This window comes from Dromiciops gliroides, chromosome 1 (assembly GCF_019393635.1).
Source record: "Dromiciops gliroides isolate mDroGli1 chromosome 1, mDroGli1.pri, whole genome shotgun sequence".
In the NCBI taxonomy this organism is placed as follows: domain Eukaryota; kingdom Metazoa; phylum Chordata; class Mammalia; order Microbiotheria; family Microbiotheriidae; genus Dromiciops; species Dromiciops gliroides.
In genome coordinates, this window is record NC_057861.1 from 561,834,795 (window position 1) to 562,041,696 (window position 206,902).

The 206,902-nt window shown below is 38.0% G+C and overlaps 1 protein-coding gene across 1 annotated transcript; it reads right to left on the bottom strand.

Annotated features, from left to right (window-relative positions):
• Positions 1-24,167: 24,167 nt before the first annotated feature.
• TEK (TEK receptor tyrosine kinase) lies at positions 24,168-168,806 on the bottom strand. The gene is given in 24 exon segments (XM_043979761.1): positions 24,168-25,147; positions 29,884-29,983; positions 33,361-33,457; positions 34,857-34,897; positions 38,852-38,922; positions 44,050-44,163; positions 45,709-45,899; positions 48,967-49,077; positions 57,748-57,958; positions 65,531-65,685; positions 70,787-71,086; positions 82,084-82,371; positions 86,786-86,821; positions 86,824-86,919; positions 89,186-89,347; positions 92,533-92,674; positions 95,716-95,864; positions 99,225-99,353; positions 101,711-101,851; positions 102,185-102,316; positions 112,840-112,992; positions 117,141-117,251; positions 121,302-121,613; positions 168,452-168,806. Coding segments are annotated over 24 exon segments (3,369 nt in total). The 5' UTR covers positions 168,504-168,806; the 3' UTR covers positions 24,168-25,072.
• Positions 168,807-206,902: the final 38,096 nt, after the last annotated feature.

The window sequence follows — 206,902 nt, forward strand, 5'->3', positions numbered from 1 at the left end:
GGGGCACCAGGGTCCCTGTTTTGGGCTTCTTGTACAGGTGTATAGGTGCTGTGTGACCGGGCTTTTACTCTGAGGCCTTTATGGTGTGTGACGATCCCCCGCCCTGCACTTCCTGTCTGATTGTGCTCGGCCAGCCAGGCGCCAGACCCCGGCGTCTGATCCCGCCGTTCGTGGCCCTCTCGGCTGGTGCAGGTAAGTTTTTCCACTGTCCTTCTTGGCCACCAGATTTTTGAACCAGGTTCCGGGAGCCTCAGTTGTTCGGCTGTGGCCCGCAGCTCCTGCTGACTTGCCCCGACTCCCTCGGCGCTGGGTTGCTGCCCTGTGCTGGGCCTCCCTTTTGCCCGAGTCAGACCGACCTTTTCCTGAAGTCTTCTAAATTATCTCTGGTTGGAGGACTGTGTCTCTCTGTCTCTTTGCAGGTTCTGTAGTTTCAGAATCTGTCCAGAGGCTTGATTTAATGTTCGTTTTGAGGGAACAGAAGGAGAGCTCAGGCAGCTTGCTGCTTCCTCTCCGCCATCTTGGCTCCGCCCCAGATATACTTATTAATAATGATTTTTTTACAGTCTCTTACTGGGGTAATGTTCCCTAGGTTTATTTGGGGTGGAAGTATGTTTTGTAGTTACTATTTTTATGATTCCTATTTTCTTTATGATTTCTTTTCAATAAATGCCTTTGCTTTGAGTTGTGTCAATGGGCTAGCCTATCCAAGGTAAATGCAGCAGTGGGACCTCATGAGTTATAGTTATGAAAGTGCACAGCCAGAGGGGACCTTGAATTCCAGGTGTGAGTCACAGCTTTGCTTGTAGGGGAAGGACTGTATGTAGTTTCTCCATGAAGGTACAGCAGAGACTACAAAATTTCCACTTCCCAGAAGTTTACCTGGGAAGGCACATTGGACAAGGGGGAAGAAAGTCTCCTAATATCCAGGCCAGATAAGAGATTTCTGATGGCATTTCACTCTGCACCTCTGAAGTGCCTGGACTCAGAAACCAGATAGCAAAGAGCAGTGAGTGGGGACAGGCAGGAGTCCTGCCTGTAGAAGTTAATTGAGACAGACCCCTCACCTCAGTGGGAGCAAGCATGACCAGATGTTTCTCAACCTCCTGGAAAGTGAGGAACACTGCAGGTTCAGTATCATGGTAGGCATGGCCCAGCCTGACAAAGGAGCATGGTAGCTTCAAAGAGAAATGTGTACCCTAGCATCCTTACCCAGTGGACTATGAGTGACTGAGGCTACCCTGAGTGCCAGTGGAAATATTGCTCACTGTATTATTATTTTCCGGAACGTAGGGTGATGTATTCTTAGACTTGCAAATAAACTTATTCCTTCTGGGGGCAGCTAGGTGACACAGTGGATAAAGCACCGATCCTGGATTCAGGAAGACCTGAGTTCAAATCTGGCTTCAGACTCTTTATATTTCCTAGCTGTGTGACCCTGGGCAAGTCACTTAACATCCATTGCCCCACCCAAAAAAACCCAACCAAACAAAAAAACCCCCACAAAACTTATTCCTTCTTTAAACTTTGTAAACATGTATTTCTAAGGGGGAAGCTGAAAGCTATACATTCTCTAAGGTAGTGTGTCCTGCTGATGCTCACAAATTATTGGGGGTCAGGGGACCATGCCTCAGAAATAGAAACTTCCAAAATATAACTAAGCCCTTCATGCCTGTGAGAAAATAACGGGGTTTGGGGTGTCCTAGAGGCCCCCGCTCGAGGGGCCTAACCCAGAGAGCCTTCTGTGACCTTTCTTGGAGCCAGCCCAGAGTCAGGAGAGTTTCAAAAGAAATGTAGATTGACCTTCCTGACTACATAAAGGAAGTTGGCTCATGGACCACCATCTTCAAGTCCAGTACACCAATGGATTTGAATGATTCTAACCAATTAGCTTGAAACAGTATGGCAGGACCTCCTCTCCTCCTGACCTCAGTGAGCTTACACTTGCAGAGTCTCTCTCTTGGGCTGGAACTCTGAAGGAGAAGCCATGCAGCCCATTATCTCTTTCCCCTCTAAATTTTCAGAGCCATGTGCACTCTCTTTACTAATATTTCATGTGCTTTAATAAATGCTTAATGCCCAAAACTGGTGCTATAGCAAAACTTGGGACAGACAGGGCACCCCCTATAATTTTAAATGCCACACGCCAGAGGAGATACTCCAACATTGGTTAAACAGCTTGAGGGTATGCTTGGCTCATAGCAATTCTGGTTCAGAGATTTTCTAAAATAATCCACATTTCCTTTGCAGCCTAGAAAACTGTTATTACCTGAAGAAACACCATTTTCATTTCTTTTAACTGTGTTTTTATCCTCATAATCTACCCCTATGTAAAGAAATTATGAGGTTGAGTTGTAGAGATACTTGTGGGTTTGCATCAAATCAACTGTAGAAAAAAATAGCTCATTCTTAGGAGGAACAAAAAGATTGTTCTTAAGGTCATTTGAGCAGAAAGACCTGGGCCTACAGGTAATCACTAATATCTAGTGCAGATTACTGCAATTAAGTACAATACTTTGTTAAAAACCTCTTTCCCCCTATAGCTCCAGCTGCTGAACAACACTGAAATTTATAACAAATGTATTTCTTTAGTATATATGTTGTGGATACTTTAATGTATACAACATTTTCCCCTAATAGAATACAAGTTTTTTGAAGACATGGATTTTTTTTTTCCCATTTTTAAAAATCTGCATCCCTTAGAAAGTGCTTAATAAATGCTTGTGATTTGATTGATTGAAATGAAGATCAGCTTTACTATATGTCTGTTACATGCAGCACCTTGTTCTGGGCTCTACATGGAAAATACATTCCCTGTCCTTTGATTTCATCAAGTTCATTCTTCTCCAGTACAACTTCTGTGAGGCACAACTCACCATGGAACAATCACATACCATTTAGCTTCCTCATTCCCCTACATGGTAAGGCTATGTATCTTTATCAATCTGAGGATAATCAGGAAAAATCATGGTTAGGAGAAAAGGCTCTTCACCATTGTCAGTAGCTTTGATTTTCCATCTCAATACTCCTGCGCATATGCATAGGACTAGGGGCCTACACAAGTGATTTCACTATTCTATGTTCCTGCTGAATATTTCTCTAATTTATTTCTCAATATGCTCATCCTTGCTAATATGTAATGGATGGCCTTCCTTATACCTCTCCCTTCCCTTTTCTTTTCAGCTCACTTATTTCTCCTTTTTCCATTCTGTTCTTCTCTTTTTGCCTCCTTTCTAGCACAGTTTGTAGCTTGCATCCTTTTAGTGGCATAATCCTCCCAGTTACTGTTGTATTTAGGCATTATTATTTATGCTATTGTATCAGAAGAAAAACTTGAACCCAGATCTTTCTGATTTCAAAATCAATATACACATACACACACACACACACACACACACACACAGAGTCATTATGGGCAAATCTCTTAATGTCTCAATGCTATGATCCAATAATTCTAAAACTTTTTAGTCTCAGGATTCCTTTAAACTCTTAAAAATTATTGAGTTCCCCAAAAAGCTTTTGTTTATATGAGTCATATCTATTAACATTTACTGTGTTAGAAATTAAGACTGATTAAGTTTTTTTTTCTTTTTTTTTTAAGTGAGGCAATTGGGGTTAAGTGACTTGCCCAGGGTCACACAGCTAGTAAGTGTTAAGTGTCTGAGGCCGGATTTGAACTCAGGTACTCCTGACTCCAGGGCCGGTGCTCTATCCACTGCGCCATCTAGCAGCCCCTCTGATTAAGTTTTAGAATATTTATTAATCCATTTGAAAATAATTCAAACACCATAAAACATCATACAATAAATAACATTTTTATGGAAAATCAAACTAAATTTAAAATTTTTTGAAAAGGAGTGACAAGCCAATTAGTCAAAAGGTCTGGGCTTTCCTAGGAATACAGAAGGCTTGGGACATATATTAAATAGCATAAAGTCACTACTCACAAAAATTGCTAGTTAACAGAGGAGACAATGTGGGCAAACCCACATGGAATCATTAAGTAGGAAGGATCTTCAGAGTCATTTACTCAACTCTTCTCATTTTATGAATTAGGAAACTAAAACTCAAAGATGATAATGAAGTTGTCCAACTAATAAAGCTGGTTGCTCTAGAGTTGTGGTTTTTTCCAGGGTCTTGTCGGTTTTGATTGACAACAACAATAAAATGTTCATTAAAAAACAATTATGGGGCAGCTAGGTGGCGCAGTGGATAGAGCACTGGCCCTGGAGTCAGGAGTACCTGAGTTCAAATACGGCCTCAGACATTTAACACTTACTAGCTGTGTGACCCTGGGCAAGTCACTTAACCCCAATTGCCTCACTAAAATAAAATTTAAAAAAAAGTAAAAAACAATTATCTCACCTTCTTTCTCTTGCATAAGCAATTTCTTATTAATCATTTTTATGATAGTATGTTTAATGCAGAGATCATTTTGCTTGGCCCAGCCCTATTCCTTCGTTCATATTTATATATGTAGTGCTGCAAGAGACATCAGAGGCCACATGGTCAAACTATATCATACCTTTTTATATGAAGTTTGGGATCTGCTTCTCAAATTCATCTATTTTCTTTTCCTACCTCTTGATTACTCCATCTTTCTTACCTAACTCCTTTTCTCCTCCTGTCTTCTAAATATAAACCTTGCCACAGTTTCTATCCTCCATCTTTTGATAATCTAAGGCTTAAACTGATATCTCTATGTGGTTGATTGGCAAGTCTGCAACTCCATCACTAACCTAATCTATCTCTGGAGGCTCACATTTACAACCAACTGCTGTTAAACATCTCCATCTAGAGGTCCCAGTAATATCTGCAACTCGTGTCCAAGAACAAACTCATGGCTCTATGCAGAGCATTTCTTGGTCTCAACTTCTTAATTTTTGTTGACAATATCACTCTCCCAGTCACTTATGATGCTCAAACCCTTATAATCTTTCATCTTGGACTCCCACAGTTTAGCAGTTGCCCAGTACTCTAAATTCCATCTCTTGAATTTGCCCCCTCTTTCTACTCCCATTGTTACTACCCTAATTCAGGACCTCATTTCTTCTTGAGTGGATTACTGTTATGGTAATTACCATTTATGAAGCACTTTAAGGTTGACAAAGCGCTTTACAAATATTATTTCATTCAGATGCCATAACAACCCTGGGAAGACATGGACACAGAGGTAGACAAAGTCTAAGTGGGATTAAAAGCCCTGACAATTTCCTCCCTGGTCCTGATCCTAGAATTTCCAGCTTTGTCTGGAAACTGTTGTCAAGTTTGTGAAATGTCCCTACAGAAAAAAAGCATATGTGCTTCTTGCATGGTGAGGGAAGGATGAATACTGTCATTAGAAGGAAAAAAAGTCTTTTTGAAGTCTTCTTACCTGCTTGCTTGCCTCCTCCTCTTTAGTTTCAAAGGATTGGCACTGATTTGAATCTTGCAGTGCTATTTTGGTTAACATTTTGATCACTTCATTTAATGAACTAGAAAGAAAAAAAAAGTGACCACTAGAAGAATTCCATTATAGAACAAAGCCTTCCTAAAGAAGTACATTTAAAGGAGCTTTTGTGTAGGTAAATCATTATTTTAGCAACATTTTTTTTTTTAGTGAGGCAATTGGGGTTAAGTGACTTGCCCAGGGTCACACAGCTAGTAAGTGTTAAGTGTCTGAGGCCAGATTTGAACTCAGGTACTCCTGACTCCAGGGCTGGTGCTCTATCCGCTGCGCCATCTAGCTGCCCCTATTTTAGCAACATTTTAAAGTATATCAGGATATTTTTTTTTGTTTTTTCAATGAAACATTTTGTGTCAAGGAACCAAGAGTCTTTTTTTACATCTATCATTCAAATACTTTCAGCATTCAGCATCTTAAACAAAAAATAGTTCCCTGTTTGAAATTCCATGAATTTGACTTAAGAGACTATCAATTATAAATGGATTTGTCATGGGGAAAATGCAGCAGGGGGTTTGGGATAGGGGTAGGGGTTGGGGTCCTTAGGAATTCCTCTTTAAAGAATTACACCCTCCTGCACACAAACCCAATAGAATAAGATAGTAGTTTATTTAGAGGCTGGGGAAGGGAAACCAAGAGAGAAATCCTTGGACTTCTCATGGGGAGAAAGGCATGGCACAGAGCGTGGCTCTGAGATACCAATCTCCTCGAGCAGGAGACAGGCAGATACTTTTATAGAGGACTGATGGGGGTGATCTTCTAACTGTGGAAAGTTACATTAGTGATGGAGCACCATCCCCCACTGGTGGTGCCTGGAAGAGTTGGGTGAGGGGTGGTTGGGGATCTCTCAAGCCATCTCTCTGCTCCTCAGGCCACAAAGGCAGCAGCCACACCTAATTTTATCTCCCCAGGAGTGAGGGAGACTAGAATGAAGGGTGGTGGTCCAGGAGCTAGATCTGAGATCCCTTCCACTTAATCTCTTTAGGTGTCTGTCCTTTGGTTTAGTTTCTCAAGGAGAAGGTTCTTTGATGTACCCCCAGAGAACTTCAGTGGTGCTATGGGCCCATAACAGATTTTTCTCAAGATTACAAATCCAGCTGTTTTGCAGAAAGTCTAAAGGACAGGAAGATGATATTTCTAATTAATCTAACTAATTTTAAATAAACATTTAAATAAACATTTAAATTACTTAAACACTGCCTTCAGGAACACAAACTCAAAAGTGTGCCTAATCATCCCTTTGGTCTGGAGGCCACATTACCAAGGAACAAGTCCAGGAACTAGCAGTCTGATCAAATATATAAACTAATCTTAAAGAACTCTTGTCTGAATAATCATTAATATAGTAATTAAATAATTATTGTAATAAGTTAATGGTGGAATAAAATAATCATTAATATATTTATATTATTAATATGGTTATATATATTTGAAGCATTTAAAAACATTTTAAAATGCTTATTTTTGCTTTCAATATTTGGTAATAGGAATTTACTGATCATCTTTTCTTACTCCTTCATTGCCAACCAGTAATATCCCTGGATACCATGCAGGTGCATATTCTTGTCAAGGATAAAGTCTGTATGCCGGCCAAGTCAAGTCAACAATCCTTTATAAGAACCTGCTATGTTCCAGTCACTATGCTAAGAACTAGGGATACAAGGAGAGACCAAAAAAAAATTAGTTCTTAATCTCAAGTTGTTTACAATCTAATTTGGAAGAAAACTTTTCTTCCTGTCTTGGGAGAGACTGAGAACTTCTGAGAACTGACTGTATACTCTTGGAATTATAGTCCTAAATAATTAGCATTGTTTTTTTTCTCCACACTCAGAAAGGGATTATTGTAAGACTGAGGTCTATGACCCTGCAAGAGTTTTAGTTTGAAGTTTCTAAGGAAATATACTGAGGGTGGGTGTTTTGAATAGAGACTAACATTTGTTAGTTTTGCTGTTGAGGTAACTAGAGATTTCCCCTGCATATCTTTCTACTTAAAAAACAAAACAAAACCCAAAAAACCCTTTAAGAGCTTCAGAAAATATTTGAAAAGCTTAATTCTCCCCTTTGACTTCCCCCCACCCCCTCAATTCTCTCTTGGGTCTATTTCTGGCAAGTACTTTCTATATGATTTTTGTCTATTGCTTAAAGCTTATGGATCATAAGTGTTTTGTGATGTATATATATATATATATATCACCCCACATAGGTAAAGGAGTCAGGAATATCTGAGTTAAGATCTGACCTCAGAAACTTACTAGCTATATGACCCTGGTCAAGTCACTTAACTGTTTACTTCAGTTTCTTTATCTGTAAAATGAGTTCGAGAAGGATATGGCAAACTACTCCAGTAACTTTGCCAAGAAAACTACAAATGGGGTCACAAGGACCCAGAAATGACTGAAACAAGTGAACAACAGGGAGGTATAATGGAGGATGTTAATGGCTAGCTGGAAATACATAGAATTTAAATGAGACAGAGGTCCTTAGTTAAAAATAGGATTTCATCTTGCCTTTGGGGTTATGAGCTGAAAATGAGAGGGAATTGTTTGGTTTGGCATTTATTAATAACCTTATAGCAAAAAAATGATGACTGATATGACAATTTCACCCCTAGAATACTGTAGTGCTTTTTTTGGGGGGGGGCAGGGTCAATAAGGGTTAAGTGACTTGCCTGGGGTCACACAGCTAGTAAGTGTCAAGTGTCTGAAGTCAAATTTGAACTCAGATCCTCCTGACTCCAGGACCACTGCTTTACCCACTGTGCCACCTAGCTGCCCCCAAAGAATAAACAGGATATTTTTCCCCAGGGCAATTAGGGTTAAGTGACTTGCCCAGGGTCACAAAGCTAGTAAGTATCAAGTGTCTGAGGTTGGACTTGAACTCAGGTCCTCCTGAATCCAAAGCCAGTGCTTTATCCACTGCACCACCTAGCTGCCCCCTGTAGTTCTTCTTGAACATGAATCAGGTGACTAGTATGTAGGTAAATCAGAAAAGCTCTAGCCACCAATTCAAAGGCGGTAGAGTAGGGGCATGGACCAAGAGGGAAGGTCCTGGGACACTTATTGGGATAAGGAAAGTGGGATCTAGAATGAATGACTCCTACCCAGTTAACCAGTATGTGTAGGGAGGCAAGATCTGCCACAAACCTTCAAACTTTTCCAGGTAGCAACACCTACTAGTTACAATAGGATCAAAGGATTTAATTTTAAAGTTACAAGGGACTTAAGAGTCTTTCTAAAGAGATTAAACATAGAATAATGTTGAATGAGCTTTTGAGACTTTTGAACTATGGTTTTGATATACTATACTTTAAACTCTTCACCTCAATGGACTTGCAAAATTGTTGCTGTTGCTGGGGTTTTGGTTTTTTGTTGTTTTGTTTTTGTTTGTTTTTTTGTTTTTTTAGTGAGGCAATTGGGGTTAAGTGACTTGCCCAGGGCCACACAGCTAGTAAGTGTTAAGTGTCTGAGGCCGGATTTGAACTCAGGTACTCCTGACTCCAGGGCTGGTGCTGTATCCACTGTGCCATCTACCTGCCCCATTGTTGCTGTTTTTAATCATTGACTAGTTTTAGACTTAAAGTGTTTTTATTTTCAAGACAAGGAATCTTCCCACATACAAACATGTAGTAGAACACATTTACTTACTTTCCTACATTTTTTTCTGTTGCAATTATTTTTTGAACAAGTAAGTCATTTATTTCAATCTGGTGTTTGTAATCAATTTCAAGTTCTTTAACTTTAAGAGACATCTTTGCACTCCAAATATTTATCTTCTTGTAAATATTCTCTTCAGTCCTGCAAGAATATTGCATGACCAATATTAGGGAAAAAAGAGGAAAAATGACTCACATGAATGGATACATCTATCTTTAACCTTCGTATAGGTTTATTTTTCTTTTCATTCTCTACCATCATAAAACCTGTCCCCCACTCCTGTCACCTAAGTGCATCACCTAAACACTTTGACTACTAGAAAAGAGAACTGATTTTTTGTCTTCATTCTTCCTCAAATATTTAATCACCACTATAAAAAGCTCAATGAAACTACTTCTATTTTATTCTCAATTTGAATTTTTTAATTTGAGAAGATCAAGAGATCATTTCAGTGACTTCCCTGTTGGTTGAGCTATTAGTTGATACAACTATTCTGGAAAACAATTTGAAACTATATTGGAATAGTTACTAAGGACTCTATACCCTTTGTTCCCTTAAGTGTCCAAAGAGGTATAAGACAGAAGCAATATCCCATATATGTCAAAATATTTACAGTAGCATTTTCTGTGGTAGCCAAAAAGGAAAAATAAAAATTGTAAACAAAGGATGCCATAAATTGGGGAAATGGCTTGAGTTATATAATATATAGTGTAATATTATAACATCAAAAAATTATTACTCTCAAGATTTCACAGAAACTTGGGAAAGATGTACATGATGTCATTAGATCAGAGAACAAGAGAGAATAATTTACAAAATGAATATATTAATGGATAAGTAAATAAGAGTAAAGGCCATATAACAACTAATATTGACTTTAAAGAACAGATAGTGAAACAAACATACCTCTCCCCTCTGGGAAAGAGATAAAGTATATGTTTTTAGACATGGCTGGTTTGTTTTGCTTAAAAATATTTCTCTGTTTTGGTGGAGGGTACTATTGGGGAAGGTACATTGGGAAGTGACATACATCAATAAAAATTTAAAAGCCATCAACATGATAAATAGGAGGCAATTAACAGAGGGAAGGCATTGGCATCAAGAGGGGTGTGGGAAGGTTTCCTGTAGAATATGAGATTTGTGTTGGCACTTAAAGGAAGTCAGGAGGTCACTAGATGGTGTAGAAGAAGGAAAGCATTCTAGGTATAGGGGACAGCCAAAGAAAATGCCCAGAGCCAATATAAGGAGTATCTTGTTTATGGAATAGTCAGTAAGCCAGTGTCACTGGATTGAAGAGTACATGTCAGGGAGTGATATGTAAAAAGAATGGAAATGTAGGCAGGGATTAAGTCATGAAAATCTTTGAAGGCTAAACAACATTTAGTATTTAATCCTGGAGGCAATAGGCAAGTCACTGGAGTTTTTTGAGTAGTCATGATGAGACATGAGCATTAGGAAAATCACTGAAGTGACTGAATGGAGGATGTATTGGAATGGGGAGAGACTTGAGGCAGGCAGATCAACCAGTAGACTTCTAACAATAATCAAAGGGTAAGGTGATGAGGGCCTAGAATAGAGAGGTGTAATAACAGGTCAACAGATTGGATTTATATTTGGGGCAGGGGGAAGATATGTGAGAGATAGTGAAGAATCCAGGATGACACCTAGGTTGTCAGCCTGAGAGCCTGGAAGGATGGTGTTGCCTTCTATAGTAATAAAGAAGGTGGGACAAGGAGGAGGGTTTAGGGGGAAGGACAATGAGTTCTTCTTTGGAAATTGAGGGTTTTTTTTTTAGTTAATTAATTAATTAATTTTAGATTTCAGCATTTGTTTAGATAAGATTTCCAATTTCAAATTTTTCTCCCTCCCTTCCCCCCTCCCCTAGACAGCAGGCAATCTGATATAGGTTATATATATATATATATATATATATAAACATTAAACATACTTCTGTATTAGTCATGTTATACAAGAAGAATCAGAGCAAAAAGGAAAAACCTCAAAAAAGAAAAACAACAGCACCAAAAACAAAAGAAATAGTGTGGTCCAATCAGCATCCATTTTCCAGTTACTTTTTTTTTTTCTGGATTTGGAGAGCCTTTTCCATCATGAGTCCCCTGGAACTTTCTTGTACCATTGGATTGGTGAGAAGAATCTAGTCTATCACAGCTGATCAACATGGAAATTGAGTTTTAAGATGTCTACTGGACATCCAGTTTGACATGTCTGAAAAAGGTGGTTGGAGATTAGAGATTGGAGGTGAGCAGAGTTTGGGGAAAGATAGGTGAATTTGTGAATTGTCAGCATAGAGATGGTAGGTAAATTCTAGAGAACTGATGAGATCACCACGTGAAGGAGTATAAAGGGAGAAGAGAATAGGGCCCAAGACAGAACCCTGAGGGACATCTACCATGAGGAAGGAGAACCTGGAAAGAGCAGTGTCCTGAAAACCTAGAGAGAAGATTATCATGGAGGACACAATGATCAAGAGTATTAATGAAAGGCTACAGATAGGTCAAGGAAGATGAGGATTGAGAAAAGGCCATTGGATCTGGCAAATCATAGTAACCTTGGAAAGAACTTTTTGGTGGAATAATAAATTCAGAAGTCAGATTGTGAGAGATGAAGAAGAGAGTAAAAAGAGGGAAACTGGAGGCCCCTATTATAGATGACCTTTTCTAGGACTTCAGCTACAAAGCGCAACATAGTTAATTAGCAGGGATGAGAGAGGATCAAATAAGGTGGTGGTTGTTGTTTTTTGAGGTTTTAGGGAACAGTGACAGTGATTTTTTTAAAGTATCAATAAAGTGCTAAAAGAAAAAAAAAGATTGGTATGGTGTGCCAGCTGATTTCAGTTCCCATTCATTATTCTATCATCATTACTCTACTTTTCTCATAAGTGTGTGCCATCTGTTTAGGTCACATTCTCTCTTCACTGCTCTGTTACCTTCATCTAACACAAGATATTTCCATCTTCCATGAGAATCATTTGTCTTTCACTTTTCTTCTTTTCTACTGTTGTCATCTTTGGGACCTTCAATATGCTGATGATCCAATTGATATTAGATTGACAATTGTCATCTGATATCACCCACTTTAGCCACCCAACTGTGTGCTCCCCATCTAAAAACTTTTAAGCTGGAGCTTCCCCTGACTATAACTTTAATATCTTCTACCTTTCACTGTCATCTCTCTCAAATTTGCTTTTCACTCTCATCATGATCCCCATCTCAGGGTTGTCTCAATCCTGAATTAGGGAAAGTTGGACTAGTGACCCAGGATGGTCTTGGAAAATGTTTAAATATACTTCAAGTTTTTGGATAGAAAGGTGATGGAAATGAAGGAGAGAGAGAGAGAGAGAGAGAGAGAGAGAGAGAGAGAGAGAGAGAGAGAGAGAGAGAATGAATGAATTAATGAGAATGAGAATTTATTTTCTACCTAACCTGGACTCCATCAGTCTTCTCTATATAAATACCTTAAACTCCTTTGACCTTCTGCCGTATCTGCTCTGTCAATTCCCACCCCTCAGTCCCCTCCAGCATTTACATTTTTTTTTTCCATTCCTACTACCTGTTTAGTGACTACTGTTGCTGAATTACACACCACATCTGAAATTCAAGGTCTGATCACAACAGTACTAATATCTTGTTGACTCTTTATGATATTCCTCATAGCTCTTCTAATCCTTTTCTACATTCTTCAAGACCCAAATTCAATTCCCCAGCTTCTAGTCTGAACAATAATAGAGTGGTAGTGCTAGAAGCCAGGTTGTAAAAGGTTAAGGAATAAGGTTTTTGGAAAAAATAGAGGCAGAAAGAATAACTGAGCACTATTGAAATGGCTCTTTCCAAGGTCATCAGTGACTTTATAACCATTAGAAAAGTTTGGTCTTGAACATTTTAAACTATTAGTACTTGATAACTCACATACCACCTCCTTCCTTGAAACTTTCTTCCTTTGGCTTCTTTGCCTTAGGTGTTGTCTTACTTTTTCCTTAGCTGCCTTATTCAACATATTGGAAAGCATACTGGGTTTGGGAGCAGAAAACCTGTCTGAATCCCAATTTTCCTACCCACTAGGTGTGAGATTCCTGACAAGTCATTTAAACTCTCCAAGTGTCACCTGTAAAATGAGAACGTTGGACTGAATCCTAACTAAGGCCTTTTCCAACTCTGCGTACCATGATCCTGTAGTGTCTACTTTATAATTTTATTGGACTATTCCTCTGTGGCTCATTATTCTTAATATATAACTGCTTCTTCCCCTTTATCAGTCATATGTGTCATTGATGTATCTTTTACATCATTCCTCACTTGCAAGTCAGCATTGCTAATGTGCTGTAGACTACTTATAATAAAACATGAGTTTCTCTGTTGTCCTTTAGGTCATTTACAATTTTCTCCCAAATCATGGTAGTCTCTGTGTTAGGAGTTGAATTGGGTTACATCTCATAGAGCATGCATGGGATTGGACCTGAAGGGGCTATCCCATCAGGAATACACTTAGGTCCCTTGCTGCCTCCAGTGGATGATAATGCAATCCCCTTTTTGGTCCCTTCATCTTGTGATGGTAGAAAGGGATCTGTACATCAAGATAACTCAGCACAGAGACACCACTGAGACAGGAAGAGTTAGTTACCCAATAGATTTTATTTTGGGGAGGCTCTAAAATGGGAGATGGCTTCCTTGAGCAGGTTGTTGGCACAAGATAATGAACAGACATCCTGCCTTGGAAAATTTGAGCCTGGGCCTTGGACCCATGGCTGCCTCTTGTTTTTGGTCCCTTCTAGGAGCATAGTTGATCAAACAGCAATCACAAAATATGCATGTGCAGCCCTGGAGGGAGTCTTATGAATCTGAGAAGTAGGAAGATGTGGGTCCTTTGTTAAGAGCTCACTGGCAGGAAGAGGAATAATTTTCTTTCTTTTTTCTTTTTTTTGCAGGTTAATGGGGGTTAAATGACTTGCCCAGGGTCACACAGCTAGTAAGTGTCTAGTGTCTGAGGCCAGATTTGAACTCAGGTCCTCCGGAATCCAGGGCTAGTGCTTTATCCACTGTGTCACCTAGCTGACCCAAGAGGAGTATTTTTCAACTACACCTTCTTGAAGAAGATAACTACCAGGAGAATTAGTCAAATCTTTGTCCTGGCTTGCAAGAAGACATGAACCTAAAGGAAAATGGTCGAATAGCTCAGAGCAAAGTCAAAGGTGAAATGCTGATGCAGCAGGCTTTTAAACTACAGCATAATTTGATTTTTAAATCCCAATCTCCTGGGAGAAAACAAGAAGAGTTAGCTTCAAAATAATATTGTACTTTGTGTTTACAAAGAAAATTCGCTATATATTTCACTCATTAGATCCAAAAAGGTAGGAGCAGTAGTTGATGGAGCCAAGCTGTTCACTCTCTATTCTTCCCTCAACTCCATTCCTTTTTGTCATTGAGCCTCTTCTCCACTCACTTTTGTCCCATCTCTAAAGTTCAAAGTCCTCTTATTCAAACTATATGCACATAATCCCTCTTTCTATCTCTACCCAAATCATCAGTCTTAATTCCTACCACCAATAATGTTGCTACCACAATACTCCCCACCCCCACCCCAGCGTTCAAAATACGTTTCTATTCCTCCCAGTTTGGAAAGAAAACAACACTATCCATCTAGGACTATATTCTAAGAAACTTATGTAGCTAAATTCTAAAACTTCTCTACCCATAGAAATTCATCTTCAGAAGGTAGCTATGCGGGCAGCTAGATGGCGCAGTGGATAGAGCACCGGCCCTGGAGTCAGGAGTAACTGAGTTTAAATCCTGCCTCAGACACTTATCACTCACTAGCTGTGTGACCCTGGGCAAGTCACTTAACCCCAATTGCCTCACTAAAAAAAAAAACAACCCCCCCCCCAAAAAAAAAGATAGCTATGTTATTCTTTTCTAATTCAATAGTGCACAAAATTTATTAGAATTCCTTATTTTCCAGAGGAACTGTATCAAAACTTGGCCTAACTAATCAAAGGTCTTTTATGATAACAGAGATTGAACCTGGCTGATATGCAAATAGTCAGAAATTCCTAATGACAATGAAAAGCATAAACCAAGCAGGTTTCTTCTGAGATATTTGGTCATTTATGGTCCTTCCTGAGGCATTGTTATCTGCGAAGATTCCCAGAGACTTAATGCTTCACATCCTCTATCTCACTGCTTGGCTTCAAGGAGTGATGGTTAGCAAAAATATCTAGTTAACATATTTTATTTGTACTGAATCTGTATCCATGTTTTGGGGTAACAGCTCTTCATTCTGAAGCATATTCACTGGCTTTCTGTTCTTAACAGCTATTACCTCACAAGAGAGCCCTTAGGAACATAATGGCTGATTACCTTAGATGAATCATTCAAGATAATGGTAAGAATACATTTATTTAATATGGATTCCAGTATGATTTATTTTCCTTAAAAGAATTTTTTTTCTGCTGAAACTCTTTCTTCATCAAAAACTTATATCGGGCAGCTAGGTGGCACAGTGGATAAAGTACCAGCCCTGAATTCGAGAGGGCCTGAGTTCAAATCCAGTCTTAGAAACTTGACACTTACTAGCCATGTGACCCTGAGCAAGTCACTTAACCCTCATTGCCCCAGCCCACCCCACCCCCAAAAAGAAAAAGAACTTATATCTTCAGTCCCTTGGTTTCCTTGTCTATAAAATGAAGGAGTTGTACTAGATGATCTCTGAAGTTCCTTCTAGGTCTAAATCTTATTATTTATAGTGTTTTTAACATATATGTTATTATGAAGAATATTATGAAATCTACTTACCATTCTTAAAAATTCACTTATTCAATGTGATATGGTGGGAAAATGGGGTACGGGTTGGGGTTGGGGTTCTTGGGAATTCCTCTTTAAAGAATTACACCCTCTTGCACACAAAACTTAGTTAGAATAAGGTGATAGTTTATTTAGGAGCAAGGGAAGGGTGGGGGGAGGGAAACCATGAAAGAAATCCTGAGACTTTTCATGGGGAGATTTGACATAAAGCACATGGCTCAGAGGTACCAAATCTCCTCAGAGGTACCAAATCTCCTCGAACAGGAGACCGGAAGGTACTTTTATAGAGGACTGATGGGGGTGGACCATCTGCCCGTGAAAAGTTCCTTTAGTGAGAGAGGACCATCCCCCACTGGTGGTAGCTGGGGGAATTGGGTGAGGAGTGGAGGACCATCCCCCACTGGTAAAGGAATTGGGTGAGGGGTGGCTACAGATCCCTCTTCAGAACACAAAGGCTGAAGCCACACCCAAATTTATCTCCCCAGGGTAAGGGAGACCAGAATGAAGGGTAGGAATCCCAAACTAGCTCATTTGGTTCAGCTTATCTCTCTAGGCTGTCCTCTGGTTTAGTTTCTCAAGGAGAAGATTCCTCAGTGTGCCCCAGAGAAATTCTGGGGTGCTCTGCACCCCATGACAAATGGTCCAACATATACTACATACATACTATTAGTCATAATGGTTTGTACCAACTGTTTTTTCTTTTTTACAAAATTTTCGTTAAACCCCAAAATTATCAGAGAAAAATGCTCAGAAAAAACATTTTTTAATTTCACTGATATGAATTATATATTAGCTTTCTAGCTGGAACCAACTTTATAATTTGATCTGGCCCCTTCATTTTACAGATATAGGAAGTGTAACGATTGGAATGACGCCACCTGCTGGAGACTTACTGTAGAAGAGTTCTGCCCATGAAGCGAAGGTCTTTGAGGGCAAGAACAGGAGTCTTTTCTTTGGCGTCAGGAAGTGATGCGGGCTAGTGGGAGGAGGAAGGAAGAGACTGGCGCTCAGGCTCACTCTTTCCTTTGGAATCTGGTGGAGAGCGGAGCTAGAAATGTGCTCTCCCTTTAATAGATAGGAATCTAGGCCTCTCTCTCTCTTTACCAAATTCTTATTCTCCTTAATAAATGCTTAAAAGTCTAACTCTTGCTAAAGCTTATAATTTATTGGCGACCACTCATTAGATATTTTAGACAGTTTAGCTAGAATTTTAGCCCTTAACAGAAGTGAGACCTAGAAAAAAACCTATTCTTAGTTAAGTGCCTTTTGCAGTCATGAATAATCTGTAGGCATTTTTCAAACTATTTTTGTCTTTGGGGTTGAAAATATATTTCTGGAATCCAAAAATACTGATTTGGGGGTCATAGATAGGGATGTCGTGAGGCTCAAAAGAGATAATGGATATAAAGTATTTTGTAAACCTTATTGTAGAATATAAATGTCAATTAGGAATAATAATATGTTATTAGTAGTAGTCACATCAGGAGGTGATGTCATGACTTGCAGTGAAATAGATTTAAGTGAGGGCGGGCTGTTCAAGGTCATCAACCTCACTCTCCTCCAGAGCCATCTGGGTCCAGTGGCAAAATATACATCAGGAGAACTGGAGATGGCCCCAGATGTTTAAGGCAATTGAGGTTAAGTGACTTGCCCAGGGTCACACTGCTAAGTAAGTGTCTGAGATGAGATTTTAACTCAGGTCTTCCTGACTCCAGGGCCAGTGTTCTATTCACTATGCCACCTAACTGCCCCTTTCCTGAATGTAAAATGGGGATCATAACATCTCCCTCTCAAGTTTGTTGTGAAGATCAAGTGAGATAATATTTGTTAAGCACTTAGCACATTTCCTATCTCATAGTAGACACTATAAAGATGCTAATCATTATTATTGTTAATAATATTTTTATCATCATCAGAGGTGAGATTTAAATGTAGGCTTGCCTGATTTCAGGGCCACTTCTCTATCAACTACATATACCATATTAGCTCTTAAATAGAAAATTAATACTGAAAATAAAAATATTTGTCAGAAATTTGGTACTAAGAGAAATCAATGTAACACATTTTAAAGAGCCCTGGGTATGGATCAGCAGACCTTAGTTTGAATCTTGCATATCTATTGTGATCTTAGACAAGTCACTTAATCTTTGTGAGACAAATTTTCTTCATTTATAAAATGAGAATGAAACCCAGTATTTGACCCTGGCCTGAGACAGAGCACAAACCTCAGGTTATAAGAGCACAACACTAAATGATCTTTAGGATTCTTTCTAGTTCAAAATTCTATGATCATGTGACTATTTTTACCTTTCTCCAGATATTTTCATTATAGAAGTAGTAAGCTCAATACTTTTTATTTTGGTTATTATTCAATCTTCATTAATACTACTAATTTTAAAATAAGGATATAAAACCCCCATCTCTTTATCTCAGTTTGGTCATAGCAGGTTTGTTTGCTTGTTTTTAATATTATACCAGGATGGAAGGGGAAAAAAAACCACACCCTGAACTTTTATGCAAACACAAAAACCAAATAGGAATATTCACAATTATACCAACAAAAAGTATTTCCTTGGCTTTGCCTGAGGAATTCTTGACTTCATATATACCAACTCAAATGGTTTGTATTCTCAGCTTTGAGGTTGACATCCCTGACTTTTCAGAAATAGCTCTAAAAGGTTCAAATACTTAGCCACTACAGCAGGAGTCAGTAAATTAAAGCCTTTTTAGATGGTTGGTGCTAAGAATGGTTTTTACATTTTTAAACACAATAAAACTTTATTTTAAAATGTAAAAAATATTCTTAGCTCTCGGGCCTGTATAAAGGCCATGGGCCTTAGTTTACCAATCTCTGATCTACAGCATTGGTTCCTAATCTGTTGGTTTTGGATCCCAAGGAGAGGCTTGCAGTTAGGGTAGAAATACTGTGAGCCTTTTCCCAAACTATATGATGGAGGGGAAGGTAGGTGGTACAGCTAGGAACACTGGCTCTGGAGTCAAGAAGACTTGAGTTTGAATCTCACCTCAGACACTTACAGCTGAGTGTGACCCTGGGCAAGTCACTTAACCCAAATTGCCTTAAACATCTGGGGCAATCTCCAATTGTCCTGATGTATATCTTGCCACTGGACCCAGATGGTTCTGGAGGAGAGAATGAGGCTGGTGACCTTGCAAAGCCCTCCCTCACTTAAATCCAATTCTGTGTAAGTCATGACATCACCTCCTGATATCATGGTCCTCTTTCCATAAGAAGGACAAACAACAATAAAGGAAAAAAGAACAACTTGAAAGCAGGTAACTCTGTCCTATCTGATATACAGAATATTAGATTTAGAGCTAAATGGGACCTTAGAGGCATTTAAGACTTAACCTTCTCATTTTACAGAGAAGAAAAGTAAGGTTTGGAGAGATTAAGTGACTTGCCTAGAGTCACACAACTAGCAAGTGTCTAAAGAAGGATTTTCACTCAGGTCTTCCTGACTTCACAGCCATCCCTCCAAACACTATGTAACTCTTTGTCTTAACTTCAAAGGAGAGACTGCAAGCTGATGGCAGAAGAGGGAGCTTGTCGGATACAGATTACTTTTATTTTTTTAAAGAGACTTTAGGGACAGCTAGGTGGCACAGTAGATAGAGGATCAGCCTTGGAACCAGGAAGATCTGAGTTCAAATCTGTCCTCAGGTACTTACTAGCTGTGTGATCCTGAGCCAAGTCACTTAACCTCAATTGCCCCCCACACCCACCCAAAAGAGACTTTAGTCCCTTTCCTGTTATAAATTTTTAGATACTATAATTTATGCCTAGTGTAAGGGATTCTCAAAGGTAATTCTGACTCTCCAAGATTTTTTTCCTTGAAATTGCATGCACAAGCGCACACACCCCCCCCCCCAATACAAGTATACATATACAAAAACACCTATTTTTGTTGTTGTTCATTCCTGTAGTTGAGTCTAACTTTTCATGACCCCATAGACCATAGCTTCCCATGGAGTTTTCTTGGCAAAGATACTGAAGTGTTTTGCTATTTCCTTTTTTCCTTTTTTCTTTCTTTTTTTTTTTTTTTTGGTGGGGAAATGAGGATTAAGTGACTTGTGCGGGGTCACACACTAAGTGTCAAGTGTCTGAGGCTGGTCTGCTTTATCTACTGGGCCACCTAGCTGCCCCCTTGCCATTTCCTTTTGCAGTGGATCCAGTGGCTCCTTTCATCTGGCAATGAGAGGTTGTGATTTGCCCAGGGTCATAAAGCTAGGACACTTGTCTGAGGATGGATCAGGTCTTCCTGATTTCAGTTCCAGTACTCTATCTTCTGAGCCATCAGCTGCCTCATACATCTATATACAGTGGGAATTATTACATTTGTTAAAACCCTAAATTCTGTTTTATGTTAGAAAGATGAGGTATGATATTATAGACATCGTCTTATATGTAACACTTACATTCCACTATAGTTGGAGGCCATGACTCCTGTGAAGATACAACTGCTTGTATGGAGCTGATCCTCTGAAAGGTTAAAAGTGATGCAAAAGTGGGGCAGCTAGGTGGCGCAGTGGATAAAGCACCGGCCCTGGATTCAGGAGTTTCTGAGTTCAAATTGGGCCTCAGATACTTGACACTTACTAGCTGTGTGACCCTGGGCAAGTCACTTAACCCCATTGCCCCGTTTAAAAAAAAAAAAGTGATGCAAAAGGAAATGACTACAAAAATCACTTACCTGGCAATTTGATGAGTCAACTGAATCTCCGTTGCTGGCAATGGTGTTAAACAAGAAAATCTTACCTACTGTCCTTTTCAAAGAGCAAAAATTTTTTTAAAAAGTAAAATTATAGTTTGTTTCATAGCTCAAGTTGAAGGAAAATGTTCCCTTAAAATTGTATTTCTTCACATTTATGTTTCACAGTAGTGGGTTATGAGCTGTGTAACAGTTAACAGTTTTAATGGAAACAAAGTTAAGGACCTTTTGTGTGGCCATGGAGTTGGAATGAAGAGTACCTATTATGTCATTTCTTAAAGCTAATTTTTAAATTTAACTTATTTATTTAGGGGTTTTTTTGCTCAAATATAAAGTTGTAAGTGTAAAAGTAAATGGAAGTATTCAGAAAACACCAATATTAAAAACTTTTGGGGGGAGGAGGGGCAGCTAGGTGGTACAGTGGATCAAGCACTGGCCCTGGATTCAGGAGGACCTGAGTTCAAATCCGACCTCAGACACTTGACACTTACTAGCTGTGTGACCCTGGGCAAGTCACTTAACCCCCGTTGCCCTGCAAAAAAAAAAAAAACTTTTGTGGAGGTAGGGGAGGACAGTATGTTAAAAAAAAAAGAGAGAAAACTACATAATTTGATTAATATTCCAAGTCAAGCATAACAAAGTATACCAAAGATGTGTACTAAATTAAAATCTGTCTTTCCAATATCCAATTTCTTTTGCTGGTTACTTTTCAAGCAGAAACAGTAAAAGAAATTCTAAGTTTAGGCCAATGGGTGGATTCTAGCTCATTGTATTTACTCAGTGTGAGAAATGGGTAATTGTCTCCTCTCAATGTGGATAAAACAGGCAGTCATACTCCCCTGACCTGTTTGCAGGACAAAGGTCTCAGATCCCCTCCTCCCCCTCAGGTTAGCAAGGTCACATGGTTCAAGGAGCCCTGGTCTCAATTAGGTCCTCTCCAGAGTTCTGTCCATATAAGGAAGTATAAGGTCCGCTCCTGAGTTATGCCCATACAAGGAAGAGGGGTGGGAATACTGCTGATTAGCTAGTTTTTGCGCATAGATTGTAACCCCACCCAGTGATGAAAAAGGGGAAGGTCCATTTGCGTTAGGGACTAGGGTATAAAACAGGGCCTGTGAGCCCCCTTTTTGGGCACCCACTAGCTGCACACTAGGGTGCCTCCTTCTCATGAGAAGAAAATGAAGCCTTTGTCACCTCGCTGCTGAGTTCCTGAGAATTATTGAGAAGAGGATGAATTTTTCCCTCACACTCAGGTCTGGAAAAATGTGGATTCTCCCTTTTGTTAGGTGACATGGAAATTGATAATCTCTTTGACCAAGACTTGGTTGATCCAAGTCACAGGCCCCAAGACTCTCATTAGAATGAACCCACTTCCCATTGTGATAGTCATTTTCTCATTAATTGTTAAGTTGATTGCCATCTCCAGGTGTACCCATTCTTCCAAAGACATATAAACTGTGAGCTCACCATCATGAAGGATCTTTGGCATTCAAGAGTGCCATTGACTTGTTTTATTACATACTAGAATTATTAACAAGATGATTAATTACCCAGAAATTCTCTCAATTTTTTTTTTTTTAGTGAGGCAATTGGGGTTAAGTGACTTGCCCAGGGTCACACAGCTAGTATGTGTGTGTTAAGTGTCTGAGGCTGGATTTGAATTCAGGTACTCCTGACTCCAGGGCCGGTGCTCTATCCACTGCGCAACCTAGCTGCCCCTCTCTCAAATTTTTTAATGATCACATTATCAACCTCTCAAGATAGGACCAAATCACTATGCAAATTAATGATTGCCACTGTTCCTTTAATGAAATTTTTAAAATTTGTATCTCCCAATTTTAATTTTTTTGCAACTATCCCCCTAAATTTTCTGGGCAACACCCTTAGACATTTATATCAAGGAGTTCAACTGATTTTAATATCAACAAAAATATAAGGAGGAAGTATTATTATTGGAATATTAATATATTGGTATACTCAAATATATCCAAAGGGATATGGCTTTTTGGATTATTCTCTTGATTTTTACACTATAAACTGCTAAGTAAACTTAGATCTTTGGATAGCATCTGTATATCATCCAGCCAAAAGGGAATTACATAATCTTTCCACTTTCTAGGGTCCTCTGGAACTTCATCCTGTATTGTGTATTGTCTTCAGGCAACCAGACATACCTTTAACAAATGTAATACAATAGCGCAATATACTGTTTCCAGTCTTCCAAAGGGAAATCAAAATGTTTGAGCCAATAATAATTAAGGAACATTCTGCAATACATTTAGGGTACTTATTATTCCTTTCAGTCTTAGAGATCTTTAGATGGTTACCATCAAGCTGAACTATTCTTTCATTTCTAATAATACTGTGATACAAGTGAATTGATTTTTTTTTTTAGTGAGGCAATTGGGGTTAAGTGACTTGCCCAGGGTCACACAGCTAGCAAGTGTTAAGTGTCTGAGGCCGGATTTGAACTCAGGTACTCCTGACTCTAGGGCCAGTGCTCTATCCACTGCGCCATCTAGCTGCCCCAAAGTGAATTGATTTTGATTAAATCATTTCTAGTGGTTCTTTTCTAATCATGATAATTTCTGATTGACAAAAGCACATGTATGCTAGATGTTTTCTTAATTTTAATGCACTTTTTTGGAGACTGGATCTCCTTATCTTGCCTATTCTGGAAATGTCACTCATATATCCAAATGGCATGGAAATTTTGACCTGCTTCATTAATTTCAGACACAGTATGGGGTACCCCTCTCCTTATGCAATCTGGTGGCCCTCCACTCTCATCAATTTACCAGATTGACACTGACTTTAGCATGATCTGCTTTGGTTTTTCTTTGGATTCCCAGATTCAATGACTCCACCACCCTAAACCTCCTCCAGTTGTAGAGTACCCATTTTTTAAAAAAGATGAGCAGCAGACACTCATAAGCCCAATACCAATACTGATCAACAAGGAAGCTTTGACTTGCTCTGTTTCAGAATTGAGCCAGTTTACCCCTCCTTAGGAAACCTACTATTCCCCAGCTCTTAGAGGTTCAACATGCCCTAGATACTTATCATTTTTAGTCTTACTGTATTTCAGAACTCCTGAGCTCAAGTGATCCACCAGCTTCACTTTAGGATGTTTGCCACCACCTCTAACAGGGATACAAGTACAAGGGATAGTGCAAAGATGCAAAGATCAATCTTGAGCCCAGGTCTTCCTCTCTCCTGCAAAAAGACAACCTGTAAGAGATGTTTTAAATATAAATAGGGGCAGTTAGGTGGTGCAGTGGATAAAGCACCGGCCCTGGATTCAGGAGGACCTGAGTTCAAATCCAGACTCATACCCTTGACACTTACTAGCTGTGTGACCCTGGGCAAGTCACTTAACCTCCACTGCCCCACAAAAACAAACAAACATAAATAGGACACAGCAACACTTTGCACATAAGCTTGTTACTTAAAAAGGGTAGGTGAAACTTTTGTTCCCTTATTAAATGACCTCCTTCAGTGCAATGTGAGCACATAATGCAAAAAGAAAAACAATTGTATCAAAATTTATTTTTACAATGTGTAATACATTTATGGAAGTTCATTCTGCATGATAAATACCATGTGGCACCCTAAAATAACTGTAGGTTTTCTATTTTTTAAAGCTAAACACTACTTAAGTGCATCAATTTCCCTAGGGAAAAAAAAGTTGTTAGCTAAACATATGAATTGAGGAATGCAAAATATTTTTAGAATTTTTCAGCAATTCTAATAATACTTTAGTCCAGCCACTCCACAAATAAAATGAGTTCAAATTAGCTACTGAAAGCTGCTTTTTCTGAATCGATCTTGTGTTCACCAAAGACATATGACTAAATCATCATAGGAACATGAATGGTGTCACATATGATCTTAAATATCAAAAGACCATTTCTTTCCTTTTGTAGAGAAAAGAACTCTCAAACCATATGAACAGTCAATTAATGACCTCCACATCTACTCAATATTGCTTTCTGGCTTAAGAGAGTTAAAATACCAGATTTTTCTTATCTGGTTTATCATTGCATTAAGTTTATAGCAAAATTATAGTCTGTTGCTATAAAATACTTGTTATCAATATAATCCTAGAGAAAACATAAAAACAAATCTAGTACAGTAATAAAAATGCATGACAATAAATGTGTTTCCATGGACCTTCCCAGAAGGGGCCCGTTTCTATAAAAATATATTATTGTATATGCAAATGTATAACAAGAATTCTGGGTTTTAACACATTCTTACTCAAAACAGTATATACAGTCCTATAGTCAGAGCCTATTGTAAGATATACACATAAGTATCTGTAATGAAAGTGTTTCATACATACAGAAGATATACACATTTCTACAGCCTATATCACATTGCATGCTGGAGAAGCTGGCTTTTCTGAGAGGTGATCAATGAAGATGGTCTTTCCTAAGCAGCCTCTTCAGCAGAGCAGTCTATGCCTGCATAGGTAAACTTCTCATAAAGAGTGGTATTCACATAGGTCTGGAAAAATAAGAACAGTTCAGATTCACAGGTTATATTTGCAACAGCATTCTTTTGTTAGAAAATAGTCACTAAAGTAAAATAGCAATGACTTAAGACTCTATTTGCTTCCCCTCAAATAGAGCACTATTGCCCTAGTGATCAAAGCCAGGTTGAGAAAGTTTACATTTCAGTTCATCAGTCAATCATTACTGATTACTTACGTATTTGTTAAATGCCTACTATGAGCTTGGCACTGTGGTAGGCACTAAGAATACAAGTATAAAGAACAAATGATACAATGTCTACTTACAATGAGCTTACATTCTAAAGAAGGAGATAAATACAATAAAAATATAAGCAGCATTACTACGTGGCTGGGTTCCCTTCTTCATTAAGGACCTATGATTTCATTGGTATGGCAATGCTTTTTTCCTCAAACTGATGGAACCTATTTTTCACTTAGTCTTAGGTGGTTGTATGGGGCTGAGAAATGTGAAGTGATTTGCCCATGATCACACAGCTAGAAAGTATCAGTGATGGAATTTGATTCCAGGTCATTTTGACTCCAAGTCCAGCACTCTATCCACTTGGACATCTCAAACTGAATGTCTTCATATATATCTTAAATTCAGCATGTCCAAAACTGAACTAAGTATCTTTTACCCTCGAACACTCACCTTTTTTTTTTTTTAAACTCTCCTATTACTGTCAAGGGCACTCCTACCCTCGTAGGTATCATCCTTGACTCCTTATTGTTGCTCCAAAAATACAATTTTTAAATCCTGTCATTTCTCCCTGCATAATATTTCTTGTCTATACCCTCTTCTCTCCTTTAACACTACTACCACCCTGATGCAGGCCTTCACTTCAAGCCTGGACTATAGCAATTGTCTTCTGTGTCATCTCTTCCTATTTCATTTCCATCCTATACTCATCTCTCAAACTGACCTTTCTAAAATGCAAGTCTGACTCCCTTATTCGATAAACTCATGGGTTCCCTAGTACCTCCCTGATCAAATATAAAATGCTCTGTTTCTCATTTAAAGCCCTTCATAATCCAGAAAATTCTACATTTCCAGTCTTCTTATACTTTACTCATCCCCACATATTCTGTGATCCAGTGTCAGTGGTTTTCTTGTTCTTTGAACATGGCACTCCATCTCCAGACTTTGAACATTTTTATTGGCTGTCTCCCATGCCTGGCACTCTCACTCTCTCTCTCTCTCCTGGCCTCCCAGGCTTCTGTCAGGTTTCATTTAAAATCCCATCTGCAAGAAGTCTTTCCCACTCCCCCTTAATGCCAATGAATTCCTCCTGAGATTTGCTCCAGTTTATCTGATGTATATATGTACATATATACATATATGTTTACATGTACATTTATGTATGTATAGTGAACATTTTTATTTGTATGTTCTGTCCTCATTAGGCTGAACTCCTTAAGAACAAGGACTGCTTGCCTTTCTTTGTGCTTAGTACAATTCCTGACCTAGAGTAGGCATTTAATAAATGCTTCTTGACATGACCATACCAAAGTGACTCTTTGCTTGAGATCACTAGACTTTTATTGAGCAGGCTAATTTTATGCCAAATTGCATATGAATTAGTCAACAAATAAAATTTCATTCAAACAGAAGCTACTCCCAAATAGGGGTCTCTTTGAAAGGAAATATATATTCATAGGTAAACACTATAGTGCATGTTTTCCCTTTCAATTATATTTTTAAATATCCATGGAATATGGACTTCTCTACAGTTATTACAATTATAGCTTATCTATAATATGATTACAATATGTAATTGTGTACAAAACATGATTATATGCTCCACTCAGGTTTTATAAAAGTTATATTTGGCAAAGTATATCATATTGTGTTTAGCACTATATAAGGTACAAAGTATGAGAGATGAAAAATTAGTGTAATGCATTGTCCTAGCTCTTCTAGGGCTTATAATTTGGTAAATATAAGACCAATGGGTGAAACAATTGTTTGTTCTCAAAGAGGACCATGACATTGAGAAGTGATGTCATGACTTGCACTGAATTGGATTTAAGTGAGGGAGTGTTGTCCAAAGTTACAAGCCTCATTCTCTCCTCTCGAGCCATCTGGGTCCAGTGACAAGATATATATCAAGAAGACTGGAGATGGCCCTGGCTGTTTGAGGCAATCGGGGTTAAGTGTATTGCCCAGGGTCACACAGCTACTGTCAAGTGTCTGAGTTGAGATTGGAACTCAGGTCCTCCTGAGTCCAAGGGCCAGTGCTCTATCCACTGTGCCACCTAGTTGCCAATTAAGAAGCAATACAAGGTAATGCCTAAGTCAATTGTGTGATTTGGACTATAAATGCTAGAGCAATCCAGAGAAGGGAGAGATTAGTATGGGCTGGAATATTTATAGAAACCTTCAGGGAAGAAGTGGCACCTGAGCCAGGACAAGAATTTGAATGGGTAGAATAAAGGAAGGACAATTCAGGTGGGAAAATAGCATCCACAAAAGCCTGAATAGGGGCAAGAATGATGAGGGAACTTTCCTGGGGGAAACTGGGAAATGAAATCCTACTGATAGGGTGTGATTCAGATTCTGAAAGGATCTGAAAGCCAGTCAAAGGACTCTGGACTTGCTGTCTTCTGGTTGATGAAGAGGCATGTGGAAAGCTATTTTAAGAATCTTACAGAAAAAAGGGGATGTGGTTATAGAGGTTGTGCATAAAATCCAATTTAATAAATGCTCCCCCATTATTGAAATACATAGTGTGTGATTTCTTTTTTCTTTACCTGTATTTCCAATCTGTTCATCACCAAATCTTGTTGATTTGTCTTTCCCAAAGTCTCTTGAATTGTCCCTTCATTTTCATTATCACTTTACTTCTAGATATGTAATATTATTATATTGCAGTGGAAGGAGTAGTGGATTTGGAATGCTGGATTTGGGGGCCTTGGTTCAAATGCCATTGTTGTTGAGTCATTTCAGTTGTGTCCAACTCTTCATGACCCCATTTGGGATTTTCTATCAAAGATATTGGAGTGGTTTGCCATGTCCCTCTCTAACTTATTTTACAGATGAGGAAACTCAGGCAAACAGGGTTAAGTATCTTTCCCAGGGTCACATAACTAGTCTGAGGCCAAATTTAAATTTAGGAAGTGATATCAGGCCCAGCACTCTACCCACTGCACCACCTAGCTGCCCCTTGGTTCAAATTTTAGCTCTGCCAAATATTACCTATGTGATCTTGAATAAATGACTAAACCTATATGATTCTGTTTCCTCAATAAAATGAGAGTTACTCTAAATGTTCTACAGATTCTCTTTAGTCTCTGGGACTTCTGACCTCTCTTTTCCACATAATTCTGAGCCTCACTTGGCTCACTATTTCTGGAAGGTCTCAGACATGCTTTACCTCTTTCACTACTCCCAGGCTGTCTTCTCCATATCATCAACCACCTGTCCTCCCTCCCCACCCCACTCCAGTTTAGGAACTTATCAAGTGTAATGTAATCTACTGTTGTTCCTGGAAATCATGTGAAAGGCTCTGTGGTTCAATTCACACCCCCTGCTCCAAAATGTGTAGTTTTCACTATTAGAATGCAAATTCCTTCAGAGAAGAAATTCTTTGCTTTTGTATTTGTATTTCCAGCTCTTAGTAATAGAAGGCACAGAGAAGCACAGAACATGTGCTTTTTCATTCATTCATTTTTTCATTCCAGTTTTAATCACCATTATAATACCTAGCATTTACATAGTACTTTAAGGTTTTTTTAAACCTTTATACAGATTATCACATTTTGTACTCACTATCACCCTGGGAGGTAGATGCTATTATTTTCCCCATTTTAAAGATGAGGAAACTGAGTTATAGGATTTGAATTCAGGTCTTTGTAGATTTATGATTCTCCCTCTGTTGTTGATTGCCTTCAAGCCTAACTTTCTTGTTTTATCCCTCTTTCTCCTAAAATGAATCAGATTAATGTTCTCAGAAACATTATTTTCTTCATAACAGAATCTAAACTCTTGATCAAAGTTCTCCATAGTCTGATATGACTTTACCTAAGACTTTCCTAATAATTCTGCCCAATATGGGCATTTTTTGTGTGTACCACACATTTTTAAACACGGTTAATTAAATATAACACTTTTCCCATTTAATAACCAGGTGATGTAGTGAATACAGTACTGAGCCTGGAGTCAGGAAGACCTAAATTCAAATCTGGCTTCAGATACTTATTAGCTGTGTGACCCTGGGCAAGTCACTTAGCCATCTATAAAATGAGCTAGAGAAAGAAATGGTAAATTTACTCCAGTATCTTTTCCAAGAAAACCAAAATGGGGTTGTGAAGCATTGGACACAACTGAAACTCTATATAAGTCACTGTGTTGAGTCCTGGTAACAAAAATTTTGTTATATGCTCAACTGTACATCTTGTTTGATCATTACTTCTTGCATATAAGTGAATTATTCTAATGGTAAAAATCTGGAAGTTTATCTAATAAATATGATTTGCAAAGTGGTTTTTTTCATAAATTATCCTATTTGATAAACTTCCTCACAAAGTGGTAAACTCCTTTAGGAAACATATAATGTGATTTCTTTTTGCACATTCTCTAAGGAGCCTGCCACTGAGCTAGGCACATGACAAATACTCAGGAAATAACTAACATATTTCCTTAGATTAATCTAGGATGAAAAGTCAGGCTGCCTATTCAGAAGAGAGGATAGAACACAAGAATAGAAGGCAGGAGTGCCTTGATCCTTACCTTTCGTTCTTCTAACATCCTGTTTAAGGACACAAGTATCTGAGCAAATGATGGCCTTTCATAAGGTTTCTCACGCCAGCACTGTCTCATTAGGTCATACCTTTGAACATGAAAATGTGGAATATTAAGAACAATCAGTTCTGTACATACCTGGAAGTGACATCAGAACCAGGGGAACAGTAATTATGTGGATTCTCAACTAAGGTGGCAAATTATAGAATAGCTGAAGTTTATCTGATGCCTTCCCTCCTCCCTTTCTGTGTAGCTTTCCTGCCTCCCCTATCTTTGCAGCTTAGTCTACATCCCATTCTTCTAAGGCTCTAAGTTTAGGTGCCACAGATCTACCCCTACCTCCCAATGTTAATAACAAACAATGTCCCAGATGTGTCATTGAGTATTTGAATTGACATCCTTTCAAAGACTGAAAAGTTTTCAAAAATCAAATAAATTAATTCTCTAATGGTGACCTTTTAGGTACTGACAGTTCATGGTCATGATATTTGGGGAATGCAGATATTTTTTAATGATTTACCTTTAATCAGTTATTCTATGAAGATGGCTACTCTTAGAGTAGCTCTTAGATAGACACTCTACTCTTAGAAACAGGACTGGGAATGGGGATGTTATTAAATCAAAACCCTTTCCACAAAGGGGAAAAATTAGGCTTGTGATGATTGGGAATCAAATTAGAACTAACCAGTCCTGTAGTATGATGGCAACTGTTATGGGGTTGGGACATAAACTGGCCAACTAAACTAAAGGAGAAACATACCATGAGAAGTAAGGGAGATAAGCCCATTGGGTGCAGTTGCTGCCTGGTCAGTGCCAGTAAACAGAGATAACTCCAGAAATCAGAACAACCACCCCTCACCTGACTTCTCCCAACCAAGGAGAGAACAGCTCTCTCAACCATCTCCCCTTGAGAGAAGTCCTTGACTTCTTTCTTGGTCTCCTTTCTCTAGCACCTAAATAAAATTATTCTAATTGGATTTGTGTGTGAGAGGGTGTAATTCTTTAAAGAGGAATACCTAAAGACACCCACAACTACCAATTTCCCCCATGACAGTAGGAAAGAAAAAATTCCATGGAATAAGAAGGTTATTGCCTAAAGAGGAAAAAAAATGCAGGCAGGCAGGCAGGCAGTCAGGAAGGAAGGAAGGGAGTGTAATGATTGGAATGATGCCACCTACTGGAGGCTTGCTGTGGGAAAGCTCCGCCATGAGGAAAATGCCTCAGAGGGCAAGGCCATGTGGCTTTTCCTTGGCGTCAGGAAGTGACATTTGCTCATGGGTGCTGTCTATCACGGCTACCAGCCAATCAACTTGAGGAGCCTCCCATTTTCTGGGAGGAGACAGGAAGGAGGAAAGAGGGCCTGCGTGGAGAGCTCTCGCTCTTTTGAGTTCCTGACTTGATGGTGGTGGTGGCGGCAGAGGACTTCACAGGAAATTTGAGGAAAGATAGGAATGCCAGGCTGTTGGAATTCTGTTCTCAATCTTTTTAGTCAGTTTCCCCCAGAACTGGGGGAACAGATTAGAATCCACATTTAGAAACTTAAATTACACAGGAGGAAGGGAGGGAGGGAAGAAAGAAAAGAAAAGAAAGAAAGAAAGAAAGAAAGAGAGAGAGAGAGAGAGAGAGAGAGAGAGAGAGAGAGAGAGAGAGAGAAAGAAAGAAAGAAAGAAAGAAAGAAAGAAAGAAAGAAAGAAAGAAAGAAAGAAAGAAAGGAAGGAAGGAAGGAAGAAAGGAAGGAAGTGTTAAGGGCTAAAATTCTAGCTAGTCTGTCTAAAATATCTAATGAGTGGTCGCCAATAAATTATAAGCTTTAGCAAGAGTTAGGCTTTTAAGCATTTATTAAGGAAAACAAGAATTTGGTAAAGAGAGAGAGAAAGGCCTAGATTCCTATCTATTAAAGGGAGAGCATATTTCTATGCTCTCCACCAGAGTCCAAAGGAAAGAGCCTCAGAGCGAGCACCAGTCTCTTCCTTCCCCCTCCCACTAGCCCGCGTCACTTCCTGACGCCAAAGAAAAGACTCCTGGTCTTGCCCTCAAAGACCTTCGCTTCATGGGTGGAACTCTTCTACAGTAAGTCTCCAGCAGGTGGCGTCATTCCAATCGTTACAGTTGGAAGGAAGGAAAGGAAAGGAAAGGAAAGGAAAGGAAAGGAAAGGAAAGGAAAGGAAAGGAAAGGAAAGGAAAGGAAAGGAAAGGAAAGGAAAGGAAAGGAAAGGAAAGGAAAGGAAAGGAAAGGAAAGGAAAGGAAAGGAAAGGAAAGGAAAGGAAAGGAAAGGAAAGGAAAGGAAAGGAAAGGAAAGGAAAGGAAAGGAAAGGAAAGGAAAGGAAAGGAAAGGAAAGGAAAGGAAAGGAAAGGAAAGGAAAGGAAAGGAAAGGAAAGGAAAGGAAAGGAAAGGAAAGGAAAGGAAAGGAAAGGAAAGGAAAGGAAAGGAAAGGAAAGGAAAGGAAAGGAAAGGAAAGGAAAGGAAAGGAAAGGAAAGGAAAGGAAAGGAAAGGAAAGGAAAGGAAAGGAAAGGAAAGGAAAGGAAAGGAAAGGAAAGGAAAGGAAAGGAAAGGAAAGGAAAGGAAAGGAAAGGAAAGGAAAGGAAAGGAAAGGAAAGGAAAGGAAAGGAAAGGAAAGGAAAGGAAAGGAAAGGAAAGGAAAGGAAAGGAAAGGAAAGGAAAGGAAAGGAAAGGAAAGGAAAGGAAAGGAAAGGAAAGGAAAGGAAAGGAAAGGAAAGGAAAGGAAAGGAAAGGAAAGGAAAGGAAAGGAAAGGAAAGGAAAGGAAAGGAAAGGAAAGGAAAGGAAAGGAAAGGAAAGGAAAGGAAAGGAAAGGAAAGGAAAGGAAAGGAAAGGAAAGGAAAGGAAAGGAAAGGAAAGGAAAGGAAAGGAAAGGAAAGGAAAGGAAAGGAAAGGAAAGGAAAGGAAAGGAAAGGAAAGGAAAGGAAAGGAAAGAAAGAAAGAAAGGAAGGAAGAAAGAAGGAAAGATTTCCTTAAGTTAATACCTCAAAGATTTATTTAGATTTCCCTGTGGAAAGTCTCAAAGTTGTTGTTATCAACTACTTGTCCCATTCTAATTTTCACCATAACCCTCCTTAAATGTCTGGGATAATATCTTTTCAGTTTCCATTATTTATAGAGAATATGTTCCACTAATGTGAACAAGCATGGATTTGTTGTATGCAAGCACAAGATTTCATTACTTCATAGATCCTTTGTTCCCCCAGCCACCTAGTTTGCCTTTCGGCAATGAGTTTTATAACTTTAGCAGTAGCCCTGGAATATTTTTTTTTCTTTTTTTGTTGCGTGGGGCAATGGGGGTTAAGTGACTTGCCCAGGGTCACACAGCTAGTAAGTGTCAAGTGTCTGAGGTCGCATTTGAACTCAGGTACTCCTGAATCCAGGGCCGGTGCTTTATCCACTGAGCCACCTAGCTGCCCCAGCCCTGGAATCTTATGCAAAGTTAGACAAGTTGGCTGACTTACACCTCATCATCACAGTTGAGGGGTTTTTCCAATCTGTAGCCCTGTGGGAGCTTCTCATAGAGTTCTGCACACGTCATCCCACAATATGGTGTTCCACCTTAAAGAGAAGAAATGGAATTCTTGTCAAACATAATCTGTCAAGAATCTAAGCTTCAAAAGTTAGTGGTCTAATTAATTAATTGGTTGGGCGAGGCCATGCAGGAGGTTTAAGGAAATTCATTATATAATAATCTGATGTTACAACACAACTTAGATAGCCAGACTGCCAGGAACACAGAAAGAGAAAGTGAGAGAGTAAGGAAGGCAGAAGGATTTTTAAGCACTTTGTATGGTCAGTTTCCCTAAGTCATTTAAAGTAAGGGGAGGGTGGGTGTGTGTGTCAAGAGAGTGAAATTAGATTTGGAATCAGGGGACCTGAGTTTGAATCCTAACTCTGTAATTTACTATCTGTGTGACCCCCTACTATATGTACTGCCTCTCTGAACCTCCATTTCTTCATCTGTAAAATGAGAGGATTAGACTAGATGACTTTATGGTCCCTTCTAGCTCTAAATCTGTGATATGATGGTGTATTATCATTTATGACTTATTAATATTGTTTGAACCTAACTTTATGTGAATAGAGAATGTTTCAACCCAAAATATCACCCTGATCCCTATCCAGGAATGCTAGATATGGCAAGGAATTTTAGGTTCCTCCAGGTTCTGGATACACCTAGAATATTCTTTTTTGGGCACCAATACCCAAGACTTATTTTGGGTCCATCCAAGTTTGTGTTTTGAATTCCCCTTGTGTTGTGGCTTTACTCAAATTATATTGAATGGTTTACATTTACTCATATCCATCTCAATTTACCTTGCTTTTAATTTGCCCTCTCAGCAAAACTATGTAACTGTGCACATGTGGTTTATGTATGGGTTCCCTTGTCCCAATCCTATATAGTGCAAACTTTCCAGAGCCTGGACAAGAAGGAGCAACACCTTCTTTCCAGCTTGTTCTCACTAAACAGCCTAATAAATTTGTTTCTAAAACTATTTCAGATTTTGGGTTTGTTTTCATAAACAACATGATGTATTTCTAAAATTCAGTTTTCACACAGCTTATGAGCTCATTGTATTAATTCTATAACATAAGGTTTTCTTATTCTGCTTTAAAGTATATGTTGTGTTTGGTCATTCTGAAATTGTTGACTAACTCTACTGCTTCTAATAAACTTTTCATATGAGACATAAACACAGATGATGATGATGATGATGGCAATGACGGCAGTTATGATGAAAGTTACTTTCATACAGGCATTGGTTGTCTCAATTGGGCATTAGGTGGGGTTTTCAAAAAGACAAGCAATTGCAAACACAGGAATCTTTTTAAAAAATGATTTAAGTTATTATGACCAAATTATTATTAAGATGGACAGATATAAGGTATTATTAAGATATAGGATGCCATGCAGTATGTCCACCTCCATTTACATATTATACAGGGAGGTACTCACCCAAACTAACAATCTCCCATAATAACACACCATAGGACCACCTGTAAAAAGGAGAAATGAAAGGCAAAGGATCAATGAGTAAACTGAAGAAAGGAAGCCATATACCATATTCCCTAAAAATACAAGATTTCCTTTTTAATGAGACTGGAAATGAAAGAGAATAATTCACTATATTCAAAGTTCTGGGTTAATGAAATTCCTTTCCCTTCTCTTGTAAAGTGCTTAGCATAGAATCTGTTGTATAAGGGGACGGCTAGGTGGCGCAGTGGATAAAGCACCGGCCCCGGATTCAGGAGTACCTGAGTTCAAATCCGGCCTCAGACACTTGACACTTACTAGCTGTGTGACCCTGGGCAAGTCACTTAACCCCCATTGCCCCGCAAAAACAAACAAACAAACAAACAAACAAAAAAAGAATCTGTTGTATAAGAAGGGTGAAAGAACTGGAAGAATACCTTTCTACTGTCTAGCCTAACAGGGAAAATGAGGAATTTTTTTTTTTTGGACAAAATATAAGGAGTGCTTCAAAGGGAAAACAAGAAACAAAAAAGGACAATATATAATTGTATCAATTAGGACTTATAAACAAAGTAAATTAGAGATCTTAACACAGTTCAGCCTTAGAGGTATGACTGAGGACTCATGATTGAAATCTTTCACTGAAACAGTATATCTTATTTAATAGATAAAATGAGTGGTAGACTAGAATCCTATGTTACTAATGTGAGGATTTTTTTTTTTTTTTAGTGAGGCAATTGGGGTTAAGTGACTTGCCTGAGGTCACACAGCTAGTAAGTGTTAAGTGTCTGAAGCCGGATTTGAACTCAGGTACTCCTGACTCCAGGGCCGGTGCTCTATCCACTGCGCCACCTAGCCACCCCTTGTGAGGAATTTTTTTATAGGAAAAACCATTGAAGGGCAAAGAATGCCAAAGAGTATAACTTGGATTTTGAAAGATTCAATTATACCCTAGATTTTGAAAGAAAACCCCCTTGGCATAAAACTCTTCTGAGGAAATTGGTTCAAGAGGGGTGGAAAGTTCTCAAGAATAAAATTATGATAAATGATTCAAAAGCAAAAGAAAAGGGGTAGCTAACTAAAGGGACTGATGTGAATATATAGATGAGTAGAATATAAGAGCAGGTAACAAGAAAATAATAATAATTCACATTTATATAATGCTTTAAGGTTTGCAAAACATTTAGAGATAATTCTTCCCAACAGTCCTGGGGAGATGAGGGCTATTTTTATCCACAGATGATATTACAGATAATGAAGCCAAGGCTAAGGAGAGGTTAAGTGACTTCTCCAGGTTAAATAGATCGTTGCTGTCTGAGGCAGGATTTGAAATTAGGTCTCTCTGACTCCTAGTCTGGAATTCTAACCACTACATCATCCAACTGCTTTGGCACAAAAGAGTGGAACCGTCCTGTTCGATTAGTGACAAGAGGATAAAGCTTAGAATTAGCTGAGGTTGGTGATGAATCCTATGAATCCAGGGATTATGGTGGAGATGAGATCAAAATAAGGAGAGGGCCCTCGTATAGGTTAAGGAGAAATACTCAGCTCTGCTATTGATTTCCTTTTCTTTGTCAAGGAGAATAATATTCTGAGAAGAGTGGATAAGTAGGAAGATAACAAAATGGTTTAATAGGGAGTTGAACCCCATGGCAACTCAGAAAGTAGTGAGACCTAGTTCAAGTTGCCAAATTTGGATGAATTACATTCTAGAGCACCAAGAGAACTAGCAGATGTGATTAGGAAGATGCTGTCTGAGAGCCTTAAAAAAATCACTCAGAACAAGAGGTGCTGCTGGACAGGAGACAGACAGCAAGTCTTATCTTCATGTTCAAAAACTTCAAGAGATAGACTTTAACCTATAGATGAAGGGACTTAACTGCGATTCCTAACCCAAATTCTAGAATTTATTATGAAAAATATTTGCTTTTCTAACAGGGTTACTAGACTGATAGAGAAGACCAATACTATAGATACAGCAGATTTAGATTTCAGCAAAGCATTGACCAGACTCACAAATGTTACCTTGATAATTAAGATGAAGGGGTTTAATACAACTAGATGGGCTTAGAGCTAATGGAATACTTAGATAAATCTAAAAGATAGTCATTACTACATAGATATTAGCATGGGGGAAGATATCCAATGAAGTATCCCAGGGTTCTGACCTTGGCTAAAATTCTTTTTTTAATTTTAATTCTGAACTTAAGAAATAAAACAAGCCTTTTCATAACTAACATAGTAAATATAAAAAAGATCATTGCACATGAAACTACAAACCTATTGTGTACAACTAGCTATTCCTTTTAAGCATATAATAAAGTTATCATGTAACTTTCTATTTCCCCCCCTTTTTTCCTTCCCTCTCCCTCCTGCCACCCTAGAGATGGCTACCATTAGACACAAATATGTATGTGTGTATGAGTATATCTATGTATGCATATTTGTATATGTAAAATCATTCTATACATACTTTTATTTATCAATCCTTTCTCTGGATGCATATAGTGTCTTCTTTCATAGATACTTTATAATTAATTTGGGTATTTATGGTAGTCAAAATGACTTAGTTGCTCAAATTTCTTCTTAAAACAATATTGCTGTTACTAGATAGACTGTTTTCTTGGTTCTACTCATTTCACTCTTCATTATTTCATTCAAGTCTATCCATGTTTTTCTAAAATCATTGAACTCATCATTGCTTGTAGCACAGTAGTATTTGATCAAGTTCACATACTGCAACTTGTTCAGCCATTCCCCATTAACAGACATCCCCACAATTTCCAGTTCTTTGCCACCACAAAGTTATACATATTTTAGACCATATAAGTTCTTTTTCTTTTTCTCTGATTATCTTTGGAAATAGATCTAGTAGTGGTATTGCTAAGTCTAAGGTATAGGAAGTTTAATAACTCTTTGGGCATAATTCCAGATTGTTCTCCAAAATGATCAGATCAGTTCACAGTTGCACCAACAGTTAATTAGTGTAACAATTTTTCCACATCCCCTCCAACATTTGTTGCTTTCACCTTAAATCATTTTAGCCAATCTGATAGTTATCAATGATTTGGATTAAGACATAGATGGTATGCTTTATTAAATTTACTATGGAAGATAAAGCTAACACACTGAATACAGAGTCAGAATCCAAAAGAATAATGGGCTGAATATAACGAAATATTCAGAACTTTGGCAGAATTGACAAAAAGGAAAAATGGCAAATGTTGGAGAGGCTACTGGAAAACAAGCATATTGCAAATTGATTCATGAATGTAGTTATGAATTGATCTAGCCATTCTGGAAAACATTTTTGCGACCATCCCCTAAAAGTTGCTAAATTTTGCACCTTTGACTCCAGAATACCACTAGTATAGTCATACCTCAAAAAGAACAAGGAAAGAGATAAAAATCCTATATGTGCAAAAATGTTTATAATTTTTTTGTGTAATGACAAAAAAGTCTATCAATTGAGGAATGGCTAAGGAAATTGCAGTATACTAATTCTAATATAATTATATTATGTTAATTCTAATATATTAATTATATTATAATATAATTATTATATTATATATTAATACAATATTGTACTTTATGAAATTATAAAAGAGACAGTATAAGAGAAATAGGAAGACTTGTATGGTTTTCCCTTTTGTTCTGATTCTTCTTTTGCAATATGACTAATATGGAAATATGTATAACATGATTGTGTGTACAAATTTTATGTATATATGTGTGTATGTATATGTGTGTGTATATAAACATATATCTGATTGCCATCTTGGGGAAGGGGGAAAGGAAGGGAGGGAGAAAAATTTGGAACACGAAATCTTACAAAAATAAAAGTTGAAAATAATCTTTATATGTAATTCAAAAATAAAATACTACCAAAAAAATCTTAAATTGACCAAATGAGAAAAAAACCCAGTTACTTAAAAATAGAAATATGCATATAAAAAATATATAAAGGGCTTACTTACACATCACTGTTTGTTGTATATACACTATAATTTAGTGATTCAATTGCCATCCAACGTACTGGGAGCCTGCCCTAAAAAGAACAATAAGGTAACATTACTCACTTTGGAAACATGGAAGCTTCTAAGTGAATAAAGTATTATTCTGTGTCTTCCCTTTGTCTGAATTCATGACTTATTAACATGTCCACAGGAAACTGCCTGTTTGGCCTTCTGCCCTGGCAAGGAAAAACTAACTCAGTGCATACATATATACATGTATATTCATACCCAGAGGAGAGGTGTAGTGGAGAAAGAACCAGCCTTGGAACTGGGAAGAAGTAGGGTCAAGTACTGCCCATGACACATACTGGCTATTATGAACCTGGGCAAGTCATCTATGATTTCAATACTCTGGGTAACTCCATAAGACATTAAGCTGCAGAGAAGGAGCCAACTTGCCCATACAATGAAATCACAATCCAGCCTTTTCCTCAGCTCCACCCCTAGCCTTATCTCTATTTTCATCCCTTCTCTAAGCCCACCTTCTGTGTCAGCTTTTATTCTACTCTATTTTTCTTCCTGAATCCTTAATATTGCTATTCTCTACATTTTGTCCTTTGCTTTCTTCTCTATATATACTTTCTCCTTTGGCAACCTCATTCATTCTCATTGCTTCTACTAAGCAGATGATTCCCAAATCTTCATCCTTGATCTTCTGAGATCCAAACCACATCTCCAAACATAAAATATCTCCTACAAAATCTGCAGTTTATCTCCACCTGCATTGTCCTGCCAGAATCACAAATTTAACAGGTCCAAATATACACTGATCATCTTTTATTGCAAATCTGTTCTATTCCTGGTTTTACTATTTCTGTCTCTGGAATGAAAATTCAATCCAGTCATGCATGTTTAAAACCTTGGTCTTTTCTCTGACTTCCTCCTCTCACTGCTATGGTAAAAGAATAGGATCTTTGGTTAGAGGACCTGACTCCTTTAAAACCTAGCTTTGGTACTTGGACAAATCCCCTCTCTGACCCTCAGTTTCCACATCTGTAAACTGGGGCAGTAACCGAATTGTTCTCTATGATCTCTAAGCTCCCTCACAATTCTAAGTAAAGCCTTTGACATTCTTCTTTTTGTCTTCTCTTTATTTATGCCGGCATCTTAGTAATAATAATAACAATAGTTGAAATTTATATAGCAATTTAGAGTTCTCAAAGTAGTTTATATTGTTCTGTTGTATTTGACTCTTTGTGATTCCTTTTGGGGTTTTCTTGGCAGGGATATTATAGTGGTTTGCCACTTTCTTCTCCAGCTCACTTTATAGATGATGAAACTGAAGTAAACCAGGTTAAGTGACTTGCCCAAGATCACAGAGCTAGTAAGTGTCTGTAGGGGCCAATTTTTAATTGGGGAGTGTTAGCTAGGCACCTCTTCACGATATTGGGGCAAGGAAGGAGACCGGCAGCCTCCCTCAAAACAGAGCAGGATTTATTTAACCAGAACAAACTTGAAAAAACACAAACAGGATCAGTAGGATCAAGGGAAAGGAAATAAAATGGGGAAAGTGAAATTATACAACCTGAACAACACCACTGCCCAGGAATCAGCTGAGAACACACAGCAGCGCCCTGTCGGCCTTCCAGCTTCATGCTAGAATGGCAGAAAACATCCCTTCTTCCCAGCAGACCCAGGCTGATCACACACAGCCCCCAGCCAATTGTCTGGCCGCTCTGACAGTCACATGACTGCCCTCACTAGGCTTCCAATCATTATAATTTTGCCAGGCCCATGTAGGCGTGAGCAAGTGGTGATGACGAGGTGCTAGTGCCATGGCAACGGCTACAACCAGTGGGTGGAGCACCATGCGGTTTGCAGAGCCCAAGCCAGTGAGCGCATTGAGGTTTTTTTTTAAATTCTAGCCAAAAGATGGGGTCATAAAAACCTCAAATAATAATTAATTCTTTACATGTCTGAAATCAGATTTAAACTCAGGAAGATGTCTTCCTGACTCCAGGTCTGGTGCTCTACGCATTGCACCACCTACCTGCCCCAAAAGTACTTTATATACATTATTTTATTTAAACTTCATAAAAATCTTATAAGTCATACAATACATCTATTAATACCATTCCCATTTTACAGATGAGGAAGTTCTGAGAGAGGTATCATGGTGCAATAGAATGGTTTATAAATCAGAGGACCTAGGTTCAAATCCCACCTGACACTTAAACCTTCATGGCTTTTGACAAGCTATCTATCTAACCTTTGTGGGCTTCAGGTTTCTCAACTATAAAATGAGAAAGCTAGACTAGATCACCTCCAAGGTCTCTTCCAGCTCTAACTCAAATGACCTACCCATGGTCACAGATGAAAATATTTGAAGCACGTAATGAAACTAGATCTTTCTATGTCCAAAAATTTGTTATGCCTTTTAGACCACCCACTTAAATGCACTTAACTTAGAACTCAAAACACTGAGTTCAACTTTAGCCTCAGAGAACTGTGTGACCCTGGCCAAGTATTTCACATCTCTCACCTCAGTTTTCTTATCTGTATAATAAGGTCTTTGTAAAGTGCTTTGCAAACTTTTCAATGCTAAATAAATATTAATTATTATCATTACCACTAGCCTATTTGGGAATCCACCTAGATTACTTACAATCCCCATGAATAACCTACATTTTCTTCCTCTCTGCTTTTGTTCACAGTTTTCTTTATGTCATTTTCTTTTTTCCTGATGAAATCCTACCCATCCTTTAAAGCCCAATCCAAAAGTTGCTTCTTCTAGGAAGACTTTCCTGATTCCTTTCATTAAATAATTAAAATATTCCTCCTAGCCCAGAAACTCATTTAATACTTCATCAATCCATTATTTTCTTTTTATATTTATCTATATTATGCAATATTAAGTTATTTGTGTATATGTCATATCCCCCTACTAAACTATAAGTTTTAGGCCAGAAATTAAGTCTTCTCTAGGGCTTAACATAGTTCTTTGTACATAATACCTTCTTAGTAAATATTATTACATAAATAAATGTACCCAAGATATATTTGCATAATGGGTTTTTTTTGGACACTTTGGTCCCCCTTAATGCTAGTATCTTCCCTCTGTGATTATCTATGATTTATCCAGTGTATATATTGTCTCTTCATAGTTATTTACATATTATCTCCCCCACTAGATTGTGAACTCCTTAAGGAGAGGGATTGTTTTTGCTTCTCTTTATACCTGCATTACTTAGCTCAGTGCTTGTTGACCTGACCTGAAATCATACTGTAGAGGCAGGTACACAATATACAAACATCTATTCATATGTACATGCGTGTATATGTAAGTACATAACAGACGTGTGTGCATATATATGCCTGACTTAATAATATGCTGTGTACAAGCAATCTACATATATAACTGTTTTGTAGAGACAACATATATATATATGAATATATACATACATATGCCCTCAGTCTAGTGAGTGCTCCAAAAAAGTACAAGAGTAGTCCGTTCATTCTCAGATTACTGTGAAGAGATTATATTTCTAAACGTTTTCCATCTGAAAAGAATCTGAAATGCTTTATAGTAAAAGTTTCTGCCTGTAACTAGCTGTGTAAATTCTTCAGATCTCAGTTTATACCTCTATAACATAAGAAGGTTGAAATTAAGTGTAATTTGAAGTCCCTTTCAGAAGCATAGGGTAAAACCAAATCTTAAAACGTAGGTAAAAACTAATCATTTTGAACATGGGCAAGGTGGAGAAAGCTCAATACTGCCTCCTAGTGGTATCATACCCATTTTCTGCCTTCCTTGCATTCTGCTCCTCCATTGAGCTAATCTAGTTCTCAGACACTGCCTATGTGATCCTGGGCAAGTCACTGTCTGCCTCAGTTTCCTCAACTATAAAATGGGAATAATAATAGCACATTCCTACCAAGGTTGTTGTGAAGACAAAATGAGATAATTGTAAAGCACTTGACAAATCTTAAAGAGCTGCATAAATTCTAGCTGTTACAAAAACTCAGAGACAATGTCATAGAATAGAATTCTGGGCTTAGAGTCGGGAAAACCTGGGTTTTATCTTAATTTGGCACTTTATTAGTTCCTTCACACTTGCTGAGTCATGCAATCTTATGATTTAAGTCTATGATCCTACAATCCCCTCATGTAAGTCCTGGTTTCCTCATCTGTAAAATGAGCTTGTTGACACCTACCTCATAAAGTTGTTATGAGAAGTAAATAAGATAATATCTGTAAAGCTGAATTAGAGCTATTTTGGTAAAAAGTTCACTCACTTGGGGAATAAAGGGGAGGATGGTGAACGTTTTCATAGGATTAAAGATTTAAGGCTGGAGCTCCCTAATTTTAAAGACAAGGAACTTGAGGCCTAAAAGGTGATGACTTGCCCAGTCACACAAGTATTAAGTGGTAGAGCAAGGATTAGAACCCAGGTCCTTGATCACAAATATAGCATGCAGGGGCAGCTAGATGGCGCAGTGGTTAAAGCACCGGCCCTGAATTCAGGAGTACCTGAGTTCAAATCCGGCCTCAGACACTTGACACTTACTAGCTGTGTGACCCTGGGCAAGTCACTTAACCCCCATTGCCTGCAAAAAAAAACAAAACCAAAAAACAAATACAGCACGCAGTTTTGTGAAATCTCTATTAATGTTAGGCTTTACTGTCACAGAGAAACTGCTAACATAATTTCTTCTAGTTTCTACCTCCTTCAATTTTTGGAAGCATTTTAAATATCTCTGTTTCCCCAATGGTGACTGTGTATGAGATATAAGTACTTCCTGGAAATTCTAGGCCACATGCCTACAAATGTGTACTTGGTATAAATCCTGGGCCTTTGCCTATTAACCAGGCTAATTCAATTCAATTTAATTCATTAAGCATCTATTAATTGCCTAGTATGTGCCACACACTGTCCAAGGTAATGAGAATAAAAGGACAAAAATCCAACAGTCCCTATTTTACATTCTATCAGATATTGATCATATTAATTTTATAGACCTTCTGACTGTTTTTGAAGTCTTATAGAGAAGCAGATTACGAGTTATTTGAATGGCTATTTGCTGAGTGAAGGTAACATCTGCTGAGGAATTCACCTAAGTATTATAATCAACACAAAAAATAATATCGTGAGAAAAACCTCTTGTGGGTAAGTGGGCCTTTGCGAAGAAATGTCATTATTGGTGAAATGTGTCCTTACCATTGTCTTTTTGACATATACTTCTTGACCTCGGGACAATCCAAAATCTGCTATTTTGGCTATGTAGTTTTCTCCAACCAAAATGTTTCTGGCAGCCAAGTCCCTGTGGATAAACTGGAATAAAAAAAAAAAAATATATATATATATATATATATATATATATATATATATATATATATATATAAAAATTGAAATGCTTCCATTTGCATTGCTATTGTGTCAGGCTCATTTTGACAAACCAAGGGGCCTGGAGGCTGAGAGAAGATGGTATGTAAGGTTGTGGTAAGAACATAGAAAAGGAAAATTCATTAGACTCGATCCTGCTGGACTACTAGGTCTTGTGTGAAATCACATTAAGAAGGTTATAATTTGTGGGGAATCATAATAATCAAGAAATCAATAGATATTTATTAAGTGTATATTATGTGCCACACACTATGCTAAGCAATAGGGAGATGAGAAGCTTTCTAATGTTGTGTTTGGGGAGGGAATAATAAGTACATATGAAAAAATACATAACACAAATAAAAATAAGTGATACACATGCATATGTATATATGAGGTAGTTGATGGCACAGTGGATAGAACGCTGGCTTTGAAATCAGATTGAGTGTCAGACCTGATTTCAAATCTGGCCTTAGATACCTACTAGTTATGTGACCCTGGGCAAGTCATTTAACCTCTTTTTGCCTCAGTTTCCTCATGTGTAAAAACAGAATAATAATAGCAGCGACTACCTCCAGGGTTTTTGTGAGGATCAAATGAGATAATATATTCATTATATTGTGTACATATAGATATTTGTTATATATATAATATGTATATATACATATTTATATTCTTTCCCTTCTTATAACAGCTCTCTTTGTAATAAGAAGGGAATGAATGACAGCATGGAAATCAGTAAATGGATAGAGGGCTGGCTTTAGAGTCAAGAAGATCTGCCTTTGACACATGATTGCCTTGTAACCCCTGGGTAAGACAACCTTTTTTGTTGTTGTTGTTGTTTGTTTGTTTTTGTGGGGCAATGGGGGTTAAGTGACTTGCCCAGGGTCACACAGCTAGTAAATGTCAAGTGTCTGAGGCCGGATTTGAACTCAGGTCCTCCTGAATCCAGGGCCAGTGCTTTATCCACTGAGCCACCTAGCTGCCCCCCATTTAACCTTTTGTGACCTAGCAACTCTCCAAGGTTATGTATTACAGATAAGTTGCAAACTGCATTCATGGAGGGTATTTCTGCACAGAGAGTTCCCTATGCCAATGCAATCATAAGTTGAGACAGGAAAAAAAGTAAATGTTTTAGGTCCAACTTAGCAACTTATCATTGTATTGCATGCTTTAGAGCCTAGGTAGCCTAGAAGAGTTGCCCCAAATACCCCAGAAATTAAGCCCTAGAATGAAACTTACTGAACACATCAAGCTCAGCAAAAAAACAACAACAACAACCAAAAAAAAAACAGTCACACAGAGTATATGTAGTTTGAAAGAGACACATACTAGCAAGGAAATTGAGGTCTGGCAGAGGAAATTGTGGGAGTCAATGAAAGAAGACAGGTTTGCTCCAAAACAGCTATCTTTAAAAAAAAAAAATCTAAATTCTGAGCTAGATGAAAAATTCTTAATCAAAGATTTGTGTGAAGCAAAGTAATCAAGGCAAACCTGCTTTTGGCTCAAGTAGTCCATGCCCCTGGCCACATCTGCAGCAAAGTGTAGCAGCTGTTGTGAGGACAGTGTGGAAGCCGTGCTGTTGGCAATGGCAAAGGCTGGGTCTGTCTCCAGCACTCTACTCTTCCGTAGGAAATCGAGTAAGTTTCCATGAGGAGCATACTCAATAGCAAGGTACAAATACCCTAGAGGGAAAATAAGATGGCATCACCATTCCATCAGCTCTAAACCAGCTATATATGGATTCTAAAATATGAGATAGATGTCTTGTGTTCCCTGTTGTTCAAGGGGGCTCAGCTCATCCAAGTTCTATCCATAAGGAACTTCAGTGCTTCCTTAATCTAACAATTTAGGTAACTTTGCAGGATAACTGCAAGATAGATGAAATCAAGCTTCCATTTCATTTTTACCATATATAAATGCAGGACCTAGTGATACAGTGGAAAGAGCCTTGTCCCTTGGTTTAAATCCTGCCTCTGATACTATCAATGTGACTTTGGGCAAGTCAATTAACCGTCTTCATTTGTAAAATGGAGAGGTTCAACTTGATGGCTTTTGAGATCTGTCCAGCTCTAGATCTCTGATCCTATGATTTATGACCTCTTCTGTGTCTGTGGAAGAACAGTATCCTCTCTCCTGAATTGCCTAGACACAAAAGAAAAGATGGAAAAAGGGAGAGAGTTTTCTGGAATGCTTTTATTCTCTCTGAAATAATGGAATGGAATTAAAGTCCTTCTCATAAAGCATAAGTCCTACACCCAGAAAAAGCTTTGCTTGAGTTGGGGGTTTCAAATGTATCTCAGCATTAAGTAAAGGCAAATAACAACAACTGGCTATGTGTGGATATGGTTCTTTCCCCTAGGTGGAGGGGGTTAACAGGGGAAAGGCTATGGAGAAAAAGCATGGCATTAGAGGATTTCTGCATTTGAAAACTTTGGACAATTTGATCTCTAGGAGATATACTACATTTTCAGTGATCTATCATTTCCCCTACGGCAGTAGGAAGCTCATTGCAATGATGCTATATGCAAGTCGTGGTTCCTTGAAAAATTGAAATCCATATATTTTGTTCAAAGTATTAAGTTTCCTTTTCTCATCACAATAGAAAACAATTTGCCTTCCTCATAACACTGAATTTCAGATCACATAAAAGGAGACATATATAATAGAAAGGATTTTTGCCTATTTTTGTTATATAAAGTATATCACAATTTTTAAAAATTTTAAGTGAAATTTTAATTTCAAAGACTAACAATTTTAAGTGCTAGTTATAATTAAAATATCCTTGAATTAAGTTTTGCTTTCCATGTAAGAAGATATATATATATGTATATATATATATATATGTATATATATATGTATATGTATATATATATATATATAAACTATCCCACCCCCCCCTTTAAACTAGGATTTGCAAGAATGAAATATATGTTGACATGTTGATAGGTCAAAATTAAAGCAGATATAGACTAGCTTTTATTATGGTTTGATTAATTGCTGTGGTATATAGATGGTCAAAAACTATACCACTGTTTCTGAGAAGCACCTCCCACCTTCCTCTTCATTTTTCTTCTTTTTCTTTTCTAAGATAAATGTCACTGTCATTTAACTTGAGGGATGTTGTTTGGCTTTACCATTGGCTTAGTGAATGATTTATTTTTTTAATGTGTTTCAGATACAGGTATTTTTAGTTTAATAAATTGAGGAAAAGGAAGAAGTCCTGGCTTCCGTTGGTGGTGTTTGAGTTGCAGAGTCCAACAAAATGTTGCCAAGTTTGTAAGTAATTGTTAGATGAGCAAACTTTTCCATGCAAAATGAAGTCCTTGACAAATATTAATGTGAAGTTGAACCCATAGAAGATTTTTATCACCTACTTATACCCAGACTATTTGAGTGAAACTTTTCTCATGATGCTTCACATAGATGGGGAACAACAAATATTTGTTGAATAACATCACTGGACTAAGTTGAGAGACCTGAGTTATAGGGCCAACTTTGTCACCAAGTAACATGTGACTGGAAACATTGGTGAACCTTCTGGGTGCTCATCTGCAAAAAGGAGTTAGATTAAATTTCTAATGTCTTTTTCAGCTAAAAATTTAGTGATTCTGGAATTAACATTTAAATTAATGTTAAAGGCTTATTCTATATAGACCCTTAGAGATACATGAGATAATGTATGGGAAAATACTTTGCAAAAATAAGAATTATAATGGTTTATTATCATTTGTTTTTATGCTACACAAAATTCTCAAAAAACATAGGTGATCAAAAGAGCAAAGAAAAAGTGTGTAGTGATTCAATACAAAAAAGCAAATACAAGGTAATTTTGGTGAGGAGTCACTAGCAAGTAGGGGTTTAGGTTGGGAAGAGTCTGGGAAAACCTCAAGTGGAAAATAGTATTGAACTCTGAAGCATACTAGGAGGCTGTATAATACAAGCATTGGGCCAATCTCTGCAAAGGCATGAAGATAGGAGATGGAATATCATGTGTGAAGAATAGTGAGAACGTGTCTTTGGTTGGATTGTAGAGTATGTGAAGCATATTACCAGTGAAGACTTGCATTCAGGTAGCACAAAAGACATCATCAGAGACATGTTTGCCTGGAAAATGATGAGGTGAGCTACCATATAAGAAGAGTTAGGGATAACAGATGGACTGCCTCGTACTACACCAGAACCAAAAATTATTAAAGCTCCCTGATTGCTGATTAGGTCCTCTTTAGAGAAAATATGGAAAGACATGAACCAGAATGGGATAGAGTGAGAAGGTATGGAAGAGCTGCAATCTGCACCAATGAAGACAATACCCACACCCATAAAAACATATGCCCATGCAAGCATTAATATATATTAAGGTATTATTATTTTTGTGCAGAATAACTATCAATTTGGGCATCAGCAATGCTTACAAATTGCTGGGACAGTTTAAGTTGGGAAGAGAGGAGGAAGTGTCAGGGATGTTAAAAAGAACACATGAATTATCACTGTCTCTGGGAAATACTTCTGTGAGTGTTTGGAGTAGGGGAGGTTGGCAGTGAGTTCCCATAAGCAGCAGCGATTAAACAAAAGTCAAATGCTAGTCATACTACACTACATTATGAATCTGGGCAAATTAGGAAATTTACCCTGCTTTTTCTTAAACATTTAGTGTAAGAGTGATATTTTAACCTATATTCTTGATATTTATTAACTTTCTAGATTCCAGTTAGAATATATATTGTAAGCTGGCAGTAAAAAGCATCCTACCCCGATGTTCACATGCTCCCAGTAGATTGATGATATTGGGATGGTGTCCAAGCTTGCAAAGTACTTCCAATTCCCCAGCAAAGTCCCTGTGGTCATCTTTGGAGGCATATTCTGGAGGGGGAAAATGTCATTGGTTGAAATCCTTTTTTCAATTGTATCTTCTCAGAATCAAATGTCTCTTCCCCCTCATCCCTTACCTTGGCCCTCCCACTTACCTTTAAGTCTTAGAGAAAAACTAAGTCAATGGGTTATTTTCAGGTTTTATCTTGTGCAAAATCTTAATGGGACCCAATGGCTAAATTAGGATCTCATTTCTGAATTCTTTTGTTTTGTAATTAAATCTATTGACAAGTAGGCAGGCGAACAAGTGATCTACTTGGGAAAAGAAATGGAACAGCTATGACAACTGGAATTAACAACTAATCCAGAGACATTTTCTTTAGCTTTCCTAAAAGCTGTCTAATTATAATCTCATCTTTTTGCCCCTTCTTATCTATGTCCATACTCATGAGCACACCAACCAGAGAAGATGGTACCTATTACAGGTATGAGAAAGAAAAAAAAAATGTCCAAAGTAGGCATTCTTAACCTAGGGTCCATGGATACTCAAGAAGTCCCAGATGACATTAATTTGAATGCAGAAAATATTACATTTGTATTTTCTTCAACCTATAATTGAAATGTAGCATTTTGTTCAATTAAGTGAAAACATTTGGAGAAAGGGTCTATAGGCTTTAAAAAAATTTACTTTCAGTTTTATTAATGTGTTTTGGTTTTATATGATATTTACAGATTACTCTCAATTGGTGAGAGGTCTCTTGTAACAAAGTAAAACAGCTAAGTAAAAATAATAATCATGCAGTGAACTCATTTAAAAGATAATGAGACATTTCATATCTATAGCAGCGCCCTCTATTTAAAAAAAAATAGAAATCTATTTTCTATCCCTCCCACTCCACAGACCATTGGGGAAAAAAAAAAGAAAGCAAATTTCCTGTTGACAAATGTGCAGTTAAATGGAATAAACGCCCTCCAGCTGTACACAAAAATACGTCTCATTCCACACCCTAAACCCATCACCTCTCTTTCACAGCATTATGGAGAGAAGAAAAATAGAACTATTTATACTAAAATATCAATACTATTCAAATGAACAAATAAATGAATGAAGAATGAAATGAGTAGAATCAGAATGGTGTATACAATGACAACATCGTAAAAACCAACAACTTTGAAAAGTATAAGAACCATCTGTTCAATACACTGACTATTCATGGTTCCAGAGGACTGATGATGAAACATATTCTCCTTTGCAGAGTGTCTGTAGGCTTTACCATACTGCCAAAGGTATCCAGGACTCAGGGGAAAGGTTCTACAGTTAATTAAAGGGCTGATTAATTGTTTAATACACATAAAAGCCAATTTGATCCCAGGGTAAGGGAGGGAGGGAAGAAGGAAGGCAAGAAGTGGGACTGCTATGAGGAGGGAGGGGGCCATCACAGAGTTTAAGGATATATGGGGGCCAGGGACAGAGAAGCAAGAGAAGAAGGACAAACACCCATTTGGGGGCCTGACCAAAACAGAGAAGAAGAACACAAGGAGGGTAGATACATGGGGCCTGAATATGGACACAGAAAGTCAGGGGACACGCTGAGGCCTGAACCAGGGACAGATACCCTGAGTAGTGAAAAGATAGAAAATAGACATGAGAGGGCTGGACACAAGGGTGAGTGGGTAGAGTGGGGCAAAGGTCTCCTATCTCAGCACCCAGGTCTCAAGCCAAGCCCCAGATCTGGAAGTGTTCTTCTGCTTTCACTAGGAGGGGTTAAAATTATTTTTAAGTTTTGGGGAAAATGAGAGCGGGAAGCTTTCAAACACATAGCAAAGGGGTAAGAGCAAGAGAGCACAGGACTGTACAGTAAGGTTTTTTGGGAAGTGGATTTCTCTCAGAATTCTTTATGTAAAGTTGAATTTGTGTAAAGCAAAATTGTCTATTGTTTGAAAAATACACTATCAATTGAAGGTTAGGGGAAGAGCAGGAATTTACTAGAGCCAGCTTGTAAGAGCTGATTGTTAAATTTCAGTGTGAGGATTTACATCTCTGGAATCAGCAAATGCTACAAATCAGGATTCCCCACCCCCTTGGAGAATTGGTTGTTAAATACTTACCAGCGTAATCCTAGGGAACTATATCTCTAAATATTTGTCTTATTGGAAATACATTCTGGGTGACCCTGGGCAAGTCACTTACCCCAATTGCCTCACCAAAAAAAAAAATGCATTAAAGATTTGTTATTGGGGGCAGCTAGGTGGCTCAGTAGATAAAGCACCAGCCCTAGATTCAGGAGGACCTGAGTTCAAATCTGGCTTCAGACACTTGACACTTACTAGCTGTGTGACCCTGGGCAAGTCACTTAACCCTCATTGTCCCACACACAAAAAAATAAATAAAACAAAAGATTTGTTATTACTCCCTCCTTGAGGTCCACATTGTGTAACCTTATTAAGACATCAGGTTTTTTCAGTAATTTCAAACCTTTTGTATGGGGAAGACTTATTCTAACTTGCCTAATAATGAAATTATGTTCCATAGTGTCCTCAGTGTTCTAGTTTAGTTCTGAGTCTTCTTTGAGTGTCCATGTGTTTGTGTATGTACACACATATATTCATACATATACATATGTATATACACAGATAATATTCTTTCTCCTTATAATAATTGGTTACTGTTTTTACTTAATAGTGATTGTACAACTGCTATTGAAAACTTTACTACAACTCACAAATCTGAAAAATGGAGTTCTTCATTCTCTTAGGTGACTTTACCTAGGTAAAGGTCTTTGGATAAAAGCTAGATCAGTCTAAGTTCTCAGTCTCCATGTGTGACAAAACAACAACAACAAACACACAACAACCCCTCCCCCCCAAAAAAACCCCACTTCTTTAATGGATCTGAAATCTTACTGTTTTGGATATTGACTACAACTGGGTCATGGCATCTCATCTTGAGGAAATCTTGTGCCTGAACACCAGTAAATCCTCCATAAGAGGTCATCTCAATGTGATGGGGGGGCCTTCCCCCAAGTGTGTACTTACCAACACAGCACAAAGCAAATAAGACAATGGCAATGATATGTAATTCATCCTGTTTCTACATGATTTTGATCTCTACTATAAGGTGGTTATGTTTGAAAGTTTTCCATTTCCCATGCCTTAGAGATTATGAGTATCTTGGATGGCAACAGCTATCAAAAATATTGTTCTTAAGTTTTTATGACTCAGTGTTATATCCAGGAAATTGTGAGCCAAGAGAGGTTAAATGACTTGTCTGAGGTCACACAGGTGGTAGAAGTGGGATATATTCCTTCAATTTCCTTTCTTAATTGCTCAAAATATCTAAGCATCCTCATTCAGTAACTCTTCCTTTCCTCTGGTCACAGAGAAGTGTCTCTTTTATTCATTACTCTTGACCCCATCCCATACTATCTCTTCTAGGAGTTTGTTCTTCTCTACTGGTACTTTCCAATGTTCCTATATATACATTTAGATCTCCTCAGTATTAAAAAAGTTTCTGTCCCATCCCTCTTTTTGCTTTTACTGATAACTTTCTTTTTTAAAAAAATTACTTTTGGGGTCAGCTAGGTGGTGCAGTGGATAAAGCACCAGCCCTGGATTCAGGAGTACCTGAGTTCAAATCTGGCCTCAGACACTTGACACTTACTAGATGTGTGACCCTGGGCAAGTCACTTCACCCCCAAAGCCCCACAAAAAAAAAATACTACAAACTAGGCTATGTGAATTCCATGAAACAGGAGTTGCTGTACAGGCTGGCCCTTTAGATTTTTCCTTGCATGATTTAAGTCCTGGAGACAATGTATATATTAAGAATTTTCAGCGGACCAGAGGGACCCAGCCCACTTGGGAGGGACCTTTTCAGGTATTATTGACAACTCCTACTGATATTAAAATTGGAGAAAAAGAATCTTGGATTCATTGTTCCCACTTGAAGCCTGCACCATTGAGTAAAGTAATTTCAGATAAAACTCAACCAGCTGTTAAAGAGAAAAGAAACCAAACAGAGCCCAGGGGTAATAGACAGTTCCAATTTGCAAGCATTATCACTCAATTGCAAACCCTGGGACTAAAACTCCGTAAGGTATCAGGAGATGGAAATAGTCTTTTCAGAGCCCTCAGAGACCAGTTAGAAGGTCATTCCAAAAATCATCTCAAACACAGACAAGAAACTGCTAATTATATGCTCAGTCATAAAGAAGACTTTAGGTCTTTTATAGAAACAGATATTCCCTTGGAAGAATATGTTGCTGATTTGAAAAAAGCTGGTACTTCTGCTGGGAACAATGCCATTGTAGCCTTTGCCAAACATAACCAACTCAATGTAATCATTCATCAGTTGAATGAACCTCTATGGCAAATTTGTGGCACAGAAAAAGCCGACGCTAAAGAACTCCATATTTTCTACCATAATGGTCATTATGACAGCATTAGAAGAATCAATGATGATTCAGAAACCCCTGCCACTTTGGCATGCAGAGAATTGGGGAACCAGTTTAAAAAATGTGGTATACCCCAAATTCTAGCATTATAAGCTCTTACCTTAAACAAGCTTTTCCTCCTACAGGTGAAGAACCTCTCCACCAAGAGCACATGGCTCTGTCTTCTAGAAAGGGTTATTGAACCTTATTGCTTGATTTATAGGACAATTAATGAACATATTGAGTCTTGCTGATGTTTTATTTCCTTTTGATAAATTGTTTATCATTTCAAGTATCTGTTATTGTCATTGTACTAGATAGAGAATTCATGGACAAGATGATGTGGTTTACTTGCTTAATAAAGATTCTGTAATAGTGTTTAATAATACCAGCCATTTACATTCATTTATCATTTGTATGTCATTGTGACTATGTATACTCTGGGTATGGTTTAGGATTATATATATATATACATATATATTTCAAGTAAATCCTAAGTTATGCAGTGTAGCACACATTTTTACCATCATATTGTCTTTGGTGAAATTAATACGAGATTTATGATTTATGGAAACTTACCATTTCAGAGACTAATTGCTCTTACAATGAGCTTGATGGAGATGGTTCAACTCCATGCTGCAGGCCCTGGAGAGAATATGTGTACAACAGGAGAAGAAACAGGGACATGTATGATACCCTGATAGAGGCTGAGAGAACAGCCAAATACATTCAGGAAGTCCATAGTTTGCTTATGAGAGCAGCTATGTAGAGCACTATTGCTAGACATAGGCCAGTTTCTTCCTCTCTCACTCCAAAAATGTTCTGGTGTCATGTTCGCCCTAATGCATGCACCTGGTTTAACTTAACTTGGCTTCTTCACTCAATCTGGTGGCATGGTCAGAATCCATCCACTTGAGGCCTAGCATAATTATTAAATGTCTATGCACCACAAGATGTGGTATGGTAACCTTTTCATAAGATTTTCAGGTGTCATCATGGACACATAACTAAATTTGGCCTTGATCCAGACATATAGTGGTAAAAAGTGTTAGTAATGTCATAACTCTCTCAATTTTGTATTCGTATGGATATGAGTATCCTCCAAAGGGGGGACTCCAATATGCTGTAAATATATCAAGTTTAAACTTGTTTTGTATATTTTGAAGAACTTTCATTGTTTAATTTGAACATTTTTAGACAATGCTATGCTAAAGATTAATGAAAATCCAGCAGTTCCAGAGACAACCAGAATCCAGAGACGGCCAGAATCCAGACCAGAGTCCAGATCCCCTGATGACATCTCAACCCTCCTTTGAAGACAAGATTTTAAGGACTTTAAATGGACATTTTTGCCTTTTGTTTTTTCTTTCTGTTACTATATACATCTTCTGTAGTATGTATTTTCCCATTCCTATATTGTTTGTTAGCATTGGTTATGATATTCTGTTATTTTTTAAATTTATTTATTGTTTATTATTTATTGTTCCATCAAGGAAACACCCCATGTTTCTTGATGAAACAAAGTGGGGAACGTAAAGAATTAATTGTTATTTGAGGTTTTTATGCCTCGGCGGACACTGGCCTGGGGCTCTGCAAACTGCATGGTGCTCCACCCACTGGTTGTAGCCATTGCCATGGTGCTGGCACCTCATGTCATCACCACTCGCTGATGCCTACATGGGCCTGGCAAAATTATAATGATTGGAAGCCTAGTGAGGGCAGTCATGTGACTGTCAGAGTGGCCAGACAATTGGTTGGAGGCTGTGTGGGGTTTCTGGGAATGGGGAGAAGTCATCATTCTAGCTGGAAGGTGGAAGGTTACAGGAGCAGGGCTGTGTATTCTCAGCCGATTCCTGGTTGGTGGTATTTTTTCAGGTTGTATAATTTCCCTTTCCCCATTTTATTTCCTTTCCCTTGATCCTACTGATCCTGTTTGTGTTTTTTTTTTTAAGTTCATTCTTGTTAAAATAAATCCTGTTCTGTTTTGAGAGAGGCTGCCAGTCTCCTTCCTTGCCCCAATATTGCGGCAAACCGCTTAGCTAACACTCCCCAATTAAAAATTCATCCCCACAATCACATCTTTGAAGCCTTGCCAGATCAGCAATTGATGCTGGTGAAAGAGTCCATACTCCATTGGACTGACATATGGCAGAGGTGTGGGAGGAAGGTATGCCACAGACATCATCTCCCCATATAGTCTTATAGTCTTACACTAATCCATACTTCACCACCTTCCCTGGGCCATTCCTACCATGGTCCTGTCTCTGTAGCACCCCTATGGCCCATAGACCCTGCCTTCCAACTAAACATCCAAGGGTATAAAGGTCAGACCTTCCCCTCTCTAAGGTGAAGATGGTACATTATGTCTCTAAGCCTTTCCTGGCATTGGTCTCTGAGGCCAACAGCATTCCTTTATGGCCTACACATAGAATTTTTTTTTTTTGCTACTTAAGTTGTTATAACTCAAATGACCAATTATTTATGCCACATTGGGGGTGATTAGTTTAGTAATGAAGAGGAAGAGAGGATGGTTAATTTTTCTTCTATCATTTTCTTGTATTATGTGCAAGACATGGTGCTAAAGGGGGAAGAAGGAAAGGTGATATAAAGACAGAAACAAAATCAGCCTCTATCCTGAGAGAAAATAAGCAAAAAAAAAAATTAATTAAAATGGAGGTTGGGGAGTAGGTAATAGAATTAAACAACCTATCAAACTCTTCCAGGACCTCACAAGTCTCTTTGGTCTCCAATCTATTAACATGAAATTTTTAAGTTAGTGAGTTCTTTGTGGTGCCAAGTAATGAATGGATGTGAGTTTCTTTACCCCAGCAGTTGTGCCTAGCAGCTCATTTACACTGTGGATAGTGATGGACCTGGAATCAGGAAAACCTGAACTCAAGTTTGACCTCAGACATTTACTTCCTGTGTGGCCCTGGGCAAATCATTTAACCTCCCCCTGTTTTCCTCAACTGTCAAATGGGGATAATAATAGCACCCATTTCCCAGGATTATTGTGAGGATCAAATGAGATGGTAATTGTAAAGTGCTTAGCACATAGTAAACATTAATGTTAGCTATAATTATTATTATTAATTATTATTACCACAGCAGCCACTATAGCAAATTATAGCTGACTTAAACTTTTCCAAAATATTACTGCTCTGAATTCATCCCTTGAGATTAGGGGTCTCATAGAGAACTTATAAGTGCCTTCTGTCAGGATCTATAGTTTCTCATTTATACTAACCAAGAAAAGACTGAATCCTCAGAAATCCATAGTGTTTAAAACTTCTTAATGGCTCCTGATATTTGCTCACACTCAATTTAATTTTATTCAAGACAAAAACAAAATAATTTATGTCCTTTAAGAAGTTACCTTCAAATGGGAGGGAACTACAGGTGTATGTCACATACAGGTCCATAAATGAACAAAATTAACACAAAAAAAAGGGCGGCTAGGTGGTGCAGTAGATAAAACACTAGTCCTATATTCAGAAGGACCTGAATTCAGATCCAACCTCAAACACTTGACACTTACTAGCTGTATCACTTAACTCTGGGCAAGTCACTTAACCGCCATTGCCCTGCCAAAAAAAACCTAACAAACAAAACAAAAAACTCAAAATAAATACAAATTAATACAGAGGAAAGCAGCTATGAGTCAAAGCAGATAAAGTACATGAGACTTGGAGTCAGGAAATTGATGTTTGAATTCTTGCTCGGACACTAATTAGCTGTGTGACCCTGGCCAATCACACTTTCTCTATGCCTTAGTTTCATCATCTGTAAAAATAGGTAGGATAATACTACCTACCTCACAGCACTGTTATGAGACTCAAGTAAGATAATGAATGTGAATTGCTTTGTAAACCTTAAACCACTATAGAATGCTAGCTATTATTATTAATTTCAAGAGGAAGAGATGGCTTGTCTAGAAGGGGGGGGCAGGGAATAATAAAGGTCTCATGTAGGAGGCTGCACCTAAACAGTGCTTCAAAAGAAGCTAGGAGTTCTATGAGGTGGTGGTGAGAAGGGAGCACCCTCCAGAGAACTGAGACCATCTGTACAAAAGTTCAGAGGCAGAGCTTGAACTGGAATGTGTAGGGAAGAGCTAGCAGGCTAACACATTCCTGGAGTGTCATAGCTTTCATTTGAAAGGAATTCATTGCCTCCAGTTTGACATGACAGTTATATCAGATACTTGGCTAATTTTTTTACCTCCAAGAAAGTTAGTACATAGAAGACAATTTCAACAGGAAACTGAATGTTTGACCTGCCCAGTACTGACCTTTCATTCTTTTAATAGCAGCATCCATTCGTAACCCATCCTTCTTGATACGAGCTTTAAGGACCTGGCCAAAGTTCCCTTCCCCAATCACATCTTGAAATTTGATGTCATTCCAATCAAGGACTGGATAGATTGTGGGGTCTGGGTTGTTCTTGGCTTTCCTGTTCAGGGCCAGAGTTCCTGAGTTGAATTGCACAGCTGGTTCTTCCCTCTGGGAAAAGGAAAAGAAATGACAAGTTACATAATACCAAGGTACATGAGAGCTCTTGTTTGTTTGTTTGTTTGTAGTGTAACGATTGGAATGACGCCACCTGCTGGATACTTACTGTAGAAGAGTTCTGCCCATGAAGGGAAGGTCTTTGAGGGCAAGACCAGGAGTCAGGAAGTGACGTGGGATAGTGGGAGGAGGAAGGAAGAGACTGGCGCTCAGTCTCGCGCTCTTTCCTTTGGACTCTGGTGGAGAGCAGAGCTAGAAATGTGCTCTCCCTTTAATAGATAGGAATCTAGGCCTTTCTCTCTCTCTTTACCAAATTCTTCTTTTCCTTAATAAATGCTTAAAAGTCTAACTCTTGCTAAAGCTTATAATTTATTGGCGACCACTCATTAGATATTTTAGACAGTTTAGCTAGAATTTTAGCCCTTAACAGATGGCTGACCACGAAGAGGAAAGCTAAACCTCAGTCTTCTTCTGATCTTCTGGTTGGGGAAGAAATTTCCCCTCCCTCTCCCTTTAACTGCTAAGTACTGGTGTACTGGCTGTGTTTTTCCTTTGAATTTTTTCAAATGGACCTTTGAAACTCCCTAATTATCCTATTTTTGATTTTGGTCTGTTTAACCAGACAAATGGGAGATAAGATCATGTTAATGCTTTGTTTTTGTGGATTTTCTATTTTTCTTTTTATTTTTGTTAAAAGAGCCAGCAACTTACTCACACAAGGAAATATCTCTCCCTCTCCCAACCATGCTTTTTCAGAGAAACCTGAAGAGATTCCCGCAGCTTTTCCCAGTTCAAACACTAATTGTTGCTCTAATTTTGCATGCCTGGAGGCAATGACCCACCCTCTAGAAGCTTTTAATCCCCTAGCACCTGGAGGCAAAGTGGGGGAAGAGGAATCCAGGCCTGAGTTCAAAATCAAGTCTGATTCAAATTGCTCTGGTCCCTCCCCTCCTCTCCAGACCCCACCCTCTACTCCTCCTATGGCCAAGCCCATTGCTTCCCCTGCCTGGGAAGTCCAGAGATCTGATGCGCATGCTCAACTTTTTCTACCTGCATTTGCAGCTTCAGGCTCAGCCCTTCCCCGGCCTGGCTGTGCTTTTGAGACAAGCTTAGAAAACTCTTTAAATTCCAGATATGCTCGTTTTGTTCATAATTTTGCTAACCTGCTTTTGTCTTTAATTAGTAATCTTATAAAGCATTTGTATGGTGAAAAGACTGACAGACAATATAGAGGGCTTAAAGAAGAAAAACTTAAGCTGAATAAGAACGACAATCAACATAGTTCAAGACTCTGCCTCTTTTGCCATGGAAGGGTATATATTTTACAGAAATGTAGAAGTAAGCAGCAAGGTATTGATATGAGTATTGGGGATTTTAGATATCGGAATCAAAGGTGTTCTGAATTCACTCAGAGTATTAATATCAGTTCAGAGGTTACATAGGATTTCTATACTATTACATATACATTTTGAAATTAATGGTATGGGTTTATTTTCATAGAGATTTTCATGCTTTTGAGATTGTGTTTTATATTTAGTTTTTAAAACAAGGAGAATATTTGTAAAAGCTTTTTATAGTCATGTGATCAAGTTTATATTTTATAATACTCTTATTAATATTAAGTTCACATTCATTTAGACTTCCTTAGTTTGAATTTCATTGTCTTTTATTGTTCCATGTGTATTTTCTTCTATTCATTTGTCTATCTAATTTTGAAACATTGCAAGATGGTTTTGATTTTATTATACAATGTTAATTCTAGGAGTATTGTGCTCCCATATTCTGAGTTGTTTGTTTTTGTTATTTTTTCTCAACTGATTATTTGATCAAACTCTTTAAAGCATTTCCCTGGCAAATTGGTTGCCATGGCAAGTGTAAATTGATTCTAGAAGTATTATTTTTGATAAGCATATTCCCAAAAAAAAAAAAAAAGAGGGGAACATTTGTAAAAGTTTTCTTTTTTCAAAAAAAAAAAGTTCTTTGAGATTCTGTTGTGCTTTAACTTGTATTTAAGTATGTTCTGATTTTTCACAAAAGTAATTGTATACTAAGTAAAAAAAAGGGTATTATTTGAAATTGTTGCATAATTATATATTATATTTTGAGTCAAGATGTATTCACATTTTTTGCAATCATTTATTATCCTCAATTTTTAAATCCATATGAGACTTGGATTATGGGAACTTATCATTTAAGACATTAATTGCCTTTATTCTGAGTTATCAGATGCCAGTTGGCCAAGATGCCATCCAATCACAAGAGGAATACATGCAAGAGCAGACACTGAACTGTCACATGAGGGGAGACATGCATGAAGTCAAGGTATGGCCGAGGGAACGGCTTTTGACAAATGTTGAGGTTGGATTCTCTTGGTTTAATATTTTATTCTCTTTTCCCCACAATATTGTACAGATGGCTGGAAGTATTCATCCCACCCATCTCACTTCTACACCTGGCTTCTATGCTCCCTCCTATATGCCTGATGCCATGGACATCTCAATCCCATGCATCTGATTAAGTCTGACTCAGTTTCTTCCAATATGTTCGGTGGCATGGACATATATTCCATCCACCTATTTTAAGCCTGGCATACTGTATGGGCAGTACATATTGCTCAAGTGTGGGAATGCTCATATCCCATCATTTCTCTGTTCTTTTATGGTAACCCCCATAATTATCTCAGGTGTCATGATAAATACAGTGTTGAATTTGGCCTTGACGCCTGTTACCAATTATATTAGATTTTCTAATTTCTCATAATGGCATGAGGATAATTAGGCAGATGATGCAAAAAGTGATGAAACAAAGATAAAAATTATTTTTAATAATTAATATCGCAGCAATTGTCTTCTCAAATACCCTCCATAAGGGGGGACTATAGTAATATTATAATTTTAAAGAATGGTTCAATTTTTGTTTTATTATATGTTTCATGTGTAACAACTAAGATTCTGAATTCCCTTAGACATGTATTTGAGAAATTTCATTGTTTGATTTGATTATTGACAAAGCTATTTTAAAGTTGTGTTAAGCTCAATGTTGTAGGAAGTTTTCCTGGCTGATTACCAGCATCCACACATCAACCCCTGAAAAGACTTCCATTCCATGACTACACCTAGAGGACATCTGAGAAAAGACTTTCAGAGACTTTAAATGAACAGTTTTGATTTGTTGTTTTTTTTCTCTTTCTGTTATAATATACACCATCTGTAACATGTATTCTCTGCAGAGGCCCTCCCTTTGCAAGACCAATGTCAAAGCGTCGGTTCATGAGGACAAAAAATCGCCCCTCTGGACAAAACTTTCCTCTCTTCCTTTTCTATATTGTTGTTCACATATTATTAGTTAGCAATAGTTATATTGTTTTTACTGTTCCGTCAAGGAAACATTTTGTTTTTTGAGGAACAACAGGGGGGACTGTAACGATTGGAATGACGCCACCTGCTGGATACTTACTGTAGAAGAGTTCTGCCCATGAAGGGAAGGTCTTTGAGGGCAAGACCAGGAGTTAGGAAGTGACGTGGGATAGTGGGAGGAGGAAGGAAGAGACTGGCGCTCAGTCTCGCGCTCTTTCCTTTGGACTCTGGTGGAGAGCAGAGCTAGAAATGTGCTCTCCCTTTAATAGATAGGAATCTAGGCCTTTCTCTCTCTCTTTACCAAATTCTTCTTTTCCTTAATAAATGCTTAAAAGTCTAACTCTTGCTAAAGCTTATAATTTATTGGCGACCACTCATTAGATATTTTAGACAGTTTAGCTAGAATTTTAGCCCTTAACAGTAGTTAATCTTTCTATTCCTGGATGGGTAAAGAATATGGGAAGGCCAAAGTAGTAAGTGAAAAACTTATTCCTGAAATATGCCTCTTTTGTTCCAAGGTGAAATCCCCTATTAGAATATATGACTCTTGGGGCAGCTAGGTGGCACAGTGGATAGAGCACTGGCCCTAGAGTCAGGAGTCCGGCCTCAGACACTTAACATTTACTAGCTGTGTGACCCTGGTCAAGTCACTTAACCCCAATTGCCTCACTAAAAAAAAGGAAAAAAAAGAATATAAGACTCTTGTGTGTGTGTGTATTGCATTTATGAATCTGAATTTCCGGTATCTAGTATATTCCCTGGCACATACTAGGTTCTTAATAAATGCTAACTGATTGATTGAAATCCAGTGTTAAAATTTGGAATGAGGGCAGCTAGGTGGCACAGTAGATAAAGCACCAGCCCCAGATTCAGGAGGACCTGAGTTCAAATCTAGACTGGACACTTACTAGCTGTGTGACCCTGGGCAAGTCACTTAACTCTCATTGCCCCACAAAAAAACAAAAACAAAAACAAAACAAAAAGTTTAAAGTGGTCATAAAGGTCCCTTCTGAAGCCACTGTTAGGGTCACTATTCTAGGAGTATGCCTTGTTTAAGAGGTGTTTGGTGGATTTTACACACACATCTGTATATATATATATATATATATATATATATATATATATATATATATATATATATATATATATATATATATATATATATTATATGTAGCTAGATAAATTTCTCTCTCTCTCTCTCTCTCTCTCTCTCTATATATATATATATATATATATATATATATATATATATATATATGTATGTATACATTTATAAACTATCAATGAACCTGTGAGAACAGGAACACATTGTTACTTATTCCTAATTCTCTACTGGAATTCCTCTGGTTTGGTATTGTCTATTCTGGGTCTTGGAGTCACCTAGGCCTGCCCTGGAATAGATGGGAAGTCCTTAGATTGCTGACATGTGGAAGAATCTGTCCTAGTCTGACATTTTCCTCCCGTGTTGACCTGAACAGGCCAATCCATAACATTCTGGTGTTTGACAAGCTGTCACTCCAAAGTGCTACCCTAAAATTTTTAGCAACTTCCTACTTTCTCTTCCCTAGACTCCCATTTCAGGGATGCTGACAATGGGATTACATAAATCAGGAGTAAGTACATGGAATTTGAGAGGGTAGAGTGTACCAATAAGCAATCCCATAGGACTGTGAGCTGCTTTAGGATATGAAGATAATTAGATGGTGCAATGGATAGAGAATGTTGAATCTGGTGTCAGGAAGCCTTGAATTTAGATCCCGCTTCAGACATTTACTAGCCTCATTTCTCACCTGGCTTACACCACTTTGGGACTTCTCTGGTTTCTCTACCATGCCCCAGGAAGCTCATTATTGGGATAACTGTATCCCCTGTAAGATCAGCCACAATACTTTACCATATCACTACCCTCTGTCTCTCTGATTGGAGGGTGGACCATGAACTCCAAACTTCCATTTAAGGAGAGAGGTCGGTTTAAACATTTTTTCATTTCTCATCTGGCTGCAAGATGTCTCTTACTGATTTCTCCACCATGGCCCTAGTCAAATGCCTTCTTCCTACCCTTCTTTGCAGCTTCCTTTTGTATTTTGTCTTTCCCCCATTATATTATAAGCTCCTTGAGGGCAGGAACTATCTTATATTTTTTTATATTTGTATTCCTAGTGCCTGGCACATTTTGTTGTTGACTTGTTTCAGTCATGTCTGACTCTGTGACCCCATTGGCAAAGATACTGGAGTGGTTTGTCATTTCCTTCTCCAACAACTGGCACACAGTAGGTGCTTAATAAATGTTTGTTGACTGTTGACTAGCTGTGTCACCCTAGGCAAGCTAAATGCATGTGTGTGTATGGTGCAACACTGAGTGCTGAAGGTTAATAGAAAGTTCAGATACATCACAGTACCTTCCCTCATAAACCCCTCATATGGAAGCTATCACAGTGTTTCAGGAAGTCCAGGATTCCCTTTCTTTATATTTATGTCCTTTACTTCCATGAAAGATTCGGTTGGGTTCCCAGGGGGCATGTCTGACTTCTGGGTATTATTACTACTCCTATCTGTCCAGGTTTGTAAGAAGTGTCAGTGCAGGGACCTGGGGCACTGATTATTTATGGAAATAACTCAAATTCAATACACACTCACCTTCAGCTACCTCCAGAAGTGAGGCATTTCAACCTCTAGGAGAGCAAAACTAGCAGAGGCCCTGGGGCCCCGATAGGACTCAGTTCATTTCACAATTCTTCTGGTCATCTCCCTTAGGATTAGGTTGACTAAAGCTAAGTTGTAGACCAAATCAAATCAGAGCCAGTAACCTACTAACCTTTAATGAAGGGAAGGAAAGGGATTCTGTGTATATGTATGTATCTCGTTTTGAGCCACTCTTGAGATTCATTCCTCAGATTGTAAATTTAGAAAACTGTAGAATAGGATATCTATTGATATCCTTGAAGTGGATACTTCAAGTTTAAGAACATTTCAGGCTTCAATACAAAATTCTTGAGATGGGGACACTAACAGAGGATGATATTGTGGCCCAATGAAGATGTTGAGGCCTAAGGAGTAAACAGCATCAATTCCATGAGATGTGACTACAGGTGTGAAGGGCACTTGAACGTGAGAGAAATTCCAATACCCTGAGAAAAGGGAGATCTGGAAAATTAGAAATTATGAAGCTGGACAAGTGCCATAAAAACTTATTAATAAAACACTACTCAATATGCTATGGACTGACTTCCTTGACAAAAGATTCCTATTCCATTGGAAGGTTTATTTGGGGAGAGTGAGGTCATAGCTCCAATTTCCATTTATAGTGGAAGCCAGTGAGAAAAGTGACTTGCTTGAAATCTTTGGTGGTTCTTCATTGTCTAGATGATAAAATACATATTCTTTAAGCCCTTTAGCTCATTAGGCCTTTCATTTGACTTTCATCTACCTTTCCAGAATCTTATTATACTACTTACCTTCATGAAGTCTGTTCTAGCCAGATCTGATAACCATCTGTTCCCTGAAATTGATATTCCCATATCTTGTCTCTGTGTACTCAATTCCACCTCATCTCCAACTCTCAGAATCCTTGTCTTTCTTCAAGGCTCTGATGTCACCCTCTCCGTGAAGCCATCCCTGATTCTCCTACTTGTTTTTTTGTTTGTTTGGTTTTTGTTTTGTTTTGGTTTGGTTTTTGCAGGGCAATAAGGGTTAAGTGATTTACACAGCTAGTAAGTGTCAAGTGTCTGAGGCTGGATTTGAACTCAGGTCCTCCTGAATCCAGGGCTGGTGCTTTATCCACTGTGCTACCTAGCTGCCCCCCCTCCACTTTTAGTACTTGATTCCTCCTTACTTTTCCTTGTACTATAGCTCTGTTTACATAATAACAATGAAGAAGAAGAATGCTTGCTAGCATTTATAGAGAGCTTTAAAATTTGCCAAGTGTTTTACATATGTTATCTCATTTGTTCCTAATAACTCTGGGAGATTGGTAATGGAAGGACCTTGAGGACAGGGCCTTTTTCATTTTTGCTTTTGTATCACTAAAGCTTAGTATAGTGCATACTACTACTTTTAAGGACCTACTATCCCTTAAAAAATACATGTTTGTTGGGTTGAATTATTGAAAAGTTACAGAAGTCCAATTTTTTTTGGAACTTGTTAAAGAGAGAATGGTACTTATGTGTTCTAAGTATAGAAGTAGACTAGAAAACAGTTAATAACACAGTACCACATTTTGGAAGGCTTGGGCCATCCTTCTCTGGACATTTGCTCTCTTCAGCTGTAACATGATCAAGAAAGCCAACAGCACAGTCAGACAGGTCATCCCTGCTGAGCCAAGGATGGCAATGAGCAGCATCTTCTCCCCTCCAAGGTCTGTTGATTCTGTGGTTGGGGGAAAATAAAATAGCAATGGTTAGAGACATAGCTAGAAGGCCTTTCACTTGGAGTGTTGGGTGCTGCAGAACTGACGGAGGCAGAGAGGTTAGGGTAGGTGGTGACACAGAGGACATTGTTCAAGTGGGAAGACCTTCAGTATGGGTGACCATCCAACCTCAGCTATAGTTATATCAAGACAGGGAAAAGCCTATCTTCCATAGTGACCAATCTGTATCCCCATAGGGGTAAGGGGTAGGGGACCTGGGCTGCCAAGATAAAAAACCTTCATAATGAGACCTTAAGGGTAAGACAAGAGAGCAGAATCTTGCTCTGTAGTGCAATGAAGATTGGTGGATGACTGAGAAGCAGAGTGGTCAGTAATCTCTAAACTAATCCATGGAAGAAGTGTGTGCTCACCACCTTGGATATTGGTGCTTTAGGCAAAAAGAATCAATGGCCCCACCCTAATTATGGCAGTGGTTATCCATTTAAGCTTTAGTAAAGGTGGGGAGAAGCCAATTTACAGATTTTTTTGTAAGCCTCACTCACCCCTAGCTTGAGAATGGCCTTCAGGGTGCTATAGAGAAACAGAGAACAAAATGGATGACCAGCATTACACAAGTGTAGACACAAGTTTTGATGAACCTATGGTCCATAAAATTAGTCCTATTTTTTCAAAGAATCATTTTTGGATTCTTTAACTCTAACCTTAAATGGATAAACTCTAACATAATAGAGGGATTGAAGAGGTATAAGCGTAGCCTGAGAACGAGTTGCAAAAAGCAGTGAATTTGGTGGATAATAATTTTTATTTATCAGTGTCAAAATATTATACTGATGACTGATCAATTAGAAAAGTACTAAATTGGGGAAGAAGGTATATTCCTAATGTTGGAACTAACTTGCTCTGTGACATCAGAAAAATCACCTTACCTCTTTGTTGGCCCAGTTTCTTCAATGAGTGGGTGTGACTAGGTGATCATGGAGTTTAATAAGACCTCAGAGGTCATCTGGCTCAACCCCTTCATTTTACAGATGGGGAAGCTGGGTCCCAGAAAACTGATGTACATCACCCCAATATATATAGGACTTTACCATTTACAGACAAGTAGCTCGGGGCCATACCAGTGTTAAGTAGTAGAGCCAAGATTTGAACCCAAGTCCTCCAATTCTAAATGCATTGAACCAGATAGCCAACTGTTCTTTTCATTTCTGAAATAATATGCTTCATAATTGTACTTAAAGTTTTACAAAGAAACAGGGTAGAAAAAAGAGTACTTTTAAGACCTAAAAGTGGCATAAAATGGGAGTAATTATTAAAACATAGATATTGTTCACTTCTCAAGTCTCAGGGAGTCTCCATCATTATAAAAGGAATATTGACCCTAAAAGGACATTCTTCAGAACTGATTCTGGACAAGTTGTGAAGGAGGCACTTTGTTTTCCTCCCTCTCGTGCACTCTACTGGAGACCTCTTGCTTAACCAGCTGCCTTTTATCCTCTCAATCCTTCTCTCCCCTTCCACATACCAGTGATGCTTGGTGACCTTATTCAATTCAACCAACGAAGGATTTTATAAAGTAACTGCTATGGTCAGAGCACTGGGAATCACTGTTGCAAAAAATACAGAGAAATATTAAAAAGACCCCTGCTCAAATAATGCTGCTTAAGTGTATGATTAAATAGCCAAATGATTGGAATAGACATGTGCTAGAGCAGTTCAGAGAAGGAGGGAACAACATGGGCTGAAGGAGGTCAGGAAAAGCCTTATGAAGAAAGTGGGTCAAGAACTGAGACTTGAAGAATAAATTAAGTTTTGGACAGATGAAGAAGAGGAGAGAAAACTTCCCAACACAATAAGGATCAAAAGCTAAGTCTCTGAAGTAGGATTCAAAATTCCACAGATGTACATAAAATTTACAAAGTTCTGTCCTCACAAGAACCATCTGAGGTAGGTAATGGAAAAAATTTTTGAAAGGGCTGGACAGGGGGAACCAGACTTGTCATATTATTGATTTAGGAAACTCCTACTGAGGGACCTGCCTCTGCCAATGTAGATCTATACCTACTTTGCCATTTATAGCCTCTGAGAATTTCCTGGAGAATGACTGGCCTGCAGTCCCTCAGAAGTATGTGTTGGAGATTGAAACTGAACCCAACCCTTCCTGACTCCATAGCTGCTTCTTTAACCATTACACCATAGCTGCCTTTCAGTACAAGGATTCAGACATGCCATGTTCCATCTGGCTGCACTCATTTCACACTTCTTTGGCTTCTCCACCCTGCCTCTAGTAAACTCATCATTAGGGAATCATATCTTCCTCCCCATTCCACTCCAAGAATGATCAATTTATTAGTTAAGTTAGCAATAACCAATAAATCGAGTAAATGGCCTCTCTTGAGGACCAAAGACTTTGAGTGAGGACTGACAGGGTCTTTTATAACAATGAGTAATCTGACAGAGTAAAAAACAAATCACATCATTGTGCAAGATCCAATCAACCTTGGAATTTGCACCTCAGTCACAAACTCCTTAAATTTCATTTAAGGAGGGAGACAAGAGAGACATCTCTTCAGACATTTCCTCATTTTCTTTGCAGCTGTACTGCTTTTGAGTTTCTTTGACATCATCGTGCTCTGGGTACCTCTGCTCCTTCTTCCTTTACCCATTAGATTATAATCTCCTCAAGGGCAAGGACTATGTTTCTTTTTTGTGTGTTTGTATCCTCCAGAGCTTAGCACAGTGCCTGACACATGGTAGGTACTTAATAAATGTTTATTGACTATATGAATGATTGTGAAAAAATGGAAGAAAATCTGATTCTGTTTTTAATAGGATGAATTTATGTGGAAATATTCAAACAGAGATGTCCGTTAAGCTGCTGAAGGTATGGGATAAGAACTCGACTAAGTAAGGAAGACTAGAGCAAACAATATGGTAGCCTTCTGTGGCAGTGTGATATAGTAGAGCATCCACAAGTATTAAGACCAGAGTTCAAATTTTTGCCTCTAATTTGTGACATTGGGCAAGTCACTTAACCTCTCAGCTTCATTTTCTTCTTCTGTAAAATGGGGGTGATGATACTTGTAGTACCTGCCCCATAGAGTTGTTGTGAATTGGAAATGAGGTAATGTATATTAGGTGTTTCACATCTTAAGAAATTATAATAAAGGTCATCAATTTTTGTTATTAATAAAGAAATATTATGTCCTTTGATCTTCACATCAACCCAGAATGGTAGATGTTATTGTTGTCTCCATTTTATGGATGAGCAGACAGAAATGAAATTATTTGCCCACGGTCACATAGCTAATAAGTGTTTGAGATAAGATTTGAACTCAGGTCTTCTGGGCATCTGGTCTAGTGCTCTATTCACTACCACCTAGTTATGCCTAATGTGCATAACAGAGGCAGATTAAGCCATAAGAATGGATAGGTTCCATAGGTGAAATGTGTAGAGAAGAAGATGAGGGAACACTCACAGTTAGAGGCCAGCAGGAAGAAATGCAACCAGGAGATAGAGAAATATTGGTGAGAAGTAGGATAGTACATGGGGATAGCCAAGCAGAGAATCTCAGATGGAGCTGCTCAGTCACACGCTTATTTGTGATGAAGTTCTTTAGATTATCCAATTGGTGAATAATGTAATCCTGATTGCTTTGAGTCCCAGAAACACTTCAGGGACTCTTCAATGAGATCCATGGCCACTCAGAAAAGAAAAGCCTAGCAATCCACACAGGAAAAAACAAGTAGATAAGAATATCATAATAATAACTTTTACATAGTACTTACAATGTGCCAGGCACCATGCTAAGTGCTTTATAATTATTCTCATTTGATCCTCACAACAACCCTAGGAGGCAGGTGCTATTATTATTCCCATTTTATAGATGAGGAGACTGAGGAAGACAGAGGTTAAAGGACTTGCCCAGGGTCACACAGCTAAGCGTCTGAGACCAGATCCGAACTGAGGTCTTTCCAACTCCAGGCCCAGGACTCTATCTACTCTGCTACCTAGCTGCCTCCCTAAAAATAAAGATACAGAATTATGACATGCAGTTGTACAGGCTGTGAGTTGGTATTTCAGTGTCTATCTATCTAGCTATCTACCCATCCATCCATCTTGACATACCCTGTAAATGACCAGTGAGCTAAACCAAGAATTGAATAGGAGAGTAGGTTTGAAGGCATTTGGCAAACTATATAGTGGGTTTTTTTGTTTGGTTGGTTGGTTTTGTTTGTTTTGTTTGTTTTGTTTTTGTTTTTGTTTTTGCGGGGCAATGAGGGTTAAGTGGCTTGCCCAGGGTCACACAGCTAGTAAGTGTCAAGTGTCTGAGGTCAGATTTGAACTCAGGTCCTTCTGAATCCAAGGCTGGTTCTTTATCCACTGCGCCACCTAGCTGCCCCCCTGTGTAGTGCTTTAAATGATCCCAAGCTCCTCCCTGCCACAAAAATCCCATTGTTGCTTTAACGAGTACTCTCCTGGTAATGCTATTTAGCTAGAACATTATGATCTTAGAAGAATCAGAATTATTGGCAATTCAAAGAACATGGAAAGACACAAAGTTTGGTGTGTCATGTTACTAATGGTGACTCAAACACAAGAATTGGCATAAATAACAACCAAGACATATTTGGATCATTTCTGGTTAATCCTTTAATCCTTCTTTTGATGTCTTCTCATCTGTAGAATGCTGGGGAATAGCAAGATGATATCTAAAATCTCTTCCAACCTTAAGTCCCTATGAGCCTATGACCCTGGTTTACCCATGCTAAACAAAATCTAAAGTCATTTTTCCCTTCCCTATTTGGTCACAGTTTTCATTACTTCAGTTTTCTGTTTCCAGCTACTTGAAGAAAAAGTAATCAGATTAAAGTCATTAGCACATTTGTGGAAATTAATTTAACAGGTATATTTGAATTTTAAGATGGTACCTGTGGATAGCAATGTCTTAAACCAAAAGAATGAATCTCTAATAGTAGCATTTGAAGCAGATGAGAAGATGACAGGGAAGTTTTTTTGTTTGTTTGTTTGTTTTTTAGGCAGTAGGGCTTTGTTGTCATCTTTTAAATCATACTATGCAGCCAATGATCTATTCCACCAACCTTTATTTTCTGGGAGTGTTATCAGTTCATGTGAAGATGGGGAGTTACTTGATCCCATGTTGTTTTCTGCAAAAATGTCAACCCAATAAGCTGTTTGGGGTTCTAGACCCTTGATATGATACTGTGTGACAGAGGCATTCTTTATCTTCACTTCAATGTGGTTTTCTTCAGCCTTGCCTTGAATCTTGTAACGGATTATTATAGAAGAAATAGAATGACCATCCAGTATTGACCAAGAGATGATGGCAGAGGAGTCAGTGATGTTGGAAATCTTGATACTGTCAGGTTGAGGAGGAAGCTCTGTCAGGAAAAAAAAAAACCCTGCTGTTAAAAATCCTTAATTATTTTACAAGGCAAGATTGCATTCAACCATCCAACCAGAGTATTAGAAATTAATTCACTCCAAATAAATAAATCTACATCAAGCATTTGCTGTGTGCTAAGTAGAAAGGTGAATAAAACACAAGTCATACCCTCAAGTAATTTAAAAGATACTTGGGGAGGAGACATGTACTCAAGTAATCATAATACAAGGGAATGTTTTGAGTATTAAAAACAAGACTTGTGGAATGTACTGGAGCCAGATCAAACTGGCTTAAAAGAGCCAATTGTTAAATTTTCAGTGCAAGTTTTTACACCTCAAAACTTTGCAAATGCTATGAGTAGGGGTTGAATTTATTGTTTTGTTGATTGTCTAGACTTAAGAAAGTTATGGAGAAAAATAACTATGCAAGTCAAATTTTAAAGTATATTGTACATACATTTTCCCTCAGAAAGCTGGTTGTTAAGCATTTGCCTGTATACCACTGAAATATGAACAAAATCTTAGGGAATTTCAGAGGATAAAGAGATCACTTCTTAATGGAAGAGACCAGGGAATGCTTCATGGAGGAGTTGGAATTTTAGTTGGGCCTTGAACGCCAAGTAGGATTTTTTTAAAAAGGTACTGACATAGAGATAGGGGAGTACAAATAGAATTCACAAATATACATTAATAGGAAAGCATAGGGTATATTTGGACAAGAGCATAAATCTATATACATGAGAATAGGAGATGAAAAAAGGACTCGAGGAGCCAGACTCTTTGGATTTGGGGTATTTTAAAAACATTTTTATGATCAATACTACCTCAAATACTTTTTAGAAGTAGGCATGGTAAAAATTATGTGTTTCTAAATACTTATAAATCAAAATTAAAATCTGTTTGGGGCTAGAAGAAAGATGATGAGGTCAGTTTTGTACATATTGAGTATGAATTGGCAGTGAAACCATGTTAGTATCAATAAGAGATTATCTAGTTCAAGGGTCAGCAAACGTGGCCCAAGTGGCCAAATTTGGCCCACAACCTGTTTTGTATGACTTGGAGCTGAAAGTTTTTTTTTCCTCCCTCCTTTCTTTCCTTCCTTCCTTCCTGTTTTCCCTTTCTGTCTCTCTGTCAGTCTGTCTGTCTGTCTGTCTGTCTGTCTGTCTGTCTCTCTCTCTCTCTCTCTCTCTCTTCCTTCCTTCCTTTCTTCCTTTCTTTCTTCTTTTTTTGTTTTTAGTAGGTTGTCAGTGAACTGGACATGACCTGTAGACCACAGTCTGTCAATCCCTAATCTAGCCCAACTCCCTCATTCCATAAATGAAGAAACTGAGACTGAGAGAAATTTAAGTGGCTTACCCAAGGCCACCTATGAAGAAATGTCTAGTAGTCAAAAGAAACATGGGACTGACACTCAGCAGGAGATTAGTACTGAAATTCTGGATTTCAGAATCTTACAGAGGTACTACACTTGAAGTCATGGGAGTGGCTGAAATTGTTGAGGAAGAGAGTAGAGGGAATAAAGAAGACTGATGAAAGGAACTTTAAAAACACCTAAATGTAGGGAAAAGAAGGTAAAAAAGGAGGTAGCAAAGGAGAGAGTGTCCAGAGAATTTGTAGAAAAACCAAAATTGTTATGGAAGCAAAAAAAGGAACAGAATTTCAAGGAAGAGGTAGTAGTAGTAGTAGTAGTAGTAGTAGTAGTAGTAGTAGTAGTAGTAGTAGTAGTAGTAGTAGTAGTAGATGTTGTTGTTGTTATACCAGCAGCAACAGAAAGAGGAGGAGGATGAAGAAGAAAAAGAGGAAGAGGAGGAGGAAGAGAAGGACAATGAAAAGGAGGAGAAGAAAAAGGAAGAGAAGGAGATAGAGGAAGAGGAGGAGGAGCAGCTGGACTTTTAATTTCATTGTATAGAGAAACAGTCTCCAAATTTTCTTGATTATGTGCCTCTACCAATAATCTTTATGGAGTTGTACTGATGGAGAACTGGTGGGAATTTTTCTCAATGGAATATAGTAACTGCTGTGTGTGCACAGGTCAGGGTTCCTTTACAACTACCCTGAGGTGTCTCAGTAGTAGGGAGATTGGGATCTTGTACACTGATCTGATAGGATGCCATTTTATTGGCTTATCGTATAAACCCCTGGAGTTCATGCATGTTCCCTCTCCTGGGGACCAACACCCCCCCCTAGTGTTTGGAAAATACTAGTGTAGGAAACTCATACCTCCCATAAGGAAACTTCCTTTACTACTCTAATATAGATTGGCAAGTGTCTGGAAAAAGTCTCACAGAGTTCCTTGGGGACATTGAATCTGTAATTAGAAAACCTAGGTTTAAACTCCAACTCTGATATTTACTTGTTGTGTGTCCTTGGAGAAGTACTCTAACCCCTTGGAGCCTCAGTTCCCTTACTTGCAAAATTTGGGGGTTGAATTATATGACCCCCCAGGCCCCTTTTAGCTCTAAATCATATATAGATATATGTGTATATAGACATATATATATATGTATATGAATAATCAGAAACAAAATATAATTATAAAACAAAACATGACAAAGGGAGGGGGGAGACAGAGTGAGAGAAGTAATACAGTGGGGTTTGAGAGAGCGGCTGTCTTGGGGGCCATCCAGGGTTACTAACAAACTGAACTGATGTCCTGTGACACCAAAAAGGTCACAAAGATGATACACATTCTTCCAGAAGAAGTTTCCACAGCACTGGTACTTTTTGTTTTGTTTTGTTTTGTTTTTGTTGGGGCAATGAGGGTTAAGTGACTTGCCCAGGATCACACAGCTAGTAAGTGTCAAGTGTCTGAGGTCAGATTTGAATTCAGGTCCTCCTGAATCCAGGGCTGGTGATTTATCCACTGCGCTACCTAGCTGCCCCAACACTGATACTTTTTTTTTTTTTAGTGAGGCGATTGGGGTTAAGTGACTTGCCCAGGGTCACACAGCTAGTAAGTGTTAAGTGTCTGAGGCCGGATTTGAACTCAGGTACTCCTAACTCCAGGGCCGGTGCTCTATCTACGCCACCACCTAGCTGCCCCTAACACTGATACTTTTTGATGGACATTTATAATACAATAACATTCAGTCCTGCACTTGCATTTCAACTGAATTAATATTTAAATGGCTACCATTTGCCAAGCACTAACTGGTATAGCATACACTTTCATTTCTTTTCCCAAAAGTGGGATAGATTTTAGTCAAATCATCCATATGCTCATAACTGTCACTAAAAAGTCTAGTGCCTGGAGCAAAAAGATGTGAGGAGGGGAAAGAGGAGAAGACTCTGGCCTGAAGCTGCTGCTAGGGACTTGTTACCTGTGGAGGAATGATTAGGGCAGGCCAGCACTCTAGCTAAGTATAACTGTGTAGGGGAAAAGGGTCCAGCCCATAGATTACCCAAAACCTGGAAAGGAATGGCAGGGGGTGGGGCAGGCAATGGGAGAGATGAAATGGCAGTCCTTTAACCCCCACATTGCAACAAGAATTCACAGGTTGAGGGCAGCTAGGTGGCTCAGTGGATAAAGCACTGGCCCTGAATTCAGGAGGACCTGAGTTCAAATTTGATCTCAGACACTTGACAGTTACTAGCTGTATGCCCCTGGACAAGTCACTTAACCTTCATTGCCCCTCAAAAAAAAAGAAAAAGAAGAAGAAAATACAGGTTGGCTAGTAAAAGGGGCTAAATGGGTTGAGAGTTTCAGCCTGGACCCAAGAGACAGAAGAAGAAGGGGTTCTGGCCACCAATGGAAAAAGGAAAGGCATATCGTGAACTAACAAAGGCCCTTGAATTTGGGGAAGAGGGGAAATTAAGAGTATAATATACTCCTCAGAGGCACCTAAGGACTGTCATTGCATATGTTCTCACTCAAGCTTCCTGTGTGATAAAAGGGATACTGTGGAAATTTATTTTGATTTGGGGACCCTACCTTTAGGCTGAGATTAGAAAGCCTTAGGCCCTCGGGGTCTCCCCCCTCCTCCTCAGCTTCCGCTGAGTGAAAAAGCCCCGTGGGCTATACAAGACGCCAGGTCAGACAGCTGGGGGGGGAAAAAAGCCCCCAGCTCCCTCTGACCTGAGCGGATCCGGATAGCCTGTGCTGAGGCCTGTGAAACTTGGAGCGCACACCCCCCCCCCCCCAGCCACAGCTCTGGCTGGTGGATTAGCTTGGTCTGTGGGGGCGAAGGAAGCCCTGAGATTTGAGTGGAGAGAAGAAAAGGTATATATAGACCTGGGAGTGAGACTAGGAGGAGGAAGGATGGACTAGAGAAAAAGGAAGGAGACTGACTAAAAAAAAGGAGGGGGACGGACTAGAGAAGGACGGACTAGGAGAGAAGCTGACTAGAGGGGAGCCCCGACAAGGACGGAGGAGAGAGTTCGGTTCAGAAAAGGCGAGCCGGGTCTGACAAGGTTGCAGGCCTTAATACAAACTAGGGAAAGTGTAACGTGCCCTGAGGCCGGAGGCGGCTAAGGCCCTTATTGTATTCAAGAAGTTCAAAGAGCAGCAGGTGCGAAAGAGACGCTAGAGACGCAGTGGAAAGAGCCCACAGGAAAGCAGTCAGGTTGTACACTTTATTTCCCTGTATTCCTAATTTTAAATAGTATCTCATAAATAAACTCTGCTTTGATTATTTGGTTAAGAGGCTTCTTAATCTTTAGTCTATCAGTTTGGGAGCAGTGTGGTGGAACTTTATAAACAGCCCATATTAAATTAACGAAGTCAGCCAAATAGTCATAGTCCCCAGATTAGTCCTCCAGTCAGCTTTAGCCCCCCAAATTAGGCTAGTCATTTCTTTTGTTTTTTTGTTTTTGTTTTTTTGGCGGGGCAATGGGGGTTAAGTGACTTGCCCAGGGTCACACAGCTAGCAAGTGTTAAGTGTCTGAGGCCGGATTTGAACTCAGGTACTCCTGAATCCAGGGCCAGTGCTTTATCCACTGTGCCACCTAGCCTCCCCCTAGGCTAGTCATTTCCTTTTGCATCACTTTTTTTTAAACGGGGCAATGGGGTTAAGTGACTTGCCCAGGGTCACACAACTAGTAATTGTCAAGTGTCTGAGGCTGGATTTGAACTCAGGTACTCCTGAATCCAGGGCCAGTGCTTTATCCACTGTGCCACCTAGCCTCCCCCTAGGCTAGTCATTTCAAAAAATATTTTCACAATACATATGAAAAATGAAGAGTAAGGGTTAGGGAAATAGCCTGTGGCCCTTGAATGAAATAAAGCTAACTGGCCCATATGAGAAATGAACACAAGACTTTGGCTTCATTAAGATGATACTCTTTATCAACAGAGCTAACTAGTCTCAAGAAGCTATTGCTCATGGGGGCAGCTAGGTGGCGCAGTGGATTAAAGCACCGGCCCTGGATTCAGGAGTACCTGAGTTCAAATCCAGCCTCTGACACTTGACACTTACTAGCTGTGTGACCGACCCTGGGAAAGCCACTTAACCCTCATTGCCCCGCCAAAAAAAAAAAAAAAAGCTATTGCTCAAAATTAAGCTGGTCTCTCCTTCCCCCCCCCCCCCCACATGCAAAATTTGCACTTCCCCTCTATGGCAAAACTCTTTTCTATACAGTCCCTCACACCTACTATGGCAGCTGAATAGTTATGTTATTATAGACTATTTATACCTGGGAAGAACTGTAGATATGACCTAGTTCAACTCCCTCACTTTACAGAGTAAGGAAACTGAGGCCATGGGAAGTGAAGTGACTTGTTATCACACCTACTTAGTGGATGAGGCAGAATTAGAAGCTAGTTCTTTGGACTCAATCCTAAAATCTCTCTACTGTTCTGTAAGCAACTGTGGCAGGGGATTCATTACTGGGATCAGTTAACAAAAAACAGCATGTCATTTAAATATATATATGTGTGTACCATATATAGATATGTATGTACACATAGATATATATATTGCATGCATATATACATGTGTGTACATGTATACCTATTTGTAAGAGACTGGATTCTAGCATGCACAGATGTTCCTGGGTTTTAAATTGCATGAGGTATGTGAACTTCGGGGGGTGGGAGTGATTTCTGCCCTGACATCTATAGTTAAAAAGAGACATGAACTCAAAGCAGTGGCCTAGAAGCTGATCAAACAGAAGCGACATCTTGGAGACCTCTGCTGGACAAATACATTATAGCACTTTTAATGTCAAATGAAAAGGCAAGTCATGGAATCAGAGATTTAAAATTGGAAAGCACTTCAGCAGCCATCTAGTCCAACACACTCCCAATGGAGTGTGTCCTACTATAAATACCAAACATGTGGGCATCCAGCCTCTACTTGAAGACCTCTTGAGGAAGGAGACTTAGTTTGGTCTCTCCAGGAAGCCCATTACATTTTTGGACCATAAATTCTAATTGTTAGAATCTTTTTTTTTTTTAACATCAAACCTATATTTTCCCTCTTAAAAATTCTATCCAAAAAAAAAAAATCCATGGGGGTAGCTAGGTGGCACAGTGGATAGAGCATTGGCCCTGGATTCAGGAGTACCTGAGTTCAAATCCGGCCTCAGACACTTAACACTTACTAGCTGTGTGGCCCTGGGCAAGTCACTTAACCCCAATTGCCTCACTAAAAAAAAAAAATTCTATCCATTGCCCCAATTTTTCCCTCCAAAGCAAAGTAGAACATGTCCAATGATACTTCTTCTACATGACAATCCTTTAATTACCTGACGATAACTATGAACATGGGAAAAATAGGGTGCTGTTATTGTTTGTCTTTTCTTGAAGAGGACCAGTAATATCACAGGGTGATGTCTTGACTTGTGTGTGAATTGGATTTAAGTGAACCAGAGTTGCACAAAGTCATTAGGCTCTTTCTTCCAGAGTCATCAAAATCCAATAGCAGGACAAAAGTCAGGATAACTGGCAATGACCCAGGATGCAGTGAATGAACTTGGTGTCTTTTATGTCTGACCAAGTTCTAAGGGTTTCACAGAGCCCACTTCAGTTGCCTTCATGGTCATTGAAACAAATTGTCTTCATCTGCCTATTCCACAGAAGTCTTCACATGCTTGGTGTAGACACCCCCCTAACTCACTAATGGGTTTGGGGCCTGTTGATTACCTTCAACCTGGTTAAGACAATGGTCTATTGGGTGTATGCTACAACTTCTTGTAATTACAGGTGAGCATTGAGTGCTGGTGAACACCAAAGGTGGATGAGCAGCCCTGAAAAGGGCTTGGTAAGCCCTCACACTAGAGGTGCTAGTGCTCTTTGAACACCTAGTATACCCCAAGGAAATTGGGATAGATGTTGGAAGAAAGGATGATGAGCTTGTATATAGACATCTTGAGTTTGAGGTTCCAATGGAGATGTTCTGTGGGCTGCTGGGAATCATCTGTATAGAGCCATAGGAAAGAATGAGGTTACTGAAGGAGAGAGTATAGACAGAAGCCAGCCTTTTGAGATCACAAGAATTAGAGATTTAGGGAAAAATGAGGAGGCAATGAAGGATGTTGTAATAGGAAGAGAACCAAGAAAGTATGGTATCTCTAGATCCAAGGAGTTTTATTCTTACTCTTACCAGTGGACCCCCACTTAATTATTGACTACATTTAGGGACAATTATTATTTTGGAGTATTGTAAGTTGGGTCAGCATACCTAGCACACCCACTGTGCACACATGCTCCTGAGCAGTCAATTTCACTTTAAGTTAGATCTAAAGTTAGGAAACTTGTCTTTAAGCCTGACTGTTCTTTTTTTCAACTTCCACCTATTGTTCCTAGCTCTGCACTCTGGGGCCAAATAGAATAAGTCTTCCTCTCTTCCACATGACAGCCCTTCAAATATTCACAGAATCCTTGGACTGAATAATTGAAAGCAGCTGTCTAGTCTATTAAGGTAATCATTAAGGGAATAATCCATACCTGATTTGTGGTCAAACATTCTCTACCTCAAGGAGGAGGAACCACACCATACATCATGAGGCATTCATGACATTCCACTAATTGTTAGAAAGTTCTCTTGACATCAAAAAGAAATTTACTCTGCAGCTTCCTCCCACTGCTCCTGGTTTAGACCCCTTGGGCCTTCTTCACAAGATAGCCCTTCACAGATTTCAAGCAAGCTATCATGTCCCCAAAGTCTTTCCTTTCCAAACCAAACCTGGCCCACTTCCTTTACTGATATCCAAATGACATGGACTCACATCACTTTACCACCTCTTATTCTCCATTTTATCAATGTCTTTCCCAAATGATAATGCTCAGAACTAGGAACAGTACTCCATATATACGGTGGGACTACCACCTTCCTATTCCTGGAAGGTATGCCTCTATTAATGTCCACCTAAAACCACAGTGTTGGGTTGCCACATCACACTCTTAATTCATATTGAGCTTTTGGTCCACTAAAACCTCAGAACAACTAGCACTTAACCATCCCAACTTCATCTGAAGTTGATTTTTTGTATGCATGTCAAGCTTTCTATTTATCACAATTGAATTTCATTTTAATAGATTTTGCTCAATGCACAGAGTTTCTTAAACTTTTTTCCACTTGTGACCCCTTTTCTCCTGAGAAATTTTTACATGACCACAGGTATATAGGTATATAAAATAGGTATATATAACCTTGTATTGTTGACAATTTTTTGCAACCTCCACATTCAGTTAAGATGACCCGCAGTTTAAGAAGCTAGACTCTAGCATGTCAAGACCTTTTGGCGTCCTGACAAATTTAAAGATAGCTATTATAACCTCCCCGAGTCTTCTTTCCACTAAATACATCCTGTGTAGTTATCTCAAGCCCCCGAGGATTCCTTAATACTAGTGACTAGGCAAATATGTGGGGCAGTAGATAGAGCTGTGAGCAAAAGTCAGGAAATCTGAGTTCAAATCTAGATTCAGATATTTATTAGCAGTGTAACCCTGGGCAAGTTGCTTAGCTTCTAACTGCCTTAGTTTCTGCATCTACAAGATGAGGATAATAATAGTACCTGCCTCTCAGGGTTATTGTGAGGACCAAAAGAAATGATATTTGTAAAGCAGTTTGCAAACCTTAAAGTGCTAAATATTTGCTAGCTGTAGCTATTACATATAGGTAAACCATATGTTCAAAGTTCTGTGGATGCTCAGTTTCATGTGAACATGTGATAAAAATGAAATAAAAACATTGCATCAACTTTACATTGTACATGTAGGTGACTGTACAGGACCACATTGAGGGTATGGAAGGTATAGATTTTGCTACGCAATGGGTCAACAAGTGGGAGATGATAGCGGGTATTACTAGTTTAAGTGCTAGGTGGGGATAAGAAAAATATTCTTATCACAGGCTTAAAGCAGTACTTGGGTTATGAGCAGAGGTAAAACATTCCTTTTATAGACAGGAACAACATAAGCACTACAATAAAAGCTCACCAGCACAGTGGCTAAATGTGAGCAATTCCCATGTGGAATAGTAATTCTGAACTGGTTGTATTGCTTTCAAATACATGGAGTTATTGGAAGTAATTGCTAATGATGTGTTACTAAGGAGAAATGAGGACTAGATGGAAATACAATTATGAACCTAGGACTGATTGAAGAGCTAGATGCAAATGAGAAATGGATTGATCATTATCAGCCTGGAGGTATATTTCCAGTGAATTGAACCAGAGATATGTCCTTGGTCCTGGGCTCTTCAGTGACTAGGATGAAGTCACAGATGGCATGTCTATCAGATTTGTAGATAAATCCGTGAGGAAGATCTAACATGTTGGAATACAGAATCATGATGGGGAAAAAATTCCACAGTCTAGAAAAAGAGGGCTGAAGCTAATAAGATGAACTTCAATAAGCATCAAACAATCAAGTCTTCTAATTGCTACTCAAAACTCAACAAGTTTCAGGTGAAAGAGGTATTGCAAGACAATTGTTCTATAAGTGATCTGGGACTTCAGCTGTACTGAAAACTAAATATGATTCAATGATATGACAGCTAAAAAGATAATACAATCTTAAAATACATTAAGATAGGCATGGAGTCCAGAACAAGGCAGGTGGTAGTCCCAGCAACTTCTGCCCTGGTCAGATCAAGCCTTGAATGTTGTTTTCAGTTCTGGAAGCCACATTTTAATGTACAAGATTGATTATAGGTGTTCTTGATAATTCTGGGCAGCTTACATGGTGATGAGGCTTTGTTTGGAACTTTGATTGTGAAGGATGGGGACATATCCTGTGACAATATCACAGAGAGTCTATGGGAACTAATACATGCCCTTTGTTACCTCACTGAGGGTGAGGTCATCTCTTTAAGTCTTACTGATTGAAGATTAAGAGAATTGATTAACATAAGATGGATTGATTAATTGGTGATGAATTGGCTAAGAGAGTACGTTTTGGGTTGTGATAACATTTTTTTTGCAGGGAACATTTTTCCATTTGAGAGACTCAGAGGGAAACAAAAATATGACTTGACCTGTGTCCTGCAGTGAAAAGCCTACACATGCTGAATGCCATACATAGCAACAAATTTATGCCTTGGGATAGAAGCATATTACAGCTGTACATGACCATGCATTTTCCCCTCTTTCAATCATTTTAATTTCTTTGAACTCAACAACCATTCTTCTGAGGAAAGTAGTGCAAGCACTTTTGTCCCCAATAACAAATGAAGAAACAAGATCAGAAAAGGATTTGCCCAAGAACACATAAGTAAGCAAATGGTCCAGCTAGCATGGAAGTTCAATTCTCCAGATTCCAGGTTCAGTGGTTCTTCACATTGTCTCTTTCTGAATTATCATAAATTTAAAATTAGTAAAGTTGTATGAAGTTTTTCTTTATGCTTGTCTGGCCAGTTTATGAGATTCAAGCTACAGAATTATCTCACTAACACTACCCCATCCCAGCCCTCCCTCATACTTAATAGCTACTTTATCATGAGTATGAGTCATCATTTCTGAATCACTTCCTGAGGTAGCATATAGAGATTCTCAAATGACAGCAAAAGGAAAAGAAGGTTTGGTGAAAACTGAGATAAATTTAGTTACTCACTGTCACTAAGAGTCCAGGCAACAAGATATTCACTCCATTCTCCTGGGGACTTGGTATTCACTCGGGCTCTCACTATGTACTTTTCCCTGGGCTGTAAGTTGTAAAGAATCACCGAGGTCTGGTTTCCTGGTACTTTAATGTTCTGTTGTTCATTTTGGACCTGCATGGATCTCCTTTCCACCTCAACATAAAAGTCATCTTCTGAAGTTGGAAATATTGGTTGCCATGTTAAATTCAGAGTGGTCTGACTTCTTGGTAGGAGACTTAAACCTCTTGGTGGGGGAAGGCCTTGAAACAAGAAAGAGAGATTTCCTTTCCTTTATTGTGGAGGTAAGCACAAAGAGAATACTAAGACCTTTCTAAGGAAAGAAACTTTGGAGTTAATTCTCACTAGTAACACAAAAATAGGTGCAAAACTCAGGCTGACTGTCTAAAGCAAACTGAAACAGTATCTTCTGCCTAAGAACTTCACTAGTGATTCCATGGCTCATGAATGAATTCTGCGATAACAGTTTAAGATCTTATCCCTTCCACTTGTGTTTGTATCTTAGTAGATGACTCATAAAAATGTCCAAACCTATAATAAAAATTTAGGGTCTGGAGTCTCCAGCTTGGTGCCCTTCAAGTCGTGCAAAGTAAACTGCCTACTCTGAAAGCTGCTTGATGCAGCAATCCAGAAAAGGCTAGCTCAGTTACCAATGGAGAACACTGTTCGTGTATGTTCTCTGATTGATTGACAAAGGGAAATAAGATCAGAATTCATTCTCAATGAAAAATGGCCATCACCCCCCCCTCCCTTTATGGTCAATCACTGAAATGATACAAAGATAAGCAATGTTTTCCCCAAATCTTGCTCCTATAAAACCTGTGAATCTGTAATTGGTGTTATTTTCCTATGCCTATCTATATGTTTTTCCTCTGAAAGAGGACTACCTTTATGCACAGAAGATCAATTTTCACACCAATGTGGCAGATCGATATGTAGGGTCAACATCTTGATAATATCAAGCTCTTGATAATAGAATCATAGATTCAGAGCTGGAAGGGATATTAGGAGTCATAGAGTACAATTTCCTCATTTTATATATGGGGAAACCAAGACCCAAAAAGGTGATCTGGCCAGGGTTCCACAGTTAATAAGCATTTTCCTGACTCCATGTCTAACATCCTATTCACTATACCATGCTTTCCATCTATTGCTGCATCTTGGTGGGAGAAAGTCTTATCCTTAATTGGTCATATAAAACTGAATTTAACTAATCAGTCCTAATTGATGTGAGGTCTAGTAATACATAGAGAAAAAACATTTCAGTTTAAATTATGACAGTATTTGTATTAGTTCTTTCTCTTATAATTCTGCTGCGCATGATGGGTGCTATGACTTTCCTTCTTTAAGCTATGAGGTTTTAGCTAACAAATTGAACAGAATAGCTAACTATGCATAGACATCACAGAGTGAAGTATTGTTGTAATTATCTGGGTAATTTAGGCAAAATCAAGGTTTTGTGTAATATTTCTTTTTCTCCTTCTGCAAAGTATTCAGAAAAGGCTCTTACTCCTCCCTATATACATGCACAATTGTAGATAGCACATGTTTATTAATAAAACACAACAACCAAAAACTAAACTAAACCAGCAAAATTTAGAAAATTTAGAAAACAATTACCTTCAAGAACTACCTTCCTTTTGTGCATCTTGATATTATTTTAACATATTCCAAGAGAATTCCAAATACATCCTGGTTTGAATTTATCTTAAGTGAAGAGGACTGTGTAGAATGAAGTTTGTCGAGTTTTCATGATCTTTTCCATACTTTACATCTGAGTCACATTTTGACTTCCAATTTTTAATTCATCAGCCTTGAGCTAGGTGAAAATGGCTTGCTCTCTCACTCTTACTGATTAAAGTGTAAAACAAATTAATACCCACTTTGATCTTAGACCATGACTTTTTCCAAAGTCTGGATAGTTTCCTATTATAGTAACTAGGCTCTCTATTTCTTTTGCATTTTTTACTTTTGGAAAGTGACTTATTCCAACAAGATTGTATTTCTTCCTCATTCATTATCTCTGTTGAACCACTTTAGGGTCATAATATCACTTGAGTATCATCCAGTTTTTCAGGGATGCTGATGAGTTGAAAATTAGTTGTCTAACCTCCCTCTCCTCTCTGCAGAAATGGGGGGATATAGGTGTGGAATACTGAATGCATGGTCAGACACAACTGATGTATAGGCTGGTTTTACTAAATTACTTTTTCTTTCTTTAAGAAGCCTTTTTTAAAAATAAGAGGGGCAGCTAGGTGTCGCAGTGGATAAAGCACCAGCCCTTGGATTCAAGAGGACCTGAGTTCAAATACCAGCCCTCAGACACTTGACACTCAGTAGCTGTGTGACCCTGGGCAAGGCACTTAACCCCATTGCCCTGCCCCCCCCCCAAGAGATGCCTTACTTTGCATAGGGGAAGGGAAATACGCTTTTAAAAAAGTGGTGCAGACACTAAACATATCAATAAAAGGAAGTTTAAAAAATTTGTCACCTTGTCCTCTTTCTTAGTGGTAGGTTTAAATGTGGAGAATAAGGAAAGACTGAATTATTAGGGGCCCAACTCTTCTCAACCATTGTTGTGTCCATGGACCCTTTTGCAATCTGGTGAATCCTATGGACCTCTTCTCAGAATAATGGTCTTAAACGTGTGTGTGTGTGGGGGGGTGTGGGTATGTACAATTACTAAATCATATAGCATAAGGAAATTAATTGCATAAAAGTACAGTTATCAAGATATTTTTAAGAAACAAGTTCACAGATCTCAGTTTAAGAACCCCTTTCTAAAAACCTCAGTACTGTTCCTGGCTTCGTCACTGAATTTATTAATCTCTTTCTACCTTATTTGCTCTGTTTTCAAGTTGGGGTTGGAGATTAGGATATATTGTGGGATAAATGGGATTTGAGAGTAGGGAAGTATTATCAATTAGAATCATAAATGTTGTCTTCCAGACTTCTGATTGAGGTGGGGGTAGGGAGGAAGGGAAATTCCAGGTGAAATTCACTTTCTTTGAAACTTGATATGCAGATCATTTTCTGTGTTTCTTATGATAAACAGGTTTTCTTTTAGCTAGATAAAAGGTTGTTGAACTAAAATAGGCAACTAGAAAAAGGTCACTTAGGAGCAGCTCTGGTTTAAAAATAATTCAGTATAGATAAATCATTAGGCAGTAGTCAATTATTTCAAACAGAGATCTGGCGCTGAGGCATTACAAGAAGCCAGCTATGGCTGGGTGGTCAGACATTAACATAATCTCTTCTCTGAAAGTTGAACATGATCAATTTTGAATCTTATGGCTAGCCACCATCTGTTATTTAGTATACCCTATCCGTAGTCATCCCTTTTATTATTTCATTTGATCCTCACAATAACTGTTGTAGATGCTGTTATCTTCATTTTATAGATGGGAAAACTGATGATTAGAGAGGTTCAGTGGCTTTGCGGGGTCATACAGATTGTAAGTATCAGATTAGAGTCAAACATGGGCCTTTAAAGCACATTGTTGGTATTTAATTAAGTTTTGTTAAATTGAATTAGGAATCAGAATAGATCAGGCATCAGTTACAGAAGAGAAAACCAGGCAACAAAGGTCTCAGAGGTGAGGATTTTAACCGTTGGGCTTGAAAGTCCCTTTCTAGCTCAAAGAGCTAAAAAAAAAAGGCATCAGACACAAAGTTAATCCAAGGAAAGTAGTTTGTACAGCTCACAGTACGGTTGATACAATAGGGTAACAGTAACAAAATATGAGCCTCAGCTAGAATCAATGAATCTTTGGTGCGGGTTTTTCACCCTATGGTTCCCATGTGGCATAAACCTATCCCTAAAAAGAAATAGTCTAGGTCAGAGGTGTCAAACAACATGAAATGGGCCAATACTAGATTAAAATGTAAGAGGGAAATATTTAACAAAATAAATAAAAATACAATAGAACTTAAATAATGTTACTATATGCTTTTCTAAGCCAATATGTAGCCCACAGGAATTTTTTTGTGTGGAGCAATGGGGATTAAGTGATTTGCCCAAAGTCACACAGCTAGTAAGTGTCTAAGTGTCTGAGGTCGGATTGAACTGAGGTCTCTCCTGAATCCAGGGCCGGGTGCTCTATCCACTGTGCCACCTAGCTGCCCCCACAGGAATTCTTATGTATGGTTTCTATTTGAGTTTGACACCACTGGTCTAGGTGATACAGATATCCAGTATCATTTGACTGGATGGGGTGTGCAGGAGATCAATACTGTTTAACTATTTGAGTGGGTAGATTTAATTTTGGAGTTAGGAGTCAAGAAAATCTGAGCTCAAATCCTGTCTCAGACACTTGTTAGCTGGCTGACTTTGGATAAGTCACCATTGAACCTCTTTTCACTCTCCATCTCTTCAGTCGTAATAAAGATAAGGGATGGCAGCTGATAGCCTCTACTCCTTTCCAGCTCTAAATCTATGATCCTTTAAGTACAGAAGATATACCCCTATTCTCCCAACAGTCTAGCGATGAATCTGCCCCATACCAAGAGGAAGAAAAAGTAAACAAACAAAAAAAAAACCCATGTCGATTAGCAGTTCATATTCTTCTCATAATTTTCTTTACCAGGATACCTTACCAATTTCCTTATGAAGTATTGACTTCTGTACATGAGACTGTCTTTTCTCCTACTACTTACCAATGGATGCTGTAATAAACCGTTTGACAGGTCCTGGTGACCTTCACCACCTTCTCCTCGGCGGCTCAACTGAACACAGAGTTCATATTCTGTCCGTGATTCCAAAGAGTCCAATGTTACAATTTCTTCAGTTACTGAGTAAAGAAAAGGAAAAGCCCAAGAAATTGTAATTGTAATTGCTAGTTTTTAAAAGGGTGTTTTGAAGACAAGTTCAATAAGCTTAAACTCCAGGGGTAAATTGTTATGGTCTCTAATGTAAGTGAAAGAGTAGTTGGCTGGAGTCTTTATTGATCTTGTGGGTTGGGGTTACCTAATTATGAAATTGTATTTCAATACCATCAGATATGTTTCTAAGTAACAACTAGCATTATGTAGTGCTTTAAGGTTTGCAAAGATCTGTTATATAGTTGTATATCCCTCCATCTGGCAAGACCTCAAGAATTCAGATTAGTAGGGGGTGAAATGGATGTGTATGGAAGGGAAGCAAGTACCCATTTGAAGTAAATAAAATTCAGATTTTTAAAATAATGCTAAATGCAGTTGAAAGAAAGTTGGCCTTAGTCAGAAGACCTTAGTTTGAAATCTTTATCTGGGCCACTTACTACCTATGTGACCTTGACCAAATCGTTTAGTTGGGTCTCAGTTTCGCTCATATGTAAAAAGAAGAAACTAGACAAGGTGATTTTTTAAAGTCCCTTGCAATTTTAGATGTATGATCTTATAAAGTAGGTATAGTAAAAGAGATAGAAGCAAGCTAACAAAAAGTCAGTAAAGGCTCTTTCAGGTTCCTTAATGTCTAGGTAATTGGTTCGTGAGGGCTCATGCGTATATTTGACACAGAATGCTTTTCCATGGTTGAGCCCTATGGTGTTTTAGTTTCTATCAGTTACTATTCATTCCAAATGGCAGTGGCTTTACTAGATTTTTTACTGTATTTTGAAAACCTCATTAAGGCTGACCATTTCAGGAAGCATGGATAGTGGAATGAATATTAGGGAATCAATGGTGGATTCCACTGGGCAGTGATATCAAGCCCCTTTCTAATAAAATTTTGAGCATTGGTTCTAGAAACAATAATTAAGCATCTTAGTTTTAAGGCTCTGTGGTGTATGAATCTTTGATTGGGACTATAAAGGAAAAGTAAAGAGTTGAAGAAGTAGTCCTGGTGAATCCATTGAATATAACCATCTGAATTATTGGACTAAGAAATTCTCCTCCATCATTAAAATTGCTTGAGCACAGGGGCAGCTAGACGGCGCAGTAGATAGAGCACCAGCCCTGGACTCAGGAGTACCTGAGTTCAAATCTGGCCTCAGATACTTAACACTTACTAGCTGTGTGACCCTGGGCAAGTCACTTAACCCCAATTGCCTGGCCAAAAAAAAATTGCTTGAGCACTTTGCTTTTCCTGTGTAGACAGTCTATTTTATGATATCCTAGGTCTTACCAGCAACTTGTTCATGTGGTATACTTTCCTTCTACAACTCAGAAATATGTTTGTTTGTTTGTTCTAGTTGTGTCAACTCTCCATCCTCAGGTAAAATGTTCTAGAAATCTGTGACTCCTGGCAAGGCACGAAAAAACCTTCCCCTTTTCAATGACTCAGGTGACTCTCTAATATTCGTTAGTGGATGGAATACATAATGACCTGCTTTGATAGAGGGAGTTTCCTTTTTTGGAGCTCCCTATACCAAAGAAATTGCAGATCTGTCCAAAAATGAGTAGACAGACAGAATGACTGACAGACTGACAGATGCTAAATGATAGATGACAGACAGACAGACAGATGGACGGACGGACGGATGGATGGATGATAAAATAAACTGGGTATTTGGAAATAAGGTAGCAGGATACAAAGAAAGAAAATTCAGCTCTATAGTTCAGCTCTATATAGTCCCTGAGGCAGCTGGTGGCACCCTGGATAGAATGCTGTGTCAGGAGTCAGGAAGGCCTGAGTTCAAATTTGACCTGAGCAAATCACTTAACCTCTTTTTGTCTGAGTTTCCTAAACTGTAAAATGGAAATAACTATAATACCTATCGCCCACGGTTTTTGTGAGGTTCAAATGAGATCATATTTGCAAAGTGCACAGTATCTGGCACACAGTAGACTCTGTATAAATGCTCAGTCCCTTGCTTTATTCCCTTGTAATGCATCTCACTGCCACTCTAGGGTTTGGATCTGACTGGGAAGGCTACCTAATTATGACTTAATTCGGCACTAGCACCTATGACTTCATTTCACCACATGCATGAGAAAGCACTGACAGTGAAACTGTGTCCCAGAACTGTAGGGGAGAAAAGAGGGTAGCTTGAGGACAAGAGGAGAGTATGATTTCTAGATACATTGTACACAAAAAACACTTCATGTTCTACTGACCTCTTGAAGTCACACCCTTACCTTGCAGATGCTTCCAGGTCTCATACTGTTTACTGGACTTGTATAGGAGTTTCTTTGACTTGATTGGTCCATCTCCCAAGTAAGGCTCAGAACTGATATTGATGATAACAAAGTTGTGACCAGCTTCCACCACCTTCGGTGCATTCACAGGCTTTGGGGGAACTAATTAGGGTAACAACAATGAGATTGGCTCTTACATTTAGGTATTTTTTTCATTTTTTTTTTCATTTTTATTTTGAGAGGCATAATGGATAGAGAACTAATGTCCAAAAGTCCAGAAGAATTGGATACAAGTACCCTTTTGACAAATAACTGTAAATGGTCCTGGTTAAGTTATTTAACTTCTCACTACTCTAGGAAATTCTCCAAGAGTGTAAATTAGCTGCCAAACTGCATTTGTAGAAGGAGTTTCCTTATCTGGAATTGTCTTATAGCAAGTAAAATCAAAGGGTCCAGTTGGTACCCCTATTTTATTTTTTAAACAGGATACCTTGGGAAATATTTGCTGTTTTCAAAAAACCTATACTTTTTTTCAGAAACAGCAGAAGGCTATTTTAGAATGACCCAAGAGCCCAACCCCTTGTGCTCATGTGATGCCTAGTCTTTCATATTTCTTTTGGGGGGGCAATGAGGGTCAAGTGATTTGCCCAGGGTCACACAGTGTCAAGTGTCTGATGTCAGATTTGAACTCAGGTCCTCCTGAATCCAGAGCTGGTGCTTTATCCACTGTGCCACCTAGCTGCCCCGTAGTCTTTCATATTTCAAAGAATTTTAAAATGTCTGTCAATCAGTCTTCTCCTTTCTGTGTTCATACTCAGTTGAACAAATTCATTTCTCTCCTTTCATCCCTCTATGAAGTGAAAGTGTAGGGGATTTACCAAGAATATAGATTATCAACTATGAATCAAAATCAAGCCTATCAGATTCCAATTTGGGCCAGGTCCATTCCATGTGATAACTGAGCAGAACAGCAGGTATGTATAAGTGATTGGTTGGCTTAATTCTTCAAAATAGGGAAACAGAATGATAAAGTAATTATAGTCACGTTGACCTTTCTCCAGTGGTCGCTTTGGTCTGGTGACCAAAACAGCTGTTTCTTTTAAACAGGTTCTATTCCTTCATGAGTGATTACCACCAGTGAATAAGATCAAGTGTGTTTAAATTTCACATGTGTAACTAAATGGTCAAAAAGCTTACATTTATTGGCCAATAGGCACCTAATCTCCATCAGTTTTTTTAACAGAATTTCTTCTTAAGAAGATAAAAATCTACCTTAAATTAGTAAGTGACCCAGTGTTTCTAAAGATGATGATTTTTCTCAGTGTGTATGCTCCTTCCATTGACAGGGACCAGATTATAATGTTGCCAGATTGTAATAGACAGTTTTGTGAGTTGGAATGGCCCCTAAAATTCAGTACCTGGTAACCACTTTTTTGGCCTCTCAGAACTCAGCCTGGCTAATAATTGGAAGAAAGCCACAGTCCACTGAACAGGCCCATTCTCAAATCCTTTCTTGTTTGGTGTAGGAGTTATCCAAGTGCTTCACTGGCAAAACCTAGTTTACTTATGCACCATTGGGAAGCATCATAGTAGGGCTTTAATGGAGGGATAAATGATTTTCTATCCAAGGCTGGATTTGGGGTGAGAAGCCTAAGATTTATATCCTTATTCTGCCACTTGTTATTTATTTAACCTTGGATGAGTCATATAATCTCTTGAGGCCTATTTCCCAGTCTGGAAAAAAAAAAGGAGTTAACTAAATGACATCTTTTTTGTTTTTGTTTTTGTTTTTTTGCGGGGCAATGGGGGTTAAGTGACTTGCCCAGGGTCACACAGCTAGTAAGTGTCAAGTGTCTGAGACTGGATTTGAACTCAGGTACTCCTGAATCCAGGGCTGGTGCTTTATCCACTGAGCCACCTAGCTGCCCCACTAAATGACATCTTATTCCTCTTCTGACTTTAAATCTAGAATTCTGAAATCCAATTATTCACTTTACATGTGACCTTTGTAATAATAGGATCATACTTGCCCAGGGTCACTTTGCTAAGGGTTTGAGGCAGGATTTGAACACAGGTCTTCCTGCACTATCCACTGAGCCATAGATGCTGCCGATAAATTGTGTGGGGAACCTTGACAAGGAGAATAAAATCCTGGAGCCAACAATTGGCTCAAAATTGGTTTGTTTTTAACTTATTGCTGTTTATTCACCAAGGACTCAAAGACCTTCCCGGGACTTAGATAAGATGATTTGTCTTCACACTATTTCCTCTTTTCCTGGCACTTGCACAAAATGAGAAATTATTTTGACCCTGTGAACTTTCTACTGAATAAAATTGATAGAAGGCTCAGAAAACATTTAAAAGAACATTAAGAGTTCTAGGAAGATGTTGACGCTTACTCTCTTGGCAAAAGAATCAAAATTCATTTATAAAGATGCACCCGCCCTAATATAGTCCTTGACCTTAAAAAAAAAAAAAGGTAACTATGAATGCAATCCTGTATTCCATTATGGAATGAATTCTGAACCTGTCCCAAAGACTCTCTAAATAAGTAGTTATGTAAATCATGTATAATGGCATCTCAGTGTTCTTATCTATAAAATGAGGGAGTTGGGCTAAATGACAGGTCCCTTCTGGCTCTCATCTAGTTTACCCACCCACACCAAACATATGTACATATCCATTTGAAACATTTTGATCTGACCTTGAAAAGAAAATTACAGACTTTTATAGCACAGCATAGAAACTACCAAAATTTTGTGAATTACTGCAAAATTTTCCTTGTTACTGATACAACATGACATAGCATAATGAATGGTTGCCTAGATAGGGCTTACACAAAAGATTTTCCAAACTTGTTACGAGCTAATAAGCCACATCCTCCTTGTGTGATAAAGCCAGAGTTATTGTGAAACATTATAATAACCTTCCACCTTCATGCCTAATGGGTTTAAAAAAAAAAAGCCAAAGGTTGGAGCTCTGGAAAAAAAATGAAGACATCACAACATCAAATGCTCTCTTTACATTGAAAACATCTTCTTACCCATTCTGACACAGATTATAATTGTTAGAACATTTCCAGTTCTTCAACTAGATCAAGGGTTCTTATCCTATTTGTGTGTCTTGGGGCCCTTAGAGAAATCTATGGAATTTGTTCTCAGAATCATATGCCTAAATACATAAAACAAAATATAAAAAATTACAAAGAAAACCAATTATATTAAAATATTTATCAATTTTTTTTCAGGAAAACAAATTAATGGGTCCTATGTTATTAAGAACCCCTAAACTAAAATGCCATTGTGGTTTGAGGAAGACATGTATTGCCTCAAGAAAGTGAGGCTTACCTTTAACAGAAATGTTGAAAGATTTTTCCACCATCCCAGCCACTGTGTTCACGCTACAGACCCAAACACCTGAGTCAGGGGGTAGAATCCGATGGATACTGAATTCAGCCTCTGATCGATTATTTCGTACAAAGGATTTAGGCTGAAATGAGCAAACCCAAGAAAATAAAGATATGCAAAGAGGGTTGGTATCACAAGAGCACACACATCTACAACCTTCTTGTTCAGGAAGAGGTTTTCTAATGAGGAAAAAGTTAAAGATAGTATGGATGTCACCACTGGATTATTTCCCAAGCTTTAGCTATAATGAAAGTTTATATTGTGTGAAATCTCCCTTAGTCTGTCTACTCTGATATTGTTTTTAGAAAAAATATTTTTACCTTTATTTGGTAGATATTTTATTGTACCATATTAAATTTGAGGATGAAGAAAAATAAAGGCTAAAACTTCTATAGTTCTGTAGTTTTCAAAATGTTTTATACATGTTATCTCATTTGATCCTCAAAATAATCCTGTGAGGTAAGTGCTATGACTTTTTAAAAATATAGTAAACATTTTTATTTATAGTTTCGAGTTCCAATTTTTACCCCTCTTTTCCTCCCTTTCCTTTCCCCCTCCCTGAGGTGGCAAGCAATCAGATATAGGTTATACACGTATGATTATGTAAAACATTACCACATTTGCCACTTTGTTCAAGAAAACTTGATTAAAAGAAAAAAATGAAAGAAAGTGAAAAATATCATGTTTCAGTCTGTCCCATCAATATTAGTTCTTTCTTTGGAGTTTGATAGTATGTTTCATCTATAGTCCTTTGGGATTTTCTTGGATCATTGTATTGTTGAGAATAGTCAAGTCATTCACAATTCTTCATCAAACAATATTGCTGTCTCTGTGTACAATGTTCTCTTGGTTCTGCTCTCTTCACTATACATCATTTCAAACATGTCTTTCCAGGCCTTTCTGAAGTCATCCTGCTTGTCACTTCTTATAGCACAATAATATTCCATCACCATCATATACCACAGTTTGTTTAGCCATTCCCCAATTGATGGGCATTCTTTTGATTTCCAATTCTTAGCTACCACAAAAAGAGCTGCTATAAATATTTTTGTACAAATGGGTCTTTTTCTCTTTGGGGGGATGTCTTTGGCATATAAACCTAGCAGTGGTATTGCTGGATCAAAGGGTAAGTACACTTCTATAGCCCTTTGGGCATAGTTCCAAATTGCTTGCTCTAACTTTTTTTTTTTTAAAGAATTTTACATTTTGTAAGTGAGGGAACAGATTCAGGGAGAGTAACTACTATCATGAGGTTAATAATAATAACAATAATAAACATATATGTAGCACTCTAAGGTTTGCAAATCAATTTACATATGTAATATCATTTGATCCTTACAATAACCCTGGGTAGTAGGCGCTATTATTATCCCTATGTTACAGAAGAGGAAACTCCGGCTGAAGGAGGTTAAGTGACTATGTCAAGGTCACACAGCTGGTAAGTGTATGAAGCAGAATTAAACTTCACATCCAACACTTAAATTGTGCAAAGTTCATTCCTGATTTAATTTTTGTTCTATTTAGGGAAAGAGAAGAGAGGATGTAGTCTCTCTTGAGAATAAGGGATAGTGTTTCCTTTTAAACCCCCAAGAATAATAACATTTACTCTCCTTTAGGAAAAGGTAGAGGTGGCTGAGGAGTGTCACTCCAAGGGGTCTGTGGAGGCCTAATTCTAATACAACTCTGCTTGAAGTTTTTATGAAAGGGATATTGAGGGCAGGTGACTACAAGGGCCACCTGCAAGGCTAGCGAATCTCCAGGTAGTTAATGGGTTGTTTTGACTCTAGCTGGTTACAGCTAACCCGTCATTCAACTGCACTCACTGTGGACTCCAAAAATGAAACTTCTAATTAGAAACAAAGTAGATGCCCATAAACAAATGGTACATGGAAGTAATTGAGTATTACTGTGTCATAAGAAATAATGAAGGGGCAGCTAGGTGGAACAGTGGATAGAGCACTGGCCCTGGAGTCAGGAGGACCTAAGTTCAAATCCAGCCTCAGATACTTAACACTTACTAGCTGTGTGACCCTGGCCAAGTCACTTAACCCCAACTGCCTCACCCCCCCAAAAAAAATTTTTTTTAATGAATAAGAAAAATCGAGGGAGGTATAGGACTCATATGAATGAATGGAGAATGAAGTAAGCAGAACCAAGAAAACAACACAGCTATTACAATATCAATGGGAGATTAAAAAAAAATAACAACCAAAAAATGAAACTGAATGCTCTGTATTTCTAATAGCCAGTCTTGGACCTGGAAAAGAATTGAGAAAAAATCCATATCCCTTCCTTCTTTGCAAAGGTGAGTGATTATGAATGTGAAATATTGCATATACTGTTATACTTGGTTGATATGTTGGTCTAAAGTAGTTTTTTGTTCTTTTTTGTTCTCTGTTACAAAGATAACTCCTTGGTCAGAAGGAAGGGTAAGGGATATATTCAGAAATGAAGATTTTGTAACAGAAAAATATTAATTTTTTTAAAGAATAACTTTGAACTGATGATAATATCCATTTACTTCCAGGTCAAGTTGAATTTTAACCATCTCTGAAAGAGTGATTAATACTTTTTTTTCTTTAATATATCCAAAGATATTTTTCCTAAAACTTTCTGAGAATCATCTTAGAGAAAAGGAAATGCTAAGTAACTTTTGATACCCACTAGTGTTAGGAATGATCAGTGGGAAGACAACATTTCTTTCCAGCAAAGGAGATTTACAGTAAAGGGGACCTGAACATGGGCTAAAGGCCTTTTATCAGGCATTGCTGCAAGCAAAATTCTATCACTGAGATAAAGAACAAAGAAGAATATCACTATAAGGGCAAAATTTCATGTCCAGATTGGAATATTTCCATGTTATACTCAGACCTTCCTGCCTCCTAAATTGGAGAACTAAAAAATAGATTCTAAGTCCATTGCTTATGGGAGGAAACAAAGTTGAATGAAAAGGGTACTGGAGTTAGGAGTCAAAAAACCTGAGTTCAACCCCTGTATTGGGGAAAACTAGGCAATAAAACCCCCCAAATTATCAAAAATCTCATTTAAAGCAATGTTCTTCAGGATGGCTAGCACTTGACCATGTTAAATGATGACAATAATAATAGTATTATTATGTCTTACTTGCAAAACAGTTCCATCTGGTTTCACTAGGGTCATTTCTTCAGCATCAGGCAGTGGGTGGCCAGAAGCCTTGCAGATGGGGTTTAATTTGCCACTGTTTACTTCCATGTGGTCAGGCAAGTCTTCTATTTTAGGAGTAACCCTTGTACCTGAAGACAAAGGGAAAGCTGGTGTGAAACCTGGTTTGGGGATAGTATCTAGCTGGAATAAATGCAGCAAGTAGGATGTAAGTTACTCCAGGTCAAGGACTATTTCAATTTTGGCTTTGTACCCCCAGCTCTTATCCCAGAGTCTGGAATATAAGAACTATGTGGAAATGTGCTTAGCACATCATGGGGACTATGTAGAAATCTGCCTTGCACTTGGTAGAAACATTTGTGGAATAGAATTCACATCTCCTCTCCCAAATCCTCCTTGTATACATTTAGACTTTATAGCAGAACTCTCTTCCTCTTGCCCTAAAAATGGATATAAAAACATTAGTCATCTTTTCTCCCAAACATTAAATAAAATTTGGGATGTTTTTTGTTATAATCAATAGCAGTAAAATTGGTTTCTTGTTAGTGAAAGCTATGCTGTATATTATAAATTATACAGCAGGTAATGGATAAGGAAGGCTGTAAAAAAAAACATTCATGTAGAAAGGATTAAAAGTCTTAATGTAAAAAAATATTTTTTTTTCCTAAAACTATAAACTCCTTCATAATTCTTAACTGCTAAACAGTAAATATTGGTACTTTTTTGAGAGAACATGTTTAATTTTTTCAAGTCAAGGAGTTTATTTAACTGTTAGACAGAGGTATGTATAACTTAGATGCTTACTTGGCTGAAAATCTTATAGGGAAGGAAACCTTAAATAGAGCAAAGTTGTGTTCCTGAATTATCATTATTAATTATTAGGTCTTTTTTCTTTTCTTTTCTGTTGAAATTCAGATGGAAACAGGCCTGGGACAAGGACCACTCTCCTGCTTTTATTCCTCTGTATTCAAAGTTCTGTAGACTATTGCACAGGTAGGTAAAATAACTGCTTTTTATACATGAATAAAAGCATTAGTATGTAAGGTTCTCTTTTGTAGGCTCATTGAAATCATCATTAGCACAACTCCAGTAGTAGACAAAGCAATAGACATAAAATGTACCTCTTCCTAGTCCCACTTGATTTTTTTTTTTGCGGGGTGATGAGGGTTAAGTGACTTGCCACTTAAAGTTTTCATTAGGCTCTGTACTCCCTAGAACCATAAATAATCACATTCACACCTAACATTTCCTAACCTGCTGCTTTCTGTTCCCTGAGAATGCAATTAAATCACAGTTACCATTGCTTTTGCAAGGTCGTTTCAATAGACTACCCTATTGTTCCATTCATCATCTTTGTCACTTCAAAGACCAAAATATTCAGCCACAACCTTCTCCTTGATATCTTTCTGCTCAGAAGAGGTATTTGTAATCAACTTTATCCACTAGTTCATTGTGCTCTCCAGAATCAAGCAGAAGTCTTCAGCATGTCTTTCCTTGGCATAAATTAAGACTCTACATAGACTTTTTGCGTCCAAATGCTGTTTGTTGTGGTTGTGGTAGTGGTTGTTGTTGTTGTTTGGTCAGGACCTATCTGTATGGAAAACTCTTATCACCAAAATTTGTTGTATAAAAGCAAGACTTACAGTTTTAGAGACCTGAGGCACTGAAAGGCTAAGTAACTTGCCTACAATTACTTTCTTTTTTTTTTTTAAGTGAGGCAATTGGGATTAAGTGACTTGCCCAGGGTCACACAGTAAGTGTTAAGTGTCTGAGGTCGGATTTGAACTCAGGTACTCCTGACTCCAGGGCTGGTGCTCTATCCACTGTGCCACCTAGCTGCCCCATCTTGCCTACAATTACACAACTAGTATGTGTCAGCAGGAGGATTTGGACACAGGTCTTGGCTATCCTCTCTATCCATTGCACCATGTTGTCACTCTCCTCTATCATAGAGACTTAGGAAACCAAATGTCAACAATGTGTCATTTGGCATCCTTGGAAATGTTCCAACACCAAGTAGAATTGTAGAGGAATATATCCTGAAAGTGGAACTATACTAATGTGGTGATTCTGTTTCAGAGACTTAGGATAGGTTGTTGCTGAAGGGTGGTAGGCAGGATAGATAGAAATTACTAACTTCTTTATTTTTTTTTCTTTTGGTCATATTATCCTTCCAGACATTCAAGTTCACAACCTCAAAGTCTCCTTTGCCTCCCATACCTCACCAATTACCAAGTGTTATCAGTTCTGAATCTGTAGATCTCTTACTTTTATCTCCTTCTATCTATTGACATAGCCACCACCCTAGCTCTCAGGCTCCCATCATTTCTTGTCTGGACTATTTCCATAATTGCCTTTTTGTCCTCCCTGTTTCATCTTTCCCAACTATCTTCTACACAATTGCCAAAGTGATAGTCCTAAATAACATGTCTTACCGTCACTGCCCTATTTTTTTAAAAAGGCTACAGTGGTTCCTTATTGCCTCAAGGAAAATATAAAAACTCCTTTTTTTGGTTTTCAAAGCCTTTTACAATCTTGCTCCACCCTTGCCAAAATTACTTTTTTACTTACTTTATATTTATTTATTGGTGTACATGATATATTCTATCTTCCTCCACCACCACCCTCAGTAGAATATAAACTCTTAGAAGTTCAAAGACTTTAATTTCTTTCTTTTTGTATGCTTAGCACTTAGTTCAATGTTTGGTACTAATAGGCTCTTACTAAATTATTTTTTAGTTGAACAGAATTGAGAGCTCCTTGAGGGAAAGGACCGTCTTTTGACTTATATGTACAGTGCTTGGCATGTAGTGGAACTTAATAAATGTTTATTGACTGACTGACATGACCTTACATAACCATTTTTAGTGACTAGTGGAGAGGATGCCTACAATGTCCTCCAAGCTAAAAATAATCATAATTTATTAACATTAATCAGCATTTATTCCACAAGGGCAGAAAAAATTAATAATTTCTCTATAGCTTTAAAGAAAACATAGATGTAAGACTGTTCCACTAGGGGAAAAACAAATGACAAAGTAACAACCTATGTTTTCCTCAAGGCCTGATTCACTCAAAGAATTTAAGGCAAATAAACAACTCTGAACAATAAAAGGTCATTTCATTCTTTCTTTTACATTTCATTCTCTCACCTGTGATGATGGATGATATTAGAGGGTGAAACAGGGTGCTTTGTGAAACTTTAGGAAAAATCAGACTTATTCTATTCTCTGGGGTCTTGGGCTGGATGCTTGATCCCTGACACCAAATTTACTATCCAGGAACACTGAAAGCAATCCTGAAAGATTAATTGGAGCACTATGGTCTGGAACCCTAGTATAAGGTACCTTCCCTACCTTCAATGATGATGAGGTAGCAGAAGGAGTTTCAGAGTTCTCTTGCTCCTTGGACAGAAAGGTTACACTAACAAGAAGCTATTGATTTTATCACCCTGGAAAAAGGCTCTTGATTACAGTGTTACCTTGCTTTACCTTCTTTCTCACAACGTAGACCATGCCTGTTAGGAGGACACAGGCATCCTTTGAATCGATCACACATTCCCCCATTGGTGCACTCACACCTTAGTTTACAATCTGGTCCATAAGAGTTGGGTTGGCAAGCTGCAAACACAGTCATGGAAGAAGAAAAAGTATTAATAATGAAGCCAGAGGAGAAAACCAAGATTCAATGGTGTTAATTTGTAAATTGTCTAAACTATTCTGTGATTGACATGACACTTAAAGGAGGACTACGATTTTAATATGAATTGGAAGGGTTTTCTAAAATGTCTTCAATTTTTGTTGATTCTAAATAAGTGAAATAGTACTTATGTGGTGGGATATATAATTTCCTCAGTTAAAGTTCTATTCTTATACCCCATTATACTATAAACATGACTGATTTTAAGAAGTCTAAGACAGTGAGTTACAAGGTCTTCTGAAGCCTACCAAGCTGAAAATGCTTTGAGTTACAGGCCTGGCAATGGAATTTATTGCTGACATCTGAGGATCACCAGAGCTAAGCATAATTATACTCAGAAATGAAAAGTTGCCCATTAGATGATTTGATTTGGGGAGGACAGCAAAGCAATTAAGTAAATCTTCTGCTGGAGTAAAGAGGGGTTGTGATCAGTACCAGCACAGGGAATACCTTCACAGGAGAAATCACAGATCTTTTGAAAAGACCTGAAGTACAGTTTGTAGTCTATAACTGGGTAGATTATATAAGACTAGAGACTATAGCTATTACAAACTAGAAGTTAAGGGAAATCTATAACCTCTAGTCAGGGTTCAATGAACACTATAGTTAAAAATGAATCAAGACATTTCTAGAAGCATTCCTCCCCCAATTTCCAAATCAAGATTTTTTTATGTAGCTATGATTTTAAATTAGTTAATTAGATAGGTAAACTAGTAATGATTTTGCTTTTGGTAAATAGTACTTTGAACTTATAGCCTTTTTGTTGTTCCAAAAGGCATTCTTGACCTTTCCAAGATTTTTTTTCCCAGTGTCACAAACAATTGCAGTGGTTGTATATACTGAATTGTTTGACTTATGAAACAATTAGTGGAAAGTTGTTAGCAAGTAGTAGGGGGATGAAATGTTTACTTCCCACACATTGGAGCCAGGCACCATTCTCTTAACCTTAGTTACATACTTTGGAAGCCACTAGGAATGCTATAGTTCTTCAGGTGAAAAATAAGAACTTAATAACCTGACATTTATAGAAAGGGTATTCTTCAGATAGAGGGTGTTTCTTGAAGTACTAAGAGACATTTTTGTGACTTAGTTTGTATTCCTTGGAAGGTGCCTTCATATTATACAACTGTATGAAAGTTGTTGAGAAGCACTGAAGTACCACTGTGCTTCATTAGGCAGAAGAAAATTTTTTTGGAAAATAGAGGCTTAATGGGTGGCAGATCTGAAAAATAGTACAAGGCAATTGGGGCTTTGCCTAGGGTGACAAAATGTGGAGGGTGCTGACAATACTTGTACTCTTTCAGCAGGTAGAAACAACTGAGCTTAATAGTTAGGGAGTAATAACCATTAGTTAAAATAAGAACCTATCATGTAGCATGTTCCTGCCCCATAGTGTCCACATTCCAAGGTGTCCCACCACCCTGGCCTAGTGATGACCATATCTTTTCCTTCCACCCACCCAGAATGTCCCAGGCTCTCGTTTCAGGCTTCTTCACCTATTCCCACCTTATCCCCTTCAGCTGAATTTGTTTAAGAAATTGCTTAGAGGGTATTTATCTGGAGTTTATTTTATGGTACTTGCCCAGGGCATCAGAGTTGAATATAATAGCTAAGGAAATAACACATCTCTGTCTAAGCTGTAGGATGACACTTTAACTTCCCCAGAAACCAATTTTTAATCCCAACTTCAAATCCTCAATCTGATGTGAAAGCTCTCTTTTTATGACCTAGTACAAAAACCACCCACTAAATATTAATGTGAAGAAAAAACAAACATTAACTATTAGGATCAGATTATTTAATTTCCAATTGATTTTTAATCTTTCAATTGTCCATTACTGAATGTAATTTGTATTGCATTAAGATCTGAAAAGGATGTGTTTACTACTTCTGCTTTTCTGAATCTGGTTTTAAGGTTTTTATGCCCTAATAAATGGTCAATCTTTGTGTAGGTCCCAGGTACTGCTAAGAAGGTATATTCCTTTCTATTCCTATTCATTTCCCATTCTATTCCCATTCAATAAAAATGAATTTTATTATTTCCTTAACTTCTTTCTTGTTTATTTTTGGTTAGATTTATCCAGTTCTGAGAGAGGGAAGGTTAAGGTCCCCTTTTAGAATAGGGATAGGAGAAGAAATAGCTCTAATTCAAACCTGTGCCCCTAAGCAAAGAGTGAACAAATCAGTTACTACCATGCTTTCAACCTTGAAAACCATTAAAGTGACCCTCTGGTCACCTTCAGGATGGCTTTATGTAGGGGTGTTATTTGGGCCATACCTTCATTGCACTGTAGGCCCTTCCAGCCAGTGGCGCAGGAACAGCCATAAGGGTCCGGGAGACAGAACATGTATGATTTGCATCCCTCTGGTCCTCCACATCTCTCTTTACAGGTTCTGCCAAACATGTGCTTTTCACAAGCTATGGAAAAGGAAATAGCTCCTTCAGACTCAACAAAGCTCTCAAAAGGCATAATTCCTTTTACAGAGGCTGAACCTCAAATAATAGAGGGAAGATAAAGGGGGTGATAGACATATCTCAGACCATATCAAGTAGAGGCAGAAAAAGAAATCATTATCTAATTTTATGGCATGAAAATCAAAGGAAAAAAATGTTAATATAAACAACTTCCCAAATGGTCTGGATGGCTAATTTCTACCAAGGGTCATTTCTGTTTTTTCTTAGAGTCAATGAATTTTGTGAATTTTAAATATACAAGGTTATGTGTCAAAATAATAGTAGGTTTTTACTTGCCTTTTTCACATGTTTTCCCCATAAATCCAGGAGGGCAAACACATTCTCCAGTATCTTCATGACAGATTCCATTGTTTAAACAAGGATTACAAGAGTTTCGACATTCAGGTCCCCACTTTTCAGCTTCACATCCTTGGATTCCAAAACAGATGAATCATTAGTAAGGCTCTGGTGCATTATTAGGTAGACAGGCAGTTGTAATCACTCACATTGTGTACTTTACAAAATTATTTCCTCGATGCTGTGAGGTAGACCACCTCATATAAAATAATGATATTTTAAAAATATCATTGATCTTAAATTATAGATGAAGAACTCAACCTCAGAAAGGGGAAGTGTTTTTCCCTAAGCTATACATTCAGAAAGCATTGGAACCAGGGCTTGAACTGTCTTCACTTTCCACTCTACCAAGTGATGTCTTTAGTGTTCTGTGCTCTAATTTAGAATTTTGCATCTCATGAAAGGAGAGTGATTCTAGATCACTTTCTATTCTTATCCCTTTAGGGGAATTTACAGACATTAATCCATCCTTTCAGCATCCTTGTTGATGTAGCAGCAACAGTGTTAGCTTCTTGTCTCAGATTGGAAAAAAATACATCCATAATGGATGACAATTCATATTTGCATATAACTTTACAGTTTATAAGGCACTTCTTTCCCAACAGCAATGAGATAAATATTACATCAGTTTCATAGAAGATAAAATTGAGGTATAGATAGGATAGGTGGAGACTGCCTTTCATTAAACACACAGCCCAATAATAATTATAGCTCACATTTATATAATACTTTTAGACTTTTAGTTTTGTAGAACACATTATGCATTTTATCTCATATAAGATATCTTATATGACAGTCAACATGCCAGAATTAATAAAGAGCTGGCCTTGAAACCAGGAAGACCTGAGTTCAAGTCCTACCTTTGACACATACTGGTTGTATGTCCCTGGGAAAGTCACTTAATGTTTCAGTGTTCTAGGCAACTCTCTAATTTTCAGAGAAGGGATAGATTGCATTGGTAAAGGGAGGTTCCTCCACCTGGAAGTTCCTTATAGCAATGAAATTAGAAATCCAGTCCTTATGCCTATCCTTTCTTAGTATGAACTTTATGAGTTTGAGTTGGGTGATATTCTTATCCCATTTTCCTGATTTTAAAAAAAGTTCAGAAAACAAGTGATTTGCCCAGGGTCACATAGATAGTAAATTTCTGAGGTGAGTTTAGAATTTAGGTCTTCCTCAATCCAAATCTAATGCTCTATCCATTATATAATATTGTTTCTCAGTTATAAACCTGTGCAAGAGTCTCAAATTTCCTATCTAGTTTTCTATAGATATTTATCCATTTTACTTTATAGGTTGAGGGAAAAATGTTTTTATTCCCATGTAGTCTGCTATTGGGATGCTAGGATGTCTGAAGACACTGAAGGTCTCTACTAAAATAACAAAATTTTGGGGGTGCCTTGCATGACCGGTTGTGGCCAGGTTCTCACAGCTCATCAGAAAGGAGCCAATATTTTTGTCCAAGGCTATTCATTCTGGAAGTAGTAGGACTGGCCCTTTGCCCAAAGCTGACAGTTTCCCTGGCTGTGTTATTCAATTTAGGCAAGAAATCATTGTTATCACTGCTCACTCTAAAATAATCAGGAAGACAGTCAGTATAGGACCATGTCTCATAGTTTACCATTTAGCCAGATACCAAATGTCTGAGAGAAAATACTTTATCTTAATATAGAGAAAGGAACCAATTCTGCCCAATTTATTAGTGACTGCTTAGAAACTTGGCTACAGTTGATTTGCCCCAACAACAAACAAATGAGAGCCAGCCATGGAGATTAAAGAAACCTTCTAGCCTTGTGATATTTTGTTTTCACCCCCAACCACAGTGGGCAAATTTTAAAAGAAGAGTTTATAGGACACAGAGCTAGAATAGTATAGAATCACAAAATCTTATTTTTGGGTGGAGCCTCAAAGGGCATCAATTTCAACCTATATCTAAACTAGAATCCCTTCTGTAACATATATGACAAGTGGTCATCTAGCCATTAGTTGAAGAACTCCAGTAATTGGGCAGGTGGTGGGGGGGGGGAGAGGGAAGGGTAGGCTATCTCCTGAGGAACTCCATTATATATTTTAGGCAGCTGGTGGCACAGCAGATAGAACACCCAGCCTAGAGTCGGGGAAAATTGAGTCGAAATTCATCATCAGACACTAACTAGCTATGAAATCCTGGGAAAGCCTGTTTGCCTCATTTTCCTCATCTGTAGAATGGGAATAATAATATCACCTACTTCCCAGGGTTGCTGTGAGGATCAAATGAGGTAATAATTGTAAAGCACTTAACACAGTGCCTGGCACATATTAAGCATTATAAAAATATTAGGTTGGACATGGTGGTGGTGGTGATTGTTACACCTTTGGTTATCTCTACTTATTAGCCATTTTTTCTTTCATCAGGCCCAAACTTGCCTCCATGTAACATCCATCCATTATAACCGAGTTTTGCCCCTTTGGGGCAAAGCAGAGAGGTCTATTCCCTCTTCTAATTACTTCAAGACAGTTATGTCCTCCTTAAATCTCCTTTTCTCCAGGTTGAGCATCACTATTTCTTCCAGCCACTTTGTGCCCTGAGGCCCTTACCATTTTGGTTCCTCTCCTCTGGACACTTCAGCTTATCAATCTAAGAATTCAACTAGTTTCACCACCTTTTACAGATGAGGAAAAGTGAAATTTGAGAAGAAGCTATTTGTCCAAAGTCTCACAATAAGTTAGGTGAGCCCAGATTTCATGCCCAAGTCCCCTGATTTCAAGTCCTGTGCTCCAAATCTTCTGTTCTCCTGTATCCTGACATACCAACCCAAACTGTAGTTGTCTATGGGGCATCTTCACCTGAGATATCCCACCAGCATTCTAAATTCAAAAGCTATCTTCCTACTTTTCCCCTAAATCTATTCTTCTTTTTTTTTAATTTTTTAGTTTTTTTAGTGAGGCAATTGGGGTTAAGTGACTTGCCCAGAGTCACACAGCTAGTAAGTGTTAAGTGTCTGAGGCCGGATTTGAACTCAGGTACTCCTGACTCCAGGGCCGGTGCTCTATCCACTGCGCCACCTAGCTGCCCCTAAATCTACTCTTCTTTCTAGTTTAATTTCTATGGCACCACCATCTTCCTTATTTCCTCTGTTTGTAGCCTTCTTTGACTCTTCCTTCTCACTTCCTGAGGAAGCTCATTATTATTTTGAATATCTCTATGTCCACTTAGTTGCCAGGTCCTACTGATTCCACTTCTAAAGCATGTTTTACATTTGTTCCTTTCTTTTCCCCCATTGCCACCATCCTAGGACTTCAAGCCTCAGGATTACCCACCATGGACTATTGCAATATCCTCTTAACAGATTTTCAAGTTTCCACTTTCTGAACCACCAAGCTGCCCTTCATATCACTGCCAAACTTATCTTCTCATGAATAAATCTATGTCACTTTTATGCTCAAAACTCTTTGTTGTTTCCATTCAGTTGTTCAGTCATGACTGACTGACTCTTCATGACCTCATGGGCAAAGGGCCAGTCCTACTACTCCCAGAATGAATAGCCATGGACAAAAATATTGGCTCATTTCTAAAGAGCTGTGAGAACCTGGCCACAACTGATCATTCAAGGCTCCCCAAGAATTTTGTTTTTGTTAGCAGAGACCTTCAGTGTCCTCAGACATCCTAGCATCCCAATAGCAGACTAAATGGGAATAAAAGCATTTCCCTCAACCTATGAAGTAAATGAATAAATATCTATAGAAAGCTAGCTGGGAAATCTGAGACCCTTGCACAGGCCTTTCTGTTCTCCACTTTTCCCAAAGCCTGTCCAAGTTCATATTCATTGCTTTCATGACACTCTCCATCCATCTCATCCTCTGCCATCCCTTTCTCCTTTTGACTTCAATCTTTTCCAAAATCAGGGTCTTTTCCTGCGTCATCTTATTATTACATGGCCAAGGTAATTAAACTTCTGCTTTAGTATTTGCTATTCCAATGAATAGTCTGAATTAGTTTCTTTTAAGTATTGACTTAATTTATCCCTTTTCTGTCCAAGGGGGATCTCAAAAGTCTTCTCCAGCACCACAATTCAAAAGTGTCAATTCTGCTGCACCTAACTTTCTTTATAGTCCAGCTCTTACAACCATACATTAATACTGGAAAAAATCATTGCTTTGATTATATGGACTTTTGTCAGCAAGGCAAAATCTCTGCTTTTGAGAATGCTGTCCAGATTTGCCATAGCTTTCCTTCCAAAGAGCAAGCATTTTTTATTTTAATGGCTATAGTCCACCATCTATCGTGGTCTTTGAGCCCAAGAGTATGAAAGCTGACACTGCTTCCATTTCTCTTCCTCTATTTGCCAGGAAGTGAAAGGACCAGTTGCCATGATCTTAGTTTTTAAATGTTAAGCTTCAGTCTGACTTTTACACTCTCCTCTTATTAAGAGGCTTCTAAATTCTTCTTCACCTTCTGCCATCAGAATGGTATCATATGTATATCTGAGATTGTTGATATTTCTTTCAGCAACATTAATTATAGCTTTTGATTCATTCAGTCTGGCATTTCATATGATGTACTCTGCATATAAGTTAAACAAATAAGATGACAATATGTATAGCCTTGTCGTACTCCTTTCCCAATCTTAAATCAATCTGTTGTTCCATATTTGGTTCTAACTGTTGCTTCATGACCCACATACAGGTTCCTCAGGAGATTAGTGAGATAACCTAGTACTCCCATCACTTAGAGGACTTGTTACATTTCATTGTGGCTAGGTAGCACAGTGAATAGAGCACCAGGCCTAAAGGTAGGAAGACCTGAGTTCAAATCTGGACTCAGATACTTATCAGCTATGTGACCCATGGCAAGTCACTTAACCCTGTTTGCCTCAGTTTCCTTATCTATAAAATGAGCTGGAGAAGGAAATAGCAAAGGACTCCAGTATTTTTGTCAAGAAAACCACAATTGGGGTCATGAAGAATTGGATATTACTAAACAAACAAAAAAAGTCAAAGGCTTTAGTGTAGTCAATCAAGCAGAAGTAGATGTTTTTGGGGAAACCCCTTTGCCTCTTCCATAATCCAGTGAATGTTGGCAATTTGGTGTTCTTCTTCCTCTTCAAAAACCAGCCTGCTCTTCTGGTGATTCTCTGGTCACATATTGCTGAAGCATAGCTTCCAGAATCTGAAGCATAACTTTGTTGTTATGTGAAATAAGCATAAATGTTTGGTAATTTGAACATTCTTCGGCATTGCCCTTCTTTAGGATTCATATGTAAAACTGATCTTTTCCAATCCAGTAGCCACTGTTGAATTTTCCAAATTTGCTGGCATATTGAGTGCAACATTTTAGCAGCATCATCTTTAAGGATTTTAAATACTTCAGCTAGAATTTAATCATCTCCACTAGCCTTATTGTTAGTAATGCTTCCTGAGGCCCACTTGACTTTATTCTCCAGAATGTCTGGCTCTCAATCAGTCACCATACCTTCATGGTCGTTGGTGATGTTAAGATCCTTCTTGTATAGTTTTGTATATTCTTGCCACCTCTTCTTAATCTCTTCAACTTCTTTTGAGTCCCTACCATCTTTTGTGTTTTATCATGTCTATTTTTGCATGAAATGTTCCCTCAATATCTCTAATCTTCTTGAAAAGATCTCTTGTCTTTACCATTCTGTTATTTTCTTTTATTTCTATGTGTTGCTCCTTTAAGAATATTTTCTTATCTTTCCTTACTATCCTCTGGAATTCTGCATTCAGTTGGGTATATCTTTCCCATTCTCCTTTCCCTTTTGCTTTCCTTCTTTCCTCAGCTATTTGTAAAACCTTATCAGACATCCATTTTGCTTTCTTGCTCTTGTTTTTCCTATGTTAGCATTCCAATCCCCTATGATAAATGTGATATATTTCTATGTTATTTCTAAAAGATATTGTAAGTCTTCACAGAACTCATCAACTTTGGCCTCTTCAGATACTCCAGTTCGCTCTTCTCATCCTTTTATTAACTATTAGGGCTACTCTATTTCTTCTAAGGAATTCTTGCCCACAGTCATTTATGTAATGATCACTTGAATTAAACTCACCCATTCCTTTCCTTGTAAATTCACTGATGCCCAAGATGTTTATGTTTAATATTTCCATGTCCTGTTTGACCACATCCAGCTTCTCTTGGTACATAGATCTTACTATCCAGGTTCCTATGCAATATTGGTCTTTACAGCATTGGGCTTTCCTTTCATCACTAGATACATACATAGCTGAGCTTGATTTCAGCTTTGACCCAGCCACTTCATTCTTTCTGGAGCTACTTTTAGTTGTCACCTTTTCTTCCCCAGTAACATGTTGGACACCTTCCTACCTGAGGGGCTCATATTCCAGTGTCATATCTTTTATCATTTTAATACTGTTAATAGGGTTTTCTTAGTAAAGATACTGGAGTGGTTTGCCATTTCTGTCTCCAGTGGATGACCTTTTGTCAGGACTATGACCTGTCTATCTTGAGTAGCTGTGCATGGCATAGCTCAAGCCCCTCTGCCATGCCAAGGCATTGATCCAGGAGGGGGTGATAATGAAATACAGAATATATATTATAATTGTGAAGGAATTCAGTGGGAAAGATAATCTTTGGGTTTATCACAGAAAGAAAAGGAGTGAAAAAGATAGTGGCATGAATGCCATTTTACTACTGTCCTTGGAGTTTTCTTGATAAAGATACTAGAGTGGTTTGCCATTTCTTTCTCCAGGGGATCACCTTCTGTCAGAACTCTCCACTATGACCTGTTCATCTTGGGTCACCTTGTATGGCACAATTCATAGTTTCATCAAGCTTTCAAGTCCCTCCACCGCAACAAGGCAAAATCCTTAAATGGCTGCCTATGGCCTACAAAGTAAAGTTCAGACTCTTTTGCCTAGAATTTAAAGCCCTTTATCCTCTGTGGCTCTCCTAATCCACCTCCATCTTAGACTAAGCTTCTACACCTGCTGTACTCTCTAGCTATACCGGACTACTCACTATCCCTCGTATGTCCCTAACATTTTCTTACTTCTCTGCCTCTTCTCACACAATTCCTTATACCTAGAATACCTTTTTCCTCTCTTATATCATAACCCAAATTCATCCTCCTCCAGTAAGCCTTCAATCCCCTCTCCAATAGAAAATAATCTTTTATTTTTCAAAGCAACGGGAAAGAGAATAAATAAGCATTTATATAAGACCTATTATGTACCAGGCACTGAGCTAAATGTTATCAAATATTTATCTTATTTGGTCCTCACAACAACCCTTCAAAGTAGGTGTTGTTAATCCTCAATTTGCAGTTAAGGAAACTGAGGCAAAAAGAGTCTAGTGACTTGCCCAGGGTCACATAGCTAGTAAGTGATTAAAGTCAGATTTGAATTCAGGTCTTCTTGACTCTAGGTCCAGCACTCTATCCAGTGTGCCACCTAGCTAAAGAAAAGTATTTTCTCTTTATGAAGGTAATATCTTTATCACATATTGTTTGGTACTAGAGTTATGTGTGCCCCAGCCAAGTTACTTAATCTCAGTTCCTTCATCAGTAAAATGGGAATAGTAACTACCTACCTCAAATGGTTTTTACAAGGATCAAATGAAATATGTTTGTGAAACTTACATTGCCATAGAAATGTTAGCCATTATTGTTATATGTCACAATCTCCATAGTAGACAGTGAGATCCATGAGGGAGTGACTATGTCTTATCTTTACATTGTATCCCCAGCCCTCCCATTCCCACCCAGCACAATACTCCGCAAACCGTAGTTATTAAATACACATTTTTTAAATTGTTCAGTTGATGCAAACTGAAACTGGAGTTAAAGCCTTGCTATTTGACTTGCATTTCTATTACTTGTCAACCTGGACCCAGCTGCAGTCTTAATTTGTGATGATGGGTCTATGATGAGTCTATTGGGGTTAATATTTTAAAATATATTTTTATAGGGCAGCTAGGTGGTGCATTGGATAAAGCACCGGCCCTGGATTCAGGAGTACATGAGTTCAAATTCAGGCTCAGACACTTGACACTTACTAGATGTGTGAACTTGGGCAAGTCGCTTAACCCCAATTGCCTCACCAAAAAATATATATATATATATTTTTATAACATCTATTTAAAAAATTTTTGAGTTCTGAATTTCCTACATTTCTTCCCTCTCCCACCCACTGAGAAAGCAAGATTATACATGTAAAGTCATGCAAAACATATTTATGTATTAACCATATTGTAAAAGAAAACACACATAGAAATCCCAAGAAAAATAAAGTAAAAAAAAGTATGTTTCAATATGCACTCAGAGTTCATCAGTTTTCTCTGTGGTCTTGGATCATTATCTTGATCAGAGTAGCTAAGTCTTTTGCAGTTGATTATCATTACAATATTGTTATTACTGTGTACAACATTCTCCTGGTTCTGTTCATGTCACTTTGTATCAGTTCATATAAATCATTATTGGGGTTAATCTAATAGTGAAGGATAGATAGGGTACCATCATACAGAAGTAGTGAGAAAATTAGCACAAAGCATAGAAAAAGACTGGTGCTAAGAAAATTCTAATGAATCCATGATGAAAAATGCACTCCACCTCCAGAGAAAGAACTGAAGGAGCTTGAATGTGGATCAAAGCATATTATTTTTCACTTTGTGTGTGTGGATTTTTTTTTGGCCTGTGTTTTCTTTCACAACATGACTAATATGGAAATACATTTTGCATGACTGCACATGTATAACCTATCGAAATACTTACCATCTCAAAGAGGAGAGAGGGGAAAGAGGAAGAGAACGAATTTGGAACTCAAAACAAATTTAAATGAATGTTAAAATTTATTTTTACAAGTAATTGGGGAAAATAAGATATTCTTTTTTTGTTTGTTTTTTCTTTCTTTTGGGGAGCTTTGGGGAGGTTTGCTAGAAAGTGTCAAGCATCTGAGGCCTGATTTGAACTCAGGTCCTCCTGAATCCAGGGCCAGTGCTTTATCCACTGCACCACCTAGCTGCTCCCCAAGATATTCTTTTTAAAAGACTGGTGATAAGTAGCAATTGCATTTCTCCCAGTCATGTGGGAATTGTATCTTTCCCAGTCATATTGAAATGTTTTTGATTTTTATCTTTTTAGAAACCATATTATGTTCACAAATGCAGTGCAAAAGGCAAGTTATTCTCATGAATTATAAAGATTCGCGTTTCAGATTCAGAGGAAGTACCAGAGGAACAGCAGATATATTGGAGCCAAGTATGTTAATTTCTAAGATGAGTTTCATTATTTAGAAGGGACTGATGGAGGAGGGAAGGTTATACTTCCTCACACAATATCATGTACAGTACATCTATCATGTATGAAGCATCTTTAGGATAAGATGCTACTTTGTAGATAGGGACTGGACCTATGATTTCACCAATGTACAGAATTCTGACATGAAGGAACTTCCTATGCCAATGCACAATGCAGTCATCATCTTCTCTGCAATTAATAGTCTTAGAGAGTTGTCTAAAGTAATAAGAGGTTAAGTCACTTGTCCGAGGTCACAGTCAGCATGTATTAGATATGAGGCTTGAAGCCAGGTCTTCATGGTTTCAAAACCCACTCTCTATCTACCATTCCAAGCTGCCTGTTGCTTTTTAGATAACTTTAGCCATAAAACAAACATATCTGTGATACTAATTTCTCTTCCATGGTACCAGGAACAGAAGGGGGTTTCATTGGTTCTAATATTTATTATCTCTATAACTGAAAGTCACAATTTAGGGGAAAAAAGTTAATTTGAGGAGTTGTAAAGAGCTTAACAACATGAATCCATCATGTTTAACTAGATTTTAGATACAGTCAGGAAAACAATTACTGAAGCCTGTCTTGGACACACATTGCCAAAAACTGCATGAGCCATTTGCTAACTAGAAACTGACTTTGAACCCAGAAATACCACTACTAGGTCTGTGTCCCAAAGAGATCATAGAAAAGGGAAAAGGAAAAAGGACCCACATGTACAAAAATATTTATAGCTGCTCTTCTTGTGGTGGCAAAGAATTGGAAATTGAGAGGATGCCCATCCTTTGGGGAATGGCTGAACAAGTTGTGGTATATGAATGTAATGGAATACTGTTGTGCTGTAAGAAATGATGAGCAGTCAGATTTCAGAAAACCTGAAAAGACTTACATGAACTGATCAAAGTGAAGTGAGCAGAAGCAAGGGAACTTTGTACACAGTATCAACAACATTGTGTGATAATCTACTGTGATAAACTTAGCTCTTCTCAGCAATACAATGATCCAAGACAATGCCAAAAGACTCATGATGGAAAATATTCTCCACATCCAGGAAAAGAACTATGGAGTCCGACTGTAGATTGAAGCATACTATTTTCCTTTTTGTTGTTGCTTTTTTTGGTCTTTGTTGTTTATTCTTTCTTGATTTTTTCCTTTTGTTGTTTTTCTCTTACATCATAACTAATGTGGAAATATGTTTAACATGACTGTAATATATAACCTATATCATATTATTTGATGGTTTCAGGAGGAGGGAGGGAAGGGAAAGTCAGAGAAAAATTTGGAATTCAAAAAATATTTTTACATGTAAATGGAAAAAAAGTTAAATAAATTTTTTAAAAAGAAACTTACTTCGAACTATCAAACGAGTGAAGGCTGAGGTGAAGAGGTTTCCTCCTATGTATCTGGCTGAGTAGACACCAGCATCCTGAGGCTGAGTATTCGGCACATTAACTTCTAGCATATCAGGTACTTCATGCTTAGGTACTGAGTGAATGAAAGATCCTGGGAAGAGAAGACCAGAACAATTTGGTAGAACACAAAATAGGCAGTAACTGTTATTTTTTCCTGGCTCCCCAATTGTTTGCTTTAGAAAAAAAAGTAATAATTCCACATGGCATCATGTTGTAGATATGGGAAAGAATGAGAATGTCAAGTCCGTTTATTTCTCTACCTAGAGTAGAGAAATGCTCCCTGCAATAATTTTTTTTAATTCTGATCTTAATATACATCAAGCCAGATGAGCATTTTCATATACAAAAGAGACCTGAAAAAAGGGATGGTGCAATACATTTATATTAGACTCTCCCTACCCTTGTTGTCACTTATTAATTCAATGACTTTAGTACCATTCTCTTCATTTTTTCCTCCTAATTTTATTTTTATAGTCTTCACTAATTATGTTGGTAACCCTTTAAAACAACCTGACTACATCTAATTCTTCAACCTACCCTACTCCAGTTAACTTCTCCATTCCACTTCAGTACTAACAACATGTGTTTTCCCATGATACTGACTTTTAATATCCTCTCATACACCACAACTTTTCCTTATCTTCTTTCATAAATCAAACACACACACACACACTAAGCCTACTCTTTTTCTAATTATGACCTCTGGTCAATTACAGTATCCCCAATTTTCCTATTTCTAGGTTCTTTAGTTTCACTTGCTCAATATCCAGCCCTGGCCATATTGTCTATTATACTATTGTTTACTAGCTATGGTCTTAGAATCTTTTGTCCCCAAAATGTCACCATTTGTAACCTAAAAATCTTCATTCCATCTCGGTTTTTAATGACTTTCCCCCCATGCCCCTCACATGCTTCTTTGGTTTCTGTTTATTACTTATGTAATATTGCATACTATAGCTACCCGTTTTATTGACTCCTTCCTGCTAGACGATAAGCTCCAGGAAGGCAGATAGCCACATATAAAACTTTGTACTTCCTCCAGCACAGTACTCTCCATAAGTAGGTGCTGAATAAATTAAATTCTTTATGAACAAATTTTTAATGAATTTGAAACTATTTTTGACAGAATTAAATGCTACCTCTTCCCTATTTGCTTTATCACTAGGGAATATGGAGGGATCATTGTTCTAAATAAACATTAGTTCAAAACTAAAGCCTTATTTTGTCATAAATCAAAAGATTCATGCAAACACCTTAAACACCTGTCTTTTATAATTTCTCTCCTTCTTCCCTGTATTCTCAGACAATCTTCTTCCTTGTCGATAGTAACCCTTCCACCGGTACCCTTCATCAAATCTCTTCTAAAACTTTACTTTGTCAGTCAACTCCTTTTTCTTTTTCTCTTTCTCTTCACTTTGCTTCATCTTTGTTTTCTCTTTTTATGTAGATTGTCTCTCTTTTTAAAAGTATTTGTTGGGCAGCTAGATGGTGCAGTGGATAAAGCCCAACCCTGAATTCAGGAGGACCTGAGTTCAAATCCAGATTCAGACATTTGATGATTACTAGTTGTATGACCCTGGGTGAGTCACTTAACCCTCATTGCCCCACCAAAAAATAAATAAATAAAAATAAAGTATATGTTATATTTAACACAGTACTTCTAACACTGCCTGCTTGAATGGTTCCTTCTGAACTTCCTTGTTCTCTGCTCTCTTCTGGTATTTCTAAAGTATTTCATTGTCACTCGTTTCTTTCTTTTTCTTTTTGCTCTTTTTGTACTTTCCCTACAACTCTCCCCTTTGAAAAATAAAAACCTCAGCAATAAAGTATACTAATGTAAAAGGAAACAAAGATGTGTGGTCTAAGGATATGAACAACCATTTCTCAAAAGAATAATAACATTAGCAATCATATGAAAGGTCACTCCAATTTACTAATAAATGGCAACCACAGAGCAAAACCTATCTAAAGTTTTACTTCACATCTAGGGAATTGACAGAGATGAAAAAAATTCAAAATAATCGATGTTGGGAGGTTGTTGAAAGACAGACTCACTAATACATTGTTACATTAGAACTAGAGTTGGTCTGACCATTCTACAAAACCATCTTGAATGATTCTAGGAATATGACTAAAATATCCATACCTTTTGGCTCAGAGATTTCAGTATTAGACATATACCCTTCCAAGGAGGTTGATGACAAAAGAAAAACCCTATATAAATAATAGCAATGCTTTTTGTAGAATTAAAGAATTGAAATCAAAGTACAGTAAATGTCCATTAGTATAATGGCTAAACACATTGTGGTACATGAATGTTATATAATATGCTTGTGATGTAAGAAAAGATGAATATCAAAAATACAGAGAGGGGCAGCTAGGTAGCGCAGGTGGATAGAGCACCAGCCCTGGATTCAGGAGGGACCTGAGTTCAAATCCGCCCTCAGACACTTGACACTTACTAGCTGTGTGACCCTGGGCAAGTCATTTAAACCCTCATTGCCCTGCAAAAAAAGCAAAAACAAAAAAAAAATACAGAGAAACATGGGAAGATTTATATGAACTGATGTAAGAGAAGTAAACAAACCCAGGAAAACAATGAACTACAGTATACTATAACAGTGTAAATGGAAAGAACAACAGAAATAAGACAAGTGAAACTGAATATTATGAAATAATAATGAACAAGCTTGGTCCAAAAAAGAGATAAGAAAATATATATCCCTCCTTTTCATAAAGTTTGGAGGGGAGAAGATTATGGATGTGAAACTCTACCAGATTTTGTTCATATGTTGGTTAGTTTAACCAAACTGTGGGGTTTTCCCTCTTTTTTTATTCTTTGTCATGAGATGCAGGAGGAGGAAGGAAAAGGATATATTGAGAAATATATGATGTAAAAATAGAAAAAATCAATAATATTTAAAGAGAAGTTGTTTTAAATTATTATTGTTTTGCCTTCTAAATTGGGCTTCTAGAAAAAAAATATATTTCAAACTCTGAATTTAAAGATTTATTTTAACATTGATAATTAAGCCCTAAGGTATGCTTTTCCTGCATCCACTTCTTGTCTGAAATAGCAGGCAGTATTGCATTTCGGGGAAAAAATGGTGTTCTCACCACTATGAAGTCAGAAGTAAATTCTAAAAATTTCTTTGATACTCTCATGGATGTATGATCACACTAAATGTGGTTATTCCACACAGTGCAGATCACAACCTATCCATACCTTCTTAACCCATATGATTCTTGTCCTTTTCTTTAAACAAAATTTTGATAGAGGGTCTACCTATAGTGTTAAAAGCTTTTCTCTGCTTTTCTTAATAAGTTGGAGATATAAACACAGTACTGTGACTGCCTATCACATTGTCTCACATTTTTAATGTACATCTGATCCACCTTCTTTTCTAGTCATGCTTCTCTTTGATGATTTTTTTTTGTATGTGCACATCCTCCTTGGTAATATATTGTAACATATTGATACCCACCATGTATCTTTCCATCACCTTTGCATCATTAGTATTTTTGGCTCTTCTTATATTGCAGTGCTCCATATAGCATGACCAGAATACTTTTAAGGTTAAAAAAAAAAAGATGGATCTTTGTAGCAGAAAGTAGCTTGGTAGGGGCAGCTAGGTGGGGAAGTGGATAGAGCACTGACTCTGGATTCAGGAGGACATGAGTTCAAATCCAGCCTCAGACACTTTACACTTACTAGCTGTGTGACCCTTGGCAAGTCACTTAACCCCAATTGCCTCACCAAAAAACAAACAAACAAAAACAAAAACAAAAAAAAAGAAAGAAAGTAGCTTGGTGTGATTGAACAGACTGCAATATAGGGGCAGCTAGATGGCATAGTGGATAAAGCACTGGGCTGGGATTCAGGAGGACCTGAGTTCAAGTCCAGCCTCAGACACTTGACACTTACTAGCTGCGTGACCCTGGGCAAGTCACTTAACCCTCATTGCCCTGTTAAAAAAAAAAGACTGCATACAGATTCTACTGTGACAGCTTATGATGTTAATTTCTTAGTGTTCTAATGTAGAAAAAAATGCTGACTAGTTCTACCAAACCACATATGAAAAAGGCAATGGATTGTGTGGGGGGGTCCAATATCCAATCTGGTGAAGTAAAGATTTAATCATCAGAAGGTTTGTCACAGTGCTATTTTGGGGTTTTAGTTTGTTCTGTTTTTGTTTTGCCCAGAGTAACCCACAAAATAGAATTGAAAGTACTACTTACCATTTTTGTAAATTACTGCATCTTCTTCCTTTATTAACACCTTTTTGAAGGAAATATTCACATAGTCTCCCTTGTTCACAGTCATAGTTAAAGTGTCAGGAAGGAAGGAAGCTTCAACAACAACCAAAAAAGGTAGCAAAATTAATTTCATGTTTACTCCAGACAAAGAACATTTGAACTTTCAGTCTCAGTTATACTATATGAGTAATTCCAAGATTTAAATCATTGGGCTCATTTGTATGAAGTGAAGTATCTGATAAATAATCCTCATTCTGGTCTCTCAGGTCATTGGGTGTAGAGCAGGGCATTAAAAATGCTAAAACAATCACCCACTTGTGTGACCTTAAGGAAGTCACTTATCTCCTTCATCCCATTTACAATGGAAAGGCAATCATTCTTAGCACTTTAACTGCTTCTCACATTTGTGAGGATAGACTAAGAAAACAATTTATAGTTATTTTGCCCTTTGTAAATCTAAGACGTGCTTTGAGTCACTTTTTCCATTGGTGGAGAAGGATCTCTACTGTGATCCAAGAATACTGATTTGCTTGGTTCTCCTTGTGACCACAGGACAATGGCTGGGGTGGAGGTGCAAGCTGTGACCATGAAAGAAGGCAAATCCAATAGATGTCCTCCTCACTTTGAGGTTACTTGTGATTATTAGAAAGAGCAAATCTAGACACTGGGAGATGTTTAAAAAACTGAAAAGAGTCCTAAGATTATGCTTCTTCCCCAGTGTTAATGAAGGCAAGCTTCACTTAGCCAGCCATATCAGTTTCTCTTTGCTAATTTATGACCCAATACTGGTTTCATGAGAAACCTATCTGGGCTATTTAATTTTCATTGGTACTTTCTATGTGCTTTGTTTAAATTATCTGTTCTTTTGTATGAATGTTGTTTAGTTTACTGTGGGACTTTTTCCTCTTCACATTGTATTCTAGAAAGGAACCTAGATTCCCTAATGAGCTCAGCTCCAATATATTTTTAACTTGGTAACTTTTAAGTATGGCTAACTTTGTATTATGTGAGACCTGTATTCATGGGTAGGCAGGTTCAACCAAATCAGGGTTTTGGCCAAATCAATGTTCAAATGCTGCCTTTCTTCCTTCATGGCTTCTTTTTTTTTGCTAAGCATTTCTTCCTAAGAACCTCCAACCACCTGCAATAGTGCCTAAAAATTTCCTAAGTATTAATGTGAAGCTGATATTTCTGCTATAAGTTTATATATATATATATGTTATATATAAGTTTATATATAACTTACGTGTGTGTGTGTGTGTGTGTGTGTGTGTATCATAAGATCACAGAATGTTAGAGCTCAAAGGGACCTTAGAGATAGGTCATCAACACCCAAAGGAGAAAACAAGCTAAGAGAGATGAAACTGAAACACACATGTTGACTTGACTGTAGTCTTAAACTCAGGTTTCTCAATTTCTAATTCCATGTCCTTTCCACTATATTCAGCTGCTATTGCACAACTATTCTTTAGGAATTGTAGAAAAAATAACCAATGGTTATAAATTTTTAAATCTAATTATCATTTTCCAATAGATGATACAGTAATTTAAGTATAATTGAATTTTCTAGAAGATGATTCAGTTATAAGAAAAAATCCTTAATTTCTCTGTGTTTTAAGTATTTCCAGCATTATATTGAATGCTAGCATTTATTTAAGTGTCACAAGGAGTAGAGACAGCCAGGTTGTACAGTGGATAGAGCACTAAATATGAAGTCAGGGAAGATCTGAGTTCAAATACAGCCTCAGACAGTTTTCTGTGTGACCCCGGGCAAGTCACATAACCTCTCTCTGCCTCAGTTTCTCAATTATAAAATGGGAGTCATAATAGCACCTGCCTCATAGGGTTATTGTAAGGATCAAATGAGATAATATTTGTAAAATGCTTAGTTAGCGTAGTCCTGGCACATAGAGGGAGCTTAATAAATGTGTGTTTTCTTCTCTCTCCCTTCCTACAAGTACAAAAACCAATTCTACAATTCTGCCAAAGTAACCTGTGATTCAGACAATATCACTTTCTGGAATATGGAATATGGATTTAGACATGTTTGGGACTCTGACACATAAATCTTGAATTCCAAATTATTACAGGATCATAGATTTAGAGTTGAGAGGGACCTTAGAGGTTATTTCATCCAACTCCCCCAGAGACAAAAGAACTAAAAGATTTGCCCATAGTAACACAGTAAGTATATGAGGTGGGGGCTTAAAACCCAGGTCTTTTTTTATTTTTTTTTCAGAGCATTTGTTTTGTTTTATTTTATTTATTTTATTAAGCATTTATTATGTACCAGGCACTGTGCTAATTTCCATGGATCTAAATACAAGCAAAAACACAAAAAACGAAAGATAGTCCCTATCCTCAAGAAGCTTTCATTTTAAAACTTTACGCAGCTCTGCCTCACTTAAATCCAATTCACTCTTAAGTCAAGACATCACCCTCATATTATTGTTGGTCCTCTTTGAGAACCAACAACAACATTCTAAAAGGTTATATAGGGTGTACCAAAAATGTTAGTGTAGTTTTAAGCTATAAAAGCTATTTGATAAAGCTAAGCTTTAATAGTTTAAAACTGCACTAAGGCTTTTGGGACACTCTGTGTAAGGCTATCACCATGCAGTTGTTCCCATGTCTTCTTGACTCCAAGTCCAGCACTCTATCTACTGTGCCATGCTGACCCTTATCAAGGGTTGAACACCGTTAACTATTGTGATGAGAGACACTAAATGTCTAAGCCAATTTAAGACAATTTGGCATATGAATATTTCAAATGGATTTTCATGAGCAATATTCAGAATTCAGAATATTCATGTGTTATTCTTTATATGCTGTCATAATATTAGTTAATGTGCTCTGAGTTATCTATAGTATTTTACTACGTAGATATGTAAAGGTATCTTCTCAGAGGTTTTCCTCTATACCTGGTATACACCATTGCCCACCTTTATGCACTCTTTTATCATTGAACTGGTACATCATACACAATAAGTGATATATTAATTAACAAATGAATGAGTTGATTTAGAATGACCCTGAGAACTGTTATTATCCTCTTTTTACATTTGAAGAAATTTATGTAGAGGTTAAGTGACTTGCCCAAGGTCACAAAGCTAATAAATGTTTGAGGCCATATCTGGACTCAAGTTTTCTTAACTCTAAGCCTAGAACTCTATCTACTGTGTGTGCTACCTAGATGCTTCCTGGTAATAACTGTGTGACTTTGGACAAATAAATTTATTGCTCCAGGATTTGGTGCCTTCATTTCCAAAATGGACTACATGATTTCTAAAATTCCTATTTGCTGTAAAATTCTACGATTCTAGGATGGAACATATAAGGGACCCAATTCTCACTTGTAGTTCAATTATTAGAGGAGACTAAATTATTGTGTTAACTAATGACCAGTCAAGGAATCAGGAAAGTCAGTTATCTGTGACATTTCTGGGCTTTTTTTTTTTTCATTAAAGCAGTAGTTATATAACTCCCAGATTTTCTTCACTGAGACTGTGGAAACTTTAGCATAGCTTTTTTACACAAGCCAAACCAAGGTGACAGATGTGAGGGGGAAAAATAGAGCTGAATTTTCAACTGTGATAGCTTTGGCACACCTAACATCCCTTTGCTCAACCTCTTTTCCTTCTCGGCCTGGTGCTGAATAGCTGCATTCCTGGGAATTTCTGGTGTGCCTTTTTCCCACTCACCCTGATGTCATTTAGAGGTGAATATGCTATAGTCTTATAGAAAGATCTTGACCAAGCACCCTGATGTACCCAAAAGAATAATACACAGTGTCCCAAAAGTCTTAGTGAAATTTTAAGCTATTACATTTTTATATACTATATGGAGAAAAAACAAACAAATGAAAATATAGTCCTCTATCTCATATTTATGTACAATTGATGATTTTCCTTTGCAAGAACAGTTGATGTGTGAATTCATGATGGTCTAGGTGGACCTGGGGCAGCTAGGTGGTGCAGTGGATAAAGCACTGGCCCTGGATTCAGGAAGACCTGAGTTCAAATCCAGTCTCAGCCACTTGACGCTTACTAGCTGTGTGACCATGGGCAAGTCACTTAACTCTCATTGCCCCACCCAAAAAAAAAATAGTTGGACCTGATCTAACTATCGTTTGAAATCCATTACCTTGCTGCCGCATCTTCATTGTTCGTATCCTTATGGACTCTCCTCGGACTTTCCCTTCACAGTAGTAGGCCCCATTGATCTTGCTAGCTTTTTCCCTCTTCCACACAACTTTTTTAGCCCATTCTCTAGATTCATCTTGAGTAACTTCCAGGGGCTCCTGGTGCTGATTCATTAGGGCTTCAAAGTCTCTTCCTATAGTGATGAGTTCATGAGGACGCCAGCCTGTGGCTATACAGGTGAGGGATGTTTCACCATCAGAGACAAGGGGCAAGGAATTGATCAGGATAAGATCCATTGCAGCTTCCACTTTCCCTAGAGGGAAAAAGGAGGTGGAATGAGATGAAATAGTGTTTGAAACGTAATTATCAAATATTTAGGGTTTACTTTCTCATGGTATCTATGGAGTTGCCCATATTTGAATAATACCTATAAAGGCAGTTGGTTTGATATTTTGGTATCAATGATATACCAATTATTGCCAGGTGAATAAGTTACTTCTGCTAAGTAAATCAGACACTTAGGCAATTAATAAATGCTCTTTGGTTGAGATTCCGCAGACAATGCACAGTACCATTGCACCTGAAAAGTCTACATGACCTCTAAGTTATATGAGTCCATATGATGTAAGCATTTACTTTCTTAAAATCCTTCTCTTTTATTGTTAATAGAGTAAATAGAAACTATTTCTTGTTTTATCCATCCTTTAAAAGGAGAAATAGTAGGTCTAAGGAAAGCCTAGATTTACCCATGATTAGTCCTGACCTCAGGGTATATTATACTTATTATATATATTATTATATGATATATATTAGTATATTATACTTAGAAGACAGAATCATAGAACTCCAAAATATATAGTGTAATAGAATAGGATAGAACAGAATACAATACAAAATGCTGTGATGTAATGTAACATAATATAACATCAAATAACAACATACAACAATATAATAAATAAGAGACATATGTGAATACAAACTGATTCAATTAAGTACTTGCTTTTTAATCACTTTCAATGGGTAAGGAAGATAGCCAGTTCAATAATAAAAACATTTACCTCTGAACCTGTTTTAAATTTTCTAATTCATCAAATGGATATGGGAGAGGATGAGTAATAAGTGATAATGCTGTTTGCAAAATGTCATATGAAAACAAGTTTTCAAACAAATAGTTTTGTCAGAATGTTTTATGTTTTCATTCAAATCCACAAAGCTCCTGCAGTATATATCTGTTTTCTATTAATGCTAGGTTTGCTCCTGTCAAAGGTGGTAATTTCATCCCCTCTACTATATAGTGGGAAAGATGACAGAGCCCCTGTTTAAGAGTGCTATAACATCACAGTTTTCATGGGGGTCCACTCGACTGAGCACATAGTTGGCCAAAGTGGGAAGGGGTAAGCATAGTACTAAAAAAGGGCTGGAATTATTTTCCATTCTCTGACTCTGACCGTGCCCTGTTCCAATGCCTTTTGCCTGCTAATGTCACCTACATCTTCCAAATCTAAAGGGCATTGTAGGGAAAGGGGAAAATGGGAAAGGAAGGATAAAAGAGGAAAGTAGGAGTGTCTCCAGAACAGGTTGTACATACTCAAAAGTGGCAATGGGGAACAAAAACTTCTGAAATGAGGAAAAGATGACTGCTTTCTTTTTATTTCTACATTAAGTACTATCTCAGCTTAAAAGACACCTCGGCTTTTTCACCCTCATTCATCTATGGATTTCTTCAAAGAGAAGATCTTTAAAATTAAGGAAATACCACTAGCTGTGTGACCCTGGGCAAGTCACTTAACCCCAATTGCCTCACTTAAAAAAAAAAAGTAAGGAAATACTACATTTCTGTAAACTTAGGTGTGATCCGACTCTGGCACCAAAGTGAACTGAATAGTATGCCCAGACTCTGGGAATTACCCAAAGTGCCTTATATAGAAATGGATCTATTTAATGTTGTTAGATAGTAACACAAAAGACTGAGTACTGTTTAAAATAAGTTAATTATTAATATGTCCCCCACAATATTCCTATTCCAATGTCTCATTGTGGCATTAAGATGACCTTGGAATCCTGGAGGCTTTGCCACTGATGCATAAGCACTGAGAGGTTCTACTGAAAGACTTCAAGCAGGATCCCAGTGACAGATGGCATCTAGTATTTGAGGGCCATTCTAGCTAATAGATCAAGGGTTGACCTTGACAAGGTGATTAATTCCTTTGGCCATGCACATTCACATGCACATACATTTGTAACACTTAGGTGGCTCCTAGGGCTTATACAACAAAGCAAGGGTCTTCTGTGTGTTAATGATAGGTTAGAAGGAAGTCCTCTAGCCAAAACACCTATAATAAATCAAAGATTTATCACAGGATGATTCCCATCTGTACTCTCCTACCCCAGGGAGACTCTGAAAATATGACTCTGGGGGATCCATTCCAGGGTTAACTGACTTGTCCAGGGTCATAGAGCTATGAAATGTCTGAGGCCAGATCTGAACTCAGGAAAATGAGTCTTCCTGACTCTGAGGACAGCACTCTATTCACTGTGCCATCTACCTGCCCTAAAAGCATAGGAAAGAGAAAAGTAAATGAAAGAAAGGATAACTCTTATTTGGGAGCAACTAGAGAAAATTTCAATAAGGAAGTGGTATTTGAACTGAGCCTCAAAGGCAGGATTTCAAGAGGTAGAGATGTATGTTTGATGTCTGTTATGAGTATTGAGGGCAGATAATTCAATAAGTTTCAGGCCTGGCACTCTATCCACTGCAGCACCTAATTTCCAGATGACAATGGGAAATTTCAATAATGCAAAGGGATGAAGTATGAAATAAGCCTAGAAAAATAGTTTTGAGCCATATTGTTGGTGACCTTCAATACCAAGCTAAGGAATTTATTTGGTAGATAAAAAGGAACCACTGAAACTTACTGAACAGGGCAATGATGTTATTAGCTTTGTGAATTAAATAGATTATTTTGCCAAAAGACTAAAGGATGGTTTTAAGAGGATAGAGACTGGAGTCAGGGTCTAGACAATAGAGTTGACCTGTGGTAGCAGTGATCATAGAAGAATGCAAGGCACAGATGTAAGAGATACTGTGGAGCTAGAATGAATAGGACTAGGCAATTGATTATTTGGGGTCAGGGAGAAGAAAAAGTTTAAAATGCCTTTAAGGTTTTGTGTCTGAGTGCCTAGGAGGATGGCAGTACAGTAAACAGAAATACAAAACTTAGGAGGAGACACAGGTTTCTGAGGATTTTAATTGTAGACATGTTGTATTTAAGGTACTCTAGGACATCTAAGTAGTGATGTCCTACAGACAAATGAAAATGAATGGAAATCTAAGCTATTGATAGTCATATAAAAATGCTCTAAATAACTAATAATTAGAGGAATGAAAATTAAAACAACTCTGAGGTCTCACCTCACACCTATCAGATTTACTAAGTTCACAAAAAAAGGAAAATGAAAAAGGTTGGAGGGTTTGGGGAAAACAGGATCCTTAGTGGAGCTGTGCCAAAAGGCTATTAAACTCTGCATACCACTACTAGGTCTATATCCCAAAGAGATTAAAGAAAGAGGAAAAGGACCCATATACACAAAAATAGTTATAGCATAATTTATGCTATAATTTTTTGTGGTAGCAAAGAATTGGACACTAAGGATTGCTCATAAATGGGGGAATAGCTGGACAAACTATGGTATAGCTTGTGATAGAATGTGATAGAATACTATTATGCTATAAGAAAGGCTGAGGGGGCGGCTAGGTGGCGCAGTGGATAAAGCACCGGCCCTGGATTCGGGAGTACCTGAGTTCAAATCCGGCCTCAGACACTTGACACTTACTAGCTGTGTGACCCTGGGCAAGTCACTTAACCCCCATTGCCCTGCGAAAAAAACACAAAAACAAAACAAAACAGAAAGGATGAAGGGGGTGGTTTCAGAAAAACCTGGGAAGACTTATTAAATTAATACAGAGTGAAGTGAACCAAGCCAGGAAAACAGTTTCTACAATAACAACAATATTGTAAGAATAAACAAATCAGGGGGCAGCTAGGTGGTGCAGCGGATAGAGCACTGGCCCTGGAATCAGGAGTACCTGAGTTCAAATCCGACCTCAGACACTTAACACTTACTAGCTGTGTGACCCTGGGCAAGTCACTTATACCCCAATTGCCTCACTAAAATAAATAAATAAATAAATAAATAAAATAAAATCAGAAAGACTTAGAAACTCTGATCGGCACAAGGCCAAGCACAATTCCAAAGGATTTATCATGAAATATACTTCAAATGGAGAAATGATGGACTCAGAGTACAGATCAAAGGATATTTTTTCTTTCCTCTTGTTTTAATTGGACATAATTAATGCAGGAATCTGTTTGACATGGTTATACATAATTGTAATGGGTCTTGTTTTTCTTACCTTCTTAATTGACAGGGGATGGTAAGAAAGGAAAGGAATTTGGAACTGGAAATAAAATAAAATTGAGATGGGGGAGGGGGGAAAAGAAAATGATGAATGAGACCTCAAGAGAAAGAGATCAGAGTTGGCAATAGCATGTGGAAGTTGATCATAGAGGTGAAACTGCAGAACTGACAAGATTGTCAAGGAATAGAGTATATAGAAAGAAAAGAAGAGGGGTGAGGATAAAACTTTAGGGAATCCCATCATCTATGGAAGGGGAAATGAAAGAGAAAAAAGAGGAAAAAGAGATGCAGAGGGGGCAGCTAGGTGGCGCAGTGGATAAAGCACCAGCCCTGGATTCAGGAGGACCTGAGTTTAAATCTGGCCTCAGACACTTGACACTAGCTGTGTGACCATGGGCAAGTCACTTAACCCTTATTGCCTGCCCCACCCCCCAAAAAAAGAGATGCAGAATCAGAATAGCTAGCTGTCCTGATGTAGCCCAAAAGAGGAAAGAGTTTCAAGAAAGAAGAGGTGGTCAAATGTATCAAATGATGTAGAGAGTTTAATGAAGATATGGGCCGACAAAGGTCATTAAATATTGTGATAAGAATTTGGAAGTCATTCTAAGCCTTTGAGAAGGCAATTTCACTAGAGTAACGAGGGAATAAATCATATTGGAATGGGTTGAAGAGTGAGCACATCATGAGTATGTGAATAAAGAAGAAATTTGGTCTAGACCAATATCTCATACCATATACCAGGATAAGCTCCAAATGGGCACATGAATTAGACATAAAGGATAATAATCATAAACAAATTTGAGGAGAAAGGAATAAATTACCTTTCACACCTATGGACAGGGGGAAAGTTCATGAACAAACAAGGGGTAGAGAGGATCACAAAAGATAAAATGGATCATTTTGATTACATGAAATTAAAAAGGATTTGCACAAACAAAACCAATCAGGTTAAAATTACAAGGAATTTGGTATCACCACCATATTTGTGTCATAAAACGGATTTGGTAGAACTCCTTCACCTATTTTTCCAAATAATTTGTATAATATTGGAATTAATTGTTCTTTAAATGTTTGGTAAAATTCACCCGTAAACCCATCTGGCCCTGGGGATTTCTTCTTAGGGAGTTCATTAATGGCTTGTTCAATTTCTTTTTCTAATATGGGTTTATTTAAGGATTTTATTTCTTCTTCAGTTAACCTGGGCAGTTTGTATTTTTGTAAATATTCATCCATTTCACTTAGATTGTCAAATTTATTGGCATACAGTGGGGCAAAATAATTCCTAATTATTGATTTAATTTCCACTTCATTGATGGTAACATCACCCTTTTCATTTTTGATACTGGTAATTTGGTTTTCTTCTTTCTTTTTTTTAAAATCAAATTAACCAATATTTTATCTATTTTATTGTTTTTTTTTTCATAAAACCAGCTCTTAGTTTCATTGATTAATTCTACAGTTTTTTTGCTTTCAATCTTATTAATTTCTCCTTTAATTTTCAGGATCTCTAATTTAGTATCTAATTGGGGATTTCTAATTTGTTCTTTTTCTAGCTTTTTAAGTTGCATGCCAGGCAAAGCAAAAACAGAGAAAGAAAATTATAGACCAATTTCCCTAATGAATATTGATGCTAAAATCTTAAATATGATATTAGCAAGGAGATTACAGCAAGTGATCACCAGAATAATACACTATGACCAGGTGGGATTTATACCAGGAACGCAGGGCTGGTTCAACATTAGGAAAACTATTAACATAATCAACCACATCAATAAGAAAACCAACCAAAATCATATGATTATCTCAATAGATGCAGAGAAAGCTTTTGACAAAATACAACACCCATTCCTAATAAAAACACTAGAGAGTTTAGGAATAGGTGGAGCTTTCCTTAAAATAATAAACAGTATCTACCTAAAGCCATCAGCAAGTATTATATGCAATGGAGATAAATTAGAGGCCTTCCCAATAAGATCAGGGGTGAAACAGGGATGTCCATTATCACCCCTATTATTTAATATTGTACTAGAAATGTTAGCTTTAGCAATCAGAGAAGAAAAAGGAATTAAAGGAATTAGAATAGGCAAGGAGGAAACAAAACTATCACTCTTTGCAGATGATATGATGGTATGTTTAAAGAATCCTAGGGAATCAACTCAAAAATTACTTGAAACAATGAACAACTTTAGCAAAGTATCAGGATATAAAATAAATCCACATAAATCATCAGCATTTCTATACATGACCAACAAAGTCCACCAGCAAGACATAGAAAGAGAAATTCCATTTAAAGTAATGGTAGATAATATAAAATATTTGGGAGTCTACTTGCCAAGACAAACCCAGGAACTCTATGAACACAACTACCAAACACTCTTCACATAAATCAAATCAGATCTAAATAATTGGAAAGATATCAATTGCTCATGGATAGGCAGAGCTAATATAGTAAAAATGACAATACTACCTAAATTAATTGACTTATTCAGTGCCATACTAATCAGACTACCTAAAAATTATTTTATAGAGCTAGAAAAAAATAATAACAAAATTCATCTGGAAAAACAAAAAATCAAGAATATCCAGGGAAATAATGAAAAAAAATTCACAGGAAGGTAGGTTAGCAGTCCCAAACCTGGAGCTTTACTATAAAGCAGCAGTCATCAAAACTATCTGGCACTGGCTAAGAAATAGAGTGGAGGATCAATGGAATAGGCTAGGCACAGGAAACACAGTAGTAAATGACACTAGTAATGTAGTGTTTGATAAACCCAAAGACTCCAGCTTCTGGGATAGGAACTCAGTATTTGAAAAAACTGCTGGGAAAACTGGAAGATAGTTTGGCAGAAATTAGGCATAGACCAACATCTTACACATTATACTAAAATAAGGTCAAAATGGATACATGATTTAGACATGAGGTGATACCATAGGTAAAGTAGGAGAGAAAGGAATAGTCTACCTATCAGATCTTTGGAAAGGAAAACAGTTTATGACCAAACAAGAGATAGAGTATATTATAAAATGCAAAATGGATGGTTTTGATTACATTAAATTAAAAAAATTTTGTACAAACAGAAACAATGCATCCAAAATTAGAAGGGAGGCAGAAAGCTCGGAAACAATCTTTATGGCCAGTACTTCTGATAAAGGCCTCATTTCTAAAATATATACGTAACTAAATCAAATTTATAAGAATCCAAGTCATTTCCCAATTGAGAAATGGTCAAAGGATATGAACAGGCAGTTTTCTGATGAAGAAACCAAAGCTATCTATTCCCACATGAAAAAAATGCTGTAAATTTCTAATGATTAGATGCAAATTAAAACAACTCTGAGGTACCATCTGACACCTATCAGATTGGCTAAAATGACAAAAAAGGAAAATAATAAATGTTGGAGAAGCTGTGGAAAAATTAGAACACTAATGCATTGTTGTTGGAGCTGTGAACTGCTCCAACCATTCTGGAGAGCAATTTGGAATTATACCCAAAGGGCGATAAAGCTGTACATACCCAGCAATACCACTTTTGGGTCTTTTGCCCAAAGAAATCATGGAAAAGGGAAAGGGACCCACATGTACAAAAATATTTATAGCTGCTCTTTATGTGGTGGCAAGGAATTGGAAGTTGAGGGGATGCCCATCAATTGGGGAATGGCTGGACAAGTTGTGGTGTATGAATACAATGGAATACTATCGTGCTGTAAGAAACGATGAGCAGGAGGAGTTCAGAGAAACCTGGAGGGTCTTGTGTGGGCTGATGATGAGTGAGATGAGCAGAACCAGAAGAACATTGTACACAGTATCATCAACATTGTGTGTTGATCTACTGTGATGGATTAGATTCTTCTCACCAATGCAATGGTACAGAAGAGTTCCAGGGGACTCATGATGGAAGAGGATCTCCAAATCCAGGAAAAAAAAAAAAACTGTGGTGTATAGATGCTGAATGAACCATACTACTTCTTTTGTTTTTGGTACTGATGTTTTTCTATTTTGAGGTTTGTCGTCATTGCTCTGATTTTTCTCTTATAACATGACTAAGGCAGAAATATGTTTAATGTTATTATGTATGTGTGTATATATATGTATATATATATATACACACATATATATATGTATATGTGTGTGTGTATATATATATATATATATATATAACACCTATATCAGATTACCTGCTGTCTAGGGGAGGGGGGAGGGAGGGGAGGGAGGGAGAAAAATCTGAAATTGAAGAGCTTGTATAAACAAAAGTTAAGAACTATCTTTATATGTAACGGGAAAATAAATAAAATACTTTATTAACTTTTTTAAAAATTACAAGGGAAATAGGTAACCAAGGAAAAAAATCTTTGCATCAAGTTTCTCTGATAAAAAACAACACCCATGTCCATGTTATATAAGGAACTGATTTTATTTTATAAAAACTAGAGCCAGCACCCAGTAGATAAATGCTCAAAGGATATGACCAAGCAGTTTTCAAAGGAAGAAACCCAACCTATTAATTACCATATGAAAAGATGTTCTAAACCATTAACAATAAGAGAACTGCAAATTATAGCAACTTTTATGTTTTATGTCACACCCATCACATTGGCAAAGATGACAAAGAAGAAAAATAATAACTGTCCTATGAAAGGACACATATTCTAATATACTGTTGTTGGAACTATGAATTAATCTAGGCATTCTTGGAATCTAGTTGAAACTATACCCCCCCCCCAAAAATTACTAAGTTGTGCATACCCTTTGACCCAATGATAACATTTTGAAATATATATTCAATAGATCAAGAAAAGATGTGAAGGGCCCATATATGCAAATATATTCATAACAGTATATTTTGACTTAGCAAATAACTGAAAAGAAAGCAGGTGATTTGGGGAAATGATTAAATAAATTATATGTGAATACAATGGAGCGATGTAAATGGCCAACCACAACTCCAGAAGACTGATGATGAAACATGTTCCCATCTCCTGACTAAGAGATAACAGATTAGAGCCTCAGAATGTTTGAGGCTCAGAATGTTTTGAATAACTACATTTTGTTATATGGAAGAACCTTTTTGGTAAGAAAGATGGAAGAGTAGTAGGAAATAAATGGTGGCATTATCAAGAAAAAGAAAGAAAAGCATATCATTTAATCATTAAAAATAAATGGAAGAGGGGGCAGCCAGGTGGCGCAGTGGATAGAGGACCCACTCTGGATTCAGGAGGACCTGAGTTCAAATCCAGCCTCAGACACTTGACACTTACTAGCTGTGTGACCCTGGGCAAGTCACTTAACCCTCATTTCCCCCACAAAAAAAAAAAAAAAATGGAAGAGAACAGGACATTCAAAACGGATCACAGACCTGCATGGCATTATTGGAATGGCAATGTTAAATTGTATATATTGAAATATAACAAACTTTTGAAATAGTTTCAAACTACAATAAATAATTGAAAAATCCAGTAGTTTTTTTAAAATATGTAATGGATATTCATAGCTTCAAAAGCAGAGCTCTCTTTTTCTCTCTTTTGTATAAGGAAATATTTCATATTGTTGCTATTTGTCAGGTTCATAATAACAAAAAAAATTTTTTTTTAAACAGAAACTTTGATACCAGAAGGTTAGGTCATCAACATGTAGTAGAAGTAATTTCTCCCTAGATCTTCTCCATGCTGGCTACACTGAGTTTATTCTTTTCCTAAAAGGTAAAAAAAGCTATCTGCAAGACAACTCATTCAGAGGACTAAAGCCAAAGCCATCCATATGGCTTTCTAGTTGTTTAAAGACATCAAGAGGCCAGTGCACTGAAGGGTCAGGGCACAGTCCCATTTCCATAGAATTCACCACCCCTTCCTAATCAAATGAGTTTCTGTATGGAGATAAGAAGGGTTGACTCTACCTGAGCTAGTGCTGTATCCTGGAAGAGTATCCTTTCCATGCAATGGCTCCTTTTGTTTACTGTTAAATGGTCTATGAGTGTCTCATTTCATTCCAATCTCAAACCTGAACTACCAGACTGGTCTGTCAGGGCTACTCCACAACAACAGGGATGCCAAAGTTAGTAATAATGATGGTAGGACAGAGTTTGGATAAAGAGACTGTGAACTGAGGGCTGAAGTCATTGATAAATGTGAGGGCGTATTTGAGATTGTGCTTAGAGAGTGTTGAAAAAGGGGAGAATATTATATAGAGAAATCACATAGACCTAAAAACAGCAAAGGTTACTAAATAATGCTAATAGATTAATGATGTAGAAAGATGGGAGGAGTATGACACTGTATGAGAACTATTTATTGGCTTACAATGGAAAAGAAATTCTATTAGAAACAGTGAAAGATTAATAAGTTTTCTTGTGCAAAATGATAAATATGGTAATGTTTTGCATAATCATACATGTATAACCCATATATGATTGTTTGCTGTCCCAGGGAAGGGGAGGGACGGAAAGAGGGATAAAAATTGGAACCCACAATTATAAATAAATATGTTTATTATTTAAAAAATAAAAGCAAAAAAAGAAACAGTGAAAGAGAATTGAAGGGAGAAGATATAACCATATGTTAAGGAGTATAGCTGAGCTAGATGGAGGTGAGAGAATGAGAGGAAATACTAGGAAGAAGTGTTTACATCTACAGGGAAGAAGGAAGCAAGAGTTTGGGTGATAAATGTGTTGAACAATAACTTACTTAGGAGTGACTGCCAATCTGCATCAGTGGAGGGATTTCTATACTGGGAAGGGGAGTGCTACAAAATCTTGTTTTTAGGAGAATTTATAGAAACTTATGAGTCCCAAGGTTCCAACTACATTGTCGTGGTACTTGTAGTTATCTCCTATATTTGTTATTTAATTATACCCCCACACACACCTACATATACCATATTGTTTTAAACTTGCATACTTTGTTGTATCTCTCTCCTTTAAACTAGTAATAGGGAATAATGGTGAGAGAAGCTTCTAATGAAAATATCATTTTTTTTAAAAAAAGAAAATACCATGCCAGATGTAATTCCTCAATATTGGCAAGGAAAATGAATAGTTTTTTGTTTTTTTTAAGTCAGCTTTGGAGTGAGGTCCAGAGCAGTCAAAACTCTTGATATGAGCAGAAGCAACTGTTGCTTCTGGATTCTGACATTAAGACTGATTAATTGCATGTTATCACCAAAAAAAATGTGTTAACACACATTCCTCTCCTGAAAAATTCCCTAATAAGCTAGTTTATTTTATGTTTCCTATTTGTTCTGCCATTAATTCTACAATAAGTCTAACCTGACCAAATGTTTTCTAAGAACCCATAATACACTTTTATATAATTTCTCAGAGTAATGTTAGGAATCATAGCTTTAGAGCTGGAAAGAATTTTCAAGATAATTTAGTCCAGAAGTGTCAAACACACGGTAAGTAACCTGCATTGGAGCCTTCAACACTCCCAGTGCAACTGAAATTAAAATGTAATTGGAAAATATTTAGCAAAATAAATAAAAATACAATAGAATATAGATCATGCTAATACGTGGTTTTCTAAGTCAATATGCATCCCAGTGGGGATCTTTATGTGCCATTTAGTTAGTGGTCCCCTTTTCTATTTGAGTTGGATATCATCAATCTACTCTAAATCCCTCATTTCATGGATGAAGAAACTGAAAGCTAGAGAGGTTAAGTAACCTGCTTATGGTTATATAGCTGGGTTTTGAACCCAGGTCCTCTGGAAACAAATCTGGCACTTTTCCCATTACATTGTACTGCTTCTTTGTTCAGGTAAAATTGAGTGTATGTCATAGCTGGATGATAAAAGTGATAAGATCATGAGTAAATTCATTAATTAGTCATGTTTATATGATAATCAAAAAAGTTAACCATTTGGTTTAACAAGTAAGATGTCACTCCTGATTAAAATCTTTAGTGTCAGTTAACAGAGAGGATATATGAAATTCAACACCTGAAGAATTCAAGCATCTGTCCTTTTAGAGCACACATTCTAGCTCAGTCACAATTTTCTGTGTTTATATAAAGGACTACCCTAGAGAGTAAGAAGTGTTTATAATCAAGGAAAGGGGACTGTGAATTTAGTGCATAATTATCCTATATAATAGAAATATTAACAGAATTCTGGATAATCTGCTAATTTTTATTTCTTTAGGTAATATTGAGTCATGAGCCATAATACTGTGTTTCCAAATTATTCATGACTATGAACTTTACAGCGTTGTTCAAGTTTGCTGGATTTAAATTTTCATGTGGTGAACATTTCTTAAATTTGCCTTTATTAAGTACTTACTGTGTACAAAATGCTATACTAGACAGAAGGAAAAAAAGATAAATCCTAGAAGGATGCTTTGCCTTATGAACTTCTAGTCTAATAGAAAGATAAGACACAAACTTAAATAACTAGAATATGATATTATGCAATAAATAGAATTATAACATCACAGAATTTAGAATTGGAAGTGCCTCGGAGGGCAGCAAGGTGGTGCAGTGGATAGAGCACCCGCCCTGGAGTCAAGAGTACCTGAGTTCAAATCCGGCATCAGACACTTAACATTTACTAGCTGTGTGACCCTGGGCAAGTCACTTAACCCCAATTGCCTCACTAAAAAAAAAAAAAAAAGAACACTTTGTTGTTATTGGGGCAGCTAGGTGGGGCAGTGGATAGAGCACCCGCCCTGGATTCAGGAGGACCTGAGTTCAAATCTGGCCTCAGACACTTGACACTAGCTGTGTGACCCTGGGCAAGTCACTTAACCTCATTGCCTCACCAAAAAAAAAAGTTATAGCAGAAAATTAACATTTATCCCAGTTACCTTGGAACTGGAAGTGCCTCGGAGATCATCTTGACCAACTCCCTCATTTTATAGATTAGGAAACTGAGGCCCACAGAGAGGCTGAAACTTTCCTCAAGTAACACAGCTAGCAAACAGCTAAGCCAGAATTAAAACAAAATGCCACATGGGGAAAGAAGAGTGCTGGTTCCCAGCAGAGGCCTCATGGAGGAAATGCTATATGAGCTGGACTTTAAAGAATGCAAATGAAAGCAAAGCAAAGAAAAGCAAAAACATTCTACATTTTGGGGACTGCATGTGCAAAAGTATATAAGCATTAATAATGTTCGGGGGCAAAAAGCAGTCCACTTTGGCAGGAGCATGAATTTGCGGAGAAAAATATGAGATAAAGCTGGAAAGTACATTATGTGTAGGAGGAAAAGTGTTAGGTTTTGGAGGGCCTTAAAAGGCAGGTAAAGAACTTTGAACTTTAACAGTTAGAAATCAGTTGATCAATTGATCAATATTTATTAAGTGCCTACTACATGCCAGGAACAGTGCTAAGCTCTGTGGAAACAGAAAGAGGCAAAAGTAAGTGCCTGCCCTTAAGGAGATTATAGTCTAGCGGGGGAGACACCATGCAAACAAGTATATAAAAAGCAAACTACATACAAGATAAATAGAGGGAAAGCACTCAACTTAAGAGAGGGTAAAGAAAGGCTTTCCTATAGAAGTTGTGACTTTAGTTGGGACTTAAAGGAAACCAGGGAAGTTAGTAGTTAGAGCAGAGAAGGGAATATGTTCCAGGCATGGGGGACAGTCAGAGAAAATAGCTGGAAATGAGAAGTGAAATGCCTCGTTTGTGGGACAGCCAGGAGGCTCTTATCACTGGATCAAAGAAATGAGGTGAGAGATGACTGTAAGGATAGGAGGAGGCTAAGTAAGGGCTTTTAATGCCAAACTGATCACTTTGTATTTGCTCCAGAAGACAACAGAGTTTATTGAGAAGGGGCTTATTAAGTGACTATGCAAAAGAAGTATTATCTTGACAGTGGTGTGAAGAATGGATTGAGGGGGAGAAAGAGGTGGTGGGAAAACCTATATGCTATTGCAGTATTCCAGGTGGATGGTAACAAGACATTGCATCAGGTTAGTGGAAATGGAAATAGAGAGGTAGGGACAGATGTAAAGAAATGTTGCAGAGGTTGAATCAATAGCACTTGGTAAGATTGAATGTGAGAGGTGAGGGAGAAGGAAGTAACAGGTAACAAAGGTCCCAATATAGGAGAATGCATAAATGGTGGTGCCATGGTGAGAGAACTTGTCAAGAGGGAAGAAAGATAATAAGCTCAGTTTAGGGTATGTTGAATTTAACGTGCTAGTAGGACATCCAAGTGGAGAAGACTCGGGTTGAAGCTACTGGTACTATCCACATCTTCAAGAACTGAGGAAAATAGACAGAAATGCAACCTGGCTGTTCTTTCCCTAATTTACTCTTGCCATACCTATCCAGTAACAAACATTGTAATATACTCTGCTCATTTCTTTTACCTAAACATTTCTTGTATCCTGAACTTTTGCCTAGAGATGAGCATCAATTTAAAGCAGGGAAGAAAAAAAATCAAACCTCTGTTTAAATATAAGGAATGTTCCTAAATGGGGGCTCTGAGTTTTTGTGATTTCAATTCCAAAGCTGCTGAGGAGGGGACCATGTAGATCCTGAGAGATCATTATATTGTCCCAGGCTAAAAAAAAAAATTGTTGTAACAGGGTGTGGCTGATTAAATCTCCAGAGATAAAAAGAGTAAGGAGGAGATGAGAATTACTTGCCAACTGTATTCTCTACAACACCACCCACAACTACAGCTGTTATCACTTGTAACACTTTATGTCCTCTAGGTCAGAGATATCACACTCTCAGCTACAGCTGCTAGATGGCCTGCAAAATTCTTAAGACACAGCCCAAATGTAATTGGGAAATTTTAGCAAAATAAACGAAACTACTGTACAACATAGATAATATTAATTTGTGGTTTTCTAAGTCAATGTGCAGTCCATTGAGATCTGTTTCTATTTGAATTTGATACCACTGCTCTAGGTCATTGAAGGGGGTGTTAAATTGTAGAATTGCAAAATCTGAGAGTTGGTAGGGACCCCAGAGGCCATCTAGTTTCATCAGTTTCTGCTATCCCAAAAAGGAATCACCACTATAACATACCTAATAAGTGGTTCACCAGTCTCTCCTTGAAAACCTCCTACAGGGGGAAAACTCACTACCTCTTGAGGAAGCCCACTCCTTTTGGGGGAAGCTCTAATAGAAGCCTGTTGTGGGTTTTTTTTCCTGTAATATCCAGTCTAAATTTGCCTTTTTGCAACTTATACTATTGCTCCTGGTTCTTTCTTTTGGGCCAAATAGGACAACTAACCCCTTCTCCACTTGACATCCTTTCAGATATTAAAAACATAAATATCAAATTGTTCCTGGGTCTTCTCCAAGTTAAATATCCTAAGGTCTGTCAACCAATCCTTCTAATACATAGACAAACCTCTTTAGCATCCTGGTTACCCTCTTCTGGTCATTATGTTAATGAATAGTTAATTGATGTCCTTCCTAATCTGTTCCAAAACTGAACATTAAACTTCAGATGTGATTTGACTATACAACTAGATTCTTATCTTCTCATTCCTGGAAGCCATGCTTCTCTTGATGTAGCCCAAAAATCACATTTACTTTTTTTTTTCCATTATCATATCACACTGTTAACTCAAATTGGGCTTTTTAATCTGCTAAAAACTCTTTTTTTTTTTTTAGATAAACTGCTATCTAATCATGCCTTCATCATCTTATGCTTAAGAACTGGCTTTTTTAACCCAACTATAAGACTTCTCCTTTATCCCTCTGAGTTTTATTAGATTCAGTTTAAAATGTTCTGTCCTGTCAAGATTTTTTGGACCCTGTCATATAGTTTTAACTATTATTTCCAGCCAAATGCAAATTTGCTAAGTATGTAATCCATGATTTCATCTAAGTCATTCATAAAAATGTTAAATAATTCAGGGCCAGGCATATATTCCTGAGGCACTATATTGGAGACCTCCTGCCAAGGTCACATCAGTCCATTAATGATTCAACCACTTTCAAATCCATCTAATAATATCATCATCTAGCTCTTTTCTTTCCACTAAAAATAGTATGAGATAATTTATCATATGTTTTACTAAAATCTAGGCAAACCATATCTACAGCATTCCCCTCACCTACCAGTTTAGTAACGGGTTTTTTTTTTTTAAAGTTTAGTTATGCATGACCTGTTCATGATGAAGCCATGTTGGTTCTTTGTAATTCCCACTTCCTTTCCTAGATGTCCGATAATCATCTCTTTAATACCTTGTTCTAAAAATTTACCAGGAATCAAAGTCAAGCTCACAAGTCTGTAGTCTGAAGACTCTATTCTCCACTCCACCCCTCCTTTTTTTAAAAACTCAAGACATCTGCCCTTCTACCTTGCCCCATCCTCCATGAACTTTCAATTATTTAGTGGCTCAGCAATCACAGCTGCTAGTTCTTTCAGAACCTAAGGATATAGTTCACCTGAACCAAATGACTTTAAATTAAGGACAAATAAGTGTTCTCTCCCTATCTCTTTACTTATCTTTAGCATCAATCCATGTGAAGTTGAGAAGAGAAATCGGAGCTATAAATATAGATCTGGATGTCATCTACATAGAGGTGGTAATAAATGAAATGTCAAGGGGAAGAGCATCAAAAGAAAAGAGGACCAAGAACAGAACATTGGTTCACACTTCCATTAAGGGTTTGTCAAATGGTTGATGAGACTGTCCAGATAACACAGAAAAAATGATTAGAGAAATATGAGACAAACCGGGAAAAGGTGTGTATCTGAAGCCAAAGAACAGAAATTTTTAATGAAAACAGTAAAGTATCAAATATTGCAAGAAGTCAAAGGGCATGGGAAGGGGGGGGCGGTGAGGGGGAGGCAGGAGTTGGGGCGGGATGACTGTATTTGACAAATAGGAAACCGCTGTGAACTTTGAAATAAGTTTCTGTAGAGTGGTAGGGGCTGAAACCAGATTGCAGAGTAGGTGGTAAAGAAGTTGAGACCTTGGGCATAAACAATTTTTTAAAATTTTAGGTAGCAAAGAGTAGGAGAGAGATAAGCCAGTAGTTAGATGGAGTTAAGGCAGTGAAGTAGACACAAAGTGAGAAGGACCTGAGTTCTAAATCCATCCCTGAGGTTAAAGTGTTAATGGGGCATCTGTGAGATTGCACTGGGAAGTGGGGGGTGAAAATTACATCTTCATTTTTAGTAACTTTACATTAACACACATACAACCTCATCTGTAAAATGAGGGGGTGGTTAGTATGTGTTTGTAGAGGCAAAGGTACATTAAGATTGCTGGGGCTTTAGGAAAGAGAAATAGCTTTGGCACAGTTGTGGGTGGAAGATGAAAAATTAATAAGTAGATTAGAAGAAATATTAGGCAGCACCAAGAGACCAATTGAAGTTATGCATGCATCATAAATTTGCATTGAGAGGGGCAGCTAGTTGGTGCAGTGGATAAAGCACTGGCCCTGGATTCAGGAGGACCTGAGTTCAAATCAGACACTTGACACTTAACTAGCTGTGTGACCCTGGGCAAGTTACTTAACCCTCATTGCCCGGCAAAAAATTAAATTAAATAAAATAAATAAATTTGCATTGAAGCAAATATAGCTTGTTGTTGTTGATATGTGGCCTGCTTAAATATATATTTAGTATCATTTGGACCTGTACTTTCATTATTGCAGGGAACTCCAAATGTGAAAAATCCCTTAACTGGTATAGATTGACAACTCCTGTACAATTTATTTCTTGGAACTGGAGTTCTAAAGGGATCCGTGAATAGATTTCTGGGCATCCATGAATTTAGATGGGGGAGGGGGATTACATCTTCATTTTTATTAACCTCTAATTAAAATTGAACATTTTTAACATTATGTTAAAATATTTTGAGAAGAGGAGTCCATGACCCTAAAAAAATGGTTAACAATCCTTATTTTAGAGAATTGCTAGAGGATATGAAAAGTTAAACAGCTTTCCCGTGGTGACATCTGAATGTCAGAGGCAAGTCAAATCCAGAGTTCCCTAAATCTAAGGCCAGATATTTTTGTCAGTCTTCCTCTCAGCATATTTATTGCTATACTATAATAGGTACGTGAAAATACTGGACAGACCATACCACAGTATGTTGACTTGAATCTATTTTTCTGTTTTCTTATGTACAAATCCAATAACTTTTTCCATGTAGTGAAATCCTGATTTGTTCACCTCTTTAATTATCTAAGTGATTCCCAATCTGTGTGCAAACCTTTCATAGAGGTGATGGTAGTGGTGGAGCTGATGGGGAGGTTGACAATTGTATTGTAATGGGTTTGTAAATCCATATGCACACCAAACATTATCTCATGCATATGCATCTTGCCCCTTTTCAAATATACACATATGCTGTGATAAAATATAAATTCATTTAAAAGTATGTTTGAATTAATATATATTTTCTCACCCAATGCATAATTATAATAGAATCACCATGTGAGATTCTGTGAAATTTCTTGATTTTAAAGGGGATCTTCAACCTTGAAAAAGTTGGGAGCCCCTGCTCTAAACCTTGGCCAAGGAGAGACTAGGGTAGGTTTAAATAACTATAATGATATGAGAACAAGTAACTATCTTTGATGCACAAAAGTACAATGTTTGATGAAGTTTCTCTGTTAACAATTTAGAGCAATGTATAATAATTTATTCAAGGAAACTATTTCTTGGCCATTTGACATTAGCTAAGATTTGAATTTTTCAAGGTATGGTTGGTGGGCACATCTTTCAAATGATGCTGCTAAATTGCTGTGTTTGTAAATACCCCCTTCCACTAAAGTCTTACTCCATTGCATCAAGTTGGTATTCACTAAGGCTTTTGCTAAAAGAGCCACAAGCTCTGGTAGATCAACCTTGAGTATGTGACATCTCTTGAGTATGTATCCATCTTACTTATCCTGTCATGTCAGGCCCCTAAGCTAATTCAATTATTGTTACATTATGAAAAACATGTTTGGGATTAGGAAAGTAATATACTTCTGCTAGACCCTTCTCTGCTCAGACCACATCTGGAATATTTTATTCAATTCTGGATGCCACATTTTAGGAAGGGTGTTCACAAGCTGGAGAGCATACTAGGAAGGAATAAGGAAAATCAAACTCTGGAAATAGTTTTCCTAGCAGGGTTTGGGCAAATGACTTAATTCTCAGTGTCTCTCCAGAAAAGATGTAGGATGCTTTGCAGTAAGATACATAAATGATCCGTGTGTGAATCAATTAAGAAAGCTGCCAACTTTTTTGTGACAGCTGCAAAATTTGGAAAAGATAGAAGTATCTAAATAATACTGGGAAAATCTCTTGAAACAGGAGATTCTAATTTCAAATTACTCTCCCCTGGGAGGTGTGTCACGCTAATTTCCCAAGGTGGCAATGCCAGCTTCCCATCTCCACTTCCCAGTCAAACCATGGCCCTTATCTGTCCTTTGGAGGGAGTGGTATCCTCTCCCTGACTTCCAAAGCAGCAATCTTCCACTCAGGGCAGATACTACACACTGTATTCAACTTATAGTGTAAGCTGCTGGAAAGCCTTTTGTTTCCAGGGAATAGGTGTAGCTTCCAAACAAGAAGACTTTTCCAGAGAATTTGTGGGTCAGTGTGAGAACTCACAAATGAACCAATCTCTGATGTATACTGAGACAATAAATGATGAATCACAAGATCCTAATAGACATTATCTAGTCCAAGGGTTCTTAACCTGGGGTCTGTGAACTTATTTTTTCTTTTAAAAATATTTTGATAGGGGCAGCTAAGTGGCACATTGGATAAAGCACCTGCCCTGTATTTAGGGGGACCTGGGTTCAAATCCAACCTCAAACACTTGACACTTACTAGATGTGTGACCCTGGGCAAGTCACTTAACCCTCATTGTCCTGCAAAAAAAATTATAATTGTACTATTATATGGAAATATAATTGGTCTCCTTTGAAATCTGGTGTATTTTAAGTATTTAAAAACCTGATTCTGAGAAGGAATCCATAAGCTTTACCAGATGCCAAAGGATCCATGGCACACAAAAAGTCAAGAATTCCTGATCTAGTCTATTTCATTCACTTTCCAGGGAAAGAAACTAAGACTCAAGAAGTTAAAGTCACACAGCATTAAGTGATAAAACTCAAATTTAAATTCATATGTTCTGACTCCAAGTCAAGTCCTCTTTCCACTATAGCATACTGCCTCAGTTATTGTATAGTAATTCCTAAATTGTGGTGTTTTGGGGACCTATATGGAGATCTATCCACAAATACATCAAGTTAGCAGAGGTTCCTTCTTAAACCATTTTCCTACTCTTCTAGCTAGCATTTTTATGGTGCTTTAAGGTTTACGAAGTACTTTACAAATATGTCATTTGATCCTCACAATTAACCTTGAGAGAAGGAGGTGATATTATTATCCCAATTTTCTACATGAGGAAACTGAGGTAAATTAGTATTGTGTCTTACCCAAGATCACAAAGCTAGTTAGTATTTGAGACAGGATTTGCACTCAGGTCTTCCTTAACTGCCAGCCCTACATCTATTCACTTGACCACATACCTGCCTCCTCTCCTATTTATCTTCCTCAAGATGGCTTCAACCTCTATTTTTGCTTCACTTCTCTTTCCTAGAAGAAACAACCGTACTCATATTCCTTTTCCTTTGGGACTCAAGAGAATCTGTGTTCTGCTTTGGGGATTGTTTGGAGTAGGATTGGAGGAATTAACTTGTAATTCTTGGATAACTCCTCTGGGCTACTTGCCTTTTGAGAAAATAGAATGACACATAGTTTATTGAGGTGATTTGAAAGGATAATGGGGAAGTCCCTCTTTTTTCACTGTGTGTGTGTGTGTGTGTGTGTGTGTGTGTGTGTATGTGTGTGTGTGAGAGAGAGATTTCAAGTGAAGGACACTACCTATAAGGGAAACCTCTACCAATGCAGATTAACAACTATTCTGTGACTTAGAGTCATAGAGAATTGTATGGGGGCACTGTTGAGTTATGCTTCTAGCATCACATAGCCAGTATGGGACTTGTATATATCTTTATATTCCAAGGCCAGATCTTTATCCACCTCACCATGCTTCCTTTCTTCCCTCATTAAGCTATACCCCAAATACCTATGTGTATATAAATATATTTATTATGTGTATTTGTAATTTGTATAAATTTGCATTATAGATTTATATAAAAACCTATATTTTCTTAGAGCTCTAAAATTCTCCCATTGACTTCATTTCTTTGCACTGGTTTCTCCCGTGAGGAGTTGTTTAAAGAGAAAATCCCTCCTAAGAAGATCAAGACTCAGCAGGTACGGGTTCTAGAAAGGGAGGTAGCCCTATGGCCTGGAGGGAGGGAACCCAAGCAAATAGAGATGCAGGGCATCAAAAGCAAATGCCTATTATTTGACAGTTTGGCTCAGAACTGGCCCTATCAACTACCATGTCTGAATTGTACCTGTAGTAGGGTAGCGAAACAATTGACAACATGCAGGAGGATAATAAGAAACTTTATTTTTTTCTAAGTGAGGCAATTGGGGTTAAGTGACTTGCCCAGGGTCACACAGCTAGTAAGTGTTAAGTGTCTGAGGCCGGATTTGAACTCAGGTCCTCCTGAATCCAGGGCCGGTGCTCTATCCACTGCGCCATCTAGCTGCCCAATAAGAAACTTTAAATGTGGACCACATCTCTATAATACCAAAGAAATGGACTTCTTTTTATTCCTCTCATTACCTCTTACCTATCAATCAATCAACAATTATTAACAGTTCCTATTAGGCTCTGGGAACACAAAGACAAAAAATGACAGTCCCTTTCCTCAAAGAGCTTACATTCCATGGGGAAAGTGACCAGGGGAGGCTGGATATAGGGCATGATACATCCCCTATTGCTAATCAGCAATTCAGCTATAATTTAGAGATTTATGGAATTGCCTGGAAGCACTGAGAAATTGTGACTTACCTTGACTTACACAACCAAAAGTATCAGAAATGGTAACCCAGGATTTCCTGGCTCCAAGCCTGCTCTGTGGCTACCATGGCATCAGTGCTCCCCCAAATTTCCCTATAGTTCTCCAAAACATTATCCCCCTTTCCTACTACTATATGATAATTCATATGCACATTAATTGGTTGGTTTTCCTAACTCCAGTTTCCACCTATTCCCAAGCCATCCTATACAAACTGTCAGATATTCATATTCTTAATGCACAAATGATAGACTGCTTAATACTCTTCATGGACTACCTCCTTTCCCTTGTCTGTTGAATAAAGTCCAGACTCTACAGTCACGTGGACATGGGGAATTTCTTGCATATTCTAAAGGAAGAAAGGAAGGGAATAGAAAGAAAGAGATTTGAAAATGATTTGATGATAATAAAGATAAATAAATAGATATATCTAAATATCAGCTAAGCTGGGGGAGGGGTTATTAAGTCATTTTGGAGTTCATTGGAGTCTCATAATACTGAGAAGAGAATGGTTTTGTGTTTAACTGTCTGCCTACACTTCCTTACGACAAAAACCAACATAAGCCAGGAAACAGGCTAACTGTGGATGCCTGAAGGTTCCCTGTGTTTCCTTACAAAAACCTTTGATTTTTGCTGGGGCTCCTTGCAGGGCTGACCTTTTCAGGAAATGAATTTGCTGTACATGCAAGTAAGAGATTTCAGAAAAGAAGATTCCCAAAAGAGGTTGGGGAGAAGAGTTCAGAGATAAGCAGATACTCCAGCTGAGGCAACAAGGTCTGTTTATTTAGCCTACTCCAGAGCCTTTTAAATGGCTTGCTTAGTTTGCATCCATAGAACATTATCATCCAGGCAGGCTACTTCAGTTGGTTACAGCATGGTGCTAAAGAGAGTGATATGAGTGTTCAATAGACTCTTAGATTTGGTTCTTTTAGAGGCCAACTAGCCCAGTGTCCCTCCCAATGCAGGCATTGCTTCTACAATATCTTTGAAAGGCTATATTCATTCATTGATACACTCAACAAGCATTTATTAAGTATTTGCTGTGTGCTTGACACCATACTAAGTACTAGGGACACAAAGATAATGGCAAACCAGTCACTTCTCTAAAGGAATTTTACTTACAACTAAATGAAGCAAATTATAAATAGATAAGAAAATATATATATGTATGTGTATGTATATGTGTGTATACATGTATATATGTATGTGTATAGACATACAGTTAAAAGGTATGTGAATCTGGGTATGTGTATGTATACATAGTACACATATACATAAAGTATACATGATGTACATATATGTATGTGCACACCATATATGCATATACATACACACTATATATACACATACATACACTATATATATGCATAAACTAGAAAGAGAGAGAGTTAAAAAAGAGTAACCAGGATAGGCATCCTGTAGCAAGTAGCACTGTTAAGTTGAGCCTTTAAAAAAGCTAGTTTCCATACAGCAGAGTCGAGAAGGGAGAACATTCCAGGCATTTGTGCTAAGGCATGGAGATAAGAGATGGAATATCATGCATGTATAACAAATAGGACAGTTTGGATGACATATAGACTACATAAAGAATGATGTTCAGTAAGCCTGGCAAGGTAGGCTAGAGCTAGATTGTGAAGAGCTTTAAGAGTCAGAGGTATTTGCATCTAGCCAATATAGGAGGCTTTGGTGCTATATAGGAATATCATTTTGGAAGCTATGTAAAAGATATATTGTAAAAGGGAGAAACTTGAGGTAGAGAGGCCAATTGGGAGGCTATTGCAATAATCAGAGTAAGAGGTAATGGGAGGGGGGCAGCTAGGTGGCGCAGTGGATAAGGTACTGGCCCTGGATTCAGGAGGACCTGAGTTCAGGTCCGGCCTCAGACACTTGACACTTGCTGGCTGTGTGACCTTGGGCAAGTAGCTTGACCCCCATTGCCCCACACACACAAAAAAAAGAGGTAATGGGAGCCTAGGGTGTTGGATATGATAGTAGAAAGGGGATGCATGCAAGAGACACTGTGGAGCTGGATTAGACAAGAAATAGTAACTGGTTTAATACTGGGGTGGAGTTGGGGGAGGGAGAAGAAAGAATCCTGGATAAATGTAAGGATATGAACTTGGATAACTAAAAGGATGATGGTGTGCTCAATGCTACACTTCAGAGATAATGAGAGTTACTGAGTTGGAAATACTTTCATCCTTTATGGAACTCCTCACTCTCATCCACCCTGTAAATCTAATCAGTTGTCAAATCTTATTATTTCTTTCTCCACAATATCTTTTTCATATATCCCCTTCTCTTCAGTCAAATAGCCACTACCATAATTGAGGTCCTGATCGCCACTCACCTGGATTATTTTAATAACTTCCTAGTTGATCTCTCTGCCTTAGGTGTCTGTCTACCTGTTCCAACCTATCTTCCACATAGTCACCAAAGTGATTTTCCTAAAGTGCAGATATGGCCATGTCACCTTCCTACTCAATCTACTCCAGTGTCTCCTTGTTACTTCCAGGATCAAACAGAAATTCTTCTGACTTCCATGCTTGTTACAATTTTACCCCTTCTTACCTTTCCAGTTCTCTTAAATATTGTCCCCATCCATGTACTCTATTCTCTGGTTCTTCACACACTAGGCTCTTTATCTCCCATCTCCCTGCCTTGGACACTGGCTGTCCCCAAGCCTAGAATCCCCTTCAGCTCTACCCCTTAGAATCCCTGGTTTCTTCAAGACTCAACTCAAGCACCACGCACTACTAGATGCCTTTCTTGATCTACTCCAGACCCATCTGCTATTGTCTTCCCTCCTAAAACTGCCTAGGTGGCACAGTGGAGAGAGTGCTGGACTTTATGCCAGGAAGAACTAAGTTGATACTACAGTTATGTGACTCTGGGCAAATCACTTAATCTCTGCTTCCCTCACTTAGCTCATCTCTAAAATAGGAATGATAATACCTCCTAGGGTTGTTGTAAGGACCAAATGAGATAAGATTTGATTTGTAAACCTTAAGTCACAATATAAATAGCAGCTATAATTATTATATATAGTGTACCACCCCCATCCCCATACTTAAATTCTTTCTCTTTCCCTCCCACCCTCTCTCTGGAAACACAAAGAGGAGCTTCATATATAGTGTATTGTTATATGTATATATTCCCTTTTAGAAATGTAAGCTCCTGGAGAGCCTCTTTATCCCCAAAGCTTAGCCAAATGCCTAGCACATTTTGTTGTTATTGTTCAGTCATTTTTCAGTCATGTCTGATGTCATAACTTCATTTGGGTGTTTTCTTGGCAAAGATTCTGCAGAGGTTTGCCATTTCCTTCTTCAATTCATTTTCCAGATGAGAAAACTGAGCCAAACAGGCTTAAGTGATTTGCCCAGGATCACATGGCTAGTAAATGTCTGAGTTCAGATTTGAACTCAAGAAGAAGTCTTCCTGACTCTAGGTCCAGCACTCTATCCACTGTGCCACCTAGCTGCCTGGCACATCATAGGAACTTAATAAATGATTGTTGATTGATTGATCTGGATCCATAAGAAGCTTTGACCTTGAGAGAATCCATGTGCTATTCTACTTCCCATAAAACTTTGTCACTTTCATGTTATTTCTTGACCTCATCTCTTCTCCAGGGTTGTTCAGGTATTTCTATGATATATAAAGGGTCAGATCAAATTTAAGAAGAGTTGAGAATTTTGCTCTAGCCAATCCTTTCCTTTTCACTTCCTTGTTTTTAAGGAACCATTTGACCAGCCATTATTCCTGAGTGAGATTAAAAGACAGAAATTTGGATTCAAATTCAGTTTTTAAGCCTAATTTGTGCCACTGGAGAAATCGCTTAACTTTATTGGCACATATTATTACTAGTACTAGCTTGCAGTTGCATTGCAACTAATAGTTTTGAAATTACTATCTCATTTGGTCCTCAAAACAAAATTGTAGAGGGTAGTAATGGACCTTGTGCCTATTTTACAAATGGCAACAATGAGGCTCAAATAGGTTAAATGACTTGCTTTAAGGTCACAGTGAATTAATGTTGAAACAAGGACTCAAACTCAGGTCTTCCTTAAACCTCCTAGTTCATGCTCTTTCCACAACACTACTAAGAGATACCCTGGAGAATTTGTGTTCACTCTCAAAGTACTCCAGAATCTATTACCCATCCTGTTTACCTGTAACAGTGAGAAGTGCTCATATAATCCTCACTGCTTCTTCTTCACATTCTTATTTCATTCAGGGACTAAAGCATATCATACTAAAAAGGTCCAAGCCTAGCTACTGCAGCACAAACCTTTGCAGAGAGGAGGCAAAAGCTTCCCAATTAAGCATGATGCATTATGAGGCTGATTCTGAAGGGAAAGGAAAGGTGGGGACTAAGGAACTCTTTGCAAAAATGTAACTTTTAAAATATGAATTTTAAACTGTTCTCACTAACAAGAGTGATATTTTTTGGAGTGCTTCCCCTTAAGCAGTTAGTAGAGAAGAGAAGCTTCTCTTCTCAATAATCCCTTCAAGAAATTTGTTTTCTATCTCTTTAATTTCCATTGTGAATTTAGTAGGAGCTTAACAAATGCTTGTTCCTCCCACCTTACCTCCACCTAACTATCCTAGTAAAGAAAGGTATTTTGTTTGAAGAATTGTTTTAACCTAGAACAGTTACTAAGGCGGCTGTGTGGTACCATAGTGCACAGTGCTGCACCTGGAGTCAGGAAGACTCCTCTTCCTAAATTCAAATCTGGCCTCCAACACTTCCTAGCTGTGTGATCCTGGGCAAGTCACGTAACTCTTTGCCTCAGTTTCCTCATCTGTAAAATGAGCTGGAGAGGGAAATGGTAAACCACTCTAGTATCTTTGCTAAGAAAACCCCAAATGGGCTCACAAAGAGTCAGACATGACTGAAAAAGAACTGAAAGATCAGTCAGTGGGAAGTCAACCTTTCACAAAGGCAGCCTCCTTAATCACTGCCTCCTTCAGATTACTTCCTTAATCTGCTTGAGTCACTGCAGAATCCAGGTTCCAGAGTGCTCTGAGATTCAATATGATGGAGGGAAAAGAGTGGGGCATAGACTCCTGTCCTGCCTTTGCCAATCACACAGCTGACTGTGTGACTTGGCAAATCTGGGGCTCAGTTTTCTTCCCCTGTACAACGAAAATTTCATATTAGAGGACTTCTGACATCACATCCACCTCTCGCAGTCTATCCCACTATGACAGTGTTTTCAATTCACTACATTTTGCAAGTATTTATTGACTGCTTCCTTACTACAAGCCAGTCACTATGTTAGGTCTTCTAGGAGTTCAGTTGCTAAAGGGAGAAACAGTTTCCAAGTCAACAACAAATACAAAATAATAATAAATAATATTTATATAATCCTTTCAGATCTGCAAAGCACTTTACATGTTATCTCATTTATCCCCACAACAACCCTGTGAGGTAAGTGCTGTTGTTATCCCAGTTCCATAGATGAGAAAACTAAGGTTCTGAAGTTTAGTGGTTTGCCCAAGATCACATAGCTAGCCTACCATTCTATTTACTATAACACCTTTCTGCCTCTAAGATATAAAATAAATACAAAGTAATTTCACTGGTAGTGGTGGCTTTAACCTCTTGTAGTAGGTGATCTTTAAAGGGCTTGTGAATTCCAAAAGGCAAAGGTGTGTAGGGAGAGGATTGTTAGCCTGAAGCTCTAGCAGAAGGTGGTTTCTAACAGGAAAGATAGGCCTGTGGACAAAGGTAGTCAGTAGGTAATAGTTTTGCCTATCTAAATGGGAAATTCATGATAAAACTCAAGGTGACTCTGTGCATTTGGCAGCAACTTAGTGATTATCTTTTGTTCAATTTCCAGGGGCAGCTGGGAGAGCTCATTTGTTCCTTTGAAAACACATTTGCTGATAGTTTATGTATTCCAGAATTCCTTAGCAGTTAGGGTTGTAATATGTCTAAGCAGGTTAAGAATATTCCAGCAGGCGCCTCTCATCATTGATGGGGATGTGGCTGAGTTCATACAGCTGTTATATTTTCTGGCTCCAGCTGCATATCTCTTGGCATATGGTATCGTCTGAGTGTCATTGCTGACTTTGGGTGTGAGTAGGACAAGGCTAAGGGTTTCCGTTGCTGGAAGGCCAGATAGTATTAAGCAACTCCACAGATTGACTAAAACCCATGAATTTATGGCTGTTTACCATTTCCAAGCAAAAAAAAAAATCAGTAAAGTGGAAAGTGTTCAATCAGGAGTTAAAGAGCCTGGGTTCAAATCTTGTACTTAATACCTGTGTCTCCTTAAACACATTACAACCTCTCTTGGCTACAGGTTCATAAATTTAGAGTTCAAAGGGACCCTAAAGGCCATGTAGTACAACCTCCTCAGTTCCCAGATGAGAAAACTCAGGCCCAGGAAAGTTAATTGAATTGTCTAAGGTCCCACAAGTCATAAGTAACAGAGACAGAATTTGAACCTTGGTCCTCTGAGTCCAGGGTCTTTCCTCTTCCTTATCTGTATAATGAGGAAGATGGACCAAATGATGTCTAAGGTTCCTTCTTGCTCTAAACCCATGGCTCTATGAAAGGAATTTACAAATTCATCATTCTGAGTCTCTTCAAAAGACCTCTGCTTTGAAGCCACTCTAAATGGAATGGATCAAGACAGGCTGTAGACAAAGTTGTGAAACAATCAAGTTAGTCCACTTAAGTTTTCCCATTTTATGGTCTGAGATAGAGGCATTGGCCCTTTGGCACCAAGCAAGGTATAAAGTATCCTCATGCTGACATCTGGCTGCCTAGTTTGGCAGTCCACTGACTTTACCAACCTATTCCTTCAAGGTCTTGATATGCTATTGCTACCTGTCAATGGATGATCCAGGAAATTATCTCTGCTAATGTGTTAGCTAGAGGTAAAATGACTTAGTGAAAACAGAGTGCTAAGTCTGAACTCATGAAGAGGTAGACTTGGGTTCAAATCCTTCCTTGGGTATTTATTGATCTTGTGACCTGAGACAAGTCATTTCACCACTATGTTGCCCAGGCAATTCCTTAGAATTTATCCATTAAGTCCTGCTGTTAGTGGAAGGAGTTCCCCAGCTGATAGAATTACATGTCCTCCTTCTAGATTCCAGTAAGTGCATTAGCTGGTGTGTTATCCCTTCCAAGTAATTTCTTATTTTTGGCCAGTTAAAATTAATTTAGAACTCCTGAGGATAAAGATTTGAGCATTTGTCCAACAAAATGAGAGCCCAATTAGACCTGCTTCTAGTTACCTATGGTTGAAACATGCCTTTGATTCTTCCTCCCAATCCCAATTCTTATTCACTAAGTCATAATTCAACCTTTGGAAACATCTATCCTTATTCTCTAGTCCCATTCTTGTCATTTAAGTCAGTACTTCATTGCCTCTTCACTAGACTACTGCTACTCAAGGATTATTTCTCCCTTGGGGGTAAGGAACAAGCATTTATTAAACTCTTAGTATATGGAAGGCACTGTGCTAAGCACTCTACAAAGAATATCTCAGGAAGGAAGGTGTTATGATTATTCCCATTTTACAGTTGAGGAAACTGAGACACAGAGATTAAATGATTTGCCCATACTCACATAGCTAGTAAAGTGTCTGAGGTCAGATTTGAATTCAGGTCTTCAAGGATCTATTCACTGTATCACCTAGCTGCCTCTAGGCTATCCTAATCACCACTGCCAAGTTTCAACCCAATTTATATCATTAAAAAACCATAAGTGACTCCCTATTAGAATAGGGTCAATTTTAAAGTCAGTTTTGACATTCATAATCTGGATTCAACATAGCTTTTTAACCTTATGACATATTCTATAATCCAACTAAACTGGACTATTGCTCATTCACCAAATTGATTTCCTGTTTTCCCACCACTTTAGCCTTCACCCTTCCTACTTACTACACCTAGAATACCCTTCATAGCTCAATGATTTCCATTTATTAAAATGTTATTCAGTCTTCAAATCCAAGCTCTAACGTTCCCTTTCCCAAGAAGTTTTATTTTTCCCCATACGCTTTAATTGGAAGTTATCTCTCTTCTTCCTCTAAACTCTCCAGGTGTTTGTAATTCTTTTTTTCCACTTACATTCTAATTTGTATTTAGGCACAAAATTCACATCTCATCTGTCTTTGCCTAAGCAGTGAGAGAGGAAAAAGTAAATTTCTGTTCAGTAAAAGAACCGTTAATTGAAATTATATTACATATGTCATTACCTACTTCATCCATGGGAAAGGACAGTTGGGTACAGAAGAAAGACAACCATATCTGATCCCTCACCTGTTCTCCCTCCATGGGTGACCCCTCTTTAGGTCTGTAGAATAAAACAATAGAATAGCTTTGGCTCGGTCCTCTGTCAGGACCTAGCTGATAGAACTGCCCTTATCTCTTTGTGCTTGATAATTTTCAGACTTTATGCCCTTTTGAAGTCCTATATACAGAGAACTGAGGTGACCCTATAAAGGGATATAGACCTCTCAATCCTTTGTATATGAAAAAATAATGGATTTTAAGCCACATTCTTCCAGAGATGATGATGTATCTTAAATGTAATTTGGATACCTTAAGAAGCAAACTCAATGAGGTCCATAGAGTTGTAATTGGTTCCCTTTTGAACTGAATAATCTGATTGACCAGATCATGAAGTTAATGAGGCTCAAGATCACAAATGTAATTCCCATGGCAGCAAATAAACTGCTTCAGAGCCATAGATCTTTCATTTGGGCTTACCATATCATGAATGCCAACTCTTATTAAGTAGGCAAGGAAGTGTGGGTATCAAGGCAAACCCATTATTGCTTCAGGAAGAACAACTCAAAGATATTAGAGGTCACTGGTTACATCTATGCAGATAGCATATTAAATATGGGACATAGTATCATTAAATATGGCATTAAATATTTTGTTTAAAAGCTGAACTTTAATGTGGGAAAAGCTGGGAGAATGTGGTTTTAGCAGTTTCATTCAATTTAACCTAATTCCCCAAGTATTTATTAAGTGGTTACAATGTGTAAGGCACTCGACTCAAAGGGGGATGAGTTGGTTAATTTTGGAGAAACAAGTTATTTGAACCACTGAATTGTAAAGGCTAAAATTCTAGCTATACTGTCTAAAATATCTAATGAGTGGTCGCCAATAAATTATAAGTTTTAGCAAGAGTTAAGCTTTTAAGCATTTATTAAGGAGAATAAGAATTTTGTAAAGAGAGAGAGAAAGACCTAGATTCCTCAATCTATTATTAAAGGGAGAGAGCGTTCCTAGCTCCGCTCTCCGCCAGAGTCCACAGGAAAGAGCGAGTCAGAGCGCCAGGCTCTTCTTTCTTCCTCCCACCAGCAAATGTCACATCCTGATGCCAAAGAAAAGACACAGGGTCTTGCCCTCAGAGACCTTCACTTCATGGCGGAGCTTTTCTACAGTAAGTCTCCAGCAGGTGGTTTCATTCCAATCGTTACAGAACAAAATCATTTACTACATGGTTGTTATCATCCTAAAATAATTCATGAATCTCCCCATATTTCTGATTCTTTTGGTATGGAAATTAAGCAAAAGAGTTAATGAGCTCTGTCTTCTTGCTATCATCTATTATCATTATCCATTCTGATACCAGTTCTAGCCTTCTTTGAATTTCCTCTTACCCTCAACATAGCCAAAATAAAAACAAAACAAAACAAAACACCCGTTTTGGTTATTTTGAGTATTCATAACCCATCTCAAATTACTCTGAAATTTAGCACTATTAATAAAATTGTATTAACAATCTATCGTGCCAGGGGGCAGCTAGGTGGCGCAGTGGATAAAGCACCGGCCCTGGATTCAGGAGTACCTGAGTTCAAATCCGGCCTCAGACACTTACTAGCTGTGTGACCCTGGGCAAGTCACTTAACCCCCATTGCCCCGCAAAAAAAAAACAAAAACAAAAACCAATCTATAGTGCCAGGTTTTTTTACATTTATACTTAATTACCTGCCCTTGCTGTCATTTTCTGTACACATTTTAAAAAACAAGTTTATTGATCAATATTTTCCCTACGTATCTTCACCATTCTCTCTAAACAACCCCCATTTTCTTCCTTATTGGAATAATTTTTTGTTTGTGTCTTCAGAATGCCAATTTTGAGATCATAGATCTAGAGCTAGAAGGGAAATCCATCCTCCCCTAAAAGCCGAAGCCCAGCTTTCCTCTCCTCTGTCATGTGAAGTAGTCACTTCTCTCCAGAATTCCCATCTTTTCTACTTTGTTTTGTTTTGTTTATTTTTGGTTTTTTTGTTTTTGGTTTTTTTGTGGGGCAATGGGGGTTAAGTGACTTGCCCAGGGTCACACAGCCAGTAAGTGTCAAGTGTCTGAGGCCAGATTTGAACTCAGGAACTCCTGAATCCAGGGCTGGTGCTTTATCCACTGCGCCGCCTAGCCGCCCCCTATTTTTGTTTTTTAGTAAGGCAATTGGGATTAAGTGACTTGCCCAGGGTCACACAGCTAGTAAGTGTTAAGTGTCTGAGGCCAGATTTGAACTCAGGTACTCCAGGGCTGGTGCTCTATCCACTGCGCCATCTAGCTGCCCTCTTTTCTACTTTGGTAACCAGTTCTGCCCCACCGGTTAGAATCAAGTGCAGAAGAGCAATTACCCTTATTGCTTCCTCTATCTTTCAAAGATTAAAATTGAGGTATTGAAAATTTTCTCAGATACCTTCTATTGACATAAAAATCTCCCACATATATCTAAATATATAAAACTCCACATCACTATTATATCCTCCCTCTATGCCAGGCTTGTGATCTTCCTTGGGCTCTTTATCTATAGCCTGCTTCTGATTAGGTGGTCTATTGTGTTTCCCCAGGACAATACCACATTGCTGTGCACTGACAAAAACATCTCCAGTCAGCCCTCTGGTTCCAGGCTTTCTTTCTGAGCATATCTTTTTGTTAAAGAATGCTACTTGGGGCAGCTAGGTGGCGCAGTGGATATAGCACTGGCCCTGGATTCAGAAGGACCTGAGTTCAAATGTGGCCTCAGACCCTTGACACTTACTAGCTATGTGACCCTGGGCAAGTCATTTAACCCCAATTGCCTCACCAAAATAAATAAATAAATAAATGATGCTACTCTACCACCCCTTTTCTCTACTTTCAAGGAAGTTGTTCCATAGCCATAATTTTCTATCAAGGATCCCATCCCAGTAGTAATTATGTTGTTTACCTCTTTGAATGAATGTTTCTAAGATCACTCTGTTTATGAATTGCATTTTGTATATTTGGGCTTCATTTCAGTCTTCCTGTTTTGGATATTAGCTTCTATGAATTTTTTATCCTGTTGGTTAATTTGGGCATTTCCTCTCTCCTCCTCCATCTTCAGTCAAAAGCCCTCTTGATCAGAAATACAAGTCTACAAACAACTATATAGTAAACTACTATCCTTTATTAAGTACAGTTCAGCCCAGACCAAGAACACATAAATCCTATACTTGAGGTTGGAGTACAGAAATACAAAATGCCTTTCTTGGACATCTTACAAAGCAGCTGTTCAATTTCCTAATCTACCTTTCTCTTCTGCATGTCCTACTTTTCATTTTCAACTATGATGGAAAAACCACCTATTCCACTAAAGTCTTTAATTTCTTGTTTAGGGTTTCAAAATCCCGAACAATTCTTTCTAGGTTCCTTCTGGTAATATCATTTGTCCTTAAATAAACTACTCAAAATAGGTATTAGTCGGTAGATTTCCCACATCTTAGGAGGTTCTGAGTCATGTCCCCAGTACCCACCCCAGGAAGACAACATAATTCTCCATTATTCATGTCATGGGTGCCTTGATACTACACCCTTAACTTCTTGTCTCTTCTTCACATATTCTATGATCCAGCAACACTAGTCCCCATGATACTATCTCCTGACTGTGCTTCCCCCCCCCCCACCTACACCCCCCCTCCCCCAGTCCATCCCCCATACTTGGAATGTCTCCTGGCTTCCCTAGCTTCCTTCAAGACTCAGCTTAAGTCATTTTCTGTAAGAGGCCTTCCTCACTTCCCTCAACGATAGTGTCTTCCCTCTGATATTACTTCCAATTTTCACTGTATTTTATAAGTATACAATTATTTGCATATTGTCCCTGCATTAGAATGTGAGTTCCTTGAGAACAGGAATTGTGTTGGTCTTCCTTTATATCCCCTGTATAATGCCTGGCATGTAGTTGTTGTTTAGTCATCTTTCAGTCATGCCTAACTCTTTGTGATGCTTTTGGGGTTTTCTTGGCAAAGATTCTAAAGTGGTTTGCCATTTCCTTCTCCAGCTCATTTTGCAGATAAGGAAACTAAGACTAATAGAGTTAAGTGACTTGCCCAGGGTCACATAGCTAGTAAGTTTCAGAGGACAGATTTGAACTTAGGAAGATAAGTCAGCCTAACTCCAGGCCCAGTGCTCTATCCACTGCACCACTTCAATAAATGTTCTTGGGGCAGCTAGATGGCACAGTGGATAAAGCACTGGCCCTGGATTCAGGAGTACCTGAGTTCAAATCCGGCTTCAGATGTTTAACACTTACTAGCTGTGTGGCCCTGGGCAAGTCACTTAACCCCAATTGCCTCAGCAAAAAAATAAAAATTAAAAAATAAAATAAAATAAATGTTCTTGACTTGATTTATTGATTTCTAAACAGTAGCAAATGATTTCTTTTCTGGTAGTAGCTGAGGATTAAAGTTATCATTCCTTAGATCTCAAAAAGTTTCTTGTTCCTGAAAAGGGTTAAACTCTATCCTATATAGAATAACCTGATATCAATTTATTTTTTTTTAATGATCTAAACCTGTAGTGAACACCCAGTGAGGAAACCTTATCTACCAATGCAAATCTGAGGCTACTCTGCAATTTCAAATATTAGAACACTGCCTGGGATAGTAAAAGTTAAGTGAAATTAGATCCAGGATCACACTATGCCACTATATTAGAAAAAGGACTCAAAACTAGATCTTCTAGAATCTAAGACCAGCCCTTAAGAGACATGCTATGCCACACTCCTCTCTCAGACTTGTTACACAGCTCTAAAGTTGGAGTGGTCCTTTTTCTTCTGGTCCCTCTCTCTCTACATCCCATTCTTCTAATCTCCAATCTCTTAACATATATTAGGATTTGCCCTTACTTCTAGATTTTTCCCCACCCCCTTATTTTCTCTTTGAAATATCTTTTCCATTCTTTCAGGGAATTCCTCATTCTACCCCCAAAATAATAGATATATGTTCCTGTAACCCTCTTATATTCACTAGCAGGAAAACCAACTTGTACATTATACATTTGTACTTGTTATTTGAAACGGGTAAAAACAAAACATAGCACACTCTCACTGGCTTTTTTGTTGGAAGTAGCATCATTAGTTCTCTATAGTTCTTGCAGCTAGCTCATGTGTCTAGTTGCTATGGAGAGCTGCCCGAGCACCATTCCTGTTGGCAGTGAGTTCAGTCGCTGGGAATTCCTGAGACAGGCTTTATTTGTTTTAAAAGGCTTCCCTGACTTTTCTCAAGATCAGACTCCAGCTTGCTCAGCCTGCCTTTGATCCATATTCAACACATACTTGACAACACCTAACAAACCAAAGCTGACTCTCCTCTGTCCTCTACAAGGTCCTAAGTAGAAATCCAACTTCCAGCTACTTTTAACTTCCAGATATTTCTTGACTCTTTGTTTCTCTCTTCACCTTTCTCCAATGAGCAACCTTTCAGAAACCTACTTCTCTTTAGTGTTTTCTACCCTTAGTCCTTTCCCAGGAGATCAGATGTTCTTGTCATGTGAAACATTAGCTAGGTCCTTAGTATGCTGAAACATAATTGAAAGTTTGTGCCATACACTTTATGTGTGTTTATGCTTACACAGTAGGATACTTGATTGGCTAAGACTCCACCCTTGTTTATAAACATTCTCCTTAAGAATCCAGTGGCCAGCCTGTTAGCAAAACTGATGGTTGGTAGGACTGGAATTCAAATGGAATTGATGTAACTCAGAGCCCAACCCACATGCTTGGAACAATCATTGTCACCAGGGTGGAGTCAAGTTTGCTTCTGCAGGGGTACGCTTGGCAAAGCCCACCACTCTACAAGAAGGTTAAATTAGTTCACCGTCTGACTGCTACATAGGGGCTAGTGCCTCCCTGGCTCATAGCAATGTCAATACTGCTTTCCTGAACTCCGCCTATTGTATCTAGAGGAAAGTGGTTTAGCATTGTCTTTCCCTGCTCCCCCCAGGAAATATGATATCACGCTCTAACAAAAGCGGGAAAGCTGACAGATCTATTCAGATGGGTGTGACAACCACACACACCTAACTGGTCAAGCCCTGTAGAAAGTGCTGCGACAAAGAGAGCTAACAGTGGCTCTTGAATGATGAACTGAACATGCCCTCTCAGCACTGTCCAAAAAGATCACTTCGGTGCATTTGATTATCTTCTTCTTTTGGCATGTAGCCCTCCCACCGCCATCCATCAGACCCTGGAGCTATAGGTCACAAAAACTCCATTTTCCCTTGTTTAGAGATTTGTAAAAATGCTGAGAATCCTGCTCCTTGATGGCCCCGTGCTCTGCTCCTGAACCGACAACCTTTTGGAACATGAGTAGGAAGATCAGTTTCCTGGAAAATTAAATGGAAGACCTGTAATGGACTAGTAAAACCAACTTCATCTAAAGAAGAAGATTCATGAGATCACCAGTCCTTCCCTCCATTTTCAAGCATCAAATAAACTATTTCCTGACATAATAGTAATAACATTTATTCAATAGTATCCAACTCTATGTGACTCCATTGACTTTTTGTCCATGGGGTTTTCTTGGCAATGATACTGGAGTGGTTTGCCATTTCCCTTTCCAGTGGGTCCCCATCTTACAGAAGAGGAATTGAGACAAATAGGATTAAGTGACAAGAAGAGTCACATAGCTAAGTAAATATCTAAGACCAGATTTGAACTCAGATCTTCCTGGCTCCAAGCCCACTGCCTGGCTGCCCCCAAATAACATTTATACAAGGCTTTCAAGTCTACATAGTACTTTTTATATGTTGTCTCATTTAATCCTCTCAACCACCCTACAAGGTAGATACTATTGTTATCCCTTTACAGATGAGGCTACTGAGACTGAAGGGGTGTTGTTTACCTAGAGTCACCTATCTGGTAAGTGTATGAATCAGGATTTGAACTCAGTTCTTCTTTAGTCCAAGTCCAGTTCTTTACCCACTTTGCCATCTTGCCACCAAAGGCCATGAGCAAGAATGGATTGGGTATCAGATACCAGTAAATTTAATAGATAGTGGAATTTTTTTTTTCCCTGCTCTCATCAACAAGCTGGAGATAATAGTTCAATTTTTTTTCCTCCCCATAAGCTATAGTACCTATGCTCACTCCATTAAAAGGAATCACTCTTCCAATGTATCTTAATAACTTCTACACTCTAAATAAATACACACATAAGCATAAATATGGTGATTTGATATAAATATATGTCAAATTCTGATTTTGCCATTTACAACATGTGTGACCTTAAAGAAGTTACTTGGCCTCAGTTTTCTCATCTATAAAATGAGGAAGTTAAACTTGATGGCCTGGGGCAGCTAGGTGGCACAGTGGATAAAGCACCTGCCCTGGAGTCAGGAGGACCTGAGTTCAAATCTGGCCTTGGACACTTGGCACTTACTAGCTGTGTGACCCTGGGCAAGTCACTTAACCTTGCTTCTCTTTCTCTCTCTCTCTCTCTCTCTCTCTCTCTCTCTCTCTCTCTCTCTCTCTCTCTCTCTCTCACACACACACACACACACACACACACACACACACACACACACACACACACACATGCAAAAACAAAGTTGATGGCCTTTGGTGGATTCTGATGCTGTCAGTCAAAAAACATTTACCCACTTAACACTTACTAGCTGTGTGACCCTGGGCAAGTCACTTAACCCCAATTGCCTCACTAAAAAAAAAATACCAACTGCTTTACTACAAGCTAGATACAATAAAAGCTGGAGATACAGAGAAAGGGGAAAATTTGGTCCCACTGAGCCTTTAATTCAATGTTATAGCTGATATTCAACAATGGCCTGCTGCTCAGAGTTATTTTAGTGTACACAGTTACACTAAAACATGGAGAGATGTGACTGAAGTTTCAATTTCATGATTCTATATTTTATTATTGGCTTAATAAATTATACTGTTCACACATAAATAGGAGGGGAAGAAAATTGGACAATTAATTTGTCATTTAGCATTGATCATGAACTAGCCTCCTCAAGATTATTTTGAACTTATGGGCTATACTAAAATCCAAATGTGGCTGAAAAGGGAATAAATTGAGCAGTTAGCCCTGAATCCTTAAAACACAGGATCCTTTTGAATGGAAAGGGGAGGTATGTAGCTTTTTCCTGGATACACAAGTGCTTTTCCCTACTTAAGGCAGTACTTTGAGGAAAGGAAGAAGAAGGGAATAAACATTTATAAAGCATCTCTTATGTGCCAGACATTGTGTTAAGTGCTTTATTCTCACATTATCTTCTTGGACCCTCTAAACTACTCTGTGAGGGAGGGGTGCCCCAGGCCATCAAGTTTAACTTCCTCATTTTAGCCTCATTTTATAGTTGAGGAAACTGAGGCAAAGAGGGGTTAAATGAATTGCCCAGGGTCATATAGCTAAGTGTCTGATACCATATTTGAACTCTCTCCTATCTCCAGGTGCAATACTCTATCCACTGGGCCACCTAATGTAGATTCTTTTGGGGGTAAAGTTAGTTAGGAAAAACTTTATAGAAGGGGTGAATCTTGAATTGGACTTTAAAGGAAGATTTGGACAGTTGTTGAAAATTCTAAAGGGCATGAGCAAACAACATGAACAAAACGCATGAGGAGGGGAGAATACTCAAAGCAATTTTACTAGATGGATAAGGAGACCAGCCAGATTAGAGTGAAAAACCCATATGGTAGATAGATTAGATAAGAAAGAGGAAGCCAGTTTATAGAGGGCTTTGAATCCAAGGGTGAAGAGTTTGAGTTAACAGATAATAGGGAGGCCACTTTAGGTCCTCAAGCAAGGAAATGATTACTAAGGCTTACAAGGTAGACTAGCCCAGCTGTGTGAGGTCATACACCATGTGTAATACTTTTGGTGTAAGGGTCCAGGCATCTTTACACTCAAATTCTGAGGCCATATGTTATAAGTATTCCACTGTGCCCTGGAGAAGACTAGGAGATACATTCATGATCTAGAGAGAAAATTTCTTCTTAGAGGCTGTTTTTGTTTTGTCAGACACATATGTCTCAGACACATGCTTATGTCACTCTAAACTTGCATAATAATAATATACGGGGGGCAGCTAGGTGGAGCAGTGGATAAAGCACCGACCCTGGATTCAGGAGTACCTGAGTTCAAATCCAGCCTCAGACACTTGACAATTACTAGCTGTGTGACCCTGGGCAAGTCACTTAACCCCCATTGCCCCGCAAAAACAAAACAAAACAATAATAATAATAATAATAATATATGTATTTGTAAGTGTGTATTTTTTTCTTCCAAGGCAGTTACATTTTAGTATATAATTGAGTGTGATATTCTTGTTCATGAAACATACCTGATTAGAGTTGTCCCCAAGTCTTTTCTACTCCTAAACTGAATGACCCCAGATCTTTCAACCAATCCATATATGACATGGATTCCAGACCTCTCACTATTCCAGATGCCCTTCTCTTTGCCATCCCAACTCTGCCAAAGGCAATGATCTCAGAACTGGACATTATACTCCAAATGTAGTCTGATAAATGAATACTGATGTGGGACTATTATCTCCCTTAATTAGGAAAAAAATGGAGCCTAAACTTATATTAACATTTTTAACAATTCCATCAAACCATTAGCTTCTATTGAGATTGAAAACAAATGCCCCTGAATAAGCTGTTATCAATGTTTTCCCCATACTATTTGTGGTCAGAAGGCTGGCTGCCATAGCATCTCACAAAGACCATCTAGTAATGCACAGAGAGGTTGCAATCTGCACTGGTGGAGGGATAAAAAGTAGCTCACATTTATATAATGCTTTAACATTTGGCAAAGTCCGTTAAAAATGTTATTTCATTTATCCTGACAATAACTCTCTGTGGAAGGTAATATTTGCATTCCCCTTTGACGGGTGAGGAAACCGAGGCCCTGAGAGGTTAAGGGATGTGCCTAGGATCACATATTTAGCAAGAGAATGAGTCAGGATTCAAACCTGACTCAAAAGACTAGCACTATGCCACACTGAAGAAATAACCATATTGATGAAGTCACAGATATTTTGAAACATTATCACATAGTCATGTAACTGATGCTCTTAAGAATCTTCTTAAAGTGCCAATCACATAAGTATGATCTTCAGAAGATGCAAGCATATACACAAATGCTACAACTCTGTAGGCAGACGGTGACAGCAACACAAATCCACATTCCATACCCAGTAAATAAGGACCAATTAAGCAAGGATGACTTGGGGGCCACCATGTTAAAGCCAACATACCATCTTTGGGAGTGGATATAAGAAATTGTAAGGAGGAGAAGTTCTTAGACATGCAATCATATATAATCTTCTCAGGATGTTTTTGTTTGTTTTGTCTTTCTTCTCATCTGACATTCTAGCTTCTGTCTCCATACCTTGACGCAGGCTGTCCCTATGCCTGGAAACACTTCCTCCTCCTCCTCCCCACCCCCCCTTCTTAGAATCCCTGGTTTCCCTCAAAGCTTAGATAAAATCCTACTTCAACATGGAGCCTTTATGACCTCCTGCTGCCCCAACTCTCCCTCTCAAAACAATCTTGTATTTAATTTACATATATTTCATAAGCATACTGATATGTGAGAATGTTGTCTTTCCTGATAGAATATAAGCTTCTTGAGAGCAAATCTAATTAGTTTTTGTCTTTGTATTCCCGGTGCCTGGCACAGAGGAGGGACTCCATAAAGGTTTGTTGATCAGTTGAGCTTACACACTCATTTTTCTTATTTTCCTTTCTTATACTTTTTGTTTGTATATTTGAATTTTTGTGCTTTTCAGTGGAAAGTGAAATAAAAGTTAGACACTAAAAATGAAAATGCAGGGCTTGACATTTATTCCTTTTGTCTCAGCTCCTCATTTAAGTTGGTTGAAATTATTTTTAAAAGTTCCAATCCCTGTTATAGGGGCAGCTAGGTGACACAATGCCTAGAGTACCAGACCAGGAATCAGGAAGACCTGAGTTCAAGTAGTCAGTTAATAACTGTATGACCTTGGACAAGTCACTTAACTTCCATTGACCTCAGTTTCCTTATCTGTAAAATAAGGGTTGTTGTTGTTGTTGTTGTTATTCCCCTCCTAGAAGTTGTTGTGAGATTAAAATGAGATAATATTTGTAAAGAGCTTAGCACAGTGCCTGCCACATAGGAAGGGCTAATATAAATGTTAGCTACTTTTATTATTGTCATACAGTATATTGTGGCATAGTGGGAAAAGATGTGAGTTGAAGTTCTGTGCCTTTTATGTATGTTTACTTGTTTGCTCAGTTCTTTTTATTTGGAATTTAACACAACCACCCCCCTCCCCACCACACACACACACACACACACACACACACACACACACACACACACACACACATATACTCCAAATTCCATATAAAAAGTAGAACAGAAAAAGAGGATTATATGGAAAAGAGAATCTCTATTCAGACAGCTTGCTTCTTAAAAAGCACATAATAGGGGCAGCTAGGTGGTGCAGTGGATAAAGCACCTGCCCTGGATTCAGAAGCTCCTGAGTTCAAATCTGGCCTAAGACACTTGACACTTACTAGCTGTGTGGTCCTGGGCAAGTCACTTAACCCTCATTGCCCTGCAAAAAAAAAAAAAAAAAGCAGGGGCAGCTAGGTGGCCCAGTGGATAGAGTACCAGCCTTGGATTCAGGAGGACCTGAGTTCAAATCTAGCCTCAGACCGTTGACACTTACTAGCTGTGTGACCCTGGGCAAGTCACTTAACCCCAATTGGCTCACCAAAAAAAAAAAAAAAGCACAAAATAAATGCAATACTTTACTTTCAAAGCTGCCTTATTTGTTTCTTTAATGAATTTCTGTCTTTTCTATTGGATGCATTTTTTTTTTTGGTGAGGCAACTGGGGTTAAGTGACTTGCCCAGGGTCACATAGCTAGTAAGTGTTAAGTGTCTGAGGCTGGATTTGAACTCAGGTCCTCCTGACTCCAGGGCTGGTGCTCTATCCACTGCACCACCTAGCTGCCCCTTGGATGCATTTTTTAAAAATTGTTTTAATGACTTTCATTTCTTTTCTTCTTTCTTTAAGTAATAGTATCTCAAGCTCCTTGCCCCACTGCTTGACTAATTTTTATCTTTCCTTATTCTGTTTACCCATAAACTTGATAAACCTGCCTTCTATTTCTTATCCAAGAAAGGGTTTATAAAAACATTTACAAAAACAAAAAAACAAAGCAGATTAAAGAATAGCACTCCTGTAGTGGTCCTCAAGATTTCCCTTGATTTGAGACCATTAATGAACAGATTATTCAAGGAAAACAGAAAATTATGTGGGTTTTTTTTTTCATTTTGTTGATTATCTTCATCTTGTAGGGAAGGTAAGCTGATAAATAACTGAAAAACTGGTGCATTCCTTAGGATTGATATGCAAGGGTGGTTTAGAGATTTGAATTTTTATGCCCTTGATTTCAACTAGGTAGTCTATCAGTGCAATGTAGATTGGCTTTTTTTGTGTGTGTGGCTCATGAAATCAGGATCATAAATATCCATGACAGTACAAGTGAGGACCTTCATCTGGGGTCAGTTGCCCAATACAGCAAATATTATCACAGAACCTAGCTTTAATAAGGTCACCCTTTATTATTTTCAATTTCTCAAATACCGGTGAGAAGTTCTAGTTAGTTATAACTGTGTTCTCTAAGTCCCATCCCTGAAGGGTGAATACCATTCTTTAAAAAAACAAACAAAAGAACCCCAACAGCAACAACAGTTGTCCAAACTTATCTCAAAATATACTTGTGAAAATCATCCAGAATAGAATCCTATACTCCTTTTCCCTTACCCTCCCCCATCCAATCAATCACCAAAATGTGTTGATTCTTCTTCCCAAATCTCTAATATTTATCCCCTCATCTCAACTGCTATTACCTTAGTCCAAACCTTGCTAGTTTTTATCTATGCTATTGCTATCATCTATAATATTACAAAACTTCTTGGAAGAGATCTGTAACCACTCAAAAGAATTTGGTCTTTCTATCCACATAGGAAAAATCAAGTGGATGAAAAATGTCATTTTCCCAAATGTATTTGGATGGAAAACTAAAGAGTTTGTCTTTAAATATGTATATCTGAGACAGTATATAGATAGACAATGAGTTGGGCCTGGAGTTAAAAAGGAGGCGGAGTGTAGGCTGAATTGTTTTTAGGAAATTAAAAATGTCCTTTAATGCCCCCAAATTTTCCATGGAAACAAGGGCCACCTTTTGAATACTAATATTTTATCAGTCTTGCTCTATGGCAGCAAGTCATAGAATACAACAGCTTCTGAAAAATTAAAAATTAATATGACACAGAGGGCTATGTAGAAGTCTATGGTGGAAGTAAGCAAGTTCAATATATTAACCAATAAAAAATTTCAAAGAACAACAGTAAAAAATGTAGTCAAGTGTGTAATTTAAAATTCTAAATGTGGGTTCTAATCTGTTCCCCCAGTTTTGGGGAAAACTGACTAAAATCACTGACAAAATGAGTTTAGCTTTTTAAGGGTTTATTGAAAGATAGAAAGAGAAAGATTGAGAACAGAATTCCTACAGCCTGGCAATCCTATCTTTCCTCAATTTTCCTGTGAAGTCCTCTGGAGTCTCTCTCTCCTCCACCATGGTGAAGTCAGGAACCCAAAGAGCCCAAACTCCTCCCCCAGCACCCGCTTCCTACTTCATGTGTTCCTCCCAGAAATGGGAGGCTCCTCAAGTTGATTGGCTGGTAGCCTTGATAGACAGTACCCATGAGCAAAAATCACTTCCTGATGCCAAGGAAAAGCCGCATGGCCTTGCCCTCGGAGGCATTCTCCTAATAGTGGAGCTTTCCTATAGTAAGTCTCCAGCAGGTGGCGTCATTCCAATCATTACACAAGGAAATGTATGACAGGAAAGAATCTGCAAGAGTAACATGTCAGGAAGACACCTAGAATGTTCCAGTGACATGCTTACAATGTCAGGAGAAAGTAAGGAAGGCCTGCCTCCCAAATGTTGCTTGGGTCCCAATGTTTAACTTAGGGAAGAAGAACATGGACAAGAGTCATACAAAATGGGCAGCCATAGATGGGTTGTGATTTGTGTTCATTATAGGAAGCTCCCAAATTGATAACACATTTATTTCAATGTTGGAGCATTGCTATAGTCTCCTCACTGGTCTCAGTACTTCCCATCTCTCCCCAGTCTGATCCATTTTAGACATCACTTGCTAAATCATAGCTCTGATTGTCAATGCATACAGACATGCATACCTTCTCTAAAATCTATAACGGGGTTACCATTCTCTACCAAGTATGGCGATCCAGGGATGTTGATCCATTGAGTCCCCACAATCTGTTATAGGGGCAACTTCATGAAATTACAGGATATAAAGGACAGATAAGAAATACAATGAGATAGATGTATGGATTCACCTCTTGGAATTTTCAGTGGTTTGAATCTGCAGCTTTGAAATCTGTGGCATGAAATTCCAGTTGACCCATTTGTACTTTTTTTTAAAAAGTAGTCCCCTTTCACTCACATGTTGAAGAATAGCCCATAAGGGCACTACACAAATTTTATAAATGGGACTTCAAAGTCCTCTTTGAATTTTTCAACCTTGTCTCCCATAACATGTATGTTATTTATGTTGTGCACCAACAAAACCACACACCATTTCCCGAGGATAGCCAGTGCTCTCCCACATCCATGCTTTTGCTCATATTCCCCTCCATGTAGAATTCCCCTTCTTTTCCATAACCCTGGCTGACTAGCTTTTATCTTTCCTTCAGGGCCTAAATCAAAAGCCACCCTTTCTATGAAGCCTTCTCTGATTGTCCTAGTTGGAAGAGATTTTGCCCTCCTTAAAAGTTAGAGAGTACATTCTCTGAAGATTTCTGTCTACTTTCACATTTTATCTTTTATTGTAGTTGTTTGAATACCTATCTCCTCCTAGTAGACTGAAAGTTTCTTAAAGGCAAGAACTATGTCTTATTGATCTTTATATTTCCCAGGGCACATAGCACAGTGCCTTACTCATTGTCAATCTAGAGTTCCTAATTTGGTGTCCAGGCATAGATTTCAGGAGATCTGTGAACATGGATCAGGAAAAAAAAAAACCCACTAACTTTTCGTTTTCATTGTAATCCTATGTATTTCATTTTATACATTTAAAAACATCATCCTGGGACAGGGGGTGGAAGACATAAGCTTCATTAAACTATTAAGGGGGTCCATCACACAAAGAAGTTTAAGAACCTCACCAGCCAATGTTCAATTAAATGACTGATACTCTCAGGGAGGGAAGAAGATAATAGTGCTGGGAGTTTGAAGATTTGATTGTTATAACACATGGCTGTAATTATTTACAACATCTAAGGATCAATGATTCTGAATATGACTGTAAGAATAAGACATTCAACCTGTGTGCATATAAACAAGTTGATATATGTACATATAAATATATATTATATGATACTTATTATATATTTTATACATATCACAAGTATATATACATAGATATGCATATGCCTATATGTTTGTATAAACTCTTTTTCTTCATGAATTTATAATTATCTCTGTTAATGTCTTTTATTTTCCCTAAAATTTAACTAAAAATCCTAAATCCTATAAAATCCTAAAATAATTGACCAAGATTGAACTCAAAAAACAGAAGTAAATATGATGTCATTCATTTGGAACAATTTTTATTCCCATCTGGTAACTTTCAATCTATAAAATTTCTTTTTTTCTCATTTCACTTTTCATTTACAGAAAGAAGAAAAATTACTGAGGCTTATAATATGTGTGATTTGCATGACAGATGTTTCTTACTCCTATCTGACTATTTATGCAAGCAACTTGTTGTGCAGAAACAGTCAAATATGTTAGGGATGTGAGCACCTAACATAGCTTGTTTGGAAAATCCAAGTTAAGAAAAAAACCTTTTTTTTTTTTAAGTAATGTGTTTGCCCCTCTCTTCCAAATTTTCTGCATAATTGCCCGGGTTCTCACTCTAATCAGTATAGAAAGTCTATGGATTATTATAGATTGAAATGTAGGTTTTTTTCATTGTTTAAATGAAAACCTTAGAAATCTCCATCACCAAAACCCCAAATCAATTTCTAACTGATGTGTTAGTGAAATATAGAGAAATAAACAGATACCCTAGAGCTAATGATTTCTATGCTATTTAATGATATTAAGTTTCTCTGCCTTAAGTCAGTTGTCATTTTGCTCATAATGGAATTCAAATTATTTTTGCATTTATCACTGAAGAATTTCTTTCTCCACATCCAAGGTCCTGCAAGAGGCAAATAGATGCACTTTTAACTAAAAGATTGCAAAAGCAGTTCTGGGAAACTATATAGCATTAACTGAGTTTATTCAAAGGACCAAAAACAGAACACCATCTATTATGATCCTGGGAATTCATCACAGAACAGCACTCTAAGAAATTAACTGGCATGATAAGTATTTTACATTTTAATGTTCACCAATTTTATTAAACACTTGGAATGTAACAGAAAATTGACACAAGCCTTCAGATACTTTCAACTAAATCAGTGAGGGCAAGCAACTGAAAATCACATTCAATGGGAGTATCCCAGGAAAATTCAGGCATTTTTTAAGTAAAGACAAATCTTACCTGAAATGATCAGGCTGACACTGTAAAGAACTAATCGGGCTAAAGAGTCCATGCTTTTGCGAATCTCTCCATCCAGTTTCCACAGCCACACATGGGTTCCCAAGGATCCTCTCACCAATCCTGGGCTTTGTGACTTTCCACAGGCATATTCTAGCCAGTCTTGTTTACACGTTGGAGGCAAGAAAGAGAAGCAGTGGAGCAGGCTGTAACAGTCTCATTGCTGTCTGAGGCACAGGAGTTGAAGTTCCTTTTCCTGTTTCCTTTGTAGATTAGGATAGGAAAGGCTGGATCTTAAAGGCAGTTGGTATCAGCAGGACTGGGAGGCTTTGCAAGCCCTGTCCATCTTGCAATACATCAAAACTCTTCTCTGCTCCTACTCCTGGGGTAGATGATTGTATTTAGAGAACCAGTAATGGGTCATGGTCAACATTGTCAGAAACAATAGGAGCATCCTCTGGTAGGCAGGATACTGAAAATAACAAACCCTCCACCTATGTATGGTATGTGATGATGGTCATCTCTTCTCCAATTGTTCACTGTTCCCAAAGGGCCTTACTGTTCACTTAGCTCCCTGGCAAAGAGGTTTTTTTGGGCGTGGTGAACATGTTTTGCTTTTGTTTCTCTTTGGCTACAAAGGGCTTAAATTTGAAAAGAAGTTTTATATGATGAAACCATGGAATCCTATCTGAATTTAATATAATTATCATTGGTGAAAATATAAGTCTGGGTAGCCCTGTAGATTAGTTGCAAAATTTACCTGAACTGCAGACCTTTCCTTTCTCCCGTCAACTTGCCAATGTCATAGCAATCATAGAATTTAGAGCTGGATAGGGCTTTAGTTCATCTAGTTCAATTCAGAGAGTGTGGTATATCCAACATGTCCAAAGTCACTCATGTAATAACAGAACTGGGTTCGAAACTATGTTCTCTAACTCCAAATCCTGTTTCTTTCTACAGTACCATAGTGCCATTAATCAGATGTTGTATCTGTTGGCAGAACACTTAAGATACCAGTTTCTGTGAGTTGTATTTTAAGTCTTCATTAAAAGTCATTTGTGGCTAGCTTAATTTCTACATTGGTCCTCGAACAAACATTTCTAGGTAATTTATGGGATGGATCTTGTGTTTTGAGCCACTTTTTCTAGGAAAATCCAAACTAAGATACAAATATACAAAAAATTAGTCCATATATATGAATGAATGGATGGATGGATAGATGGATGGATGAATGAATGAATGAATGAATGAATGAATGAATGAATGAATGAATGAATGAATGAATGAAATTTAAGTGATTACAATATTCAAAGCACTGTTCAAAGTCCTGGGGATACAAACAGAAAAGCCAGACAATTCCTGCTATCAAGGATCTGACATTTGAATAGATGGAGACAACACATATAGGAAGTTTCAGTTATAAGTTGGCAGGAGGATCTAGCATTATTAAGATGTACTATGTTCCAGGCACTGTGTAAGCACTTTGCAAATATTTGATCCTCACAAGAACCCTAGGAGTAGGTGCTATTTTATTATCCCCATTTTATAGTTGAGAAAACTCAGGCAGGAAAAGGTTAATGAGTTGCCCAGGGACACACAGGTAGGAAGTGTCTGAGGGCCTTATTTGAACCAGGTCTTCCTGACTTCAGGCCCAGAAATCTATCTATTGTACCACTTAGCTGCCTCCATAGTCTTTATGGTGCAATGGCCAAGCAGATGGTAGCACAACACCTTTACTGTTATTTCTTTTTTTTTTTTTTTGCGGGAAATGGGGGGTTAAGTGACTTGCCCAGGGGTCACACAGTTAGTAAGTATCAAGTGTCTGAGGTCAGATTTGAACTCAGGTCCTCCTGAATCCAGGGCCGGTGCTTTATCCACTGCGCCACCTAGCCACCCCTACTGTTATTTCTATTGATAAAATTATAACTATTTCATATACTGAATTATTTTAAAAGGCTAAGCTGACCAAAACAAAACCTGCTGAGGAGGTGGAGAATGTGGTACCTACAGAGGCAGTTAATAGGGGCAGCTAGGTGGCACAGTAGATAAAGCACCAACCCTGGATTCAGGAGGACCTGAGTTCAAATCCAGCCTCAAACACTTGACACTAGCTGTGTGACCCTGGGCAAGTCACTTCACCCTCATTGCCTTGCAAAAAAACAAAAACAAAAACAGAGGCAGTTAATGGGTCATATCCCCATAAGGTTTGTTCTCCTGGAAAATGGCTGAGGGGGCCAGGCTGGTAGCAGGGCTGGTGGTCTAGGGGATATCACTATTCCTGGGGCTCTTGGGCTTACCTGTCCATTGGTAGCAGTTGGTTCAATAATTGATATTAGTGATGGTGGGGATGGCCTACTCTGCACTAGGGTTATTTCCTTCATTGATAAATGTGACCTCTACAATAGAAACAGAACCTATGGTCTAGGGAAGGGGGGCACTGAAATTCTTGGGACTTTTGAGCTCTTCTTAATTTCAAGAGGAAGTAGTAGTCAGGTGGTAGTGTTGTTTGACCCATCTGCTTGTATGGCCATATGTTGTTTCCTGTCTCTTCCTCAGGATGCCTTGCTGCTTCAACTAGGCTGGCTTGCTTGCCCTGTTGGTGGCGGTTGGTCAGTGATATGAGCATCAAAACATAGCTTAAAATTTGATTAATAATTTGTGAACAGAGGAATTAGAGTTACAAAATAAATATACCGGCCTATTTGGATATTTAAAATACAAACAGTGAAAGCAAGAATGACAATCTTAGCCTAGTGATAAAAATTGTATTTCCATATTATACCTTGGATAATGATAAGGATGCTCATAACTTAAGTGGGGGAGAAAAAATATAGTATAAGTAAGGCATATGCTCTTTATACCTCTTATTTTCCTGCTTACCAAAGAAAGGTCAAGGAAAGTAAGGTAAAGGACTTAAGACACTATGAAATCTTGCCTGAGGGGTTGCTTAGGGTGCTGGGACCCTGAGGAGCAAATTAAGTACCTAAATTTCCACTAACAATTCCCTTCCTAGCTTGTACCTCCACAAGTTTGGTCCAGGTGGCAGAGTTGATAGACTGCTAGACTTGCAGTCCATAAAACCTGATTCTGAATCCTAGCTCAGATGCTAATTAATGTGACACTCAGCAAATCATTTAAATCATTTAACCAGTCTGCCTAACTTTACTTATCTATACAATGGGGATAATAGTGCTTACCTTCCCAGTGTGGTTGTGAGGATCAAATAAATCAATAAATATATTAAAGTTAATCAGCTATAATTAATTAAGAACCTACTATGTGTCAGTCATTGTGCTAAATCCTGGGGGTACAAAGAAAGCCAAAAGACAGTCCCTGGTCTCAAGGAATTCACAATACAATGAGAAAACAACATGAAAATTATTATATCCAAACATGATATATACAGGATGAATTCAAAATCATCATATGAGGGAAAACTGTAATGAAAAAAGGGGAATCAGAAAAGGCTTCTTGCAGAAAGTGACACTTGATAAACCCAGGAAACCTAAGAGGCATAGATGAGGCAGGAGCGAGTTCTAGGCATGGGGGACAGCCAACTACAATGCCCAGAGTCTTGAGATGGAGTGTACTGTGTGAGGAACAGCAAAGAAGCCAGCATCACTGGATCAAAGAGTACATTAGGATAAGGGATAGAAGGCATGGGAAGACTGGACGGGTAGGAAGGGGATCAGGCTATGGAGGACTTTAAAAGCTAGAGAATTTGCTCCTGGAGAAAATAGGGGGCCACTTAAGTTGATCATAATAAGGGGAGTAACTTAGGCTTTAGGTAGATCAGTTGACTGGAATGGGAGGGTAACCAGGTAGCAGGCTCTTGCAATAGTCCTGGGGTTAAGGTGATATGGGCCCTGACACAGAGTAGCAGCAGTGTCATTATTTGAGAGATGTCAAGACAATAAAAACCTCAGGAGTTGGCAACTGATTTTGTATGGGGAATGAGAAAAGGTGAGGAGTGAGAATGACATGTAGGTTTCCAGCCTGGAGACTGGGTGGATGGTGGAACCCTTCACAATAACAAACAACAATAGGTAAGTTAGGAAGAAAAGGTTGAGAGAGTGTGTTGTTTCACCCAACCTTAAGTTGATATATAAATGCTATTATAATTATTAGTATTAATGATTATAATAATAAAATCTACTCTGTATTCTTCTGCACTGTATCATAGAAATGAATGAATGGCCTGAGCTCAGCATCCCAAACAGATTGCTCTAGGAGAATACATATTTCTTCAGTTTCTTCCAAGGGCAGTTCAAAGAATGTGCAAATGTTTGCAATGTGCATCTTCACAACATTTGTGAAAGGTTAGGAGGTCAGAAGTGTGCTCCCTATTTTAAGGATAAGGGAACTGAAACGTCCTGAGATGATCTGGCTCTAAGCCACATAGGGAGGTAGTGGAAGGACTTAGAAATAAACAAACCCCAGGACTCCTGCCTCCTAGCCCCTGTTCTATCCACCAGGCCAAGTTTCCTTTGTTTGTTTTTTCATATGCCAACAAGGAAGTAAGGTTTTATTAACACTCCCTAGTACTGGTCAAGTTCTTTGGAGCCTGAACGTGCTATAGTGCTCCCTCTTCTGAAATCTTCCAAAATTCTCCAAAAGGGTTTTGTAGGTTGATAAATATTACTTATGGTTATTAGCAATATTTATAACATGTTACTGAAGAATCTAAGTATGTCTTCTTGGACATTAGAAATTGTGATCTACTGTGTGACAGCTAAATCATTTGTGGGAGGGGAAGATAATTAATGGAGAATATCTCTGTGGCTTCCTGCCCCACAAATCTACAAAGTATAGAAAACGTGCCAAGATGCAATAATATGAATGTCACCCCTTAACCTTTAAGGAAATCAATTCCATAGCCAGAGCATTGAAAGTCACTGGATCAGAGATCATGCCAACATTTTCAAAGAAAGGGAGAAGGATCATCGGATCATAGAGGTAGAACTGGAAAGGACTTCATTCCAAACCCTTTATTTTACTGATGAGGGAACTGAGCCCAGGGAGGGTAAATGATTTCTCTAGTGTCAACAGTAAATAAGCAGAAGCAAGATTTGAACCCTGGTCCTTTGACTCCACGGACAGTGCCTTTTTCCAGTTTTTATGGTTGGAAGAAGACATAACCATCACTGTCTCAAAACAGCAAGCTGGTTAGAGACATTGTTAAGAAAGTCCCGTGTCGGGGGCAGCTAGGTGGCACAGTGGATAAAGCACTGGCCCTGGATTCAGGAGTACCTGAGTTCAAATCTGGCCTCATAAACTTAACCCTTACTAGCTGTGTGACCCTGGGCAAGTCACTTAACCCCCATTGCCCTGCAAAAAAAAAAAAAAAGAAAGGAAGAAAGGAAGGAAAAATTTATTTAAAAAAATTTATTAAAAATTTATTAAAAAAAAAAAAAAAGGAAAGTCCTGTGTCCTGAAAGATCTGACTTGGAAACCCTCTGGATTAGCTCTGGTATAACAGTAACAACCCATGCCCACTTGGAATCATATAATATTTTCTTACAAACAGCATTTACTGAGTGAGCACTGTACATTTGCATTATACCCACAGCAGTAGTTCCAGGGGAGGTGCTTTATTTGCTAATAACAGAGATTATTTTGTTAGCCCACTTTCATTGAATGCACACCCATAGGCATGTGGATATGTACTCACAGAGTAGGGCACGCAGTGGGATAGATGTAATGGTAGGAGGTGGTTGTTGTTTTTCAGTTGTATCTGACTCTGTGACCCCATTTGGGGTTTTCTTGGCAAAGATCCTAGAGTAGTTTACCATTTCCTCTCCACTCATTTACAGATGAGGAAACTGAGACGAACAAGGTTAAATGACTTGTGCAAGGTCCCATGGTTAGTGACTGAGACCAGATTTAAACTCAGGAAGATAAGTGTTTCCTGACTCCAGGCCTGGCACTCTCTCCACTCTGCACCACCTAACTTCCCATGGTAGGAGGTGGAGGAATCTAAAAAACTCTTTCCCCCATGCCTGGAATGTTCTTCCTCCTCATCTCCATTTCCTGTTTCCCTAGCTTCTTCCTTCAAGTCCCAGCTACAGAGTGAGCTGAAGATCATGAAGTTTTAGTCACTTTTTGAAAAGTATTTCTTCTTTATTTTTTGCTATTTACGAGATTTGATTTTTATGTATCATGTAAATTCATTTCCTATATATAATGTATGTGATGCTGTGGTATTACAAATTAAAACAAAAAATAAAGGAGTTATTAAATATTGAAACCTTTTCATGACTTTTGGCTCACACTGTTCAATCTAACCTTCTACAGGAAACCTTTCCCTATCCCTCTTTATTTATTTCCTATTTACTTTGTATAGAGCTTGTTGTACATAGTGACTTGCATATTATCTCCTCCATTAGATTATGGGCTTCATGAGGACAGAGACTGTTTTATTTGTTATCCCCATCATTTAGGAAAGTGCCTGACACATAGTAGAGGCTTGATAATGCTTATTGACTTATGGACGTTTCATGCATTGTTAGAAAAAGATTTTAGATCCTGTTTAGACTTTTGTATATTGTATTAATTATCCATTGTTCTTGCATTGGAACATAACCATGCTAACTGTGGGCAGCTTGGTAGCTCAGTGGATAGAGTCAGGAAACCAGGGATCAAATCTGGCCTCAGGTACTTACTAGCTAAATAAGTCACTTAACTGGTTTGCCTCAGTTTCCTCATCTGTAAAAAGAGCTGGAAAAGGAAATGGCAAATCACTCCAGTATCTCTACCAAGAAAACTCTAAATGAGGTCATGAAGTGTCAGACATGACTGAAACGACTGAACAACAACACTAACTCCTTGCTATCTCTATGAGTGGCTATGGCTGAAAAGGTAACATGAGACTAAACCTTGTCATGATTTATACATGGATGTTATGTATGTATTTGCATAAAGATAAATTTTCACATACATATTAATGTGATAATTCACACATACATTATGAAGGGAGGATGCTAATGTATCCATCCCAGCCTGGGTCATAGGCACAAATTTTTCCACTAAGTCACAGGAAGAACTTGAACAAGTCTTGACTTCTCTGAGACTCTGCTTTTTTCATGTCTAAAATCAAGAGGTTGGTGTTAAAAGGCTAAAATTCTAGCTAGTCTGTCTAAAGAATCTAATGAGTGGTCACCAATAAATTATAAGCTTTAGCAAGAGTTAGGCTTTTAAGCATTTATTAAGGAGAATAAGAATTTGGTAAAGGAAGAGAGAAAGGCCTACATTCATCTATCTATTAAAGGGAGAGTACATTTCTGGCTCCCTTCTCCACCAGAGAAAAGCTTCCTTTCTCCTCAGGAAAAGCCCGAGTCAGAGCACCAGGCTCCCCCTTCTTCCTCCCACAAGCAAACGTCACTTCCTGACACCAAAGAAAAGAGGCATGGTCTTGCCCTCAGAGACCTTCACCTCATGGCGGAGCTTTTCTAAAGTAAGTCTCCAGCAGGTGGCGTCATTCCAATCATTATAGTCCCTGCTTTGTTTCTTCAAGAAACGGGGCATTTCCTTGATGAAACAGTCAAAAATAACATAATATAATAACCGATGCTAACTAACAATATGTTATAACAATATAGAAAAGGAGAGAGGAAAGTTTTGTCCAGAGGGGTGTGGTTTATTTTTGTCCTCATGAACTGGCACTTTGACATTAGTCTTGCAAAGGGAGGGCCTCTGCAGAGAGTACATGTAACAGATGGTGTATATTATAACAGAAAGAGAATAGAAAAAAAAACAACAACAAAACAAAACTGTTCATTTAAAGTCTCTGAAAGTCTTTTCTCAGATGTCCTCTAGGTGTAGTCATGGAATGGAAGTCTTTTCAGGGGATGATGTGTGGATGCTGGTAATAAGCCAGGAATCTTTCCTACAAAATTGGAGCTTAACACAACTTTAAAATAGCTTTGTCAATAACAAATCAAGCAATGAAAGTTCTCAAAAACATGTTTAAGCAAATTCAAATCTTAGTTGTTACACATGAAACATAATAAAACAAAATTGAAACGTTCTTGAAAACTTAATATTACTATAGTCCCCCCTTGTGGAGGGTTAATTGGAGAAGACAATTGCTGCGATATTAATTTTTAAAAATAATTTTATCTTTGTTTCATCACTTTTTACATCACCTGCCTAATTATCTTCATGCCATTATGAGAAATTTTTAAAAATGTAATATAATTGGTAACAGATGTCAAGGCCAAATTCACACTGTATTTATCATGACACCTGAGATAATTATGGGGGTTACCATAAAAGAACAGAGAAATGATGGAATATGAGTATTCCCACACTTGAGCTATTGCTTAAGCCATGCAGTATGCCAGGCTTAAAATAGGTGGACGGAATATATGTCCATGCCACTGAACAGATTGGAGGAAACTGAGTCATACTTAATCAGATTCAGGGATTGAGATGTCCATGGCATCAGGCATATAGGAGGGAGCATAGAAGCCAGGTGAAGAATGAGATGGGGGGGATCAAAACTTCCAGCCATCTGTGCAGCATTGTGGGGGAAAAAGAAAATAAACAAGAATTAAACCAAGAGAATCCAGCCTCAACATTGTCAAAAGCTGTTCCCTCAGCCATACCTTGACTTCGTGCATGGCTCCCCTCATGTGACAGTTCAATGTCTGCTCTTGCATGTATTCCTCTTGTGATTGGATGGCATCTTGGCCAACTGGCATCTGATAACTCAGAATAAAGGCAATTAATGTCTTAAATGATAAGTTCCCATAATCCAAGTTTCATATGGATTTAAAAATTGAGGATAATAAATGATTGCAAAAAATATGACTGTACCTTGACTCAGAATATAATATACAATTATGCAACAATTTCAAATAATACCTTTTTTATACTAAGTATACAATTACTTTTGTGAAAAATCAGAACATATTTAATACAAGTTAAAGCACAGCACAATCTCAAAGAAAACTTTTTTTTGAAAAAAGAAAACTTTTACAAATGTTCCCCTCTTTTTTTTAAAATATGCCTATCAAAAATAATACTTCTAGAATCAATTTACACTTGCCATGGCAACCAATTTGCCAGGGAAATGCTTTAAAGAGTTTGATCAAATAATCAGTTGAGAGAAAAAAAATAACAAAAACAAACAACTCAGAATATGGGAGCACAATACTCCTAGAATTAACATTGTATTATGAAATCAAAACCATCTTGCCATGTTTCAAAATTAGATAGATGAATGAATAGACAATGAAATTCAAACTAGGGAAATATAAATGAATATGACTTAATATTAATAAGAGTATATAAAATATAAACTTGATCACATGGACTATAAAAAGCTTTACAAATATTCTCCTTCTTTAAAAACTAAGTATAAAACAATCTCAAAAGCATGAAAATTTCTATGAAAATAAACCCTACCATTAATTTCAAAATATATATGTAATAGCATAGAAATCCTACATAACTCTGAACTGACATTAATACTCTGAGTGAATTTAGAACACTTTTGATTCTGATATCTAAAATCCCCAATACTCATATCAATACCTTGCTGCTTACTTCTACATTTCTGTAAAATATGTACCCTTCCATGGCAAAAGAAGTGGAGTCTTGAACTATGATTGTCATTCTTATTCAGCTTAAGTTTTTCTTCTTTAACCCTTCTATATTGTCTGTCAGTCCTTTCACCATACAAATGCTTTATAAGGTTACTAATAAAAGACAAAAGCAGATTAGCAAAATGATGAACAAAACGAGCATATCTGGAATTTAAAGGGCTTTCTAAGGTTGAGTCAGAAGCACAGCCAGGCTGGGGAAGGGCTGAACCTGAAGCTGCAAATGCAGGTAGAGAAAGGCTGTGCATGTGCATTAGATCTCTGGACTTCCTGGCAGGGGAATCAAGGGGCTTGGCCAAGGGAGGGGTAAAAGGTGGGGTCTGGAGAGGAGGGGAGGGACCATGGCAATTTGAATAAGACTTGATTTTGAATTCAGGCCTGGGTTCCCCTTCTGCCTACTTCCTCCACTTCTAGGGGCTTAAAGGCTCTAGAGGTTGGGGTCCTAGCCTCCAGGCATGCAAAATTAAAGAATCTCTCAGCATTAGGAATTTGAAAAAAATGCTGGAGTCTGCGGTTTCTCTGAAAAATCTTGGCTGGGAGAGGGTGGCGGGATATTTTATGTTCCCTTGTGTGAGCACCTTGCTGGCTCCTCCAACAAAAAGAAAAAGAAAAACAGAAATCCACAAAAACAAAGCATTAACATGATCTTATCTCCCATTTGTCTGGTTAAACAGACTAAAACCAAAATAGGGTAATTAGGAAGTTTAATAGGTCCATTTGAAAAAGTTTAAAGGGAAAACAGCCAGTACTTAGAAGTTTAAAGGACAGGTAGAGGAAATTTCTTACCCAACCGGAAGATCAGAAGAGTGAGGTTCAGCTTTCTCTTCGTGGTCAGCCATCTGTTAAGGGCTAAAATTCTAGCTCGTCTGTCTAAAATATCTAATGAGTGGTCGCCATAAATTATAAGCTTTAGCAAGAGTTAGACTTTTAAGCATTTATTAAGGAGTATAAGAATTTGGTAAAGGAAGAGAGAAAGGCCTAGATTCCTTTATCATTAAAGGGAGAGAGCATTCCAAGCTCCGCTCTCCGCAGAGTCCACAGGAAAGAGAAAGAGTCAGAGCGCAGGCTCCCCCTATCTCCTCCCACAAGCAAATGTCACTTCCTGATGCCAAAGAAAAGACACATGGTCTTGCCCTCAAAGACCTTCACCTCATGGCGGAGCTTTTCTACAGTAAGTCTCCAGCAGGTGGCATCATTCCAAATCGTACATTGGATTGTGATCTCTAAAGTCTATACTTCAATTTATGTATTATATACCCACATACATATGTCAGTCAGTCAAAAAACATTGAGCAAATGCCTGCTATGTGCCAGGTATTGTGCTAAGTGCTAGGGATTTTTTAAAAATGAAAAGAAAGATTCTTCCCTTAAGGAGCTTATAATATAATTGAGGAGACATAATTCGAAAAGAAATTGAAGAGCTGTGGGTAGGGAGCCAGTGATTGGAGATGGGGTGGGACATGATGGAGATGTCCAAAGAAGTCCAAAAGCAGGGTATCCAGTAAGAAATAAGATAACTGTCCTGCCCCCTCTCCCTTAAAATTGAGGTATTGGAACTCATGGTTCTACCCTCCAATCAGAAGGCCTAATCAGAGGGCAGAGGGGCAGAGGGGACTGATAAGATGCGAGTACCAAGGCTAATTGGATCATGCAGAATGATGAGATTCCCAATGATGAGTTTCCTGGGGTATGATGGCAAATGATGGAGAAATCCAAAGGAATCCAAAAGCATGTAGCTAGTGGGAAATGAGGAGATGCATTCAGCCTCTGATTCTTATTCTAATACTTATGTGACCTTGCACAAATCACTAAATCTTCCTGGGCCTCAATTTCCTCATCTATAAATTGAAGGAGTTAGACTAATGGTTTATGTCTTCAGCTCTAGATCCAATGCTTCTTATTGGAGAGGGCTTGGGGTAACTGCATGTCCAGACCTATGTTATCATCAGTGCAGCAACCTCCCAGTGAGGAAAGTCCCTCTACTGATTCAGATCAGCAAGTTTGCTGTAATTATAGCCTAAGACACAGAGAATTTAAGTCGCGTGCCCATTCACACAGTAGGTATCAGAAGCAGGACTTGAATGAAGTCTAGCATATTCCAAAGCTGTTTCCTCTATCCACTGTCTCATGCTTTTATAGTGTGTGGATTTATAGATATACATGTATATATATGCACACATACATGTATATGTATTTATATATGCCTCCCCCTCCCACAAACACATATCTAATATTACATATTATATAAATATATGGATATTATATATAGAATATATATCTAAATATATATTCACATGAATGTCCTGTGAGATTTTCCCCATTCCTTACCAATATGTGATTTAATAGTAGTACTTAGCAATTAATAGATTTCACCGTGATTAGAGTATTTAGGTACTTTCTTTAGTAACTTAAGCAAATGATAATGAAGTAAGTAAGATATTATTAGTGAGAGCAAAAACAAATGCTATATTGTTGACTTCTCTTCTCTACAACTTACCTCGAGCTTGCAGTTGCAGGTTAGAATCCATTTTTCTGACTTCCAATTGTGGTTAGGTATAACTACCAATCAGCTTAAAGTCAGATACCTAAAATAGTAACTTCTGAGTTATAAGGAACTATCAGAGCTTCCAAGAAGTTGGAAAGTCACACCTAAAGCAATATGGTGGAAATGTTTGACATTAGAATACACCTCAGAGGTAGAGAGGCATCATCTGAGATGACAAAGATTATCTATCTACATGGCTTCCTATGTTTATGACCTGTTGCTTAGCAACAGGGCTATTTTTAAGTAAAGTATATAGGAAGCTAAGTGACTATGTTTTTATCTGCCTGATGGTATCTTCCTTTCAATATTATACTAGTTGTATTGTAACACTTAGATTATAAGAAGAGTCATTGCACTTAAATATCCATGGATCCTAAGGGCTCGAGGTCATAGATCCCAACCTGAACCAGCTTTATTGTGAGACAGGATCCATCTCTCAATAAACCCTATTTCTTTTGGGCTTGGAGACTTTGGTTTTTTCTTCATCTAACACTGTTACTTAGACATTTTCAGCAACAGTCCCAAAAGTCTTGTGCAGTTTAAATTTTAATAGCTGAACAAAGACTTTTGGGACACTCTGTAGTGTGGTGTGTGTGTGTGTGTGTGTGTGTGTGTGTGTGTGGTGTGTATGTCATACAGCCCACAGGCTGAAACTTGTTCAGAAAGAGGGAGCCTTTTATTTTGAGAGGAGAACCTTAATTACATTGGAGCTGTTAATTTATCAAAGAATGTAAGAGATGAAACTTCAGTATCCATCTAGTTCAATCCCTAAATGAATAGAATCCTTACTATACCTTACCTGCTAAGTGTCATCCAGTCTTGCTTCATGTCCTCAAATGAGGACAAGACCCCCTACTTCTCAAGGTAGTCCATTCCACTTTTGGACAGCACTAATTGTTAGGAAGTTTGAGTTTCATTTCTTAATCAACTCCATCTAGTGCTTTTGGTTCTGCCCTGTTGAAGCCAAACAGAACCAATCTAATTCCTGCATCCATATGATATCCCTCTATTCTTCAAGCTAAATACCCCTAGTTCCTTCAAAGGATGCTTATATGACATGAACTCAAGATCCTTTACTTCTAGAAGAGGTGATGATCAATATCCTTATACTATGGAGCCCAGAAGTGAAAACAGAACTCACCATTACATCTGATGAAGATAGAAGAAAAAGGGACTATCACCAGTTCATGCCTGGAAGCTACCCATCTCTTAATGCAGTCAAGATTGCACTAATTTCTCTGTCATTACATCACACTGATGACTCATATGGAGTTTACAGACCACTAACTCCTTAGATATATTTTAGACAAATTGTTGTCAAATTATACCTGAAGCCAATTTGAATTAGAATACAAATTTTTCCAAGCTCAGCCCAAATCCAAGATTTATTCAAACCCAAAATAACTGAAGGAAACCTCTCCAGTCTGACTGCAGAAAACATCTTCAGCATTCTCTGCCTGGCACCAGAGCTAAAACTTTAATTCTTTATGGGATTCTGTCATCTAGTTTTGTCCTGTAAGGCAAAAGTCTATTACTTTTTATGGCTTATAGTGGTAGATAAAACAAACAGGTTGTAAATGTGCTGCACGTATCTAAGATGAGCCACTGTGCTCATAACATTCAAATATTCATTTGCCCAATGGGATAATCCTACCCAGGTATTTCTCATTCTTCTCTTGATGGGGTCAGGTCTATCACCCAGGAGTCATTCATCTGACTGATCAGCATTGCCAAAGCTATTCCACTAGCATGAGTTTAGTATTTTGTTTTGTTTTCTCATAAAAGTATTTTATTATTTTCCAGTTACATGGTAAAGATAGTTTCAAAGTTTGTTTTCATAAGATTTTTAGTTCCAAATTTTTCTCCCTCACTCCCTTCCCTTCCCCCTCCCCAAGACAGAACGCAATCTGATATAGGTTATATATGTACGATCACACTAAACATATTTCTGCATTAGTTATGTTGTGAAAGAATTATCACAACACAAGGGAAAAACCTCAAAAAAGAAAAAAAAAGTAGAAACAATATGTTCAATCTGCATTCAGAATCCACAGTTCTTTTTTCTGGATGTGGAGAACATTTTCATCATTAGTTCTTTGTAATTGTCTTGGATCATTGCACTGCTGGGAAGTAGCCAAGTCTATCACAGTTGATCATCACATAATGTGGCTGTTACTGTGAAACAATGTTCTCCTGGTTCTGCTCACTTCACTGCTCAATCCACTTAAGTCTTTCCAGTTTTTCTAAAATCTGCCTGCTCATCATTTCTTAGCAGCACAATAGTATTCCATTGCATTCATATATCACAACTTATTTAGCCATTCCCCAATTTTATGGCATTCCCTCAATTTCCAATTATTTGCCACCACAGAAAAGCTGCTATAAATATTTTTGTACATGTGGGTCCTTTTCCCTTTTCATGATCTCCCTGGGATACAGACCCAGTAGTGGCACTACTTGGTCAAAGGGTATGCACAGTCCCATAGCCCTTTTGGTATAGTTCCAAACTGAGGCAATGTTTGAGAAGACCAGCTGAGTGTTGCCAATGTGTCCAAGATGATAAAATCATAAATCATCACTAAGGATGATTTCAGGTTGGATTTGAATTCAGGTCCTCCCAACTCCAGGGTTGGTGTTTGATCCATTGCACCACCCACCAAATGTTTTGTTTCTTCTTTCCTTCCTTCCTTCCTTCCTTCCTTCCCTCCCTCCCTCCCTCCTTCCCTCCTTTTCTTCTTCTTCTTTCTTCTTTCTTTTCTTTCTTCTTTCTTTCTTTCTTTCTTCTTTCTTTCTTTCTTTCTTTCTTTCTTTCTTCTTTCTTTCTTTCTTTCTTTCTTTCTTTCTTTCTTTCTTTCTTCTTTCTTTCTCTCTCTTTCTTTTTCTTTCTTCCTTTCATTTCTTTCTCTCTGTCTCTCTCTGTGTGTCTCTGTCTCTGTCACTCTCTCTCCTTCTCTCTCCCCTCCCTCTTCTTTCTTCTTTCTTGCCACCAGATAGTCTGCTAAAGTCTGGAAAGATTACATTCCACATTGATGAAAGGAATTCCCAGATTTTTGTTTGTTTGTTTGAGGTTTGGAAGTATCTGTAATTCCACTCCTGACAAATTATTTTTTGAACACTAAGATCCTTAAAAATTACACACAAACACCTCATTATTTTCCTTGATACTCCACTGATTACAGAAACATGATTAAGTATACTTAAGGAGTCACATTCTTTGTGAAGTAATTTAGGTGTCTAAAATACATGTTACTGATAAACATGCATTTTTTTATTGGAAGAGTTAAGACCATATGTATCCTTAGGCCTGAGAGTAAGAATAGGACGTGTGTGTGTGTGTTGTGGTGTGTGTGTGTGTGTGTGTGTGTGTGTGTGGGGTGTGTTGTGTTTTTCAGACTTCCTCTATTTAACATAGCTGCCATCCGACTTCCTTCTCTGGCTCATCCCGTAGGTGTAATCAGAACAAAAATCTAAGTTCTAAATCATCAGGCAGTAGTTCCGCCTCTCAGGATCAGATAGCATCAGCCCTGAATATTTCTATCAAGTTCTTAGCCATTAAAGATTGAAATCATATTCAAACTCCACAGCTATATTGGAGCACAATGTGAAAGGTCTCTTTCCTCTTAAAAAAAAATGTTTTGGTTTGGGATAATTCTTTCAGACCTATTCTTTATACTTTAATGATTTTCTGTACATAACCTTTCTTATTATTTTTAGCTTTTATAATTTGCTAATATATATATATGTATATATATATATATATATATATATATTATTTAAATTTCTCTGACCTCCCTTCTTTTTCTTTACATCTCCCTCACTAACCAAAATAATTATGGAACCCAGTAATAGTTCTTCTGAACTATTTCAACTATTTAAGAGTAAATTCTTATCTATCTGTAACTAAAAGGCTAGAAAACTTAGTAACCAGAATGTTTAATCATTTCTGCAAAGGATTGAGATTTAAAATAAGACCTTGAAGCACAGCAAGTACCCTGAAATACTTTCTGAAACAGAGAACATAAAAACTATAATAAGACCAAATTAAACATTTTATAATGGTTTAATTGTTTGAAAATTAATAATACATGCATGCCATGTCTAGATATTCTTAATCAATATATTTATTTAACAGAAGCCTTCTCATAGCTCAGACATTGCTGATAAAAATTGTTGTTTGGGTAGTAGAGATGATTATGGTGGGAGGTATAGGGCTTTGGTTCAAATCCAAGTTTTGTGACTTACTAGCCGGACTAGGAAAATCACTTGATCTTTCAGGCCTTGGTTTCCCCATCTTTACAAAATGGGGAGACTGTCTCTAGATAAGAGGTATCAAACATGCCCAGTCAGACTGTATAGTGCCCACAGCATTCCAGAATGCACTCTGAACCAGATAAATATAATTGGGGAAATATTCAACAGAATAAATAAAAATGTAATGAAACATGTTTTTCTAAGTCAGTATGTGGCTGGCAGGAATCTGTTTTCTATTTGAGTTTGATACATTTACTGTTCTAGATCACTGGTGAACTTACTGTTAGAGTCTTCTTGATGACTTATGATCGATCTCATCAAAATAGGTGGATATTTCCAGATTGCAACCCAACTTGAGACTCTTGTCTACCTATCTCCCCACTTATTTTTCACAGGGGATCTACCCAAAATGCTGAAGGCTTTCCCTCTAGACTCCACATGGGGTTGTTGTTGTTGTTGTTCTTGTTTATTTGTTTACATTTCCTTACATACCACTGAAGTAGCTGGGTTGTATAACTTGATAGCTCTGATTAGCTTCTTATTAGACTGTTATTACTAGAGAAGATAGTAGAACCTGCTAAAACACAGAAGATTCCAGACACCCAATTTGCATTGGGGCAAAGAGATATAGAACTCTATAGAAATCATTCCCCACCACAGCCTAGAAATCCTTTTGAGATCCTGGGATGGAGAGATCATGGCAGGGGTTGGAGCATAGCATCAAAGTGGAACATCCAGGGACTGGAGCCCTTCCAGGCAATTACATTATTCTCTGACTGACTCCTTAGAGCCCAAGCCCAGCCAGCCCAGCCCAGCCTAACCTTCAACCTAACCTTCCCTTATGCAGTGGCTGAAAGGAGAGTGACTTTTGGGAGTTATTGGTAATCACTTCTGATACTGTTCTTCCTGTTGCTATTGTTCCATTGTGTATGACTCTTCATGGCCCATTTAGGGTTTTTCTTGGCTGAGATATTAGAGTGTTTTGTATTTCCTTCTCTAGCTCATTTTATAGATGAGGTAAATGAGGCAAGCAGGGTTAAGTGACCTGCCCAGGGACATACAGCTAGTAAGTGTCAGAGGCCAGATTTGAACTCAGGAAGATGAGTCTTCCTGACTCCAGGACCGATTCTATGCACTACACCACCTAGCTGCCCACTGTGGTACTACTCCCTGCCAAATAGCACTGAGCATAGATCAAGTCTTTCCCAAGTCCATGGCTGGCTGCCTGACACCTGAGACAACTGGGAAGTTCAGCATAACAGTCCCAGAAATGGAGCCTGGGACTGGCCCACTCTCACCTGGCCCAAACTTAGTTATAGCCTAGCAGAGAAAGAAAACCTAGAGGAGTTCCAGGCACGGTATCAGTGTCCAGAGCCAGGCTCAGGGAAAGGTCCTAAACAGAATCCTGCATAAGCAGTACCTGAAGCCATGGAAGTAGCTCCTGAGTGCAGCAGCAAGGGGGCAGGACCCTAGCAGATCCTATAGTAGAGAGGGGTCCTCGAGCCTCTAGAGGGTGACTAGGGGGTGCCCAGGACCAGTTTTTATTGTTCAGTTGCATTTGACTCTTCATGACTCCATGGACCTTAGCACTCCAGGCTCTTCTGTCCTCCACTATCCCTTGAAGTTTGTCCAAGCTCCTGTTTTGTTATTTCCATGACATTATCTATCCATCCCATCCTCTGCCATCCGCTTCTTCTTTTGCCTTCAATCTTTCCCAATATCAGCAGCCCAAAAATCCCTTGGAGGGGCCTAGCCTCACCCATTATACTCTAGACCTGAATGCCTTTCCCACACAAATTTAGGTTCTGAGCTTGACCCAAGAGCAGCCATGAACAAGCAAACTATGGAAAACTCCAAACGTCATGAGGACATTTCATATGAAACAAACCCAGATATCCCCCCACAACAAATCCAAGTAAAGCATGAGGGGAGGGGTGGAACTCTGACCCTTGGAACTGTAAGCATACCTAGAAGAAATGAAACAAGAGATGCAGAATGGAAAAACTTAGGAAGAATAGGTGGTGGATAAATTAATAAACAAGTAACAAATGTAGCAACTATACAAATGAAAAAATCAAGTTGGAATTACAGTCTGATGAAGGAGACAACACATGAAGATTTCATCTGAAAGTAGATAGAAAAGCTTTGGGCAGAGTGGCAGAGCAGATCTTAATGACTTTTCTTTAATGTCATTTCCACTGACAAAATCATATCAGTTTCTGATGTAGAACCACTTGACAGTTCCAAGGACTTTGGTAACAAGAACTTTTATTTCTAAATACTCAACAGATGTGGTTGTAGCACCTATAGGAACAGCTTTTAGGCTGCATCTCCACAGGGCAGCTATTGCTATTACAGAGGTTCTGGGGTTTAGGGCCCTGTGCTGTCTCCATTAAGGTTATGGTGGTCATGTTGTTGTTGATGATGGTATGATCTGGATGGCTCACACCCCTTCCTGGCTCTCCTTCAGGGTGGCTTGCTGTTTCAGGTAGGTTGGCTTGTCTGCTTCACAGAGGTAACCTTCCCAGATGATGACAGTGAGGGCTAAAGCAAGACTGTCTCAGGGAGTGAGGCGTGCTGCCACTCCCAAGGCCCTTATTATTCTTCCCTCAATGATGGCTTCTGAGGCTTAGCTGGAAGCAGGTCTTGGAGATCTAGTTAATCTCACAACTCCAGCCAAGTTGCGGGGCTCATAGGTGTCTAAATATTCTAGATTCACTTGTTCTCTGTTTTGAGTAAGTTATAAAAATTATGAATCAATAAAATTAACCTTGTTCCTCTTGAGCATTCAGATCAGATTAGATGATTGATTCTCTCTCTCAAGATAAATATATAAATATACTAATAGATTGCATTTATGGTAGTCCATCCAGCTGCATGTCATAATCTTGGCTATATGTGCTCTTTATCCAGTTATATGTGGTTGGTCAGGCCTATCTCTTTAAAGGAACTATGGTTCTTATTTGAAAAGGTTCCATATTAGTCTACAGCTTGATGCCCAGCAGCACAATATGATATAAACAGAAGCATCCATAGAATCATGTAATCAATAGGAAATTCTTTCCATTTCGAATTGTCCACTGGCCATCCTCCATGGTACCGATTAATACCTTTGTGTGTCTCCCTGTTTTACACCTTCTTTCATGTTATTTAATGAATTATTAAATGAAATTATTAGGCAATATATGTTATGAAACCTTATGTTAGCTTTATATATTCATGTGCTGGGGAGCCTTTAAGGCTCCATTTTGCTCTATTGAATCAAATGGGTTTTTTCATTTATTTTTAAATTTTATTAAAATTTTTCCATTACATGTAAAGATATTTTTGAGTTCCAAATTTTTCTCCCACCCTCCATTCCCACCCCCTCCCAAAGTCAGCAATCAATATGATAGATGTTAATACATTACAATCATGTTAAATATTTCTACATTAGTTGTGTTGTAAGAGAAGAAACAGAACAAAAAGGGAAAAATGCAAGAAAGAATAAACAACAATGACAAAAAAAAAAGCAATAACAAAAGTAAAAATAGTATGCTTCAATCTGCAGACTCCATAGTTCTTTTTTAAATGTGGAGAGCATTTTCCATTGTCTTGGATCATTGTATTGCTGAGAAGAGCTAAGTTTCTCACAGTTGATCATCATAAATGTTGTTGATACTGTGTATAGTATTCTCTTTGTTCTGCTCATTTCACACCAGCATCAGCCCACTTAAGTCTTTCCAGGTTTTTCTGAAATCCATCTGCTTATCATTTCTTATAGCACTAAAGTATTCTGTTACATTCATATACCACAACTTGTTTAGACCAATTGATGGGCATCCCTCAATTTCCAATTCTTTGCTACCACAAAAAGAACAGCTAGGGGCAGCTAGATGGCGCAGTGGTTAAAGCGCCAGCCTTGGATTCAGAGTACCTGAGTTCAAATCCGGCCTCAGACACTTGACACTTACTAGCTGTGTGACCCTGGGCAAGTCACTTAAAACCCCCATTGCCTACAAAAAAAAAAAAAAGAAAGAAAAAAAAGAACAGCTATAAATATTTTTGTGAATGTGGGTCCTTTTCCCTTTTTTATGATCTCTTTGGGATAAAGACCTAGTAGTGGTATTGATCAATCAGAAAGTATACACAGTTTTTTATTGTTGTTGTTGTGTTTTGTTTTGGGGGCAATGAGGGTTAAGTGACTTGCCCAGGGTCACATAGTTAGTGTCAAGTGTCTGAGGCTGGATTTCAACTCAGGTCCTCCTGAATCCAAGGCCAGTGCTTTATCCACTGTGCCACCTAGCTGCCCCAAGTATGCACAGTTTTAAAGCCTTTGGGGCATGGGTCCAAATTGCTCTCCAGAATGGTTGGATCAGTTCACAGATCTACTAACAGTGTATCCCACATCTTCACCAACATCTATAATTTTCCCTTTTTTGTTATATTAGCCAATTGCATAGTTATGAGATAGTACCTCAGAGAAGTTTTAATTTGCTTTTCTCAAATCAGTAATAATTGTATCATATGGCTGTAAATCATATGTATCATATGGCTGTAAATATCCTTAATTTCTTCATCTGAAAACTGCCTGTTCATATCCTTTGACCATTTCTCAATTAGAGAATTACTTGTATTCTTATTATATTTGATTCAGTTCTCTATATATTTTAAATATGAGGCTTTTATCAGAAACACGGATGGTAAAAATTGTTTCTCAGTTTTCTGCTTTCCTTCTAATCTTGTTTGCATTGGGTTTGTTTGTGGAAAACCTTTTTAATTTAATGTAGGCAGGGGCAGCTAGGTGGCGTAGTGGATAGAGCACTGGCCCTGGAGTCAGGAGTACCTGAGTTCAAATCTGGCCTCAGACACTTAACACTTACTAGCTGTGTGACCCTGGGCAAGTCACTTAACCCCAATTGCCTCACTAAAAAAAAAAATCATAATTTAGTGTAGGCAAAGTGAACTGCTCTGTATATCATAATGTTCTCTATCTCAACTTTGGTCATAAATTCTTCCCCTCTCATATATCTGAAAAGTAAACTATTCATTTCTTTTCTAATTTGCCTAAGGCATCGCCTTTTATGTCTAGATTATATACTCATTTTGACTTTACTTTGCTGTATGGTGTAAGATGTTGGTCTGTGCCTAGTTTCTGACATACTATTTTCTAGTTTTCCCAGAAGTTTTTGTCAAATAGTGAGTGCTTATCCTAGAGGCTAGAATCTTTGGGTTTATCAAACAGGAGATTGCTATATTCATTTACTACTATGTTTTGTGTGCCTAAACTATTCTACTGATTGACCACTCTATTTCTTAGCCAGTACTAAATAGTGCTTTTTCTTTTTCTTTTTCTTTTTTTTTTAGTGAGGCAATTGGGGTTAAGTGACTTGTCCAGGGTCACACAGCTAGTAAGTGTTAAGTGTCTGAGGCCGGATTTGAACTCAGGTACTCCTGACTCCAGGGCCAGTGCTCTATCTACTGTGCCACCTAGCTGCCCTTCAGTACCAAATAGTTTTGATGGTTGCTACTTTGTAATATAGTTTTAGATCTGGTACAGTTAGGCTACCTTCCTTTGCATTTTTTTCATTCATTCCTTTGATATTCTTAACCTTCTGTTCTTCCAGATGAATTTTGTTATTATTTTTTTCTAGCTCTATGAAATAATTTTTGGTAGTTTGGTGTGGCACTGAATAAGTAAATTAATTTATGTAGAATTGTCAGTTTTAATATACTTGCATGGCCTACCCATGAGCAATTTATATTTTTCCATTGGTTCGGATCTGATTTTATTTGTGTGAAAAAGTGTTTTGCCTTGGCAGGTAGACTCCCAAGAATTTTATATTGTCTACAGTTATTTTAATGGAATTTCTCTTCCTTTCTCTTGCTGCTGGACTTTGTTGGTCATATATAGAAATGCTGATGATTTATTTTATATCCTGCCACTTTGCTAAAGTTGTTAATTGTTGCAAGTAGTTTTTTAGTTGATTCTTTAGGATTCTCTAAGTATACCATCATATCATCTGCAAAGAGGGATAATTTTGTTTCCTCATTGCCTATTCCAATTCCTTCAATTTCTTTTTCTTCACTTATTGCTAAGGCTAACATTTATAGTACAATATTGAATAATAGTGGTGATAATGGACATCCTTATTTCACCCCTCATCTTATGGGGGCGCTCTATCCACGGAGACCACCTAGCTGCCCCACTATATTTGTCTTATAAAGGAATTTGGTAAGATTCCTTCTTCACCTACTTTTGCAAAGAATTTGTATAGTATTAGTATTAATTGTTCTTTAAATATTTGGTAGAATTCACCTGTAAAACCCATCTGGCCCTGGAGATTTTTTTCTTAGGGAGTTCATTGATGGTTGGTTCAATTTCTTTTTCTAAAATGGACTTATTTAAGGATTCTATTTCCTCTTCTGTTAATCTGAGTAGTTTATATTTTTGTAGATATTCATCCATTTTATTTAGATAGTCAAATTTTTTGGAATATAGTTGGACAAAATAGCTCCTAATTATTGCTTTAATTTCCAATTCATTGGTGGTAAATTCACCCTTTTCATTTTTGATGCTGGTAATTTGGTTTTCTTCTTTCTTTTTGTAAATCATATTAATCAATAGTTTATCTATTTTATTTTTTATAGAACCAGCTCTTAGTTTTATTTATTAATTCTATAGTTTTCTTACTTTCAATTTTATTAATCTCTCCTTAACTTTCAGAATTTCTAATTTGATGTTTAATTGAGGATTTTTAATTTGTTCTTTTTCTAGCTTTTTTAGTTGCATGCCCAATTCATTGATCTCCTCTTTCTCTATTTTATTCATGTAGGCATTTAGAGATATAAAATTTCCCCTAAGCACTGCTTTGGCTGCATCCCATAAGTTTTGGTATGTTGTCTTCTTATTGTCATTCTCTTGGATGAAGTTACTGATTGTTTCTATGATTTGTTGTTTGACGCACTCATTCTTTGGGATGAGATTAGTTGCCAATTAATTTTTGGTCCATCTTTCTATGGCCCTTTATTACACATAATTTTTATTGTATCATGATCTGAAAAGGATGTATTTACTATTTCTGCCTTTCTGCATTTGACCATGAGGCTTTTGTGCCCTAATACATGGTCAATTTTTGTGAACGTGCCATGTAACACTGAGGAAAAGGTATATATTTTTTCGATCCCCATTCAGTTTTCTCCAGAGGTCTATTATATCTAACTTTTCTAAAATTCTAGTCACCTCCTTACCTTCTTTCTCATTAATTTTATGGTTAGATGTATCTAGTTCTGAGAGGGGAAGGTTGAGGTCCCCCATTAATATAGTTTTGCTATCCATTTCTTCCTGTAACTCACTTAACTTTTTCTCTAAGAATTTGGATGCTATACCACTTGATGCATACAGGTTTAGTATTGATATTACTTCATTGTCTTTAGTACCTTTTATTAAGATTTAGTTTCTTTCCTTATTTCTTTTAATTAGCTCAATTTTTGCTTTTGCTCTACATGAAATAAGGATTACTACCCCTGCTTTTTTTTACTTCAGCTGAAGCATAATATATTCTGCTCCAGTCTTTTACCTTTACTGTGTGTATCCCTCTACTTCAACTGTGTTTCCTGTAAACAACAAATTATAGGATTCTGTTTTTTAATCTACTCTGCTATTTGGTTCTATTTTATAGGAGAGCTCATCACATTCACATTCACAGTTATGATTACTAACTGTGTATTTCCCTGCATCTTATTTTCCCCCTTTTCTCTTTCCTTTCCCTCCTGTCCCTTCTCATTAGTGTTTTGTTTCTGGCCACCTCAATCTATTCTCCCTTCTATCAACCCTACCTCCTTTTTGTTCTTTCCCCTTTTCCCTCCTAGTTTTACCCTCCCTTCTATCAGTACCCCACCCTCTTCTTTCCCCTTTCCCCTTTTACTTCCCTATAGGTTAAGGTAAAATTCTATATCCAATTGAGTGTGTATGTTATTCCCTCTTTGTGCCAAATTGGATGAGAGTAAGGTCAAAACAATGCTTACCCCTCCCTTCTTTCCCTCTATTATAATAGGTCTTTTGTGCCTCTTCACATGATGTGATTTACCCCATTCTACCTTACCTTACCTCTTCTCCCAGTATAATCCCTTTTATTACCCTTAAGGTATTTTTTTAAATGTCACATCAGAATCAATTTATACCCACACCTTCAGTCTGTGTGTACTCCTCCTATCTGCCTTAATACAGATAGGGTTCTCAAGAGTTACAAGTATCTTCTCCTATGTAGGGATGGAAACATTTTAACCTATTGAATAACATGTTTTGGTTTTTTTCCCCGCTTTTACCTTTTCATGTTTCTCTTGAGTCTTGTATTGTAGATTGAATTTTCTGTTCAGTTCTGGGCTTTTTATTAGAAAAGTTTTAAAGTCTCCTATTTCATTGAAATCCCTTATTTCTTTTCCCCTGAAAGATTATGCTTAATTTTATTGGGTGGTACATTCTTGGTTGTAATCCCAATTCCTCTTTTTAAAATAAAGAATGGGCAGCTAGGTAGTGCAGTGGATAAAGCACTGGCCCTGGATTCAGGAGTACCTGAGTACAAATCAGACCTCAGACACTTGACACTAGCTGTGTGACTCTGAGCAAGCCACTTAACCCTCATTGCCCAGCAAAAGAAAAAAAAAGGCTTATCTGGGGCAACTACGTGGCGCAGTGAATAGAGCACCGGCCCTGGAGTCAGGAGGACCTGAGTTCAAATGTGACCTCAGACACTTAACACTTACTAGCTGTGTGACCCTAGGCAAGTCACTTAACCCCAATTGCCTCACCAAAAAAAAAAACCAACAAAAAACCCAGTTTATAATTTATAAAAATAAAGAAACAATAGACACAGAACATTATATGGCCATATATTTTGCAGTTCATGAAGTCATATAATTCAAGGCATAAAAAGACTTTAGAGATTATGTATTCCAACCCTTTCATCTAGTAGATGAGGAAATGAAGGTCTATAGATTTTAGGTCATTTGTACAAGGTTAAACACATAATGAGAATCAGAGCTAGAATTGAACCTAAGTGTTCTGATTTCTAATCCAAGCCTCTTTCTCCAGATCATTTTCAATTATATGACTAGAAATATATGTTCTATATAAAATTTATCACAATTTCTTATAGGAGATAAAGTGCATTTCAGTGCAAAAGAATGCTGAATTTAGAGTCAACTGTGAATTCAAATCCTGTTTCTCTTACTGCTACCCATGTGACTTTGGACAAGTCACTTAACCTCATCTGTAAAATGAAAGTGTTTCAGTAGATGACCTATGATCCAATGCAAAATAATCACTATGATGAAAAAACTCAACTCACAAACCACCTTTACAAACAAATACCTTTTGATATCCTTTCCAAACAGAGACATAGAAGTGCAATATCAATTCATAATGGAATATTACAGAGGATAGTGACAAAAGATTATGAGCAGCATAAACGCATAAAAAAGCAAAAAGCATTTGAGAGGAAACAGGGGAAATACAGGCCATAACTTAGCCCACTAATTATAGAGTTGAGACTTTGAAGTAAGTATGAAACATGGATGATGTACTAGGAGAGGGAAGAGTGGAGGGAGTGGAGGTCGTGGCAAAATGAGATACTATTTTAGTAGAAATGAAAGTATGATCAGAGATAGGAATTTTAGAGTTCAAGATTATGGAGATGAAACAGTTTTGGATGATAGTTCATCTGCTGCCCACTCCCCAACCCCACCTCCACCATGTTTGTATATTCTCCTAAATGCCAATTATGAGAAATAGCAAGTTATATACCCTTCTTTCTAAATTTATGTATTTCTCCTTTCATCCTTCCTTCTTCCCCCTTTTAAACCCTTAAAATAAAATCAGTTCACCCCCAGGAACTCGTTTTCAACTACTTTAATATCCCTTTAAGAACCCTTCAGATATTATGGTTCTGAAGGGTCACTTGTTTCTTCTCCATTAGAATGTTAGCACTATGTCATCATACAGCTCTTAATTGTTCAAATGAATTTACTTTTTTTATATTTCTCTTGTCTCTTTTGCATATATTTCAAAAGTTTCTGCCTTAAGCTCTAGTCTTTTTATCAGAAATTCTTGAAAGTCCTCTATTCATTTAAAATTCCATTCCCCCCCATTCCCCCAGGATTATGCTCAGCTTTGCTGTTTCAGTGATTCTTGGTTGAAAGCCTTTACTATTTGCTTTTTGGAATATTATATTCCAGGATCTACCTTATAGTGGTTTGGTTTTGTTTGTCTGGTTTTTTTTTGTGAGGCAAGTGACTTGCCCAGGATCACACAGCTAGTAAGTCTCAAGTGTCTGAAGCTGGATATGAACTCAGGTCCTCCTGAATCCAGGCTGGTGCTTTACCTTATGGTTTTTTAATAGAAGTTGCCAGATCTTGTGAGGTCCTGTCTATAGTTTCTTCGTCTTTGATATTTTTATTCCTAGATGTTTGTGGTATTTTTTTCTTGGATATGGGAGTTCTGGATTTTGGCTATGATATTCCTTAGACTTTTCCTCTTGGGTTTCCTTTTAGGAGGTGATCATTGGATCTTTACTTTTCCTTCTGGTTCTAACAAGTCTGGGCATTTTCCATTTATGACTTCTAGTGTCCAGGGTTTGTTTTTTTTAATCATAGTTTTCAGGGAGTTAAATGATTTTTTATCTATCTCAACTTCTTTTATATGTCAATTCTTTAATCAGATATTTCAAATTTTTCTGTTTTTTCAATATTTTTATTCTATGTCTTGCTTTCTCATGGGGCCATTAATTTGTTTGGTTCTTTCTGGGGTTTTTTGGAGTTTATTTCTTGTGTTTATTCTAATTTTTTGTCTTCAGTAAGATTTATCACTTTCTCTCCTAAACTACCTATTCTTTCTTCATGAGGTTTTATTTCATCTAAAAACATCTCTTGCTTCCTTTTGTCTATATTCATGTAGTCCTTGTGGCACTCATTTTTTTCTTTGAGTATATACTTGTGGTTGTTATAAAGTTAGATTTGCAATGATTTTTTATACGGGTTGGTGTTTTCTTTGATATACTTTTTCCTCTAGCTTTAATTCCTAAACTGGTGCTTTGTGCCAGGACCAGGCTATCTGCCCTCTGCCATGCTCTTGGGTAGCATTGTTGGGACAACTTGGTTCTCCTGTCTTCTTATCCTGTTGTCTTCTTATATTGTCCTGTACTACCCAGGATTAGGGCCTTTTGGATCTCTGAGATCCTGGGCACTGGATCTTCAGGGTCCTCTCTGGGATCCCAATCTATCATTCTATATTTCTCTTCTTTTTGATAATCAAACTCAAAGACAGGAGTATGGTTGTAAAACACTTATTGCCTACACCTAAAATTCCCCCTTACTTCTTAGCTCTTTAAAATCTGACCTCTAGGGGCAGCTAGGTGGCACAGTGGATAGAGCCCCAGCCCTGGATTTAGGAGGACCTGAGTTCAAATCTGGCCTCAGACACTTAACACTTACTAGCTGTGTGACCCTGGGCAAGTCACTTAACTCCAATTGCCTCAAAAAAAAAATCTGTCTTCTCATTTTATCACTCTAGTGAAACTGCTTTTTTCAAGATTATCAGTGATCCACTAAGGACTAAATCCAGTGGAATTTTCTAAGCTTTTGTTTTCATTGACCTCACCACAGTTTTTGATGTTATTAACCACTCTTCTCCTAGTCAATGTTCTCCTATCCTTGTGAGCTATTGATCTTTTCTGGATTTTCTCCTGTTTTTTCTTTCTTAGTCTCCTAGCTGGACTACCATCTATTTTCCACCTTTTAAACTTTAGTGTTCCTTAAGGCTTTGTTCCTGTTCTCTTCTTTCATTAGATGATTTCTTTAGTTCCTAATTGAATTATCATTACTACGTAAATGACTCCCAGATCTACATATTGAGTTATATAAATTATTGGGGAACTACACTGGGTTTTCTAAAATATTACTAAATTATACATTAATGGTTATTGCACCAGTTTTGTCAATAAGCATTTATTACTAATTAATATTGATTTGGGATGGAATTAGGGTCAAATTGATCCTGAGTTGTCCCAAAAGAATTACAAGACTCAGTGACTCAGTTTCCCAAGTTTTATTGCAATACTGTGGGAGAGAACACAGGGAGAGAACCAGAAAAGTGGAAAGGTATCTCTCGAATAGTGAAAGAAAAGACAGTTATATTTATAGTACAGATAAATTGATTTATCTGTCTCATTATAATGATCTCCACCTTGGGGAGGTACAAGGGAGGGCCTGTCCTACTCATTATAATAATCATTTTTCATTAGAATTTCTATACCCTGTCTTGTGTCTTATTGTTACATGACCTGACCCTTTATGGTCCACTTATGGGTACTAATCACTGTGGGTATGTTAACCTAGCATCCTGACTTGTAAGTTATCTATTAACTGGGGTCTGACTCCCTTTGAGAGCTAATATCTGAATAACAGCTTGGATCTTAGGTTTTTCTGTTAACCCCCTTTTTTACCTCCTACATCAATATCACCTATTATTAAAGTATTGACCTCATGTCTCCCTGACTTCCCCACTAGTCACAGGCTTACAGGCCTATACAATCATATACCTAGCATATTGAGCTGAGAGTGATGTAGGAGGCAAAAAGGGGTTTAATAGAAAAACCTACTATCCCAGCTCTAATTCAGATATGAGCTCTAAGAGGGAGTCAGACCCCAGTTCATGGATAACTTACAAGTCAAGACGCTAAGTTCTTTTACCCACAGAAATCAGTACCCATAATGGGAACAGAGGGAGCTAGGCCATGAAGACCTTAAAAAAAAATGACATGCTATAGAAATTTAGACTAGAAATAAATGATAAATGAAGATGTTTTGAAACTAAGCATGGGAATCAGAAAGAGGCATGCACAGAAAAGGCCAAATTTGTCCCCAGATTCACTTTATGATGTGTAAATCCCCAAAACACACTTCCATAGAAAAAGGTACCAACTCGGGGGTTGGCTTAGGACCCCAGGAACTCCAAATTAGGATGGGCCTTCCCCTGTACCTCCCTAAGGTGGAGATTTTTATAATGAGACTGATAATCAATTTATCCATACTATAAATATAACTGCCTTTCCTTTCCTTATTGCAGAGATACCTTTTCACTTTTCTCTCCCTGTGATCACTCACAGTATTGTAATAAAACTTGGGAAACTGAGTCACTGAGTCTTATAATTCTTTTGGGACAACTCACAATCAATTTGACCTCAAATTCCAACCCACATCAAGAGGGCTCATGGAGAATGAAAAACTCCAGGGAAGAAGAGAGTGCAAGCTCCTTGTGGCCCAGTCTTTTTATTCTTTTTGGTAGAGGTGGGTCACCATACATTGATTTAAGCTAATTAGTTGGGTATCATTCAGCTCTATTGATTAATATGACTTGGGGGGTGGTCTAGAGATCAAATCCAATCATCTAGGAGTGCTTCTTCCCCTAACCAATAGAATCAATCTGCATTCATTTTTGTTAAAATGAAGGCTAATCCCAGGCTGGTTTCTAGAGTGAAGGGGACAGAGTAGGTAAAAGTAATGTCTGGGTTTCTCCTAGAAATCCATTATTAATTATTTTTTCACAATATCTAATCCTAATCTCTGTTCTGAACTCATTTCTTTTGAGTTGCCTTTTGGACATGTCCATCTGGTTGTCTGGTCAATATTTCAAACTTATATGTACAAAATGGACCTCATCACCACCTGAACCTGTCTGTCTTCTAAACTTCCCTATTTATGTTAATGCTATTTTCATTCTCTAAGTCACTTCATGAACTTGAAGACATCTTGACTCTCTAAAATACTCTATACAATCTGTTGCCAAGTCCTAACATTTCAAACTCCATAATGTTATGGGCCTAGCACCCCAGAAGTTTTCTGGGGTACATCAAAAAACCTTCTCCTTGAGAAACTAAACCAAAGGACAGACATACCTAAAGAGATAACTAGCAACTAATCTGGGACTGCACTAGCTCGGGGACCACCACCCTTCATTCCAATCTCCCCCACCCCTGGGGAGATAAGATTAGGTGTGGCTGCTGCCTTTGTTCAGGGAGGAGGAGAGAGATGGCTTGAGAGATCCAGAGGCACCCCTCACCCAACTCCTCCAGCCACCACCAGTGGGGGATGGTCCTCCCTCACCAAGGGAACTTTCCACAGTCAGATGATCACCCTCAACAGTCCTCTATAAAAATACCTGCCTGTCTCCTGCTTGAGGATATAGGTATCTCAGAGCCATGCCTCTGTGCTATGCTTTATCCCCATGAGAAATTCAAGGATTTCTCTCTTGGTTTCCCTTCCCCAGCCCCTATTATTTTATTCTAATTGGATTTGTGTGCAAGAGGATGTGATTCTTTAAAGAAGAATTCCTAAGGACCCCAACCCCCCCACCATTTCCCCATAACAATAATATCTCTTAGTTATGTCCTCCTTTTTCACTCCCTCTCAATCTACCTTAATAAGCCTCCATCATCTCTTATCTGGACTACTGTAATTGTTTCCTACTTGTTCTCTCCCCTGCTTGCAGTCTGTCTCTTCTCTAATCCATCTTCCTCATAGATGCCAAATTAATATTCTTAAAATAGTTATATCCATATCACTCCTCAAAAATCTTCAGTGGCTCTCTCCTAACTTAAGGAAAGCCTTTTACAATCCAACCAACTTTTCCATCTTTATTTCACATAATTCCCCTTCACTCTACATTTAAGCCAAAACATTTGTGGTCATCAAATATTTGAAATTCCATCCCTGACCTCTGTGCATTTGTATAAGCAAGCCACAAGATTGGTTGGAATATATTTTTTCTGCTTCTCAGAATCCTTCTCCCTTCACAACTGAGTAACTACCTCTTTCACAAAAAGTTCCCTGATTCCATTCAGTAGTTATTGAACTTTCCTTGTCAAATTACATTTTATGTGTCTGTTGTTCAGTTGTTCGATCATATCTGACTCTTCATGACTTCATGGATTTTATTAGCTGTCCATGGGGTTTTCTTGGCAAAGATACTGTAGTGGTTTGCCATTTCCTTCTTTAGTGGATCTTTTTGTCCTTCAGTGAGAGGTTAAGTCTTGCCCAGGATCATAAAGCTAGGAAGTGTCTGAGACTGGATTTTAACTCAGATCTTCCTGACTCCAAGCCCGTGTACTCTCCACTGAGTCACCATTTGTCTGTACACATGTTAACCCCTCATGATAAATAAATTCTTTGAGGGAAGAGGTTGTTTTGATCTTTGAATCTCCAGCACCTAAAAGCACTGATACATGATTAGCAAATAATATTTGTTAAACTGAATCATTTATTTACCCACTCTCCCCTTCTAAAGCTTGCTACTAATGAGCTAGGAAATTGTGTTCTCCTCATGTATTTACTGCCTTGACCTATATGTTACTCCATTTTCTCAGCAATGCCTTTTAACTCTGAATGGGAGCCAAGTGAAATTATGGAATTTTAGCAGTCTGACTCTATCTTCTACTTCTCCCACCAATCCATTCTGCAATAGGCATAGGGGAAAAATTCGGGGTGGGAGGGCAGTGAGGAAAGGCACACCTGGGGTCATAGACTCTATTATAAAGTGTTTGGTTTTCATTGGCCTTTTTGATAACCACCCTGAGGCAAAGGAGCTGAGGTGCTGTTGGGTAAGAAAATGGCAGGGTCCAAGTTCTCCCCATATACCTCTGCTTGGCATTTTTGTTATTTCCTCCCTAAGGACATTTGTTTCACTCTTTTAGGTCACATGGGAAGCTGTAGATGCTGGAAAAGCAATTTTCTTTTCCTCTCCTTCTTAACCATTTCCCCTAATCCCAAGGCACAAGTTCCCTGCTTTGTTCTTGTCAGTGGGAGGTGGTTAACTTCTAAGGCAGAGCCCCTCCAGCACTCTCCACCCATTATCATCACAAGACAATTCTTAAAGGTAACATGGAGTGCATTTTAAAAAGAGTTCTTTGGATTTAAAGATTTTAAAACACAATTTAAAGTTATTTTGTAAATAAAATATCTTTTCCTTTGAAAGAACTAACTTTGATTTTTAAAAGAAACCAAATATTTTCACCTTTAGAGTAATCTGGACTTCCTCTAACAGAGGGAATTAATGTTTTGAAAATAATACAATAGAAAAAATGGGATATTTCACCTCTGCTAACTAGCCAAGTTCCATATTTTCTTGTACACTTTTTAGTACAATTTAGTAAAATTCTTTCTGCCAAGTGCAGTTTCTTTATCTTCTGTCTATATTAAATGAGTATACTTCTGAAGTACTGATACCTTTAAAATTTAACTCTGATGCCTGGTGGGAATGTGAAGGTGATGTAGGAGGCAAAAAGGGGTTTTAACAGAAAAACCTAAAACCCAAGCTCTAATTCAGATATGAGCTCTAAGAGGGATTCAGACCCCAGTAATGGGTAATTTACAAGTCAGGATGCTAAGTTCTCTTACCCACAGTAATCAGTACCCATAATGGGAACAGAGGGAGCTAGGCCATGAAGACCTAAGATTATAACAATGATACATTGACATGCTATAGAAATTTAGACTAGAAATAAATGATAAATGAAGATGTTTTCAAACTAAGCATGGGAATCAGAGAGACATGTGCAGAAAAAGCCAAATTTGTCCCTAGATTCACCTTATGATGTGTAAACCCCAAAAACACACCTCCACAGAAAAAAGGTAACTGCCTCAGGGGTTGGTTTAGAACCCCAGGAACTCCAAATTAGGATAAGCCCTCCCCTGTACCTCCCTAAGGTAGAGATTATTATAATGAAACTGATAATCAATTTACCCATACAGTGAGAATTGGAATGGCACCCCTTGCTGGGAAGAGATTGCAGGGAGGCTCAGCCATGAGAAGGCATTTGAGGAGAAAGCATGTGATTTGGAGACCATGTGCCTTTAGCATCCAGAAGTTGCCAGCATATGGAAGTTACATCTATAGAACCACCTGTGGGACTTGTCAATTAGAGCTACCAGTCAATTATCTTGGAGCAGTGTGTGTGGACGGCTCTGTTTCCTTTTGGACAGGAGGCTTCTGGGAGGAGGAAGGAAGAGCGAGGTCTTTTTTCAGTGGGGACTTCAGCTTGGCTGGAGCAGAGATGCTGGCTCCCTTAGATAGATAGATGAAGGAATCTTGACCTCTTTCTCTCTGATCACTAGATTCTAATGTACCTTAATAAATGCTTAAAAGTCTAAACTCTTGCTAAAGCTTCTAATTTAAGGCAACCACTCATTAGATTTTAGACATTCTAGCGAGAATTTTAGCCCCTTACAATAAATTATAACTCTCTTTTCTTTCCTTATTTGAGAGACGCCTTTCCACTTTACTGGTTCTCTCCCTGTGATCACTCACAGTATTGCAATAAAACTTGGTAAACTGAGTCACTGAGTCTTGTAATTCTTTTGAGATGACTTCACGATCAATTTGACCTTAAATTTTATCCCACATCAAAGGTAACTCTAGGTTCTCTGTGGCTAGGTCAAGACAGCTTGCTAGCTCTGGTAAGTCCTGCAACTGGAGAGATTTTCAGTATGGATTAGTGATAGACCTGTATGTCTCCTGACTGAGGACCAACTAATCTAAGTTTAAGAGAGCTTCATCACAAGAAAGCTGGCCAGCAGATGATCTATTTCTGTCCACAACAACTCATAAGGTATTCTCTACTAAGCTATGGTAAATTGCAATCAAAATAGATGGAGGGAATATCCACACCAATAAAATCACAAAATTTTTGAAGTTAATGGCTGTTATCCTTATTATTGTTCAGTTGTTTCAGTTGTGTCCAACTCGTTATGACCTCATTTGGGGTTTTACTGTAGTGGTTTGCCATTTCCTTCTCCAGCTTATTTCACAGATAAGGAACTGAGGCAAACAGGGTTAAATGATTTGTCCAGTAAGTGTCTGAGGTCAGAAATGAACTATGGAAGATAAGTCTTCCTGATTTCAAGCTTGCCTGTTATCATGAAGGAATTCACAAAAGTGTTATTTATAATGAAATTTTATGCTAATATGGAGAGTCAGCATGGAATAACATAGGGTCCAACTCTGTGACATGAAGACCTGGGTTCAAATCTTTTCTGTGACACACACACTAGCTATGTGATCACAGACATGCCATTCAACCTCTCAGTGTCCCAGACAAGAAAGACAAATATACAGGTAGAGAAAATTTCCACACCTGGACTTCTCAGAAAAGAAAAATAATAGGTTCAGACCAAAAGCAAAGGGTGTAACATTTGGAATTTTCAAAATCCAATTTGATTTTTATTTCATTACTTCTCTTCAGTTTTAATTATTTCTAAATGCAGTAAAATACACATCTACTCTTAATTCGTTCTAGGTGGTGAGCACATGCTATTCCTTTTACCCTGTGCTTTTATTAGATTTTAAAATGCTTTTCCCCCCACAGGAAGTTTTAGTTTTCATCCTATGACACACAATTTCTCTTCTATATGTAATCACCCTGACTCATTAGGGAGTGGAGAGAAAAAGCTGAGTATTAAGTCATCATATTTGCTAAAGATTACTTTTTAAAAATATATATTCAGCTTTTCAGAGAAAGATTGCATTATTACTAAGAAAAAGTACTGAAGCATCCAAATTTTATACCATATACTAATAAGAAAAAATGGCAACTTTTTAAATAGTAAACTACATTTATATAGTCCTTTAAAGGGAGATTTCCTTACAGAACACTCATGAGGTTGATTATTGCAACAATAATAGCTAACGTTTATATAGTATCTTACCCTAACAAAGAATTTTCGTCACAATAGCCCAGCAAAGTACCACCACCACACCACCATCATCATCCTCATCTTACATTGCTCTTGCCTCTGCTTCAAATTTTTTTCCCAGTTACTATTGCTGTGTTTCCTTCCATCCTATTCCTTCCCCATATTTACTCCATTTTCTATCTTCTTTTACCCTTTCCCTCTTCAAAAGTGTTTTTCTTCTGATTGCCTCTCCTCCAGATGCCTTCACTTCCTTCACCCCTCCCCCCTTATCCCCTTGCTCTCCCACTTCCCCACAGGGCAAGATATTTTACTATATCCACTTGATTGTGTATGTTATTCCCTCTTTGAGCCAATTCTGATGAGAGTAAAGCTCATTCACTCCCCTGTTCCACCCATCTTCCCCTCCACTCCATTAGCTTTTTCTTACTTCTTTTATGAGAGATACTTTACTCCATTTCACCTCTCACTTTCCCTTTCTCCCAGTACAATTCTTTTACCTCTTAATTTTATTTGAAAGATGTCATCATGGGGGAGGACCTGAGCCTCAGGCACAAGCCACTAACCAGCTGCTTGACCCTGGGCATGCCACCCCACCATGACTGCACTCCCCCCAAAAGATAAACAAACAATAAATGCTTCACAGATATCATACCTTCATAATCAATTCCCACCTGTGCCCTCTGTCTAAATTTATTCCTTTCAGCTGCCCTAATACTGAGAAAGTTCTTATGAGTTAGAAGTATCATCTTCCCATATAGGAATGTAAACAATTCAACCTTTTAACCTCCCTCATGATTTCTTTTTCCTGTTTACCTTTTTATGCTTTTCTAGGGTCTTGTATATGAAAGTCAAGTTTTCTATTCAGTTCAGGTCTTTTCTTCACAAATGCCTGAAAGTCCTCTTTTTTGTTATAATCCCATTTTTTCCCCTGAAAGATTATACTGTTTTACTAGGTAGGTGATTTTTGGTTGTAATCCAAGTCCCTTTGCCCTCTGGAATATCATATTCCATGCCCTCTGATCCTTTAATGTAGAGCTGCCAGAACTTGGGTTATCTTGACTGGGGCTCCACGGTACTTGAATGGTTTCTTTCTTGGCTGCTTGCAATATTTTCTCCTTGACATGGGATCTCTGGAATTTGGCTATAATATTCCTGGAAGTTTTCATCTTGGGATTAGGTGATAGGGGATTCTTTCAATTTCTATTTTACCTTCTGCTTCTAGAATATCAGGGAAATTTTCCCTGACAATCTCTTAGAAGATGATGTCTAAACTCTTTTTTTGATCATGGTTTTCAGGTAGTTTAGTAATTTTCAAATTTTCTTTCCTGGATCTATTTTCCAAGTCAGCTGTTTTTCCAAGGAGATATTTCACATTGTCCTCTATTTTTTTTTTTATTCATTTGGATTTGCTTTATTGTATCTTGATTTCTCATAAAGTCATTAGCTTCCATTTGCTCAATCCTAATTCTTAAGCAATTATTTTCTTTAGAGAGCTTTTCCATTTGGCTTTTCAAGCTGTTGACTTTTTTCTCATGACTCTCCTGCATCGCTCTCATTTCTCTTTCCATTTTTCCTCTACCTCTCTTACTTTATCTTCAAAGTCCTTTTTGAGGACTTCTATGGTCTGAGACCAATTCATACTATTCTTGGAAGCTTTGGATGTAGGTGCTTTGACTTTGTTATCTACTTCTGAGGGTGTATTTTGATCTTCCTTATCACTAAATAAACTTTCTAGGGACAGCATCTTTTTTCTGTCTGTTTATGTTCCTAGCCTATTTCTTGATTTTTAACTCCTTCTTAAAGTGGGGTACTGCTTTTAGGGTTCACTGTCCCAAGGTGCAGGGGGTTACAGGTGGTATGATTTAAGGAGAAGCACATTCTGCATTTGCCTGGCCTGTGCTCTGGTCTGTAAATAACCCCAGGCCTACTTGCTCTTTAACCCAGAAACAAAAAATCTGTTTCACTGTGGTTGCTAGCTTTCTGGTGTGCCTGTGCCCCTCTCCCACCTGGGCCCACCACTCAAGACTGTTTCTTGGTTCCTAGCACAAGCAAAACAACCAAGTTCCACCTCAGTGCCAGCAGAGACCCCTGTTATCTCCTCCCTGGTCAGCTGCTCAGCCCTCTCACCAGACCATGAGCTTAGTTCTAGAAGAAGCTGCCACTGTAGCTATTCAGAGGCTCCAGGGGTCTCTTTCTTTGGTGGGTCCTGGGGCTGAATCTGCAAGTATGGCAGTGGGGCTGTGCCTTGCTCTCACCTTAGTATAATAGACCTTTCCTGACAATCTAAGCGGTCTTTTGCTGGAAAATGATCTCATGCCATCTTTTTGTGGGTTCTGCTGCTCCAGGAATTGTCTTATGGCATTATTTGGAGATTTTTTTTGTGATTGTGTGTGGAGCTCTGAGAAGTTAATGCCTTTCCTCCACCATCTTGATTCTTCCCTAAATGCTTTTTTTTTTTTTTTTTTGCCAGGCAATGAGGGTTAAGTGACTTGCCCAGGGTCACACAGTTATTAGCAAGTGTCAAGTGTCTGAGGCTGGATTTGAACTCAGGTCCTCCTGAATCCAGGGCCAGTGCTTTATTCACTGTGCCACCTAGCTGCCACCAGCAACATTTCTAAAGGCAATAAAATAGTCTATTCAAAAATGAACATTAGAAGTTGAGTTCTGATACCTCATAAAAAAGAGTAAACTTCTTTTAAACAGTGATATATAACATACAACAAATTTTTACATTTGATTACACTTTTGGAAAACAGATTATTTAATAATTTGTTTAGCTTCAATTTAATTATAGGTATTATAATTTGAAGGCACAATTGTGTTATTAGACTATAAACTACATGAGGGCAGGAAGTCTCTAAACTAAGTGATTTGCTGGATGAATAGCTACTGTAACTCAAAAATCTACCATGACAGATATTAGGAGTTTCAAATCCTAAAAATTCCTCTACTGATAATTTATAAAGATTAAAAAACCCTACCTAATACCTTTGGTGTTTGGCCAGTCTAGAAGAACCTGGGAACTACTTAAATGTTCAGTATGAGACTGTTCTGTAGGACTTATAATGAAAAATACTATCTACCTTCAGAGAAAGAACTGATGGAGTCTGAATGTAGATCAAAGCAGACTTGCTGTTGTTTGGTCTATTTTCTTTTGTAACATGGTTAATATGTAAATATGTATTGCATAATTGCACATATGCTTGCCATCTCAGGAAAGAGAAAATAGAGGGGAGAAGAGTGATAGAGAATTTGGAGGTCTCTAGTTAAAAATTCCTTTTATATTAATTTTTTAAAAATAAAAATTTTCACATAAAAAGCCAACAAAAA